We start from the raw sequence: 228,517 nt of genomic DNA on the forward strand, positions 1-228,517 counted from the left end.
GCGGTTTCCACTGCATGAGGTGCACCCTGGCAGTGGGTCAGAGGGGCTGTCCGTGGTTCACTGGAAAGCCCCCTCAGACATCTTCCCAACCCCTCCAATTTGTTTTGAGGGATTGCTTCCACTGCCCAGAGGCTGCACACGGCACTCATTGGTCGTTTTTTCTCTGATTTGGGAACAGGCTGCCATCATCTAATCTTTGAGGCAGAAGAGCACCCAGAAGAAGTAACGTTGGAGACCCTCTGGCCTCCTCAAAGGGGTTCAATCTAATACACAACCGGGAAGCAAGACGATAAGTCTGTACTTCTCGCGAGGTAGAAACTGACTCCAGGCTACTCTCCGTACTGGTTCTCCATTTTTTTAATAGAAAATTTCAAACATACACAGAAGTAGAGAAAGCCTCTCACCCAGTTTCAAAAATTATTGACATCCTGAAAGCCTCGTTTCTACTCTCTCTCCCAACTGTGGGTGGGGAGGGGGACTGGAGTACTTTGAGTCAGTCCAGCAGATGGCGGACCAGGAGGACGCGGAGTTCGCGTCTCCTCACAACCAGGGCACCTAGCAGGCCCCGGTGGGGGACCGCAGACACCTAAGGGGACGGGCAGAACCCCCAGCGACCAGGTAGGACGTGGGACTTGAGGGGAGTGAGGGGGGAGGACAAGTGGAGGCGGGACGGGGCTGGCGACCCTGAAGGGCGGCTGGGGGAGGGGAAGGGAGCCCATGCCCGAAGGGGGAAATTGGGGAAACACTGGCAGGGCAGAGGATCAAAAGGGAGCGTGGGGCTTCCCTGGTGGTGCAGTGGTTGAGAGTCCGCCTGCTGATGCAGGGGACACGGGTTCGTGCCCCGGTCCGGGAAGATCCCACATGCCGTGGAGCGGCTGGGCCCGTGGGCCATGGCTGCTGGGCCTGCGCGTCCGGGGCCTGTTGCTTCGCGGCGGGAGAGGCCACAGCAGTGAGAGGCCCGTGTACCGCAAAAAAAAAAAAAAAAAAAAGGGAGCGTGGCCAGGTTTCCCTTGACCACTTGGGACCCCAGGAGCCTGCTGAGATCCCGGCCCGATCCTCTGCCCACCAAGGCCCCCTCCAGTCAGATGGATCCTGAGGGAGCGGGAGGGAGGGAAGGGGGAGCAAAAGTAAAGGCCGGACCTCTGGGACCGGCACCCCTGAGGGGTGGCTGGGGGAGGGGAGGAGTTCCTACACCCAGCGGGACCTACCCACGGTTAGGGGTCCAGCGGAGATGGGGGAGACCCTGGGGGAGATGATGGAGGAGGGCACGAAGGAACAGAAGGCAACGGGGCCAGTGCTCTCCCTGTCCACTCAGGCACTGGGTAGCCTGCTGGCATAATCCTCTGCCCTCGGAGCCTCCCTCCTGCCATGCAGAGCCCAAGCCCCGCCCCTGCACCCCCAGCCAGGGCCCCGCCTCTACACTCAGAGACCCCCTCCAAGGCGCTGGGCCTAAGCCCACCCACACACCCGCACGCAGGGCCCTACCTCCAAACTCCGGAACTCCATACTCCAGAGGCCCTACTTCCAACGTGCAGCCTCTCCCCTTCTGCCAGGTCCTAAGCAGAGGCCCCGCCCATGCTTGAACGTCACCCGCCTAGGTCCCGCCCCACCCTAAAAGCCGTCCCTGCCTAAGTTCCACCCCCACCTAAACTCCGCCCCCATAGCCAAAGCTTTTCTTTTTTCTTTTCCTTTTTCCTCTTTTAGATTGGGGTTCTGTTTTACATTGTTGATTCATTGTTGTTGATTCTTTAATATTTTTATTTTTCCTAATAAATCTTGTATTTTTCTAATTTTTTTTTATTCTTTATACTTTGTTAGTGATCTCTCCTTTTGGCTTGTTCCCTACCACCCCCGTTTTTTTTTTTCTTTTTTCTGTTGTGGTTTTGTTTTACCTTGTTGCAGTTGTTTCAATTATAGTTTTATTTTTCCTAATATACTTTTTATCTTTCTAATTTTATTTTATTTTTTATTCTTTGATATTGTACGGCTCCTTTTTTTCTTGCTTTCTTCCTTTTTTTTTTCCAACCACACCACGAAGCTTGTGGGATCTTGATTCCCAGGCTGGAGGTAGGGCCTGAGCTCCTGTGGTGGGAGCTTCGAGTCCAAACCACTGGACTAACACAGAACTTCAGACCCCAGGGAATATCAATCGGAGTGAGGTCTCCCGGAAGTCCTCATCTCAGCACCAAGCCCCAGCTCCACCCAACTGCCTGCAAACTCCAGTGCTGGACGTCTCAGGCCAAACAACCAGTAAGACAGGAATACAACAACACCCATCAAAGAAAATAAAATGAAACGACAAAAAAATACGTTACAGATGAAGGAGCAAGGTAAAAACCTACAAGACCAAATAAATGAAGATGAAATAGGCAAGCTACCTGAAAAAGAATTCACAGTAATGATAGTAAAGATGATCCAGAATCTCAGAAGCAGAATGGACAAAATACAAGAAACATTTAACAAGGATCCAGAAGAATTAAAGAGCAAACAAACAGTGATGAACAACACAATTACTGAAATTAAAAATACTCTAGAAGGAATCAATAACAGAATAACTGAGGCAGAAGAATGAATAAGTGAGCTGGAAGATAAAATGGTCGAAATAACTGCCAGGGAGCACAATAAAGAAAAAAGAATGAAAAGAATTGAGGACCGTCTCAGAGACCTCTGGGACAACATTAAAGGCACTAACATTTGAATTATAGGGGTACCAGAAGAAGAGAAAAAGAAAGGGTCTGAGAAAATATTTGAAGAGATTATAGTCGAAAACTTCCCTAACATGGGAAAGGAAATAGTCAATCAAGTCCAGGAAGCACAGAGAGTCCCATACAGGATAAACCCAAGGAGAAACACGCCGAGACACATACTAATCAAACTATCAAAAATTAAATACAAAGGAAAAATAGTAAAAGCAGCAAGGTAAAAACAACAAATAACATATAAGGGAATCCCCATAAGGTTAACAGCTGATCTTTCAACAGAAACTCTGCAAGCCAGAAGGGAGTGTCAGGACATGTTTAAAGTGATGAAACGGAAAAACCTACAATCAAGATTACTCTACCCAGCAAGGATCTCATTCAGATTCAATGGAGAAATAAAAACCTTTACAGATAAGCAAAGGTTAAGAGAATTCAGCACCACCAACCCAGCTTTACAACAAATGCTAAAGAAACTTCTCTATGCAGGAAACACAAGAGAAGGAAAAGACCTACAATAACAAACCCAAAACAATTAAGAAAATGGTAATAGGAACATACATATCAATAATTACCTTAAATAAGATGGATTAAATTCTCCAACCAAAAGACATAGACTGGCTAAATGGATACAAAAACAAGACACATATATATGCTGTCTACAAGAGACCCACTTCAGACCTAGGGACACATACAGACTGAAAGTGGGGGGATGGAAAAAGATATTCCATGCAAATGGAAATCAAAAGAAAGCTGGAGTAGCAATTCTCATATCAGACAAAATAGACTTTAAAATAAAGACTATTACAAGAGACAAAGAAGGACACTACATAATGATCAAGGGATCAATCCAAGAAGTAGATATAACAATTGTAAATATTTATGCACCCAACATAGGAGCACCTCAATACATAAGGCAAATGCTAACAGCCATAAAAGGGGAAATCGACAGTAACACAATCTAGTAGGGGAATTTAACACCCCACTTTCACCAATGGACGGATATCCAAAATGAAAATAAATAAGCAAACACAAGCTTTCAATGATACATTAAACAAGATGGACTTAATTGATATTTATAGGACATTCCATCCAAAACCAACACAATACACATGCTTCTCAAGTGCTCATGGAACATTCTCCAGAATAGACCATATCTTGGGTCACAAATCAAGCCTTGGTAAATTTAAGAAAATTGAAATCATATCAAGTATCGTTTTTGACCACAATGCTATGTATCAATTACAGGAAAAAAAATCTGTAAAAAATACAAACACATGGAGGCTAAACAATACACTACTAAATAACCAAGAGATCACTGAAGAAATCAAAGAGGAAATCAAAAAATACCTAGAAACAAATGACAATGAAAACACAACGACCCAAAACCTATGGGATGCAGCAAAAGCAGTTCTAAGAGGGAAATTTATAGCAATACAATCCTACCTCAAGAAACAAGAAACACCTTAAGTAAACAACCTAACCTTACACCTAAAACAATTAGACAAAGAAGAACAAGAAAACCCCAATATTAGCGGAAGGAAAGAAATCATAAAGATCAGATCAGAAATAAATGAAAAAGAAATGAAGGAAAGAATAGCAAAGATCAATAAAACTAAAACTGATTCTTTGAGAAGATAAAGAAAATTGATAAACCATTAGCCAGACTCATCAGGAAAAATAGGGAGAAGACTCAAGTCAACAGAATGAGAAATGAAAAAGAAGTAACAACTGACACTGCAGAAATACAAAGAGTCATGAAAGATTAGTACAAGAAACTATATGTCAATAAAATGGACAACCTGGAAGAAACGGACAAATTCTTAGAAAACCACAATCTTCCAAGACTGAACCAGGAAGAAATAGAAAGTATAAACAGACCAATCACAAACACTGAAATTGAAACTGTAATTAAAAACCTTGCAACAAACAAAAGCCCAGGACCAGGTGGCTTCACAGATGGCAAATTCTATCAAACATTTAGAGAAGAGCTAACACCTATCCTTCTCAAACTCTTCCAAAATATAGCAGAGGGAGGAACACTCCCAAGCTCATTCTATGAGGCCACCATCACCCTGATACCAAAACCACACAAGGATGTCACAAAAAAAGAAAACCACAGGCCAACATCTCTGATGAACATAGATGCAAAAATCCTCAACAAAATACTAGCAAACAGAATCCAACAGGACAGGGGCTTCCCTGGTGGCACAGTGGTTAAGAACCCACCTGCCAATGCAGGAGACACGGGTTCGATCCCTGGTCTGGGAAGATCCCACATGCCGTGGAACAACTAAGCGTGTGTGCCACAACTACTGAGCCTGCACTCTAGACCCCGTGAGCCACAACTACTGAGTCCGTGTGCCACAACTACTGAAGCCCATGCACCTAGAGCCTGCAACAAGAGAAGCCACCATAATGAGAAGCCTGTGCACCACAATGAACAGTAGACCCCACTCGCCTCAACTAGAGAAAGCCTGTGTGCAGCAACAAAGACCCAATGCAGCCATTAATTAATTAATTAATTAATTAAAAAAAGAATCCAACAGCACATTAAAAGGATCATACCCCATGATCAAGTGGGGTTTATCCCAGGAATGCAAGGATTCTTCAGTATATGCAAATCAATCCATCTGATACACCATGTTAACAAATTGAAGAAGAAAAACCATATGATCATCTCAACAGATGCCAAAAAAGCTTTTGACAAAATTCACCACCATTTATGATAAAGACTCTCCAGAAAGTAGGCAGATAGAGAACTTACCTCTACACAATAAAGGCCATATATGACAAACCCACAGCCAATATCGTTCTCAGTGGTGAAAAACTGAAACCATTTCCTCTAAGATCAGGAACAAGAAAAGGTTGCCCACTCTCACCACTATTATTCAACATAGTTTGGAAGTTTTAGCTACAGCTAAAACTGTAGCTAAAGGAAAGGAAGAAGTAAAACTGTCACTGTTTGCTGATGACATGATACTATACATAGAGAACCCTAAAGATGTTACCAGAAAAACTACTAGAGCTAATCAATGAATTTGGTAGAGTAGCAGGATACAAAATTAATGCACAGAAATCCCTTTCATTTCTATATACTAATGATGAAAAATCTGAAAGAGAAATTAAGAAAACACTCCCATTTACCATTGCAACAAAAAGAATAAAATACCTAGGAATAAACCTACCTAAGGAGACAAAAGACCTGTATGCAGAAAACTATCACTGATAAATGAAAAATGATACAAACATATGGAGAGATATACTATGTTCTTGCATAGGAAGAATCAACATTGTGAAAATGACTCTACTACCCAAAGCAATCTACAGATTCAATGCAATCCCTATCCAACTACCAATGACATTTTTCCCAGAACTAGAACAAAAAATTTCACAATTTTTATGGAAACACGAAAGACCTCCAATAGCCAAAACAGTCTTGAGAAAGAAAAACAGCTGGAGGAATCAGGCTTGCTGACTTCAGACTATACTACAAAGCTACAGTAATCAAGATAGTATGGTACTGGCACATAAACAAATATAGATCAATGGAACAGGATAGAAAGCCTGGAGAAAAACCCACGCACCTATCATCACCTTATCTTTGATGAAGGAGGCACAAATATACAATGGAGAAAAGACAGCCTCTTCAATAAGTGGTGCTGGGAAAACTGGACAGCTACATGTAAAAGAATGAAATTAGAACACTCCCTAACACCATACACAAAAATAAACTCAGAATGGATTAAAGACCTAAATCTAAGGCCAGACACTATAAAACTCTTAGAGGAAAACATAGGCAGAACACTCTGTGACATAAATCACAGCAAGATCCTTTTTGACCCACCTCCTAGAGAAATAGAAATAAAAGCAAAAATAAACAAATGGAGCCTAATGAAACTTAAAAGCTTTTGCACAGCAAACGAAACCATAAACAAGACAAAAAGACAACCCTCAGAATGGGAGAAAATATTAGCAAGCGAAGCAACTGACAAAGGATTAATCTCCAAAATATATAAGCAGCTCATGCAGCTCAATATCAGAAACACAAACAACCCAATCCAAAAATGGGCAGAAGACCTAAAAAGACATTTCTCCAAAGAAGATATACAGATTGTCAACAAACACGTGAAAAGATGCTTAACATCACTAATAATTAGAGAAATGCAAATCAAAACTACAATGAGATATCTCACACCAGTCAGAATGGCCATCATCAAAAAATCTAGAAACAATAAATGCTGGAGAGGGTGTGGAGAAAAGGGAACCCTCTTGCACTGTTGGTGGGAATGTAAATTGGTACAGCCACTATGAGGAACAGTATGGAGGTTCCTTAAGAACTAAAAATAGAACTACCATATGACCCAGCAATCCTACTACTGGGCATATACCCTGAGAAAACAATAATTCAAAAACAGTCATGATGTTCATTGTAGCACTGTTTACCATAGCCAGGACATGGAAGTAACCTAAGTGTCCATCAACAGATGAATGGATAAAGAAGATGTGGCAGATATATACAATGGAATATTACTCAGCCATAAAAAGAAACGAAACTGAGTTATTTGTAGTGAGGTGGATGGACCTAGAGACTGTCATACAGAGTGAAGTAATTCAGAAGGAGAAAAACAAATACCGTATGCTAGCACATATATATGGAATCTAAAAAACAAAAAAATGGTTCTGATGAATCTAGGGGCAGGACAGGAATAAAGATGCAGACGTAGAGAATGGACTTGAGGACATGGGGAGGGGGAAGGGTAAGCTGGGACGAGGTGAGAGAATAGCATTGATATATATACACTACCAAATGTCAAATAGATAGCTAGTGGGAAGCAGCTGCATGGCACAGGGAGATCAGCTCAGTGTTTTGTGACCACATAGAGGGGTGGGATAAGGAGAGAGAGAGGGAGATGCAAGAGGGAGGGGATATGGGGATATACGTCTGCATATAGCTGATTCATTTTGTTTTACAGCAGAAACTAACACAACACTGTAAAGCAATTATACTCCAATAAAGATGTTAAAAAAAAAGTCCAAGCCACCATGTCATTTCACCTAGAAATACTTCAGTCTGCTGCTCTGATGAGGACAGTTTATTTTATGTAACCGCCATGACCTCATCACAGCGGACAGACTTAATAGCGATTCCCCGCTGCTGTCTAATGCCCAGTCCATATGCAGATTTCTCCAGGTGTCAAACCAGCCCCATGTCTCAATGCCTAGCACTGCCTGGGTGTACAATACAGCCATATAAAGCCTTGGGCATACAGCTGCCATGTGTGCCCCCTCCCCTGAAAGTGCGGTTAGGGGCTCAAGCCTGCATGTGCCCTTAGTTCCGGACCCTTGTCTGACCCTGTGGCTCACTGCCGCGTTGTACTCTTCCCCTCCCACTCCCTCCACCCCTGGGCAGTATGCTTAGCTGTCCCCTCCCCCCACCCTGCCTCAGGCCCCCTCGGGACACTCCCCTCCTAGGCCACCCAGCTGGATCCTTCCCATCTTGGCTGGCGGGTGGGACTAGACCCAATGCCTGTTGAGAAACCTCCGCTCCCTCTTGAAGGTGGAGCCCTGTTCAAGGTGAGCCTTTCTGGCAGGGGTTCAGTCCCTCCCAGGGGGTCCCAGCTGTTCCAACTTGCATCCTCCACGCTCTTCCACACGTTTCAACAAAAACAGGACACAAGCTCAGACCACCCTGGGGCCGGGACGTGGGGAGGGAGTGGTGGCGACCCTGCACTTGGGACGCCTAAGGGAGGGATGTGCTTGTGGACACAGATTTTGTCTGAGCTCAAAATGTGGATGAGCTAAGAACAAATTTGGTTGTTTCGGCTTAGAACCAGAGTAGGTGCGTAGCACCCATAAGATGAAAACTGAAAAGGTAATCATCAAAACTTGGAAATAGATTTACGTGTAAACCTTCCCTCCTCTACCCTTCTGGCTACAGGTGCGCCACCTGGTGGCAGAAAGCAGAGCTCACCTTCTCTTCCCCAGCTTGCCAATTTCCTGTCTGACCTCCTTAGACTAGGAGTGTGGGGAGAGAGAAAGGAAATTCTTTTCTTTTTTTTGAATTATAGTTGATTTACAATGTTGTGTTAGTTTCAGGTGTACAGCAAAGTGATTCAGTTATATATATAGATATGTATATTCAGATTGTTTTCCATTACAAGTTATTACAAGATATTGAATATAGTTCCCTGTGCTATACAGTAGGACCTTTTTGTTTAACTATTTTATATGTAGTACAATAGTTTCTATCTGCTAATCCCAAACTCCTAATTTACCCCTCCCCCCTTCCCCTTTGGTAACCATAGGATTGTTTTCTATGTCCCTGAGTCTGTTTCTGTTTTGTAAATAAGTTCATTTGTATCATTTTTTTAGACTCCAAAAATAAGTGACATCATATGATATTTGTCTTTCTCTGTCTGACTTACTGCATTTAGTATGATCATCTCTAGGTCCATCCATATTGTTGCAAGTGGCATTATTATGTTCTTTTTTATGGCTGAGTAATATTCCATTATATATATATATATATATATATATATCTCACATCTTCTTTACCCATTCATCTGTTAATGGACACTTAGATGGCTTCCATGTCTTGGCTATTGTAAATAGTGCTGCAGTGAACATTGGGGTGCATGTATCTTTTCATCTTTTCCAGATATATGCCCAGGAGTGGGATTGCTGAATCGTATAGTAACTCTAATTTTAGTTTTTTAAGGAACCTCCATACTGTTCTCCATAGTGGCTGCAACAACTTACATTCCCACCAACAGGGTAAGAGCATTCCCTTTTCTCCACACCCTCTCCAGCATTTATTATTTGTAGACTTTTTGATGATGGCCATTTTGACTGGTGTGAGATGATAACTCACTGTAGTTTCGATTTGCATTTCTCTAATAATTAGCAATGTTGAGCATCTTTTCATGTGTCTGTTGGCCATCTGTATGTCTTATTTGGAGAAATATCTATTTAGGTCTTCTGCCCATTTTTTTATAGGGTTGTTTGTTTTTTTTAATATTGAGTTATATGAGCTGTTTGTGTATCTTGGCAATTAAGCCCTTGTCAGTCTCATCGTTTGCAAATATTTTCTCCCAGTCTGTAGGTTGTCTTTTCATTTTGTTTATGGTTTCCTTTGCTGTTCAAAAGCTTATAAATTTGATTAGGTCCCATTTGTTTGTTTTTGCTTTAATTTCTTTTGCCTTGGGAGACTGACCTAAGAAAACATTGCTATGATTTATGTCAGAGAATGTTATGCCTATGTTCTCTTCTAGGAGTTTTATGGTGTCGTGTCTTATGTTTAAGTCTTTAAGCCATTTTGAGCTTATTTTTGTGTATAGTGTAAGGAAGTATTCTAACTTCTTTGATTTACATGCAGCTGTCCATCTTTCCTAGCACCACTTGCTGAAAAGACTTTTTTCTGCATTGTATATTCTTGCCTCCTTTGTCGAAGATTAATTGACCATAGGTGTGTGTTTATTTCTAGGCTCTCTATTCCATTCCATTGGCTTATATGTCTGTTTTTGCACTAATACCATGCTATTTTGATTACTGTAGCTTTGTAGTATTGTCTGAAGTCTGGGAGGGTTATGCCTCCAGCTTTGTTCTTTTTCCTCAGGACTGCTTTGGCAATTCTGGGTCTTTTTTGGTTCCATATAAATTTTAGGATTATTTGTTCTAGTTCATGAAAAATGTCATGGGTAATTTGATAGGGAGCACATTAAATCTGTAGATTGCTTTGGATAGTATGGCGATTTTAACAATATTGATTCTTCCAATCCAAGAGCATGGGATGTCTTTCCACGAGAAAGGAAATTCTTATCAGACAACGATTGTTCTCACTCTCTGGGCAGCTGTTTCAGCCGACCCTTCCCAGGGAGATTCCAGAGGTTCTTGGGGAGCCCCTACGTTGCCAGTGTTCTCTCACACATAGTGTAGTCCCCTTGACCTGGGGAAAGGTGTTCTTTCCATTAGGCAGCTGCGTTCTCCTGCAGCCCCTGAGCACAGGGCAGTCCACCTCTTGTCCTCTTTCTGTGGAAGTCCGACAGCCCCTGCTGGTGGCCCTGTGGACGGGATCTAAGATGATTCCTCCTCTGGCTCGCATCTTGTCCCACCCACAACACCGACGGGTGGGCAGTTATGCCCTCCCACACGGCCTCCTCCGGCATCTGCTGAGAGCCACCCAGTCGCCTGTAGATTTTTCAGCCACTAAGTCCACAAATTCCAGGAGACACGCTCGCGCTCTCAAGAAATTGGGGTGAGAAGGAAGCAACGCCCACCCCTCCTTCTTGGGGAAAGGTGGTTGGAATCAACAGCTCAACTTTCCCCGAAAGAAATTCTCCTTACAAATACTTTTTAAGAATTTGAATTCCTGACCCTTTTATACCCTTAATGTGGTTGTGAGAGGCTGAGAGGTCTCTTGGGGACCTCCTTTGTAAACTCTGCCCGTGGTCCAGCAGCACCTTTGGAACGCAGGTCTACTGGGTCTCAGCTCCTCCCCCAGGACTTGGCTGGCATGCATGCACGCATGCACACACGCAAGTATTCATGCACACACACGCGCGCACACACACACGCAGGCTTGCACGGGCTCAGATTCACTGGATCTTGCCCAGCCTTTCTCCAGTTCCCAACCTTCCACTTCCTCTCTGCACGACCGGCCTGAGAGGTAGGATCACTTGCCCATCTTCTACGAGGAAGAGACCTAGGGTCAGAAAGATAGAGGTGCTTGCCCATGTCACTCAGTGAGTTGGTGGCAGAGCCAAGGGAGACCCCCCCAGTTCTCCCAAGCTACGTTCTCGGACCCATGCTCCGCAGAGCACCATTCAAGGAGCAGCAATAGAGGATTTCCAAATAACTTGAGAAATGCCACGTGCTACGTACAGTGTGTGGTCTATGGGGATTCAAGGGAAGGCATTGGGAAGCTCTGTCATAAAGAAACCTGTTGGGACTTCCCTGGTGGTCCAGTGGCTAAGACTCCACACTCCCAATACAGGGGGCCGGGGTTCGATCCCTGATCAGGAACTAGATCCCACATGCCGCAACTAAGAGTTCGCATGCTGCAACTAAAGATCCTGCGTGCCACACCTAAAAAAGATCCCGCATGCCACAACGAAGATCCCACGTGCCGCAATTAAGACCCGGCGCGGCCAAAAAAAATAAAAACATAAATATTTTTTTAAAAAAGAGAGACCTGTTTACACTAGCATTTCCCAAACGTGAGCGTTGGGCACCCGTGCTCTCAAGACACTGATTATCGGCCATGAACGTTCCATCTTGGGAGAAGCTGTGAGAGAAAGTTCATCATCCAGGAGCTGAATATAACAAAGAAAGGGGACTCGGAGGCCACATGATTCTCCCTCCCCTCCTCCATCCCCAGTTTCTGCTAAGAAGGGCTTCAAGGCCGTATTCTCAACAGCAGGGACAAGGAGCATGAGGGCTCTTCTGCTTTCCTGTGTTCCCAGCCAACTCCTTTAGACTATGTCCTGCTCTCCTCTAGAGCAACCAGCCTCACTGATGCACAGAATCTGTAACTGGAGACCCTAGGGTGCAATGCAACAAGCCCCTAGACAGCGGAGAACACCAACCCTCGCCTCCCTCGCCCCTTTTATTAGGCCAGTTGCCATGGCGATGGGGGGGAACCAGGATGGCAGGCACTGGGAGCGAATTTGCTTAGAATATTTCGGCTTATAACATTTGGGGGCAATCTCTCCCTCCTTACCAGGCCTGAACTAAGGAATTGCCTGACTCCCTGCTGTGTGACACGGTCTGTGCCATTTCTGAGATTCCCTTGGCCAAATGGGCTTCTTTTTTATTATTATTATTTATTTATTTATTTATTTTTGGCTGCGTTGGGTCTTCGTTGCTGCATGTGGGCTTTCTCTAGTTGCAGCGAGCAGGGGCTACTCTTCATTGCGGTGCACAGGCTCTAGGCGCCCGGGCTCAGTAGCTGTGGCTCACGGGCTCTAGAGCACAGGCTCAGTAGTTGTGGCACACGGGCTTAGCTGCTCCACAGCATGTGGGATCTTCCCGGACTAGGGCTCAAACCCGTGTCCTGTGCATTGGCAGGCGGATTCTTAACCACTGCGCCACCAGGGAAGTCCCCCAAATGGGCTTCTGTATCTTTTAGGTTACCCCCGGAACCCTTACAGCCGTGACTACCAAAAAGGAGAGTGAGCTGTGATAGTCACAGTCCAGCACGCTGCCCACCCCTCACTTACACCCATGGCACCGCACACTGTTCTGTTCTCATGTGGTTTATTTGGGTTTATTTTACTCTGATTCACACAGAAGTGGCAGGTGGCAGAAGTGACAGGTTTAGAAACCACAGCATCGGCTCATCATCTGGATCTGAAGCCAGCCGTGGTAGAAGCCAGACAGCACCCCTGTGCTGCTTGTTTCGGGAGCACCTGAGGTTGCCCCATCCTCACCTTCAATCATCCTTGGCATCGGGCTGCTGTGAAAGCACTTTCAGATGCTGTGGGAAAGGCTTTTCCCTCGTTCTGGCATGTTCACTCCTGTGTGTCTCCTTCCCAGGCTGAGGCAGCTCTCGGGCTCAGATGTCAGCAGGGTTCAGAGGAAGGAGAGGACCCAGCAGGCTCAGGACAGCCAGATGGGGAGATCTGGAGTCCAGGAGGACAGCCACGCAGCTACTGCACCCTTACCTCCCCCGAGGTACTCTGGCCGACCCCCACAGTAGGGCTGTTATTTGTAGAATGGTGGGGCTGCAGGAGAGCTCCGGGAGGGGGTCATCTTGGGGGAGTATTTCCCCAAGTGTGTTCTGTGGAACAGCAATTCCACAAGGTGTTAATAGACCCTGGGTTTGTGAGTCAATGAGTTAAACAGGTTTGGGTATGCTTTGAGTGTGGATCTCCTCAGAGTTTTAATACATCGATGTGCATTGTCCAGAGAGCCATCGTGTCCATCCATCCATCCAATAAGTACCATCTCCTTTCTGCACCAGACACCATACTAGGACCAGGGATACCAAAGGATACCAGAGTTCTTGCTCTTGTGAAGCCAGACAGCTGGTGACAGGCAGCGAGGGGTCAGCAGAGATGGAGACCCCTTAAGCCTGGGGACTCAGGCAGGTGGCCTTTGAGCAGAGAGTGGAGTGGCAGAGTGAGGGGCCGAAGCATGCAGCCATCTGGGGGAGGCCTCCTGGGTGCCAAGCACGCAGGGTCCCCGGGGCTGTCTGACCACACTCACCGCCTTTCCTTCCTGGGATGTGTCTGCAAGGCAGAGTCTCTGGAGCACATGGTGGGGGGGATGCGATTTTGTTCAGCCCTGTCTTTCTGTAGATGTAGAAACCAGAGTACTGGGAAAACAGGGATTTGCTCTAGGTCACTGTGACCTTGGCAGGGACAGCCCCCCAGCCACCTTAGTTTGTTTGTTTTTTTATAAAATAAAGTTTACTGTAGTTTTTCATGATAAAACTAATACATACCCATCACAGCAAATTCAGAAGGGAGCCCTCCCATATCCCTACCACCCAGAAATAGCACTGATACTTCTTAGTGCATTTCCTTCCTGCATTTTATTTCTGGGAGTACATTTTTGGATGTGTTTCTGTAGTTAACATATTGCATAGACAATGCTTTGTATTGCTTTTTTCATGTAACTTTGTAAGCATTTTCCCCTGTCATTTATAACTTCATTATAAAGAACTCCGATCAGCTGCAGATAAACGGGCTGCTGTGACTAATATCACTCTCTTAGCTCAGTCCTCTCACCCCTATGGTGATGGTGATGATGATGATAAGAAGAAGTAATAAAGGCCACACTTACAGAGGGCATTTGTCCACAGTGCATTCTCTGAAGTCTCCTTCCATCAACATTTAAAGAGGCTCAAATCTTTCCCATTAGAAGAAAACCTCCCTGGTCTCTTCCTCAACTCTCGGTGCTCTGCCCACTTCTCTTCCTTCTCCGCCCTTCCCGGGGCTGTGTCCTCAGCTCCTGGGGTCTCAGTCACCTCTTCAGCTCTGATAAGCCCCCCAGATCAGTATCTTTGACTCATCTTCCTTAGCACCACACCTGGATGTCCATCTGCTTGCCCACTGGGACCTCAATTTCATGTCTCAAATCAGTTCATCCACTTTTCTCCCCACACCCTGTGCTCCATCCTCCCAACTGCCCAAGCCAGCAGTGGGCATCCCTCTGCACCCCTCTTTTGGACTCACTGCCCATATCGACAAGCCGCCAATAATAGTCATGACTCCACAGCATCCCTTAGAGAGCCCTTAGCCATGCCCCGCACAGGGCGACTCCTTCAACACTCTCACCACTCGAGCAGGGCGCTTCTCCTTTTCGCAGGCTGCAGGTTCGTAGTTCCCGTTGTTTTTGGTGTCTGTCCCCAGTGGCTAAGGTTGGTTCAGTGGGTTGTGTAGGCTTCCTGGTGGAGGGGACTAGTGCCTGTGTTCTGGTGGATGAGGCTGGATCTTGTCTCTCTGGTGGGCAGGTCCACATCTGGTGGTGTGTTTTGGGGTGTCTGTGGACTTATTATGATTTTGGGCAGCCTCTCTGCTAATGGATGGGGTTGTGTTCCTGTCTTGCTAGTTGTTTGGCATAGGGTGTCCAGCACTGTAGTTTGCTGGTCGTTGAGTGAAGCTGGGTGCTGGCGTTGAGATGGAGATCTCTGGGAGATTTTCGCCTTTTGATATTATGTGGAGCTGGGAGGTCTCTTGTGAACCAGTGTCCTGAAGTTGGCTGTCCCACCTCAGAGGCACAGCACTGACTCCTGGCTGCAGCACCAAGAGCCTTTCATCCACACGGCTCCTCGATTTGGGATGATTCGCTGTCTAGTCAGGTATTCCACAGATGCAGGTCCATCAAGTTGATTGTGGAGCTTTAATCCGCTGCTCCTGAGGCTCGAGGGTGCTTCTCTTTTTGATGGCCCTCCTTTTACTGACAATGAGGAAACTAAAACTCAGAGAGGTCAGGTGACTTTCTAGGGCTGCACAGTGAGTGAGCTGGGATTTGAACCCATGTAGTCAGGTTTCAGAGTTCACGCTCAGCAGTCCTGCATCTCCAGCACTGAAGGGGCCATCACCTGCGTCCACGTCATCTCCCCATCTGTGCTGCCTCTGCCCTGGTCCAGCTGCAGCCCCACTGGCCTTGTGCCACGTGGCAGCCGAGTGAGCTTTCCAAACACCCCCATTCTCTTGCTTAAACCCCTTTAGCGGCTCTTAGGGAAAAGCTCCTTCACGCTGTGCACGGGGCCTGCTCAGAGGACTCCGGGCTCCTCTCCCACACCACCTCTCTCTGCTACCACTCTCTGTCCCCACACCTCAGCATGCCCCCTGTCAACACCCAGCCTTCACCAGTCTTTACATGTGCTCTCTGCCCCAACACTCTTCCTCCCATTTTTCCTGGCCAACCATCATAACTTTCATAACTCAGCTAAAAAGCCCCCTCCTGGGGACTTCCCTGGCGGTCCCGTGGTTATGACTCCACGCTTCTGCTGCAGGGAGCATGGGTTTGATCCCTGGTTGGGGAACTAAGATCCTGCAAGCCACAAGGCGTAACAAAAGAGAAAAAAAAAGCCACCTCCTGCAGGAAGCCTTCCCGGAGTGCCTAGTCTGATTTCTGGTCCCTCTTATGTGTTCCCCTCCCCCTCCATTGTACTTCCCTTATCACAGTGAATTGTAAGCATGGGTTTCCTTAGTCTACTTGCCTGTAGCCCTTCTGTCCATAAGCTGCCTAAAGCATAAACACTCCTCATCTTGTTCATTCTTCTTTCTCCAGCACTTAGCACAGTGCCTGGTGAGGACAGCCTATCAGTAAGTTAGGGGGATACACGAATGAATGGAGCTACAGGCAAGGTGAGCATTCGGACTTGTATTCAATTCCTAAACCTTTGCCCTTATCCCCGAATATCTTCTCCTGCTTCCAGTGTTTTACTATTGCAAACCACACTGCTGAGAACAGCTTTGTCCCCTGAGTCTTTCTTTTAGATTTACTTCAAGACAAACGCCCAGAAGTAGAAGTACTGAATTAGAGGGCAAGAACATCTCTATGTCCCCTGGTAGGTTTTGCAAAAACTGAATTCCAAAATTATGGTAACAATCTGGAGGCTTTTTCTTTTGTAGCAAATGAATCCTCTTTCCTTTTCTGTGTGTCTTCCTGGTGGAAGCCGCAGAAAGCTATTTTTACCTAAAGGCTGTAAAGCTCGTCATTCTCAGGGGAGAAAGTTGGGCGTGTGTGTGGATAGACATTGTGCCCGCCTCATCAGCCCGTCAGCCCCTGCATGCTATCTAGTTCTAGGTCATTTGGGGAAAGCAAATTTCAATTATGTTCCAAATCAAGCAGCACTTCTGTAAAAGAAGGAACGCACACAGACACAGATACACACGCACACATCCATCTCCATTTGGGGACTTACCTTTAAAATCCTAAGGGACAAGCAAGTTGTCAAAGCATAACCCATGAACTTTGGCAGGTGAATGCTATGAAGAGATCAAAGCTGAAAGCACTTTGGGGGCGGGGGGATCATCTGACTTCCAATGTTCGTTTTAGCAACAGCGTTCTGCAGATAAAATCTTACAGGAAGGGAGGGAGCCGCAGGGGGAGGAGAAACGGGGGTATATGTATATGTATAGCTTTGTTATACAGCAGAAACTAACACACCATTGTAAAGCAATTATACTCCAATAAAGATGTTAAAAACTAATAATAATAAATAAATAACAATAAAAGAAGCCAGTAGTGAAACAAGTATATGCTGTTACATAATAAAGTCTACCTTGTATCGCTCTGAACTGAATAAAATCAGAAATGATTTCATTAAAGTGGACAGATGAGAATAAATCAAAGAGAAAAAGAAAAAAATCTTACAGGAAAATCCGCGCTATAATATGGTTGAGAATGCAGCTGCTGTGGCTTCAGGGGGCGGAGGTGACCAGAAATGCTCTCATCCTGTGTTCGCTCCCTCTCCCACCTCCCCACCCTCCATCCCACCTCCACTTGGGGCTCCAAAGTCTCCTGTCCAGGATCCAACGCGGGAGGACACCCAGGCCCAGCAAGGGCAGAGGCCTGCCCAGGGCCCCACAGTGAGTGGTGGCCTCCCTGTCTGGGGCTGACTCTCCACCTGCTGTCTTGCCAGGAGCCACTCGGCCACTCACAGGCACAGTGCCTGACGTGTCCCCAAGGAGGTCCTGGAGGTGGCTGGCTTCCCCCCAATGCTTACCATCTAGGCAGCCCCGCTATCAGTTTGGTTTTAGGGTTCAGTCCAATTTAAGTTCTCTTATTACCAGCCTTTCTATCTGTCTTTTAAGAAAATCATCCATTTCATGTAGCTCCTCAAATTTATTGAAATCAAACTGCAATAGTATCCTCATGTAATTATTTTGTTCTCATTTACCCCATGCAATTATAAGTCCTTTTTTCATTCCTAGTTTACTTTTCTTTTCTGGTCTTTTATTTCTTGGGCTTTTCCATTTTATTTCTTCTGGAAGAAGCATATTTTAATTTCGTTTTTTGGTATTTTTGTTTTCTAGTTCATTCTTTTCAGCTTTTTATCCTAAATAATTTCCTTCTCATAATTTTTTAATTTATTTTGTTGTGTTTTAAGTTGAATGCTTCATTCCTTTATACATATTCTTTGTTATATGATAAAAACGTGTAAGGTTTGCTGTTGGTGTATCCCATAGGTGTTACCCTGACGTTTTCTCATTTTCATTAATTTCTTATTAATTTGTAGTTTTAATATTGATCTCCTCTTTCAGCTCAAAGTTATCTAGAAGAGTATTTTTACATTTCCAAGCTAAATTTTTACCATATTTTTTATGGTTATTTAGGGTTTCATTGCATTCTGGTGAAATTTCTGAACTCCTAGGATAACAAGGGTAATTCCAGGAATCTTTCAGCCTCCTGGGAGAAAAAACAGATTTCCTATATGCAGAATGCACCCTCCACCCCTCCCTAAAATATCCAGTCCTAACCCCAGGAACCATGAGTATGGAGGTTCCATGGCAAAGGGGAATGAAGGCTGCAGGTAGAATTACGGTTGCTGATCAGCTGACCTTGAAATAGATTATCATGGATTATTCAGGTGGGCCCAGTGTAACCACAAGGGTCCCTAATTATGGGAGAAGGAGGGAAAAGACGTGAGGGACATGTGACTACACAGCAAGGTCAGAGTGATGCCCCGTGAGAAAGACCTGACCTTAGTTGCTGGCTTTGAAGATGGCCCCTTCCTAAGGCGACATGAGCTGAGGAATGTAGGTGACCTCTAGAAGCTAGAAAAGGCAAGGAACAGACGCTCTCCTGGAGCCTCCAGAAGGAGCATCGTGATTTTAGCCCAGTGAGGTCAGACTTCTGCCCTCCAGAACTGTAAGAGAATACATGAGTGTTGCTTTTTTTTTTTTTAATTAATTTATTTATTTTTGGCTGCGTTGGGTCTCGCAGGCTTTCTCTAGTTGCGGCGAGCAGGGGCTACTCTTCGTTTTAGTGCGCAGGCTCCTCATTGCAGTGGCTTCTCTTGCTGTGGAGCACGGACTCTAGGCGCATGGGCTTCAGTAGTTGTGGCACGAGGACTTAGTTGCTCCGTGGCATGTGGGATCTTCCCGGACCAGGGATCGAACCCGTGTCCTCTGCATTGGTAGGCAGATTCTTAACCACTGCGCCACCAGGGAAGTCCCCATATGTGTTGTTTTAAGCCAGCAACTTTGGGGTAATTTGCACGGCAGCAACAGGAAACTAAGACACTGGGTAAAAGGGAGAAACAGATGTGTTATTCGGCTTCTTACCTGCATTTGAAACTCGAAGTTTTCAGATCTCTGAGAAAAGAGGAGTGCAGGCCTAAACTCCTGTCCTGTCCAAGGGTATCATCCACATGGGAGATGAAACAAGGCTGCTCCTCCCAGATTGTGGCTAGGTGAGTGTCTTTCTCCACCAATCCTCCCAAATGCCTGGTGAGCTCTGTCTTCTCAAACAGCTTTATTGAGACATCCCTCACATTCCTTAAAATCCACCCATTTAAGGAATACCACTCAATGGTTTTTAATATATTCACAGTTGTGCAACCATCACTACAGTATAATTTTATAACATTTTCATCACCCCAAAAGAAACTCCATGCCCATTGGCATTGTACTTGTTTACTAGGGCTTCCAAAACAAAATATCACGGACTGGGGGGCGTAAACCACAGACGTTTATTTCCTCACTGTTCTGGGGGCTGGAAGTCCAAGATCCAGGTGCAGCAGGTTTGGTTCCTTCTGAGCCCTCTTCTTGGGGACTTGCAGACGGCCACCTTCTCAAGGCCTCCTTTCCTCTGTTCCAAGAGTCTCTCTGTGCGTCCTAATCTCTGCTTATAAGGACACCAGTCAGATTGGATTAGGGCTCATACTAATGGCCTCATTTTAACTTAACTGTTTAAAGGTCCTATCTCCAAATACATTCTGGGGAATAGTGCTTCAACAAATGAATTTTGAGCGAACACGATTCAGTTCATAACAGATAGTTATTCCCTATTCCCTTCCTGCTCCCCGACCCCAGCCCTTGACAACCACTAAACTACTTTATGTCTCTATGGGTTTACCTTTTCTGGACATTTCCTATAAGGGAATCATACAATATGTGGTCTTTGTGACTGGTTTCTTTCACTTAGCATAATATTTTCAAGGTTCATCAATGTTGTAGCATGTGTCAGTACTTCATTGCTCTTTATTGCCAACTAACGTTCCAGTATATGGAGGGACCCCACTGTGTTTATCCACTCATCAGGTGATGGACATTTGGGTTGTTTCCACTTTGGGGCTATTATGAATACTTCTGCTGTGAACATTTGTGTACAGGTTTTTGCGTAGATATGTTTTTATTTCACATGGGCATATACCTAGAAGTTATATTACTGGGTTATATTATAACTTTTTTGAACAGTTTGAAGAACTGCCAATCTGTTTTCCAAAGAGATTGCATCATTTTACAATTCCACCAGAATTATGAGGGTTCCAATTTCTCTGCATCTTCAACATCACTTATTTCCCTTTTTTAATTAAAAAAATTTTAATTTATAGCCATGTCAGTGGGTATGAAGTCGTATCTCATTGCAGTTTTGATTTGCATTTCCCTGATAGCTAATGAGGTTGAGCATCTTTTCATTGCCTGTTGGCCATTTCTATATCTTCTTTGGAGAAATATGTATTCAGATCCTTTGCCCACTTTTTAATTGGCTTATTTGTATTTTTATTATTGAGTTGTAAGAGTTCATTATATAGTCTGGATACAAGGCTCTTTTCACATATATGTTTGCAAATATTTTCCCCCATTCTGTGGGTTGTCTTTTCACTCTAATGGTATTACTTGCAACAAAATTTTTAATGCTGATGAAGTCCAATTTATCTATTTTTTTCTTCCGTTGCTTGTGCCTTTGGAATCATATCTAGGAAGCCTTTGCCTAACCCAAGGTTATGAAGATTTAAACATGTTTCCTTCTAAGGGTTTTATTGTTTTAGCGCTTACATTTAGGACTATGATTTATTTTAAGGTGATTTCTGTGTATGATGTAAAGGGTCCAAACTTCATTCGTTCGTATGTGGATGTCTAGTTGTTCCAGCGCCATTTATTGAAGACTATTCTTTCCTGCAGTGACTTATCTTGGAGCCCCTGTCAAAAATCAACTGAACATAAGTATAAGGGTTTATTTCTGGACTCTCAATTCAATTCCATTGATCTATATTATCTACGCCAGTACCACACTGTCTTGATTACTAAAGCTTTTCAATACATTTTGAAATCAGGAAATATGAGTCCTCCAACTTTGTTCTTTTTCAAGATTGTTGGCTGTTCTGGGTCCTTTGCATTTCCAAATGAATTTTAGGATCAGCTTGCTCGTTTCTGAAAAAGAGATTTTGACGGGGATTGCATTGAGTTTGCATTCAATCTGCGGACTGTTGCCTTTGTAACAATATTGTCTTCCAATCCACGAATGGATGTCTTTACTTTTATTTAGGTCTTCTTTAATTTCTTCCAATGACATTTTGTAGTTTTCAGTGTATGTCTTAACACTTCTTTTGTTAAATTTATTCCTAAGTATTTTATCCTTTTTGATGTTATTGTAAATAGAACTGTTTTAATTTAATTTTCAGATTGTTCATAGCAAGTATATAGAAATACAATTGATTTTTTGAATATCTCTCTTGCATCCTGCAACCTTAGTGAGCTCGTGTATTAGTTTTAATAGTTTTTCAGTCGATTATTTAGAATTTTCTAAACGCAAGATCATGTAATCTGCAGATAGAGATCGTTTCACTTCTTCCTTTCCAATCGAATGCCTTTTTTTCATTGCCTAATTACCTCCAGTACAATCTTGAAAAGCAGTGGTGAGAGTCGATAACCCTGTCTTCTGACGAGCCTCCAGTCTTCTGACGAGCTCTTTTGATTTAAAAACTCTTATTTTGTCCTCAATTATGGCTTTTCCTCCCCATTTGGAACTCCTCTTATTTAGAAGTTAGATCTCTTGAATCCATCATTTACGTGCTTTATCTTGTCAACGATAATTTCCACTTCTTTCTTTTTTTACTCTGCTTCACAAAGTAATTTTTTCATCTGATCTTTTAGGTCCCTGGATTGCAGGCCCAATCCTGCCTGCCACCTGTTTTTGTCAATAAAGTTTTATTGGAACACACTCACATCCATTGGTTTAGGGATTGTCTGTGGCTGCCTTCACGCTGTGATGGCCGAGAGGAGTAGTTGTGACAGAGACCGAATGGTCTGCAAAAAGCCAAAAATATTTACTATCTGGCCCTTTGCAGAAAAGTGTGCCAACCCTAGTTCTAGATCAGTGTCTTTTCTGTTTTTCCCTGCCTCTAATTAATCTTTTAAATTATGAAGTAATGGTTTTTGTTCTCAAGAATTGTCTTTTGTTCTCAGATTGTTCATCTGCAAGATCTCCTGACTCTCCTGATAACTTCTCTGTCATTGCCTCCTCTAGACATGTCACCTTCTGACTGCTCAGCGTGGTAGAGCATTTTTTGGGGGGATGGCAGTCTTTAAACTTCCCAAGCTCACGGTTTCAGAGGCCCCAGGCCTCCCGGCTCTGTTGCAGAAATGAGTTCCCCACAGAGGCCTGGCTGTCAGAGTCTCCAAGGCAGGTGTGAGACAGCCGACAGGGAGAGAAGTAACCAGGACATTTCTTCCGCAGGCTACTGGTGAACAGCCACCCACACTGCGACCTGATGGCTGTTGCTGGGAATGCCAAGGAGGTTGGGCTTCCTGGGTAGGAGCTGGCTGGGGCATCCTTTTCCAAAGGTCTGGAGGCTCCTGGGTAAAGGCTTCCCAGGGATCAGCAGCTCCCTCTAGGATTGCAGGCTAGGCTGGCTTGAGGGATGCACTTGGCTAAGTTTTCTTAATTTAATGAAGTGGGAACATTAAGATCCTGTTAAGTGGGAACACTCAGGCAGCCCAGGATGGAAGGACTTGGCTCCAGGCTCCTCCAGAAAGGCAGGCCTGCTCCAGCCTGGGTCCTCGATGCTCCTCTCCCAGTGCAAAGAGGTACTAAGAAGTTGCCCTCTGCCAGATGGGTACCCAAGGTCCTCCCCCTGCCCCCAACATGCACACATCTGGCCCAGCTTCCCCTAGATTGGTCCAGGTCTTTGAGTTACCGAGGAGTCATCCCCGGTAGGACCACTGCCGGCTCCTCTCCCAAGAGTTGGCCCCTCCTGGGCCTTCAAAGTGGCTGAAACATAATCTTCAGGGGAGTTGCTTTCTGAGCTGAGGCGCCTGAGAGATGGAGTCAAAGAGAAGCTCCAGCTGTGTGCCCCACACCAACCTCAGTGTGCGGAAGGCAAGGTGGGCCAGGAACAACTTATATTTCCCACCAGATGCAACCAGAACACAAGCGAGAGCTTTGGTTTCCAAAATATAATGCCTGCAGGCTCGTCCCTGCCCCACACAAGCACCGTTTGGATGAGGATGACATGTCAGTTCTGTGCTGTAAGAAGCTTGGGGGCGGGGGGCGTGGGGGGAAGAAACTCGGGGGGGACAAAGAGGAATAAGCACGGAAGACATGACTGCTGCTCTCATGGAGTTCACAGTCCAGTACGGGGGCCAGCAAGTGAAAAGACCATTCCAGAATGGGATGGCAAGGGTGTGATGGAGTGGAGCCCAAAGCCCTGAAGCCTTTCGGAGATTGGTGCCTACAGCCCTGTGGGAGGGGGTGCCGAGTGTTTGGGGGGCGGGGAGGGGAGGTGACATGTGGGTGGAGTTGAAGATAATCGGCCAGGTAGAGAGTCAGTGGGCTGGGCGTGAGAGGAGGCAGACGTGTGTAGGTGCTCAATAAACAATGAATGAATGAATGAAAACAAATGGTGCTGTATTTAAGGGAAACAACTATTGGTAATAACTGAATTGGTCAAGGAGATTAACGGTCTGAGTGGGGATTTTCAAAAAAGGGCTGCAGGGTCACAGGTGATCCCAAGTTCCCTGAGACCTCTGTTGTCTTCCCTTCGAAGAAGACACTTCAGGTGTCTGACACGAATTAGTAATTTACCTCGGCTCATTAATATAAACCAGACATGGTCTCCTTGGTGAGTCATCAAAAGCAACTGTGTTTCTTTTTATTATTAGTGATGAGTGAGGCAATTACTTTGTTTTGGCAACCCCAGGTAATGGAGAAGATGATCCATGGAGTTGGTTCCTCACCAGTGACTCCAGGCTGGAAAAACTTCTAGAAGCAGGGAGGGAGCATGGGATAACGTGGGCAGTCCTGGGGCTTGTTGTTTGCAGAAATGTGTTTGTTAGGCTCTTCGTCCACTCACCCGTGCACCCTCTCAGGGTCTCACCTCCACCCTCTGGACAAGGAGGTTGCATAAGATACTCTTTAAGGACTTTTTAGCTCTATTATGTGTCTGTGGCTCTATGACTAGCCTGGGCTTAACACACAGCAGAAACCCCATCTTTCCTGCCTCCCCCATGAATGAGAAATCCAGTCCAGGAGTGCCTTAGAGCTGACCCACAGATAGCCTGGCCACTTGTCCCGAACCCCAGTACAAAGTCACTAACTTTGGTGAGCAATCTTTTCAAATCCAAGAACTGGTGACTTCAGATACACATTGTTCAGGAGCCACATGTCCCCCAAAAATGTTAATTTTCTTTTTAGCAGAAGAATGGAAAACATGAACTCATGTAGTTTTAAGAAATAAAGACTTCATTCAGCAAACGGGAGAGATGCTAAATAGACGATGGGTTTAAGTGCTGCACAGTCAAGGGAAAGGGGAAGGAGCTGTGAGAATGAGGCACTGGAGAAGGGCAGGAAGGATCTTCTGGGAGCTGACTTTGTGCTTATCCTCAGCAGTGCCTGCAAGACAGCGTTAGGAGTCCCATCTGTCAGTAAGAAATGGAGGCTCAGAGAGGTCTGAGCTGCTGAGTAAAACGCAGGGCTCTGTCTCCCCAAGCATCCTCGGGCTGGTTGGACAAATACCAATGCCCATTCATGGGGAAGTGGGGCTCAGCTTAGGGCACAAGTGGTCCCTACCTGCCCACCCGGCCCTTTCTGCAGCTCAAGAAGCCCTCTAACGAACAAACATCACATGGAAGAAACCTACCAAGGAGGCTGACACAGCTGATTTCGTGAATTCACTGAGTGACGTTGGGCCGCTTAAACCTTTCGCAGTGTTCTGTGCGCCAAACCCCTTACTAAGAGTAGGATTTGCAGGTCCCCAATAGCATCCATATTCTCTGATGCTCCTTAAAGGAACTTGAATGTCTTTACTGTTCCAGGAGATTAGTAGTTAGCAGGAAAGGTTGACGGAGGCAAGTCCCCCTCACCTTTGGTGCTAATGTTCTATAGGAAGTCTGCCATCAACATCTCCCAGCAAATCTTCTTCCAGTTGCAGAGTCCAAGACAGCAGGGAAAGTGCTTGATCTAGAGGTTAGAGTGCACCACATGCTTCAATAAATCAGGCTGGGAACAAACAGGCCAACATCCTGGGAGGGTCTTCTCACAGAACTTTGATATGCATGAACCAGGGGTGACCCTGCCTCTGCAGAGCACATTGGGACATCTCCAAGTGACCTGGGGCTTGTCCATTTCAGTAATTTTTAGGGTCTAACAAGTCTCTTCTGTAGCAAAGAGACCGATCTTGACCCTGGAAAGAGAGGGACAGATAAGGTTAGGAGGGGCTGAAATCCTCTGGGGCTGCTAACAGGACTGTTAGAGGACCAAGGTGCCCTTTTGAGTTTGAAGACTCTAGCTCAAAGAAATCGGGGAAGGAAAGTGGAGATGTGACAGCCAATCGCTAAAGAACTCTGAGGACAAGTGGATGGTGACGAAGAGAGATCAATCGGCAACGTGTAAGAATGATGAACAACTGCAGCAAACAAGAATGGATGGGGGACTTCCCTGGTGGTGCAGTGGTTAAGAATCCGCCTGCCAATGCAGGGAACATGGGTTCGAGCTCTGGTCCAGGAAGATCCTACATTCCTCAGAGCAACTCAGCCCACGAGCCACAACTACTGAAGCCTGCGAGCCCTGGAGCCTGTGCTCCGCAGCAAGCAATGAGAAGCACGTGCACCGCAACGAAGAGTAGCCCCTGCTCGCCACAACTAGAGAAAGCCTGCGTGCAGCAATGAAGACCCAAGGCAACTGAAAATAAATAAATTTATTTTTTTAAAAAAAGAATGGGGCTTCCCTGGTGGCGCAGTGGTTGAGAGTCTGCCTGACGTTGCAGGGGACGCGGGTTCGTGTCCCGGTCCGGGAGCATCCCGCATGCCGCGGAGTGGTTGGGCCCGTGGGCCATGGCCGCTGAGCCTGCGCGTCCAGAGCCTGTGCTCCGCAACGGGAGAGGCCACAACAGTGAGAGGCCCGCGTACAGCGAAAAAAAAAAAAAAAAAGAATGGATGGGCACTGGGATTTTGAGTCGGAAAAACCTTGGCTTGAGAACTGACTCCACCACTTCCTGTATCTTGGGAAAAACCACTCTTCTCACTCTGGGCCAGGAGTAGAATTGCGACCCTTCGCTGCCCTCCTACTATATGCCAGAAACCACTTAACGCTTGATGTGCTCTTGCTCAGAGGCAATTTTTAAAAAGGTAGATACGATTCCATTGTTGCTGTGATAGAGGGGAACGGGAGCATTAGTGGCGATGCTGAGAAAGCATGACGAACTGTGTCTAATTAGAAGTGAGAAGTGAGACTCAGAGGGTTTAGGGTTTCCAGCCAGCTATGAGGATGACTAACCTTTAGGAAGGGTGGGGATTTAACAACCAGAGAAAACCTGGACGGCCTCGTGCAGTCGATGTGATTTTTCACAAGGTGTGGTTTGCAGGCGCCAGGTGGGGCTTTTTTGGACTGGGAGATCCTTCAGCTGTTGATATTGCCTCAAAGATACGACTCCCCGTCCCAGCCTTGGCTCTTTATTTACAAAGAGAGGGGGTTGCTCACTGCCTCGGAGCAGGCTGGGCACGCCGCAGGGCCGGGGAAGGTGGACTCCTCCCGCCAACTCGCACGGACGCCGGCGCGCTCAGCTGCCTTTGTAGTTGAGAGAGTCACCCCGCGCGGGGAGGGGGACACAGCGCTCCACGTGCCGCGCCAGCGCCCCGCCCACTTTGGGCCCCGCTCTCCTCCTCGGCCCCGCCCCTCACGGATCGCGCTTTCTTCTATGCCCCGGCCCCCTCACATCCGCCAGTCCCACCCCGCCCTCGGAGCTCCTCCCCGCCCCTCACTGAGCACCCTTCCTTCGAAGCCCCGCCCCTTGCGGCCCGGCCGGGCCCTCACGACCCGCCCCCCAAGGTTCCGCCCCGCTCTTCGCACACCCCGGCTCAGCTCTCCTGGAGGCGCGGACGGTGGGGCCCCGCGCCTTTTGTGTCGGGTTTGGGCCGCCGCGCGCGCTCTCCCCTCAGTTTCGACTCGCGGGCTGACTTTGCCCGCGCGCCCTCTTGCCTCTCCGTCGGCGGCCTCGCAGCCTCCCGCGCCCGCCCGGGGACCGCGTCCCCAGTCTCGGGCGGGCGCACGCTCCCCCGGCCGGAGGGACCCGGGCGACGCTCGCCCCCTCCCCTCCACTCCCCTCCTCCCGGCGGCGTGCGCACACGGCGGCCCGGGCACGCGCCCGCCAAGATGGCAGGGGCCGGGGCCCAGCTGTCAGGCGCCGCCGCCGCAGCCCGTCCCCGCAGCTAGCGGCCCGGACGCCAGCCCCGAGAAGATGAGCCCTCGCTGCCCCCCGCAGCCCAGCGAGACGCGGAGCCGCCGCGCCCGGGGCCGGCTGCCCCGCTAACGCCCCGCGCCCCGCGCCGCGCCCCCGGCCCCGCGCGCCCGCCCCGGCAGCGACAATGAGGTGAGTCGGCGGGCGCCTGGGCGTGGGGAGGTCGGGCGGGCGGCGTCCGGAGCGCTGGGCGGGCTTCGGTAATACCGTGGGGGTGTGGGGGACCGTGAGAGGGTCTGGGGGAGTCGGAGTGGGCGGCCTTCTGGAAGCAGCGGGGTGTGCCGGCCTTTGCAGCTCGCGGGAGGCACACGTGGGGGCTGGGGGCCGCGCGGGGAGGCCGACCGCGCGGCAGGTGTGGCCGCGCCCGGCCCGGAGCCCCTCCGGCCTCCCTCCCCGGGGTTCTGTACCGTTGGTCGAAGCCTCCCTGTGCCAGCGCTCTGGGGCTTACACGTTAAGTGGTCGTTTCTTTCCACCTGGAGCTCCTTGCCGGCTTCAGCTCCCTTTTTCTTGTCCCCGTCTCCTTCCTTCTTGCACGCCGGTCAAGTGCAAGACCCGCAATGTACAACTTATTGGTTTATCACCCAGCCAGGGGGACTGGTGGTTACCAGTTCGAGAAAAAACATTGCCAGCACCCAGGAGCTCGGAATTCTCTCTCCGGAGGTAACCCAATCCTGACTTTTTGGGGATAATCACGTCCTTGCCTTTTGTCTGTGTGAATTTACCTTCGAAACATATATCCCATAAAAACTGTAGTGTCTGTCGTTTCATTTTGACTGTTCTGTGATCTTTATATAAACGAAATACTAATGAAATATATATTCTTTTGTGTCCGGATTTTTCACTCAACGTGCTTCTGAGATTCATCCATTATGTCGTAACCGTTGTTCATTTTTATTAATCTATAGTATTCCGTTGTATGAAATACTACAATTTAGCTATTCTGGTATTGGTAGACATTTGAATTGTTTCTAGCTTTAGACTATTAATAATAATGCTGTTTTGAATATTCTTATACATCTGGTACATTCATTTCTGTTGGGTATATACCTAGCAGTGGAACTTCTAGGTCAAAAATACCCATATCTTCAACTTTAGGAAATAACACCAAGTTTCCAAAGTGTTTGTACCAATTTACACTCCTGCCAGCAAATGTATGAGAGTTCTCGTGCTCCATGCCCTTGTCAGTACTTGTCAACACTTACATTTTAGCCATCCTGGTGAGTGTGAAGCCATCCTGGTGAGGTATCCCATTGTGTTTTCGGATTGCAGTTTCTTGCTGACTGATGAGGTTGAACATCTTTTCATGTTTGTTTGGTATCCTCTTTTGTGAAGTGCCTGTTCAAAAGTGTTTTCTTTTGGGATTTACATGCCTTTTTCTTCCTAATTTGTAGGAGTTCTATTCCAAAGTCAAGAAGATAGTTTCCTATGACGTCTTCTAAAAATCTTACTGTTCTGCCTTTCAAATTAAGATCTACAGCCCACTTGTGACTTTTGTGTAACTTGTGGAAAAGCGGTCAAATTTTATATTTAGCAGAACCGTTTATTCAGTACTGTCTATCAGAAAGGTCATCTTTTCCCCATAGTTCTGCAGTGCCACCTTTGTCATCTTCCAGTCTTCCATTTGGGATCATTTCTTTCTATCTGAGGAATACCCTTTAGAATTCCTCGTGCAGGTCTGCTGGTGACAAATTCTTACAGTGTTTGTTTGCAAATGTCATTATTTATCCTTCATTTGAAAAAAAAAAACAGATTTATTGAGATATAATTCACATACCGTAAAATTTACCCATTTAGAGTATGCAGTTTGGTGGTTTTTAGTATTTTCACGGAGTTAAACCCTTACCACAATCTAATTTTAGAACATTTTCCTCCGTTTTAGAAGGATCTTTTCAGTAGTTACAGAATTCTTGATTTACCGTTGCTTTCTTTTAGCACTTTAAAGATACCTCATTGTCTCTGACTTGGATTGTTTCTGTTGAGAAGTAACTTGTCTGTCGTTCTTTGAAAGTCGTGTTTTTCTCTGGCTGCTTTTAAAATGTTCTCTGTGTTTGGTTTTCAGCAGTTTTTTCTGTGCTGTCCTTAGTATGGATTTTTTTTTTTTTAATAACTTATAACTTAGGGCTTCTTGAGTCTTTGGCTTTATGTCTCTCATTAGTTTTGGAAGTCATGAGCCCTTAGGACTTCAAATATTGCTTCTGTCCCATTCTCCCTCACCTTTCCTTCTGGGGCTACCATTATACATGTTAGGCTATTTCACTGTATCTTCCTTCTGTGTTTTCTTAACCTTCCTTCTGTGTTTTCTGTTTGTCTCTTTGCCCTTCATTCTGGTTATCTCCTCACTTATCTCTCCTATCAATTGACTTTTTAATTTCAGTTATTATATATTTTTTGATACTTTAATTTCCATTTGCTTTTTTTTATGGTTTCCAGCTGTCTGCCGAAATTATCAATATTGTCTTTCATCTCCTTGAATATAGTATGTATGATTATGTTAATGTTTGTCCAATTATGGCAGTATTTGTGAGTCATTTCCAACGTCTGTTTCTCTTGGTTTTCATTCATATTGTCTTAGCTCCTTTTGTGCCTAGTTGTTTTTGTTTTTTAATTCCATGCTGGACATCATATTTGCAGAATTGTTTGTAGAAATAATTTGAGGCCTAAGAAGATGTTTTTCTCTTCCAGAGATAATTCACATTTGCTTTTGCCAGACAAATGGGGCACTTATAATCTGGGGTCACTTCAGTGTAGTCTCAAGGAATTGGGCTGTTTCTAAGCTGAGCTCCAGTCCTTATGAGAGCCAGCCTGTTCTGTTCACCTTTAGTGCTCATGTTCAGCTCTTCACCAGCACCTTTACCCTCCAACCTAAAGCCAAACTTTTAGGATTCCCTTCAAAGTTGGCAGAAATCTCCAGGGAAAAGTAGCCCCAAATACTGAACTTACCTCCCTGAGCCTCTGATAGCCCTTCTTCCTCCAGGCCTCCAAGCAGATATTTATTCTGCTTTTTTCCCTGCTTTTTTAGGTCTTTTCAGCTGGAGGATTGTTCTGATGTACTAAGTTCATGTTTACTGGAAGTAAAAGTCTCTGATGTATGCATGTTAGGAGCAGTTTGAGTCAATATTCAATTTCAGAGGAGACTCAAGCTACCTGGTTACAGAAGCTGTGGGGAATAACACCACCAATTTTTTTGTGTTATAACTATTTTAGATCATTTCAGTTTGTGAAATGCACTTAGAATCAAGATAACTTTAAGAATAAATCTTTATTTCCTCTTAATATGTAATTAATTGAAAAAATGGCAGATCATTACTGTAAAGCAAAGGATTTTGGAAGCAGGTGCTTTCCTCTCTTCTTTTAATATTCATTTCTTTCTCCTGTCTTGATTTCCTTAATTGTTTATTTGATAAAAATTACCCCTTTCTTGGCCCACTTGAATAGAACATTTCATTTTTTGATCAATAATGACATAATAGTATTCTCAGATCCCGTTTTGGGGGGATCAAATGACAAGGCATGGATATAGAAATGAAAGTTTTTAAATACTTTTTCCAAAATGAGTCATTCAGTTACCCTTTTTCTTTACACAGGTTTTTTTTTAAAACGCTGCTAACCGTTTAACATGGTTCTCTGTTGCAGACTGTTTGTAGTTAAACATCTATACGTGTATATTTACATGTACCTCTTGAGGTACGTGGCTTTTGCAAATGGACCTGAATGAGTCGAGGAGGTCTGTTCATCATTACCGCTGTTGTCAGTTCATTTGATTTGCATATTTATAAGCAGTGTGGCTCATCTGTGAAAAATGCTCTTTTTTGTTCATTCTGAATTTTTTTAACGAAAACGACACATTTTTCTTGTTAGATAATCTCATGGGAGTACATAGATATGACGTTTTGAAAATGGTCTGAAATGGAGCCTCTAAACTGATGCTTTTCAGGAATGTCTCAGAAAGGCATAGAGCTAGAGATGCATTCTAACAAATAAACGGAACATTTGAGGCACATGTCCACATAGTTTAGTTTTGCTAAACTATGTGGACATGGTGAATTATCTGAGTCACTGTTTTGCTGACTTGGATAATTAAGGATGTGTCTGAGTTTTTCTTAATTTTCTAGACTATTGCCTGAATTCTTATTTCCCTTTTCCTAAGAGACGTTATGTATTCTCATATCTCATTCAGAAATCATTTTTCGAGGCCTTACCGTTGCCTGATACTGGATTTGGTGGTAAGGAGGTAGAAGGGGCCAAACCTCCCCTCCCCCAAATAGTCTCTATCCCTAAAAGATTTACAGAAATTTACTAAATCCCTTTGTGCATCATTTTTCTACTTAAAAACAAAGATGCCCACATACACAGTATACAATATATTTCTGCTTATATACTTTAGTCATTTATCTGTTGGGAAGGTTCTCTTCTGTGAACGTTTTCCCCCTCTGCCTTTTATCTTTTAAAGACTTGATATATAGAAGTTTAAGATTTTTATGTTATCAAGTCATTTTCTTTGTGATTTTTCCATCGTTTCTTATGTTTTAGCATTTGTCTAGTAGTTCGGTAAGTATTAAGTTGTTTTTTATATGTAAAATTTCACAAAAGTTCATCCTTCAAATTGTCTGGAATATGAGGTAAAGATCAAAATTACATTTTTCTTCAAAATTGCTGATCAGATACTTGATTATTTTAGTAGATATGTGGCGGAGGTATCAGGAATGTTTTCTAAGTTGGATGGCAGAACAAACCTGCAGATTCCAAAATCCTCTCCAGGGCTGCATGGTAACATCTGAAGCAGGATCACCCCCAATCTTCAGAGAGCTTGCCTGCCCCCGCCAGGGCCAGCCTTGTGTGTGTAAGGCATGGCCAGCCTACCATCTCACAGGTCTGGTTATGTGCCAGGGAACTACCTCATCTGGGCCAAGGGCACTTTATCAATTTGGAGTTCTGCAGAATGCAGTGCAGTTACAGGGTACAGCATGAGATACCCAAGCACAGACACAGTCTTCACACACCACAGTTAGCCAGCACTAGCTAACACAAGTACATCTCAGCTTATTGCTGCAGGATAGGGGCAGGGGAGCATTCCTCCAGGAATCTTTGGAAGTTGTGTTCGGGAGACCAGCTGTGGGGTTGCGGCGCTTCTGTGTGTGTACCTTCGACTCTCTTCGGTTGTTCTGTTTTTAGACCTGTACCGTTACTATATTTACCTTGTGGGTGGTGATTTTTAATATGAGCAACATCATCTTTTTATTAATGTCCTTTTGAATTTTGCTGGGTTGGTGGTTTTGTTTGTATCTAGTTACATAAACATAAGAAATTTAAACTTAGTTTTATGTTGCACATAAATAAGCTACGTGAAAATATATCGGATTGTTTCACGTGAAGATTTTTTCCCTGTAAAGGTAATCTATGTACTACCCAGGTTTGAACCTTGCGGTAGACTATAGGCTTGGTGACTCCGAGTTGAGTGAATATCATAACTGCCTTAATAGTGTGACGATAACTTAGACAAGAGTACCTCCAGCTGACGTCAGGGTGGGGTGGGAAGGACAGTGGTCCCCGCAGCAAACAGCTTTTTCTCTTTCTTAGCCTGAAAGGAGAAGACCTCATAGAAATGACTTCTAGTGGCAGTTTTTATTTTTCTGGTTTAAATGTAGTATGTATTGAATGTGGAGAATTTGAAAACAGAGAAAGTATAAAGAAGACAATAAAAATCAGCATTGATCCCGCTGTTTAGGGATAACCCATTAAACGTGGGGTATGGTCTCTTTATCTTTTTCACGTGTAAGTGTAACGTTTTCACAAAATTGATATTATACTGTGTATTCGTATTGGGCATTTTACATTCAACATATATGCATTTCCCCTTCGTTAAATGTTCTTTGAAAACATTTAAAATAGCTGCATAATAGTCTATCAGATGATATACCATAATTTATTTACCAGTACCCCAAGTTTGGGACAGTTAGCTTTGTTTTTAGGATTTCATCATTGTAAATAATACGATGATAATGACTGTACATAAATCTTAGGGTATGTCTCTGATTATTTCCTTAAGATAAGTTAGAAAAATAGTATTATTAGTGGAACCAAAGGCTGTTGATAAATTTTAAGCAAAGAAGAGAGAAAGATAAAGTTAATGAAAGGAACTTTATTCCTGGTCTTAAATTGGAGGTTCCCCTCCCAAAAAGCAAAGGCCTAGGAGAGGAATCAGAAGTAAATGGTGTGGTTGCATCTGCTTGCCAGTGGGGGGAGCCCTGTTCTCAGGTCCTCTATAGCTACTGTGAAGATGGATTGTCTGTCTTTGTCTTTAAGGCTGTGGGAAAGGCATCTTCTGCTTCTGGGTTTGGACTTAACGTAGGAATGTGGATGACCTTTTTCTTTTTATAATATTGAGTTAGGCCACATTTGTCCCTTGTATTCTAAACAGCCTGGGTTTTAGAGTCTAATAGACCGGGATTCTGCCCCAGAGCCACGCCTTACCAGCTGACTGACTTTGAGCAAATTACTTAGCCTTCATGAGCTGACACTCTTCTCAAACATAAATGAGGATAACCCTCCTTCTTTCTCGGGGTTTTGTGAGGATCAGATGAGAACACATAGAAAGGTCTCGGCTTACGGTGTCCAGTAAAGGTTCGCTGTTTCCGTCCGCCACCTCAATTTGTTGTGTCTGTGAAGGAGATGAACCCGGGAGGATCTGGGACAGTTCTGACTGCAGATGTTCTGCCCTTTCGCCAGCTTGCTATATAAGTTCTCTGCCATATGTGGTAATTTTTTGGTTCAGAAACCACAGTTGCTATTGATGCTTCAACTTCTAAAAATGATTCAGGGCCATTCTCTGTAAAAGAGACAAAACAGAACTACTGAAATAAAGACAAAACAGGAGGCATGTTATTTTGGGGTAGAGGAGATCGTTGTACCAGGAAATTTAGATTAAGAAACAGTTACTGCAGTTGAGCAGTTAGTTGTGAAAGTCATGGGGGTGGTGGCAGAAAGGGCAGTGGGAGCCAATGTGACACGTTTTCTGAGTGTCTTAGCGGAAATGGGCAACGTCCCTTACAAGGGCTTGGTTTTGGAAGCCTCTTACTCACCTTCTCCAGTCCTTCCCCCTTGTCGTATATCTGCCCTGGGCCCCTGTGTAAAGCTTCCAGCACCTTAAACGCTCTGTGGGTACTGCCCTCCTCTCTGGGCTCTCTCTGTGGAGCTGTGTCTATTGCTCTGATCTTGTCTTCTTCATTCTCCTCCAGAGGATCCTTAAGTAAGAAAAGGTCTGATGGACTAATTCATGAGTTGACCAGAGTTCAGCTACTTCCTTTTCCTCTTCACCTTGCTAAGTTCTTAGCCTTCAAATCTTAGCTTAAATGTCACTTCCTCAGGGAGGCAGTCCTTGACCCCGGCCCTGGCTGATGGCCCTTCCCGATTATTTGCCTCTGTGGCATTCCATATTTCCTCTTCTGTTATTTTATTTTATTTTATTTTTGGCCACGCTGCGTGGCATGTGGGATCCTAGCACCCTGACCAGGGATCGAACCCATGTCCCCTGCATTGGAAGCACGGAGTCTTAACCACTGAACTGCCAGGAAAGTCCCTCTGTTACTTTTTATATTTATAATTACTTATCTTTTTCCTCCTATACTTCATAAAGGATTATGCTAGTTTCCATCTCTGTTGGGTCCCTAGAGCCTAGCGCTGTGCCTGGCAATTGGTAGATGCTTAATGAATATTGATGCTGCCACTTGTACGTAAAATGGGTAGTAAATCATGACATTCCTTCTGCATTGTCATGGGTCCTTCCAAGTACCACATTCAAGGCAGCTCCCAAATGAGTGAAGCTGGCATCCAAGATGAAAACTCTTTCATTATGTGCTCAATGAGTTAATGAATTACTGGGTGACAGTGCTTTCATCTGGTGTTTCCGTACCACTACCGGGAGACAGGATTTGTTTATTGATGTGTGGATGGATTCTTTTTTCCTGAATTTTCTTTGTAAGGACATTGTGCACTGTAACTCTCGATGTCCCTGATGTTTCTCGAACTTTAATGTGCGTAGGAATCCATGTGTGTATGTCCTTCCAAAATGCAGATCCCAGGCCCCATTGCCAGGGATGGAGGAATGCTTTTCATAAATCTTTTTTTTTCCTGTTTTTATTAATAGACTTTATATTTTTTACTCTTTTTTTTTTTTTTTGCGGTACGCAGGCCTCTCACTGCTGTGGCCTCTCCCGTTGCGGAGCACAGGCTCCGGACGCGCAGGCTCAGCGGCCATGGCTCACGGGCCCAGCCGCTCCGCGGCACGTGGGATCCTCCCAGACCGGGGCACAAACCTGTGTCCCCTGCATCGGCAGGCGGACCCTCAACCACTGCGCCACCAGGGAAGCCCTAGACTTTATATTTTAAAACAATTTTAGAGTTACGGAAAAGTTGAGCAGATAGTACAGAGAGTTCCCATACACTCTCCACATATATAGTTTCCCCTGTTATTAATATCTTACGTGGTACATTTGTTATACTTAGTAAACTAATATTGATACAATATTATTAGCTGAAGTGCATAGTGTATTCAAGTTTGCTTGTTTTCACCTAATGTCCTTTTTCTGTTCCAAGGTCTGATCCAGGATACCACATTACATTTAGTTGTTAAATCTCCTTAGACCCCTCTGCTGTGGATAGTTTTCCAGACTGTCTTTAATATTTGAAGATCTTGACTATTTTGAGGAGTACTTGTTTAGGTATATTGTAGCATGCCCTTCTGTTGGAATTTGTTTCATGTTTTTCTCATGGTTAGCCTGGGGTTGTTAAGTTTCAGGCAGGAAGATCACAGAGATGAAGTGACATTCCATTCCATGTTACAGAGGGTACATACTGCAGCGTGACTTATCACTGTTGACGTTGACCTCGATCACCTGGCTGAAGCAGTGTTTGTCAGGTTTCATCACTGTAAAGTTACTCTTCTAGTCCCCTTTTCATACTGTCTTCTTTTCAAGACGGTCACGATTCGTAGCTCACACGTAAGGAGGAGGGAGTCATGCTCCTTCTGCTGAGCGCTTTTTAAATTTTAATAATTAAGTATTTATTTTTGTGTATTAGAAGAAAATCAGTGCATCAAATTAGTGGCATTTTAACTGGGTTCCCCAGAAAACTGTACCCGAGATGAAGGCTCCTGTGTGTTTGGAGGAGAGCACAGGATTGATATTTGTGGGGCCCGAAGGGAGAAGCCTATATCCGTTAGCTACTGTCTCCATTTGGCAAAGGATTGCTCCACGGGGCACTAATTGCCCCCGTACATGGTGATGTTCTCAGTGGGTCCTGACAGGGCTCACGTGGCAGCCCCCTGCGGCCGCAGCAGGGACTGGACACAGGTCAGAGCCCGGGCAGAACTGGTTGCCTCAGGGGTGGCTAGAATAAGAAACAGGTAAGGCAGGAGGGGCTGAAATGACACCGACTAGGTGCTTAATGCACGTGATTTTGTGGGGATTACTTCTCTCTTTTTGAAATTTTTTTTTACTCACTGCTTCTTGATTTTCAGTCATGGCTCGAAAGTTTTCTGTGATACCAGCTTGAATTCACCTATGTTTTTTCTAGTACTTGTACAGTTTCTTTTCTTTGTCAAACATTTAAATCTTTGATCCATTTGGAATTAAATATATGGTATGAGAGCTGGATCCAATTTTAACCTTTTCTATCTGGTTTTTCAGTTATCCCAATACCCCTTATTAAAAATTTCATTTTCTGGGACTTCCCTGGTGGTGCAGTGGGTAAGACTCCACACTCCCAATGCAGGGTGTCCAGGTTCAATCCCTGGTCTGGGAACTAGATCCCACATGCATGCCTCAAATAAGAGTTCGCACATGCCACAACTAAGGAGCCCACGTGCCACAACTAAGGAGCCTGCCTGCCGGAATTAAGGAGCCCATGTGCTGCAACTAAGGAGCCAGCGAGCCACAACTAAGGAGCCCCCTGCTGCAGCTAAGACCCAGCACAACCATATTAATTAATTATTTTAAAATTCCATTTTCTCCCAGTGTTCTGAGATTCTGTCCTTTGTCATATTTAATTAATTTAACCTATTTCTGGATTTTCCATTATGTTCCATTGGTCTGCATTTATTCATGTGTCAATACCTCACTTTTGATTAAAGAGGTTCTATAGTGTGTTTTAATATTTAGTAGGGCTAATATTCTCTTACTGCTCTAGTGAGTTGATTTTAAAGAAAAAGATTAATTGATAGCACTCACGTTAAACAGATATGACAAAAATCATGAATGACCAAACAGTGCTTTAATCCAAGGGAACAAATCCAGAATGGCATGAGTCAGGTGTCTGTCTGCCCCTCGGGGAGAATTCTCACTTATAACATGACATGTGTGGCTTTTGAATATGAATCCAAGGAGGCATCTGTGAGGCTGGAGGACACTTACAGGCAATGCGACCCCTCGGGCCAGGATTGTCAGCACAGTTGAAGCACCCCCTCTGTCACTCTCCCTCCAAAGTATTGATGAAACTGGTTTATTTTGGAGGGTTTTGACCTGTAAAAAATACTCATTTGTCAAACCATAGAAAGTTAGATTCAGAAACTTAGAAATTCTCTAAGTCCAGTGGTTTTTAACCCTCACTGGGCATCAGCAACAGTTGAAAAGGCCCTCTTCCCCACCCTCCACCTGATGCCCGGGCCCTACCTTAGAGAGTCCATTAATCTGGGATGAGGTGTTTTGCTGTTGTTTCATTTGAAATCTCCAGGTTATTTAAGTGTGCAGCCACAGTTAAGAACTGCTGATCTAGTCCTGAGTTTCAAGACTGGGGCTGGGTTTTTGGAATGTAGTAAGTGCTCAATAAGTGTTTGTTGACGAATGAATGAGCCCCCTGTTTCTCAGATGAGAAAATGGACACAGACTCCAGAGGCCACTTGCCTAGGCCTCAGAGGCAGTGGGGTATTAGGGGCGTGAAGCTCAGATTTCTTGTCTCGCAGTTCTGGTCTTATTTTTCACTCTTCTTCACCCACGGTTTCCTCTTTAGTTATAGGCAGAAGTAGGCAAGAGCATTTGCTCTCTTGATTCGTGGGTTCATCTTTATGACCTCGACCCTAGCTCCTCCTATTCAGTACAGCAAAAACTTGGGAATGAGCCTGAGACTTCGTAGTGAGACAGCTGGACTATGCTGAAATTTCAGCCTGCGTTCAGTGTCTGCCCACCTCTAGGTAGGGGTCAGGGGGAGACAGGAAAGGAGGAGCAGGGGCACCAGGGACTGCCATTCCTTGTGTATCCGTGGTGTGTCAGGCTCTGTGCCTAGGAGTTTTCAGCTCTCTCATTTTTTGAAGGGAGGTCCATGCCTCCAGCCATAAGGTGTGTGAGATTTTAGATTACAGTGCATGATGACATTACTTTTGATTAATGCTTTGTTTGAATTCGGGCTTTATGGTTTTCTGTTAGTCAGCAGTAATGCCTAATCTCTATTTTCTCACACTCCACATTGCTTCATCCCCTAAATTTCTTAGTCACCTGGGAAAAACTCAAACTTCAGAACTGCAGAAATTGTAGAGACCAACTAGAGAAGACTTGAGTTAAATTATGAGTGATTTATGTTAGAAAATTGCCGTTTGGTTTCGTTTTAAACACGTTAAGTTGTACTGGATTGGGGGGTTCTACTTCTGGCACTGTTTTAGTCCTATTAAGAGCATGAAAAGTTAAAAAATAACATCCCAACCAAAAGACACAGACTGGCTGAATGGATACAAAAACAGGACACATATATATGCTGTCTACAAGAGACCCACTTCAGACCTAGGGACACATACAGACTGAAAGTGAGGGGATGGAAAAAGATATTCCATGCAAATGGAAATCAAAAGAAAGCTGGAGTAGCAATTCTCATATCAGACAAAATAGACTTTAAAGACTATTACAAGAGACAAAGAAGGACACTACATAATGATCAAGGGATTGATCCAAGAAGAAGATATAACAATTGTAAATATTTATGCACCCAACATAGGAGCACCTCAATACATAAGGCAAATACTAACAGCCATAAAAGGGGAAATCAACAGTAACACAATCATAGTAGGGGACTTTAACACCCCACTTTCACCAATGGACAGATCATCCAAAATGAAAATAAATAAGGAAACACAAACTTTAAATGATACATTAAACAAGATGGACTTAATTGATATATTTATATTCCATCCAAAAACAACACAATACACATTCTTCTTAAGTGCTCATGGACCATTCTCCAGGATAGATCATATCTTAGGTCACAAATCAAGCCTTGGTAAATTTAAGAAAATTGAAATCGTATCAAGCATCTTTTCCGACCACAACGCTATGAGACTAGATATCAATTACAGGAAAAAAATCTACAAAAAATACAAACACATGGAGGCTAAACTGTACGCGACTTAATAACCAAGAGATCACTGAAGAAATCAAAGAGGAAATCAAAACATACCTAGAAAGAAATGACAGTGAAAACACTATGATCCAAAACCTATGGGATGCAGCAAAAGCAGTTCTAAGAGGGAAGTTTATAGCAATACAATCCTACCTTAAGAAACAAGAAACATCTCAAACAACCTAACCTTACACCTAAAGCAATTAGAGAAAGAAGAACAAAAAAAACCCAAAGTTAGCAGAAGGAAAGAAATCATAAAGATCAGATCAGAAATAAATGAAAAAGAAATGAAGGAAACCATAGCAAAGATCAATAAAACTAAAAGCTGGTTCTTTGAGAAGATAAAAAATTGATAAACCATTAGCCAGACTCATCAAGAAAAAAAGGGAGAAGACTCAAATCAGTAGAATTAGAAATGGAACAGGAGAAGTAACAACTGGCACTGCAGAAATACAAAAGATCATGAGAGATTACTACAAGCACCTATATGCCAATAAAATGGACAACCTGGAAGAAATGGACAAATTCTTAGAAATGCACAACCTTCCGAGACTGAACCAGGAAGAAATAGAAAATATGAACAGACCAGTCACAAGCACTGAAATTGAGACTGTTATTAAAAATCTTGCAACAAACAAAAGCCCAGGACCAGATGGCTTCACAGGCGAATTCTATCAAACATTTAGAGAAGAACTAACACCTATCCTTCTCAAACTCTAAACTCAAAATATAACAGAGGGAGGAACACTCCCAAACTCATTCTACGAGGCCACCATCACCCTGATACCAAAACCAGACAAAGATGTCACAAAAAAAGAAAACTACAGGCCAACATCACTGATGAACATAGATACAAAAATCCTCAACAAAATACTAGCAAACAGAATCCAACAGCATATTAAAAGGATCATCCACCATGATCAAGTGGGGTTTATCCCAGGAATGCAAGGATTCTTCAATATATGCAAATCAATCAATGTGATAAACCATACTAACAAATTGAAGGAGAAAAACCATATGATCATCTCAATAGATGCAAAGAAAGCTTTCGACAAAATTCAACACCCATTTATGATAAAAACCCTCCAGAAAGTAGGCATAGAGGGAACTTTCCTCAACATAAGAAAGGCCATATATGACAAACCCACAGCCAGCATCGTCCTCAATGGTGAAAATCTGAAAGCATTTCCACTAAGATCAGGAAGAAGACAAGGTTGCCTACTCTCACCACTATTATTCAACATAGTTTTGGAAGTTTTAGCCATAGCAATCAGAGAAGAAAAAGAAACAGGACTCCAAATCGGAAAAGAAGAAGTAAAGCTGTCACTGTTTGCAGATGACATGCTACTATACATAGAGAATCCTAAAGATGCTACCAGAAAACTATTAGAGCTAATCAATGAATTTGGTAAAGTAGCAGGATACAAAATTAATGCACAGAAATCTCTGGCATTCCTATACACTAATGATGAAAAATCTGAAAGTGAAATTAAGAAAATACTCCCATTTACCATTGCAACCAAAAGAATAAAATAACTTGGAATAAACCTACCTAAGGAGACAAAAGACCTATATTCAGAAAATTATAAGACACTGTTGAAAGAAATGAAAGATGATACAAATAGATGGAGACATATACCATTTTCTTGGATTGGAAGTATCAACATTGTGAAAATGACTCTACTACCCAAAGCAATCTACAGATTCAACGCAATCCCTATCAAACTACCACTGGCATTTTTCACAGAACTAGAACAAAAAATTTCGGCTTCCCTGGTGGCACAGTGGTTGAGAGTCCGCCTGCCAATGCAGGGGACGTGGGTTCATGCCCCGGTCCGGGAAGATCCCACATGCTGTGGAGCGGCTGGGCCCGTGAGCCATGGCCGCTGAGCCCGCGTGTCTGGAGCCTGTGCTCTGCAATGGGAAAGGCCACAACAGTGAGAGGCCCGCGTACCACAAAAAAAAAAAAAAAAAAAAAAAATTCACAATTTGTATGGAAACACAAAAGACCCCGAATAGCCAAAGCAATCTTGAGAAAGAAAAACAGAGCCGGAGGAATCAGGCTCCCTGACTTCAGGCTATACTACAAAGCTACAGTAATCAAGACAGTATGGTACTGGCACAAAAACAGAACTATAGATCAGTGGAACAGGATAGAAAGCCCAGAGATAAACCCATGCACATATGGTCACCTTATCTTTGATAAAGGAGGCAAGAATATACAGTGGAGGAAAGACATCCTCTTCAATAAGTGGTGCTGGGAAAACTGGACAGGTACATGTAAAAGTATGAAATTAGAACACTCCCTAACACCATATACAAAAATAAACTCAAAATGGATTAAAGACCTAAATGTAAGGCCAGACACTATAAAACTCGTAGAGGAAAACATAGGCAGAACACTCTATGACATAAATCACAGCAAATCCTTTTTGACCCACCTCCTAGAGAAACGGAAATAAAAATAAACAAATGGGACCTAATGAAACTTAAAAGCTTTTGCACAGCAAAGGAAACCACAAACAAGACGAAAAGACAACCCACTGAATGGGAGAAAATATTTGCAAATGAAGCAACTGACAAAGGATTAATCTGCAAAATTTACAAGCAGCTCATCTAGTTCAATATCAAAAAAAAAAACAACCCAATCCAAAAATAGGCAGAAGATCTAAGCACACATTTCTGCAAAGAAGATATACAGATTGTCAACAAACATGAAAGGATGCCCAACATCACTAATCATTAAGGAAATGCAAATCAAAACTACAGTGAGGTATCACCTCACACCAGAATGGCCATCAAAAAAATCTACAAACAATAAATGCCGGAGAGGGTGTGGATAAAAGGGAACCCTCTTGCGCTGTTGGTGGAAATGTAAATTGCTACAGCCACTATGGAGAACAGTATGGAGGTTCCTCAAAATACTAAAAACAGAACTACCATAAAACCCAGCAATTCCACTACGGGGCATATACCCTGAGAAAACCATAATTCAAAAAGAGTCATGTACCAAAATGTTCATTGCAGCTCTATTTACAATAGCCAGGACATGGATGCAACCTAAGTGTCCATTAACAGATGAATGGATAAAGAAGATGTGGCACATATATACAATGGAATATTACTCAGCCATAAAACGAAATGAAATTGAGTTATTTGTAGTGAGGTGGATGGACCTAGAGTCTATCATACAGAGTGAAGTAAGTCAGAAAGAGAAAAACAAATACTGTATGCTAGCACATATATGGAATCTAAAAAAAAAAAAAAAAAAAATGGTCACGAAGAACCTAGGGGCAAGTCGGGAATAAAGAGACAGACCTACTAGAGAATGGACTTGAGGATATGGGGAGGGGGAAGGGTAAGCTGTGACAAAGTGAGAGAGTGGCATGGACATATATACACTACCAAATGTACAACAGATAGCTAGTAGGAAGCAGCCGCATAGCCCAGGGAGATCAGCTCAGTACTTTGTGACCACCTAGAGGGTTGGGGTAGGGAGGATTTGAGGGAGGGAGATGCAAGAGGGAAGACATATGGGAACATATGCATATGTATAACTGATTCACTTTGTTACAAAGCAGAAACTAACACACCATTGTAAAGCAATTATACTCCAATAAAGATGTTAAAATAAATAAATAAATACAAATACACACCAAAGGGGGGGGAAATGAATCAGTTTGAAGGCATAGGAGAGCTACAAGGCAGAAAGGATTTGCAGAGCCAAGATTTGGTAGAGGGCCGTCAGGTAAGCCCGACATTGGGCACCAGTTCTTCCTTTGACGCAGTTGTCATTGCTGAAATTGTCAACTGAGAAGCTGGTTAGAGCTTTCGGGAGATTCATGGGACAGGGGAGATTTAAAAAAAAAAGTTGGTATTTGCACCCTTGCCAGGGACGAGGAGCCCTAGTAAACGCCCCAGTTTTCATAAGGGCTCTGCTTAGGAGCAAGGGTGAACTTAGGCATAGACTGGCCTTCTCAGGAGCTGGAGTACTGCTTTGAATCATCTCAATATCTAACTAGATTAAGGTGACCCGGAGTGGTTTGTACCCCTGACCTACCTATCTGCGCATTAGAAACAAAAGCAAATCCTCCTAGAGGAGCCGTGAATTACCTATACAGTTTTTATTTTTAATAATAAATTTGTTTTTACTTTTGGCTGTGTTGGGTCTTCGTTGCTGCGCATGGGCTTTCTCTAGTTGAGGCAAGAGGGGCCTACTCTTCGTTGTGGTGCACAGGTCTCTTATTGTCGTGGCTTCTCTTGTTGCAGAGCACGGGCTCTAGAGCGCAGGCTCAGTAGTTGTGGCGCACGGGCTTCATTGCTCTGCGGTTGTGGGATCTTCCCGGGCCAGGGATCAGACCCGTGTCCCCTGCACTGGCAGGCAGATTCTTAACCACTGCGCCACCAGGGAAGCCCTATACAGTTTTCATATACAGTGACTGGCACTCGATCAAAAATTATCAGATATATGAGAAGATAAGACTTAACCAAAAACCAAGGGAAAACGTAGACAGTAAGGACAGACATAATAAAATGATCGACTTGGATTTTAAAAGAACTATGATTAGCATATTTAAGGAAATAAGTTGTGTTTTACCTTTTCTTGTTCACCATGGCCATCTCAGCTTAGAGGCTGACTCAGACTCCAGACAAGAGTGTTTATAGTATTTCAGTAGAGGACATGTGTGAACAAGTGTGACTGCCAGTTGTCCTTGGGCGTATTTGCATGGTTCTAATCATCTTTGCTTAATCCCCTGCTGTGTAGCTTTGAGGTAGGGACAGAAGAGAAATTGGAATGATGATCACAGGCTTTTAGATCTCAGAACTAGAAGAGCCCCTGGAAGTCAATATATTGACCTTTTTATTTTTATCTTTGAGAGACGTGTACATGGTGATTGGTTTAGGCAATGTAAACACATGTGGAAGTTATTTGACACAATAAAGGTGGTGTTAAATACTTAATGTAAACATAATTTCAGTAAATATGAGTAGTTTTTTTTTTGTCTGAGCCACATGGCTTGTGGGATCTTAGTTCCACGACCAGGGATTGAACCCGGGCCCCAGCACTGAAAGTGCCAAGTTCTGACCACTGGACCTCCAGTGAATTCCCTAAATGTGAATACTTTAAAAATACTTTAGAATTTTAAATTTACTATAATAAATGTGAATTTTTTAAAAAAAAATGTATAGACTTCTCTGTATTATAAATACATGACTACTGCTTATTTATCTATTTTCACATGTCACACCTGCTTAAATTTTTACTTGAAAGATAGATATTGAGTACCTACCATATGCAAGACAGTGGTACTAGGGATGGGGCGAGTGAAAGTTGGACCTTGGGTAGTAGTATGTAGCCAAGAAGGGGAGCGTGAGGCATCTGAGATGAGAGTGCCAGAAAAGAGGTATGGACAACACAGTTTTTTTAATTTATGTTTTTGCATTTGCAGTGGGCTAGGCTAGGCTCTTCTATCTTCTGTTTTCGTTCTTTTACACTTCTTTTTACTGGTTTATTCTTTCGTCCAGTTGGCTTTTCAGTTGCTTGAAAACAATAGTCTTCAGAACGTCTCTCATTAATTTAGTTTAATGTCTCGGTTCTTCAAGTTATTCATGATTTCTCTCTAATTAGTGGCCCTTTAGAGGGCTTTCCTTTCACTGAGCTCTGACCCACTGAAGTCATTAGCAATTTAAAAATTTAAATTCTCTAACATTTGCCTGAACACAGAAAACTGTTGGGCCTGGCACACGTTTGAAGCCCTTTATACAAAATAGAAACACCACACCTTGGAGCCTCAGTGCCTATAAACAGATGAAAATCAAATATACCCATTGACGCTACGTTCTTCTACCAGCTGAGATTTCTAACTGATCAGCTTTAGGGACTTCCTTTCCTGGGAAGAAGGAAAATGCTCTCCTCGTTTTGTGTCACTGTACAAAATAGAAGTGTAAGCAATACACTGAATCAGAGAAGAGTCCCAAATGGAAGAGCAGTACTAGAAAGAGAACCAACTGGTCCCTTCACGAGAGCAAAGAGTGATACACCTCAGTGTCCACATCTGTGGGTGATGAGGCAGCGACTGTGAATCACACAGATGGATAATCGTCCACTGACTTTCATCGAGTTCACTGATTCCTGGGCTGTGAGTAGAAGACATGGTTATCCACACATGTAGCTTATTCCTAAGAAGACAGAGCACAGGTACCTCAGGTTCAGCGTGTCTAAAACTAGACTCACTGCCACTATTTTATGAGCAATTGATTTTTGACAAAGATGCCAAGACAATTCAATGGGAAAAATAGCCTTTTCAGCAAATGCTGGGACAACTGAATATCAACATACAGAAGAATGAAGTTGAACCTACCTACCTCCATATACAAAAGAACTCAAAATAGATAATGAACTTAAATGTGGAAGCCAAAACTTTAGTCTCTTATAGGAGGAAATATGAGTAAATCTTCATGGCCTTGGGTTAGGCAGTGATTTTTTAGACATAACACCAAAACACAAATGGTATCAATAAAAGAAAAAAATAAATTGGATTTCATCTAAAGTAGAAACATGTGTGCTGCGAACTATACTATCAAGCAAGTGAGAAGACAGTTCACAGAATGGGAGAAAGTATCTGCACGTTATATATCTGATAAGGGACTTATATCTAACATATACAAAGAACTCTTACAACTCAATAATAAAAAGAAAACTGACTTTAAAAATGGGCGGATGATTTAAATGGACGCTTCTCCAAAGAAGATGTACAGATGGCCAATAAGCACATGAAAAGGTACTCAGCATCCTTAGACATGAGGAAGTACAAACCAAACCCCAGTGAGATACCACTTCACACTCACTGGAATAAAAAGGACAGATAATAACAAATGTTGGTGAGGGTGTGGATGCTCTGCACACATTGGGTGAGTGGCTCTGTGGGTAAACCTCATTGGAGCCCTCAGACATTGGCTGGGGTGAATGTAAAAGGGTACAGTTGCTTTGGAAAACAGTTCGGTAGTCCTTCAAAACATTAAACGGAGTTTCCATATGTCTTGGCATTTCCCCTGTGAGGCACATACCCGAGAGAAATTAAACATACGTCCATACAAAACTTATACATGAATGTTCATAGGAGCATTATTTATAGTAGCCGAACAGTGAAAACAACCCAAATGTCTGATAAATGGATAAATAAAATGTGGGCTCTTCATACAGTGGGATATTATTCAGCAATAAAAAGGAATGAGGTACCCATACTGATACAACAGGGATGAACCTTGAAAACGTTATGCTAAGAGAAAGAAGCCAGTCACAAAAGACCACATATTGTTTGATTCCATTTATGTGAAATGCCAAGAAAAGGCAAATCTGTAGAGACGGGAAGTAGATTAGTAGGGCTGAGGTTAAGGGGTAAGAATGGGGAGGGGCTGCCGAGGGGTATAAGGTTTCTTTGGGGGATGATGAAAACATTCTAAAATTAGATTACAGTGATTGTCGTGCCACCTTGTGAACATACTAAAAAATCATTGAATTGTGTACTTTAAATGGGTGGTTTTTATGGAATAAAAAATCTCTTTCTAAATAAATCTGTTTAAAAAAAAAAAAATAACTGAACACATTGCTCTCCTTCCCAGACTTTCCTTCTTCCAAAATCCTCAATCTCAGTGAGCTGCGCACTGTGGTCCAAACTAGAAACCTAGAGGCTTGATGGAGTCAGATCCAAGTGGTTGCATCATTATCATTATCATGTCTTCTTCCTTAAACTCTCTCTTGTCCCCTTCAGAGCTGTGATACTGACATACATAGGTCTTCATCATTATTAAAATGCCATAATTATATTCCGCTTTTGTTCTCTACCTCTTAAACTGTCCCCTCTGTATTTTGTTAAATTGTCGATACTCAAATCTGAGTTAATATTCTCTTCCTGAGTTTCTTCAGGATATTTCTGTGTCTTTCTGGGTAAAGTTATGACTCCTTAGCTTAGTTTACAAAGTACTGCATGAACTGGCCTCTCTCTCCCTCTTCAGAGTAATTTCCTCTGTTCTCCATATTATAAGGAGCCTACCCTCACATGTTCTTTCATATGATACCTCCTGATTATAATGCCAGTTTCAAGTGGTCAGCAGCCCCATGTGGCTACCACGCTGGACAGCACAGATTACGGAACTTGCATTATTGCATCATAAGCACTCAGTTAATACTTCTTGAATGTAATCATAGCCATTATCTATGTTCAGCTTTTACCCAGCTTCTGCTTTTATACTTTTGGTGGTAAGGTGTTCCCTGGGTTGTTACGTTACTAACCCAGCCCTGGGTATCTCTTCCTTCTTCTTCTTATATTCAGCTGGTGTTTGCTTCTCTAAAACGTCTACTAGTTGATCCAAGTACTGCATCACCCAAAACGGCACCCAGGTTATTAGACTATGGCAGTCATTTCCTCGACTTTGCCCCAGGTTAACACATTGCTCACTTGAGCTTTGTACAACAGGTTCTAGTTTGTCAGTGGTTCTTACAAATTGTTGACTCCAGTTAAGATGTGGATATGGTGTGACTGGTGCAGAATTCAGGGCTTTATCAGCTCTCTTTCTGATATGTACATTTCAAGTTGCACAGCCCTAATTGTTAATAAGTTTCAGCATTGGGCACAAAGTTCAGCGAGTAGGCAGTAGCTGGCTGAAAGAATTATTCATTGAATGCATGTTGAATAAGCTTAAGACTTTTAAAGGTTTTTGGAGGGAGTGTTTTCTGTCACCAAGGTTGTGATCAAGTAAATTCTTATCAGTCTTGTCTGAAATTATTTATTGCCTCACTGCTATTAAGGCACCTCTTTTTTAAAAAATAAATTTATTTATTGTTTTTTGGGGGGCTGCGTTGGGTCTTTGTTGCTGTGCGCGGGCTTTCTCTAGTTGCGGCGAGCAGGGGCTACTCTTCGTTGCGTTGCGTGTGCTTCTCATTGCAGTGGCTTCTCCTGTTGCAGAGCACGGGCTCTAGGCGTGGTGTGGGCTTCAGTAGTTGTAGAGCGCGGGCTCAGGAGTTGTGGCTCGCGGGCTGTAGAGCGCAGGTTCAGTAGTTGTGGTGCACAGGCTTAGTTGCTCCGCGGCATGTGGGATCTTCCCAGACCAGGGCTCGAACCCGTGTCCCCTGCATTGGCAGGCAGACTCCCAACCACTGCACCACCAGGGCTCTTCTTTTTTTAAATCATAAGAATATTTGATCATTATAGAAAAATTTGAAGACGATGGATCAGCAAAAATAAGAGGAAAAGCAGTTGTCATCACATCATCCATTGACAGTCACTGTTAACTTTCTGCTGTGTATCCTTTTCCACCGGGCGCACGTTAAAAAAAATGTATATATTGTGGATTTGTACTATGCATACAGCTTTGTAATCTTTTTTATTTACCAGTACATCATGTTTGATGACATATTTGTGTTATGAAGTATTCTAGAGCTTAACCTTTTTCAACATCTTATGAAAATTTTCAGACTTAGAAAAATCACATTATCCAGTAAATATCTATACTCCCACCACCATTTCACTATATATGCTTTGTCACTTCTCAATCCATATACCCATCCTTCTGTCCTTCTGTCAATTCATGTTGTTTTTTTTGATGAGTTTAAACTTTTTAACAACTCGCTAGTATTTCACTGACTGGAAGTAGCTAGATTATCTAACCAGTCCTCATTGTTGTATATTTATATAGGTTATTTTCAGTTTATATTATGGTTGTTCTCTCATTGTTGAGTTTTGAGATTTTGTTACTCAGTGTGGATGTAAGCATTTATCAGATATGTGATTTCTCCCGGTCTGTAGCTTGCCCTTTCATTTTCTTGGCAGTGTCTTAAAGCACATCTATCTTTAATTTTGATGAAGTCCAGCTTACCAATACTTTCTTCTATGGACTGTTCTTTGCCTGACTCAAGATTAGAGAGATTTTCCCTTATGTTTTCTTCTAGAGGTTTATAGTTTTATACTTAGTCTGTGATCCATTTTATATGGTGTGAAGTAAGGGTCTCAGTTCATTTTTTTCGTATGGATCTTCAATTGTTTTGGCACCATTTGTTGGAAAGACTATCCTTTCCCCATTGAGTTGTCATAGCACCTTTGTTGAAAGTCACTTGACTATCTACCCATTCTTTTTTTTTTTTTTTTTTTTTTTTGCGGTACGCGGGCCTCTCACTGTTGTGGCCTCTCCCGTTGCGGAGCACAGGCTCCGGACGCACAGGCTCAGCGGCCATGGCTCACGGGCCCAGCCGCTCCGTGGCATGTGGGATACTCCTGGACCGGGGCACGAACCCGTGTCCCCTGCACCGGCAGGCGGACTCTCAACCACTGCGCCACCAGGGAAGCCCCTCATTTATTTTTAACTTGCTACAGCATATAATAAATCTCTCATTTCTGTTTTATTCTTTTTTACCTCTGTTCCTGATGGCTTCACTCACCAAGCATTTTGGAAACAGTGTACTTCCCATGGTGCCTCTCATCTTGATTATTGATGCTGGGTGGCAGAGATGTGAGGGCATTGTGAAGAATTGGGAAAATACGGTGGCGGGCCCTGCGTCTTACCCCTTCTCCCTTCCACCAAGGTTGGTTATTTGCCTGGGAAAGTAAGTGATAACTATTGAGTGCCTAATTGGTGAAAATTTCATAAGAACAACGATTGAATACATGCTTTAACTGTAAAAAAAAATACCATCTAGCATGTACTAGGATATCAGCAAAGCTCAGAAAGCTTTCTTAAGACTAAAAGTTAGTTTCTTCCAGTACTCTCTCTCTTGAAGTCATCTTTCTCTGGGCAGTAATTTAATTGTTTTATAGTTTGTGAAAATGTGATTAAATGTAAAAGTGCAGCTTGGTAAGAAGATGTGAAATCTGTTTCTCAATTAATGTACTCAATAATAAGGATTGCAATAGCTTGTATTAATGAGTACTCTTCACATGCCATCACTGTTCTAACCACTTAACATACACTGTCTCGTTTTACCTTCGCAGTACTCCCAGAAGGTAGGTGCTGTTACTGCTCTCTTTTCATGGTGAAAAGCCTGAGGCACAAAGAGACAAGCGACTTGTCCTTTTGGCTGGAAAGCATGGGCCCCAGCAGGTCCCAAGCACAGGAGTCACAGCCCTGTACTGCTCAAAAATTCACAGTGGTGGAGTTCCAGATACTCTGTTTATCTGTGATCCTAGCCTTCAGTTAGTACTCGATATTCCCCGTGTTTGCTATTGCATTTATTTTTTAAATCACTTGTAAATGTAATTGTTTGCCCGAGCGTAGCTCCTTCAGCATTTCTCGTATGGCTAACATAGCTATCTGGCTTCTCGTTGAGAATTTCAAGCTTTGAGGAAGTTGAGAAGCAGAAGGAAAGGACAGTTCAGTTTCTTTTGTCTGTTGCCGTTCGTGCCTAAAGGGCAGGTTGATGGCCATCCTGTATCTGTTAATCAGCATGTAGGCTCATCCCTTATGTAGTAAAGGTCTGGAGATGGGGGTGTTTTACTGCCACATTGAGCATGTGGTGTATTCTGAGCGTCCACTTACCAAGAGGCATGACTTCGATTCCGAGAGAGGAAAGGATTAGGATACGGAGGGCATAGGGAGCGAGGGTGGCGTAGGGCTGTTGTCACTGGAGATAGGTCTGAGGTCAGTCACTTGAGGAAGGCGGTAAAGAGGGCATTAGGCCTGGATCCAGGAGAGCTGGGTTCTGGGCCTGCGCCGCCCAAGCTCCCTGGCAGCCTTGGTGAGTCACTTCCCTCCTCTGAACCTCATCGTCACCATCGATCTGTTTTTGAAAGGAGACTGAACTAAGTGATGTCCAAGGACGCTTCTGGTATGCTAGCCTGTGGTCCCGTGGCTCTTTCAGACCCGGGAGGACAGTGTGCTGACGTGCAAAATTAGGGCAGAATAAGTCAACCGGAGGCATAAACATAAGTATCTTTCTCGGTTGTTCGCATTAGGGAAAAGTGATCCTGATGTAAGCTACCTGGTGTCAGCCTCTGGCCCCGTCCTTGATTAAGCAGGGCTAAAGGCACAGCTTTATTTTCCCTCCCCTCTCATCTTTCCCAAAGGGAAGTACAGGGTTGGTCAAAAAGTTCGTTCGGTTTTTTCCATAAGCTGGCTCTAGTAGCGCTTAGTTGTCTTTAACTTCATTTGAAACAATTTTGTTAGATTGTATTGTGACAGCTGTCATATCAGCATGCATTTTAAAAAAACTTATCAAAATTGGTAAATTTTTGTGTAGCCATTTTAGTATTGAAGATGGAAGAAAAAAAAGCAACATTTTCAGCATATTATGCTTTATGATTTTAAGAAAGGTAAAAACAACTGAAATGCAAAAGAAGATTTGAGCAGCTTATGGAGAAGGTGCGACGACTGATCAAACATGTCAAACGTGGTTTGCGAAGTTTCGTGCTGGAGATTTCTTGCTGGACAGTGCTCCATGGTCAGGTAGACCAGTTGAAGTTGAGAGTTGATGTCAAATTGAGACATTAATTGAGAACAATCAATGTTATACCACGTGGGAGATAGCCGACATACTCAAAATATCCAATGCTATGTGCAGTTCCCTGTCTGTTACCAAGCATGGCTGGCAGTGTAAGGCTTGACTTTGATCAGGGGCACTTTAACCGCTTAGATCCATAGTTTCCCCCCCTCTGAAGTCAGCATAATAATCCCTGCCTTGCCTGCCATGGCAGATGATTCTTTGGCCAGAGAAGACGGTGTGGAGAACTGCTTTGAAAGGGTTCTGTAGATGTCAGCTGTCACTGAGGTGCTCCACAGTGAGAGCGTGGGTGTGTCCATTAGGTAAGGGTTTCAGCTGGAGGCATCTCAGATGGGTTAGTACTTCCTCTTAAACAGTGGGAAGAAGCAAGGGTTCCCATCTTTCTCATCAGGAGAACAAAACCACAAGCCGCCAGCACTTCCGCCAGCTCCCTCGTTCCGTGCTGTGCAGGCTTTAGCAACGGGCTGAAATAGACCAGGGTTTCTTGGGAGGCAGTGATTCCAGCCAGATCAAGGCAGACTTTATTTTCAGGTAGACAGGGATTAGGCTATTCTGGGAACGTTCATGAAGGTCAGTAAATTATTACTAATTAATAAAATCTGCATGTTTCTCAGATTTTAAAGGCTGTCCAAGTTTAGTTTATTGGAGCCAAGAGGCTATAATATAAATTGAACCAAAAAACTCCCATAATAATCATAGTAAGTCTTTCCATTTGTATAGTACCTGATACTATACAAAAAGCTTTTACATAATTATCACAGCATCCCAAGGGGTAGGTGAATATTATACTCATTTCATAGGTGAAAAACTGAGAACTTGTCCAGTGTCACACAGTTTGTCATTAGCAAACTTGAGACTAGAGGGAAAGAACTCTTTTATTGAACTTTTACTAAATGCAAACTGCTTTCACGTTTACTGTCTCATTTAATCCACATAATAGTCTTATAAATTGGTACAATCCCATTTTATAGGTGAGGAAACGCAGGATCAGAGGGGTTAAAAATGAAGTGTTCAAGCTTAACAGCTAGAAATTGACAGAACTGGTATTTGAATCCAGCTGTTTGGCTCCAAAACTCAGCACTGCTGCCCTCTATTGCCTCTCAATTCATCTGTTCCTTCATTCATTCAACAGTGTTCCAGGCCCAGGGTCTCAGGCTCCCCAGCTTGCTCTGTTTCTAATTTGAGATATTGCCTATCACGTGAATTCTATTGGAATAGAGAGCACGTTCATATAGTACACTTACCTGTATGTTGGGAGGGTATATACAAAGCAGTGTTGTTGTTTTTATTAAAACCATACCTATTCATTGTAAAAATTCAGCAGTACGGGAAAGTACAAAAAATAAAGTACAGATGACCAGGGCATATTCAATCCCCTGGAGATAAACAGTTGTTAGCATTTTGGCTAACATGCTTCCGAACATCTCCTTATGCACATATGTACACAGATAAAAGCATAGTAATAATGAAACAGCTCAGCTTAAGAGCTGTTTCATAGTGGCTCCATGTGCATCGCATCATTTGATTCTCACCAAAACCCTATGAGACGACAGTGTTACCCCATTTTACTCAGAAGGAAACTCATGTTGACAGCAGTGCAGTAATTTGCTCCTTAGTGGTGAGCTCTGTGATCTAAAGACTTAGTCTGTAACTAGTGCGCTGTGTTGTATGTGATGTACAGGCCGACCTGGCTTTACTGCGCTTCGCAGGTACTGCGTTTTTTTATTACAGGTGGAAGGTTCGTGGCAACCCTGCGTCCTGCAAGTCTGTGGGCACCATTTTTCCAACAGCATTTGCTCAGTCACTTCGTGTCTCTGTGCCACGTTTTGGTAATTCTCGCAGTATTTCGAACTTTATTATTATTTTGTTTTGTAATCTGTGAGTGGTCTTTGATGTTCGTACTACGACTCGCTGAAGGCTCAGATGATGGTGAGCATTTTTTAGTAATAAAGTATTTTCTAACTAAGATATGTACATTTTTTAAACATAATGCTATTGCACACTTAGTAAGCTGTAGTGTAAATAGAACTTCTATATTCACTGGGAAATCAAAACATTTGTGTGATTCATTGTATTGCATTATGTGGTGATCTGGAGCTGAACCCGCAGTATCTCTGGTGTGCCTGTATATGATGGGGCATAAGTGAGAATACACTATAGGCCTTTCTATAACTTGTTTTATTGTTTGATTTCTGGAAGTGTGTATCATACGATAATTCACAGTTTGTAATAATCCTCTAATGTTTTTACTCAACAGTAGTAACGTCTAGGCAGTTAATGTAAGTCTATACTTATAAAGACTCTTTGTATATGTACTTTATTTGAGCAATCCCTCGTTGAGGACATTTAGTTTATTTCCAGTTTTTTGCTATTTTAAGTTATGCAAGAATTAACGTCTTCGTGCCCTTTGGGTTTTAACTTGTTCTGTAGTGATTGAGAGGACAGAATCCCCCCAAGCTGAGAATCACAGGTGTTAGAGCGGTCAGTATTTCTCCATCTTGACCATGCATCAGACTCCCCTGGAGAGCTTGTTAAAACACACAGCTTGCTGGGTTCCGTCCTCCCAAAGTCTCTGATGCACTTCGTCTGGGGACAGGGCTGAGGATTTTCCTCTTTGACAAGCTCCCAAGTAATGCTCACACAGCTGGCGAAGGGGACCCCATTTTTGAGAGCCACTGATGTACAGGAAAAGCGCTTAAATTGGAAATCAGAAGACTTCAGTTCTAATTCCAGCTCTGACAGTAGTTCTGTGACCCTAAACGGGGGGCTGTGGTTTTCTCTGTCTTTGGTCAAAGTGGGAGGATCGGACTGACCTTTTTCTTAGGCCACTTCTCGTTATCAGTGAAAACTATGAAATCCTTCAAAATCCATGTTCTTCTGATGTCGTACAGTGGCTCTCAAGGTTTGCTTCATTCAGTGCCTGTGTCCTTTTTGCCCTCTTTTTCTTTCTTTTATTCAGTATTTACTGTGAGCCCATGGAAGGTAGTATCATAGGAGAGTTGAATGGTTTGAGAGTGAGGCTTAGAAAATGCTTATTTTTTTCGTGTTAGCAAGAATACATCTTTTAAAAAAGAACCGCAGTTCCAAATTTAGTCAGCTACCTAACAAATCCCAGCTTAGCACTAGCAATCCACAGGAAGGTCTTTAATCAGTTTGTCCTCATACCTATTAATTTAAACACCGGGGTTATATGCTGGTTGTCAGAGCTTTTTGTAAGAAGGAATATAAACACCATTGTAAGATTCATGCAAATGGAACTTTTTTGGAAACTAAGAAGCAGTGCTATTTTGGATGAGGAAAAACACTACCCTGTACATTTTAGTAGGAGATCAGAAATAGAGAAAGCCTGATTATCAGAAATAAAATATGAGAAAGAGGGGCTTCCCTGGTGGCGCAGTGGTTGAGAGTCCGCCTGCCGATGCAGGGGATGCAGGTTCGTGCCCCTGTCCGGGAAGATCCCACATGCCGCGGAGCGGCTGGGCCCGTGAGCCATGGCCGCTGAGCCTGCGCGTCCGGAGCCTGTGCTCCGCAACGGGAGAGGCCACAACAGTGAGAGGCCCGCGTACCACCAAATAAATAAATAAACAAACAAACTAATAAAATAAAATATGAGAAAGAAAAACTAGCTTTTAGAGGGAAAAAAATACATTTATCTAAAGCAGGACTTTTCACGTTACACCTCTCTTAGGCATATATTCATGTAATTCCTTTGTCATTATCTCTGCTCTCAGAACATGTGTGAAATGAAGGTTTTCCTTTTTAGTGCTTGAAGATTAGGAAGAGCTTGCATGGCCTGGATTGGTGCCTAGACTTCAGACCTTAGGGAGGACCGCTGGCTTTGAGGGCAGCATAGGTGCCTTCAGACCTGTGTGGGTTGATTTTACATGTATGCATTTATACTCCTTTAATTCCCTGCCTTCAAAATCAAATATCTTCATCCCTGCCTTGCCAGTAGGTGCTAGAAATTCCCACAGTGTTCATTCATTTGGTCGTTGCTATGATGTGAATGTTCGTGTCCCCCCAAAATTCACATGTTGTAATCCCTATGTGATGGTGTTAGGAGGTGTGGGGCCTTTGGGTGATTGTGTTACGAGGGTGGAGCCCTCAGAAGTGGGATTAGTTCTCTTGTGAGAGAGACCCCGCAGGGCTCCCTGGTTCTTTCCACTGTGTGAGGACCCAGTGAGAGGTCTGTGACCTGGAAGAGGGTCCTCGCCTGACCATGCTGGCACTCTGATCTCAGACCTCCAGCCCCCAGAACTGTAAGAAATAAATTGTTATAAGCCACGGGGTCCGTTACGCCACAACGCAAGCGGACTAAGCCGGTCTCCATTTCTGAAGGCTCCCGCTGGACTAGTCCCCGGAAATTCCCTTCCTTACTTAGCCTCTTAAGAGACACTTAACACGCCAAAGCCTTTGGAATCCATTCATTCTTTCAGTTCTTTAGAGCATTTACTTAATTAATCTGTTTGTTTATTCATTCTAATTTCCTAGCCTCTGTGGAAAATACAGATATGAACAAGACATTCTCTGATCCATTAGATTTCTTCTTTGACTTCATATTATTGTGCATTTAGTGTGGGTTGGGTTTATATGTGCCTCTCTGTAGTGGGTTTGGTTTGTGACTTCCAAGCACGGTTATATTGGAAAGGAAGGAGTGATAGGGGTGGTTTTGTGAAGTTAGGAAATTAGAGTTAATTATGGTAACTGCCTCAGAATAGCCAGAGCCTGGGGGAGGGGACTCTGTGAATCAGTGCCTGTGAATCAGATGTTCCCTTTTTGTCTTTAAGAGACTCACAAGTGTGATAGCTGGAGAGAATTCAGAGAAGCACTGAAGGCTGGAAATTCTGGAAAACAGGGCCCCCCCAAATTTCAGATGATTTGACCTAGGAAGACAAAGCAATAATTTAGACTTGACTTCAATTATTTGAAAGGATTTCTTTTACAAATTAAGAGGATATAAATGAGGCAGAAGCAAAAAATGGACCAGATAGGAAAGAACTTCTCATCCTTTCCAACCAGTTCATTGGAATGGATAGTAAGCTAGGTTTAGATATTTTAGGAAAATTACCTAAAACTTGGAGAAAAGGCAAATTGATTATTATGTGCCCTTCCAATGTCACTCAAGAGCATTGTCTAGTAAACCTGTCTAAGGGGTATCTGATATTCTTGGAGTTGACTTACTTTTGTAAAGTTAGATTTTAACTTGTGAAAAATTGATAAGTGACAGGTGATCTTTTTCTGTCCAGAAGAGATCTAAATGATTTCTGTTTAGTAGAAGAGATAACCTCAAAAGTTACAGTTTAATTGCTGTGTAGGATATTAACCAGTTTTGTATCTAATTTGGCAAGATTATTACAGCATTCTTTTTTTCCACCACCTTTGAACCAGCTTTGCCATCCTGCTGGTTCCCTCATTAAGGACTTAGTTAATACATGCATACTATATATTTGTGAGAGAGTTATGTTTTTAGCTTTTTGAAGTTTATACTTTGACAGAAATGAGTGCTTGTGGAGGATATAAGCATCTTAGGTAGCTTACCCAGGAGTGGGGTTTGACTAATTTGACTTCATGTCCTTTCAGCCCTGAATTCCCACAATTTTGGGTGTTTATATGAATTCTCTTGGTCACCTGGGTAGTAAATTGCATTTATGGATCATCTAATTATCTGACCTGAATGAATACTTAAAATTCCTGCTTTATCAAGATCTCAGATTGCACAAAGTAGAAAAGGATCATTTCTTTTGTTGTTAAGAATAGCACTATTGGGGTTTCCCTGGTGACGCAGTGGTTAAGAATCTGCCTGCTAATGCAGGGGACATGGGTTCGAGCCCTGGTCCTGGAAGATCCCACATGCCGTGGAGCAACTAAGTCCGTGCACCACAACTACTGAGCCTGCGCTCTAGAGCCCGCGAGCCACAACTACTGAGCCTGCGTGCCACAACTACTGAAACCCACGTGCTTAGAGCCCGTGCTCCGCAACAAGAGAAGCCACCGCAATGAGAAGCCCGCGCACCACAACGAAGAGCAGCCCCCGCTCGCCACAACTAGAGAAAGCCCGCACACAGCAATGAAGACCCAATGCAGCCAAAAATAAATTAATTAATTCATTAAATAAATTTATAATAAAAAAGAATAACACATTTATTTATGTAGCACTCACAGTTACAAAACACTGGCACACCTACTGTTGTATCTGACCCTCTCTCTTTCTTTGTGAGGGAGCAGGACAGGAATTATGGTCCCCATTTTATAGGTAACTAAGCTGAGCCTCCGGTAAAGTGCCCTTGCCGCAGGGCACTCAGCTGGTGACGAGTGGAGCTGGGACCACAGCGCAGCCCTTCACACTCCAAGCTCATCAGCAGCTGCACGAGGGAACCAGGGTTCAAGAGGGTCTTGATAAGAACAGTGAGCTGAAGTAGGGAAAAACTGAAGCAACCTAAATGCCCATCGACAGACAAATGGATGAAGAAGATGTGGTACGTAGGTACAATGGAATATTACTCAGCCATAGAAAGGAACGAAATTGGGTCATTTGTAGAGACGTGGATGGACCTAGAGACTGTCATACAGAGTGAAGTAAGTCAGAAAGAGAAAAACAAATGTATATTAACGCATACATGTGGAACCTAGAAAAATGGTATAGTTGAACTGATTTGCAGGGGAGAAATAGAGACACAGACGTAGAGAACAAACGTATAGACACCAAGGGGGGAATCAGCGGTGGCGGGGGGTTGGGGGGGGTGATGAATTGGGAGGTTGGGATTGACACATATACACTAATGATACACTAATACTATGTATTAAATGGATAACTAATAAGAACCTGCTGTATTAAAAAAAATTTTTCAAAAAAAAACCAACTATAAAATCCTACATCACGGCTACATCACGGCTCCAGACCCCTTGCACACTGACTTACCAGTCCTGACTCTCATCCTGTAGTTTTGTTCGTCTGTGTGCTCTGTTCCTGACTGTTGGAGAGACCTGAGATGTGTCTGAATCTTCCTTCACCCTCCCTCCCCTCTCAGGGATAGAGCGTTGCTGGACACACAGCAGGTGCCCAGGAAACAGTTCTCGAATGAATGTAGGAATTTGCTTTACGTGCTTTTATATCTTGATTCTCCCTCTATTCCTGGTAAGACTCTCTCGGCAAATTTCTGTCTCTCTGGGTGACATCGGAGCAGCTGCACTTGTTCATTCAAAAGGATAATCTGCCCTTTTATTTGATGCTTGCACTGGAAAGAGGACTGCTGACTTAACCCAATTTCATCTTTTTATGAAATCTTCCCTAAATCTACAAACTGCTGATTCGTTAATTCAGCAGATATTGATTGACTAGTCCTGTGTTCCAGGCCCTGGGGTAGAACGGGAAAGACGAGGCAGGACCTCCTCTTGTGGGGCTCCCACTCCCTTTGGCTCATGGCCCTGGTGGTGTCTTAGTATTTTTCTTTTTTCTTTGGCATGCAGGATCTCAGTTCCCCGACCAGGGATCGAACCTGCACCCCCTGCAGTGGAAGTCTTAGCCACTGGACTGCCAGGGAAGTCCAGTGTCTTAGTATTTCTGTTGAAATATTTTCAGTCTTTGCCCTGTTTCATGAAACACAACGTGAAACAACTGAGTTGTGAAAAAGACTCTCTGAAACCTGCCCCCAACCTATCAACTTGTCTCTCATCTGCTGCTGCCCCTGGAGTCCACAGCCCACCATCTCTCACCTGCACAGCTGCAGCAGCTTCTCCCACTTCCATTTCCTTCTAAAAATGAAAATCAGGTCATGGTACTCCATTGCTTAAAGCTCTTCAGCAGCTTCCCTGCTGATAAAGCCCTGCTTTCCCCTCTGTCTCCATCCCCCTCTACTCGCTCCTTCTCCGTTCCAGCCACACTTGTGGAAGGGCAGAAGCCAAGCTAGTTTCCTCCTCCCTCGGGCCTCTGTACCAGCTATGTTGTCTGCCCACACTGATCTTCCCCTGGTATTTGCACAACTGTCCCTACTTGTCATTCACATCTCAGCTTAAATATCCCTACCTGAGAGGGGCCTTTCCTGTTACCTCTTTTAAGTTCAGTAGCTCCTCCCCCATCACTCTGGTACTTTGCCCTATTTTACCATCTTTTTCTTATTTATTATCTTACTTCCTTCATTAGAATATGAAACTGAAGGCTTTAGCTTTTCACACAGAAATTTGTTGAGGGAATGCAAGGATAGTTTTCAATAACCTGGTACAGATACTTAGAGAGTGCTTATTGGGTGAGAGGGATTGATGTAGACAGGAATGAAGAAGTAATTACCAGTAAACTCCTACTTCTGAACAGTGGGAGACTGAAAAATGGATTGTGATTGTGTTTGCTTAATCGTGGAATGATTTTTTTGGATAGCTTTTACTTTATTTTATTTTTTTAACATCTTTATTGCAGTATAATTGCTTTACAATGGTGTGTTAGTTTCTGCTTTATAACAAAGTGAATCAGTTATACATACACATATGTTCCCATATCTCTTCACTCTTATGTTTCCCTCCCTCCCACCCTCCCTAGCACATCCCTCTAGGTGGTCACAAAGCACCGAGCTGATCTCCCTGTGCCATGCGGCTGCTTCCCACTAGCTATCTATTTTACGTTTGGTAGTGTGTATATGTCCATGCCACTCTCTCGCTTTGTCACAGCTTACCCTTCCCCCTCCCCATATCCTCAAGTCCATTCTCTAGTAGGTCTGTGTCTTTATTCCTGCCTTACCCCTAGGTTCTTCATGACCTTTTTTTTTTTTTTCCTTAGATTCCATATATATGTGTTAGCATACAGTATTTGTTTTTCTCTTTCTGACTTACTTTACTCTGTATGACAGACTCTAGGTCCATCCACCTCACTACAAATAACTCAATTTCATTTCTTTTTATGGCTGAGTAACATTCCATTGTATATATGTGCCACATCTTCTTTATCCATTCATCTGATGATGGGCACTTAGGTTGTTTCTATCTCCGGGCTATTGTAAATAGAGCTGCAATGAACATTTTGGTACATGACTCTTTTTGAATTATGGTTTTCTCAGGGTATATGCCCAGTAGTGGGATTGCTGGGTCGTATGGTCTTTCTATTTGTAGTTTTTTAAGGAACCTCCATACTGTTTTCCATAGTGGCTGTACCAATTCACATTCCCACCAACAGTGCAAGAGTGTTCCCTTTTCTCCACACCCTCTCCAGCATTTATTGTTTCTAGATTTTTTGATGATGGCCATTCTGACTGGAGTGAGGTGATATCTCATTGTAGCTTTGATTTGCATTTCTCTAATGATTAATGATGTTGAGCATTCTTTCATGTGTTTGTTGGCAGTCTGTATATCTTCTTTGGAGAAATGTCTAGATCCTTTTTGACCCTACTCCTAGAGAAATGGAAATAAAAACAAAAATAAACAAATGGGACCGAATGAGACTTAAAAGCTTTTGCCCAGCAAAGGAAATCATAAACAAGACCAACAGACAACCCTCAGAATGGGAGAAAAGATTTGCAAATGAAGCAACTGACAAAGGATTAATCTCCAAAATTTACAAGCAGCTCATGCAGCTCAATAACAAAAAAACCAACAACCCAATCCAAAAATGGGCAGAAGACCTAAATAGACATTGCTCCAAAGATAGCTTTTACTTTAAATAGAATTCTCAACATGGAGGCAAGGGATGTCTTTAAAACTTTTGTTTTGAAGTTAAATAGTTCAGGTGACATGTAGTTTGGGGGGAGGAGTTACTGGAGCAGGACTCACACGTTCCCTGTGCTTTCAACGAGGTGAGGGTTTTGTGTGGTTTTAAATTTTTGAAAGGTTAATTCAACTGGAATAAAAGCACGTTCAGTGCATTCAGCACATCTCTGACAAAGAAATCTGTGCCTAAGATTGTGCTCTGCCTTGTGAAGGCTTAGAAAGGACTGAAAACAAAGGTCACTGCTAGTGGGCTCCCCACCGATTCAAAATAGGAGAGTTCAGAGCCGGTGGTTCCATATCGTGGCGGATTTCTCTTGACGCTGTATTTGCATAGCAAGCATGTTGTTTCACCTGGAATGTCTGTACATTTCTCTTTTTTTTAATATTTATTTATTTGTTTGGCCGCACCGGGTCTTAGTTGTGGCGTGCGGGGTCTTCAGTTGCAGCATGCATGCGGGATCTAGTTCCCCAACCAGGGATCGAACCTGGGCCCCCTGCATTGGGAGCGCGGAGTCTTAAGCACTGGACCGCCAGGGAAGGCCCTGTCCATACATTTCTGATGGAGGTTGTGAGGGGCTAAACCCCTCAGGTCTCCTGTCACCAGCCCCCTTAGACACTGTCGCCAGTGACTCTCACCTGGTCAGAGGCCTAAGACACGTGATGGACAGAGATTACTCCTCAGTACAAGACTTTTGTACAGTATGTGAGATTTTTAAAATAATAGCTGTTGATTGTCACAGGAATTGCTGAGTTTTAGAGCTTATTGTCGGCTGGCTTTGGTCAGGAGGGCGCTCAATGGGATTTTGCAACATGCGGTAATATTAGCCACCGTGGCGTGCGGTTAACGTGTGCCAGCACTTCCTCTCCCCAGCATCCCACACACACGCTGTCATCCCCGTTCTGAGATTAGAGACTGAGGCTTAGATGGGAGCGAGTTTTCCCAAGGCTTCTCAGGCACTGGGTTCAGAACCCCAGTCTCCATAACCTCTGTGGAGAGGAGGCGGGGAGACCCCCGCGTCCGGGTCCCGGGTTGGCAGGGTGGGAAGTGGGTGGAGGTGGGAAGGCCCGGCTGGGGTGCCGAGACTCCATTCTGCAGTGAGGAGGAGTTGTGGGGTTTCCCTGGGAGGTGCTGCGGTGGGTGACTGTGCCGGAAGGGGTCAGATGGCAGGGTGATCAGGAGCTGGGGTGCGACCAGGAAGGCCACCGAGCACACTCTCGAGCGTCTCTTGTTAGGCTCATCCCCCTGCTCAGTGGAACATCTGCGGCCAGGCCGTGAGGACAGAGTCGGAGTTTCAGTCTTGTCTGTAGCTGGTTTCCCTTTATGTTCCCTCCCACTTGGTCTGTATGCAGCACAGCCGCAAGTGTATGGGCCCGTGCATGTCAGAGCGTTCCTGCTCATGTGATGGGAATGCTAGTCTCTGCTCAGATGCCCAGTCCTTGTTTTGTTGCACATACATCATGGCTGTGCAAACCTAAAAACCTAACCTAAAAAAGCGGCAGAGGGGCTTCCCTGGTGGCACAGTGGTTGAGAGTCCGCCTGCCGATGCAGGGGACACGGGTTCGTGCCTCGGTCCGGGAAGATCCCACATGCCATGGAGCGGCTGGGCCCGAGAACCATGGCCACTGAGCCTGCGTGTCCGGAGCCTGTGCTCCGCAACGGGAGAGGCCACAACAGTGAGAGGCCCACGTACCGCAAAAAAAAAAAAAAAAAAGTGACAGAGGAAACATTGGTTGTGATGCCTCAAACCCATGGGACCTCAGGGCCTGAAACTCATAGATTGTCAGTCTCTAAAGGAGCTATGATGAGGATTCAGTGCCAACAATTAAATCATAACTTCACTTTCTTGGGAAATTGACCATTTCACGTGGAAAGCCATGTTGCTGGCAAGCTGAGCGTGTGCACCTTAAGCTAAGGAAGGACAGCAGTTTCAAACATCCTTCTCACGTGGCTTTCCAAGATTGTCCCAGGTTTGGGAATACCTCCTGTCACCCACCGTACTTCTGCTCTGTTATCCCCACGCCTGTTTTTCTGCGGAAGCCTCGGGCAGCCTGCACGGCCAGTACAGGCAGCAGGTCAGTACTGGGACCTGATGGGACAGCCGGGCCCAGTCAGGAGGCTTCTGTTCATAGGATGAGACCGGGAAGAGGAAGTGAGTCCAGAGTGACAAGGGTGAGCGTGATGACGTGTAGCTCGGAGAGGCCTCAAAAGGTCAGCGCTGATGGGGCTGCCAGGTCATCTAGGCCTGGTGTTGCCGGGCTGACTCTGGTCCTGGCCCTGGTGGAGGGAGGGGAAAGCCCGGTAGCAGGTAGTCTGGGGCTCTTCCATTTTTATCAGTTTTGTGTTCATATCAGTTTCATGTTCCAAGTAAGTGGCATTTAAAAAAACAAAAGCCTAAAAAATTACTGTCTGGTTGTTCCTTCGTGTTACAAAGGGAACGTAAGTCACAGAGTAGGAGCGTGCTTTGTCACTGGTGGATGGCCTGGGATCACTCTTTTTTAAAGCATTGTATGGTCCCAGAAGTGCCACTTAGAGGGGAGTGGAGTGGCCAGGAGTCCCTGTTCCTGACACTGTGGTGTTATTAGTTATCAAGTGGCCAGGTGCAATTGCCCAGCCTCTGAAGCACACTCCTTCCCAATCTGGTCCGAAGGCCATGTCAACTCAGGTTTTCCTACTTCCTGGGGCAGCTGAACCACTTTTTCAGCCCTTAGCGGTCTCTTGTCTGGCTGTGAAATCTGGGGATTAGCCAGGGCCAGCTGGATGAAGGAGCCTCAAAGGTTTGCCATGTCCCAGCCCTGTCTCAGGGCCGCGGCTGCCTGACAGTCTGTGGAATAAGTCCTCTTAGGGAGGTAGCCTGAGGCAGTTGGGTCTGTGGCGTTGGAACCCCAAGCAGGCACAGGGGTTAAAAACTTTGGCATTAAACCTAACCAGGTGCAGGCGGGACTTCCCTGGTGGTCCCGTGGTTAAGACTCCACGCTCCCTATGTAGGGGACCTGGGTTTGATCCCTGGTCAGGGAACTAGATCCTGCATGCATGCCACAACTAAAAATCCCTCATGCCGCAACTAAGACCCAGCACAGCCAAATAAATAAATAAATAAACCTACCCGGGTGCAAGTCATTGCTCTGCCACTTCATAGCAATATGATCTTGGGCAAGTTACTTAACCACTGTGGCCTCTGTTCTCTTATTAGTAAATTGGGGAATCTCATAAAATTATGTCTCAAATACACTTGGTGCTAGGATTTGGCGATTTTTCACCATTTCTATCAACTCTACTAGGACCTTAAAAGAATTGCCCTGAAAGGTATAACCAGCTCTCCAAGAGGAGATTCTTGAGTCGCCGGTGGAAACCAGGCGTGAAGTGCAAAGGTTCTCTAACCCACCAGGCCTCATCACCACGCTGGACCTTCCTGGCGGCCATGGTAGAGCACATCTGGCAGTTCTCACCGTGCGCAGTCTCTGGGGGTTAAGGCCCCTGCTACTCCCCCCATGCCTTGCAAAGAGTACCGGGAATGTAGGTTTTGACCTTTAGACCAACCAACAGATCCGTCAAGTCATTGTGGAGTGTCTGCTGTTTACTACCCCCGCCCTCAAGGGTGGGAAGGATGGGCAGTGGGTGCTCGGTCTGGTGTCTCCTTTCCCTCGAGAAGCTTGCCCCTACCCCTACCCATCTGTGACTCTAACCAGGTAGTTTAATAAATTAAAACATCATATCATTTTATTTGGTATGGGTAAATTGTTCTTCCTAAGACTTGGATAAACTCTACTGCTTTTTTTTTTTTTTTAAAGGACTTAGGACAGTGATTTTATCTGCATATCCATTTATCTTGTATTCCTGTCCTGAGAATCACAGGACAGAACTACCTTGCCCCTCTTCCCCCTGGGAAAAAAATTAAATGAGCTCCTGTGAACAGACAGAACTTCAGTGCCAGGGTGGCCTCACATAGAGAAGAGCCGTCCCAGCGCTGTCAGCGAGAGACCACCCTGTGAAGTAATGAAGACAGTGAAGAACATCTCTGTAACTTTACATGCTTGTAAAGAACTTTCACAAGTCCTGCCTTGTCGGGTCCTTGCCCCCATCCTGTGACAGAGGCCTGGGCAGGATCCGCATTCTTCCCGTTTTACATACAGGGAGTCTCAGGCTGCCGGTGATCACAGAGTTAGCAAGTGGCAGGTCTGGGACTTAAACTTGGGTTATTTAGTGACTCTGCCTCTCCTGCGTCTTCTGATCTATCACAGTGCGGCCAGGAAGCTGCCACCCCTAGAGGGTCTCGGCAGAGGCTGTCAGGAATACTGTGGAAGGCATCTGGGCCGGCGTAGTTGACGACTGCTGTGTGGTTTGAGGGACAGAGGACTCCCCAGAGTATCCTGCTCACCAGTCAGTCGCCTCAGTTGGCCGTCATCACTTCATTACTTCAAAGAGGAGCATGTGAATACACACATGCCCTAGCTTGCTTTTGCTCCCTGATAGAAAGCTGCGGAGGTTCGCTCAGCAAACCTTTACTAACTCCTCCCTGTCAAGCTCTCTACCGGGCCCTGGGAATACAGACATTAACTTCACACAGACCTCCCTCAAGGGCCTCATAGATGTGGGGTGGGCAGGGTGCTGTAATGCAGCGCAGTTGACAGCAGAGAGAGCAGCTGACCATCCTGCGGATGGGTCAGGCCCCTGGGGACGGAGCAGCCCAGGGAACAATGGGGGCCACGTGGAAGGGTGCAGCCCATGTGGGGAGCAAGAAATAATCTGGGCTAGTTGGCCTGGGGACCAGAGGACAGAGGGCCTGGCTTATTTTGGGAACTGGGAGTGTCTAGCTGAATTTTGGGGGCTGTGAAAAGTTTTAATGGAAGAAAGTTGGAGAAATAAGACTTTGTGTGTTGCGCTGAGACATTTTTACTCAATCCCGTGACCACCGAGGAACTAAGGGTTGAAATAGGTGGACATCAAAGTCAGACTGAGAACAATTGTTCTGGTAGATTGTTAGAGAAGGGACGGAACAAGGAAGACCAGTTACTAATGCAGGAGACTACGAGGGAAATGCTGAAGGCGAGAGCCGAGGCAGTGGGTCTGGGAGTGGGGCAGGGTCAGATTCAAAGAAACCTTCCGGAGGTAGAATCAGAGTCAGTGACCGGTGTGAGGGAGAGGAGAAAAGTCAAGAGTGACTCGCTGGTTTTTATTTGAGATCTGCCTGCCTTATTTTATAAAGATTTGCAATCCAGATGCTACAGTTCTCCTTAATGGCAACTTTCAGAGCACAGCCTCAGCTCACTTGCCAAATCTGGCCAGCTCGGGCTTTACAAGCGGGGAAACATTCCTCTTTTTTTGGCTGACGTCTCGTTTCCTTTTTCTTAACTTCTGTTCTGAAATTATTACAGCAGTTTTTGTACTTCAAGGAATTGGAGCCTGGTACATATTAGGTACTCAATAAATGAATAATCAGATAAATGAGGTCACGCATCCTGGTTGACCTACAGGGTGATGTTGTTCGTGGTAAAGTGCTGGGCATAAAATGTGAATTCTGTCATTCCAGAGCAGCTTGTGCATTTGTGCTAAAATAATGTTTGATAGTGGAAGGGTAAAATACAGAATTCTGAAGAATTTCCGGTAGCACGCAGCCCGGTATCAGTCTCCTGTGCGTTCGCTGCCCACGGTGGTCATCGTACCTGACCCTGAGCACAGCGGTGGCCGCGGGAGGGTGAGGTGACCCAGCAGCGCACGGGGGAACAGATCGCACTCTGGTGCCTTTACACTCTTGCCCCCCACCCCATCCCCCGTACGGTTCTTACTGGGGGGGGCATGTGTTGTGTGATTTCCCCAGGATCCCAGGCGTGCCTGGGGTTCCACTTCTTGCCCGGGACTGACCCAGCTCCCAGCGTGGAGCCTCAGCGTTCGCTGCGTTAATCAGACTTGCTGGAATGATCACGTGGTCCTCTAGCTGCCTGCCTGTCAGCTGCTGCTCGTCAGCAGCTGGCTGGCTGGAGGCTGCAGGCCCGTCTGCAGAAAGCCTTCTACTTCAGAATATGGGGGGTCGGGGGGTGCAGACCCGCCTCTTTCTTCTGCACTTTGCACCATCTGACTGACTAAACGGTTGTCCTCCGAACCAGAAAGGCTACCGGGCAGTATAAGGAAATTGTCTCTGACTAGGTCATGTTTGCATTTGAAGAATTCAGGTATGTTCTGGGTTTTCCACATCAGTCTGCCGCTGGGTTTTTGTTCTCGCTAGGTTTTTGCTGTGTAATGACAGCTTAGGCTCTGGCTCGTTCTCACAAAAGAAGGGTTCTTTTCTGTGGCGGGGTTTCTCCCGGTCACGGGGGCGGGAGGCGCGGAGGTGGTACCGGTCCAGGCTGTTTACTGCAGGACAGATGCAGCGTGGGTAATTGGTTTGATCGTGTGTGAATGTGCCGAGGACCCCACCTTGTGCCTCATCTGAGCTGTGCTGTTGCTGGTGTAGAGGTATGAACACAGAATAGGAACTGCTTATCCAGAAGGAGTCTCTTGCTGCCTTTTGTTTTTCTTCCTTTGTCAAACTCATGGAGCCTGACTGCTCTTTTGAAAAACGCTAACTGTAGCGGTGAAGGTGAAAATCCTGCAAGTCTGTCTGCTTAGTCAAGATCTGATCTGGGCTCTGATTTTGCTCGTTGTGAATAGTGATCTCGCGCTGGGCGGTTTTCTGGGAAGTACCCTCATGATGTTTTGTTAACAGGGTCCTTCTTTGCTTTCGTCAGCTTTTCAGCTGCTGTAATTATTAATGCTCCAGATTGAGTCTTTTGTGAACCTTATGCCTTCTCTTTCCTCCATCTCTCCTCCCTGGCTATGAACGTAGGGGCCGGGGGGTGCTCCAGAAGAGATAGTCTCTAAGAAATGAAAATAAAGGAGCTGGGATGGGAGGGTTACCGGCTCATTCTTGTGCAGGTCTCCACCTCTTCGGAGCGTACGGAAGACAGTGTGTCTGTTTCTAACCTCTGACAGCTCATTTCTCAGATGGAATTTTTGTGTATTTTAGAACTGAACGAAAATACCATATTGATGGGCGAAGAAGTGATTGTGTGGGAACCTCCACGGGCCTTTTTCGTTCCCTCCAAATGTTGCTGCAATAGACATGAAAATGATAGTAGAATTACCACCTTTCATTACTTGTAAGAGGAAACTAGAGACCTTTTGATCAAAATCAAGGGAGAGGATGAGAGCATTATCAGCTTTCCACAAGGAAAAGCAGGGCTACGGAGCTTGTTCCCGCCCTTTCTATAAACTTGGGGCTTTGGATCCAGGAAGTTACCCTTTGTTTAAGAGCGTGCCTCTGCATTATTTCTAATGGACTGGGTTTGTGAAAAGAACATTCTTTCCACGAGGCAACGTGCTCGGATGACATGGGGTGACACCGTGACCAGAACTTACAGTTTTAGGATAGCTCCATTAGATAACTAACAAGAATTTATTTAATGCCTGGCATGTAACAGTAGATAGGTCCTTAGGGAATGAATCGTGAGTCTTGGGTTCTAATCCGAGTTTCAGAATTGGCTTTCCTGATCCTTGTGAGAGCTACGGAAGAGCTTTGTACATCGTAGAAAGTAGTACGATGGTGAGGCTCAGATTTTATTGCTAGCATTTGTTTGAGATGGAGTAAGTCTTGGCTTCTGCCTCGAACAAGCTTGGAGCCTTTCGTTGCATTTTGTAGTCAGTGGGGAGGGATGCATATCAACAAACCCACTCCCACCGTGGTGGCACCTAGTCCCGGAGCCAAGAGCTGGGTCTGATGAGGTGGAAGGGGGTTGAGTTAAAGGCCACTGCTCTGCTGAGCTGAGAAAGTGGGGAAGTCTGTTACCCTTCAAGTTTCTGCCAAGTGCTGGGTCTGATGAGGTGGAAGGGGGTTGAGTTAAAGGCCACTGCTCTGCTGAGCTGAGAAAGTGGGGAAGTCTGTTACCCTTCAAGTTTCTGCCTAAGCTGGCCCTGAAGAATTTCGCTGAGTATGATTGCATTTTATGACGGCTGCACGGGGGCCAGACCAGGTGGCTTTCTTCTTTAGTCATGGGGCCTGTGCACATGGGGGCCAGGTGATTGTGGTGGGGCAACACTGCGCTCGAGAGGAGCTTAGCTTAGCTTTTTAGTTTAGGTCAGGTCGGTCCTGAAGCTCTAGCACGCAGCAGAATCACCCGGAGGGCTCACGAAAACCCACCCCCAGAGTTTCAGATCCAGCAGGTCTGGAATGGGGCTCAGGATCTGTGTGTCCGATAAGTTCCTAGCTTTTCTGATGCTGCAGTTCTGGGGACCAGACTTTGAGAACCATTGGCTTGGGGAAAGCAGACGTTGTCGTTGTCGTTGAGGTGGGAAGTCTGAGGCAGAGGCGAGGAGGGAGGTCCAGGGAGGAGCCAGAAGCTGCAGTTCAGGTACGGGCAGGTGGGCCAAGGCGGGGGTGCAGGCGTGAGGGGGGCACGCTCGTGGGGCGGCGGTGGAAGGGAACACTGGGACAAGAACCCGGGGACTTGCTTTATAATCCTCGTTCTGCCGTGTGCTCCTTTGGGGGCTTGGCCAGCCTCTTCATCGTTCTGAAGTCTCAATTTTCTCAACTGAAAATGGGGATAGTTGTTCTTGCCAAGAAAGTGTATAATACTGTTAGAATTAAATGAGATGACATAAACTTACTTAATAAATTATAGCACTCTTTCCACATGAGTATAAAGGGAGGAGAGGACCCTGGGGGTCTCCATCAGGTTATCTGGACACAGCCCTCCGTACACACACCCAGCTCCAAGAGCGCAAGGGCCACGTTCATTTTAAGAGGAAGTCTGATTGACAGACACGTTTACCTGCCGTTACTCCCTATTGGACTCTGAGTTCCAATGTGGTCTGTCAATCCTGTCTTTTTAACTTTGTCTCCTTAGTGCCTAAAACTGCTTGACACACAGTAAGGCCTTAGTAAGTGGCGGACGCAGTTCATTTTCACGAGGACTTAATAAGGAAGAAAAGGCAAGCAAGCTCTCTGGCTAGCTCGGCGCAGGCCTGGGATAGTACCATGGTGCCCGCCGAGTGTGCTGGTTCAGAAGAGCATGTCGAAAAGCTGACATCTGACCTCCTGAGAAAAATGTGAAGTGTCCTCAGCACACCCCCATGGCAGGAGTGCCAGAGAACTGCGAGCACATTTCACGAGGAATCTCCGCGATGCCCTCACTCTAGAATGGGCTGCTGATTGTCGTGACGTGCCGGGGCCCAGGGCCCAAGCCTGGAGCGCTGCAGGGTCCCGAGAGCTTGAGAGACCGGGCCGGCATTTTCCAGCTGGTTAGAGGGTTTCTACCTTCCACTGACTGCAAGACTGTGTTGTCCTAACACGAGACCAGCTGTTCTAGCTGGCTGTGCTGGGAGACACACTGCATTTGTGTTTTTGCTTTAAAAAAAAAAAAAAAAACTTCTTAGGCGAGATGTGTGCTGAACTGATAGTTTAAGTCAACATTTACCTGTTAACTGCACACCACAGAGGCTATCCTCTGAGCCCTGCTGGAGACAACTTTGTGGCATACTGTCTAGTTTTTCCTCCACCTCTAGACCCAGAATAATGACTGCATCCCCTTACCGACCCTGGAATAAAGAGTTTGAAATGTGATTTTCGGCTTCATAATCCCTCAAGTGAGAATGGAACCCAAATCAGAAACTGCTGTTTCTCAGAATTCCTGCCGCTTATTCTGATTTATTTCCAGAAGGAATGTGGTATACCAACTCCAGTATTTAAAATCCACAGTTGGAGGGTTTCCCCGGTGGCGCAGTGGTTGAGAGTCCGCCTGTCGATGCAGGGGACACGGGTTCGTGCCCTGGTCCGGGAAGATCCCGCATGCCGCGGAGCGGCTGGGCCCGTGAGCCATGGCCACTGAGCCTGCGCGTCCGGAGTCTGTGCTCCGCAACAGGAGAGGCCACGACAGTGAGAGGCCCGCGTACCGCAAAAAAAAAAAAAAAAAAAGTGGCATCAGGGAAGACCTGAAGTTCGCACACGAGGAGAGCCCCACCACCCCGTTCGAGTGTCCAGAGCCCAAGCCAGCTTAGTCCCTCTCGTTTCCCAGGGTCCTGTAATCCCTTGAAGAAACAGATATTTAGGTACAGTGACTTTCACACGGTGGTGAGGAAATAAATCTCAGATCAACAGGAGATGGAAGCTGGGCTGGGCAGGGAAAGGAAAGGTACAGAAACTTGATCACTGAGTACCTACTATGTACCAGACACTGCTAGCTGCTTTGCCTCTGGTAACTTTAACCGACATAAAAATGAAAACAGAGGCTCAGAGACATGGGACTGTCCCCAAACCTCCAATCCATAAATAATGTTAAGTGAGTGAAGGAAATGAGAACAGAGGCTCAAAGGGGTGAGGTAATTTCCCTGAAGTCACCCAGCGGTTATGGGGATCTGGTCAACTTCAGTTCAGTCCTTCTTTCTCTGATACTCTGGGCCTAGAATGCCATCCTATGAATTGACCTTGTGTCTTCCAGCCAGCACAGCCTTTCTGAGTCTCTCCTCTGGGCCCAGAGCCTGTCGTAGCTCCAGGCACTTGGCTCACCTCCCTGACTGTGGGAAAAGATGGGGAATAGAAGAGGAATATTCTGCCCCCAAGGGTAGAACAGACTGACCCCTCCTCCTAGCTCCCAGGGCTCCTAGTGATGTAGCGATGTATCAATAGTACTTACTGTAGTGCAATTGTGTAACAATCAGTTTCTTTCACATCCTGCTACCCTACTAAAGTATGAGCTCTTGGAGGCCAGGAGGCATTATCTAGTCATCTTACCTCACTACCAACTATTAGCCTAGTATCAGCTCTAGGAGGGATTAGTAAATGTCTGACTATTAAATGTCTACACTACTGATATTGTGGGCATTAGAATAACTTTAATTGAATAAGTCACAGTCCCTAACTGCGGAGAGCTTACAGTCACGCTGTCTGATCCCCCAGGGCTATTAGTATGCACAGCCACGTGGGTCTTTAGTAGGGGGTGGTAGGGGCACCTGGTTGGAGTACATGGGCGGAGGGTGGAGGGTTGAGGGAGAGAAAAGTAGAGCAGCAGAGAGGGAAGGACAGACAAGTTTCATTGACTTGACAGTTTCGCCGAGTGTTCGTCTAGCCACAAGCAAAACTTATTTTGCGAAACAGATAATTTAGCTGTAGGGTGGCCATGCAGGTATATTTAAAAATACCAGTCTATTCTCCATTATTAAGTGTTACAGTTGTTGAGTTTCACTCAAAGCGAAGCAGTGTTGTGGAACCAGACTCCCCTACAGTTCATACAATGTAAATTTAAAAGCGGGGACCTTGCAGAAGTCACTTTATCTCTCTTTATCTCTCTTAGAGGAAAAGGGCTATTTTGAGGATAACATATAGGAAAGAAGTGTATAAATTATAAAACTTTGCTATAAATGTTTGCATTTTATATTTTGGAATCAGTTCATAGTTGACCGGTTCAGGTGCTGCTTTATAAAACAATTTTTGTTTCCATCTCCCATTTCTCTTTGCTTAGCATTCTGGTCTCTTATATAGAAAACAAAGCAAAACTGAACTAAGAGGAAAGAATTTTAACTGGACTCATTACCTAGAGCAATAAGCCCCAGAATAGGACACAAGCTTGGGTCTGTGTAACTCTTGCTAGTTACTTAGGATGGTTGCAGAAGAGTCTCCCAGCTGTGTAGGTGTGTCCTTTTGGAGGTGGGAGGGCCTTTTTGCTATTAGGATAGCCCTTCATCCAACAGACCACTTCCTGAACATCAGTAGAAAATGCAAATATGTGTCATCCTTGGTCCTGCCCTCAGGGAATTACTGTCCCCGAGAAGGTGCTGAACCAACACCAAAAGCATGGCGTGGGGGTGGCCAAAGACAAAAGGAAACCAGGGAAAACCAGGGGAAGTTCCACAGGGGTCCGGATAAGGTGCCTGGGCTGGGAGGAGGATCTGGTTTTTCTGTTGTGGAAGTTAGGGAGACTTGCGGGCCGGGCCAGGCCGGGCCGTCTCTTGGAGCGAGTCTTAGAGAAGCATAGGATTTGAGTGGGTGAAAATAAAGGGAAGGGCTGTTGGCAGCAGTGCAGGAGCTGAGGCCCAGGAGCCGGGAGCCAGGGGCAGTGTGCTCTTAGCCATATTTTGGCTGGTGAAACCTGAGGAGAAGGGACTTCTTCTCACTCTTTTCAGAGTAACCCAACCTGGTTGTCTTTTCCTCATGATGGTCACTTCTCTCTGCCCTGAAGGTCACTATTTGGCAGAGGCACACATTTTTCACCTTTAGGGAACATGTAAGTATTCGTGGGAAACGCATGTTTTGCAGTGCTGGCTTGTTACTTCGCACAAGTTACCTAAGTTCTTCGTGGTTTAGTCTGCCTGTCTGTAAGATGGGGGTATTACTTACCTCCCAGAGCTACTGTGTTGATTAAATGAGATTACTTATATAAAGCATCTGGCAGGGTTCCTGGCACTTAGTAGATACTCAATAAATTAATTCCTTTAATTTACCTTAAGCAGCAGAGCATTTAATTCAGACCCTCATCCTGGATTAGAAATTACACAGGAGCCAGGAAGGAGACCTGACACACTCTTAAGGGTGGGGAGCACCTCTGATCTCCCCGTTTCCTTGGCATTCAGACTCAGGATGCCACCAGTCAGTCCGTGGAAGATAATCCTGTTTGCTGCTGAAATGTTTATGACACAGTGAACTGACTGTGGTGTGACTAATCAGCTGAGAGCCTGGATCTCGGCTTGGTTGGCACACAGATTCACTGGGCTGAGAGATTAATTAAGTTCCCTGAAGTTGACATAACTGGGACGCTGCCGCTTTCTGCCTAATCATGATAACATAGCCAGAGCCCACCATCAGGTGTCAACATTGTCCCAGTGCCTCCCTGGTTAGTCCGTGGCCCGTTCCTCATTGTTCTGTATTCCTCCGGGTCATATCTCTTTATCTCCAGAGACTGACATGAGCAGTAGATGTCTGTTGAACTGACATGGGCCGCACTGGACAGGTTCGGTGTGTGAGCCCTCCTTTGGGGGGAAGCAGAGTGAATTACGGGGGGGACCTCTGTGGAGAGCACCATTCCACCCAGCGGGCGCTGTTGTGGATGTGGCATAGTACATCCTGGGGCAGCTCTGCTGGGCCTCAGGAGAAGCCACTGGAGACCTCAACTGGGGGATCCCCCATAATGGTTCCCTACTGGGAGGGTGCACTGAAACCTGACACAGGTGCCCAGGTCGCACCTCAAACCTACCGAGTCCAGGTATTCAGAGGTGGAGTCCAGGTGTGTCCATTTCTTTTTCAAGGCTCCGCTGATGACACACCTCCCTAGCTGGAGTGTGTGGGGAGAACCTGAGCTTGGGAACCTGAAAGCCCTAGGTTCTAATGATACTGTGTTACCTTAGATACGCCACTTAACTTCACTGGGATGTAGTTGGTCCACCTGGAAAATACAAATAATAATTTATGTGGTTCAGAGAGAACAAGATGACGGCCATGCGGGAGTGTGGGAAAGTCAGGAGCCCTGGATAATGAAAGGCGCTGTCACACGTGCTTTCAAGTTCAGCTGGCGCCTCCTGCGGCAGATTGAACCCGGGTGTGTTGAGTGTGTGGGGCTCGTACAGACACACAGTGGGTCTAGAACTGACGGCCTGCTGGTTTGTGGTCTGTTGGGTTTGGTAACTGGTCATGTGGCTCTCGAGTTCATCCTGAACCCGGTTACAAGTGAGTGGGATTGTTTTCACTCCAGTCAGCCACTTCAGGGCCTGCCCGACGCCAGGACGGATCTCGCTGTGCGTCTTTGAGACTAGCTTGGCCTCCGTCTTCCTCAGCACGAGGGCTGGAGGAGAGAAAAGGCAGCCTGCGTTTACTTGTGGAGGCACTGGAGAAAACTGGAAACGGGGAGCCCTTCCGTCCCTGAGATCACCCCTATGCCCCTGGAGCACAGGGTCATAGGAAAGAGAACCCAGAGCAGGAAGGTGGGTGTCCCTCCGGGGCTCCCTCCAGGGTATTCAGAAGCTCTGTCCTTCCTGTTTCACTGTGTGCCGTGGATCAGAAGCTGTGTATTGAGTCAAGATAGAGCCTTCTCAGGACAGATGGGGAGATGGGTAAAACTATGTGGTTGGACATACGTTTATGAACAGGACATCAAGCAAACTGTATGATTTAAAGAAGTGTTTGTACTCAGTGATGAAATTCCTTTTCCTGGAGAGAGGATGCTTTCATAGTCGAATGAACCCTGGAGCACTTCCAAAGCCAGAGTGAAGACTGTGTATTTTCCTTATTCACCAACTTACTGAAGAGTTGAGGGCATTAGAGATTCCTAAGGTAGAGGAAGGCAGATATGTTTTGCTACAGTTGATAAAACTGTTTGTTTTCCTGGTCTTGGTTGGGGCATTATGATAATCAGGTTCCTGTGGTGATTCGAAGTGTGAATCAACTCACCCCGCCCTGACTGAAAACTTAAATACAGCCTGCCTCAAAGAAAGGTGGGCAATGCGGGGAACAAGTCCTAGTATTGGGGGGACGGCCCTTTACCAAGTTGCAATAGAACTCTGTCCACCACCAGTGCAGCTCCCCTTTGTCTTCTGCGAATGAAGCCGTCTGTGGCCTGACTGCGTCCTCTCTCTTAAAGCTTAACTCCCAGGAATCTTCCCTCTGCTCCAAAAAACGGATTTAGTCACAGATCTGCACGTGCCACTTTGCTTCCCCGTCTCTAAACTGAAACCACAGAACGCGTTTCAAGAATTCAGCGAGAGGCAGAGTGACAGGTAAGCAAAGAGTTTATTAGTAAGTATAGGATGCTTGTGAGAGATACAAGCGGGCAGGCAAGGGAGTGCCGCCCCCAGAACTTAGTGGGCTACGGTTTATAATCGAAGGAGAAGTGGGGCGGGGGAGAAGACCACCTTCGTCTTCACTCTTAAGCAGACGTCAGGCCTCCACCATCAGCTCCTCCTCCACGGCGGGCGGGGGAGTTCTCTTGCCCCTACACTGGCGAACTGGGACTGTCACGGAGCCATGGAAACGAGCAAAACGGCGGTAACATACACTGAAATGCAGTAAACCGTCTCAGGTTTCAGTGTAATGTCACCTTTTCCTCACATTTTTGTTTTTCGTGTGTGTAGAGGAGCATGTCCTAGGATTCACTAACTTCCTGGCCTCACTGGGCAGGATGTGGGCCTCATTCCACCATTATTCTAGTGTTTTGGGGGGGCATGTCTCATGCTTCTGTTGCATGGTTTTGTTGCTAAGCAAGCCCGTTCGGTTTTGTGCTTAAGCAAACCTGCTTTCTTGACTGATCATTAACTCACAGGATTCACCCATACCTTTTTCTTTACTTAAGATTCCCTAGTGCAATTAACCGTTTAATCACCAACTTCGTCCCTTTACTCTTTTCCTGTCAAAACCGTTGTTTTCTTCCCATGAAACCCTTCAAAACCCAGGACTGCACACGCTACCTTCAGGAGCCTTTTCTGACCCCTGTCGCCCAAATGCATTCTCCTTTCACTGAACTCCCATAGAGCACTCAAGCTGTATAACACATAATCTAATATTTAATGTTTCTCAGTCTTATTTTCCTGACTAGACTGAGGGATACTTGAAGGCAGAAGCAGGGTTTGATGCATCTTCATCCCATCTGTCCCACTTGAGCAGAGCTGGATGCAGCCTGGCTTCTCGGCACTTTTTATTTGCTCATTTTTATGACTTATTTAAAACCCTCTGCCATATGCCAGTCATTGTTCTAGGCCCTAGAAGGGGAAACGGCAGGAAAAAGGACAATTTGCTGCCTCTCTGACGTCTGCTCATTACTGAGCATGGAGGCATGATTGGGATTTTGAGAGAGGTACTGAGTCTGGGGAGCAGGACCTGCTGTGCACGGGCAGGGTCTGTCCGGGCAGTAGACCAGCAGGAAGGCCTGGAAGGGCCAGGTGGTAGGGTTTCAAAGCTGTAGGGACTTAGAAAAGGTTTGAGCTAGTAAAAATGCATGTGAAGTTTAAAGAGTCGTTACGTATTTAAATGAAAAGTTTTTCTGGTTCTTCTAGATTCAGATGCAAACAAGACAACACGTGTGCACGTGTACCCGCCATATTCCAGGCACTTTTGTTATCATCTCTAATTTTCCCAACAATCCTATGAGCTAGGCATTATTATTACCATCTTATCTAAGAGGCACCTAAGGTTCAGAGAGGTTAGGTCACTTCCTCAGAGTCACACATCTGCTTAATTGGTAAAGCTGGAAATTGGATCTAGGTCTTCTAACTAAAACGTCAATGCTTGTTTTTGTCATTCGGACCCTAATTTTGTAAAACAGTCTGTGAGGTATTCTGGCACTATTTGTTTTATATAATGTTTCATTGGATAAGTGAGTATATCACATTTATTGAGCCCTGACTGTGATCATTGTAACCTGCTAAGCACTCTGTAGGCATGAACACATGTACCGCCGTCCTCATAGGAATCCTGAGACAGCTGCTGTTATTGTCGTACCTGTTTCACAACTTGTCCAGCATCACACAGAGCTGGCATTTGAACCCAGGGCCGTCTGACTCTGAGACCTGTGCTTTTGACTGCTGTCTTAGTCGTACAAGGGGCTTCATGGGGAACAAAGTTCTGTGGTCAGCTGTTTGAGGAAAATTGCACACCCCATGCCCTGGAGAGTAGCATGAAGGCTCTGAGAAGTCCTGTAGCGGCGGGTGTGTGTATATGTGTGAATTTTGCCCCGAGTTTCCCATGTGTGTTTGATGAAGGAACTTTTATCGCCTAACACTTAATTTTTAGTTTTAACTCTGGAAAATGCTGCTGTAGCGGAAGGAGAATCTGAGCCTGGGAATTAGAAGAGGGGGGAGAGGAGAATATTCAGAGCAAAATACATAAATGGAAGAAGATAATAAATGGAGCCTGTGATTTGAAGTCTCGTTTAGGTGTGAGTTCAGGCTCCTGCTCTTACTGGCTGTGTCATTTGGGGCAAATCATTTATTCTTTTTGGGTCTCACGTGCCTTATCTGTAAAATATTGTTGTGAGGAAAAGTGTGATTATATACGCAAAAGTGCTTTGTTAACAGTAAAACGCGTAGTTCTTTTTTCAGTTGTTATTTGCCAAGTTCATTTAGTGCCCTAGTACCTAACACGGCATCTACTAGCTGTTTGAAGGACAATTAAAAGTTGTTCCATGGGGGCTTCCCTGGTGACACAGTTGTTGAGGGTCCGCCTGCCGATGCAGGGGACACGGGTTCGTGCCCCGGTCCAGGAAGATCCCACATGCCGCGGAGCGGCTGGGCCCGTGAGCCATGGCCACTGAGCCTGCGCGTCCGGAGCCTGTGCTCTGCCATGGGAGAGGCCACAACAGTGAGAGGCCCGCGTACCGCAAAAAAAAAAAAAAGTTGTTCCATGAATGAATGGATTTTGTCTTACGTGTCTCTGAGTTCTGTAGCTGACATGTTACAACTGAAAAGTTTTTTTAAATGTTCCTTGAATTTTCTTTCTCAGTTGTGTTTTTGCTAGGTTTTATGTTTTTGGAGTTTAATGAAGTCACTAATTGGAAAATCAAGAACCATGTTTCTGTCATTCACTTTGTTGTACCCCAATTTGGACTGCCAAGGCAGTTTAGTTTGTGTGTTTCTGACATGTCCCTGGCAGCAAGAAATTTTTGACAGTTCCAAATGGTAAATTTCATTCAACAGTGTGCACGTGTTAGCTTTTTTTTCTTTAATAAATTCATTTATTTATTTTTGGCTGCGTTGGGTTTTCGTTGCCGTGTGCGGGCTTTCTCTAGTTGCAGCGAGTGGGAGCTACTCTTCATTGCGGTGCACGGGCTTCTTATTGCGGTGGCTTCTCTTGTTGCGGAGCACGGGCTCTAGGCTCATGGGCTTCAGTAGTTGTGGCGCGTGGGCTCAGTAATTGTGGCTCGTGGGCTCTAGAGCGCAGGCTCAGTAGTTGTGGCACACAGGCTTAGTTGCTCTGCGGCATGTGGGATTTTCCCAGACCAGGGCTCGAACCCATGTCCCCTGCGTTGGCAGGCGGATTCTTAACCACTGCGCTACCATGGAAGCCCTCTTTTATTTTGTACAATGCTCATTCTCTCAGATGTGCCCATCTGTGGTGGGTTTTTTTTTTTTTAAAGGAATTTCTAATGTATCACCCTTTTGATGGAATTACTCTTGATGTTTCCATGATAAAGTCTAGCTCTTTTCAAGGACTGTAAGGAGGAGAAACTTGCTGTGGTTTTGCTTTCCAGTACAGATCTTACTGATGGGAAGTACTAAGATGTCAGGGCATTCTTTACCCACTTCAAATAAGTCATTGGTTTTTTAGCACCTGGCCAAAGAGACAGAGATGGGCTTGAGGTTATTTCAATAAGTAAGATGTTGTACAAAGATCAAGAAATTTTTAAAAAGAGAGAGGCAGTCAAAATACTTTTTAGCACACCTGTTTGTTTGCTGGAATAGCATTTATTGCTAGAAAGATACTGTGTTTTGCCCAGCAGCCATTTTGGAGAGGAGGGGTTAAGTAGAGGGGAGCTAGCTCTCCGTTCCCTGGTAACTTGACCTGGTCATGCAGTTTGTGTGGGCCTGACAACTCACCGCCACTCTGGGGTAGCACACAACCCAGGCCTGGCCCGGCCAAAACTCAATCCCCTGACTGTGGTGACTGGCTTAGGTGCAGGCATGTCATCTAAGAGTCCTCTGTGAGACCGCTGATGGGCTAGAGCTATTAGGAAAGATGCTGGTTTTCTCTGTCAGGATCACGAAAGCCTCAAGTCATTGGTAACCTTCTTTCCCACCATGTGGGGAAAGATGGTCTGCTAGTGAAGCCAGAGAGAGAAGTAGGGTTCAGCAAAGGCCAAAGAAACCGAATTCTCCTGGCATCGCTGAGCTTGTGTGTCCCGCTTTCTGCCCTGCTTAATCCAGGCGTATTCATGAGCCCACTTTTTTGTACTGTATGAACTAATAAATTCCATTTTTTTCCCATTAATATCTGTCACCTACAACCTAAAGAATCCCAAATAATACAAAACCATGCAAGATAAATAAAAACAGACCAAAAACTGTATCATTTTTACCTCCAGAGGAGATGACTGTCCCAGTAATCTTCAAAATTGTCAGACCACATTTACAGTGTTGTATTCCATCTGGGTGTTTAACAAAGGACTGTGGTCTAGGACACTGATATGGATGGAATTGTGTCCCCCTGAATTCATAGGCTGAAGCTCTAATACCCAGTGTGACTGCATTTGGAGATGGGGCCTTTAAGGAGGTACTGAAGGTTAAATTAGGTCGTAAGGGTGGAGCCCTAATCCAATACGACTTGTGTCCATATAAGAAGAGGCAGAGTCACCAGAAGAGCTCGCGCACAGAGGAAGGCTGTGTGAGGACACAAGGAAAGGCGACATCTATCGTACAAGTCAGGTGAGAGACCTCTAGAGAAACCAACCCTGCTGACACCTTGATTTGGACTTGCAGCCTCCAGAACTGTGAGAAAGTGAATTGCTGCTTCTAAGCTCCCACTCTGGGGTATTTCGTTACAGCCACCCAAGTTGACTAATACAGGACCGTTCATTTAACTTTTTTTTTTTTTTTTGCGCGGTATGCAGGCCTCTCACTGTTGTGGCCTCTCCCGTTGCGGAGCACAGGCTCCAGACGCGCAGACTCAGTGGCCATGGCTCACGGGCCCAGCCGCTCCGCGGCATGTGGGATCCTCCCGGACCGGGGCATGAACCCATGGCCCCAGCATCGGCAGGTGGACTTTCAATCACTGTGCCACCAGGGAAGCCCTATCTTTATTTTTAAGGTTTTTTCCTTTTTTTTTTAACATCTTTATTGGAGTATAATTGCTTTACAGTGGTGTGTTAGCTGATTCACTGCTATACATATACATATATCCCGATATCTCCTCCTCCTTGCGTCTTCCTCCTGCCCTCCCTATCCCACCCCTCTAGGTGGTCACAAAGCACTGAGCTGATCTCCCTGTGCTATGCGGCTGCTTCCCACTAGCTATCTATTTTACATTTGGTAGTGTATACATGTCCATGCCACTCTGTCACTTCGTCCCAGCTTACCCTTCCCAGGTCCTCAAGTCCATTCTCTACGTCTGCATCTTTATTCCTGTCCTGCCCCTAGGTTCTTCAGAACCTTTTTTTTTTTTTTTAGTTTCCACATATATGTGTTAGCATACGGTATTTATTTTTCTCTTTCTGACTTACTTCACTCTGTTTGACAGTCTCCAGGGCCATCCACCTCACTACAAATAACTCAATTTCATTTCTTTTTATGGCTGAGTAATATTCCATTGTGTATATGTGCCACATCTTCTTTTTCTCTTCATCTGTCGATGGACATTTAGGTTGCTTCCATGTCCTGGCTATTGTAAATAGAGCTGCAGTGAACATTGTGGTACATGACTCTTTTTGAATTACGGTTTTCTTAGGGTATATGCCCCGTAGTGGGATTGCTGGGTCGTATGGTAGTTCTGTTTTTAGTATTTTGAGGAACCTCCATGCTGTCCTCCATAGTGGCTGTATCAATTTACCCTCCCACCAACAGTGCAAGAGGGTTCCCTTTTCTCCACACCCTCTCCAGCGTTTATTGTTTGTAGATTTTTTGATGGCCATTCTGACTGGTGTGAGGTGATACCTCATTGTGGTTTTGATTTGCATTTCTCTAATGATCAGTGATGTTGGGCATCCTTTCATGTGTTTATTGACAATCTCTATATCTTCTTTGGAGAAATGTGTGCTTAGATCTTCTGCCCATTTTTGGATTGGGTTGTTTGTTTTTTTGTTATTGAGCTGCGTGAGCTACTTGTAAATTTTGGAGATGCATCATTTGTTAGTTGCTTCATTTGCAAATCTTTTCTCCCATTCGGAGGGTTGTCTTTTCATCTTGTTTATGGTTTCTTTTGCTGTGCAAAAGCTTTTAAGTTTCATTAGGTCCCATTTGTTTATTTTTGTTTCTATTTCCGTCTCTCTAGGAGGTGGGTCCAAAAGGATCTTGCTGTGATTTTTGTCATAGAGTGTTCTGCCTATGTTTTCCTCTAAGAGTTTTATAGTGTCTGGCCTTACATTTAGGTCTTTAATCCATTTTGAGTTTATTTTTGTGTATGGTGTTAGGGAGTGTTTTAATTTCATTCTTTTACATATAGCTGTCCAGGTTTCCCAGCACCACTTATTGAAGAGGCTGTCTTTTCTCCATTGTATATTCTTGCCTCCTTTATGAAAAATAAGGTGACCATATGTGTGTGGGTTTATCTCTGGACTTTGTATTCTGTCTGTTCCGTTGATCTATATTTCTGTTTTTGTGCCTGTACCATACTGTCTTGATTACTGTAGCTTTGTAGTATAGTCTGAAGTCCAGGAGCCTTATTCCTCCAGCTCCATTTTTCTTTCTCAAGATTGCTTTGGCTGTTCAGGGTCTTTTGTGTTTCCATACAAATTATGAAATTTTTTGCTCTAGTTCTGTGAAAAATGCCATTGGTAGATTGATAGGGATTGCATTGAATCTCTAGATTGCTTTGGGTAGTATAGTCATTTTCACTATGTTGATTCTCCAATCCAAGAACATGGTATATCTCTCCATATGTTTGTATCATCTTTAATTTCTCTCATCAGTGTCTCATAGTTTTCTGCATACAGGTCTTTTGTCTCCTTAGGTGGGTTTATTCCTAGGTATTATATTCTTTTTGTTGCAGTGGTAAATGGGAGTGTGTCCTTAATTTCTCCTTCAGATTTTTCATCATTAGTGTATAGGAACGCAAGCGATTTCTGTGCATTTATTTTGTATCCTGCTGCTTTACTAAATTCATTGACTAGCTCTAGTAGTTTTCTGGTGGCATCTTTAGGATTCTCTATGTATAGTATCATGTCATCTGCAAACAGTGACAGCTTTACTTCTTCTTTTCCGATTTGGATTCCTTTTTCCTCTTTGATTGATGTGGCTAAAATGTCCAAAACTATGTTGAATAATAGTGATGAGAGTGAACAACCTTGTCTGGTTCCTTTTATCTTAGTGGAAATGGTTTCAGTTTTTCACCATTGAGAACGATGTTGGCTGTGGGTTTGTCACATATGGCCTTTCTTAGTTGAGGTAAGTTCCCTCTATGCCTACTTTCCGGAGGGTTTTTATCATAAATGGGTGTTGAATTTTGTCAAAAGCTTTCTCTGCATCTATTGAGATGATCATATAGTTTTTCTCCTTCAATTTGTTAATATGGTTTATCACATTGATTGATTTGCATATATTGAAGAATCCTTGCATTCCTGGGATAAACCCCACTTGGTTATGGTGTATGTTCCTTTTAATGTGCTGTTGGATTCTGTTTGCTAACATTTTGTTGAGGATTTTTTCATCTATGTTCATCAGTGATATTGGCCTGTAGTTTTCTTTCTTTGTGACATCTTTGTCTGGTTTTGGTATCAGGGTGATGGTGGCCTCGTAGAATGAGTTTGGGAGTGTTTCTCCCTCTGCTATATTTTGGAAGAGTTTGAGAAGGATAGGTGTTAACTCTTCTCTAAATGTTTGATAGAATTCGCCTGTGAAGCCATCTGGTCCTGGGCTTTTGTTTGTTGGAAGATTTTTAATCACAGTCTCAATTTCAGTGCTTGTGACTGGTCTGTTTATATTTTCTGTTTCTTCCTGGTTCTGTCTCGGAAGGTTTTGCTTTTCTTAGAATTTGTCCATTTCTTCCAGGTTGTCCATTTTATTGGCATAGAGTTGCTTGTAGTTATCTCTCATGATCCCTTGTATTTCTGCAGTGTCAGTTGTTATTTCTTCTTTTTCATTTCTAATTCTGTTGATTTGAGTCTTCTCCCTTTTTTTCTTAATGAGTCTGGCTAATGGTTTATCAGTTTTGTTTGTCTTCTCAAGAACAAGCTTTTAGGTTTATTGATCTTTGCTATTGTTTCCTTCATTTCTTTTTCATTTATTTCTGATCTGATCTTTATGGTTTCTTCCCTTCTGCTAACTTTGGGGGTTTTTTGTTCTTCTTTCTCTAATTGCTTTAGGTTTAATGTTAGGTTGTTTATTTGAGATGTTTCTTGTTTCTTGAGGTAGGCTTGTATTGCTAATAACTTCCGTCTTAGAACTGCTTTTGCTGCATCCCATAGGTTTTGGGTCATTGTGTTTTCATTGTCATTTGTTTCTAGGTATTTTTTGATTGCCTCTTTGATTTCTTCAGTGATCTCTTGGTTATTAAGTAGTGTATTGTTTAGCCTCCAATGTGTTTGTATTTTTTACAGATTTTTCCTGTGATATCTAGTCTCATAGCCTGTGGTCCAAAAAGATACTTGATATGATTTCAGTTTTCTTAAATTTACCAAGGCTGGATTTGTGACCCAAGATATGATCTATCCTGGAGAATGTTCCATGAGCACTTGAGAAGAAAGTGTATTCTGTTGGTTTTGGATGGGATGTCCTATAAATATCAGTTAAGTCCATCTTGTTTAATGTATTATTTACAGCTTGTGTTTCCTTATTTATTTTCATTTTGGATGATCTGTCCATTGGTGAAAGTAGGGTGTTAAAGTCCCCTACTATGATTGTGTTACTGTCCATTCCCCCTTTTATGGCTGTTAGCATTTGCCTTATGTATTGAGATGCTCCTATGTTGGGTGCATAAATATTTACAATTGTTATATCTTCTTCTTGGATTGATCCCTTGATTATTATGTACTGTCCTTCTTTGTCTCTTGTAATAGTCTTTATTTCAAAGTCTATTTTGTCTGATATGAGAATTGCTACTCCAGCTTTCTTTTGATTTCCATTTGCATGGAATATCTTTTTCCATCCCCTCACTTTCAGTCTGTATGTGTCCCTAGGTCTGAAGTGGGTCTCTTGTAGACAGCATAAATACGGGTCTTGTTTTTGTATTTATTCAGCCAGTCTGTATCTTTTGGTTGGAGCATTTAGTCCATTTACATTTAAGTAATTGTCAGTATGTATGTTCCGCTTACCATTTTCTTAATTGTTTTGGGTTTGTTTTTGCAGGCCTTTTCCTTCTCTTGTGTTTCCTGCCTGGAGAAGTTCCTTTATCATTTGTTTTAAAGCTGGTTGGTGGTGCTGAATTCTCTTAGCTTTTGCTTGTCTGTAAATGTTTTAATTTCTCCATCTAATCTGAATGAGATCCTTGCTGGGTAGAGTAATCTTGGTTGTAGGTTTCTCCCTTTCATCACTTTAAATATGCCCTGCAAAAAAAAAAAAAAAAAAAAATGCCCTGCCACTCACTTCTGGCTTGCAGAGTTTCTGCTGAAAGATCAGCTCTTAACCTTACGGGGATTCCCTTGTGTGTTATTTGTTGCTTTTCCCTTGCTGCTTTTAGTATTTTTTCTTTGTATTTATTTTTTGATAGTTTGATTAGTATGTGTCTTGGCATGTTTCTCCTTGGATTTTTTTCTGTATAGGACTCTCTGCGTTTCCTGGACTTGATTGACTATTTTCTTTCCCATATTAGGGAAGTTTTCGACTATAATCTCTTCAAATATTTTCTCAGTCCCTTTCTTTTCCTCTTCTTCTTCTGGGACCCCTATAATTCGAATGTTGGTATGTTTAATATTGTCCCAGAGGTCTGTGAGTCTGCCCTCAATTCTTTTCATTCTTTTTTCTTCATTCTTCTCTGCAGTAGTTATTTCCACTATTTTATCTTCCAGGTCCCTTATCTGTTCTTCTGCCTCAGTTATTCTGCTATTGATTCCTTGTAGAGAATTTATAATTTCATTTATTGTATTGTTCATCATTGTTTGTTTGTGCTTTAGTTCTTCTTGGTCCTTGTTAAATGTTTGTTGTATTTTCTTAATTCTGTTTCCAAGATTTTGTATATCTTTACTATCATTACTCTGAATTCTTTTTCAGGTAGACTGCCTATTTCCTCTTCATTTATTAGGTCTGGTGGGTTTTTATCTTGCTCCTTCATCTGCTGTGTGTTTCTCTGTCTTCCCATTTTGGTTAACTTACTGTGTTTGGGGTCTCCTTTTCGCAGGCTGTTGTTTTTGGTGTCTGCCCCCAGTGGCTAAGGTTGGTTCAGTGGGTTGTGTAGGTTTCCTGCTGGAGGGGACTAGTGCCTGGGTTCTGGTAGATGAGGCTGGATCTTGTCTTTCTGGTGGGCAGGACTGTGTCTGGTGGTGTTTTGCGGGGGGGGGGGGGTCTGTGAACTTAGTATGACTTTAGGCAGCCTCTCTGCTAATGGGTGGGGTTGTGTTCCTGTCTTGCTAGTTGTTGGCATCGGGCGTCCAGCCCTGGAGCTTGCTGGTCGTTGGGTGGAACTGGGTCTTAGCGTTGAGACGGGGATCTCTGGGAGAGCTCTCGCTGATTGATATTATGTGGGGCCGGGAGGTCTCTGGTGCACCAGTGTCCTGAACTTGGCTCTCCCACCTCAGAGGCACAGGCCTGACACCCGGACAGAGCACGAAGACCCTGTCAGCCACGTGGCTTTAGGCTGGAGGGCTCTGGTGTCAAGATTGCCAGATTCAAAACTCAGTTTGGCCTTCTCTGGCTCTGTGGTCTCAGGTGAATTTCATCATCCACTGGGTCCTAAAGTACAGCACCCGTTCCCTGTGACTCCGAAACTAAAGGGCAGGAGTGGTGGACTGAACTCTGAGGGGAAAAAAAATGCAAGAAAACGCAGAAGATGGACAGCCAGTGGTAGAAACCTGAAGAAGGAAGACTGGGCAGGGTGAAGCTGATGCTGCGCAGCAACGGCGGAAGCTGGAGGAGCCCATGTCAGGCCTCTTAAAGTGGACCTTTAAGGAAAGTGAATAACCTCGGGTGCACAGTATAGATAAAAGAACTAGGTTTAAACCATGTGCAAGAAAGTTCTAAATAAATGACAACGTGAGTCCATCCCTCCATGCTAAGGGGGTCCTAAGTAATTTCCTCTCCTGGACTCGTCAGCATCTTAACCCACTCTTTTCCCCTGGCTCGTGTGTCCCAGTGGTGGCTTCGAGCCGGTCCTGGGTGGTGTCTGTCCCTCTGCGTGCTGGCTTCTGGCACGTGGACAACTCGGCCAGCGGCTCAGTACATGGTGATGGTGTTACTAGCACCTTGCTCCCTCTGCAGTTTCTTACAAGCTCCTCTTGTTTCCCCGCTTTCTCTCCTCCCTGTTCTTGTCCGCTGTCATCAGTTGCTGTGTTTTTCTCTTGTGAACTTCTCCTTGCTCCTTGTTCATAATCTGCTGTGTGGGGTTACTCCTGTGCCTGCATCCTCTCCCTCTGGTCCACACGCAGGCTTACCTTCTCCGCTGTACTTGGATTACTTCTGTGTTTCACTGTTTTTCCCATATTTTGACTTCAAGCATTAGGGCAGAGCGAGGATGGAGTGTGGTTGCCCTCTTGCTCCTCTGGAAACTCACCTGAGGACAAAACAAGACAGAGCAAAACCAGCCCTGACTCCTACACAGTGGATGCCCTTCCCTCTCAAGAAGTTAAACCTTTTTATGCATCTTTCTGTGCTTTTGCTTTTACACTTTCCCACCTGCACCAAGGAGTTTATACATCCATCAGTCAGACCTTCCCTGGGCTGTTAGAGACCAAGAAGAAGGGCTTCTCCCAGGCGCTTCTTTGTTTAACCTTTGCTGCCTGTGTGTTTAATTTGTTTGGTCCATAAGTAGCTCTGAGAGCTTTTGTAAAAGTCACTCAACTGTCCCATGTCTCAGTTTCTTCCTCTTTCAAATGAGTCTGACACTGTAAGCGTGGAAGAGCTGATGAATACATAAAATATCACACTGAAAATTCATGGTGCCGTTACTACACTCATAATATAAGAGTATATCATATGCGGTAATATGTGTTTGTCACTGAACATGAATATGACTATTATTGACAGTAATGGTCCACCTTCTGTTGTTCCCTTAATTCCAAGACCAGGAACGCAGTCAGTATTAATTAAAGGAGGAGGTTATGTTTGGTAGCATGGAGAGGAGGGTACATTTGAAAGGATATTGAACTTGTTTTCACAACTCCTAGACTGTGCTCCACCAAGCTGTTAGGTGTAGGGCAAGTCCTTCACACAAGCTTTTCATGCCTTTTCATGCCTCCATGTCTATCTCACAGAATAGCTTGGATAATTAGATGATATAATGTATCTCAAAGTACTTTACGTTTGCCTCACCCTTTACAGTTTACCGAGGCAGAATGTTGGCAGAGGGAGGGATGGGGCAGTGTGCTGTGGTACCAGGACCGGGGTTCAAGGTGACCTGCCACGTACACGTAAAGTGGCCTTGAACCCCTCTCTGAGCTTCAGTTCTCTCGTATTTAAAATGAAAGTAATGATAATAAATGTGAAGAGCCCAACATTCAGTAGGTGCTCAGTAAATGTCTGTAGAAATAGATGATTATTAGACGTATATCCTGGATGTGACATTTTCACCTGCATATTGCCAAGTGGATTTGGACCCCATAAATAAATGTGTCTGTCTTAGTGTATTTTCCCAGGTATTTTTGCCAAACTGTTTTTTATTTGTGTGAAAATACTAGTATCTGACGTAGAAAATCCTCTCTGAAAGTTTTGCTTTTGGTTTGCAAAGAATAGAACGACTCTAAGCTGGGAATCAATTAAGCAGTGATAGAGTGAATAGAAGCACAGAATAGTGGCTAGTGTGCCACATTTTCTGGAGCAGCCCTGGCCAACAGAATAGAGCACAAGCCACAGATGGGAGCCACATGCCGCATTTTAAATATTTCATAGCCCTATTAAGTAAGAAGAACAGATGCAATTAATTTTAGTCATATATTTATTTAAAATACTGTGTCTAAAATATAATTTCAACATGTAATCAAGGTAAAAATTACTAATGAGCTGTATTAGATGACTTTTGGTACTGAGTCTTTGAAGTCTGGTATGTCCTTTACACTAGCATCGCGTCTCTACTCGGACCGGCGACACTTCTAGTGCTCTTGGTCACGTGGCTCGGGGCGTGGCACTGGACAGTGCAGCTCCGTGTCCCCATGAACTGAGAAGGAAAAGTAACTCAGACAGAGATCTCTTTCACGTTGCTGCATTTAGCAAACGGACTTGAAAGTGCTGAGCTAAATAGAATTTCCAGATTTGTGCAGTATTCCTTGCTCTGTATTAGGTTGCAGTGATATTGGAGGCTTCCACATACTCCTCGTTGCTCCTAATTTCTCTGCTCCTGACACGAGCGCCATGGGCACGCTGCCTGCCTTAACCCCCTCGTCTGTGGGCGCAGTGGTCCCTGAGCAGGGGAACGTACCATGACGGGGCTTCAGCGGCAGCCCCCAGGCTGGGGGCAGTCCATAAGCTTCTGGCGGTGGGAAGGTCTCTTTTTGGAGGTTTGGAGCACCTTTGAAACATGAATGGAAGTTATTAACACAGTCCCTGGAAAAGTCCAACATGTTTAAAACACAGCATTATGTGCAGTTCCAGGGGGTTATGGATACCTGAAGCCAGCGTGCGCACCTCCGGTGTAGAGCGGGTGTGCCGCCTGCACCCGTTTGTGAGGGAGGGAAGGGGCTGGGGCTCACCACACACTTGACTGTGCGTGGGGGTGGGTGGGAAGGAACAGACATGGAACTAGTACCAGCAGTTACCCCCGGACGGAGCTTTTTATTTAAAAAAATTCTTTATGACATGCAACATTGCCTAAACACAGAGATTTTGCTTCAACACACATGCAAACACAACAACACCCCTCCATCCAGAATCCCATGTTAGAACTGTCCAGAAAGTGTCAACTAAAGCCATAGGAAAATAAATGGGGGCTGAGCGCTCTCAGGCTGCCAGGTGCTGGGGATGATAAAGTAGAGCCTGGTGCCTGCCCTCCCAGAGCCCACAGTGGCAGACAGACCCCGAAACAGACCTTGTAGTGGGGCCCAAGCATGTCCTAGGCAAACCTGGAGGAGGGGGTAATTAAATGCATAGGCCCCTGTGGGTGAGTCCTCAATTCCCCCAGAGACAGAGCCTAAAGGGAGCCCTTTCACATCAGCGGGGGTGACCAGAGTGGCCGCCGGTAGGAGCCGGCCTGGACTGTGCTTGCGGATAAGCTCCCCAGCATTGAAGCTTGGGCCGGCTTTACACCACTTCCCACAGGAGATGGGTCTTCTTCGGGGGGTTTTGTGTGAGGACCTGACATTGTCAGATTTGCATTTTATCCAGTTACTCCTGGAACTAAGTATGTGGAAGCTGGGTTTGAAGGAGCTATAGCTAGAGGCAGGGCAGCCAGTTAGGGAGCTGAGTTAGTCCACGTGAGAACTGCTGAGGTTTAATCTGCGTTGCCAGTTCTTGGCAAATTATTGGTTGAGGAATAGGAAAGAAATTCCAGATTGCCTGCCAAATAAATGTGGTAGCATTAATTAAAGTAGAAACTATTAGAGGAAAAGCTGGGCATAGAGACGATGAAAGAGTAGCTAATTCCAGCCAGTGTGTTGATACCGTCCTAGGGTGGTGAGCCTCCTGCCTGGGGTTGGTGGAGTTAGAGCTGCCTGTGAACTCTGGGTGGGGGAAGGGCTGTGAAAAGGAGACCCCTGAGAAGCAGGAGGCGGCAGGAGGAAGCTTTGAGAGGATCTGAGCATCTGTCTTCTCATAGGGACACTGAGGCCCAGAGAGGGGACTTACTTGGCCAGGCTGCTGGGGAACTGACAGGAGACCTGACGGGAAACCCAGGACCAGCTGTCCAAGTCACGTGCCTCCTGGGCCAGGACTCTTTCCTCTGTGCCCGAAAATGAGCATCTCCTAAGTTTAAGATTTTAGGGAACAGTGCTGGTACATGGGATTAGCCTGGCATCCATCATGTTTGCAGAGCAAGGAGCACCCAGGAAAAGTCCTGATTGACAGTCACTATCCCAATTGCCAGGCTAGGAGAGGTTTTTTTTAAAATAAAAACAACTGGTCACTCTTTTTTTTTTTTTTGCGGTACGCGGGCCTCTCACTGTTGTGAGCTCTCCCGTTGCGGAGCACAGGCTCCGGACGCGCAGGCTCGAGGGCCACGGCTCATGGGCCCAGCCGCTCCGCGGCATGTGGGATCCTCCCAGACCAGGGCACGAACCCGTGTCCCCCGCATCGGCAGGCGGACTCTCAACCACTGCGCCACCAGGGAAGCCCCAACGTGTCACTTTTGTACTTGCTTTGTAGAATACCCATGGCTTCCAGGTCTGCTGTCTCCTCATCAGTCCTAGGCAGAATAAGGACCAGTCACCTCGTCTTACAGGTGATGAAATAGGCCAAGGGTAGAAAGGTAAAGAGATTTGCCTGGAGTCCCGCTGCTACTAAAGGACAGAGCTTAGGCTTGTCTAGGTCTTCTGATGCCAAGGTCAGGCCGTTTCACTATAATGTACTGTACTTCCCAAGTCAGCCTTCCTCCATCCAGTAATCCTCCATTTATACAGCAGCCTGGATCCAGTCCTGTGTCAGGGCCTGGGGCTGCAGAGATGACCAAAACACTATCCCTGCCCGATGGCTCAGTTTGGTGGTGGTTTCCCAGAGGACACAGTGCTGCAGTAGATACAGGTGGATGGAGCAGAGTGTGTCTGCCCTCCATATTCCCTTGCTGGGTTCTCAGGTAGGTCTGTTCTGAATCAGTTTGGGCAGGACCTTAGGCAACCATTTCCTGGCTGTGAACTCAAGGTTGAAAAAGAGACTGGTATTGGTGGAAAATAGAGGTTGACTATTACTAAAATTTTAGACCTAGGATGCTTTGTGAAGAACTGGAGATTGTGACCTCCTTTAGGGCCTGACAGATGGAGCAGCTGGATCTGTCTCGTCACTGTCGAGTAGACGACTTCAAGGCAACGACCTTGAGGAGTTTCTACTGAAGTGCTGGGTGAGTGGGCATCCAGAAGAGGCAGAGTTCCATGGACTTATGTGCCTATTGTCATCCTGCAAAGATTTTAGTGGCATGTGTCAAAAACAGATAACATTAGTTCATAGATTCCAGGCCAGCCTGATAGGGTCTTTTTAGATTTTTAAATCATGAACTCTGTTATTAGCTAGATCTAGACTGATGAAACTGGAGTGGAATTCAGCAGAAGTTGAAGACAGTCCCCCAAACCAGGAAGTGACTGTCAGATGGGTGGTAGTCGCTTAGAGGATGCCCACCCAGGGTTGTATGGAATGTGATTCCACCTGTCTGCTAAAAAGATCATATTGTAATGTAAATTGGCAAGAATGATGTTATAGGGGTAACTTTGATTCATCTTGGTGATGGGGAAAAAGGTAATTCTTGCAAACGTTGATACTTCATGGTAATAACTTGCAGTGCAATTTTCTGTAGAACTTTTCCTGACACACCGGGTGAGCTGCACTTCCTTAGTTGAGAACTGCTGCTGAAGACCCCTGTGCATGTGTAAACCGGCATCCACATGCATGGCCTTCCGTGTGTTAATTAAGCGGAGTGCTAAGCTCCACACCCCTCTGACAAGTGAAATGTTTTACTTTTCAAGAATCTTCCCCATTCATTGTTGTATTTAATCTTCACAAGCAGCATGGTACTGAAGAAACAGACTCAGACCAGTTGAGACTTAAAATAGTTTGAGACAGTGTTGGCCGTGTGCAGGTGGCCTCCTAATCCCGTCCCTCATTTTAAAGATGAGGAGATTATGGCCCTGAAAGGTAACTCGTTTCCCTGAGACCCGACCAGGTGTAGCTTGTCTCCCGACTCCCCACTCCCAGCTCGTCCCATCACACCTGCCCTGTGTGTCCCCGAGGCCATGAGGCCCAGTCAGGGCATCAGTCACAGGAGAAATGTTAGCGTGAACAGGAACTAAACCGTCATCAGCAAAGCTGCCTGAAACAGCAGCCAGGATATTTGGACAGAGATTTTTTTTTTAAGGATTCATTTTTTTTGAAAATTCATTCATTAACGAAGTAATTATATTTCCTGTCAGCGTAGGCTAAGGCACTAAGCTATACCAGCTGCCTCCCCCATAACAGTTTTTGTTGGCCACACTTAAAAGCAGTATCATTGGCTTCAGGAATAGAGAATTTTAAAATAGCATGGACTCCGTTTTCAGAGCAGGGAGGGCTCTCAAAGGTGATCTGTGGTTCTCTCACTGTGCGCACAGGCAGTGATGCCCAGAGAAGCCAGCAGGCTCACCTGATCTCGAAACAGGGAGCGGCCCAGGCCTGCAGTGCCTCCCTGCTCGGGGCCTCAGTTCACCAGGAGGCGTGCGTGCTTGCCGTCACAGGGAGCCCTTTCAGAGACACCTGTCCCATCTCCGTGGGCCGCAGGGGGGCCGAGAAACTCGCGGCGGGTGCAGGGCTGGGGTGCAGCGCTTGTCGACTGCCCGAGAGGGTGCTGACCGTCGAGTCCTGCCTCTCTCTGCAAAGCTCAGGGACCCTGGGTACAGCATTTCGCCCTTCTGGGCTTCAGAGAATGTGAGTATATTTTTATCTTCACCTCTCCCACCTCGCTGGTGAGGCTGTTGTGATGACTGAGAGTGTGAAACCCACTTCTTTAAGTGCAGATCCCTATAGAAATGTTAAAGGGTGTTCTAAGAGTCAGAAATAGACGGCCAGCTGCCTGCTTCTTCCTTTGCTTTTTTCCTTCTCCCCTTCTCTCTCCTTCCTCTCTCTCACTGCTCCAAGTCTGTGCTGCTCTGATACTAGGACTCAGGTTTATCCTCCAGCATCAGTCAAGCTGCTGCCCAGGTGTAGACCTGTACAGGCTATGACCTGGGACACCTGTCTGGGGTGCTTGGTCACGGGAGACCGGCGTTCAGGTTCCGGCCCTTCCACTAGCTTGCTGTGGCCTTTCGGACGAGTTGCTTCTCCTCTGCAGGCCTGTCTCCTTTACAGCAGGCCTGCTCAACATTGGCACAGTCGACATCTGGGGCCAGGTAACCCTTTGTCGGGGAGGCTGCCCTGTGCATTGTATTAATAGGGTATCTACAGCATCCCTGGTCTTACCTGCCAGGTGCCAGTAACCTCCCTGGTTGGGAGCCACTGCTTTATGGTACAGTAAGGGTAATAGTAAAATCATGGCCCGCTTTTGCAGATATCTCGTGCATCATATAAAATAAAGAGAGTGAGGTATTTTCTAAAATCTAGTACCGTCTCCTGCTGCCTTAATACCCTGTTCATGCCATATCTTCACAATCGTCGTTTCTAACTGCCCAGCCTGGGAATGGACCCCTCCTGAGCTCTCCCATCACCCTGTACTTTCCCATCATTGTGCTTGCAACAGTATGTTATATCTGACTGTCTGGACTGCGGGGATATATTTTAGTTTACTTTATATCCATGAAATTTCACATGGTGCATATGCCATTTAATAGGTGCCCGGCACATGCTTGTTAAATGAGTAAATCTCTCCCTTAAGTACAGTGCTTTTCACTTTTCCTATCGGTCATCTCCTTTGATCCCCACCAGAACTCTGTCTGCTAGAAAGGACTGGGGTTATTTCTTCCCTTCTGTAACTGAGCACACATCAGAAAGGAAGAGGTGGGACTGTCCGCCTCAGCCCTGTGGCGACTTCCTCCTGTCCCGCACCCTTGCTTGGGGAGCTTGGGGAAGGGAGGGGCTGGCAGTAAACTGAAGCGTTAGCTACTTTTCTGCTTTGTCCTGTCCTGGGTATATTGGTTAATACTAAATCATTCGGTGATGTTTGTGCTCCTTGTTTGTCTGTGTTGATGGTTACTTGATGGAATGAATTATGGAATGAATCAGTGAATTCCCGGAACGCTCTGATGCCACTGTGGGCACTGATGACGCTAAGTAGTCTTGACAACTTTTTCCTCCAGCCATAGTCTGAATCTCATGAAAGCCAGGTCTACTTCCAGCCTAATTAGAGTAGTAGGTCACCCAGAAGCAGCTCAGAGCAGAACGAAAATCTTCAGAAGAGCCCTGTCTGATTTGATATGATTTTTTTCCCCGTCTTGTCATTGAAAAAAAGTGTTGAAATTCCAAATGTAGGATTCCTTTCTCTTTAAAGGCCTCTGAGACAGTGAGCCTGCGAGACTGAAAGCCCAAAGGGTCAGAAAAACCCAGGAGACACTATATATACACGAGGAGCACCGGGTTACTGAGTCTTCAGCAAATACAGTGTCGACTAATAATTTTGACAAGCAGTGAAAAGCAGTCCTGGACTAAGCATCAGGAGGCTTGGTTTACAAATCCAGTTCTGCAGCCACTGTCTGGAGACCCTGGGCAGATCGCTTTCACGTGGCCTGAGCCTCTTCCTGAGGCCATTAAACCCAAAGACAGAAACAAGTCATTTGTTCAAAAATAGAGTTGTTGGGCCACCTTTGGCAACCATGCAAAATCAGCGGCAAACAAGCCATTCAATCCGGTCTCCTATAAAGCAGATGTCCGTTACACTTAAAATTGCTTGGATGGCCCACGTCAAAACAAAACAGTCTTTCCTGTGGCTTCCCCCTCTGAAAGCAGGAAGCATATCTTGTCAGTCTCTGGGCTCCCAGCACATAGCACAGCGCCTGCTTTAGCCACTGGTCCTAATCATCTCCCTAAAGATCCCATAACAGAAGCACTCCGTCTTTCCGGTGAGCTCCACTGCATAGGTCCAGAGCTAGTGTGCACATTTGCCTTTCATCTCTCCAGGCTAGGCAGCCCCAGTTTTCTCAGCCAGTCCTCATGTGTTATGATTGCTCTTTGCCTCACTATCTTAGTCACCCTCTCAGAATGTTTCCAGGTGGCCAGTACCTTTCATATTGCAATATCAAAAACTGATCTCGGGGCTTCCCTGGTGGCGCAGTGGTTGAGAGTCCGCCTGCCGATGCAGGGGACGCGGGTTCGTGCCCCGGTCCGGGAAGATCCCACATGCCGCGGAGCGGCTGGGCCCGTGAGCCATGGCCACTGGGCCTGCGCGTCCAGAGCCCGTGCTCCACAACGGGAGAGGCCACAACAGTGAGAGGCCCGCGTACCGCAAAAAAAAAAAAAAATTGATCTCAATATTCCATGTGTGGTCCAGCCTGGAGAGGGCACGGGTTACATACTCCACAGCCTGTAGCACAAAGATAAATGAATCAAGGACCTAATCACTGTTTCTGATTCAGGTTCTGAGTTCTGATGTTGAGACGTGTGTGAGATACCAACAAGCTTGCCTTGTGATTTTGCAAGATGACTTAGAGACATGTTGGACACTTGGGTGGAAAATCCGGAAATAGGTCCATACAGATTTGTCAGTTGATGTTTGACAGAGGTGCAAAGGCAATTCAATGGAGAAAGCATTGTCTTTTCAACAAATGGAGTTGGAACAATTAGACATTAATCTGCCAAAAAATGAACTTAGATCTAATCCCCACACATTATACAAAAATTACCTCAAGATGGATGCTAAATCTAAATGTAACATACAAAGCTATAAGAATTCTGGAAGAAACCTTGAGACAGCCTTCATGAGCTGGGGTTAGGCAAAGGGTTTGAGACATGACAGCAGAAGCAGCCATCCGTAAAAGAAGAAAAAGAGAGATGAATTGGACTTAATCAAATTAAAATAATTTTGACAAGGCAGGAGACAGACTTGGAAAAAATAATTGCTCATCCCAAAGGACTTGTCTTTGGAATGTATAGAGAACTCTCAAAGCTTAACAGTAATAAAACAGCCTGATTTTTAAAAAATGGGCAAAAGACTTGAATAGACATTTCACCAAAGACGATATACAGATGGCAAACAAGCACATGAAAGGATACACAGCATCATTAGTCATTAGAGAAATGCAAATTAAAATTACAATGAGATACTACAACGCACTTACTAGAATGACTGAAATGAAGAAAATATTGACAATGCCAAATGCTGGTGGGGATGCAGCTCTCCTACATCGCTGGTAGGAACAGAAATGGTACAGCTACTCTGGACAACAGTTTGGCAGTGTCTTATAAAGTTAAACATATAACCCAGTAATCTCAATCCTGGATGTTTACCTTATAGAAAAGAAAACTTACATTCACGTAAAAACCTGTCTGTGTGTGTGTGTGTGTGTGTGTGTGTGTGTGTGTGTGTGTGTGTGTGTGTGAGAGAGAGAGAGAGAGAGAGAGAGAGAGAGAGAGAGAGACTGTTTACAGTGGCTCTATTTATAACGGCCAAAACCGTAAACAACTCAAGTGTGCTTCGGCTTACTGGATAAACAATTCGTGGTATATCCGTATAATGGAGTACTACTCTGCAAAACAAGAGAAAGGAACCAAATTATTTAATAAACACAGTAACTTGGATGAACCTCAGACGCATTATGCTGAGTGAAGGAAGCGTCCTAAAAGGTTACATACCGTAGAGTTCCATTAGTATAGCATTCTATGAAAGAAAACTATAGATCTAGAGAACAGATCAGTGAGAGCAAGGCGGGGGGCGGGGGGGAGGGAACGTGTGACCACTAAGGGGCAATGGAGGAGGTTTGGGGGGTGATGGAACTGTATCCGCTGACTGCGGTGGTGGTTACTCAGATCCATATGGGTGTTAAATTCATTGTAATGAACTAAAGCCAAAACCAAGCCAAACCAAAAGTTCTGAGGAACAAACAAACAAACAGCTCCAGTTGTTTGGATGGTAAAAAATGGTTTCTCATTATTGTGTTCCTTTGGATTTATTTGATTTACAGTTAACCAAAACTACCTAATGTGTCCTTCTATCTTCAGATGATCATTAAAACCATTGGAAATCACTGAAAGGAGGCAGAAGGCTTGGCAACATTAAAATACTCAACATATAGCTTGAGATATGAATTGTTCTTGGGTTAGGTTTGTAGGCTTCCCTTGAAGCCTGGGCATAATTCAAGTTCATAGGCATTGCCTTGAAGCCAAAGAGCATATATACTGCAACTGCTGGATTCTGGGGAGGTCTTTTTAGTCAGAAGTCCCCTTGATTCATTTTATATTCTCTATATTCTAGAAGGCTGAAATAACTTGAGGGTTGTCACCCTACGTGAGGTCCTTTCTACTGGGTATTGTTTCTGATGTGAGCCAGAATGGTTTTCTTCAACAATCTCAAAGTCCCACTAATTCATAATCCAGTTGGAAGCATTATATTCGCTGCATTTGGGGTTAGTTTTTTTGTTTGTTTGTTTTTGTGGGGGTTTTTTTGCTTTGTTTTTGTTTTTGTTTTTTTTGCGGTACGCGGGCCTCTCACTGCTGTGGCCTCTCCCGTTGCGGAGTACAGGCTCCGGACGCGCAGGCTCAGCGGCCATGGCGCACGGGCTTAGTTGCTCTGCGGCATGTGGGATCTTCCCGGACCAGGGCACGAGCCCGTGTCCCCTGCATCGGCAGGCGGACTCTCAACCACTGCGCCACCAGGGAAGCCCTTGGGGTTAGCTTTTAATCATAGCTTTACTCAGACATAATTTACATACCATAAAATTCATCCACTTCAAGTGTACTGTTCAGGGGTTTTAGTATATTCAGTTTTGCCACTGTTACCACAGTGAATTTTGGAACATTATCGTCACCCCACAAGGAAACTCTGTACCCATTAGCAGTCCTTTCCCATTTCCCCCAGTCTCTTCCCCCGGCAGCCACCAATCTACTTCTGTCTCTGTGGATTTGCCTGTTCTGGGCATTTCATATAAACGGAATTGTATGATGTGTGGTTCTTCGTGGTGGGCATCTCTGCCTTAGCCTGATGTTTTCAGTGTGCCTGAATGTTACACTGGCATTCCTTTTTGAGATGCTAAGTTGCACGAGTCCCTCTACTAAGCAGGGCTCATTTTAGTCCATCCCCACATTATACCTGACGCGGGTGTAATGGAAGCAGCGCTGGACCATGATAAATGAAAATTGTGACCCCTTATTCCATACAAACATTTTCCCCAGCATGAACAATGGTTCTTTTTGGGGAGAGAGGACCAGAGGAGAGGAGAGGGGCCTTAATTTACTTTCCATATCTTTCTATAGTTTGAGTTTTCTAACTTTAAACAAATATAACTTTAAAGCAAGGAATAGCTGAGTGGAGAGCTAATGCCTCCCACTTTGTTTACTCTGTATCTCTCTGTTTTAAGAAAGATCTAATAAGTCATGTATTTCTAAAATTTCACTGGGATGGTTTATTTAACTGTTTCTCCTCATAATTTTTTGGTTACTTTACATAGTTGAAGCTATATTACATATGTATGTGCTCATGATTTCTTTTTGTATTTAATATTCCTCTGGATCCTTAATCATGTTTTTCTCCTTAAATTGTATTTGTGTGATATTAAAATTGCTAATGATGTTCTCTTTATATTTGCCTTATAACTTTTCCATTTATTTATTTTCAATCTTGAAGTATCCTTTTAACTGTCTTGTGTTGACTCTGTAACTCTGGTTCTTATTTTTTATGAAATCCAACAAATCCCCGTCTGCTGACCAGTGATTTTAACCCACTTATGGTAGGTCGTGACGATTACGTTAGCACAGCCATCTTCAAACTGGGGCACGTTCATTCCTGGGGGTGTGTTAAGACTTCCTGGGGCTACACTGGCAAAGATAGCTTGAAGGGAATAAGTTTCCTGAGTTCCCAGTTCTGTGTGCCTGTGCTATGCTGGCTCCCCTTCCTCACATCACCTCTCATGATTCCTCTTTTCTCACTGTGTGGAAGAGAGGCGTATCGCCTGCCCTTTCCAAATCTTATGAAGATTCATTGCCTCAGGATATAATAACTTTCAGTAGACCAAACAGAGGAATAATTTGAGAATGCATTGGCCTTGAAGGAGCGTCTCCTGAGAGCAGACCAAAGAAAGCATCTATAGAAAATACCAGGGGCTTCCCTGGTGGCACAGTGGTTAAGAATCTGCCTGCCAATGCAAGGGACACGGGTTCGAGCCCTGGTCCGGGGAGAGCCCACATGCTGCAGAGCAACTAAGCCCCAACTAAGCCCGTGCACCACAGCTACTGAGCCTGTGCTCTAGAGCCTGTGAGCCACAACTACTGAAGCCTGCGAGCCACAACTACTGGCGCCCACACGCTTTAGCACCCGCGTGCCGCAACTATTTGAGCCCACGTGCTGCAGCTACTGAAGCCCACGTGCCTAGAGCCCGTGCTCCACAGCAAGAGAAGCCACCGCAATGAGAAGCCCACGCACTGCAATGAAGAGTATCCCCTGCTCACCACAGCTAGAGATACCCGCGTGCAGCAATGAAGACCCCATGCAGCCAAAAAAAACATAAGTTTAAAAAAAAAAGAAAGAAAATACCGAAGAGGGCAGCTCTTATTTCATCTAGGCTGCCAACTCGTGCAAAGTGCCGTGCCTTATACGTGTAGCTCTCTGTTCTAAAATTAAGAATTCTCTCACTGTGCTGTGTATAAGCAAGTTAGAGTTCAAAATTTAGTCAAGGACAGGACTTCCCTGGTGGCGCAGTGGTTAAGAATCCGCCTGCCAATGCAGGAGACACGGGTTCGAGCCCTGGTCCAGAAAGATCCCACATGCCGCGGAGCAACTAAGCCTGTGGGCCACAACTATTGAGGCTGCATGCCACAACTACTGAAGCCCGCAACCTAGAGCTCATGCCCCGCAACAAAAGAAGCCACCGCAATGAGAAGCCCGCACACCGCAACAAAGAGTAGCCCTCGCTCCCCGCAACTAGAGAAAGCCTGCGCGCAGCAACAAAGACCTGACGCAACCAAAAAATAAATAAATAAATGTATTAAAAAGAAAAAAAGTTAGTCAAGGCTTCCCTGGTGGCACAGTGGTTGAGAATCCACCTGCTAATGCAGGCGACACGGGGTCGAGCCCCTGTCCGGGAAGATCCCACATGCCGCGGAGCATCTAAGCCCGTGTGCCACAACTACTCAGCATGCGCACCACAGCTACTGAGCCCGCGCGCCACAACTACTGAAGCCTGCATTCCTAGAGCCTGTGCTCCGCAACAAGAGAAGCCACCGCATAGAAGCCTGCGCACCACAATGAAGAGTAGCCCCTGCTCACCGCAATTAGAGGAAGCCCGCGCACAGCAACAGAGACCCAACTCAGCCAAAAAATAATAATAATTAATTTTTTAAAAAAGTTAGTCAAACTTTTTCTGATAGAAAGTATAACTGATTTGGCCGAATGGTTTTACAGAGCAAGCAAGTTCTACCAGTTAAGTTTTATGGCAGACCTTTTGCATAAATTGAAAGAACTTAAGCTTACATCTTAAATTGCGTTTATAAATTTAACGTATTGAGTGCACATATACCATATATGATGTTTCTAAATATTAAATCCTTCGCAACCATCTACACTTCCTGTGAAAAATTATACATGTTGTCTTAAAAATATGCAGGAGGATATATAATTTTCTAAATATTTCTAGAAGGTACATAAGCAGAAAAATTGGGTGACCAGAGTAATACACTGATTTCTGCTGTCTTATTCTATATTTCTGTTTTTAACGCTTTTTTCTCCTTGTTTTTTTCCTCCCGCCCTGCCTTCTAGTGTATTATGTATATTGAATTTTCCTAAATTGAATTGAAAGCTGTAAATTCTATTTTTATTCTCCTGGTTTCTGCTCCTGACTTACTGTGACCCATGCTTGCCCCTCTTTCATCATCATCATTGTTCTAAGGCTTGTCAGTGTCTGCGCTTCCCTCAGCCTTTAATGTTCTCTGACCTCCCTCTGTTCCTCATCGGCAGTACTCCCCCACCCCCCCAACACACACACACACACACAAGTTGGTATATCTGGAATTTTTGTTCAAAATTATAGATACACTTCCTTAAAAAATGGTTACTGATGATCATCGCTTACTCAAACACAAATTAAACCTCAGGCTGTAAGAAGCGCCACTAGATTTTTGCCTCGCCCCCGTAGTTTTTCTGACTGTTTTAAAAGGCCATTTTAATCATTCTGCAGTCTGCAATTCAGTGACACTTAGTACATTCACAGTGCTGTGCAACCGTCACTACTATTTAGTTTCAAAGCCTTTTTATCACTTTTATCAAAAGGAAACTCCGTACTCATTAAGTAATCTCTTCCCATACCTCCCTCCCCTCCCCTCCATATTAATTATATTTTTAATGGGTTTTTTTTGATGTCTTGACATCTTTGGGGGGCCTTGCTGGCTGGGGAGAGACTGCCCCTCCAGGGCTGGCTAATTCCTCTAGACAGTAAATTTGTTGGTGGGTCCACCTTTCATGTACAGACCAAGCAGTCTGGAGTCCACATCCTCAGCCACCCACTTTATCTAACTCACACACCAGGCCAGTATTTCCCCTGCCCTAAATCAAGCCTGGGACAGGTACCAGACAGCTAGGGACAGCCCCTGGGCCCCACAGCCTGCTGGAATTATTCAAACCAGCCAATCCTAATCTGTTTGCCCTGCTCTGCTCTTCCCACGGAAACTCCAAGAAGGGCTGTCGCCTCTGCCTTCCCCTTGCTCCTTCCTGCCTCCTGACCAACACTGGTGCTTTCGCAATCCCAAACCTCTTGTTTCGAGGGAAGCTGTCAGTAATGTTAAACTTTTCTTAGAACGGCATTGTCGTCGCTCAGTCACCTCTATACATGAAGGTCCAGGCACGAATGACCCTCCTCACCCCACGCCGCCCCGTGGCAGCACCAATCTGAATTCTGGACGCCACGTGTCAATGGAGCCGCACAGCGTGCGGCCCTTCACGTCCGGCTTCTTGCACTTCGCATAATGATTTCCAGGCTAATCCGTGCTGTAGCGTGTGTCAGTACCTGCCTCCTTTTTATGGCTGAATAGTATTCAATTATATGCTCCCATGTTTTATATCTTATTTCTTCCTTCGTAAATTTTCCTTTTTTTTTTTTTTTTTTTTTTGTGTGTGTTACGCGGGCCTCTCACTGCCGTGGCCTCTCCCGCTGCGGAGCACAGGCTCCGGACGCGCAGGCTCAGCCGCCATGGCTCACGGGACCAGCCGCTCCGCGGCACGTGGGATCCTCCCGGACCGGGGCACGAACCCGCGTCCCCTGCATCGGCAGGCGGACTCCCAACCACTGCGCCACCAGGGAAGCCCTCTAAGATCTTATATACCTGAAAGTACATTTCCCCCGCCCCACATTTAAATAATGGTTTAGCGAGGTGTGAAATGTGAGTATCAAAGTTTTTCGTCCAGTATTCTGAAGCTAATATCCTGTTGTCTCACTGCAGCTAGGATATAGAAGTCTGTTCTGATTTTTGTTCTGTAATTGGTCATCTGATTTTACTTGGAAAACTTTCCAGAATTTTCTCTCTGTCTGATTTTTTTTAATTAATTAATTTTGTTTTATTTATTTCCTTTTGGCTGCATTGGGTCTTCGTTCCTGCACGTGGGCCTTCTCTAGTTGTGGCAAGCCGGAGCTACTCTTTGTCGCAGAGCGCGGGCTTCTCATTGTGGTGGCTTCTCTTGTTGCAGAGCATGGGTTCTAGGCGCATGGGCTTCAGTAGTTGTGGCACGCGAGCTCAGTAGTTGTGGCTCGCAGGCTCTAGAGCACAGGCTCAGTAGTAGTGGCGCACGGGCTTAGTTGCTCCGCAGCATGTGGGATCTCCCCGGACCGGGGATTGAACCTGTGTCGCCTGCATTGGCAGGTGGATTCTTAACCACTGCACCAGCAGGGAAGTCCTCGTCTGATGTTTTTGAATATTATTATAATCCTTGTGTGTGCACATGCACACTTACATTTTTTACTTATCAATTCTGTTTGTCACCCTGTGAGCCTTTTCAGTCTGAGGTCTTACATCTTTCTTGAATTCTGAAAAATTCTGCCATTATTTCTGCAAATATTTCATCTCTTTGTTTTTCTTTCCTTCTCAGATGCCTTTTTCACAGAAACTGGTACTTTTCTCCTGTCCTCCTCTTTTTCACTTCCTGATGTGTCTAGGTCAGTTCTTTGACCTGATTTTGTGTTTTTCATCTCTCTCAGTTCTTCTGCTGAGGCTATGCATTGAGTTATTTCAACAATTATATTTTTATAGTAAAATATTGCTTGGTTCTTCTTTCTCACTGCTTATTCCCACGTCATTATTAAATCTTTCCTTATATCTCCAATAACTTTTACATGCTTATTAAATTTTCAAATTCCGTTTCCCATGGTATAGGTTTTCTAAAGGAGAAACTCCTGTGTGTTTCACTTACTGTTACACTGCTCTACTACAGTACTGCTTCACTTCCTACTTTATTTTTTTTTATGTTTTAGTTTTATTGAAGTATAGTTGATTTACAATGTTGTGTTAGTTTCTGGTGTAAAGCAAAGTGATTCAGTTTTGTTTTGTTCTTTTTCAGATTCTTTTCCATTGTAATTTATTACAAGATATTGAATGTAGTTCCCTGTGCTATATAGTAGGACCTTGTTGTTTATCTATTTTATGTACAGTAGTTTATATCTGCTAATCCCAAACTCCTAATTTATCCCTTACTCCCTTTCCCCTTTGGTAACCATAAGTTTATATTCCATGTCTGTGAGTCTGTTTCTGTGTCGTAAATAAGTTCATTTGTGTCATATTTTAGATTCCACATATAAGTGATATCATATGGTATTTGTCTTTGTCTGACTTACTTCACGTAGTATGTTAATCTCCAGGTCCATCCTTGTTGCTGCAAATGGCTTTATTTCATTTTTTTTTATGGCTGAGTAATATTCCATTGTGTATATATTACCACATCTTCTTTATCCATTCATCTGTCGATGGACACTTAGGTTGCTTCCATGCCTTGGCTATTGTAAATATTGCCACTATGAACATTGGGGTGCATGTATCTTTTCAAATTATGGTTTTCTCCGGATAAATGCCCGGGAGTGGGATTGCTGGATCATATGGTAACTCTATTTTTAGTCTTTTAAGGGACCTCCATACTGTTCTCCATAGTGGCTGCACCAATTTGCATTCCCATCAACAGTGTAGGAGGGTCCCTTTTCGCCACACTCTCTGCAGCATTTATTATTTGTAGACCAACACTGCTTCACTTCTGACACCGGATGTGTGGGGTTTTCACACATCAAGCAGTTCTGCAGTACCAGCTGGGTGTTCTAAGTTTAACTCAATTCTGATGCTGTTTACCTGGAGATAGCATCAGATCCCACAGGTTAAGGGCTCTGTCCCACAAGGCTGTTCCTCCCCCTGCTTCAAATGCCAATCACAAATCCAGGTTATTACCTGGGCTTCAGACCAACTGGCTATTAATTGGAGGTTCCCGTGCCCCCTTCCTGGGGTTCAGTTAATTTGATAGGAGAGCTTACGGAACTCAGGAAAGCAGATTCTTACAAAGGATATTAAAGGATACAAATGAACGGCTAGAGGAGAAGATATCAAAGGCAGGGTCCAGAGGGTGCTGAGCGCAGGGGCTTCTGTTCTCATGTTTAGGTTGTGCGCCCCTCCCAGCTTGCGGATACATTCTCTCCACCCACCTGGAAGCTCTCCAACCCTGTCCTTTTGGGAGTTTATGGAGGCTTCGTTAAAGAGGTGTGATTGAGTAAATCATTAGCCATTGGTGACTGAACTCAATACAGTAAGTCCCCTACATACAAACGAGTTCCATTCCGAGAGCGCGTTCGTAAGTCCAATTTGTTCTTAAGTCCAACAGAGTTAGTCTAGGCACCCAACTAACATAATCGGCTATATAGTACTGTACTGTAATAGGTTTATAATACTTTTCACACAAGTAACACATAAAAAAACAAACACAATAAAACAGTTTTAACCTTACAGTATAGTACCTTGAAAAGTACAGTAGTCCAGTACAACAGCTGGCATACGGGGGCTGGCATCGAGTGAACAGGCAAGAAGAGTTACTGACTGGAGGAGGGAGAGGAGGTGGGAGATGGTAGAGCTGCAGGATCATCAGCAATAGGAGATGGAGGACCAGCTGCAATTTCACTCACCTGACGTTGATGGAATGCACGTTTGCATCTTTGAAAGTTCACAGCTTGAAGGTTTGTATGTAGGGGACTTACTGTATCAGCCTCTCTGCCCTCCTTGGAAGTTGAGGTCAAGGCTGTGGGTTGCAAGTTACAACCCTCTAATCACATGGTTGGTTCTCCAGGCAACTAGCCCTCACTCATCCTTAGGGGCTTTCCAAAAGTCACCTCATTAACATTAATTCAAGGGTAGTTGAAAGGGGCTTGTTATCAGTAACAAAAGACATCAGTTTCACTGTTATCACACAAAACTCTTTCAGGAAGTGAAGACCAGAGGCCAAGTATTATAACGAAGGATGCTTCCATTCCTCTTACACTTTGGAAATTCCAAGGGTTTTGAGAGCTATGAGCCAGAAACAGATGAGACGAAGACCAGATATATATTTCTTATTATATATCACAGGTTTCTTCATTAGTTGCCTTTCTTTTAAGTCTTTTTTTTTTATAGTGCTTACACTTCTCAGAGATATTATCATTTTCCCCTGTGAGTTCATCACTGTTTCCTTGGAACATTCAGTTGCCTCGGCCAGTCCTGCTGATTTATGCTGCAGATGAGTTTGGCCAGGACCTTAGTTGGGATGGAAGTTCCTTGGGGCAGAGGACCGTGGTATTATGGGCAAGGCTCAACCATTCCCTTTCCAAATGCTGAGATTTGAAAAACAAGGCCGTATCTGTCCCCTCTCTGTACCACTAATAATTCCTGTACTTTTTGAGTCCCAGTCTCTGCAGCAGAATAGCTTAACAAACATTCTGAATACCCAGTATGTACCAAGAATTGTGCTGGGTACAGGTGGTTATAAAAGATGAATAAAACATGGTAGCCCTTACCTAAAGGACAGTGATCTGTGACAACTATTGATAATGCTGTAAAATGCTGAAGAAACACAGCAGCAGGAATAATTTTCTCTGGAGGCCTGGAGGGCATTAGACACCTCACTGAAGAGGCGATATGTAACTTGGGTCTTGAAGGACAAATCCAAGTTGACTACAGTTGGTCATGAACCTTGCTAGTAGGTTTTCATAACATGTAAATGATGTTAACTAATTCTGTGTAGCCGTTTCTCTATCCTCTTTTTCTCTACTCCTAGAACACAAGGACCTACTGCTCAGAACACTTTGCCTCTTTTTAACACAAATTCTCATGGAAAGCCAGTATTACACAAGCATAATTTTTTTCTGTATTTCTTAGTCAAAGACCCTTTCATGCTCCAATATACCACTGAGGCAGAGTAGAAGAGCGGTTAGTCTGTTTAAAGAAAAGGAGACTAAAATCCACAGAAGGTGACTTCCCCAAGCCACACAGCAACTAGATCTTAACTAGATCTCCTAAGTAAGGTGTCTTTTAGTATAGCTTCCTGATTCATTGTCAACCATTCTGCTTCCTTTTGGGATCTAGCCCCATGGAAAACACCTCCTTCAAGTCAATATAGTTGTTGTTTATTGAACATGATCAAGGGCCAAATGCTTTAGCATTTAATATCCTGTGTGAGATTTGGTGCCCTTCTCTTTCATTTGTTCATTCATACATTCATTCGTGCAATTAGCATCTACCCTGTACCTACTATATCCTAAACAGTATACTAGGTGCTGAGCTCAATTCATAGGAACACATTATAGGGTGCTACCTTAAACGACATTTCTTAACTCTCTCACTAAATTGCTCTTCAAGTGTCAACAGCCCCTATCCTGTTTTTCCAATACTTTCTATTTCCCTGACACAGTTGATGTAGGAATTGGTGGTGTACCTGCAGCCCATAGTTATTAATATAACCAGTCCTTTCATTGAACAGCTGAGGAAGCCAGGGTCGAAAGTGAGGAAGTGAATGCCCAGGGACATACAGCGTGCCAATAATAAAGCATGGGCTGGAGTCCATGTCTCATAACACCCTGTTCATAAATCTTGCCACATTTCTTGCTCCGTCTCATAATCCTACTCAAGTGCTGTATTAAGCCAGATGGTAGAGTTTTTAAAAATGCCCCCAAAAGATTCACTCTTACCTGTGACCTACTTATTGAAACCAAGGAAAAGCAGTAGTAACATGTTTGGAGGACAGAGGAAATGAAGGATGAAAGTGAAAGGCACATTTCTCACAGTGAGGATATTTACACTGAAACTAGTATCTTTAGGAAATGCTCAGGAAATGAAAAAGAATACCCTTTGGTACTTTAATAATCATAATCAACTTCTGCTTCTGGCCATGACAGAGTATTTGTAATAGACTTGTCATCTTGACAAAAACAACTGTGAAACTGAACAAAATATACAAAATTCCTAAATATATGAAGGATATTGAAACTCAGACAAAATATTAAATTCTGGCTGTTTTCAGGCATTGAACAGGCAGCACAGTACTCTGATCTTTGAGTGGAGAAACACACATGATAAGCCCCACAATGGCTCTAGCTTTCTACCTGGAGTCTCTTTCTGGTCTTGGCACAGAATGGTGGAACCCAAGCTAAAAGTTGATCTTAGTGAGCGGAAGAGTCAGTTGTTGAAATTCCAAGCTACTGAAATAGCTGGATGTTGCAGGGCAAGGAAATAGGGAAGAGGAAGCCATGTTGAGTTTTGTGTAGGGAATTCACTTTGGGTTGTTGGCTAAGGGCTGGCTGTGCATGAGTAGAATGGCACTCTCCGTGAGACCTAGCACAGATTCCCTTCTGTAGGGCTAAGAGCTGAATGATGATGCCAGAGGTCATGCAGTGCTGGGAAATGCTGGAGATCCCTGTCCACCTGAATGAAGAGACCTCACTGAGCAGCACCTAGGCATTCAGTTGAGACCCCAGAACAGCTACGCATTAGGAGTAAGGACTATGCCCTTGAGTAAGGGATGTACCCTAGGGCTAAATCAAAATGGAAGTAGAACTTAAGAAAGAACTAATCCAAGCTTGTTAACAATAAAAGGACATGCCAATAATTTACCTAACTGCCAGGACAAACTCAATACCTTTAAAGGAAGACAGCATAGCCAAGACTGTGCAGTGTATCATAACTGCAGTGTATCATAATGGGAGAGAAATTATATAGAGAGGATTATATGAATGACGGCTGACTTCTCATCAGATACCATGGATGCCAGAAGACAGTAGAACAACATTTTTAAGGTGCTGAAAGGGAAAGAAAAAATCTCAGAATTCTCTATTCAGAAAAAAAAGTGCCTTTAAGTATGTAAGCAAATTGAAGACATTTTTCAGATTAAAGAAGAGTAAGAGAATTTATTGCCGGCATACCTGATGTACAAGAAATGCTATTGGCAGTTCTCAGGCTGAAGTAAAAGGATGCCAGGCAACTCAGATGTTTAGGAAAGGGTGAAGAATACTGGGAAGGATAAATATATATGGGTAAATATAAAAGACTTTTTTCCATAATTAAAAAATACAAACACACATACAGCGTTCTATTGAGATTATATAGTGCATAGGACTACTATACCATTAATGGTATAGGACTACTATACCATTAAGGGTGGGAGTGGATTTATGCAGTTATAAAGTTCTTACATTTTACATGAAGTGTACAATATTAATTCAAAGTATACTGTACGAAGTTAAGAATGTATATTTTAATCCCTAGAAAGACGTCTAAAAAGTAATGTAAAGAGGAATAGCTAAAAAGTCAATAGAAAAATTAAAATGGAATTCTAAAGGGTATTTAGTTTACCCAGAAGAATGCAGGAAAGGCACAACAGGGGAACCAAAAACAAATGAGATAAACAGAAAAGTAGCAAAATGGTAGATCTCTACCCAATCATATCAATAAATTAAATGTAAATGGACTAAATATTCCAATTAAAAGGTAGAGATAGGGCTTCCCTGGCGGCACAGTGGTTAAGAATCCTCCTGCCAATGCAGGGGACACAGGTTTGAGCCCTGGTCTGAGAAGATCGCTCATGCCACGGAGCAACTAAGCCTGTGCGCCACAACTGCTGAGCCTGCGCTATAGAGCCCGTGAGCCACAACTACTGAGCCCATGAGCCACAACTACTGAAGCCTGCGCACCTAGAGCCCGTGCTCTGCAACAAGAGAAGCCACCGCAATAAGAAGCCCGCACACCACAATGAAAAGTAGCCCTGCTCACCACAACTAGGGAAAGCCCATGCGCAGCAGCAAAGACCCAACACAGCCAAAAATAAATAAATATATAAAATAAAATAAAATGAATAAAATCTATCTTAAAAAAAAAAGGTAGGGATGGATATGTTCATTAACTTCCTTGTGGTGATTATTTCATAACATACATGTATATCATGAGCCAAGGAGTACAGGTAGCCTCTAGAATCTGAAAAAAAGGCCAGGAAATTCTTCTCCTTTAGAGCCTCCAGAAGAGACTGTATCACTTCCAACACCTTGAGTTGAGCCCAGTGAGGCCATGAGATCTATGTCAGATGGCTGGCCTACTATTATCTTACAAAACTAAGGTAATAAATTTGTGTTGTTATAAGCCATAAGTTTGTGGTAATTTGTTATAGCAGCAGTGGAAAACCAATAAGGATGGAAGAAGATATACTAGGTAAATAGTAAGCATAAGAAAGTTCCAATGGCTACATTAATATCAGATAAAGTAACCTTAAAGACAAAGAGTGTTACCAGCAATAAAGAGGGGCATTTCATACTGATCAAAGGGTCAGTTCATCCAGAAGATAGAATAGTCTTAAAATATATGTACCTAACAAGAGCTTCAAAATACATAAAATAAAAATTGGCAGAAATACAAATCCACAATCATGTTTGGAGATTTGCCGCTCCACGGCATGTGGGATCCTCCCGGACTGGGGCACGAACCCGTGTCCCCTGCATCGGCAGGCGGACTCTGAACCACTGCGCCACCAGGGAAGCCCATGTTTGGAGATTTTAACACCTTTGTCTCAGCAATTGATACAACAATTAGACAAAAATAAATCAACAACGACAGCAAACCAATAAAGACATAAGATCCGAACCACACTTTTTTTTTTTTTTTTTTTTCCATTTATGGCTGCGTTGGGTCTTCGTTGCTGCATGCAGGCTTTCTCTAGTTGTAGTGAGCGGGGGCTACTCTTCGTTGCTGTGCGCGGGCTTCTCATTGTGGTGGCTTCTCGTTGCGGAGCACGGGCTCTAGGTGCACGGGCTTCCGTAGTTGTGGCACGTGGGCTCAGTAGTTGTGGCTTACGGGCTCTAGAGCACAGGTTCAGTAGTTGTGGCACACGGGCTTAGTTGCTCTGCGGCATGTGGGATCTTCCCAGACCAGGGCTCAAACCCGTGTCTCCTGCATTGGCAGGCGAATTCTTAACCACTGTGCCACCAGGGAAGCCCCGAACCACACTTTTAACCACCTTGACTTAATTGACATTTTTAGAAAAATGCACCCAGTTTCAGAACACATCTTCTGACTACCTGCTGGACCATTAAACAAGTCTCAGTAAATTTAAAAGGACTGCAGTCATACCAGGAAGAACCAAAGAAGAAATTCTAAGTATGTTCTTTGACCACAGTAGAATTAAATTAGAAATAAATAATAAAAACAGAGGTAAGATAACACCAAATATTTGGAAATTAAACAAAATATTTCTCAATAATCTATGGATAAAGGAAGTCAGGGAAAAATAGAAAATATTTTGAACTAAGAGAAAATGAAAACCACAATATGTCAAAGTTTGTGGTTTGCAACCTGAAGCTGTGCTTAAAGGGAGCTGCGTATCTTTGAAATCCTTTGAAAGTGCACTTTCAGCCTTCAGCTCTCACTGCCTGTGCTTTCAGCTCTCTAGTTAGAAGTGATCTTTCTTTTGTACTGTTCTCGGTGTAGCTGTTTTCCACTATATCAGTAATAACATCTTAACACATCAACTTGCTAACCTGTCAGTCTCTTCCTTTCTAACCCGCAAAAACCCTTTAAGGGCAAGTAACTGCTGTTCCCATCGATGTTTTGTCCCTAGTTTCTAGCACAGTGCATGACACTTGGTGGGTCCTCAGTCAATTTTGAATGAAAGATTGGGAATGGACCTTATCTTCATGAGGACCCTGTGGAGACAAGCAAACTAAGAATTATTAGCCCCATTTTACAGTTGAGAAAACAGAAGCCCAGGTTCCCTTAATGAGCCAGTGACAAGGCCAAGTTTCCATCATTCCTCAGAAATTTTCCTTTCGGGTCCTAAGTTGCTGACGGAAACGTCACCATTAGTGAGAAGCGTCTCCCCAACAGAATTGTAGAATTTATACCGGGGTAAAACTAAAGCCTTCACCAGCTGTAACCTCATCATGTCGTCTTTTATTCTCTGGAGGATGGGCCAGGGCACCTTTCCGTGAATGCTTGTAGGAAGCCCTCGGCGCTGGGCCTCGGCGTCCCGACCGGTGAGGGAGTCTGGCCCTTGACCTTTCAAAACGCCCTGCCCGGCTGCGACCTCATCCCGGCCCTGCAGAAAGCGCTGGAGCTGGAGGCTGCAGCCTGGCGCTTTCAGGCAGCCCACGCTGGTGGGTCTGTGCACCACAAGCTCTGTTTCTCTATTTTCTACCAAGGTTTCGGTTCTCAACTGGGGTTTGTTTCTCCGTTGCCTCTGGTTCAGCTTCCTTTTCCTGTTTGGTTTTAAGTAGAGTCTAAAAATCAAGTTGCTGCCTTCCGAGGGTCTGTGCCCTCTGATCAGCTGGCCTGGTGGGAATACAGGACTTACCTCCTCGGGTTCCCTGTGCTACAGACTTGCAGCCATGGCCACAGTGTGAGTACGGGGACCAGAGGGGACAGAGGGACGTCAGAGGAGACCGAGAATCACGGGGACTGTAGAGATCTCCCCAGATCCCCTGGGTGTACTGATGGGGAGACCGAGGACCCAGAGGGCAGAGGACTCCCTCACAGTCACGCAGCAGGTTATGATGGAGCCTGCCCACTCCGGCTGCTGGCCTGTCCACTACGCTGGCCTGTGTCTCTGGGTGCCTGTCATCTTTAATGGCTTTTTTGTGTGTGTCAGAATCACTTCCTCAGCAGTCAGATGCCTGCCTCGGAGGGTAGAGGGGGCTCTGAACTATCTGAGGGGACTGGGTCTTGGCTGAGAGATGCTGTGGACAGGTCCTGGCTCTTCTCAGAATGACGTGAAGGCATCAGGGGGTTTTCTCTGAATGCTGGGCACAGAAGGAGGAGCTGGGGTGCCTTCTGTACAAGTTGAGACCTCATGGGCTGTCACAGCAGAACCCTGACCTTCTGCTTGAGAGACTTGGGACTGACTTTAGACCGCGGATCACTTAGGCTGCTGCGGTTTAGCACATGTGTGGGCACCAGCCGGTCTGTGTCCTGAGCTGGTCATTGTGAGCGCCCTTTCCAAAGGTGCGATTACAATTCAGACGTGATTTGCCCCTGCCCTGCGACCCCGTACAATACTGTGGCTCGTAGGACAGAGCTTCATCCTCTGGGATTTGGGGCATTGACTTGATCGACTCACTGCAGCTTTGCGTCTCAGCATAAATTATAATCCCTCCCCTTAAAAATTACTTCACAGTTCCCAAACTGCTGTTTCACCAGTTTTCTTGACTCTTTCAACCGTGTTGGGTGGTTAGCTCAGGAAGGGGGCATCACTGCTCTTCTGTGGGCGAGGAGGCCTGGCCTCTGATCGGCTGTGGCCCTCGCTCAGGGTTGCATGGCTGGTTGAGGAGGGACTGGAAGGAGAACCACCCAGAACAGCTGCGTCCAGCGTTTCTCCCAGGATGCAACACGGGCTCTCTAGGAGCATTTTGCAGGGAGTTATGACAGCTGACACACAGTAAGTGGGGCCCGTCCGATGCTTCTGGTCGGCAGGGGAGCTTTGGAGAGGGCGGCGCTCTCGCGCCATGGCGCGGCCTTGGGCAGGCTGCCGGAGCCCTTCCTCCAGGCGCTGGCAGCTCTCAAGGCCAGGGCCGCAGTTGGCCTTCCCTGCTCCTTTGCAGCCAGTTTTCTATCATCCTTGAGCTCTAGAGGACTTGTGGGTGGAGCTGCAGCAAACCAGACTTTCCGTTTCAAAGGCTCGTTAGCTTCCAAAGTGGGCAGGCGCCAAAGTCATTACCTGCCGAAAACTACACTGAAAAGCTGAGTCTACTCTATCCTGTCAACTACTGACTGCAGAAAATTGTATCAGAAGTAAACCAGGAGGAAGCAGAGCAGTTCTTAAAAGTCTTTTAAAGTTGTAGAAATCTTAGGAGTTTCCATCTTGAAAGCAGGTTGAGACCATCTACAGTAGATCACCTGGGTTAGTGGTGCTTCAGGCATCTTACCCTCCACTTCAACCAGATCCGCTCTCTTTTATCTTTTTAAAGTACTCCTCGATATTTCTTTGAGGAAAAGAAGTTGTATTGTTGCTGGTGATGATGATTTTGAAATCTGAAAACTACTTATTTAGTCCAGCTCTGAGGTATACACAGTTGGGGAAATTGAGGCCCAGAGCTGGGGCAGAACTTGTTCTTTGGTGAGTGAGTTAGTGGTCCAGCCAAACCAAAACCCAGGTCCTCTGCACCCACCCTCCCCGTACCAGGCTGCCTGCGCTCACGGTGCCAGCGGGACCGCACGTACAGCAGCTGTGAGAGCCGTAGATGGTTTGCTTTCCACATGCTCACATAACAGAGATGTGATCGCTGGATTCCTAGGTCACCGTGGTTCCTGTGGTGGGGATGGAAAAGGCCTTCCCATCATGAAAGCGGGTCAGTCCCAGCTCTGGCCATCCATCAGTCAAGAAACATTTTCTGAGCACTCAACCCTGCGCTGGGACCGGGGAGTTCTCTTGAGCACGTGCCAGCGTACAGCACGCTCTCTCGGGCATGATTTCATTTAATGCCTACGGCGATCCTGAAGGTGGCAGGTATTGCTTTTATTGTTCCCACTTCATAGTGGAAGAAACCACGGTAGAGAGGCAGGGAGTAAGTTGCCCAGGAAGTGAGAGACCCAGGCTGGAGCGGGCCTCCTGATGCAGACGCTCTGCGCTCCTGCCCCTGAGCTGGTCGAGTGGGAAGGCGGCGTTCTCAGGAATGAAGGAATCACAGGGCCTTAGTCCAGTGCAGTGTAGACCATGGTGAGTGTAGACAGGAGGCACGGCAGGAGTTGAGAAGTCGGGGGCTGCCAGGAGGTACTTCAGGGAGAAAGTGGGGTCTCAGGTAGACTCGAAGGATAGGGGTGAGTTGTTTTTTTATTTTTTATTTTTATTTTTATTTTTGGCTGCTCTGGGTCTTAATTGCAGCATGAGGGATCTTCGTTGTGCCATGTGGGATCTTTTTAGTTGCAGCATGCTGGCTCTTAGTTGCGGCATGCGAACTCTTAGTTGCAGCATGCATGCGGGATCCAGTTCCTGACCAGGGATTGAACCCAGGCCCCCTGCATTGGGAGTGCAGAGTCTTACCCACTGGACCACCAGGGAAGTCCCAGGGATGAGTTTTAAAAGGGACCGAGGGGCTGCTCTCGGTGGCAGGGAGACCGAGGGAACAGGACAGACGTCCTGAGACTGCACTAGGAGCAGTAGGAAGCGTGCGCACGGTCGAAAAGTCGTGGAGAAGCGGAAAGCCCAGCTAGAGCGACGGCAGAGGCGGGGCCCTGCTCACGCCCGCTGCAGCCTTCACCCCCCGACCTGCGCGAGGGCACGAGGCAGCCACGCCAGACCTGGGCATGAAAATATGAGGAGGGGCCACACGGGGAGGGACAGCGAGGGGAAAGACCCTGAGACGGGAACGGCTTGGTGCGTCCAAAGGTCAGGAAAAGAACGGGGAGGCTGAAGCGACATGAGGGGAGAGTGAAGGGAGGTGGGGCGGAGGGGCAGCCAGGCCTCATCACGCAGAGCCCGGGAGCCCGGAAGGAGTCCAGGCTGTGTCTGTCGTGTCACGAGAAGCCTTTGGAGGGGTTACGCAAGGGGAAAGACATCCGATAGAGCTTCAAGAAAAGTCACTCTGGTCACTGAGTGGATAAGGGTCTGTAGCGCGACAAGAATGGAGGTAGGAAGGCGTCGGGGAGGCTGCTGCAGTCACGCAGGTGACAGGCCACGGTTGGGACCAGTGATGGAGCCAGTGGCATAGCGGGAGAGTGGCCGGATTTGGGAGGTGCTGTGGAGGTCTAGCCTCTGGGACTGCCCGCTGGATCCAGGGTGGTGTGAAGGAGGGAAGTGAATCAAACCCAACTCGGGCGGACTCGGGGAAGGCCGGGTGCAAGCCTGTGTACTGGCTGGGTCGGTGGGGGTCAAGCCGGTGCAGGACGGCTTCCAGGGAGTGTTGGCTGAACGAGGCTGCACGAAGCGGGAACTCAGCGCGCCACGGCAGCGGGAGGACCGCACGCGTCAGTGGTGCGTCTGACCCTTCCTGGTGCAGCCGGGTAATTCCAGCCCCTTCCCTCGTCTCCCTCTTGTCCTTACCGTGCTTGCTTGGTTGGTTTTCTAATGCACTTGTCACCTTCTGACATATTACATGACTTTTTAGTTGTTTGTCATCTGTCTCCACCCCACAAGGATGTAAGTTCAAAAGTGGAGGGTTTTTTGTGTTTTGCTGACTAGGGTATCCTCAGTGCCTAAAACAGTGCCCAGCAATACACATTTATTAACTTGCTGGAATTAATTAAGTACTTTCGTTACGATACTGGAGATGGCTGGGCCACCAACGCTGCCAGCGGAGCTCCGCAGTGTGGCCTGTTGGAGCAGCGGCCAGGAGAGCAGATGTTCCGTGTGTTCTCAGCTCGTGATGGAGCCAGGGCTCCCTGTGCGACCAGTCAGTAGTCAGCTGCCTGGGCACAGCAGTCACCACTTATTCCACAGCCCTTCAGAGCTTGAATAAGCAAACGTGGAAGAAGTCCCACGGCCTGGCCACCCCACGGTGCCCCCCAGCCCAGACCCTTGCCTCTGCTACAGGGTTTGGAAGACCGTCTCTAAGGGCAGCTGGTGTTTCCTTTGACGTCTTGTCCTCACAGGCGAGTGTGAGTCCCGGAAGCTCACAGCCAAACGAGCCCTCAGAGAGCATGCTGTGCGTTTGCTGTCCCGGGATGTGTAGCCCAGTCATTTGAAGACGTCTTGAAACTTTGCTGTCTTCTTCTATTCAAAGAATCCAATGTGTCTGCAGTGGAGAAACACTCCCATAACGACTCTAAGTTCTTCTCATGGGAGTGTGTTGTGTTCCCTGGGCTTCCTGAGGCAGGAGATGGTTGAGAGCTAGTCTAGACTTTGACACCTGAACCCTTAAAAGAGAAAAGTAGCAGCAGTACCCTTTTCTGAGTGTTACATGCCAGGCACTGTGCTAATTATATTGATGTGCTTCGACATGTGTTGTACTTGACCCTCATCCTCGGAGGTGTTGCGTTGCTGTTCCCATCTCACTGGTAGAACAGGGGTCAGCAAAGGTAGCTTGCTTGCTCCAGGTCACACTGGTGTCACTTGGCAGAGTTGGGCTTTGAAGCCAGGTCTCTTGTGTTTTCAAAAGCTAAGCTTAGCTGTAGCCTCTCGAAGGAACTTGCCCAGAATGACCGTCAGAGTTAGAATCAAGGCTCCTAATCTCTGTCTTTCTTTGTAGTCTCCGATTTTCCACCGTTAGTACCACGGGGGACGGGAGACCTCCTCAGCCCTCCTGTGGCGCCCACGCTTCTCTCCGTCAGTCATCTGTTCATTCACCACCTCCCCTCCCAGCCTAGAGCTGTTCATGGACAGGGTCTGCGTCCGCCCCCATGGCCAGGGGATGGCACGCACTCATTCTGATGCGAATCTGAGCCGAACCACCCCCCCGATAATCAGGGGTGTCAGCCGAGGCGCAGCCGGGTCTCATTCCCAGGCGATTGATGAACTTACCCTCGGGGATGCGCGTACCGCCCCAGTCCTTGGCCCAGCCAGGTCTCTACAGCTGTCCTAAGGCCGTGTTGAAACCTGTTCCACTCCCACAAGTGGTCAGAGGCACAGACTCTGGGGACACAGGCATAGAGTGGAATTTAAATACGTTTGAAGTTGGAGCAGTCCTCGTGTGCACATGGCCTGTCAGATGGCTCCCCAAGGGAGGCTCCCCAAGGGAAGGGCTGCGTCGGTGGCCTCGAGAGAAAGTGTGGGAAGGGGTTGAGACAGGATCAGTCAAAGGATGTCAGGCCCTCTCAACAGTTGGTTGGAGTGTTTGTTCCAGATTCCACTAGACTTCACAGAGAAGTGGAGCCAGCTGTCCAGGCATCCGGGACACTGGCATCAGAGCAGAGAAAAGGCAAACAGTCTTTTTTTTTTGCGGTATGCAGGCCTCCCTCTGCCGTGGCCTCTCCCGTTGCGGAGCACAGGCTCCGGATGCGCAGGCCCAGCGGCCATGGCTCACGGGCCCAGCCGCTCCGCGGCATGTGGGATCTTCCCGGACCGGGGCACGAACCCGTGTCCCCTGCATCGGCAGGCAGACTCTCAACCACTGCGCCACCAGGGAAGCCCTGGCAAACAGTCTTGACCGCACATGACGTGGCAGTCTGGCTCTCCCAACCAACTTGGGTAGAAGAAAAGATATTTGGGTTTGATACCAAATTTGTTCTTGACTTACCCAAAGCCTTTCTTTAATTCTAACACTCACAAAAATGGGGCTTAGTCACCATTTGAGATTATGCGTGTTATTCTGTGCGGATCTAATTTATTGTTTTCATTACTGTAATGCAGCAGTTCTCAAAATGTGATCAGAAGACCTACCCTTTTAGGGGTCTGTGAGTCAAAACTATATTTGTAATAATACTGAGACATTATTTGCCTTTTTCACTCTCATGAGTGCAAAGTGGAATTTTCCAGAGGCTTACATGACATGTGTTGACATTGTCACGGTGACAGCCAAGGAAGTGTATACTTGTGTTTTTAAAAATTCTTAGTTTTAATTTCAAATACGTTAAATACAGATAGACTTAATCTCCATAAACAGAAGCTTTTTGGCACCCTCAATAATTTTTTAAAATTTATTTTATTGAAGTATAGTTGATTTACAGTGTTGTGTTAATTTCTGCTATACAGCAAAGGGATTCAGTTATACATGTATATACATTCTTTTTCATATTCTTCTCAATTATGGTTTATCACAGGATATTGAATATAGTTCCCTGTGCTATACACTAGGACCTTGTCGTTTATCCATCCTATACATACTAGTTTGCATCTGCTAATCCCAAACCTCCCACTCCATCCTTCCCCCACCCCCACCTCCTTTGGCAACCACAGGTCTGTTCTCTGTGTCTGTGAGTCTGTTTCTGTTTTGTGGATAAGTTCATTTGTGTCATATTTTAGAGTCCACGTGTAAGTGATATCATATGGTATTTGTCTTTCTCTTTCTGACTTACTTCGCTTAGTAGGATAATCTCTAGGTCCATCTATGTTGCTGCAGAGGGCATTGTTTCATTCTTTTTTATGGCTGAGTAATATTCCATTGTATATAGATAGGTACCACATCTTCTTTATCCATTCATCTGTTGATGGACATTTAGGTTGCTTCCATGTCTTGGCTATTGTAGATAGTGCTGCTGTGAACATAGGGGTGCATGTATCTTTTTGAATTATAGTTTTGTCCAGATATACGCCCAGGAGTGGGATTGCAGGATCATATGGTAATTCTATTTTTAGTTTTTTGAGGAACCTCCATACTGTTTTCCATAGTGACTGCACCAATTTACATTCCCGCCAGCAGTGTAGGAGGGTTCCCTTTTCTCCACACCCTCCCCAGCATTTGTTATTTGTAGACTTTTTAGTGATGGCTGTTCTGACTGGTGTGAGGTGGTACCTCACTGCAGTTTTGATTTGCATTTCTGTAATAATTAGCTGCCATCTCCAGTAGTTTATATGGGCGTACAGGGGTCCTGAGACCAAAACAGTTTGAGAACCACTTCTGTAACATAGTCCGTTATGTGACTGCTATGAAAGGCACGCACAGAATTGGTAAAAGCCCCTGGTTCAGGGTGGTGGCTCCCACTGGTCGAGAGGAGGGCACTGGGATGCAGGGGCCTCTCCAGCTGCACAGCTTTCTGAGATGACATCACATTTCCTGGCCTGAGTGGTGGGATCATGGGAACCTACTTCTCACAGGCGTGAACTGTTTTCAGAATAACATTTTAAGTTTAGAACAAAACACCAAAGCTGTAGGCATGAACTGTTTCAGAATAAACATTTTAAGTTTAGATGAAAACACCAAACCTGTTTCAGGCCTGTTTCCATTAAGAGGAAAAAAGGTCACCCTAGAGGGGATTTACTCATTACCAAGAAGAAGGGCACCTTTCCATTGGAGACATCTGGCGTCTGCTCCCGTAGACAGGCTTGCCTCTGCAAGAGAAGGCACCCGAGTGTGCTGCCCCATGTGATGTGGTGGAATACGTGCCCACTACCACCGGTGCTGTGTTCTTCCTATTTACCCTGAATTCAGTCACGAGGAAACAATCCAGGATGGGGACGGCCTCCAACACAATTGGCCTGATCTCTTCACACACACAAAAATCAATATCAGTGATAAACAGGAAAAAATAGGCCCTAACATTCTAGCTTAAAAGAGAATAAGCAGGGCTTCCCTGGTGGCGCAGTGGTTGAGAATCTGCCTGCGAATGCAGGGGACACGGGTTCGAGCCCTGGTTCTGGGAAGATCCCGCATGCCGCGGAGCAACTGGGCCGTGAGCCACAATTACTGAGCCTGCGCTTCTGGAGCCTGTGCTCCACAGAGAACAAGAGAGGCAGCGATAGTGAGAGGCCCGCGCACGGCGATGAAGAGTGGACCCCGGTTGCCACAACTAGAGAAAGCCCTCGCATAGAAACGAAGACCCAACACAGCCATAAATAAAAATAAATTAATTAAAAAAAATTTTAAAAAAACACATTTGTTAAAAAAAAAAAAGAGAGTAAGCAGACAACACAACTAAATGTAATGCATGAGCGGATCCTAGATCTATAAAAAATCAAAACATTTTGGGGAAACTTGGGTAACTTTTAACATGGGCTCTGTATTGGATCTATTAGTAAATCACTAATTTTCTTAGATGTAATAATGGTGTTTAAGTTATATATCAGAACGTCCTTATTTTAAAGAAATGTAAAAACCTTAGGATTGATGTGTCATGATATCTGGAACTGTCAAATGGTTCAGAAAAAAAATGACATAAAAAAGAGAAAACTTGCATGTGGTAAAATGCTTCATTCAGGAGGCAGGGAAGCCCTGTCATGTCGCAGAAAGGGGTCTGCAGTCTAGTCCCGGCCCCCCGCATTTAGCTGTGGGACGTTGGTAAGCTTGCCCCCTTCACTTGGCCTGACTCCTCCATCTAAAGAGTTCCTTACGAAAGTTTCTGGGCTCTGACAGGGCTGTGTTTCCATCCCTGTTCCTTGGTCCCTGGATTGGGATGCGGTGCCAGTACGCCTGGTGCGGGCTTCCTGGTTCCCCTGGAATGCGTGTGTGTTGAGAAGTAACGGGAGGCCCAGGGTGATGGCCAGGAGCACCAGGCACTCTGCCCGAGACGCACGCACCCCCACCCTGGGCCAGACGCGCCAGGCTCCCCTTCTGCTGCGGGCGCTCTGCGCCCCTGGAGTGCCGTGGGCTGCGCGCGCGCCTTCCCTTGATGGCGCAGACTGCGGCTTCTGTTCAACACACGGTCTGCTTTCTAAGTACCAGGCGTGGGGATATATTTGGTTCGTAGTCAGGACTCAGTGAAAGGGGTGTGTTCTTGGTTTATTTGTTAAATTAATGCGGGAAGAGAAAGCAGTGGTGGCCCGATCTCAGGTGGGTCGTGACCCCCTCCCCACCCCAAAGAATCCTCGAAGGCTGAGAAGCATGATGCCTGGCAGAACTGGGCACACTCAGAAGCAAGCATGTATTCAGAGATAATTACTGAGCAATCCAGCAGGTCCTAGTTATTGGAGCTACAGAGATGAACATCTTTAAAGCAACCACAAAAAACCTGCCTCGTGGGGGAGAGAGAAAATCAGCAGACCTTCAGGACAGTGGCAGTGAATGGATAGGTGTTTCCTGAAGGCAGTGGCACTGAGCTGAGAAAGGTGAGATGCAAACTGTGGATGTAGGAAAGAGACGTTGTCTTGAACAAGGGACATACTGGCTCAAGTAAACAGCACGTCTGCATGAGGTAAGACTTGAGGTGAAGCCAGTGTGAGGCGCCTTCTGTATCCACGTTGGAGCTGCCCTTACCTAACCTCCAAGGAGAAAACTAAGGTCGGGGGCTCCTGAGTGTGACCTGGAGAGCCACCCTGGGCGTTCAGGTGGCAGCGCGCAGGCTGTTGGGTCCTGCCTTTGCCGGGAGCCCCAGGGCGGAGGCTTGCCCACTGGGGGCACAGGCTGTGCTGCCGGGGCATCTCCCACGCCGGGTCTCCGAGCCCTACTTTGCCCACTTACTCTCCTGAGTGCCTGCCCCTGGGCGGGTGATGGCCCACCCCACGGAGAAGGTGCTGGGTAGCTTTCCTTCATGCCACTTACTGTACCTGCCACTGTTCTGCAGGTCTGTCTGGCCGGGTATCATATGTCTCAGCCTGACGGAAGAGAAAACGAGAGCTAGAGAGGTAGCGGCTGGGAGCAGGGAGTGGTGCCAGCTCATATCAGCTTACATCAGCCAGACTCACATTCAGTGGGTGTTCATTGGGCGCTTAATCCCGCGATAGTTATTGTGGAGAGGGAGAGGAAGCTCCTAGTAGGGTAACCACTCACTCTGCTTTGCCTGGGACCATCCTGGTCTTAGCGCTGAGTGTCCTGCCCCACCTCCCGGGAAACGCCTCAGTCCCAGGCAAACCTGGATTCCTGGTCCTGCTGGGGCGACAAGATACGCCTTCAGGACAGAGTGTGATGAGTTGTTCTGTCTGAAGGGAGTGACCGAGCTGGGCATTGGGTTGAGCCCGTGCTGGCGGGGAGGGTGAGGTGTGATCCAGGCGACAGAGTGCGCTCCTAGGCTGACCCTCCAGAGGACCCCGAGAGGGCAGCCTGCACTTTCCCAGAGCCGCGGGTCTGTGTCTGCGGCTGGCCTCCTGGGAGCCTCACTCTCCGTAGGCCCACCCTCAGCGCTGCGGTCTCCTGACTCTCAGATCCCAGGCCGCGGTGATCTGACGGTGCTCTGTAACCGAGACTTTTATTCAGCAGCTGCTCTCTCTGAGGATTAACGGACTCGGATTGTAGACGGAATGTTCCCACGGGCACGCGGTCATAAATGCACATATTCACAGTTAGAGAGTCATGCATTCAACAGTTTGTAGTGTCAGCAGCACACAAGGGAGCAGATTTACGAAGGGGAAAGCAATGGAGCCCCTGCCTTCAAGGAGCTCACCTTCTAATGGGGCAGACGGATGCTGATGCAGATGTTGAGAAGCAGGACAGACAGGTAAGAGCTTTGGTGAGAGGCAGAGACGAGCACAGTGCTGCGGGGGCTGGTTCTTCTTACAGGTCCAAGTGCTGTACAGGTTCCAAGCTCAACCCTGGGCTTAGTTTTCCAATGAGCCTCTCTTCGTTGGCCCTGTTGTTCTCTGTTCCCTTTTTGGCTTTGCATGTTTTTGCTCTTACTTTATGAAATTACACTCTGTCCTTCAAATTTTTATAGTAAATGCCTGGAAAAGCCCCGAAAGGTATTTGTAGAGTGGAAAGGATTCCACATTCACTGCGCACAGGGAAGAGCGTGGCCAGGATGGGGTGTCACCGCAAGCCCGAGAGAGGTTCGGAGACCTCATTCCCGGTCACGTAGGGAGCCGTGGGGTGGGAGTCCACCAGCTGGTGGGACATGGAAGCTGCGCTTTTCCAGAAGGAATAGACAGAAGCAGAGGTGGAGACTGACTTCAGGCTACTTTCACTGTGTTTTCCCGTGTATTAGTTTTATCCACAGTGTATCAGTGGTTTCTTATGTCAAGTCCAGGAATATCTGTGAGTATGTTTCACAGTTATATGCAGAAAGTTTGGGGTGTGTTTGCGCTTTTTCTTTTTAAGTGAGAGATTTCAACAGGGATTCAGTAGTGGTCTCTGACGTATAGCCTAGAGGAGTTAACTGCTGAACCAGTGACAAGACACTGACTGCTGACCCGGGGCTGGGCTTATGGGCAGAGCTCAGCACGAACGCATGGCTGTCTGAGGGGGGCCCTGAGGTCAGACTAGCCTTGTACAGATGAGGAAACTGAGGCCCAGAGGATGCCATCTTCCTCCTCTAAGGTTCTGACAAAAGAGCTGTCCCAGCTTTGTTAGTGTATGTCTCACCTGCCACTGGGAGGGAAGTTACAGACTTGAATATTTTGCTGGGCCCACAAATACCCATACAAAAGCCCAAAATGAGACTGGAATTGGACTGCTAGCTCTGAAAGAGCCTTCTCCTGGGAGAGAAACTGCTTGTACCTGCAGCTCAGAGCAGCCTGTTAGGTCCCGGGGGGCAAAAGTCCATCAGCCTGGCAGCTCAGCACCATGTGGAACAAACCAAATGGCATATTGGACTGATTCCCACTGGTCAGTGGTTGTTTGCTCACGTGAAGGCAGCCTGTCCGAGATGAGCCCTCAGGAGGACCAGCTTTGGCGCAAGTTGTATAGGGCCAGGGCTGGGGGAGGGGAGGGGTAGCAGTAGTCCTTCTCAGTTTAGTAAAGGGAATTTTGTATGTATGTGTTTAGAAAATAGTTCAGTCGTTCTGATATTTGTCTACCAAATTAACTTTCCTCAGAAAACTGATTTAGACAAATGAAGTGTCTGGTGCCTGTGAAATAACGCGTGTCGTATAGAGTTTGCATATTCATCCCAATGGAGGTGTCGAGAAGACAGTGAATATATGGCGCTCAGAGGCACTGTCTAGGCTGGAGAGGAATCAAGAGTTTACTAAAACAAAACACAAGAAAAAATTTTCATAACTAGGTGTGGTGATGGATGTTAACTAGACTTACTGTGGTGATCATTTTGCAATATATATAAATATTGAATCATTGTGTTACATACCTGAAGCTAATATAATGTTACATGTCAATTATATCTCAGTAAAAATAATAAAATGCTGACTCCTGCAAAACAAAACAAAAATCCCGAAGGGATAATAAGACGAATCTTAAGTAAACACGTATTTTCTTGCACTTAGGTTTGTTCGTGGTAATAAAATAAGCAGAGATAGACAAGCACTAGTCAAATGGGAACAAAAATAGGGATTTTTGATTAACCACAAGTTCAATTTGAACCTAAACTGCTAAAAAAAAACCCAAAAAAAACCCAAAAAGGGAGCCTGTGGCTATGATTACAATTTTAAAAAGTGGTTGATGTTGAAGCGCCTAGCGGGGGCAAGCACAGCGGTGGGCCCGTTGCTGTATCATGTCCGTTGAACAGCCCCGAGAGCTGTATGTGGTGCCCCAGGTAGGCTCTGCATGCGGTGCGCTGTCCTGGCCTCGCTGGCTGCTGGCCGCCCCCGCCCGGAATCCCACATCCCCTTCCTGAACCCGCCTGGGGTTGAGAGCTCTTCAGCTTTAAACCCACACCGCGGTTTCTTCAGAAAGTCTCCCCTGTTCCCTCAGTCCCTCCAGGCTGAGGAAGGTGTGTAATTATTTGTCTTATTTCCTGAGTAGCTGTGAGAAGACTGTCAGATGCATCTCTGCATCACTAAATGTTTTTTGACTCACTGGCATCTGTGCTTGTCAGACGAAGGCAAGAGTATCATACCCAGATCCTAAGAGAACATGTGACAGGTGGTGACTCACTGGGGCGGCACAGGGGCCTGTCGCTGTGTTGTGTGAATGGTGGATGGCAGAGCCAAGGTGCTCCTTCAGTTGTCCACTAGACTGGCAGAGCTGTCCAGAGCCCCTTTGTACCTCTGGAGGGCGGGGAGTGGGCTGACCCTCAGGACAAGGACAACTCAAACCATTTCACAACAGACAGGCTGCTTTGGAGAGCAGAGTTCCCCGTCGCCAGCAGTTCCATTCAGAGGCTCGGCGTGCTCTTCGGGCTGCTTTAGGTGGCGTGCTGTGTTGAGCAGGAGAGGGGCTAGGTCCTCTCCAGAGCTCTCTTCACAGGGAGCAGTCATCAGGCCCCTGCTGTCTGCCGGGTTCTGGAGATAGTGGAGAATGAAACTCCTGTGTCCCTGCCCTCGGGGAGCCTGCACCGTGCAGGCTGTGTTACTTTGGGTCTTCCAAAAGCAGACACCAAGTCCCCCAGGACGGTTAGATTCCAGAGATTTATCAGAAGGTCAGTGAAGGATGGAGGGAGTGGAGAGGCCCAAAGAGCCTCAGGCCAAGGTGCAGGTCTGACGTCTGCAGAAGGAGAAGCGGCGAGAAGGACTGAGGAGGAAGCATCTCAGCCCACAGCACAGTTCTGAGACAGTCTGGGCCTGGCTGATGAGGTTTCCCCTGGGGAGGAGCCCTGCGTGGGCCAGCCATCCCTGCCATCACTGAGTCATTGGCAGACAGTGGCCCAGAGAATGTGGCCTCTGTGCAGACGTGGTGGGCATCCAGAGGGCAGCAGCTGGGACCACTGGTCAGCTCTGCTCCAGAACAGGCTCGTTTGAAGGTGATCAGAAGGGCGGCACTCCACGGCCTTCACACAGGGACTCTACCACATGGTTCCTTCCTGGTTTGCTCCCCCAGAGGCATCTCAAGGGCTTCTGTGTCACGTGCCAGTAAGCGCTACGCCTGGGATTTTGGCTCAGATCCCTCTGACTTGATCGAGTCTGTGCTTTGTTACCTAACACTGTGCCGCGTCTCAGGATCTCTCCCAGCTCCTGAGCCAGCATTCAGAGCACACACCTACTTGCCCACTGTCACCATGAGCGCCTAAGTGCGTGAGTAGCAGTAAGTGACACAGCTTAGCCCGGAACTTGATTAGTAATTAGTTTACATTGGTGTGGGACTCTGACTTGATCTGAACCAAGGTCTAATTCTGTGTACAGTTTACTCTGATTCCTACCTTCGACTTCATGAGGACAGGGCCCCAAAGACTCAGCCAGGGGAGCGGCAACTCCTCCTAATATTCTCGTAGAAGATACATGGTTTCGGGCTTCAGAGCTCAGAGAAGGCAAAGCATAGTGCTGTGTTTGGTTTTCCTTTTGTTTTTCTTTTTTCTCCCTGCCAGTATGATATGGCTGTCTTCTGGGGAAGCCCATGCCTGCTCGGCTCATCACTGATTTCCCCTTAATTATTTGTTGAATGAATAATGAATTATGAGAAAAAAGATGTAGCACAATTGCACAACAAAACCCACATAATTCACTCCCAGTACACGTGTCCACAGAAGGAGCCTCGGCACAGGGCGTGGACGGCTGGCGTCCAGTGCACCCCAGACTCCTGCACCCTCGGGCAGAGCTGAGGGGCCAGCAGAAGGATTGAGGTGGAGCAGCGTAGGCCTGGAGCAGGTCTGAGAGCGCTGGCACGCGAAGTCGTTAGCCGGACAGCCATCAAATGTACGTAGGGATTCGTGTAACGTGAGGTGAGGGGATGTGTACGGACAGGTTTGTGTGTGCACATACCCAGAATCGTTGCTAAGATGGTGACCATCTGTACGTGTCTCCTCCGCCGTCTTGGAGTCGTAGGGGAGCCGGGTCCCGGGGAAGCTCAGCCCACAAGAGCCCTCAGGCAGGCTGCCTCGGCCAAGCTGAGGTTTCCAGGTCCCTGAGGGCCAGTCTCCTGAAAACCATCGTTTTGTCACCTGGTGACCGCTGGGACTGGGGAGAGAACTTCTCCGAATATTTGGTTTCCCTGCCCTCTTAGATGTGGTGAAGGGAACGGACTGGGACTTTCTCCTGACTGCTTGGTCTCATCTTCACGATCATCACAATTACACTTTCACTTCTTTATAACTTGGCGCCGACTTGCTGGGCTTTAACTTTCCGTTTCTACTTCTTCAGCCTCCCTTTCTGCTAACAGCCACTCCTCGCTGCTGTTGGTGTGCCTACCTTTGAAAACCACGTCTTACCTTTTTTTTTCTTGCAGTACGCAGGCCTCTCACAGTTGTGGCCTCTCCCGTTGTGGAGCACAGGCTCCGGACGCGCAGGCTCAGCGGCCATGGCTCACGGGCCCAGCCGCTCCGTGGCATGTGGGATCTTCCCGAACCGGGGCACAAACCCATGTCCCCTGCATCTGCAGGCGGACTCTCAGCCACTGCGCCACCAGGGAAGCCCGTCTTACCTTTTTAATTGGGGGATTCTAATATACTAGAGACTGAGAAAGTGAATGTTTAAGATTATTAGGCTTATATGTAAATGAAGAGGCCGGTGGGCTCTGGGAGACTTGCCCTGCGTGCTGTGGCGGGAGTTGCAGTGTGCTGACTTCAGTCATGACTATCTTCTCTCTCCGGGTGCTTCTTTTGCTTCTTCCCTCGTTTTCTGTCACATGCTGGACAGGGGAGTTTGCTCGGAAATGTCTCCACTGAAGCAGGGTGGACCATCTATTCATTTTGATTCACTCTGTTCTTCAGAAGATCACCTAATCATGTTATTGTCTACATAGCATGTGTGAAGCCACACTGTCATGCTGTCATAAACTGAGCGTTTTGTTGGATGTTGTGGAGAATATTATCTATATCATGTATTCTAGAGTCAGACAGAACAGGTTGGAAATCCCAGATAGAGTCGCTGAGTCCCTATGTGAATTTGTATAAATCTTTCCAAGTCTCTGAGCCACTCTCTTGTCATCTACAAAATGGGGGAAATAAATGGCTGCTTCATAAGTTGCGAAGCTTATGTGCTTTAGTGCATTGTCTTATTCAACACCGTGCCTAGGACATCGTGGACAGTTGGCAAATTATAGCTGTAATTCCTTTCTAATTCAAGCACCTTTTCCCCTGAAAGTGAAGCTGGGAGTCTCTTCCATGCTATCAAAAACTTTGGCATAGAACCTCCTGTCCACTCCCCCTGGTCTTTGGAGAGTCAAAACTTACCACCACACAGAGCGGCCCTTCCACAGACAGTTGGAAGCTCTGGCAACTAGGAAGTTCCTTTGTGTCAAGCGGCAGTTGGCCTCTGTTTCAGAAAAGGACAAAGCCAGCATCCATCCCTTGTAACTGAGGCTGACGCTTAACGTTTTCTCTTGGTCTGCAGCGAACAGAGTATCTGCCAAGCCCGGGCTTCCGTGATGGTCTACGATGACACCAGTAAGAAGTGGGTACCAATCAAACCTGGCCAGCAGGGATTCAGCCGGATCAACATCTACCACAACACTGCCAGCAACACCTTCAGAGTCGTCGGAGTCAAGCTTCAGGATCAGCAGGTGAGTGCTGGGGTGACAGGCCGTCCCCACACACACACCCCACACACACGCACCCCTCACACACACCTCACACACACACCCCTCACACACACACACCCCTCACACACACCCCTCACACACACCAGACACACACACACCCCTCACACACACACACCCCTCACACACACACACACACCTCACACACACCACACACACACCTCACACACACCTCACACACACACACCCCTCACACACACACACCCCTCACACACACACCCCTCACACACACACACCCCTCACACACACACACCCCTCACACACACACACACCCCTCACACACACACACACCACACACACACCTCACACACACACACCTCACACACAACTCACACACACCACACACACACAAAACCTCAGACACACCTCACTTCACACACCCACACCTCTCACACACACACACACACACCTCACACACCACACACACACAGACACACACACACACACACTGGTGGAAAATGGTCAGAGAACAACAAGGTCACGATTTAGAGTCAAAGGTCTGGGTTCAGTGTCTGGCTCTGTATTCTCATACTCCAAGGTGTAAGACCTTGAGCAAACTATCTTTTCTGAACTTCATTTTTCACAGCTGTCTTACACAGGCAGTGATCCACACCCTGCCTACCTCACTGTGTTATTGTCATATTAGAATATAAATAAAATAATAGATGTGAAACAGCTTTGAAAAATATATTGTACAAATGTGTTAGTATTATTCTCTGCCTGCATACCCATAAGTAATATAGCTGTGAAGATTTTGGGTCCACCAACCCCCTAAGTCTTACTTTGGGGGGGAAATCAAGATGATTTAAAGAATCTGGGATCATTCTCCTCCATAATAGTACATCCTGGAGAAATCAGATGAGGTAGTTTGTGAGTGTACCTGGTAAGTACCTGTGCCAATAAATACAAGGTAAGTCCACCTATGTCCGCGGTAGTCGTGTACAAATAACTCAGACAGAGTGAGCTGATGTGTCGTGGACTGAAATAGAGACGTGGAGAAAGGGCTCGTGTGGCTTCACCACAGTGACTTTGTTAGGGCCTCAGGCTCTCCCTCCGGCTCTCTTCTTAGAGATGGACAAGGACATTTTTCAGCAGTGAAATCGGCAGATCTGTAGTTCAGCATTTATGAACACCTCTGCCTTAAATAGGCAGCCCTTGTCAGTCAGCCCTGGGCTGAGCTGAGCAGCAGGTTTGCTGCTATCTTTGCAAGAATCATCGTGTTCTCAAATAGGAAAGAGAACAGAAACTGAGGACTCTGTTTTTAGTGTGTTGCCTATTGAATGGGTTTCTGCTTTTGCCAAAATAGTCCTATTAGATTTCAGATTCTTGTGGCTAAAAGGGACCTCCTCACTTCAGAACCCCTGATCAAAGGTGGTCTTTCTGACCTGGAACTCTGGGTACCTTCAGGGGCATCCCTGTCCCTTGTTGATGAGCCTTACGGATAGGCAGGTTATTCTAAAAACCTTCTAGAAGCTGCTTCCCTGTTCTTCTAGTTCACTGATTCTGGCTCTGCCTTTTAGAGGCACACTGCACCATATGCTGCAGGATTTATAACACCTTTAGCCCCAACTATAGTGACAACCAAAAACATCTCACACATTTCCCTGACAGCCAGGGCAGTTCCACCCTGGTACTCGCCTTTGACATAAGGCGCATTATCTCAGGCAGTTTCTGAATCATAGTGGGTGTTCCCTAAGTGGCTGCTTTTATTATGACAAGTTTTCCATTCTCTTCATGCCTCTTGGTTGCCCTGCAGGGCACACTAGGAAGATACCATGGTGTGTGGGAACCAACGTGAACCTGGTTCTCGGAAGCCTCAGCTTCCTTCAGAGGAAAGCACGTGTTGGGGCTCGTTTGGGAGGAGACCTTTGCTGCGTTCAGGGAGGGACTGGCCGCCGTCCTCAGTGATCTCCTGGGGAAACTCAGAGAGACTCTGTTGCCTCAAACTTAGAGATCTTCTGGAACCTGATGGAGAAGTTACCAACATAGCCTTCCAGCTGGAATTACACGTTCATCAGACAGGCTCCTGGAACATGGTTGCAACTCTGCCCAGGTGGGTGGGACACATTAGCCAGGAACACAAAAGAGATTCTCAGTAAACCAAGGTATTAGAGAAAGTGGCAGGAAACCTGGTCCATAATAACTTTTATGGACCCAGGAGAAAATATGGATTTTCACAGGTCTGATTTCCAGTCAGTATGGATTACAAGGTCAAACATCTTAAGAGAGACAGAGATTCCTGGTCTTATAACCAGAGGGGGATATCTTACATGTTCAGTGCTCTCTATGGCTTACAGAGCACTCTTCATGTTTATTATTTCAGTCCCCCAGTAACCCCATGAGGATAATGGTATAAGAATTGTCTCCCCCGTTTTGCTAATAGGTGGACATAAAACCAGGTGATCATTTGTGGGGAAAAGGACTGGTAAGTTATAGTATCATTAGCCAGGGTCTAACCTGAATCTCACATCAAAGGTGAAGAAACCAAAAGATGTTTAGTTGAGAAGGAGTTATGGCCACTAAAAATGTTAGTGACTCTCAGGCTGAATTAATAGAAGTAGAGGCCCAGAAGGAGGGATTTTATAGTTGTGCTCTGCTCTGCACTGGTTGTACTTTCCCGTGAATGTTGGGACCAAATCTGAGTGCCGTAAATGAAATCTGTAAGGAGGAGGGCGTCCAAACTGGTGAGAGGTCTGAAAGCAGCATTATTATGTGGAACAGTTGAAGAAGTAGCAAGAGATATTTACTTGGATGGAGGTGGATGGACCTAGAGACTGTCCTACAGAGTGAAGTAAGTCAGAGAGAGAAAAACAAATACCGTACGCTAGCACATATACATGGAATCTAAAAAAAAAAAGGTTCTGAAGAACCTAGGGGCAGGACAGGAATAAAGACGCAAACGTAGAGAATGGACTTGACACGGGGAGGGGGAAGGGTAAGCTGGGACGAAGTGAGAGAGTGGCATGGACATATATACACTACCAAATGTAAAACAGATAGCTAGTGGGAAGCAGCCACATAGCACAGGGAGATCAGCTCGGTGCTTTGTGTCCACCTAGAGGGGTGGGATAGGGAGGGTGGGAGGGAGACGCAAGAGGGAAAAGATACGGGGATATATGTATACATATAGCTGATTTGCTTTGTTATACAGCAACAACTAACATAACATTATAAAGCAATTATACTCCAATAAAGATGTTAAAAAATAAAATAAAATAAGTTTTATCCTTCAGCACTTGTCTAGATTAGTCCTACCAAAGCTTGGAGAATTAGTTTTAATATAAAGCTGATAAGGACAGAGGTTGAAAGTAATAGAGTGGAAGAAGATGAACCTTAACAGACACTAACCAAAGAAAATGGTGTGACTATATTAATATTATACAAAGTAGACTTTAAGGCAAGAATTATTAGTGAAGATAAAGGACCTTTTTAATGATAGAAGAGTCAACTGAAAAGGATGACATAACAATCCTAAATTTGTAGGCATCTAATATATCTTCAAAATATATAAAGCAAAAATGGACAGATCTAAAGGGAGAAATAAAGGAATCCAGAAGCCTGGTCGGAGATTCTGTTCATACCTGCAAGAGACTGGAATAAGTAGACGTAGAAAATTTGAAGAGCATTATTAACCAACTTGATGTAATTTACATTTATAGAAACTACAGGCAGCCACAGTAGAATATAGTCTTCTCAAGTGTACATTGAGCATTTAACAGAACAGACTACATGCTAGGCCACAAAGCCAATCTCAACAAATTTAAAAGGATTAAAATCATACAGAGTTTTTCTTAGACCACAGAGGAATTAAGCTAGAAATCAGTAATAGAAGGATAACTAGAAAATCTTCAAATGTTTAGAAATTAAGCAGTATTAACCCATAGGACCAAAAAAAAAGTCGCAGTGTAAAACTAGAAAATATTTTGAACAGAACAATAGTGAAACTGCAATGTAGCAAAACTTGTGGGATGCAACTAAAGCACAGCATATAGACAAATGTATAGCTAGAAATGCATAGCTTAGAAAAAGAATGATTGAAAGTCAGTGACCTAAGCTTCTATCTCAAGAAGCTAGAAAAAAACAAATTAAACCAACAAAAGTAGAAGGAAAAATTAAAAGCAAAACCAAAAATCTAATGAAATAGAAAGCAGATACACAATAGAGAAAAGCAAAATGTTGTAGTTTTTTTTGAAAAAAAGAGTCTAGATAGACCCACATATATATAGTCACTTGATTTATGACAAAGCCCCGTTGCACTCAGTGGGCTAAAGATGGTCTTTTCAACAGATGATGGCAGAACAATGAGATATCAATATGAAAAAAAAAACTTTATCCCTAGTTCGCACTATACCCCCAAATTAATTAAAAATCAACCTAAATATGCAAAGTAAATCAATAAAGTGTCTAGAAGAAAATTCAGGAAAATATCTTCATTATATTGAGGGGAAAATACAGGAAAATATCTTTATGACCTTGAACGGGACACACAAAGCATTAACTGTAAAAGAAAAAAAATTAAGTTGGACTTCTTTAAATTTAAGGAGTTTTCTTTGTTAAAAGGCCCCATTAAGAGAATGAAAGGGCAAGCTACAAACAGGGAGAATATACGTACGTACACACACACATACGTACATACATATATACATACATACATATGGGCGGGGAGAAAGAGAGGGAGAGAAATGAATATGACAAAGGATTCATATGAAGAATATATACAGAACTCCTACAAATCAAAAAGAAAAAAACATACAACCTCTTAAAAATGAGCGAAATGACTGGGACAGGAGTTTCACAAAAGAGAAAAGAGCCGTGGAACAGAAGACATGGCCAGTGAGCACGTGAAGGTTGCTCTGCATCATTACCCATAAGGGAAATACAAACGAAAACTGCAATCAGAGTACTGCACGCACACCAGAAAGGCTAAAATTTAAAGGACAAAAGGCTAAAATTAAAAGGATACCAAATGTCGGTGAGGATGCAGAGCAGCTGGAGTTCCCGTTACTGCTGGCGGAGGTGTCCATCGATACAGCCTGTTTGAAAAATGGTTTGCCAGAACCTAGTAAAACTCAGTGTACACCTACCCTATAACCTACTCTTGGGTACCTACCCAAGAGAAATGAGTGTCTGTGTCCACTGAAAGACCTATATGAAAATATTCCCAGCAGTTTTATTCCTGATACCCAACAGTTAGAAACTACGAGAATGTCCATCAACAGGAGAATGGATAGGTTATTTATAGTATATAAAAAAATGGAATGTTATGTAGCAATCAAAAAAAACTATATACTTATAAATGCAGTGACGCAGGTGAATCTCATAGATATTATATTGAGTGAAAGAACACAGAAACAAAAGTGAACATACCATATGAATCCATTTCTGTGTAGCCCAAGAACAGGCGAAAGTAACTGATGGTGATACTCAGAAACATGGACATCTCTGGGGAGGAGTGTATTAAATGAAGCTGATCCACACCCCTAAGTGGACTTGTAGTAATGCACATGCTCTAAGGAGAGTAAACAAGGGAATGGAACCATTGAGTAGGTACAGAGATTTTTAACTATCAGCGCTCGTAAGTTCTGTCTGTCAGTTAATGAACACTGACCACCTCTCGAGATGGTCAAGTGACAAATAGGCCATGTGTCATCTGCACGTATGTCCAAAACACATTGCATGGACTCTCCTTTTTTAGAAGGCAGTTGAGAAGTTTCAGAGTAGATCTTTTCAAACAGAAAATATAAATGTTTAAATGGTCATGTCCATTGATCCAGAAATTCTGCTCATAGGAATGTTCACACAGACATATGCACAAGGATATTCAGTCCAGCATTATTTATAATATTTTCATTTTACATATGAAGAAGCTAATGCTAGTAACTTTTCCAAGTTTATTCAGCTGCAAAGTAATAAGGCCAGAATTTTAATCCTGAACTGTTTGACTCAAAACCCTCTGCTCAGTCCTTGTACCTAGTACGGTAGTTGTGTTTGGAGCAGTCGTAGACCCTTGTGGGCTATGTCTGGCTAGCAGACACAGCACTCGGTGAGCAGCCTTTATAACTCTATGCTCTAGGTGTAGATGGATCAGAAATGCTAACCCAAGAGCTGCAGTTGGAGGACAGGCCAGCCATGTGCAGCAAAGAACCCAGAGGACTTCTGGGACAGCTTTATCACACTCTCCCAATCCAGTAGCCGAAAATCTCTAAAAGTAGAGAATCGATTTCTGAGGCTCTTTAGAGGTTAGAGCTAGGACCAGAGAAGGAATTATGGGAAGAAAGATTGCAGCTCATTATGCTGGCAGTCAGAAGCAGCACAAAGTCCTAGGCTACAGGCTTGGATTCTAAATTCAGTTCTACCATTACTTACCTTGTAACCTTGGGCAAATCACTCATTCTCCCTGGGCCTCAGTTTTCCCAACTGTAACAAGGGAGGATTGAGTTAGACATTCTGTCTGGTCTCTGAGTTCCTTACGCCACACTGTTTCTAGATTCTGGATAGGCATCCACCTCCCCCAGTTCCTGCTCCCTCTAAGTCCCCCTCCAAGAACATAGCCAACCAGAGATTTCAGATCTTAGGATTCTAAACCTCACTTCCCCAGATCATCCCCTCAAGTACCTGGAAAGATATGTGATACACTGAAGAGTCTTCTTTTATCTTGCTTCCATATCCCTCAACCATTCTTGATATGATGTGGTTTCCAGACCTTTGTCCATTTGAAACACATCCCTCTGGCTTGCTCTAGTTTGTCAATGTCCACTAAAAGTGCAGCACCAAAACCACACAGACACAGACCTTCTGGTAGAGACTTAACGACGGCAGAAAGGAAGAGGGTCTCATCTCCCTCATTCTGGTCACTGTACCGCTATCATCGTGCCCTCTCCTCTGAAGAGCTGTGTTAACCACAAGTCACTGTGCTGCTTATCATGCATGTAGCCACAAAACCTCCAGCCCTTTTCTGACGATCTAGAACTAAACCCAGAGAGAACCACCGAGGAACCTGGGCATAGATGTTGGCCAAAACTGCAGTGTCAGTATGTAACAACTAAGTTAAGAAACTGTTGGGCTTCCCTGGTGGCGCAGTGGTTGAGAGTCCGCCTGCCGATGCAGGGGACACGGGTTCGTGCCCCGGTCCGGGAAGATCCCACATGCCGCGGAGCGGCTGGGCCCGTGAGCCATGGCCGCTGAGCCTGCGTGTCCGGAGCCTGTGCTCTGCAATGGGAGAGGCCACAACAGTCAGAGGCCCGCGTACCAAAAAAAAAAAAAAAAAAAAACCTGTTGTGTTTCTTTAGCTAATTTAGTACACGTGCTTCTCTCCCTCCGTCTCTCTCACTTGCTCGCTCTTTTTTCACCATAGGACAATCCAAACCTACCTTCCACCTGGCTGAGACTTGGGAAAAAGCTCTTGTGGGTATTGCCCGTATTTGCTGTCCTCTGGCCTTTAAGCAACAGCACAGCAGGATGGAGCAGTAAATCAGAGTTCTCATCTTAGTGCCCCAGCCAGCGCACAGGGTGTCTTGGCCATGTCCCCTTGCGTCTCCAAATCTTTTCCTGAGCTCTCCTTCCTGACCGGGGGGACAACAGACTGAGTTATCGGCAATTCAAGTCACAAAACCCTAGAGCCTCAAAGCCAGAGGAGATCCGAGAAATCATCTTGTACCTCTCCTAAAGCAGAATCTTTCCATTGTATCACTAACAGCAGGCCATCCAGCCTTATCTAGACTCTGCTTGCATATTTCCATCTCTGAGGACCTTAATATTTTTCAGTTAACACTTGCTGGCAGCCTGTGTGCTAGCAGCTGTGTTAAGTGGTTTCATATGCATAATTTCTCCCTGCCATTCCCTACCCCCACCACCACCACCTCTGGCAACCATCAATCTGTTCTCTGTATCCATGAGCTTTTTTTTTTTTTTTAAGATTCCACATACAAGATAGATCATACGGTTTTTGTCTTTCTCTGTCTGACTTCTTTCCCTTAGCATAATGCCCTTGAGATCCATCCATGTTGTCACAGATGGCTAGATTTCATTCTTTTTTATGGCTGAGTAATATTCCATTGTGTATATACCACAGTTTCTTAATCTGTTCATACATCAGTGGACACTTAGGTTATTTCCATATCTTGGCTGTTGTAAATAATGCTGCTGTGAACATGAGGGTGCATATATGTTTCTGATTGAGTGTTTATATTTTCTTCAGGTAAATACCCAAAAGTGGAATTGCAGGATCATGGGATAGTTCTATTTTTAACTTTAAGGAACCTCTATACTGTTTCCTGTAGTGGCTGCACCAATTTGCATTCCCACTGACAGTGCACAAGGGTTCCTTTTTCTCCATATCCTTGCCAACACTTTATTTCTTGTCTTTTTGATAACAGCCGTTCTGACATGTGTGAGATGATATCTCCTTGTGGTTTTGATTTGCATTTCCCTGATCATTAGTAACGTTGAGCATCTTTTCTTGTACCTGTTAGCCATCTGTATGTCTGCTTTAGATAAATATCTATTCGGATCTTCTGCCCATTTCTTAATTGGATTGTTTCTTTGCTATTGAGCAATACAGGTTCTTTATATATTTTAGATATTAGTCCCTTATGAGATATATGTTTTGCAAACAGCTTCTCCCATTCAGTAGATTGCCTTTTCATTCTGTTGATGGCTTTCTTTGCTATACAGAAGCTTTTTAGTTTGATGTAGTCCCACTTGTTTATTTTTGCTTTTGTCACTTTTGTTTTTGGTATCAGATTCAAAAAATCATCACCAAGGCCTATGTCAAGGAGCTTACCACTTATATTTTCTTCCAGGGGCTTTATGGTTTCAGGTCACAAGTATGTGGAGATTAAACAACATGCTACGGAAGTGGGTTGAAGGAGAAATCAAAAGAGAAATTTAAAAAGTACCTGGAGACAGGGCTTCCCTGGTGGCACAGTGGTTGAGAATCCGCCTGCCGATGCAGGGGACATGGGTTCGTGCCCCGGTCCAGGAAGATCCCACGTGCCGCGGAGCGGCTGGGCCCATGAGCCATGGCCGCTGAGCCTGCGCGTCCGGAGCCTGTGCTCCGCAATGGGAGAGGCCACAACAGTGAGAGGCCCGCGTACCGCAAAAAAAAAACAAGTACCTGGAGACAAATGAAAATGGAAGTATAACATAACAGAATTTGTGGGATGTAGCAAAAGCAGTTCTGCATTCTACCGCTAAGTTCATAGCAGTCAGTGCCTACCTCAAGAAACAAAAGTCACAAACAACCTAACTTTATGCCCCAGGGAACTGGAAAAAGATGAACAAAAGAAGTCCAAAGTTAGTAGAAGGAAGGAAATGACAAAGATGAGAGCAGAAATCAATGAAATAGAACTTCCCTGGTGGCACAGTGGTTAAGAATCCACCTGCCAGTGCAGGGAACACGGGTTCGAGCCCTGATCCGGGAAGATCCCACGTGCCGCGGAACAACAAAGCCTGTGCACCACAACTACTGAGCCTGAGCTCTAGAGCCCATGAGCCACAACTGCTGAGCCCACGTGCCCCAACTACTGAAGCCCGCGCGCCTAGTGCCCACGCTCTGCCACAAGAGAAGCCACCGCAGTGAGAAGCCTGCGCATTGCAATGAAGAGTAGCCCCTGCTCGCCACAACTGGAGAAAGCCCACACGCAGCAGCGAAGACCCAACGCAGCCAAGAAAGAAAGGAAGGAGGGAGGGCGGGGAAAGGAGGGAGGGAGGGGAGGGAGGAAAGGAAGGAAGGAAGGAGGTGATCATTTTAAAAAAGAAGAAGAAATCAGTGAAATAGAGACTAAAAAGACAATAGAGAAGGTCAAGGAAACTAAGAGCTGATTCTTTGAAAATGTAAACAAAACTGACAAGCCTTCAGCCAGACTCACCAAGGCAAAGAGAGCAGACTCTGTGCTCATGTTAGAATGTCCACACCACCCAAAGCAATCAACAAGATTCAACGCAATCCCTATCAAAATGCCACAGAACTAGAACAATAATCCTAAAATTTGTATGGAACCTCAGAAGACCCCAAACGGCAAAAGCAATCTTGAGAAAGAAGAACAAAGCTGGAGACACCACACTCCCTCATTTCAAACTATATTACTGTAATTTTAGTATAGTAATTAAAAACCTTAGTAAATAAAAAGCATGATATTGGCATAAAAACAGACACAAAAATCAACGGAACAGAATAGAGAACGCAGTAATAAACCCATCAGATATGGTTTTATTAATTTATGACAGAGGAGTCAGGAGCATATAGTGGGGAGAGGACAGTCTCTTCAATAAATGGTGTTGAGAAAACTGAATAGCCACATGCAAAAGAATGGCTAGTTGTCCTTTTAACTAATAACCCATTTATTAGTGCATTCTGAGTATTAAGACGCTATGCAGAGGGCTGTGGGAGGCATAAATATGAATTAGAAAAGGCTCTCGCCCTTAAGGATCTTTATATCCAGAAGCCTCCATAAGATATGTGTCACTGTGTGACCTTTGCAGTAACCCCATTAGGTCAGTAGAGCCAGGATCATTATCCCCATTTTATAACTGGTGAAACTGAGACCCAGAGAAGTGCAGTGCCGCCTAGGGTGACATGGCTGGGAGGCAGGGCCAGGACCAGGACCCAGGGAACCTGACTCCCAGCTTAGGGCTGTCCTGTGGAGGTCACGACCACACTCTTTGTTAGTTAAATGAAATAACTAGTTTTCAAACCCTCAGTGTTGTATAGATCATGTTGAAAACCTGCCGGGTCGTGCTTTCCCCTTCTGCTGACCCCATCCCCGTCCCCCTGTCCTCTTGTAGCCCCAGGGGACACAATATCCTTGCCCCACACAGCTCACTTACCTTTTATTTATTTACACGTATTTCTCTCTCTTTTCCCTTTCAGGTTGTGATCAATTATTCAATCGTGAAAGGGCTGAAGTACAATCAGGCAACGCCAACCTTCCACCAGTGGCGAGATGCCCGCCAGGTCTATGGTTTAAACTTTGCGAGTAAGGAAGAGGCGACCACGTTCTCCAATGCCATGCTGTTTGCCCTGAACATCATGAATTCCCAAGAAGGAGGTAAGCGGGGCTCTGTCTTGGCCTGGTGCCTAGACTCTCTCTCATTCTACCTCTGCCCTCCTACAGTTCTGGCTGCCTGGGTGTCCTCGCCCTGCAGCTGCGCTGAGCTGATGCTTTGTGGGTTCTCAGAGAAACGCACTGCCTGACTCTAGATTTAAAGCTATGTTAGCAATTTGAAGGAGGAGAGAATGGCATTTACATCTTTTTTGCCCTTGGTGAGATACAGATTTGTACTGTGTTCCTAAAGCCAAGTGTCCAGATGCGTTTTACATTTGTCATCCTAATTCGTTATTCTAGACACATGTTTGGCGTAGACCGGAGGGAACAAGCAAAAATGTATTCTTGTATTCAATTATGCGTATGTTTAGCACACTTTTACTCAACATTTACTGAGTGTTAGAAACTGACTAGACAGAATAGGTAACAAATGGGGAGATGGAGTCCTTTCCCTCAAGGCACTTGGTATCTTGGAGTACACGGATTCATGAACTGCTAACTGTAACGTATTGTGATAAGTGTGCTCATAAGGTATGAGCAGGGCAGGGACTTGGGGAGCACAGAAAGGGAAATAAGGGACTGCCCCTGTGGGCTGCCAAGGGAGGCCTTGAGCGGGTGGTGACATCTGAGCTGGAGTTTTGAAGGGCAAAGAGGTGGGAGTGGGCATCCCAGGCAGAGGGAACAGCAAATACAAAGGCACATGGGCCTGAAAGCCCAGCACATGCTGGGAAAGAGAACGCTGCAGTGTCTCTGCAGACCACGGTGCCGATAGCAAAGAGATTGGATGTGGAATTAGAAGGGTGGCACGGACTGCACAGTGAAGGGCTCCATATTGGAAGGCTTGGGGTGTAGACAGTGGGCTGGGGGCGGCAAGTGGCGCTAGCAAAAGCTTCTGTGCAGGGCAGGTAAAGCAAAGGAGCAAAAACACACGTGGCTGTTCTCGGAAATTTGTAGCGTTAGCTTCAGAGGGAGGTCGCAGGCCTTCCAGGATGTTGGCATCTTGGTGGCCACAGATAGTCCTGCACTTTGCTGGAGATCTTACCTTGGTAGAGCGTGGCAGTGAGGAACTGGGCCTCGGGGTGCCCTGCTGGCCTTGAGTCCTGGTCATTTTTCTAGGCTTCAATTTCTTTAGCTATAAGGTGGGTGATATGTGGTTGTTTCTAAGTTTAAATGAAGTCAAATGTATGTTAGCAGGCTGCCTGACACGTATTAATCACCCAGTATTCGTATTTGTGGGTCTTATTACTGTCACTGCTGCTGCTACTGCTGCCAGAATTGGGGTGGGAAGTGGAGAGACATAGTACTTGGAACCTGGAGGGAGATGGCTTTTCAGTATCTATTGTGCCTGACAGGTTGGAGCTTTGGGACCCAATTTAAACCCTAGGAGAGTTTTTTTAAGAAAATAAAGAACACGTTTTGAGTATGCTTCCTGCAGGTCGTATATAGAACTGGTACTTGTAGAGTTCTGTCCCCACTGTGAAAAGGCCCCAGGGTTTGTGGATTATCTGCTGAGAACTGGGGGTGCGCAGCGAGGAACCACAGCGGTGTGAGTGATGAGTGCAGGGCCTGCCTGCAACATTGTAGGCACCAAATAACTGCGTAGTCAGCTGTCTTTTTTTCCACCCAAAAGCCTTGAGCTTCGTGGTGGAGTGAGCTGAGTTTAAGGTTTCCGATCCGAGCTGCCTCACTTGCCCCGGGATGTGGGAGTTAAGCTTTCTTTTATCTGTACATACAGATACATTAAGGGGGGGAAAAAAGGTTTTATTTTATTCAGATGACTGGTGCAAAGCAACTACTAGTTGTTTTTTTAACTTCACCATAGAATCACAAGGAAATCAGCTAATCCAGCCCTCATTTTCAGATAGGAATCGTGTGACCTAGTATGAAGAAATAACTTCCCGGTGCCAGGTAGTAACTCAGATTCAGAACCCCGACCTCCTGCGTCTCCTCTGGGTTGAACGGGTGTCTTTGTTGGGGTAGGGGGTGGATGTGTGCTCACGAGGTGACAGTGGCCTGACTTGAAACTTTCATCATGAATAGTAGTCGCCCATCCCGGTTCCACGGCCTTTGGTGGAGGGGAGACTGCGGGGCCGCTGAGGAGGACGCGTTTTCTTCACCTGGGGTGTACCGCACTGTACCGTACAGAAACCTGAAGTGTGAGCTCGATGAGCTTGTACAAATGCATATGCAGAACCCCTGCCAGGCCCTGACAGGGACCAAATCCCTCCGCCCCCTCCCAGGAAAACCAGGATGTCAAGTTCCGTGACCACAGAGCACTCTTACCTGTGTTCGAACTTCGTGTAAATGGATCATATAGTGTGTACGTCGGGGCCTGATTTCTGTCCCTCGACATTACGTCTGAGAGACCCGCCCCGGACCCATGTGTCTCTGCAGCCGGCTCTGTCACTGTGGAGTGCCACTCCACGATACGGTGTGCCACGCTGACCTGTAGTTCAGGCCTCAGAGCGCGGGCAGGGCACAGGCAGCCTCTCCACCAGCTACCGCAGGAGGCCTCTGCTGCAGGATAATAGTGAGGCTTCTATCAGATCCCCTCTGTATTGGCAAACTGTGTTCTGCCCTCCTCGGTGGGAGGCGGTTTGTGGTGCAGTGGACCCTTGAACCAACACGGCTTTGAACCAAGTGGTCCACTGACAGTGGTTTCTTTTCCGTGAATGCGTCTCCGGCCCTACATGATCCGCAGTTGGTCACATCTGCGGGTGCAGAGCCGTGGACGTGGAGGCCAGCTGTGCAGTTACACGCAGGTTTTCACCCATGCAGACTCAGAGCCCGACCGCCACGTTGTTCAGGGGTCAAGTGTAGTGAGAAAAGCATGTGTTCGGAGGCAGTGAGATCTTATACTAAGTCTTTGCTCTGCCACCTGTGGCCTTGGGGTAATAAACCCTACTTCCTAGGGTTGTCAATGAGGGTTAAGTTTAAAATGTTTGTAGAGTACTTAGTGTATAGTGCCTGGTGTGGAGTAAGAGCGTGAATGATACTGGTTCTTTCCCCTTTGGTCCTGTTGGATTTGCTTATCTTCCGTAGGCTTCAGCATCCTTATTTGTAAAATGGGGTCAGAAGTCCCTCTTCCAGAGTTGTGGAGAGGATTCAGTTGCCCGGCATGGGGCCTGGCACCTCCTAAGTGCCCGCCTGTGCTCCCTCCTCTCCTCACTGGCATGTCCTGTTCTGTGCTAGGCATCTGGGGCTCAGGCCATCGGATCATGGACTTCCTGAGACTCAGGGTCTCATCAGCATGTCCCACCTCCCCCTCATGCGTGAGCGACACTAGTGTGGCCTCCTGGGGTCCAACAAACCTGGCAGACACAAGATGCTTAGATACAAACCTGAAAGCAAAGGAGAGCAAATCGTGGCCGCCCCGTCTTCACACCCCTTTCTCTTACCTGATTCTCACCACAGCCCTGGGAAGTGAGTCCCCACACAACATGGCTGGGTTAGGAGGCCAGGGCTCAAGAGGGGAAGGGGCTTCCCTGGATGTACACCCAGGACTTGACCCACTCTCGCAGTTTGAACCCTCTGTGTGCTGAGGACAGGTCACGACTCTGTTCTTTCTTTGTTCCTTCCTGCCTGTCACCCTGGTGAAACCCATTGTTCAGCCAGAGTTCTTGACATTATTCTGGAGAAAGAACGGGCGCCACAGAGTAATGTTCTCGCTGCCTGACTTCTACGTGGAAGAAAGAGGAGAGAGTCAGACCCTTGAGAGATCTGTTTTGCTGGCCTTGTTCCTTGGTACCCACAAAACCTGTCTTTTTATGCCAGTGAGTTTTGGATACTCATTCTTCAACTTCAGGCCCAACCTAGGGAACCTAAAGCCAAGTTAGCAAGTCAAATCAACAAATTAAATAATGGTCCTGTTGCCTGGTGCTTTCGGTTCCCTGGGGAGGCACAGGAGTGCAGAGCTGGCTCAGGGTTCTCTTGGGACCCACAAGGCTCTGGGTTCAGGGGTTATCTCAGTGGATAGGGGGACAGTCAGCCCCTGGGTTCTTGGGGCTTTTTCTATAGAAATTGGCACCTGGAGGTAGTTTGGGGTGTGGGGAGGAGCCGTCTGTCTCCTAATGCGCAGCCGTCTTCTGCGTGAAGGAGGAGTGCCAACATTGGCGGAAACGGGGCCTCCCTGTGGGTACCGCTCCGTGACGAGGTGTGATGGCCGCGGGTGGTGTGTGTGCTTAGGGGGACTCAGAGTGGGGCTTCTGTGGTCTAGTTGGATGGCAGAGAAAATGACTGTAGTAATAATAACATCTAGGCTTCCTCTGCAAAGCCCAGGATTTTTGTTTCTTACCAGGATCTTCTCCCACATGTCCCTTCCCTGCCCTTCTTGAGGGAAGGGGCTCCCACTAACCAGGCAGCCCCCAGGTAGGCCTCAGCTGGCTAAGAAAGGACTTCTTATACTCTAAAGAGCCTATAATTTGGCTTTTATTTCCCACAGGTTGTCAGGCCGGCTCCTGTTAGACACATTTATTCAGATGGGGGCTTGGGGTTAAAAGAGGTGACATGTCTGCCAGCATCTTCCAGTGGAACTGAGACTCAATTTTAGGGCTCCTGCTTTGAACAAAATCCAGTGTTTTTTCTACAACTCTGCAGGGCCTCAGTAGGTCAGAGGGGAGGGTCAGCCAGCCGTGGGCCCAGCCTGAGCCCACAGCTCCGGGTGGGCTTCTTGCTCTGGGGATCACAGGGGCTTGGTCAGGGCAGTGAGCATGGCTCATGGTACGTTACAGCTGCTACAGAAAGAGGACCGAGGACGCGGGCCTCGGCGCCGGCAGGTCTGCACCGTCTCAGCTCCCACCCCACTGATGCACATACCTGGACTCCCTGCGGCTGCTGTCCTCAGTGGGCGCGCACCACCGTCTGGTAAAGCCGCCAGCTGTCAGGCAGGGCAGCAGTGTTTACAGGCTATACTTGGCCACCCGGCCCAGCTCAGCTTCCCTCCCCGCTGCAGTTCATTCTCTTAGCAGACTTCAGTTCACAGTTTAGTGGCCTTGTAAAGGCAACTGCTTCTATATGCTTCCATGTGAGCCTGCTTCTGACCTTAAACAGGTCATTTCTCTGGGGGCCCCAGTTTCCCCGTCTCTGAAAGGAGGGATACAGACTTGATCAAGCTCTCTACAGGTCCTTCTAGCCCTAACGGTTTAGGTTTTATGTATATTGTCTGGACAGAGTGAATGCTGCTTCACTGCTTACAGATGTGGTCACTGTGGCCGATGCTAGAAGCAGGAAAAGCCCTGTGTAGAAACGGGACGGAAGAATGTCCTTCTTTACTTCCCGAAGGACCTAGCACGTCCGGGAGGCAGCATCCCTCACCATCCGTAGTCCTTGTTTATAACTGAAAAATAGAAAATACAGACCAGCAAACAAAAAATTATCTCTGATCCCAAAACCCAGAGATGACTGCTGTTAACACTTACGTAGCCTTCCAGAGCTTTCTGTGTTCACATATGACTGAAGAGCTATTCCCCAGAAATAGTCTGTATGTACTGTCTTGTAAGCTTCTCTCACTTGGCACTATGGTACGCATGTCCTTCTGTGCCAAGGAAGTCGGATCTCCTCACCATTTAAGTGGCCAGAGTGTTGCACTGAGTACCATATAGAGATGTTACTACAATTTAACCAGCCTTCGGCTTGTAAGTAAGTTGTCCCCATTTTTCACTACTATATTCGTGTAACAGAGGGCTGTTACAGGCTCTCAGGCTCTCTTGTATGTTCATATGTTAATTTGTATGTATGCTTTGTGTCTCATGTTCATCTTTACACACTTGTCCGATTATATCTTGGGATATTTCTGAGTCAAACAATACATACATTTCTAAAGCTTTGACGTATCTTGCTGAATACACCTTCCGGAATGAGAGTACTGGTTTGTACTGTGTCCAGCCCAGTCGATGGTCACCCACTGCTGAGCCTGCACCAGGACCAGGCCTTAGTACTCCTATAACCTTAGCAAACACAAGAGAAGGGAAAACGTATCATTTTAATTTGCGTTTTTGTTTACTAGTATGATGACCATTCTTCATATGCTAATTTGAGCTTTCATTTTTCCCGTTATTTTCAGGAGTAGCTTTAATTAAGTGCAGTACAACACGCAGGGCTGCAAACCTCCTGCGCCTTTAGTCACGTCTGCATAATTTCCCACTCCCAGAGCAAGTGCGTCCTCTAATGACCAAGAGATCTTTTATTTCCTTTGGCAAATGAGTGGAGGCAGCCTGCTCTCATGCAGTGTGTTTCAGGCTCACGACAGATAATAAATACACCTCCCTCGCCCGCCTGCTGTGGAGTAGTGTTACTTCATCTGTATCTTAGGAGTCGTCGTTATTCATGCTCGGCTGCATAGACGTAGAAGAAAACATTCACTTTCATTCCCTGGAACTTTACTTCTGCTGGAGGAACTTCTTTCTGTTTAGAATCTAGAACCATGTCAGTAGGTCAGAGAGATTCCTTGGCTGTTCCTTCATCTGGCTTCTTAAAGCAGGGAGGGGGTCTAGGAGTTAGAAGACCTAGCTGTCAGGTGTCTGGGTGCCTGTCTGAGAAAGCGTTTCCCTGAATGAGTCACTCGGTAACATGAAAAAGAAGAATGGCTCTTTTGTTGGAAAAGCAAATGTGTAGATAAATAATTCCCTCATTAACCTATATTTAGAAATAAATTTAAAGATGGGAAGGATCTTAGAGATACTTAGCCAAGTTTTTTTTCCAAAAAAACTGGAGGGCTTCCCTGGTGGCGCAGTGGTTGAGAGTCCGCCTGCCGATGCAGGGGACACGGGTTCGTGCCCCAGTCCGGGAAGATCCCACATGCTGTGGAGCGGCTGGGCCCGTGAGCCATGGCCGCTGAGCCTGCGCCTCCGGAGCCTGTGCTCTGCAATGGGAGAGGCCAGAACAGAAAAAAACTGGAGTTTTTTTGTTTTTTTGTTTTGCTGTTTGGAGCTACTTCTCTGGTTGAAGGGGGAGGACAGAGGGGAGCTGGCCTCCCCGAGGGCTCTGCGGCAGCTCCGGAGAGCACAGACCTCGGCGGGTCGTGCCAGCACCCGGCCCGTGCACCTGCTGCCGCACCCCACGGCCTCCTGTCTCGGGCGCTACAGCCAGCACCCTCGGCCCTGCACATCCCCTCTGCCGGGGTACTTACGTGTTTTACTCACAACACCTCTGTGGGGTCTGCTTCCCCGCCACCTTACTGGTTCTACTGGTGGTAGGACCGGTGTAGCCTTAGTCACCAGCCATTTTCCAGGAACAGAGCCGGAGAGGCACACAGGGAGCTCAGGAAATGCGTGTGAGAAGCAGCAGCCTTTTTGACTTCCTGAATCTCAGGAGCCCAAGTTCTGTTCCTCTGGGCTAGGACTCAGGAGGTCTGGCTCTGGTCGCAGCTCTGCTCCTCACGTGTGCCCTCGATCAGCGCAGTGACCTCCGTGGGCCTCAGTTTCCTCGTCGAAACATGCAGTGCTGGTTGTCCTCCAAGGTCCCCCCAGGCCAGAGGCCCTCAGAGCCCTTTGTGTGTGGTGCCCCGTCGGCTCCGCGGAGGAAGAGGCCATGGTGGCCCGGAGGTTAGCAGACCTGGGTGCTGCCCGCCTGCATGCAGCCTGGGCAAATCACCTCCCTTTTCTGTGCCTCGGTTTCTCCATCTGTAAGATGGGCAGATTCTGAGGCGTTCAGCGCAGCACGGCGCATGAAAGGCTGTGATGGTGACCAGCCAAGCCCCGTCCGACTAAGGCAGAGGCTCCCCCAGCACAGCGTCTGGGTTCCCCGGGAAGCTCCGCCCTCAGTGGGAAGAGCCTGGCCTGGAGGTCGGCCATCTGCTTGTTGGCCAGCTCGGCCGCCACCATGCCTGTGGCTTCAGGCGTGTCTCCTCTGCTGTGCGGGCGTCGGTGCTTAGGCTGGACTAGTCAGGTGGTTCTAACAGGGACAGTGTGGGAGCGGAGAGGAGGCATTTGGTGGCCGGTGGACAGAGGGCCAGGAGCACTGGACGCATCACGGTGCGCTGGGCAGCCCCGTGTGATCCCGTACTGTCCTGCGTGTTCCACCAAACACGTGGAAGCAAGGAACTTAATTATCTGAGACAGAACTTTACTGTGTTGCAAGAAAAAGCACTCCTTTTTTTTTTTTTAATTAAGTTATTTATTTATGTTTGGCTGCGTCGGGTCTTCATTGCTGCACTTTCTCTAGTTGCAGCGAGCGGGGGCTACTCTTCGTTGCAGTGCACGGGCTTCTCATCGCGGTGGCTTCTCTTGTTGCAGAGCACAGGCTGTAGGTGTGCAGACTTCTGTAGTCGTGGCACGTGGGCTCAGTAGCTGTGGCTCGCAGGCTCTAGAGCACAGGCTCAGTAGTTGTGGCCCACGGGCTTAGTTGCTCCATGGCATGTGGGATCTTCCCAGACCAGGGCTCAAACCCGTGTCCCCTGCATTGGCAGGTGGGTTCTTAACCACTGCGCCACCAGGGAAGCCCCTCCTTTTTTTTTTAATACCAGTTTTAGTATGTGCTGGATTTTCTAGGAATGCAACCACCCCATGCTTCGGAAGACAATTGTGCTTTAGTTTGTTTGTAACTTTACCAAGAGTTGTTTTCTCTTTTGGAAAATCTTATCTCCAGCGTTACTGCTGGTGAGATACACACACAGCACCGCATTATTGAAACCGCTTGTGTCAGTAGTGGCCACTGTGTGTCTGGGGGTGGTGCCGGCATCTGACTGATGATGTCTCCTGCTGTAGTTGTCTGAGCTGTTACGTGGTGCAGTGTTGTCTTATTATTGGTTACTTCTCTCTCTTCTCTCCTTTATTATTTTTTTCTAATTTATGTAGGTAGGTTATATAATCTTTAAATTTCACTTCAGTATAATACAGGGAGTGTTATAAAATGTTTGTAATAAAAAGGGGCCATTGAGTCTGAAAGGAAGGGCTAGAAGTTCTGTAAAAACGAGACGAGTTCCGTCTTCGTCACGTCTGGTATCTCCTTGGGTCGTCACCTAACAGTGCCGGCTGGATAAGGGAGGCTGGGATCTGAACACTGTTCCTCTTCTCCTCCAGAGACGAGCAGGAGAGGCAGCGGGGCCCCCGGGCGGCGGGGGGTGGGCGGGGAATGTACATTTTGGAGCCAGGGTACCGCGGTGTGAAGGAGAGCCACGCGTTCCTCCCGCCTCTCCTCCGAGCACGCCTGTGCTCCGGCACCGCGTCCCTCCGACAGCGCGCCAAGCGGTCCAGACACTGCCTGCAGGCAGCATCCCACAGGCTACGGGCTCAGCCCCAAAAGACCGCCCCCACCCCCTTCAGGAGCCAGTCACCTGCGCTTCTGACCAACAGGCCATGAGTCAGAGGGGCCTGTGACCTCCTCAGGTTCAATTAATTTGCTAGAGTGGCTTGCAGAACTCAGAGAAATGTCTGACTTACTGGATTACCGACCAGTGTATTAGAAAAGGATGGAACTCTGGAACAGCCGGATGGACGAGATGCACGGGGCCAGGCGTGTGGGATGGGCCCAGAGCTTCTGTGCCCTCTCTAGGCAGCACCCTCGCCAGCCTCCACGTGTTCACCAACCCAAGATCTCTGAGCCCCATCCTGTTGGGTTTTTTATGGGGGTTTCATTACATAGGCCACAGGTGATTGAACCCAATCTCTAGCCAGTCTGCCCTCCGTAGAGGTTGAGGGCGTGGGGACTGAAAGTTCCAGCCCTCTAATCAAAAGTCACTGCATTAACATCAACTCAAGGTGGTTGAAAGGGCCTGTTAGAATACACCCATTTCACCTCCATGCTCTGAAGCTGTGTCAGGAATTGAGAAGGAGCCTAAATGTTATCACGAAAGATGCCCCTTTGGCTCCTGTTTAGGAAATTACAAGGGTTTTAGGAGCTATATGCCGGGAACAGTGTACGAAGACCAAATGTACATTTCTTATTATAAATCACAGTATCACCCTTGGGTTCAAATTTCTGCTACTCACAAGCAGTGTGACCCTGACGAGTCACTTCGTCTATAAAATGGATATAATAATACCATTGATGGCTGGAGGATCACCCCACACAATTCCTGTGTGACACCTGTACCTGTAGGTGTCCGGTAAATAACGCTTGTTTCCTCCAGGCCTCTGCGCTGCCCCCCTCACAGGCACTGCTGTTCCTTGTCAGCAGAGGAGCGCTCTTTCATTAAACTGGGTTCTCTTGGAACTTCCCGCAGTCACTGTCTAGTTGTCTTTCCTTGTTCCTGAAGGGTAGGGCCCTGGTGGCACCGGATGCGAGGCCCCAGGCTGATGGCCTCCAGCCCTCTGGCGGGAGTGGGCTTTTGAGAATAATCTTCCCCCTCCAAGCCTCCACAGGTGTGGAGGACAGATGGTGGAGGCCCGGCCAGCACTGATGTGGGACCAGAGAAGGGCTCAGACGTCAGGGCGCTGGGCTTCCCTTTTGCAGCTGGGACCCGGTGAGGGGAGGGACTTGTGCGGTTGCACAGCACATCGGGGCGGAGCTGGCGCCTGCACCCAAGCCTCCTCCCGCTGTCCCACATCACGCCCATTCCTTCCTAAAGAAGGATTTTCCCTGGGACCCAGACCCAGGGTGGGGCTAGGAAGAGAGCTGTGGAGCCTGGAAGGCGGGGCTCGGGAGGGCTTGAGAGCTTGGCTTGTCCGTGTTCTCGCCAGTGACATCCAGTCCACCCTCCCAGTGGGCAGAGTCATGCTGTCCTGTAGCTCACTCAGAGTGGGAAGACCCCAGACCAAAACTGAGGGTCCCCTCCTCCATTCCCGCTAAGACCTCAAGAAACTCTTGAAATCCAAAGATGCGGCGACCCTCAACTCATCCCAGAGTCATAGACGCTCCCAGTAGGTCACCAGCAGTGATGAGGGGAGGGGGCCAATGTCATGTGCATGTGACCGAGCCTGAGTGTGCCGGGAAGAGTGGAAGAGACGGCCCAGAGGGCACCCCACGGCATGTTGGGCCTTCCGCACAGACTCCCAGGGTCTGGGGCCCAAGAATGCTTCAAGCAGGAGACCATTAAAGCCAGCACTGGAGGCGGGAGTCTGTTTCCCCAGAACCTCAGGGCTTCTGGAGCCCCCGGAGGGGTGCTGGGAGGACCTATGTCCCAGTGCCTGGGCTTCTAGGGCAGGACCGTGAAGTTGCATTCACAGGGGAGAGGCCAGGAGCAGCCCTGCTGCTGTAGGCTGTCAGACCTTGGGCAGGACTCCTCCCAGCCTCAGCTTCTTCATCTGTAAAATGGGGTGGTCATGCCTACCTCAGATGAGATCATGGGTGTACAGCTAAGCATGGTGCTGGTGGCAGGAGTTCTGAAGACTGGCTGGCTTGTCACGAGCAGGAGGTAGCACCTCAGAGCATCCAGGCTCCGCGTGGGAGTGTGGCTTTCCTTTAAAGGCCTTGGGCTCAGGATTACATGCAGGAATGCCTCAGAGTGTTAAAGCCTGATGCTGGCGCTGGGCAGGGAGGGGCACAGGGGCTTGCCTGGTCAAAGGCAACTTTGCTTACAGTTTGGGGTTGAATGCAGTGAATTTCAAACTGTCTATGTTGTGGAGTTCCAGGGGTTCACCAGGCATGTCCTACCCTCACCCTGATGACAACCAGAATAGTTCCACTTTATCTTTTGGGACTCTGCAAAAAAAGGAAAAGGAGCACCTGGTAGCTTGGTGCAAATCCACACGGGATGAGTTAAAGCACGTCTCTCAGAACATAGCGGTGCGGCCTTTTGTTACCTGGTTTGCTTGTGATAACATCATTCGTTGGTGCATTTCAAGCTGGTGCTGGTGATGAATGTTCCCCCAGTCTTTCCAATGTCCTTAACCGCTGCAGCGTCAGCTCCCACAGGAGGGCGCCCAGGCCAGGGGCCTCTCCTGAAGAGTGAGGCCCGGAGCCGTTTCCTCTCACTGCCCCACCTCCCAGCTTCGTAGAGCCGGGGCTGGATTCTGCTTTTCATAAACCTCTTTTCTTCTTAAAATTACCTGCTTTTTTCTCCTAAGGAAAAAAGCTGTTTTCACCTCCCTCCTGCGGAGGCCGTGGGCACTTTCTATCCCCGACAAAGGGTCACTGAGGACACCCGTTCCCTGAGGCTCCACGTCATCTCCTGCCTGCCCCCTGGTGGCCGCTTCCTGCGCACCAGCCCCTGGGGCGTCCTACCACCTGCACCCACAGTGACTCACCAGGGCACCTTCCCCAGAGCCCCCCCACCCCCAGCGTGCCCTCCTGTCCCCACTCTTCCGAGCCCCACTCCTTCTGCGGGACCCTGGCTCTGCAGACAAAGCCGTTTCCGGCCACCGTGGTAGGGTGCCCCGCTCCTTCCCCACACTCCCACGGTGCTCATTTACGCCTCCATCGCGGGGGTTAATGCCACCTAGCATGTCGTATTGTTCTCAGCATGTGCGTTCGGTCAGGCCGGGAAGTCAGAAAGTGTCCTGTTTGTCTCTGGACCCTCAAAAACCAGCACACTGTCTAACTGACAAGCTCTGGCTGCATCCATACAGGTGAGGGGGGGCAAACCAAGACCCAGGGACTTGCCGGTCTTGAGACCTCCAGCCCCATATTGCGACTGCACTGGATGGTCTATCCTGACGCGGGCGTGCACTGGGCCCGACCCCAGACCCCAGCCTCACGTGTGTTGTCCTCGTGCTTCGTGCTTGGGCTGCGAGCCACAAGGCACCCTCCCCTCCCCTCCCCTCCCCTCCCCTCCCCTCCCCTCCAGGGGCCTCCTCCTGCCTCTCAGCACATGGTCATCCACTTGGTTTGAGCTCGCTATTTGCTCATCTAGACTGTGAGCCCGTCGAGGGCAGGAGCCCCGAAGAAGGGCCAACACGACCCAGGTGTTTGGACAGTAGGTGAGCTCGCTGGTGCGGTCACACATCTGTCTGTCTGTCCCTCACGTGGCCTGATGCTTCCTGCCGTCACGCCATCCTCTGCAGACCAAGACGACGTTCCTGGACCAGCACCACTTTTGGAACTGGGCGCAAGGCGAGGGGTGCTATCTGTGATTGAGGGACATGGCACATAGAATTGTCTCACACAGAAATCGCACCCGTCACCTTGGCCCGCCTAGCAGCACCCTGAACCGAGGAATACGCCTTCCCCAGCCAGCAGCCGTGTTCTCACCGACCTCCAGCTCTTTGTGGCCCTGGGGTACACGTGTATAGGACGTGGAGTCAGGCAAGTCTGGGTTCGTGCACTGCTCGTGCCAAGGGTGTGCCCTCGGGCAAGTCGCTTCAGATTTCTGAGACTCAGTTTCTCCATCTGTACAATGGGTTTACTACACCTACCTCACAGGGTTGTTGTGAGGATAACATGAGATGATGTTTGTGCAAGTTTTTTGTCACCTGTAAATTACTATAACAATTTGAAGCTACTTTTTTTTTTTTTTTTTTTTTTTTTTAGTATTTGAAAAGTTAACTAACATAACTCCTGTGGTGATGCCTTGGGAGACACAGGGAGGCTGGGCTGCTTGGGCTGGGCTGGTGAGTTCAAGTCAAGGGTCCAAGGAGAGGCTGTGCCTGACCCTTGGGGTCTCCCTCTGCACCTTGGCAGTACTTTGTAGCCTTCTTGGGACCCCTGATTTCTGAGCATCCCAGCAGCAGCCTGCTGCCATCATTGTCTTCCTTTAAAGCACTGCTGGTTTGTGTGTAGCTCCCATCCCGGAGAAGGGGGACCTCCTTCCACCGGCCCCAGGGTCATCTCCCTAACGCTAATGGGAGGCTTTCTTTGGGGCTTTTCGTTTTCCTTAGATCTGACCTGGGTACCACATGCTCAGTCGGGGCTTGAGTTCCTGAATGGTCCATTATGGATGCCCGCCTCGCCAGTGCCCACCAAGTACATCTCGCGTTGGGTCGTGGTGAGCAGCCTGTGGTCAGCACAGCGACTGACAGATGACACAGACTCTGGGGGCAGAGGACAGAGTGCCAGGCCCGTGCTCCAGGCCCTGTCACACAAGAGCCTGTGAAACCTTGAGCAAGCCGTTTCATCACCCCGAGCCTCAGTTTCCTCATCGTTAAAGGTGGTTATAATAACCACCTGCAAAGTTGCTGTGAGACTCAAATGATAACATAAGTGGGAATGTGACTTGCAAGCCGTAAAGCACCCTAAGAATGCAAATTGTCATGCTTGCCCCTGGAGCACCCCATCCCAGGACACTGTCTGAGATCTCAGCCCTCAGAAACGGCCAGACTCCTCACTGGTGTGGGAAGAAACAGTGACGTGCCCGGGGGCTGGCCCACATGCTCCTCAAGGAAAGGAACGTGTCTTTTGTTGTACCTGTCCCGCCTGGTCTCATTGGGTCCCCTGGCATCCTCCTGAGACTGTCGGGGACAGGTTAGGAATTCCTGTCCCCACTTTAAGGCTGAAGAAACGAAGGCTCACAGCAGTGATTCGCCAAAGGCTACACTAGTGAGTGACAGAGCCCAAGTCTCCGATTCAAAGTCCAGGCCTTTGCCCAGTGAGCCAGATGGCCTGTCAAAGAGATCCCAGTCAGCTGGTGGCCTCCACACTTTCTAAGTCGTAACCCAGCTTGATCACGGGTTGATTATTATGGGCATTTAACCTGGCCCATCTTTATATTGAAATGCCTACTTCTTCTGAAATAAGTCAAAAATTAATTAGCATCCATTTTCTTTTTTCTCAGTTAGCATACTTAATATCTTTCCTAAAGAATGATAATTTCCAGGTCAGCCTTCTGCCAACTTTAGCTCATATAGGATAAGAGCCAGCTCAAACATTTTAGTAAGTGACCATCCCAGGGACGCAGAAACCCAGGTGCTGGACCTGGATGCAACCTGCAGCTTCTAGAGTGGACAGGGTGTGAGCATTTGAGACCCTGCCCCCCACCCGCTTGTCAGCTGCCTGCCTTCATTCATCATTTATTCATTCAACAAACGACTGGGCTTTCACAGTAGACACCTACTTGATTTGCCGGCTTCTGCACTTAGTCTGTTCTCCACACACAAGCAGATTGATCTTTCCACGTCTAGGTCAGGCCAGGTCGAGCCTTGCTCGGGGCTCTCCAGAGACTTACAGACTGACCCAGAATCAAATCCAAACCCTGACCGAGGCCCGCGTGGACCTCCCTGGCCCTGGCTGCCTTGCTCATTCACTTCCGCCCGACTCTCTACCTCACCCACTTACTTCCGATCACAGCGGCCTCCTGGTCGCCCCCCGATTGTGCCACGCGTGCCCCTTCACCCCGGTGTCCCTTCTGTCTGGAATGCTCTTCCCTCCGAGTAACCCATGGCTCACATGACGCCTCGTCAGGGAGGCAGGACCCACACACCTGCCCCTTCAGCTCTTCCTGCTGCGTTCCTCCTGTTACGTGCTACCATGTTGCCTGTCTTTCCTCTCGAGAACCAAGGGCCCAGGAGAGCGGTTTGTGTCCACGGCTGTATCCCCAGTGCCGCGCACAGTGACGTTTGTGTGATGGATGAAGGACCAGGCATATCCTGGGCCTGTTCTGTTCTGGGCCGTGCACCAGCACACAGAGAGGACCAAGACACGGTTCCCGCGTCTGCAGAGCTCAGTCAGGCAGAGAAGAGGGACTTGACAGTACAGTGTGGCCAGTGCAGGGACAGAGGGAAGTAAGTCCAGGGCCTCGGGAGCCTGAGATGCGGGGACAGGGCTCCAGGAAAGCCTCTGCAGAGGGCATGCTGGATCTGGGGCTTCAAGGATGGATAGAAGTTTGCCAGTTAGAGAAGAGAGAGGACAGTCAGGTGAGGAAGCCGCGCGTGCAAAGGCACAGAGGCATGCTTGAGCCTTTCATGGGGGCACTTCCCACCCTGGACGGGTGTGGGGGAATCGGTGAGGCTTGCGGAACAGTCAGGGCCAGGTCTTGAAGGGCTAGACCTTCCCCTCGAGCCCCAGGCCTTCATGGCCTCCTCTCCCTGCCAGACAGAGCTTCAGAGGTGAAAAGTTACATGCTGATGTCCTGCCCTGGCGCCGTGGCTCTTGCCGGGGCTTAGAGGGAGCGTCCGTGCCGATTCCCAGCTGCCTGGGACTTCCTGAGACTGAGAGCCTCGTGCTCTGCCTCTGTGGCTCCTGGGCAGCTCTTGGCCACAGCCCGTGGCTTCTAAGTGGACTCAGCGATGGTTTGCCCCGGCCGGCCAGCCACTGTCCGTGGATAGCACCCCACCTGTCTCCCAGCTTTGGAGGGACACGGCATGCTGTTTGCGGTGGCAGACGGGTGGGACTGAAAGAGTCCTGGCTTCACCCATCTTTACCAGCAATTGGGGGTAATTCATGCCTCTGAAACTCCATTTCTGATCTGTTGCATGGGGTTGTACTGACAGCCTGTCAGGTGGTTTTGAGAAGTAGACACGGTGGTGTGGGGCATAAATGTAGGTAGGGTATTTCACTTCTCAAGGCGCTCGCAGTCCGGCAGGGGTGCACACAGGCACCTACACAACTCTGATAAAGGGCAGCCTGGGGCCTGGCGGGCGGGGCTTCACCAAGTCCCTGAGCAAGCCTGGGGCCATGGGCTTGTGGGGCAGAGGTGGGAATGTGCCACATCACAGGCAGAGGAAGCACCAGAGAAAGGCAGGAAAGAAAGCAACATTTCAGGAGGACACAGGTGACCGACTGAAGAAGAGAGAGGTTAGGAGAGCGCACCGGGGCGAGGCTCAGAGAGTGAGTCGCAGGGCCCTGGATGCCGGTCAGGATCCCGCCTGTCTTGGGGCTGGTGTGCGGTGGAGCTGCAAGAGACCCCCCAGCCTCCAAAGTCCTTGCAAGTCCTGGGCCATGTTGTAAAAACTCACGCAGATTTTATGTTCTTCTCCATGGTGTATCTGTGCCTCCTTCCCTATTTGGAATTATTTCCCATTCAGTAAAACTGATGCTCCAGGGCTTCCCTGGTGGCGCAGTGGTTGAGAGTCCGCCTGCCGATGCAGGGGACGCGGGTTCGTGCCCCGGTCCGGAAAGATCCCACATGCCGCGGAGCGGCTGGGCCCGTGAGCCATGGCCACTGAGCCTGCGCGTCCGGAGCCTGTGCTCCGCAACGGGAGAGGCCACAACAGTGAGAGGCCCGCGTACCGCAAAAAAAAAAAAAAAAAACTGATGCTCCAGAAGGGTGCTCTGTGCCCTCCTGTTTCTGCACATAGCGCAGAGCACCCCACGCTGTGAAGGGTCTGCCCAAGACACAGGGGCCTCTCCAGTTGAGGCGTGGAGGGCGGAGAGTGGCCTGGCCTCAGCGGCAGAGTGCAGGAGCAGCCCTACCGTGTGACCTCAGTGACTCAGGCACAGCTGGAGGTTAGCCAAGCCACACATAACTGGCAGGACGTTCTTACGTGAGCTCATCTAGAAAACTTAGAATAAATCCTTGCTGAAGAAACAAATACATTTAATTAGCTAGTTCACAGGCTCATAGCGTAGAAAAGGACCTTACAAGCCACATCAGCCAAGACCCCCGTGTGACACACAGAGAAACTAGCTCGGAAAGCCCCGCACCGGCAGCAACAGGGCGCAAATCCAGCTGTTTGCCTGACTGTGTTTCGGTAGCTCGTGATTCCCTTTGCAAACACTGCTAATGAAATGTCATCACACGCTTCCGGAGCATCTAGCAGCTGGAGGTGGAGCAGGCAGCTTAGTCGGGGTCCGAGCCCTGCCACCTGCAGGGTGTGAATTCTGCGGATCCCATCCACTGCGCCTTCAGCAGTTGGAGGTAATGGAGACACTAAAGCCCAAAGAGAATTAACACTCGGCTCTGCTGACCCGCATCCTAGCTTCGGTTACAGCCTCACCTTCAGTTTCTCCAGCTGCTTGCACCTGACACATAGCGCTTTTCTAAGGAGAAGTGGTCCGTGGCTGGTGGGGTGGCCCGGAGTTGCATTTCTGACCACTGGATACCAAGGAGAGAAACTGCTCCTGAAGACCTCCCCTTTGGGGAGTTTTCTCAACATGACCCATTGCAGAGCTGACCTCTGAAGAGACAGGAAGCTGATGGGGACAGAACATGGGCTCGGAAGCTGCAGGAGCTCGTTCTGCTTCTGACTCTGTCACTTACTTGATGTAGACAAGCTTTTAATCTCTCTGGGCGTCCCTGGCCTGCTGAGGTAACGATAATTCCACTCCTGCGATGTGTTATGAGAATTTAATAGATAGAGATATGAAATGTTAGTCACTCAGAATTCCCTAAGAAGGAGGGGCCCTGGCAGAGGGCTGAGTCGTGCTATGTCAGACTCTAGGCTGACACTAACGCGTTGAAGATGCACACCCCAAGATAAGGGATGCTCTCGCTGTGTTTCAGACCAGACAACAGAGAGAAAGAGCTTCAGCCATATGCCCAAGGTCAAAGAGTGGCAGAGCCAGGACTCAGATTTAGCTCCAAGTGGCCTCAAGTCCGTGCGCTGTGTGAACGGGGAGTGCCACTCTCAGCACCCGATGCCTGCTCTGGCTCAGCCCCGCAGGTGGGAAATTAAGTCCCAAAGAGGGAAAGCGACTAGCTACCCAAGGCCCCAAAGCCCAGCAGAACCGATGCGTTAATCATCCGGGGAAAGATCTGGACAGGCAAGGCCGTGTGAGCCCCGCGTCAGGGAGGAAGGTCGGGGGCGGGGGGTAGGAGGTGCCAACCTTGAGATGCCCCTCCTAGGCAGCAAGTCTGGGGGATCCCAGATTCCTTTGAAGTCCTTTGTGGTACCTTACAAATCCGTACATATTTGCATTTTAGCTCAGGGCAGTAAAGACGGAGCAGTCAGCATCACAAGGGAAGATGGTAAGGGAGGTGGGGCCTGACCCCAGTAGGTCACTGGTAGGGAAAGAGGAGCTGGAGGAGGGGCTGGGGGCCGGGGGCTGGGAAGCGTTTCCCAAGGGACCCATGGGAGTGATGTTTCCCACGTGGGGACCAGCACAGAAGCGCTATGCTTTCTGATGTTTCGTGTGAGAGCAGGGCTCAAGGGGAAGAGTCAGAGACAGAGAGACAGCAGGAGGCAACCTAGGAGTCGGGGAAGGCTCCACGGGGTCAGCGACCCCCTTGCCTCTGGGCTTTATGGGCCCTGGGGCTTTGCCAGCTGGGGAAGTGCAGAGGCACCTTCTCAGCGGAAGGAGCAGCCACTGCACCCACAGGTATGATGGCAGAAGGGGGTCCAGGGTGGTGGAAGGGGGTGAAGGATTGCCTTCCCGCGGGCCTTGAAGCCGGTTGGGCTGGAAAGCAGGCAGGAGGGGCAGGGATTGGCTGAGAGAAGCAGCGAGGAGAGGAGAGGAAATCCAAGGAACGGCCGATGGAGCTCGTGAAGAGCGGGCGGCCAAGGTCAGCAGTGCCTGGGACTCTTCCCTCGGTTGGTCACCTGTTCCCTCTGGCTCCGCACCCACCTCGTCCCCTCCCACAGCCCACGGGGGCAAGAGGAGAGCGAGCCACGGTGGGAGGCTCCTTCTGGAAGACACCTGGCGTCACCAGGGCCCGTGGGCTGGCCCCACGAGGGGTCTGGACCCTCCTCCTGGGCCCCCAGAGCTTTCTGGAGTCGGGTAGGCAGGCGGGTTCTGATAGGTTAGCTGGGAAGCCTCATTAAACATTGAAGCGGCGAAGCCCATTTGACGGCTGCCCGGCGTATCAGTTTCCCAGTGCCCAAGCCAGGCAGCTGAGGAAGGAGAGGTAAGTGGGCAGGATGTGAGCAGCGTGCCTCCGGACTGCGCCCCGGGGCCTGCCCGTAATGGTCAGCAGGGAGTGGACCTTCCACTGCTTCTGCTTCTGCCACTGCGACTGCACCGTGCTTTGCAGAGTGAGCTGTAGGTGACGGGAGCCCCTCCCCCTCCTCCCCGCTCCTCCCGGGCCTCCCCTTCCGCTCCCAGGTGCTGGGGGAGGCGGGGCCGGAGCTCTGGGTCTTGCGACGACCTCCCTGTCACTGAGGGTCGGAGGGTTGAGATGCTGTTCTGACCGAGGCCTTGCAGGAAGGGTGGGCAGACGCGGCAGCACGCGGGCTGGGCCGCGGCCAGTGTGGGCTCCGGTCCCAGCAGCCCCGTCCACTTGGGGTACCTGTGGCCTTGGGAAGTCGCTCACCCTTTCCAAGCCTCAGTTTCCCCGTCTATGACATAGGTCTGACAGGCTCTGCCCTGGATGATTGAGCAGATTAATCACAAAAATGACGCAAAGGTGGTTTGTCACGCAGGCAATAAATGTGTGACAGATTTATTGCACTTTATTCTATTTGAGATCCTTTTCAAGGTGTGTAATGTGTGCTGAAAGGAGCTTATTAAGAAAGGGAGAAAAAATATTTTACTAGGATGATAATTGGCCTGAGGACCACAGCCTGGGTGGGACTAAGCAGGCTGGTTGGCAGCATCCTGGCCTGGAAGCCAGGAGACCTCGGTTCTCGCCCCGTTCACCCCTGTTTGGATGTGTTCTTGGGCAAGTCCCTCCCTTTCCCCTGGCCTCAGGATCCCTCTACGCCAGGAGAGGGGACCCTGCTTGCTAGCACCCAGGGTGGCACACAGGCCTCCTGCTGTCATTGGAGTGAAAGGGCCTTTGCTCTCTGGCGTACCATGCTGGTGCTTAATTGCAAGGCTGGTAGGTGCTTCTTACTGTGTGGCCTTGGGCAGTTCGCCCCTCTCTGAATTGCAGCCTCTGCATCTGCACGTGCTGACCTGGGTCTACAGGTCATTTCGACACTGGCCTCTTAGACACAGCTTTAACCACCGGTCACCCTGGGGTTGAGCCATAACTGGCGGGCCCGTGGATGAGGGTGTATTACAGGATTGCAGTGGATGATAAAACAGCTGGCCCTGGTGATCTGAGTAAAACAAAGCAAGCTGCCTCACGTCTCAGCCACTGTGAGCCTAAATTCCCTCATAAGGACTGGCAGAAAGGCACTAGAAAGTTGACACGGGGTAGCTTTCAGCAAGCAATCAGACTGGCAGGGCCGTGGCAGTCGGGATTTGTCTGCTGCTGAGCCAGGCTCAGGAGGTGGGTTAGGCACCCCTGCCTGGGCTTCCTGAGCATCTCAGAGGTGGTGAGGCAGCTGTCTGTCCAACCAGAGCCGAGCATCAGCGTGCTGGTGTGGACAGAGCCCTGGGCGCTGGTCCCAGCTCTGCCACCGATTCCTGGGTGGCCTTGGCAGGGTGGCTCTGAAGACCGTGGCCAGGCCTGAGCTTAGGCCCGGATCACAGGCTCCATTCCCACGTGTGTGTTTGCTCGCTTGGCAGCAGGAACCTAGACACGAGAAGGGAAGGCTGCACCCCATCTCCAAGTGTGGCTCTGAGCCGGTCCAAAATGGAAGCGCCTCTGGAGAAAGGAGAAGGAGTCAGCCAGAGAGACGGCAGAGGGGAAGGGGGCTCGAAAGGGCTTGGGGCTCTGCCCAGCCTGGGCCAGGTGGCTGTCACTTGCTGGCCAGAAATTCCATCAGGCATCACTGAGCAGGTGCTGGATCCTTGGTTTCTGGTGCTGCTGGGATCTCAGGTTCCATCTTTTCAGGAGGCCCAGGGGATGCCTTTCCTGTAGAGACTGCCTGGAAACCTGGCCTGTCCCTTCTGTCCCAGAGGAGCTGGGGGCTGGTGTCCCAGGGCCTCATAAATGTTAATGGCCAGCAGGAGGACGGCCTTTCTCATGAGAAGGTGTCCGCAGTGCTTATCTGCCTACCTCAGCTGTGTAACTTGAAGTGCGGTACCTGGGGCAGGAGCGGTACGGCCTCTGCCTGCCCTGCACAGCCAGACTCAGGGTGGAGTCGCAGTGGAGCGCTTATCCCCTCCGTGGGGACTCTTAAGTCTTTTGTTTCTTTATTATAAGCTGATGCATCCTGCTTGTGCAGAATTTGGAAGTTAAAAAGAGGGGAAGAACCCACAATCCAGAGGTAGCCACTGTGAACATTTAGGTGTATTTCCTTGTTTGTCCTTTTAAGTTGCAGAGATTCAGAACTAGGAGATCCTTGCTTCCATCCTTCTCACTCTATAGGAAACTGAGGCCAGGAGCGGGGAGGGGCTTAACTACGGCGTGGCTGAAATCCAGCAAGAACCTGGGTCTCCCCGGCTCCAGGTTCACTCCAGAGGGGATTTGAACAAACTGAAACAGTCCAGGGAGGCTAGCCAGGAACGGGGAGGGGCTGGGAAACAGGAATGAGGGGTGCTGGGAGGACTGGAGGGGGAACACGAGCTCCGCTCTCCACCGTCCAGGCCCCTGTCTGGTCCTGACCGGCTCCCGTGGGAACAGTGCCAGCAGGACGGGCTTCAGCCCACTGGGAAGTAGACCCCGGGTAGGCTCTGGGGTCTCTCCTCGCTGCGGCCCTTCAGGCTCTGCACAGCTGAGAACCTGAGATACAGATCTTTCTCCTGGGTCAGGAGCGTTCATTTGCGCTCACTTCACCCAAGCACTACGTGGGCAGGGCACCTACGTGGGGTCAGGCAGGATGGCGGCAGGCAGGCCGACCCACGGTCTCCCTCTCCAGAGGCCAGTGGGTGCTGAGAGTCTGGGGGGGCTGGACTCCGGCCGGGAAAGGGCGCCGGGGCTCCCCCCACTCCCCCCCAACCCGGCGGCCGCTGCCTGCCTCCCGCCCTTCACGCTGCTCTCTAGGACCCTCTGCCCCTGTCCGCCCATCCGGCCTCCCCCACCCTTCCTTCCCCGGGAGGCGGAGCAGTTCAAGGGCATGTGTCTAAGGGAGCTGAAGTCTGCTCTCCGGCTTCCTTAGGATGAAATACGGATGGCACCAAGGCTCCTGGGGTGAGGGTGCGGGTTAAGTGAGTGACGTCTGGGAGTCTCTGGCGCAGGACCTGGCACGCAGCGTGGTGGCTGCTCGATAAACTTGAGTTCTCTCATCCCGCATCCCGTCGCCTCGAGTTGGCCAAGTGCCACCCCCGCCGGTGACCACGGTGTCTCCCTGCTCGCGAATCTCCCGCTCGCGAGGCGCGTCCCCGGCTCGGCCGCGGCCTGTTTCCAGCGTGAGGGAAAGCTCTAGAGTGTGCCGCCTGCACAGCCTCGGCAGCTGTTGGCGATCATCAGGCAGTTTGCCTGGGGCCCGGTCATGCATTTATTCAACAGATATTTGTCGAGTGTTGACCCGATGCCAAGAAGTACGTTCAGTGCCGGGCACGTGGAGAACAGGACAGTTACGTGCCTGGGGGTTAAGTCGGACGGCTGTGCGCCCGGGTCCTGGCACATACAGGTGCACGTAATACGTCCTAGGGGACAGGGAGCCTGGGCTCGCAGAGTCCCCGTGAGGAGGTGCCCCCTGCACAGCAGAGCAGGGCCTGGGCCCCGCCTGTCCCCTGCACCCCTCTCAGCAAGGCTGGGGCGGGGCCGGGGGTCAGCCCCTTTGGGTCCCTTCTCCCGGAAGCCTGACCCTGTGCAGCCGGCTTTTCCTCCATCTGCTCTCCCCGGCCCCTTGCTGCTGAATGAGGGCAGTGTTCCCGAGGATGATCGCATCTGACGCTGGAATCTGCGTCACAGATGGAGGCCGTGGAAGTCTTCGGGGCGCAGTACCTGGACCGGGCGCTCTCACCCCATCTGGGAACAGCCCTGTACCCCGTGGAGGGCGCGGGGTCGTTCACGCCCTGCTCGCTGCTGAGGCCCCAGGTCTGACCTCAGTCCTCCCAGCCCCTCTCTCCCCTTCAGTGTGGCCTCCGGTCACTCAGTGACTTGCCCTAGGGCCCTCGGCTGCCAGCCCCCCTCCCGGGTGGGCTCGTGGCCTGGGTCTGGCCAGCCTGCCCCTCCCCTCTGGTGTTGTCTCTCCTTTCCGTCCCCCACCTCATGACCCCCAAGGGTAAAAGGGCCTCCTCTGAGTCACCAGCGTGTTTGTAGGAGTGGGTGTGTGATGGGACTCCGACCTGAAGCTGGAATGTGGGCCTCAGGGGACAAGAAGTCACTCCTTCCCCAAGAAGCATCGTGTCAGATGGACTCAGAGCAGACGAGCCTGCCTGTCCCATCCCCAGGCTCCTCTCTGTGGTCAGGGGCTCCATCGGGCACAGGCCACCCTCTGCCCTGGCCTGCCACCAGGGTGTGCACTCTGACGCTGTGGGCTGGACCCACAAGACACCAGAACCTCACAGGCACCCCGCTTCTCCCGACGTCGGGTCCATGTTCCACGTTCAATTTTCCTCTTTGTCATGTGTCTGTAGTGCAAATTAGGCTCTTTATTGTGACTTTGCAAAACTTGTTTGAAGTGAGTGAGAGAAGGGCAGCATCTGTCTCAGTTGGAGCTCCCAGACTTGGCAAGCTTGTGACACCGAGCCCCATGGCCTTGGGCAAGCCCCCTCCCCACCTCTCAAAGCCACCAACACCCCTTCTCCGGGCGGCAGTGGGCCCCTGGTGCCGGCGGGGAGTAGTTGGCCTGGGAACTGGGCCTCAGTCGGCCTCCTCTCTGAACAGGCACGGACCTGGGGAGCCCCGTGTTTCTGTGGCTCGCTTCTAGGTGGGTCTTATCTTCATCTGAGCGAGTTCAGTCCCATTCCTTCACCTGTGCTTTTTTCCCTGGGCTTGGTGATCACACCAAGGTTCCCTCAGACCTTCCCAACTCCGTTTGATAAAATACGCCGAGTACCTGATGTGAGCCGGCCTTGAGCAGGGAGTGATGAGTGACAGGCGTGGTCTCTGCCCTCCAATCACTGTAATATCAGAAAGTGGTGTGGGAGAGGCCGAGCAGTGGAGGCAGGAGGAGGTAGGGCAGGCTTCCTGGCAGAGGCAGCTATGCAGTTGGGCCTTGAAGACGTGGTAGGTGAGGAAGGTGTCCCGGGTGGATGGGGGCCACACAGAGACGGGGAGGTGGGAAGCACAGCAGGTGATCCAGGCTTAGTGAGCAGGTGCAGAAGGCCTGCTGCGGGGGCGGGGTGGGGGGTGAGTCCAGGAGAAGCGGCTGTGGGGATGGGCTGGACTCCTAACTCCATTGAGCTTGGACTTGACCCCATAGGGGTCAGACTTGTGTTCTCCAGAGATCATGTGATCTGCAGTCAGTGTGGAAGCTGGATGGGGAGAAAGGGGTGTGGGTAGAGGCGGAGGTCCCTTTGGTTGACTAAGGCACGGGTCCAGGAGAGATGCTGAGGCAGCCGCGTGAGCAGGGAGAGGCAGGTGGATTCTGCTGGGGTCTCAGACGCAGCAGCAGAGAACTTGGTAGCTAAGGAGACTGGGGGTGGAGTGGCCTGCGGTCCTCACCTGGATCCTGGATCCTGGAGGTGGGGGCACGGCTGGCCTGCGGTGACTCGGGCACAGGACACTCCGCGTGTTTGGCTTCTGATCGCACTGCTCAGAGAATCATGGGAAGTAACTTGGGGCACGGGACAGACGGGAGTGATGATCAGCCGCCCGATGCTCCCGCCCTGAGATCTCAACACAAGAGGCATCTGCAGATGGGCTGTGCCCAGGCTTCCTGAAGGCCCTAGACCGTCCTGGAGGGTGGAGCCTCCTCCCCATTCTCCTCCCGCCTCTGCCAGTGGGGCACCGTGGCCAGTGGGTGGAATGGGCCAGGAGGAAGGAGGCACGCCCCGCGCGACCCTGGACAGACCCCTCCCCTCTGAGACAGAGGGCCTATACTTCCTAATGCTAAGGACCCTCGCAGCTCAAAACATAACCGCGTTTTCTGAGGTTAAGAAGAATGGGAGGCCTTCCGCAACCAGTGTTGTCTCTTCCTGCCCCGTAGTGTCTAAAGTTCTAGCCGTCGCATTTTGAGATGCCTCACGCGCAGGGACTGGAGCCCCCTGGGAGCAGCGAGGGCTGCGCTCAGTCCTCCCACACCCTGGCCAGGCCGGCTGGCTGAGGGTGTCAGGAGGCAGTCCAGGCCGGCGGGCGGAACAAGGGGCACAAGCGCAGGACCTCTGCAGTTCACGCTGTGGCAGCTGGCTGCCAGCGGGGGTCCTGACAGCTGGCGGGGCCCGGTCAGAACGAGGGGGGGCTCCCGTCCTCAGACCAGGGGCCAGGCGGGGGCTCCGGGGCAGGGGCTTGGCCCTGGAAGAGGGGCAGATCCGGACACGGGCACGGGCCCAGCAGCCGAGGCCGGGTCTTGGAACAAGGCAGGAGTCCAGCTGTCAGGCCTGAGCCCCAAATGCTGGGCTGAGTGGGTGGCACTGTCCGCCGCGCGGACACCAGGCAGAGCCTGGGCGCTGTCTGAGGGCTGCGGCCCCTCACCCGGGACTCTCCTGGCCAGTCTGCCACCTGCACTCTTCATCCTACAGGCCGGTCTCAGCCGACACCACGGTGCGATTGAATTTAAGAAAGAAAGTGGCGTTTTGCGGGTAGTCTGAGCTTGGTTCTCCTGTTTACAGGTGTGTCACTTACCCTTTCTGGGCTGTTCCCTCGTCTGTTACAAGCCTTCCTGGGAGCTGTCCAGTAGGGTTGTGAGAATTACAGTAACTGTAAATTAAATTAAAAGAAGTGACCTGACACTGCTGTAAAGCAGTGTTCTCGTATTCTTTCTCTGGTTTCCTGAGAACAAGAGGAGAGGAGCCCTAAGGCCTGGGCCTCACGGAGTAGGAGAGAAAAGAGATCCCCTCCACCGCGGATTTTTTTTTTTTAATTAGGAATGTTTTTTCTTTATTAAACTTGAAAGTTTTTCTAATATCTATACCGGACATATTTACAGAAAAACCAATTTTTAGAAAGAACAGAGTTATTTTATGTTAAGTAAAGCAGAACAAGCATGTTTAGAGACAGGAAAAGAAAGCCAGTATTTATTTCACACCTGCTAATGTGCCAGGCCACCAGATATTTATGTAGTCACCTCTGTAAAGAGTACGCAGGCGTCTTCTCTCCTGCCCGGCCCCTGAGTTCAGCAGTTGGCATTGAACAAGGCAGGGTCAGGCAGGGCCACCCAGGGGAGAAATTTATCCTCAGGTGCTGGGAGGCCTCCTCCCGTCAAGCAGCTGGCCCACTGCCCACCACCTGGATCCTCTTTCCCCAACTAAAGCATCCACACAGGGGTCTGGAAGCAGCAAAGCAAGGCTCACTGAAAACGTGACTGAAGCCCATACTGGGGCCTAGGACTGGGCACTGCTGAATATGGAAGCAAACTCCCGGCTTGGAAAGGACTGTCAAGCATAGAAAAGTAGAAAAGGATTCAACCCGTGTTGTCACACCTGGGGGTGGAAATCGGGCCTTCCTGGGTGGGTAGATTTGGGACCTCGGTGTAGGAAGGGACCTGCTCCCTTGGGAGGTGAGGCTTGCGTTGCGGGGATCATGCTCGGAGAGCCGGCCTGGAGGGCACCTGTGCTGGGCAGAAGCTTGCCCCAGAATCAGATGACCTGTTTCGGCTTTGAGATTCTGTTACTCTCTGTGCCGCTGTGCCCCTGGCCCAGGGGACGCCCTGCTAATCTCTCAGCTGTTTGAAGCACCTGTGGGAGAAGCCTTCTGCCCATCGTGGATTTTGTCGTACGCCCCTCATCCTAGAGAGGAGACAATGCCCCTTCCCCACCTAGGCAGCGAGGCCTGAGGCCAGCTTGCCCGGAGTCCCTCCCCCATTGCTGTGACTCCACAGTTCCCCAGTGACACCTGAGCTGGCGAAGAGAAGGAACAATCAGCTCCTTCTCAGATTGGAGCAAAAGCTTGATTTTCCTGTGAATGTAACACAGCACCAGCCCCGGTCTGAACAGGAGGTACACTCCACAGACCTCGCCTGTTCTGGGGCCCTGCCTTCAGGGTCAAGGGCAGGAATGTAGCCTGGAAGGCTCCACAGTTGCTCTGTCCTCTTCTGCCCACCGCACAGCTCCAGACTCCTAGATGCAGGCAGGAGGGCGTCACATCGCGGTGAGGGGCACGGGGCTGCGGCCCAGACCCGGTGCTGAAACCCCGGCTCCGACACATACCTGCCGTAAGGGTCATTCGCCTGCTCAAAAGGCGGAATAAAATGGATCTGCTGGGTTCAGTGATTCCAAATTTTCGTTAGAACAGCTTTGTGGGGCATGGAGAGGCCAGAGCCAGATGGTGAGGGTCGAGGGCACAGTGGCAAGGAGGAAGTGGCAACAGCAGGTGCAGTTTGAGAGGGAGGCCAGAGGGGTCAGGCGAGAAGGGGCGATTCTGAGCCGTGTGAAATGGCACCCCCTTTACTGGCGCCAAGGCAGGAGCCGCAAGAAAGGGAGAAGGAGGTTTGACTGAGAGGGTGAGGTGGGACAGGGTGTTGCAGGGCTAAGGACCAGCAGTTGAGACCGTCTCCGGTGGGACCAGAGGGCAGAGGCAGGGAGAGTCCCAGGGGTCCTTTCTTCTCTGTTAACCGCTGCGCTCTTGTGCTTCTCTGCCCCACAGGCTCCTCCAGCCAGCGTCAGGTGCAGAATGGCCCGTCTCCTGATGAGATGGACATCCAGAGAAGGTAACCCCCCAGCAGCAGGGGCCAGCCTGGAGGACACACCTGTGGCTGCAGCCAGGACTCCCAGAGAGACACGGGGGCGGGGGAACAGGCCTGACCAGAAAGGAAGGGGAGCCAGCTCACTGCTGCTTTGCCAGTGACCGTGAGAGGGTGTGGTTTCACGGGGGGCAGGGGGCGGGGGTGAGCTCGCCGGCGCTGCAGCCTCGTGATCAGCCTGGCAGTGTCCTGTGTCGTTCACTTATTGAGCACAGCCCTCCTGGGTATATTAGGAGGTAGTCATCTGGGGATTCAGTAACGTGGCCAAGGCTGTACTGCTGGAGATGGGCGGACGTGACCCGCCAGGCCTGTGCGACTGAGGCCCGTCCTTGACCCCGTCCTGTGCTCTGTCCGAAGGCCTCGTGAGCCCTGGTCCTGGCACACTCTCGCTGGGTGCCCTGGGTGGGTGCCACGGCCTCTCTGGAGGATCTTAACCCCTTGCCTGCTCACCTCCCGGTGGAGGTTAAAGCAGACAGAGGCTGTGAGAGCACTTTGTGCACTGCAGCTGCTCTTGGACAGCTGGGCCAGGGCTGCGCCGGTGGGATTTGGGCCATAGGGTGACGCCCTGCCCCCCCGGCCCCCTCCAAGGAGCCTCTTAAGTGTTAGAACTGGGAGGAAGGGCCAGTGCCATTGTCCTGAAGTTACAAAAGAGGTCGTGGTGGCCAAGGAGGGAGCAGCCTCCCCAGGTCACGTTGCCAGGTGAGGCAGCGCCAGGGCTTGAACCTGCTCTGTGCCTCCTGGGTGGGGACTCAGCGTCTCTGAGGGGCTTGGAGTCCCGGCTCTGTGGGAGCCGTGCTGCGGAGGCAGGCCTGGGGCCTGCATCCTCACCCGGGTCAGTGGGAGAGGGCGTGCCTCCAGGGGCCTGTGGTGAGGCAGGCAGAGCCCGGGGCCGGGAGCTGGGCAGGCGACATCCCCACCCTCACCTGGCTGTGAGACTCTCTCAGGGAGTTCTCTTCTCGAGCCTCTCCCCTGCTCTGAGCACCTTCTGGCCGCCATGGTGTACTTTGTGACCTTGGGCCAGTTACTGCCTTAGGCCTTGGCTTCCTGTTTGAAGGTAACAGTGTTAACGAAGGAAAGATGGGAATATGCTTCCCAGACTCAGGTTGGAGAGGTTCCTTTTTTTTCTTTTTTTTTCGGCTTTTTAACAATTTATTTAAAATTTTAAAAGTCATCAGATTTACCATATTAGCCATTTTTAAGCGTACAGATCAGTGGTATTAAGGACGCCCACGTCATTGTGCAACCAGCACCATCACCCATCCACAGAACGTTTGCATCAAAAATGAAACTCTGTCCCCATTAAACGCTAACACCCGGGCTTCCCTGGTGGCGCAGTGGTTGGGACTCCACCTGACGATGCAGGGGACACGGGTTCGTGCCTCGGTCCAGGAAGATCCCACATGCCGCGGAGTGGCTGGGCCCGGGAGCCATGGCCGCTGAGCCTGCGCGGCCAGAGCCTGTGCTCCGCAACAGGAGAGGCCACAACAGTGAGAGGCCCGCATACCGCAAAAAAAACCCCAAAAACAAACAAACAAACTGAAACTCCATGCCCAGTGAACATTAACTCCCCCCTCCCCACTCCCATAGCCCCTGGCAGCCACCATCCTACTTTCCATCTTTATGAACTTGACTACTCTGTGTACCTAATATAAACAGAATCATACAATAAGTGTTTTTGTGGCTGGTTAATTTCACTGAGCATAATGTCTTCAGGGGGCATCCAGGCTGTATCATATGTCAGAATTTTCTAACTTTAAAAAAAAATTTTTTTTCTTCCTTTTTAAAGTACGTAATATTCCATCGTATGTGTAGACCACATTTTTCCTATATTATTTTTCTTGCTTTGACATTTTGGCTATTGTAAATAATGCTGATATGAACACGATTGTCCAGTGGATGAAGGTGGCAGCCTTGCAGCGAGTGGCCGAGACCAGTCCCCCTGACCTCAGAGGTTCCTTTTTTTTTTTTGCGGTACGCGGGCCTCTCACTGCCGTGGCCTCTCCCGTTGCGGAGCACAGGCTCCGGACGCACAGGCTCAGCGGCCATGGCTCACGGGCCCAGCCGCTCCGCGGCATGTGGGATCTTCCCGGACCGGGGCACGAACCCGTGTCCCCTGCATCGGCAGGCGGACTCTCAACCCTGAGCCAGCAGGGAAGCCCAGAGATTCCCTTTTATTAATTCCCCTGGCCTGTCTGCTAGCCTCTCAGGAGTATAACATACTGCAGTTTACAAGGGGTTTTTACACACTTTGATTCATTTTAATCCTCACATCAGCCGTCAGGGGTTGTTACTACCCATACTATTTCTCACATGAGCCAACTGAAGCTCAGAGAACAGAAATGACTTGCCCAAAGTAAGCAAGACTTAGAAGCAGAACCAGAACTGGCCCCAGCTCAGCCCTGTGCCAGGTCCCAGGGCTGCCTCCACCCAGAGAAGGGCCTGCGTCCTAAACACACCCTGCAGTTGTGCTCTCAGAACTGGTGAAACACCACGCACTTTATCTAACGCCACCCCCCAAGTCCAGTGTTCCAGGCCACTGGCTGCAGAGGGCCATTCAGTTTTGTCTGCAGTCGACTGTGCACAGACCGAGCGACCCCGGGAGGTCAGTCTGTGAACCACAGGCATCAAACTGCAGAGCAGGGATCCTACTCCCCCTGCATCCCTGGCAGTCACCACGGAGCGGGGCCCAGAAAGAGAGGAATTGCGTGGTGCGCAGCAGTGAGGTAGGGACTCTTTAGGGTCAAAAGGGTCTTTTTCATTATTTTTTAGATCTCGGGCATAATCCTCACAAGAACCCCATGAAACAGGTGTTCTTATGCTTATTTATGGAGAGGAATCTGAAGCCCAGGAAAGGGAAATGACTTGCCTGTAATCACAAACCAGTGAATCCCAGAACGGGAACCAGAAAGCTCTCTACCTCTAAATGACCTTGCAGTAAACCCCGGGTCCCACTTGACCTTCCTCCAAGGGGAAGGCAGCTGGGCAGCCCCGTGTAGCTCTTCCACACGCAGCGCGTACTGAGCAGCTGCTGCACGCACACCCGGCCCCAGCCCCAGACATCAGCGCGCTGCACACCAGCGGAGCAGACGCGTGGCCCACAGCCTCCCGCTCAGCCCCGCGCCCCATTACAGGCCTTCAGAGTTGGCTCTCAGCAGTTGAAGCCCTGCTGCCACCCGGGCCCACATGACTCCTCGAGCCCCTCCTCCCCCAGCATCTCAGCCCCAGGTTCTCTGGATGTGTTTGTGGGTCAGTGTGTTCACTCGTCCAGCCTTGAAGAGCAACCCAGGGCCACTCGTGCGAGGAGCTAGGAGGTTAGTCCCCGCAGAGGTACACCGCGCACTACAGCGCAGCCTCCCAAATGGCCCTCCAGATGGAGGCCAGGCCGCAGCTGGATCAGTGGGAAAGGAAGGGGACAGGTAGCCTTAGTGTCCGCTTCTCTCACAGCCAACAATGCCTGACAGTTGTTCCAGGAAACTGAGCCAGGTGCGGTAAGAATGGGTGCCCCTGAGGTCGAGTCTGTTGTGGCCATAGGCCCCCAAAAGCTAGGCGAGCTTGTCCAGCCTAGGGGAGAGCCTGGTCTGCCCAGATGTCTTAAGACTCAGCGGCTGCCGGTGCTCCCCTGTGTGAGCCCTGGAGCCAGGGCCTACAACTCTGCCTCTGTAAGCAGGGCGGCAAGCCTAGCAGCCGGAGCCTAGGGTGGGATGAGGCGAGCTCATTGCTGAGCCCCCAGGGGCGCCGGCGAAGCCCAGCTCTGCAGCCTGGGCTCTGACGCAGAGCCGCGCGGTCTCGCCCCAGGAGGTGAGACCCACTCTGCTGTGTTTGCTTTTCAGACAAGTGATGGAGCAGCAGCGCCAGGAGTCTCTAGAGAGAAGAGCCTCAGCCACAGGTGAGAGTGTCCCCTGCCTGTGCCCACTGGCGCCCCTTCACCAGATGGTGCCCAGGGACACACTGGGAACGCTGTGACCAGCTGCTGGTCGCACAGGCCTCAGAGCGTGACAGCCACGCCCGGTGAACGTGGGGAAACGAGGGAACAGAGCACGGGTGCGGGGATTAGCTCAGCTTGGCCCAGCCCTGCCCACGGGCCTCTGGTCCTCCCCCGACTCATCCCCTGAGTAGAGCGTGTCTCAGGCCCTGTACTAAGGGCTGAGGACACAGCGGTGGACGAGGCGGATGCACCCTCTGCCCCAGGGAGCTGACTGTCCAGTCAAGGACACAGACTAATGACCCTGGGTCACCGCGGGGCACATGCAGTTACCAAGTCAGTGCAGGGGTGGAGGCACGTGGAGGGGGCCCCAGCTGCCCTGGGGGTCAGAGAAGACCCCAGGGGAGGGGTGGCTTCAGTCCTGAACAGTGACTGGAGCTCAGCACAGTGAAGCAGAGGGGTTTTCTGGAACAGGGTAATGTTGATTAGTAAGCATGGGACTTCATAACTTACAAAGTACTTTCATGTCCTTTGTTTCACTTAATTCTCTCGAGCCCTGTGAAGTAAGCAGGTGAATGTTTCCCTGTCTTGCTGACGAGGACCCCGGGCCCCAGCTGGTTGCAGAAGCCCCCGCTGGTGGGGATGCTGTCTGGTGCCGCCCCCTCTCAGCTGGGCCGCTGCACCCCTCGGGCTCCTGTCCCGCTCTGCCCCACCCCTGCGTTACTAATGCGGGTCTCACCCTGTCACCGGGTCACCCTTCTCCATCACTCCTGAACAACCTGGGTCCTTGGCACGGGCTCCCGGTGCGCAGGCCCAGTCCCCGCAGACCCACTGCCCTGCACGCTCCCTCCCGCGGCTCCTTCAGTTCCCGCAGGGCCTCCCCCCTCGCGCTCACTCACCCTTCACCAGACGTCACTCCCGCTGTCCTGTCCTGTCCCAGCGCAGTCATTGCTTCCCTGAGGAGGCCTTGCACGGCCTTCTGGTCGGGTTGGGGCGCCTCCTCACAGGCCAGGGCGGCCCACATGCGCCTGCTCTAGGAGGCACTTGACCCCCTGCCGCGGGGACAGTTCTGCCTTCAGCCATGTGATGGGTTTGCTGCTACCAGGCCATGAGCACCGTGAGCAGGGAGCCTGTGGCCACTTGTCCCCAGCACCCTGCACGGGGCCAGGCCTGCAGCAGAGGCTCGGGCGTTGGATGCTGGGTGGGGGACGGGGGACTGCCTAGCACGCAGCAGTGCTCCTGGACAGATGCCCCGGTCTGCCCTGCGACCCGCAGCTGCTTGCTGCTGTCCCCACAGGCCAAGGGGCAGTCACAGCTATATCTTGGGGACTAACAATTGCTGAAGCCTAGGGGGGTGCTAGGAGCTGAGGAGAAACAGAGAAGGAAAATAAGACACAATTCGTGCCACCGAAGAGCTTCTTGTCCCACTGGAAGACCACAGTTGAGCAAGAGAAAGTTAGCATAGCTCAAGGGCTGCTAAGCAAGTATGTGACGCTGGGTCCAGCCCGGCCCCCGAAGTAGGGAGAGACTGGAACAACGCCAGGTGCATCCCGCGGGGGCTTCCTGGAAGAGGCCACCTTGAGCTGTTCCTCATCCCTCAGGGGAGTAGGCTGCCCTCTGTGCCTGCTCCCGGGGAGGCGCCCGCTGGGGGCTGGGCACTCACTGAGCGCACTGTTGTTTCAGGACCCACCCTCCCAGCGGGGCACCCCTCCATTGCAGCTGGCGCCCCCCTCTCGTGTAGCGGGCCTCCACCCCCACCCCCACCCCCTGTCCCGCCTCCACCCACAGGGGCCGCCCCCCCTCCCCCACCCCCCCTGCCAGCCGGAGGAGCCCAGGGCGCCAGCCACGACGAGGGCTCCGTGTCCGGCCTGGCCGCCGCCCTGGCTGGGGCCAAGCTGAGAAGAGTCCCACGGGTAAGTGTCCCGGGCCCTGGCAGACAGGCGGGCGGGTGGGCAGGACGGACCAGGCTGGGGGACGGGTTTCTAACTGGCAGAGGGGCGGGCGGACCCTTTCCCGCCGGCGGGGAGCGCAGCGCCGCCCTCCCCAGCCAGACGGCACCTCCCATCTCCTCAGTCACAGTTACCGGGTTACTGAGACCACTGGAACAGGGCCGCGTGAGAGCCGTAGGTGCCTGCAGTTACGTAACCTGCTGCTAGTCCTTTACAAGCGAGGCAGGGATCTCTGCCCTCGTAGATGAGGAAACCGAGGCGCAGGCACGAGCACTTGTTCAAAGCACGCAGGTCATCAGTTGCGGTTTGGAGTCAGGCCCTGGGTCTCCTGCATTTAAGCCCACCAGCTCCCTCAGGCTCAGCTGGCCCTCCCAGCCTTCCGCAGCGTCCTGGGAGGTGGGGATTCTAGAAGGCCGTACGTGTGGCTGTGGGATTAGGAGCACCTGGGACACAGAACTGTGCCTCCTCCCCCCTCAAGCCACGCTGGCCTTGGCGAGGGTGCTGACCGTGAGCCAGTGAACCTGGGGGTGCCTGCCAACCGTGACCCTCCAGGCCCGGTCGCTCTCTGGACTCCAGCTCTGCCGCCAGCAGGTGGGGTTGGGGGACTAGATGGCCTCGACCTCTTCCAGCACTGCCATCACACGTGGCCCCGTCTCCCCTCGAGTGGCGTCCTGCCACGGACACCAGACCGAAGCGCGCCGTCCTCTCCCCTTAGCCAGAAGATGCGTCCGGAGGCTCCAGTCCCAGCGGGACCTCGAAGTCTGACACCAACCGGGCAAGCAGTGGGGGTGGAGGAGGAGGCCTCATGGAAGAAATGAACAAGCTGCTGGCCAAGAGGTGAGTGCTTAGGCTTCCCCCAGACCCAGCCACTGTCAGGAGCTGCTGCTCCTCGGCAGAAGGGGAAGCCTGCCTGGCCCCAGGACCCACCGTCCCCTGGGTTCAGCCAAGCAGGGGACTGGTCGTCGCGCTTTCCCTTCTCCAGGGCTCAGTCTGAGACGTCAAGCCAAAGGAGTCCTCTGAGGTCTACGTCCTTCCTCATTTCAGTTTAGCAAGTATCGTTGAAACATCTGCCATGTGTCAGCCTTGTCCTGAGCAGAGAGGAATTTGGAGATCATTTCAGAGATCAGTTCTGAGGGAAAATAGCAGTATTCCCAGCGGTGAACGTATGACGAAGGGGCCCGTCTTGTGGGGGCCCTTACGGAGGACTCGGGAGAAGGGGTGCTGAGGTGGTAGGAGCCCAGAGGACGTTACCCCTCAGGGACAGAGCAGCAGTTCCCTCCCCGTCGTGCTCAGCTCTGCGGCCCCCGCCTCCATCCTCACCAGCACATGTGCCTCCAGCTTGCCCAAGGCCATCAGCCTGTCACTATGGCTCTTCGTTGTTCCCCAACTGAATCCCAGGCAGATGGAGAGATCAGACAGCTCCCTCTCAGAAGGGTCGCAAAAGCTTGGGTCTTACTTGTAAATGTGGTGTGGCAGCGGGAATGCCCTGATAGGGTTTCCAGGGCCATGGCTCACCCGGGCACCAGAGGACCCAGGAGTGGGCCTCACCTGTCAGCACGCTCCTTGTTGCCCAAGAAAAGCAACGGCAGGGGCCTTGCTCCCCCGTGACCCCTCCTGCCTTCTCTCAGTCTCCAGGCTCTTCCCGGTGCCCCCATGGCGGCTGACCCCGGGCGAGCGCTTTCTGTGCCGGGTCTTCGGTAAACCCACACGGCACTGCGAGGACACGGGGGAGACAGAGGCCCCCAGAGTGCAGGTAGCTGGTCTGGCACGTCTCGGCGGGGCCGGTCCAGGGCCCTGTGTGCCCAGCAAGGGAGGGCACAGGGGTAGGGGAGCAGCCAGGTGGGTCCACGTGCCGTGACCAGAGGTGAGCCGGCGACTGCGGCCGGACAGTGCAGAGCAGCTCCAGGGAGCCGGGGCGCTTCACGGAGGAGGTTCTGCACGTCCTCTGGGCCGAAGCAGCAGAGGAGAGGTTCCGTGCAGAGGAGCAGCAGAGATGGGTGTGGTGGGTGGAGTTACACTACCTGGAGAGGCTGAGACACGCCCCCCACCCCCCAGAGCCCAGGGCCTGGAGGAGGTAGACCAGGATGCAGGCTAGAGGGGAGAGCCTCGTGTGCACGTGCGTTAGAGTCCATTCCAGAGGGGCCTCGCATAAAAATAGAAGATTCTTTAAAAAAGGAAGTGTTTACACTCTCCCCAAGTCCAACACCAGTGCGTTCCCAGTGACTGCTTGGCCTAGATGGTTTAGACCAAACGGAGAGGAAGTTTCTGAGAACAGGAAAAGGCCGGTGTGCCAGGAGCCAGTGAGTCGCCAGAAGCTGGTGGCAGAGCCGGGCCCACCGAGAGCACTCACCCTGCACGACCGGCAAGGGGCGGCCACGCTGCTCTCTGAAGCCCACCTGGGCGCGCAGGATGCTGGGTGGAGGCTACAAGGAGATGCGCGCGAGGGCTACTTTTTTTTTTTTTTTAAAGAAGATCTCTACTTCCACTTTGTACAGACAGCTAATTCTCTATCTTAATCAGCTTGCGATGCTATAAAAATAAATCAGCATGCATGGCTTATAAACAGAATTTTATTTCTCACAGTTCTAGAGAAGTACAAGACTCCTAGAGAAGTACAAGACCACGGCACTGACCAATGCAGTGTCTGGTGAGAGCCCACCGCCTAGTCCATAAATGGCCATCTCTGCTGTGTCCTCACGTGGTGAAAGGGAGCAGGGAGCTCTCTGGGGTCTCTTTTATTTATTTATTTATTTTTTGGCTAGGGTCTTGTTAAAGCCCTTTTTTTTTTTTTTTTTAATTAGGGTATAGCTGTTTTACAATGTTGTGTTAGTTTCTACTGTACAGCGAAGTGCAGTTCCCAGTGCCATACAGCAGGTTCTTATTAGTTATCTATTTTATACATATTAGTGTTTACGTGTCAATCCCAGCCTCCCAGTTCATCCCACCCCCACTTCTCCCCTTGGTGTCCATACGTTTGTCCTCTACGTCTTTGTCTCTGTTTCTGCCTTGCAAACAGGTTCATCTGTACCATTTTTCTAGATTCCGCATATATGCGTTAAGATACGCTATTTGTTTTCCTCTTTCTGACTTACCTCACTCCGTATGACGGTCTCTAGGTCCGTCCGTGTCTCTACAAATGACCCCATTTCGTTCCTTTTCATTAGGACTTCTTTTTCTTATCTGTCAAACAGGCATAGTAACAGAGCTTAGCTGATCAAAGGTCCTTGCGGAGTCGCTGCCTCCTCAGTTGCTGAGGCCTGTCCCGGCAGTGGACCAGGCGGGGGAACCGTGTCGCTGGGAGCTGCTCGATGCCGAGCGTGTCCACAGACACTCAGCCCAGGGAATCTTCACAGGCCTGGAGGGGCCTGGTCTGCTGGGTATCCTTAGAAGATTAAACGCAGGCTCTGGGTAGGAGCAGAACGTCACGGGCGCGGTGGCAGTAGCAGGCCAGGCAGGAGCTGGTGGTGCTTGCACGCAGCGTTGGGAGTGAAGACGGGCCAGACAGCCCAGAAACAAAGTACAGAGCCAGAAGTGAGCAGACCCACTGTCACGAGGAAGAAGTCGGGCATGAGTCCCGGGCTTCTGGGAAGGGCCATAGGTGGATGGGATGAGAAGATGAGGAAGGAGCCCCCTGTGGCCGGTCCCTAGACGGGGACAGGCAGCCGGTGGCCCTCACCCCTGCCAGGCCAGCTTCCCTCCTGACAGCCAGCTACCTCGTGAGCTCCGAGAGCTTTGTTTGTGTCCTGGCGGCTTCACTGGGTTGAGAGCCCCCAGGGCCGGATCTTTGGAGAGTAGGAAGGGGTATGTGTGTAGATTTGGGAATTAGCCAGAGGTAGGCCACCACTGAGGCCGGAGAAGAGCAGCGAGTTCTCAGTGTCTGAGAAGGGGGCTCATCCCTGCGGGGAGGTGCGCGCCGTGACTAGAGGGCGTCTCTTGGGTTCTTTCCTTCCTGAGCACGTGCCGCTCTTCGTGGTGTCCAGGTCGGGGAGGACATGGCTGCTGAGCTCTGAGGTGGGAGGAGCTTTAGGGCGATAGGGAAAGGCTTCCTCCTCCGTCCCGCAGGCGGCCTGCAGACGGGATGCCCCCAGGCTGACCTGTGGCGGGGGCAGCTCTCCTGCCCCTCGTGGCCAGGCCTTGAGCGTCCTGGGAGGACAGCGGCCACCCGGCCGAGCCCAGGTCCCCCGGGACCTGGACAGGGTGCGGACCAACCTCCTCGGCCTTCAGGTGCTGTAGACAGAGATGGGGTGCCCCCCACCCCACCACCCAGACCAGTTTTGTGTCCAGGGTCCTGGGGCCAGCACAGAAGGCCTGGACACTCACCCGGGCATCGCCATGGGCCAGATGGGTGCCTGGACAAGTCATCTCCTTCACACGAAACAGGGGTCACACCCCAGCAAGGAGTCTCTGAGGACCAAGCTGTGTCCACACAGAGGCAACGTCTGCTCTGTGTGGAAACCTTTAGGGCTGATTGTATCTTCTCCCTCCTTGTGTTAGGAGAAAAGCAGCCTCCCAGACAGACAAGCCGGCTGATAAAAAGGAAGACGAAAGCCAAACGGTAAGCGCACCCCACGGCCAGCCCACCCCGGCTTCCCCAGAGGTGTGAATGGACCGGGCCTGCGGGACACCGTGTTGGGACATACACGCGGTAGATACTTCGCTGGGTGATTTGTAGGAGAGCGGGGGGACAGGGGTGACAAGAGGGACAGGAGGGGGTGGCGCAGGGGGACAGGGCCTGTGGGCGCTCATGTCCGTCCCCGCTGCACCGGGTGGCAGGCCTGTGCTCACTGAGCATCTAGCAGACACTGCTCTGCTTTGGAGCTCTCAGCCTCTCAGGGAAGGCAGCTAAGAGGCAGAGAAGCAGGACCCGCCTGGGAGCGCCTTGAGGGAAGGGCCTGGAGGCTGGGGAGCTCAGAGGGGCAGCAGACAGATCTCAAGGGACTCGGGGGGTTGGAGAGTACAGTCGCAGTAGGCAGTGTCTGCTTGAAGACCAGGGCAGTTATTATTTTCAAATTATTCCTGTTCTTGAAAGGCTTCACTTGAGTCCGTGGATTCCAGCAAGAGCCGCAGGGGAGCTGGGCAGAGGAACCCAGCGCTCTGGCTCTTGTCCTGAGGGGGTCCTGGAGCCTAGTCTGTCCACACAGGTTCCAGGCTCCCGCCGTCACTAGGGTGGCTAACACTCTTTCCCTCTGTGTTAAGCTTTCCCTGTAAAAATAGACTCCTACTGAAACGGCTAAGTTTAGACCTTAACTACAGATGGCATACAGGTTGGATCTCGGTGGCAGGAGACAGAAGAAATATTACAACCACCAGGCGCCAGGGTACCGTGCCACCCCCGTCAGCAGGGCGAGGCTTACCGGGTGTGACCCCCGGGCTCCAGCCTTGCCAGCGGCCCTCCCTTCCCCTGGTCCCCCCGCCTGGCACATGCGGTCCCCTCGGCCCCAGCAGCTAACTCCTCCTCAGCTGCACTTCTCTGTGCAAACAGTACTCCCTGAGAAACAGGCTCCCGACCTCCAGGCTAGTAAGGCTCTCTGCTACGTGGACCCCGGGCCCCTCTCCCCACCATGCTTCTCCTCTGCCCTTAGCACACACATTTCTGCTTGTTCAGACTCGCTCGTTCCTGCTGAATCGTGAGCCCTGTGAGGACCAGGCGTGCATATTCCACTGTTCCCATGCCTTGCACAGAGTATGGAGTTCATCCAGCTAACTCCCCACTAATTTCTCAAACTGCAGAGGCCTGTCTGGCCAGGAGCCCAGGAATAATTACAGGTCTCCAAAGGCGCCGGCCAGTTCCCGCCATCACAGCTCCAGCCCCGGTACCCAACCTCCCTCCTCCCTGGTCTCTAGGAAGAGTGTGTTTCAAATCCCAGGGACCCAGGAGAAATCTTTGACCCCAAGGGTAGAGTTTTCTTCCTCTGACTCCCCTTTTTCTTTTCTTTCCTTTCCTTTTTTAAGAAGCCTCCTGGTCACTGGGAGTTCTGTTTGCCTTGGTCCCCCGCAGTCAGGAGGCCCTGCCCGCCCGGGAGCAGCCTCTTCCAGGGCAAGGGCTAGGGCAGTTCCACACACCAGAGCAGGTGCCGCGTGGACGGAGACACTGGAGACTGGCTTTTCTTCTTTCTTTTTTCTCTTTTCTTTTTTGTTTTTTTGGCCACGCTGTGCAGTTGGCGGGATCTGAGTTCCCCGCCCAGGGATTGAACCCGGGCCCTCAGCAGTGAGAGCACCGAATCCTAACCACTGGACCGCCAGGAATTCCCTGGCTTTTCTTTTTTATACTTTTCAGTGTTTTCCAGATCCTCTTCATTGAACATGTACTAGGTTTATAATTAATGAGAAACAAATAAGCATTAGTTAAAGAAGGAAAACACCCCAAATGTGGAGTCAGATGTGGCTCAGGCGGGCGCTCTGCCGCTTGCCGGCCACAGGCCAGTTATGTCACTGCTCGAAGGACGTGTTCCATGGCATGAAAACACAGCCCCCAGGCGCTGGGCCGGCAGCCTCGGGGCAGGGGTGTGGGCGCGGCGGAGCCCCGTGCGCTGGGAGCGAGGATTCTTGTTAACTGTTTCTGAAATAATAATAGGATGACACAAAACAACTTACTGATTTTTTTCAGTTACTCTGACTTCACCCATAATGGCTTTCATTCTTGCCTGTTTCCTCTGGGCCCTGGTCCCCACGCATACATGTGGATTTATATAGTTTCATTTATTCCACTCTCTCTTTAAACCAGAGCGCTCAGGAGACTTGGCCTGAGACCCACGCCTAGCACATTCTTTTGCCCCTGGACCAGCAACTCCGGGGTTCATTCAGTCACCACGCAGATACAGGGTGGGGGGTTCCTGATAGGTCTGATAGGTGCCAGGTCTGCTCTCGGCGCGGGGACCAGGTGTGAGCAGCCGTGGTCCTGGCTCTCACAGGCTCGCATTAGGTGGAGCAGGCGTGGCGGGTCCTGATTGGAGCGCTGAGCCTGGAGTCCTGGCCCTGGAGGTGGCCGTGAGCGTCCGAGAGCCCTCACCCCAAGGCTCGGATGGACCAGATGGGAAGCAGAGTTGACGTGGGCAGTGGCAGAAGGCGATTCTTGGCTTTGGTCAGCATTATGCTAGTTCTGTCTCGTCAGGTCGGCTGGCTGTCTCTGGTCAAAAGCTCCGGGTAGGGCGTCCCTGGTGGCGCAGCGGTTGAGAGTCCGCCTGCCGATGCAGGGGACACGGGTTCATGCCCCGGTCCGGGACGATCCCACATGCCACGGAGCAGCTGGGCCCGTGAGCCATGGCCGCTGAGCCTGTGCATCCAGAGCCTGTGCTCCGCAACGGGAGAGGCCACAACAGTGAGAGGCCCGCATACCGCAAAAAAAAAAAAAAAAAAAAAAAAAAAAAAAAAAAAAAGCTCCAGGTAGCAGCTGTATGTGTTTTGCTTGAGAAAAATGGAGGAATTATGATTACTTAATAAATGCTATTTTCCTAAGAGTGTAGAATCTTTCCAAAATATGTGCGATAATAAACGTCAGCTTGTGTTACTGCTGCATTACTCACCTCCATTACAAGTGTCGCCACAGACTTATTCCACGGGCAGAGCAGACACGCACGGGCCGCCTTCGTGGGGCCCCGCTGGGAGCCAGGCATGGGGATCCTGGGTGGATAGGACCATGGCCTCTGTGCTCAAGGGAGGACACAATAAACTGACTGCTGACAAAGAAAAGTGCTGAGGACAGAGACGGAGCACCAGGGCCCTGAGCCCTGCGAGAGCTCCCAGGACAGGCAGCATCTTCCCCGAGCTCTGAGAGGAGCGGGCGTGCAGGACAGAGACACGCAGCAGCCGTGTCTGGGGGATGGTGGGGCGCACGGACGAGCGGCCGGAGGCTCAGGGCTCCGCCTGGCCCACTAGTCAGCAACATTGATGAACCCGTAGCCTGGTTGGGCTAAAGATAACCTTCAGAGCATTCTGAATTCTTTTTTTCTTTTTTAATTTTTGGCCGCATTGGGCCTTTTTTGCTGCGCGAGGGCTTTCTTCTCTAGTTGTGGGAGCAGGGGCTACTCTTCATTGCGGTGCACAGGCTTCTCACTGCGGTGGCTTCTCTTGTGGCACACAGGCTCTAGAGCTCAGGCTCAGTAGTTGTGGCTCACGGGCTCTAGAGTGCAGCCTCAGTAGTTGTGGCGCACGGGCTTAGTTGTTCCGCGGCATGTGGGATCTTCCTGGACCAGGGCTCAAACCCGTGTGCCCTGCATTGGCAGGCGGATTCTTAACCCCTGCGCCACCAGGGAAGCCCCTACATTCTAAATTCTTAGCGCTTCCTCCTCTCCTGTGAAAGAGAAGTGAAGCGCCGGGGTCTCTAGGACTCAGGCTGTGTCCGTGCCCAGCCTTGACCAGCAGGGCTGACCGGAAGCGGGCTCCTCCCAGGGCTGCGGAAGGGTCCCGGTGGACAAGGGGTGGCAGCGCCTCGTGAGGGACAGTGAGTCTGTGGGCAGCGCCGGGCCCGGGGTCCAGGCCACGTTCACTGTGTCCCCCTGCAGCCTTCTCCTCCCTGACTTCCGTGGGGTGGACCACCTCCCCACCGCGACCTGGGGTTTTCATTGGTGAATCGTATTTGTTGTTTCACTGATTATAAAAATAATATATGTTCGTTGGCTAATTTGGAAAACTGAGGTTTTCTAGATGACCTGGCCCAAAGGTCCCCCACCCAGCCGGCCTTTTAAGCAGGCCGACAGCAGAGCCTTTCTCTTCCATTTCAGGAAGAGCCGAGCACCTCTCCATCTCCGGGGACCCGAGCAGCCAGCCAGCCCCCCAACTCCTCAGGTAAGGCGCACCGCCCTGCCGGCGCCAGCACTGGGTCTTAGCACAGGAGGGGCTCTTACAGGAAGGCAATCTGATCCCCCTGCCTCACTTTACGGTGAGCAGAGAGGCTGCGCTGGTGGGGGGCTCCCCGCCATCTTCGCGGCCTCCACGCCGAGCCTGAGCAGGGGCACCCTGGAGGAAAGACCGCCCAGTCTAAGCCTCGCGTCTCCCAGCCGGTCTGCCAGCACCTACCGAGTGGTGTGGGAGACCGTGCCCTGGGGCTCAGGTTCCCGGCCTTGGGCCCATGCTCCGAAGAGGGGCACGTAAATGTCACGTTCCTGCGCCCTGCAAAACGCCAGCTGTGACCCATGTTACAGTGATTAGCAGTGAGTCTCGCTCGCTGAGAAGTCAACCAGACAAGGCGGTCCTGAACCCCGCGCAGAAATCCCCCAGTCTGAGCTGTGGAGCGGGGGTTGCGATTAGAAGAGTGCCTTGAGGCTCTACGGTGGGAAGAAGCCACCGCAGTCAGTCACTCGTCCAGCGTTTCAGTGTCTGCTCTGAGCCAGGCCTGTGCTCCTGAGCACATGGTGCGGTGCAGGCTTGGGAGAGCCGGAGGGGAAATAGCGCCCCCGCCCCAGCCGGCGGAGGGAAGCTCTTGCCAGGGGCTGGCTGCTCGCTGGGGCACGGCTCTGCCCCGCATGGGCCTAGTGTCCTGACTCTGTTGGTGCATCTGCCTCCCTTGCGAGGCTGTGGTCTGTGTGCTCTCCTTCTCAGGCAGTGCCACCACAGTTCTTGGTGAGTGACTGCATGAACAGCTCACGTCCTGGTGGATGGGTTGTTCCCAGTCTAGGAGGTTGAGGCTCAGTGTGTTTAAATGGCTTCCTCCAGGCTGCATGCCTGGACCCTGGACGTGGTCCCAGCTCTCGGACCTGCCCTGCAGGCCCAGCGTGGGCCCGTCGGCCTGCACAGTCTCCAGGCTCAGCTCAGAGTGGTTGGCCCCCTGCTGCCCCAGGGGTTTTTCCTTCTGCCTCTCTGCTCATCCTGCAAAGTCAGTGAATTCTGTCCAGCTCAACAAATCTCTTGAAGTAAAGTGAGATGTAGTTTAACACCAGTTAAAAAAGAAAAAGGAAAGACAAATCAACTTTGAAGCCCAGGCTGGGAAAGAACCAGCTGCAGTGTCGGGGGAGAAAGCAAGGAGTCAGGGGACAGGGGATGCACGTGGGTCGTGGGCCTGGCCCCTGAAGGCGAACGTGGACCCCGGGCTGCCCGGAGAGTGTCCTGGTGGGGGGCCTCCTGTGCCCTGCTCGGCCCACTGCTGGAGTCCCCGGTCGCCTCTGGAAGTCGTAGTTAAGAGGTTCCCTGACCAGCTGGCTCACGTTCCAAGGACAGACCCAGTCATGGTGAGAGGGCTCAAAGCCAGGCCACAAGGTCAACCGAGTCGAGGGAACAGAGGCTCATGTCCTGAGCGGGGGGAGACGCCGGGTGACAGCAGGGCCGCCTGGGCCAAAGGGGACTGGAATAAGGAGCCGGGTCTCAGCTGTGACAGGGGAGCACGGGTGGGCCTCCTGCCCGGGACGCTGTGGGATGGGGGCCACTGAGCGCCCTCCCAGCTCTGAGGCGCTTCATCCATGACGTGAACCGACAGAGGCCGGCCGGAAGCCCTGGGAGCGGAGCAGCTCGGCGGAGAAGCCCGTGTCCTCCTTGCTGTCCAGGTGAGCTGCCCCGGGAAGGCTGGCCCTGCGCCCGGGTCGGTGGGCCCAGGCGGGCGATGGCGCCAACTCACGTCTCTGTTCCATTCCGTTCCACCGCGCAGAACCCCGTCTGTGGCCAAGAGCCCCGAAGCTAAGAGCCCCCTTCAGTCGCAGCCTCACTCTAGGTACCGAACAGCCCCGCCTCTGGGGCCTCCTTTGTCCCTTGCCCATGACTAACACCCCGGATCCCACCTGTGTCCTGTCATCTAACAGTCGGCCCTGGGAAAGGGTGGTCTGTGCTTCGTCAGGGACAGGGCGGGCCAGCTGCTTCCTGTCTTCTCCTAGACAGAGGGCCCGAGGCCAGGGGAGGGGAGTGACTGTCCAGAGAGGCAGCGAGGTGGAGCTGGGATCGAATCCCAGCTCTGGCCTTGCTAATTGTGACACCAGGCAAGCCAGGGGACCTCTCCGAGCCTCCACTGCTCCCCCACGCCACGAGGAGGTCTCTTCGTCCCTCGCGCACAGGGTGACCATGTGTGGACAACAGCTGGACACAGGAAATCTTCAGCAGCCCTGGCTGCATCCCGCAGCTCAAAATCCCGGGGGCTGGCCCAGCACCCCACCTCCTCTCCTTCCTCTGCCTTTTCCCCGGAGATACGCTGACCATATTTCCCAAACCAAAAGCTGATGTGATAACAGGATGGGTTGTTTGTTTGAAACTGAGGTCGCCCAAAAAATCGAGAGACAGTCCCACAGTAGCTGTGGGCCAAGTGTGGCCTGGAGTTTGCAGGCTTCTAGAATCCGTACTAGGAAGTGTCCTCAGTGCCCATCACAAATTGGAGGGGAACAGCCCAAATCCCAGAGCAGGTGGAGTTTGAGCCTGGTCTTGCCAAATCAAACAAGGTGACCAGAGAGAGCTCCAGCCGGCCCAGCAGGAGTGGCGATGACAGATGCGGGTGAACAGGGTGAGGGGTCTCGGCGGCAGCCAGGACTTGTGGAGGGCCTTTGTCAGCCAGGCTCTGAGCTGGGCCCTGCAGGTCCCTGCCTGCGAGGAGCTCATTTTCCTGTTGGAAAGGCCCGTAAATAAGACAACTGTGAGTTCTGAGAGGTGCTCTGGGGAGGACGTAGAGGGCCGCGTGGTGGACGGGGCTGGGGACAGGGGTGCTTTAGCGAGTGGGCCTCTCAGAGGTGGCATTTGAGTTGACCCGGGTGAGAGGGAGCCTGCCCCATGGAGACTGTGGGCACGGCCCTCCAGGCCGAACGAGTGGTAAGTGCTAAGGCCCTGAGCCTGCCACCAGCCTGGCAAGTTCAAAGAACAGAAAGCAGGCCCTTGTGGCTGGCAGGTGATCCGACGTGGGGAGGGCAGAGGGAGGCACGTTTAGAGGGGCAGGAGGGAGCCGCACGGTGAGAAGTGTGGATTTTATTCTGTGTGCGGGCCCCAGTCTCCGAGCTCTGAGCAAAGGGCGCCGCGATGGAGTTGCTCTCTGGGCAGCTCGCTCTGGCTGTGAAGCGAGAGGTGGACCGGAGCCGGGCGGGAGCCAGAGCAGCCGGGGAGGCGAGGCGGCCGGGGCTGACCTGCAGCTCCCAGCAGAGCTAGCTGCTTCCTGGTCGTGGAGTAAGGACGGGCGGCCAAGTTCTGAGTGGCCAGGCGTCCCTCACAGGGCAGGAGCGTCGTCTAGGGCATTCCTACACATAAGAGGGCTCTCCGGCTCCAGACTCACAGATGGGGCGGGTGCCGCAGGGCTCACAAAAGCTGTCGGGGTCACCATCGGGGGCACTTTCCAGGTCTGCAGATGGGGGGACCGAGGCCCAGAGAGGTGCAGCGGTTTGTCCAGGTGACTGGAAAATTGCTCTTGGAACAGGGACTTGAAACTACAGGATGGGTGTGACGGATCCAGGGATCTCAGGCCGGACCTCTTTCCACATCAAGACCCAAAGTTACTTACAAACTCAGTCAGGACCACATTTATTGAGTCTCTTTATTGAGTTCATCCAGGAGGGGTGCAGGAGCACTTTTTCTTTCCTTTTTTAACCCAGCTTTGTGCACTGGACACTAAAATTTTATTTACAATAGCATTCAGTGGTTTTTTTTTAATCCAGTTTTATTGAGATATAATTGACATCTAGCGTTGTGTAAGTTCAAGATGTACCACACTGTGATTTGATATACGTGTGCATTGTAAAATGGTTACCACAGTCAGGGAAGTTAACTCGTCCGTAACCTCACACAGTTACCTTTTTTTGTACGTGTGTGGTGAGAACTTTCAGATCTGTTTTCTTCGCTCCTTTCAAGCATACGATACAGTATCGTTAACCATAGTTACCGTGCTGTACGTCACACCCCCAAGAGGGGACCCATCTTATTAGCGGAAGTGTGTGCCCTTGGACCACCTCCACCAGCTGCCGCCACCCGCCAGCCCCTGGCAGCCACGAGTCTGCGCTCTGTTTCTGAGTTTGGCTTTTCTAGATTTTACGCATAAGTGGGGTCATGAGGCATTTGTTTTTCTCTGGCTTATTTCACTTAGCATACTGCCCATGTTGTCACAGATGGCGGGCTTCCTTCTTTCTCGTGGCAGAATACTCCATTATGTAACCGTGTGATGTACATAGGTACACGTGTGTGTACATACACATACACGCACACAGACACAGACATGACATCTGTCTCCATCTGTCAGCGGACCCTTGGGTTGTTCCCATGTCATGGCAGTTGTGAATAACGCTGCAGTGAACATGGGGGTGCAGCTGTCTCCTGGGACAGTGATTTCATTCCCTTCGGCTGTGTACCCAGAGGTGGGATTGCTGGCTCATGTGGTCATTACGTTCTTAATCCTTTGAGGCCCCTCCACACTGTTCTCCATCGCGGTGGCACCAGCACTTTAGTTTTCATGCTTGTTCTCCTTCACTGTGGAGAACACCAGCCCTCGATTTCCCCAGATGGACCTAATCTGTACAGTGACCCCTGGTAGCCATGCCAGTCCGCCAGGTCAGTGTCCGCCAGCTGTCACATCCACGATCCCTGCAGCTGGCTCTAGCCACATCATTTCCCTGAACCTGCCTTTCTCTCCACGTGGGGACAGAAAGTGGATCCAGAAAGTGTACCCTCAGCACCGTGGTCCTGCTTTGAAAGGCCACGTGGTTAGACGAGCGTTTGCCAAGATTTCCTTCCTTCCTCCCTTCCTGCCTCCTTCCGTCCTTCCATCTTTCCCTCCCCTCCTCTCTTCCACTGGTGGGATCTTAGTTCCCCGACCAGGGAGTGAACCTGGGCCCCGGCTCTGAAAGCAGCAAGTCCTAACCACTGGACCGCCAGGGAATTCCTGCCAGGATTTTCCAGGGAGGATTCATGTGCAAGAGACATTAAGTTTCAAACCAGCTAACCTTAGTTCGGAAGCATCAGAGGACAGTCCCCAAAACTGAAACCTTTGCCTGAGACGAGCAAAACCACATCCAAGGACGTTTCCTGAAGTAATTACACACCAGAGCCGGTTACCAACACCAGGGACACGTGTTTGTGTCGGAAGTGGGTGCCTTTACGATGAGTGTTTAAGGTTTTTGCAATTTTGTCTCGTGTTTAATGCCATCGTTACTGGTTTTCCCCAAGCCTCCGCCTAGCCAGGAACGCAGACCCTCACACTGAGGGCCAGCTTATTGGGGTCCCCTTCCAGGGGAGGCAGCATGTGACGCTGTCCGCTTACGTGGCTGCTTCTGTGTGAGAGCCGTCAAGTCAGAAGACCCCAAGTCCTGACTCTTGGGTTGGGAAATACGGTCACAGTATCCATGAGCCCCTCTCGAGGTGGAGACAGGGCATTGGAGTCCTTTTCAGGTAGCTAAGGAGCGGCCGGAGGTAGAAGCAGAAAGCGTGTGAAGGACGATGGGAGAGGGCAGGGCTGGGCCCGCAGCCGGGAGGCGCCGGGGCACCGCTCAGTCTCCCAGCACAGGGGCGCCTGCCGGGCCCCAACGCCCACCTGACCGCACCCTGCCGCCCTCTCCCCAGGATGAAGCCGGCGGGAAGTGTAAACGACGTGGCCCTGGATGCCTTAGATTTAGACCGGATGAAACAGGTGAGTGTGTCCTTCCCGGAGAGGCTGTGAAGGAGCCAGAGGCTGGGGACTTGTCGGGGCCGCGTGGGCAGGCAGGCCCGCCCTCTTGCCCAAGAGGGCCACGTGCGGCTGCCAGCAGTCGGGAGCCGGCGGTGGGGGAGGGGACACGCGCAGCGTCGGTCCCCCTGCCCCTGTCCTCACCAGGAAAAGGCTCCCGGCCCGCCTCTGGGGCTTCCCCTTCCGGGCACCCCGGCTCCTCCTGAGTATTTCTCAGGCGTGGGAGGGTGTCTCACGTCCCACTCACACACCGTTCCCCAGCTTGGGGAGGGAGCTGAGAACACGGGGTGACATGGGCAGGGGTGAGGGTTGTGGCACTGCCCCTGCCCCTCGGTCAAGGCCACTTCTCCTCTGCTGTCTGTCCCTTCACTCCGAGGCTCTGCTCCCACCAGGAGATCCTCGAGGAGGTGGTCCGCGAGCTCCACAAAGTGAAGGAGGAGATCATCGACGGTGAGTAGAGGGCCCCCACCCCCGGCATCGCCCTGAGCCGGGGTGCACCCAGCGTCCTTGAAGACGGAGGCCTGCCTGCGCCCAGGGCGGCCAAGCAGGGGTCCAGGATGGTCCAGCCAGGGAGGCCGTCCTGGGCCAGGAGGCCTGGGCCTTGTACCAGCATGGGGGCGGGGGTCAGTCTTCCTCCCAGCGGCCAGCACCACCCTCCCGCGTCTCTGAGCAAACTGAGACTCAGATTAAGCGCCTCGTCTAAGGACGGGGACGCCCTGCTGCTCTGCTGCCTCAGTCTGTCTTCCCAGGATTAGCCTGTGTCGAGGAGGAAGATCCGAGAGTGCATCCCCAGGCCCAGAGCGGCCCTGAGTTATCTGCTGCTTAGCTCAGCACCTGTGGACGTAGATTACTTCTGGGTTTGGGGTTATAAGGGCAACCGCTGCCTTCCCAGAGGTTTAGGGGTCCAGGAAGCCACAGAATTACCTATGGGCCTGAGCTAGTTCACAGCCTGCTCGGCCTGGCCTGAGGGAGCGGGCATGTGGCTCCAGCGGCAGGGCCTCGTCACAGTGAATCACATCCGTCCTTCCGGGCCCCACCGGAGCCTTTGATGCCGCTGGCTCAGATCTGGAGCCAGAGGAAAAGGAAAGGTTCGGGCCGGGCTGGCTCCGCCCGACAGAGCAGTGAGGCACAGCCTGGTGCCCACACCCCTCCCCATCCCACCTGCTGGGTGCTGGTGGCGGAGGGCCGCCAGACATGGGAGAGAGGAGAGGCGGCTGGGAGCCTGCGTGGGGTGCCAGCAGAGCCGGACCCCTGCCCAGGGCTGGGTGACGGCCACACCCCGTCCTTGACCCAGAGAGCACTCAGTTCCTGTTTGCCCAGTCCCCCCACAGGCCTGGGATGGGCAGATAAGGAGTTAATGAATGAAGAGAGAAAGCGGAGCCGGAGAGGAGACAGAGGCCAACTATTAACCCTGCTCTGATGCTGGGCGCTCCCACCTCAGGAGGGCTGCTTGTGGGGCCCCAGGGCCAGGGCTGGTGTGGGGCCCGAAGCAGGGCTGCCAGCCAGCCAGTGAGCAGAGGGCACAGGCCTGGACGGAGGGAGCCGGTGGGTGGGAGGGGGGGGGCCGTCTCTGCACCTGCCACAGCGCGGCCATGGTGGACGCAGCCTCTGGGGCGGGCGGCTGAGAGGCTGGGGGAGATGTGGGCCATGGGGGTCTCCTGGAACCCTCCCCTCGTTCCCCTGCTGCTGGAGCTGGGCCCGGCCCTTAGCTCTCTCTCCTGGCCTTCGGCTGCAGGCCCCCTGGGGTCTGTCCGGGCAGAGGCTCACATCTCGGGGAGGACTCTGGGGAGAGGAGCGGGGAGAAGCCCCGGCCCCCTCCGGATGGGGCGAGCCCAGGCCCGGGAGGCAGGGCGTGGGAGCCCTCCGCCCTGCTCAAGGTCACCGACCTGATGCTGCCCCTGGGGGCGGGGTGGGGGGCTTGCTGGTCCTCCGACCAGAGCTGGGCTGCCTGCCTGCCCCTTACCAGTCCGTCCTCTGACGGGGAAGGGGCAGTGCCATCCTTGAGGGACTGCCAGCTCACGAGAAGCGGCAGATGAGACCCACAGAGGGCTTTGCTGTCACCCCGGAGTCGGCCGGAGCCCGCTGCGCTGCCTGCCCTCTGGCCTGGGGGGAGACAGAGCAGGGCGGCTCTCGGGAGACAGAGCGGGGCAGACCCCAGGCAGGACCTGAGCAGGCCGGGGGGCGGTGCCTGAGCCTCCTGTCCCGCCCTGTCCCCTCAGCCATCAGGCAGGAGCTGAGTGGGATCAGCACATCGTAGGTCGCTCGGCCCCCGACGCCGCCTGAGACCCGGTCCAGCCGAAGGCGGGGACAGCAAGGAGCCCAGCGCCACAGGCCTCCAGCACACACGAGCACGCACTGAAGCTAGGATGTGCTTCGTTTAAAAGTCTTAACCTGTGATAAAATATTAAAATGAGGAAAAAAGTTCAGCTCCTGGATTTTTTTAGATTCAACCTGACACAGCACACCAGGCCTATCGCCTTTTTTTGTATTTTATATTTGCCTATTTAAGTGTACATTCCTTTCGGTTTATAGAGAAGACACCCCGAGTCAGTCACGCGCCTCGCTAGGTGGTTTCAAGTTTTCTCCTAGGTGCCACCGGGAGCAGCGGCCGCTTCCACACGGCTCCTTCCCAGCGTCCTGGTGGTTGGGGTCCATCCACGCGCCAGGCGGTCTGTGTGCACGTGGTAATAAACGCTTACCGTCCACGCCCCGGCTCCGACTCGCTCGCTGTTGGCGGCTCCCGGCCGGGGAGGCCTCTTTTGGGGGAAGGGCCCACGGCAGTGGCGGCCGTGGGTGCGAGGCTGGGCTGACTCAGACGCGAGGGGGGACGGGCCGCTGAGCCGCGCAGCTCAGGCACGGCCGGCGGGGGGGCCCAGGAGCCGCCCCCCGGGGCCTCCTCCAGGGAGACGGGCTCTGAGTGGCGCCTGGAACATCAGCGGGGCCGGGAGGAGGCACCAGCTTACCCTCCCCGCCGCGCAGAGGGGCGCCCTGTGACTCGGGCCCAGCAAGGCGGGCAGGGAAGGCCTCCGCCCTGCCCCACGAGTCTCCTGCAGCCCCCAGGGAGGAGCACAGGTCCCCGCCTCTGTGGCAGGAGGGGCAGCCCGGGTGCCCACCTGAGGCACCTCCCAGCACTTCTCAGACCGCGCAAGGCCCCCGCTGGAGCCAGAGAGGGTCTGGCTGTCCGCCTTGGTGACTGCTGCCCCTGGGCCAGGAGTGAGGCCCCAGCCAGTGGGAAGGCTTTGGCGTCCTTTGACTATCACGCAGGCACCACGGCACAGTGTGCCCAGGTGCTGGCCCAGCCGTCCCCTGGGGGCCCCGGGAGGAGGGCCCCCAGTCTGGCTCGTGACAGTGGGACTGTTTTCTGGCCAGGCTCTGGACACACCGTCTCACCGAGTGCTCCCAGCGACCCTGGGACACAGGAATAGGGCTGTTCTGCCGGCTGGGAGGTGAGCGGCTTAACCCACACACAGCTCCATGAGCCGCTCTCCCGGGCTCCTTCTGCCTCCCGCCGTCCGGGAACCCTGTCACCTCGGGGCCTCGGGGAGAGAGTCCTGGCAGGTGGCGACGGGGTGCTCCCCTCTTCCTGGGCAGCTGCCTCTCGAGAGAGTTGTGCCAGACCCCTGCCCTAGGCCCACCTTCGGCTCTGGGTGAGGCCCAGCCGTGACCGTCCCGTCGGCAGATAAGCTTGCTGGCGGACACGGAGAGCTCGCAAGGCTCAGCTGGGCTCTCTGGGGCTCCCCTGGGCCCAGGCCAGCGTGTGTGCACAAGGAGGGGCCGCCTGCCCAGGCTCAGAGCCGCATTGCCTTCCCACAGCCAGTCCAAGGGCCTCTTCCCCGGGCCACCTCAGTGGTCAGAACACCCGGGGACAGGGGTGCCTGGCACACGCGAGGCCACTACCAGCCCTGAGCAGGAAGCCCTTGCGTAGCAACTACCCTGTCTCAGGCACCTGAGACCTTCCTCCCCGCCCAGCTGGGCCTTCCTCCCAGCCCTCTCCCGGGCCAGCTAAGGCAGCCCCGCCATGCCCGCCCCTGGGCCATGGTCCTCGGCCTCCCCAGCCTCACGGCTCCAAAGGGAGGCCGTCTTGGCCCGGCCGCTTCCTCTGGCAGGGAGGGCCTCGCCCAGGCATCCCTCCTGCTGCCCGCCTGCCTCTGGAAGACCAGGACCCGCACCCCGACACAGCCCCTGGGCCAAGGGGCTGGCGCCAGCGATGCCTCCCCACCTCTCAGCTGGGCCATTAGCCCTCCGCACAGTCCGGACGAGCCGCATCCCGCTTCGCAGAGACACCGAGGACACCAGCCAGCTTCCGTCAGAGCCCTAGCTCACTTGGGCAGTCACCCGTCGGTCCAGCCGCCTGTGCACCTGCCATCTGCCTGGCCTGTGGTACCTGTTCTCCTCAAGCCCCACGTCTGAGCTGGTGGGGGTGAGGGCCCCAACATGCAGCGGGAGCTCGGCGGGGGTGGGGGGCAGGGTTGTGGCGGGAGCAGGGACGTGGCCCGAGGACCACGTGGATCTCATCTCTGCCCACACCCTCAAAACCGGCCACTCAATGACAGGGCCCCCGGGGAAGGCTGCCCCAGAGGGAGGAGCGTGGCCTCAGGCCCTGCTGGCCAGGAGCCGAGCCCACTCCTGGGAAGCACCCTCTGTGGACTTGGAAACATGCTGCTTTAATTTAGGGCATGGGCACGCCAGAGAAATCAGCTCCCTGGGCACAGGGCACCCAGCGCCAGGCCAGGCCTCGCGCGTGACGTCCTGAAAGGGAGGGCCCGGCCTGCGGTCACCAGTCCCCGTGCAGACCAAGCTTCTCCAGGCTGCCACCCACGCCCGCTGTCTCCAGGCGTGGTCTCGGGACTCCAGGGGGACAAGAACAGCAGCCTAGGGTGCGGGAACTAAATGCAGCCAAACCAGTTCTGGGCACTGCACGCCCTGGGGACAGGTGACGGCCAGCGCTGCAGGTGGGCGGGGCGAGGCCGGGCAGCAGACAGAGAGCACAGGCCCTGCTCCCACCGGGCACTGAGGCGCGCGCAGCAGGGTCCGTGCTCTCAGGGCGCCGGCCGTCGGGCTCACAGGCCGTCCTTCGCCAGCTTGCACACCCGCTTCACCCTGGCGTAGGGCCCCAGGGAGTCCTCGGACACAAAGTCCCAGAGCACCTTCACCCACGAGTAGTGCTGGGGCAGGTGGTCGTAGTACTCGGGCGCGATCTTCCGCACCTGCGGAGAGGGCACATGGGTCAGAGGCCGCACACAGGCACGTGCACAGCCACAGGCGCACGTGCGCGCAGACACACGTGAGCACACGCGCAACCCTGTCATCTCCCAGGGTACCCGTGTCCGGGCCAGCCGGGCAGGAGGCCGCCCGGCGCTGCCCAAAGACGGAGGGGCCATTGGCCGGGGGCACCAAGAGGCGCTGAGGCCCCTGCCCCAAATGGGGGTGAGGAGTTAAAATGCACACCCCCCTCCCTGGAGCCCACACCCCGAGTTTCTGATCCAGGAGCCTCGGGGTGGCCGAGTCCTGCTGAACCAAGGTCACGTCCACGCGCCTCAGCCCGGCGTTCGGTGCCCTCTCGGACCTGCAAACCCCTCTGACCTTGGCTCCCACCATACTCCCACCCCGTCGCCCTCCTGCCAGCCTCAGGACTTATTTCCCCCTCCAGCTCCCTGCCCCTCTCTGCACCTGACACCCTCAGCCCGCCTCCTCCAAGAAGTGCTCCAGCCTCAGCACCTACATGCACACCAACTGCAGGGGAGGCCTCCCCCTCCCCCCACAGAGGACACACCAGGTGCACAGGGCCTGCTTTATAACTGAAAAGGGGGGCCTAAGGGGGATGAGGTGACACGCACGGCAGGAACAGGGAGCCTTTGACTTTGCTTGGGAGAAGGAAAGGCTCACAGCTGACAGCAGCTGCTTCTGTGAGTGTGTGTCCTGGGTCAAGATTCTGGCTCTGCTGCTTCCTGAGTCAGGGACCCCTGCTCCCTGAGCCTCTCCCTTCGCGTCCATGAAATGGGCGTGATGGGCTTGAAATGCTGCGTAGGCTTGTGATGAGGCTTCGGGGAGATGGTGCCCAGCACAGAGCAGGACCTCAGTACCATTGGCGGGCGGGGTGGGGGGGGGGCCTGCACAGCCAGGGTGGACACACAGGCTGTCAGACTCCAGAGTCACGTGGGCCACGGCACAAACACCTGCACACCCAGACCAGTGCTCACGTGCACTCCAGCACACGAGTGGGTGAACATGCACTCACAGACATGCACATATGGACAGGCACACCTAATCACGTGTAGGAATGCAGGCACACAGACGTACACACAGTCTCGCACACTCAGACACGCTTCCCACGACCACAATCTCCAGACCCCTGTGCGCGGTCACTTCTGCTCTAACCGACCAGTGCCAGACCAGGACAACAACAACAACTCCTCCCCCCTCCCCCCTCCTCCTCCCCCTCCCTCTTTCTTCTTTAGAAATTCTCCAACCCAGATCTCCCAAGACAGAGGTGCCAGCCCAGAGGCTTCCACTCTGAGGCAGCTCGGGCCAAGCCCCTTGGGTCACAAAGGGCAAGGCCCACCCTGTCCTCTCTGTGCCGTGAGGGGGCCCTTGGAGGGTCACAGGGCAGTGACAAGAAATGCGGAGGGACAGGGTCAGGAAGGCGAGGCGCTTCACTTGCAGTATCGTTACTGCTGCACCATTTACAGGAGAGAAAGCTGAGGCACAGAGAGGGCAAGCAGCTTGCCCCAGGACACACAGCCAGCCAGTGACTATCATAGCTGTGCTCAAACGGGTTTTCATTAAACCAGAGGCCTGAACTGTAAAATGCCCCTTGAGCCCCTGCCCCCCCCCCCGAATTCACCTTCCTATTCTCCAGCCAGGCACTCCGTGTGCCAGGTGGCCTTTCCTTCTCCCCTGGGGACCCCAAGTGAGCACGTAGCCATCCCGTGATCAGCACGAGAGAAAGGCCGGAGTGTGGCCCAGAGCCCTCCCCGCGTTCCCCCACCTCCCACCAAGATGCCGTTGCACCACTGCAGCCCTGCGACCATGGCCACGTACCAGGGGCAGGTTGCAGCCCGGGATGCTGGGGAAGTCGTGGTGCTCCATGTGGTAGCCCACGTTGAAGGTGATCCAGTTGAGGGGCCCGTAGTAGGAGTAGGTCTCGTGGCCCTTGAGGAACATGTAGTGCTCAGCCACGAAGTGGCCCGAGATGGGGTGCAGGCCCAGGCCCAGCAGGGAGCTGGCCAGCAGGTAGACCATGGGCTTGGGCCCCCAGAGGGTGAAGATGGTGGCGTTGGCCGCTAGCTGCGCCAGGGCGTTGAACACCTCCATGCGGGTCATGGCCTTGGGGTGCACGCAGAGCGGCCGCAGCGAGTAGAAGAAGGGCTGCAGCGCCAGCCAGAGCAGCTTGCGGGCCGGCGTGCAGAAAAGCCAGCCCTCGAGGCGCGTGGGCACGTCTACGTCCAGCCCGTCGCCGCCCAGGTAGCGGTGGTGATCCACGTGGTACTTCTTGAAGGAGGAGGCGTAGGGCACACCCAAGGGCAGGTTGGCGAAGACGGCGAACCAGCGGTTGTGGGCGGGGTGGCCAGTGCCGAAGGCCGTGTTGTGCGAGATGTCGTGGATGGCCAGCGTCAGCGCGTGGTTCACGCAGCCCCCGAAGGCGTAGGCCCAGAAGAGCAGCCAGCGCCACGCCAGGCCCCGCACCAGCCAGCAGGCCAGCAGCTGCGCCAGCACCAGCCCCAGCACGAGCCACTTGAGGTGAGGGTCCGGCCGCATCAGGGCCTTGATGGCCGGGTACTTGGCTGCAGGGAGGACGGAAGAGAAGGTGAGGGGGCGCTGGCCGCGTGGCTCCCAGATGCGTGCTTCCCCTCCTCCCTCCTTCAATCTTTCCTGCCATCTTCCCCGTCTTTCCCTCCACCATCCATCAAGCCCCCAGGCAGTGACACGGAGAGTCGCTCTGAGATCCGGCACTGCGGCTCTGGGCCTAGAAGCAGCCTCGCCTGTGCTCGTGCCGAGGGAGGCAAGCAGACCCGTCTCCCCCCACCACCCAGGGGGCTCTGGGGAGACTCCCCAGGGTGGGCGTCTTTGTCACCAGCCTACACAAAGAGCAGGCGTCAGCATGGGCCACAGAAACATAATTCCCGCCATCAAAACAGCTGCTGAGAGCCACAGGTTCAGCGCCCGCGGTGCTGTGTACGGCTGCTTGGTTGCTGCGGGCTTCCAGGGAGCCCGGGAACCACAAGCAGACTCTTCGGGGGGGCGGGGGGCCCTGGGAGGGGGCAGGGCGGCTGGGGGAGGGGAAGGTGGAGGGCTCTGGCTTTGTCTCGGTGTTTCAGTTCGTAAAACAAACAAGATCTGAAGGAAATATGATAAAATGTTGAATACACTTATTTTGGGTGGTGGGTGTTTGTTATAGTATCTTTTGTACTTTTCTGTATTTTGTTTTACAGAAAAGGAAAAAACAATGGCAGTGGGAGCTGCCCAAGCAGGGAGGGCCTTCCCAGCCGAGGAGGCAGCCGGAAGAGAACAGGGTGGGGTGGGGGCCTTGGGGCAAGAGAGCAGCGCCTTCTAGAAACCTCTGCTTGGTGGGAGGGGGCTGGCAGGCTTAAGGCTGGTGAAGCAGCTGGTGCTGTATCCAGGGGCACGGAGGGACAGGGCCGGGGGGCATCACATGTTCAAGGGGACAGTCAACCCTCCCACTCCAGGTCTGCTGTGTCCCTTGGTTCCCCGGCAGAGGAGACAGGCCCTCAGGTGGAACCAGCGTCCTGACACACAGATTGGGATCCAGGCCAGCGAGGGCGGGGCTCGTCCCAGGCACCCTTAGGACAGTCAGTACCCGTCTCCAGTGCCTTCAGTGCCCGCCCCTCCTACCCATCCAGCAGCTGGGCGGCCTCAGGCTGGCCTGTGAAGAGGGTGTCCAGGGCTGCAGCAGAGGCTGGGCCCCAAATGGAATTGGCCAGGCCAAGGTTGAATCCTGGCCTATGCTTCCCTCCTAGTGACCCAGGAAGTCGCTGCCCTTTAGTGCTCAGAATGGAAGTGTGTGACAGGGCTGCCTTCTTCCTCCCAGACCAGAGAACTTTCTGTCAGAGCCCCCCAGCAATGGAACAGGCTGCCTCACAGGTGGTGAGCTGCCTGTCCCTGGGGGTATGCAAGGAGAAACACAACAAGGACTTCTGCCCCAGAGGGGAGACTCAGGCTCAGAGTCTTCCTGCCCAAGCTATGGTGGTGCCACAAGCCCATCTCGAGGTCAGTCTTGATCCTGCTGTGTGGCCATGGTGCATTCCCACCCTCTCTGGGCCTCTGTGTCCCAGTGTGACACAGTGTGGGCAGGATGTGCCTCACGGGGTATGTGTTCCACATACCGGTCCTGGAGCCTGATGGTGGGACAGCCCACGTCTGCTGGAGATGTCGGGGCGGGGGCGGGGGGCGGTAGTCGAGGTTCCCACATCCTAGAACCTCTGCCCAGGAAGCCCACAGAATCCCCCAGGCAGCACTGACACCCCTGCTATCTACACACCAGCACTCCCACCGAGCCTCCACCTCGTCTGGCGGCTACGGTGGTTTTGGCTCCGACCAACTGAGCAGTGGTGCTATACAGCCCTCAAGACAGCCTGCCAGGGGAGGCGGCCGAACCTCACACCCCTAACCCCCGGCTCCCATTCCAGCCTCCTTCCCCCTACTGCTGGGGCCACCCCCCAGGCTTCCAAGCTCGGCAAAACTGCCTGGGCCCTTTGATCCCGGGAGCTTTCCCCAAAGCTGCCAAGGACACCCCCTGATCAGGTCCCGAAGGATGGTGGTCACAGCACAAGCGTCAAAGCAGAACTTAGGAAAGAGCAAGCGAGCCCAGGCCTGGCAATAAACCACAGCCCTGCTTAAGAGGGGCCCAGGGGGCCACAGCATCCCCAGGGGGGTGGAAGGGAGCAGCGTTCAGAAAGGGTTCAAATGCCAGCTCTGGATAAGGGTTTAGTAACAAGAATATATAAAGATATCCTACAACCCAAAAACAAAAAGACAAACAACCCAACAAAAAATGAGCAAAGGACTTGAACAGATATTTCTCCCAAGATGTGCACCTGTTTGTCTAAGCACATGAAAAGGTGCTCAGCAGCAGCAGTCGCAGGGATGCAGCCAGCCCAACGGTGAGATCCTACCGCAGAGCCGCTAACGGCCAAACTCAAAAAACGGAAGATAGCAAGTGCTGACGAGGCTGCAGAGAAATGGGAGCCCTTGTTTGTATGCTGCTAGTAGGAATGGAAAATGGTGCCGCCACTGTGGAAAACAATTGGGCGGTTCCTCAAAAAGTTAAACATGGAATTACCGTAAGACCCAGCAATTCCACTGCTAAATATATACCCCACAGAATTTAAATCAGGGACACAGACAGAAACGTGCATATCCATGTTCACAGAACTATTCACAATAGCCAGAAGGTGGAAACAACCCAAGTATCTGTTAACTGATGAGTAGTTAAACAAAATATGGTCTCTCTACACAATGGAATATTATTCAGCCTTAGGAAGGAATGAAACTTCCAGTTACAAAATAAGTAGGACATGGGGATGTAATGTCTAGAATGGTGACTGTAGTTATTAATACCGTGTTGCATATTTTAAAGTTGTTAGGAAAGTAGATCTTGAAAGTTCTCATCAAGAACTTCTCATCCAAATAAAGAGGGAGACATAGAGAATGGACTTGAGGACTTGGGGTGGGAGCGGGAAGCTGGGGCGAAGTGAGAGTAGCATCGACATATATCCACTACCGAATGTAAACAGGTGGCTGGTGGGAAGCAGCCGCATAGCACAGGGAGATCGGCTCGGTGCTTTGCGATGACCTAGAGGGGTGGGATAGGGAGGGTGGGAGGGAGGCTCAAAGGGAGGGGATATGGGGACATGTGTATGCATATGGCTGATTCAGTTGTGCAAGAAAAACTAACACAGTATTGTGACGCAATTATACTCCAATAAAGGTCTATTAAAAAAAAAGAACTTGTCATCCAAGAACTCATCAAGAAAAAAAAAATTTGTAACTGTGTATAGTGACTTGTTGGGGTCATTTCACAGGATACCATATCAAGTCACTATGTTGGTGGGGGAGGGATAAATTAGGGATTAAAATATACACACTACTGGGACTTCCCTGGTGGTCCAGTGGTTAAGACTCCATGCTCCCAATGCAGGGGGCCTGGGTTGGATCCCTGGTCAGGGAACTAGATCCCGCACGCTGCAACTGAGAGCCCGCATCCCGCAACTAAAGATCCCGCATGCCGCGATTAAGACCTGGCACAGCCAAATAAGTAAATATTTTTAAAAATATACGTACACAGGGCTTCCCTGGTGGCGCAGTGGTTGAGAATCTGCCTGCTAATGCAGGGGACACGGGTTCCAGCCCTGGTCTGGGAAGATCCCACATGCCGCGGAGTAACTGGGCCCGTGTGCCACAACTACTGAGCCTGCGCGTCTGGAGCCTGTGCTCCTCAACAAGAGAAGCCGCGATAGTGAGAGGCCCGCACACCATGATGAAGAGTGGCCACTGCTTGCCACAACTAGAGAAAGCCCTCGCACAGAAACGAAGACCCAACACAGCAAAAATAAATAAATAAACTCCTACCCCCAACATCTTCTTTAAAATATATACATATATATATATATATATATGTGCACACTACTATACATAAAATAGATAACCAACAAGGACCTACTGTATAGTACAGGGAACTCTACTCAATATCTTGTAATAACCTATAATGGAAGAGAATGCAGAAAAATTATATATATATATTTTTTTATATATATGTATGTATAACTGAATCACTTTGCTGTACACCTGAAACTAACACAACATTGTAAATCAACTATATTTCAATAAAATGTTTTTTTAAATCATTATGTTGTACACCTGAAGCTAATATAATGCTATAGGTCAATTATGCCTCAATTTTAAAAGCGCTTATATTGAATTCGCTGCTTCTCTGTCACAGTGCCGGCTCCCTCAATCCTGCTCCCGGGAACTGACTCCCAAATAAACTAGCAGCACCTCCGCCGCCCAAAACACAGGCATGAAGGACTACCGTGGGCTGCGTACAACACGGATGAACCTTGAAGACATGATGCCGAGTGAAAGAAGGAAAGGCCACGCACCGTACGATTCCACTTACGTGAGATCTCTAGAACAGGCAAGTTCACAGAGCCAGAAAGTAGAGGTTTCCAGGGCTGGGGGGTGGGGGGAATGGACAGTGACTGGTAATGGGTGTAGAATTTCTGTTTGGAGTCATGAAAAAGTTTTGGAAATAGTAGTGATGGCTACACCACACCGTGAAAGTCATGAATGCCCCCAAATCACATGCTTCACACACGGTTAAAATGGCAAATTCTATGTTATCCTTTACCACAATTTTGTTTTTTAAGTTTAAAAAAAAAAAATCCGGGGCTTCCCTGGTGGCGCAGTGGTTGAGAGTCTGCCTGCCCGTGCAAGGGACGCGGGTTCGTGCCCCGGTCCGGGAAGATCCCACGTGCCGCGGAGCAGCTGGGCCCGTGAGCCATGGCCGCTGAGCCTGCGCGTCCAGAGCCTGTGCTCCGCAACAGGAGAGGCCCGCGTACTGCAAAAAAAAAAAAAAAAAAAATCCCAGCTCCGAGCAGGTTACGTCAGCTCCAAGGCTCGTTTCTGAACCATAAACAGGTCACTGGGAGGATGACTAGATAAGGCACGGAAAGCTCAGGCTGACTGGCTGGGAGCAGACGCCCAGGTGAATCTGCGCTTTATGACGACCACCCAACAAAGTGCACCGTGAAGGCCGGCGGCCAGGATGCTGCCCGAAGACGGGTATGCTGGGGACAGCGGTGGTGGGATTAGGCTGCATAGCGCTCTCTTCCCGGGCCTGCCCACATGGCCCAGCGGCGGCCGAGTGGGCTGTCCCTGCGTTGCGTGTGGGAGGCGACTTGGCTGTCCCAGAAAGGCCAGAGGCCCAGAAGGGTACTCGCTGCCCCCGGCCGGTGGAGGAAGATGCAGGGAAGGGGGTGCCAAGGCCCCGCCGCCTGGAACCAGCTCACAAGGTGCAGGGAGAGACTGGCAACTGGGGTGGGCAGAACAGGGGCCCCCCAAACACGTCCAGGTCCTACTCCCCTCACTGCGAATCGGTCAGCTTCTGAGGGACCCTGGAAGTCAGGCTGCACCCAGGGTGCTGGTCTGCTGACCTCACAACAGCAAGGAGAGCCTGGAGTATCCCGGCGGCACAGCGTCATCCCAGGCTCGGGACAGTGGGAAAGGGAGCAGGAGAGGAGGTCTGGGGATGTGCAAGGTCTCCACCGGCCTCGCCAGCTGTGAAGATCAAGGGGCACAGGCGGCTCCAGAAGCTGGAAAGGCCAGGAAACAGATTCCCCCCTGGAGCCTCCAGAAGAAACTTCACCCCGTGGGACCCGGGTCAGAGTTCTGACCTCCAGAACCATAAGATAACAAGTGCGTTGTCTGTGGTCATTTGTCTCTGCGGCTCTAGGAAACACACAGCAACTGGACGGGGGATGAGGAAACCCCGAGGCTCTGACAGCCCAGCTGACCTCACTGCCCCATCCCTGCACTGGCCTGGCGCTGGGCGCAGCGGCAACTCACATTCGACCCTGCCCCTCAAGGGCGCCACTGCCCGCCAGCCTCAGCTGAGGTGGACCAGCCAGCATGGCGTTCGCCCAGAATCACCCCGCCAGACGGGGCAAAGGAGACAAAAGGACCCCAACCGGGGGGGTTGGCCCCACTCGGGAGGGGGGCAGGGGGCAAGCCTCATCCCAGCTTGTTCCTGCCGCCAAGGGGGTCAGAGTGAGCGGGCACATTTCAGAAGGCGGGCCTCAGTGGTGCCCAGGAAGCTGCGTGCTTCCACCGTGGGGCTGAGAGGCCTGAGGGGGTGGGAGTCCAGCAGCCGCAGTGAGGTGGAGCAGGGGAGGACAGAAGTGTCTTCACGAAGGCCAGGGCAAGAGGATGCGCCTGCAGCCCAGCCTTCAGGAATGTTCTCGCCCAGTGCCCAGGAAATCACGTGCAAAGTTCCCGAACATTTGCATACCTGAATGTCAGGTTGGGACCACAGGCCGCAGGGTTCCATCAGCCTCCCTCCCACCAGAGGTGGCCTCTGGACGCCAGCCTCCAAGGGTCCGGGCCCTCGCCCGCCCAGGCACACCTGGGAGCTCAGCCAGGCAGCCAGAGGCCACCAGCCTCCACAGGGCAGGTCTCTCCATCTTCCCCTTGGAAGGAGGCCAGGCCTGGGGCAGGCCACACCTGCAGCAGGTGAGCACAGACTGGCAAGCCAGCAGGGACAAGCACCCCAGCTCAGGGATCCAGGCCAGCAAACAGGCCACTTCCGTACCCCTCAGAGGCAAGGGCAGTGACAGAGCCCAGCAGCTGTGACCTTGGACGGTGGGCCTCTGGTGCCCCGTCTGTCATACAAGGCCAGTAAGTCGTGCGTGAGTGGAAGCAAAGGAGAACATCCTTGGGTGTCCCTTCCCTGCCTGGCCTGGCGCCCCTTCCTCCTTTCCTAACAGTTTCCCAGGGACTCAGCTGCCCTCAGCTCGGGTGCGGCCTCAACACAGCCTGGGGTGCTTGGTCCCCAGCCCCTCACCCTGGCCGATTGGGCAGTCCACAGCACTGCCCCAGCCTAGGTCTCCACATCTGGGAAATGGGGGTGACACCCCGACCTGCCCATCCAGGCTCTGGTGAGGCTGGGATGACAGCTCTGAGCCCTGGGAGCCGTTACTACTGTTGTTATTAAATACAGTTTTCTGATCTGAGAGTAAAAAACATCCCATTTCTGACCTTTGGGGCTGTGGGCTGCTCTTGGAGGTGATCTGGCCCCAGGCTTGCTTTAACCTATGAGCAAAGGCCCCATGCTCCCCGGCCACGATAGTCACTGGGCCCAGCCACCCTGCTGGAAGCAACGGAAAAAGGCGGCCCACGCACAAGCCGGATGCTGGGCAGCTCAGGGGCGATCCCGAGAAGGGGCCAAACACGTGAGCTCCAGACCACCTCCACCCTGCCCGGAGGCCCTGTCCAGACCACAGTGCAGGCAGGAGGAGCCCCAGCAAGCCAGGCGACTCAAAAGTGGGGGCTCAGGGGCTTCCCTGGTGGCGCAATGGTTGAGAGTCCGCCTGCCGATGCAGGGGATACGGGTTCGTGCCCCGGTCCGGGAGGATCCCACATGCCGCGGGGCGGCTGGGCCCGTGAGCCATGGCCGCTGAGCCTGCGCGTCCGGAGCCTGTGCTCCGCAACGGGAGAGGCCACAACAGTGAGAGGCCCGCGTACCGCAAAAAAAAAATAATAAATTTTTTTTTAAAAAGTGGGGGCTCAGAGACAGTGGCCAGGGGGCTAGGAGCCCAGCGGATTCCAGGGGTGACACGGCTCGGAGACCTCGCTGAACACCCCTGGCCTTCAGCGGAGACCCCAGGAAGGCCCATCTAAGGAGTGGGGCCCCTCCGGACCCACCCGAGCCGCGCCGGCGAGCAGGGTCAGGCTGGTTCACCAGCTCATCTACCGCCCGCTGGACGGAGATCCATCTTCGCTCAAACGAAACAGCAAACATCGGACCTTTTCAATTCCAGGGCTTCTGGGTCCCTAGGAGGTGGGAGGCCTAGAGGCCTCCCTGAGAAGATGCTCTGGGGCCCTCCAGCCAGGCGGGCCTAATGAGGTCACTGGGTGCAGTCGGGTTTGGGATAAATGGAGCCGTGGGCTTGGGGGTGCCCAGCTGCCGGGGGGTCAAGGAGGGTCACGGCAAGGAAGGCCAGACAGGCACCTGCTGGACTTAGCAAGGCCCTGGGGGCCCCAGCAAGAACCGTTTCAGCAGGAGGCGAGGTGAGAAGGTGAGGCCAAGCGCAGGCCTGGGGAGGGAGGCCTGGCTCGGGGGGTGAGATGGGAGAGATTGGGGCCAGCAGATGGCAGAAGGAGAGGACAGAGATGCGGGGCGGGGGTCACGGAGAAGGCCAGGGGGTGCTGGCCTGACAGAGGGGCACCTCTTCTGGGGCTCAGGGGTGAGGCTGGGTAGGGGAAAGCTGCTGGCTTCATGTTCTCTGGGCCCCAGGAGAGGTGGGATGCCCAGGAGGAGGGCGAGAGTGCCCTGGCAGCCCCACGAGGAGTCCTCCGGGCCTGGCTGGACACCCAAACCTGGCCCAGCCTGACCAGGCTCTGCCCCCCTGGGGGATCTCAGCTGATGTCGGGGGCAACCCTGCTCGCTCAGGCCTCCAGCACAGAGCACCAGAGAAGCTGGGTTAGGACACTCACGCCTCAAGGGCTCTCTGCTCCAGTGGGGCAGCCTGGAGCCCGCATGGACAGCCACATGGAACCAGAGACAAACAGACCCATGCAAATGGCCTTCCAGCAGCAGCCTGGGCGGGGCCCAAGGCAAGCTGCCCATGAAAACAACCATTGCTAGAAGCCACACTGTCCAGGCATGACACAGAAAGGAGGGGCGGAGGCCCAGGGAAGGGTCTGACAAGGCAGGGCGAGGCCGACAGAGCCAAGACTTGACCTCAGAACCCCCCGCCTTCAGGCCCGTGGACGTGGCCGGAGCCCGGGTGTGGACGTGGTGCTCAGCAGGTGAAACGTGCCCGGCGTCTGACACGCACTTCCTCATGCAGCCCTCACCACCCTGCCCGGGAGGGGACCGTCCCCCCGTCTTAGAGAAGAGCATGCAGAGCTCCCACCACACGGAGAAACGACCTAATTCTCCACTGGCTCCTCCAGAGTCCACAGGGATTCCTCAGCCCCGAGAGGAGCTGTTTCCTGGAGCTGGGCTACATCGTCAGGGCAGAGCGCCCAGAGAAAATCCTGGGTCCCAGTTCAAGAGAGCCTCACTGCAGCCTGGCTCAGTCCAACTGCTGCGTGCCCTTGGGCCGGCCCCTGTCCCTCTCTGGGCCAGCTTCCTCACTCTCCGTCCCTAAGGCACCCACTCTGACAGCTCTGGGCTGTGAGGGCCTGGAGGTGGGGCCTTCCCCAGGGCACGTGGGCCTCGGGGGGACAACGGAGAGGAGGCCGCAGGCCCCGAGGTGTTGGGGAGCTTGGCTCCAGCAGCTGTGAACATTTCCGTGCATTACATATATTTACACACGTGGCGGACTTGTTCATGAGGACCCAGAGGGCTCAGCAGAGGAGCCTGCCTGACGGGAAGCAGCCTGACCCCACTGCCCTACGCTGACCCCACAGAATAGTCTCCCTGTGGACACCTGGTTATTCCCAGAAGATTCCTGACAAATCCTGCTGTGCCAGGCGTGGTGGGGAGGAAACGGCAGAAACAGGCAGCCCGGCGTGGGGGGCTGCCGGGCCCTCGCCCTCCGCACGGAGCGAGGGTCCCCACGCAGCCCCTTCTCACCGGCCTCCTCCAGGGCTCCCAGGAGCACACGGGGCTTCTCCCCACTCTGTATCCTCCACGCACCCGGGCCGGGCACCATCTAGGGCTAGATGCCCTGACTGCTTCCCCAGGGAGGTCAAGTGACATCGCAGGACAGTCCCGCTGGCTCCAGGGGGGCCTTGTCACCGCCTTTCACCACCAAGCGCTCTCCAGCCTGAACATTCCATCGTGTCGGTCAGCTCACTGTGCCCACCTGCCTCCAGCGCCTGTCTGACCCTGTCCCGCCACAAGCCACCCCGTGCGGAGCACCTTCCCTCTCCCCGCAGCGGCTGAGCACCTGTCCTCTGACAGCATCTCCAGCAAAGGCACCCAAGCCCTCTTCATCCCCTCCTTCCTAAACGGCTCCCCCGCAGCTCTGGCCCCAGTGCTTCCTAAGCCGCCTTGTTCTGCCCCATCTCGCCCCCTCCTTTCCGGTTTGGGAGCCCAAAGGCAAGCCTAAGCCTGGCTGGTCAGTGTGGGCGGTGCTCTGGGGGAACCGGGGAAGCGGCCCAAAGTGCCTTCAGGAATCACTGAGCCACCTCCCGCCAAACCTGCTCTTGATTCCGGACAAATATTTGCCGAAGGTCTGGGCCGAGCCGCCCCAGGCCCGAGAGGCGGGAGGGGCTCGCAGGCTCAGCGGGGGTGGGAGGCACACGTGCGGGGCACAGTGGTGTGTCCCGACTAGGACGTGCTTAGGACACACACACTGAGTCCCGTGACACTCGAGCCGAAACTCGAGGGACGAGGAGTGGCTCTAAGGATACAGGGTGGGCTGCCGAGTGACTGCAAGGGGTCCTAGGGACCTGGGGTGAGGGGAAGGCTCTAAAACTAGACTGTGTAACTTTACTAAAAAGTCACTGGACTGTGCCTTTAAAATGAGTGACTTTTATGGCATGTAAATCACTTCATAAAAGCTGGTACGAATGAAAGAATGTGGATTAGAAGCAGGCCAGGTGAAGGCACAGCACACACATCAGTACAGAGGCAGAAAGAAGGAGAGGAAGGGGCCACGTGAGCTGGTGACTGCCCGTGGGTCACGTGCCAGGGAGGACAGGAGGGGGGACAGGCTCTCTTCAGGTCCCGCGTGGAGAAGAGGGTGGAACAGAGGCGCAGGCCGGAGTTACCAAGTTACAGCCCTGTCCTAACCCTGACCAGGCTGGGTGACCTTTGGGCAAGGGGCCTAACTTCCCAGGGTTCTGCCCTGCATTAAAAAAATGCAAATGTCTGTAAGGCCAAAAAAAAAAAAAAAAAAAAAAAAAGGAGTGGTGGGGGGAGAGACGAAACGAATGAAAAAAACGTTAGGACTTCCCTGGCGGTCCAGTGGTTAAGACTCCACGCTTCCCATGCAGGGGTGCGGGTTCAATCCCTGGTCAGGGAACTAAGTTTCCACATGATGTGCAGTGTGCACCCCGCCTCAAAAAATAAAAAAAAGTTCCAAGTGAAAAGACAAGGGGCAGACATGGGAAGATCCTTGTTACATGTGGCAAAAGCAGGGCCACCACAAGGCACGTGGAAAAGACTCCTACGGATCCAGGAAAAGGGCTCCTCAGATAGGAAAAGGACATGAGTCGAAAATTCACATAAGGAGAAAGACAGTGAAACCATGGAAGAAACACTCAGCCTCACTGATCAGCTCAGAAATGCCAATTAAAACGGGATGTCTCAGGACCTTCCTGGTGGTCCAGTGCCTGGGACTCTGTGCTCCCAATGCAGGGGGCCGACGTTCAATTCCCGGTCAGGGAACTCGATCCCAGAGGCCGCAACTAAGAGTTCACATGCCACAACTAAAGATCCAACGTGTCCGCAACTAAAAAGATCCAGTGTGCGGCAACTAAAGATCCTGCGTGCCAACTAAGACCCAGCAAACCAAATAAATAGAGAGAGAGAGAGAGATATTAGAGGGGAAGAAAAAACGGGATGTCTCCCTGCTCTCCAGCTGGCAAGGATTAAACCGCGTGCTCTGAGCTGTGGCTGACAGGTCCCTGGCACCTCTGGATGGAGGGAAACCCTGCGACGGTCGTGGCAGGTTGGACTAGAGATGCTCAAGCTTTGGTAGGTGCCTACTGCCTCACTCAGCCTCGCTGGGAAGGGCACTGGTGGAGGTGGGCCCGGCCCCGCCCTTGGGAAGCTCAGAGTTGAGTGGGAGAGTCAGACAAAGCTATCACCCCACAAATCAATGTAGAATTACAGATGGGAGCAAAGGTCACAAGGTAACAGTGCACGGCACCCTACGGAAGGATAGGGAAGGAATAGCTGGGCGGCAGAGACGGGGGTGGACTGTGGTGTGGGCAACCAGCCTATGCCTGCCGCTGTCAAGTGCCCAAATACACCGCCCTCTCCCCAACTCAGTGGGCAGCGATGCACGTTGGTAGTTTGAAATTGGCCATGATGGAAATAGCTACAAAAACTGGCAAATGCCAATTTGCGAATCAGGGTCTTTTGTTCCCTCCAGAGATTCAGTTGATTATTTAACGTTTCCCAGCATACGGCGTGTGAGGGCGTGCGCTGTTAGACAGTGTTTCTGAGAAAGGGACATTTAGGCTGAGACCTGAAGGATGCATAGGAGTTCCGTAGACGAAGAGTAGGGAAAAAGAATTCAAGCAGAGGAAACAGCATTTGCAAAAGCCATGAAGTAGGAAATGGGCAGGTGGCGGGTATATTCCACCAAGTGGCTAGAGAGCAGACGGTAAGGAGAAAGGGCAGGGGCCAGAGCATGGGGGTGCCAATACGCAGAGCAGAGATGAGATTCTAGGAAGGGAAGCCCTCGGAGGACTCAAGCCAGGGAGGACACAGTCAGCTCAAATAGGGTCCTAGAGGGACTCCCTGGTGGTCCAGTGGGTAAGACGCCATGCTCCCAATTCAGGGGCCTGGGTTCAATCCCTGGTCAGGGTGCTAGGTCCCACATGCCGCAACTAAGACCCAGATAAATAAATATTTTTTTAAAACATAGGGTCCCAGGGATCACCTATTGTCTGTGCTGTGTGCCCATGCACCCAGCACCCCTCCCTCCCCACCCAACTTAGGATCACAGCACCCCTTTCTCGGAGAGCTGCAACTCTCTGACGTCACAATGTGATACTGTGCGGTTTGCCCATCACAGCCCCCCGCCCACTGGCCAATCAGAGGACTCACAGCTCTGGCCAGAGATGAGCTGGCTCAAGGGGAGGACGGGCTACTCAGGGCAGAAGGGGAGAGAGGCACCTCTCTCTCTTCTGTGGGAATCTCAGAGCTGGGTGGACACAGGCTGCAGCCCGCCTGGAGGACGAGGAGAAGGCTGACGGCAGCAAGGACAGGGGCGGGAGAGAATGGCCGTGTGGCCGGCCGGCCCTCCACCCCTGGCTCCAGCATCTCTGTGGTTGGGTGAAGAGCCTCCACGAGTGCACATACATGGTAAAACACAAAAAACAAAAAATCACAAAGCTATTTGTTTTTGAAAAGACAAATTCAAACCCTGCTTCTTATTCCTCTGGGCACACCTGGCTTGGACTCTGGTCTCCAATGTGACCAGAGTCTCGCCGGCTCCATTCCTGCCCTCGCAGCACAGGGAGCCTCAGCCCTGGCCTGCAAGGCACGCCCCCATCCAGGCGGGATCTGGAGACGGACTTTGGTCCTGCGCGAAGAGCACGGCAACCAGCTCTATGCGAGGCCTTCCTGGGTTCTGACTTCAAGATTAGGATCCTTGAGCATCCAGTGGCCCCCCAAGGAGCTTGGTGTGGGCCACAGCGGCCAGCTGGCTGGGACTGGAGCACATCCCTGCCTGAACACCAACTTGGCCTCTGTGGCCACTGAGCTGTGTGGCCCTAGGCAAGTCACTTCCGCTCTCTGAGCCCCACTCTGGGGCCTCCTCTGTAAAGAGAGGCTGACAGTTACACATAGGATTTCCCTCAGGCTGGGAACAGCACAAGCTTCAGGAAAACAGAGATGGAAAGGCATTCCCTGTCCTTGGGGAAGACATGGGCCTTTCTGCAAGAGGTAATAATTATCATCGCAGCTAACGTTTTGTTGAGTGCTGGGCTGAGCATGAACACCACCTCATTTAATCTGCACAACAGGGACTTCCATGGTGGCACAGACTCTGCGCTCCCAGCGCAGGGGGCCCAGCTTCCATCCCTGGTTGGGGAACTAGATCCCACATGCATGCCGCAACTAAGAGTTTGCATGCCACAGCTAAGGAGCCAACCAGCCACAACTAAGACCTGTCGCAACCAAATAAATAAGTACATTTTTTTAAAATAAATAAAAATGATATTTTAAAAAAAATCTGCACAACTCCATAAAGAAAGTGCTACAATTCACCGCTTTTAACTCAATCAAACCTCAGTTTCCTCGTCTGCTTATTGACTTGCCCAGGGTCACATGACTAATGAGTGGGTGTTGTCCTTGCCAGGAGATCAGCTCACAGCCAAGGTCTAGAGCCACATAACGTGCCCCAGAGAGATAAGGACCCGATGGGCTGGAGCAGTGGGGGGGAATCCGCCTGAAGCACCCTCCTCTGGCCCGGGCTCGGTGAGGGGGTGGGTAATTCCTACAGGAGGGAGAACTGAGCGAGTGGGGCAGAGTAGCAAGGAAGGTCCCCCAGGCGGAGGAACAGCGTGCGCAAATGCCTGAGAGGGAGGGGGAATGGCACATTCCAAGTTCGTTAGCTCAAAACTGGACGCGTGGGGAGGAAGCCACAGCACACAGTGCACAGAGGGAATTTGCAAAGCTCCCTGGAGAGTCGGCCCTTGAGAACCTGTGCTGTCCCCACCCTGGCCCAAGTCACCTCCCTCTCCTCCAGGTCTTCCAGGCTTCCCAGCCACCCTGTCCAGGATGCTTCCTGGATTGGTTCCAGGGTCCATGGCTTCCATCTTGAGAGACAGATCATTCCCCATGTCCTGGCGTGCTGGGTACCACAGTGAGCACCTTCTCACCCAAGCTCTCCTTTTATCCTCATACCCACTCCTCCGGAAAGGATGATGGTGCCCATTATGCAGATTGGGAAAGTAAGTCTGCAACCCAGCATGTCTGGATCCCTCCAGGCAGCTCTGTGGGCCAGGATACATCCCTCCCACAGCCTTCTCCACCTGGGGCCAGGTGCCCAGTGAGTCCTGTAAGGGGGAGGTGGGGGACAGCCAGGGGAGGGGAAGGAAACACAGCCCTGCCTTGAAACTGCTGAGAGACAGCAGCCAGGATGCCTGTACTCCGTGGGGGAGGGAGGACCAGATGATCACCAAGTGCCCTCTGAGCCACCTGCAGGAAGTTCGCAGGCGTAAATAGTGCTGGGTTACTGCTCACCTCACAGGAGAAAACCACAGACGTTACAGACCCACCCAGGGGTCTCTAGGCCCTGAACCCCCAGCAACAGCAGGGCACGGTCACACACTAACCACTCAGTGCATCCGGTGTCTGAAAGGTAACAGGACAGATATTTCCCTAGTCTTGGGGTGGGGCAGGAAGACACTAAAGGGAAAATTCTAAAGAGAAAAAAGCCAACCTATTCAAATGCATTAAAAAAAAAAAGCTTCTGACTATAAAGGAAAAAAGATTTGCAACGTATAAGACAAAGGGTTAAAAGTCTCTATACAAAGAGAGGTCTAACACCGACAAGCAAAAGACCAAACCAAGAGAAAAAAAAATTTTAAATGGCCAATTAAACGTTGAAACCAATCATCAAATTAAAAATTTAACCCACAATGAAATAGTATTGTTTAGTCAATCTGCTTGGTAAAGATTAAAAGCGTTTGCCAAGCCCAGGTGTAGGCGAGGGTGTGGTGAAATGGCGACGGACTCTGGGGCAGGGGAGCGCGTTCACCCTGCTGCAAGCTGGCCCGGCACTGCAAAGGCCATTTGGCGGCACCTAGTAAAAGCTGTTCTGGAGGTGCGAGCCCTTTAACCCCCTAATTGCGGGTAAAGGACTGTACATCCTGGGTCTTCCTGAGAGACGGATGGAGCCCATCAGGATGGGTGAATCCGAAGGATGGGTGACCACGTAGGTAAAAATGACCTCCCGGGACACTGAACGACAGAGAGGGGGGCCACCGTGTATTAGGCTATAAAATAAAAGGACAGACTCTCTGGTACAGTCTGTTTTTTAAAAACTTGTCTCTCTGGTTCAGCGTTTGCTTCCTTCGAGGCGCTCATTCTGCCCTAAACTCCGGGATTGGGGGTGGGCTTGGCGACTCCTCCGGCTGGGCCGCCGGGATCCCGGCGCTCAGCGCACATAGGAGCCCGGGATGCGGCGGAGAACAGGTGGCTGCGGAGCTGCCTTCGAAGGCGGGGGCGGTGCATCCCATACAAAGACAGTCCCTGGGGCCGACCTCTGCGCTGCGACCTCTCCCCAGAGCTCGAGCCCTGGTTTCGGCCCTGGGAGTGGCTCGCGTCCCACAGCCAGGATGGAGCAGCTGAAACGCGCTCCCCTGACGCGCGGAGCGCGTGTCTTAGATCCCAGGACAGAGGCAGAGACGCGAGGGGAGTTCCAGGCCGGAGCTGGGGACCCTCAGGAACCCCGAGCCGGGGACGCTGAGGGAGGAGGAGTGGCGCTCCTACCCTCTCTGGAGCAGAGGTAGGGGAGGGCCTGCTGGGCATCCGGGCCTCAGGAGCGACCCCTGGGCTCGGGCTGTCCCGGGACACCAGACGGCCCCAGGGCTGTCCCCACCTGGGGCCCGAGCTCACCGAGCATCTCCTTGCGCCGCTGCGTGTGCGGCTGGTCCGTGTAGACCCACTCGAAGTCGCTGCGGCCCGCGCTGTTGCCCATGGTGGCGCCGGGAGCGCTGCTCAGGGCTGGGCTCCCCTCCACCTGCCTCCCTGCTCTGCGCGAGGACCAGTTCGGGCTCGGGGCGGGGCCTCAGGGGGCGGGGCCTCAGGGGGCGGGGCCGGGAGCGCCTCTGCCACCAGACCTGGGCGCGGTCTTGTGTCGGGGCAGAGGCGGGTCCCCGGGGCTCTCGGAGCCTCAGTTACCTCGGTTGGAAAATGAGGCTGTTAGGACGCAACCCGTGCAGAGTCCCCGGACCCCACGTTGTGTGGCGACGCCCCGTTCCCTCGGTCTCACTGAGGCCCGCCCCCCCCGCGGCTGAGCACCAGTTCTCTCCGCGGCCCAGGGCCACTCGCGCTCCTGCCACCCCTGCCCCTACAGACCCACCGGTGAAAGCGCCCACCTGGCACGGGGCAGGGTTTGGAGGGTAGAGATTAAATGGATGCGACAGTGCTGGTAAAGAGAAGGGGCTCGGGAAAGGTTCGCCACAGCGATTCTCCCTTCCCCTACCCACTCCTTTCATACAATAAGGCAGAGGACAATGAGGTGTCCGCAGGTTGGAGGGAGTGAGTCAGCCCCACCCCTGCCTTCAGGGAAATCGAGCGACAGGGACACAGGCATGGAAGAGGCCTATTAATGACACAGGATGATACGTGCTACGACACCTGTAGGTCCTGGGACAGCTAAGGTTCAGTAGAGGGGTCTTTTGTATTAGGCTTCAAAGGATGAGTAGGAGTTCAACAGCTAAAGAAGGGCAAGGGCATTGGTGGTAGAGGGAACAGAAGCTGCAAAGGTTGGGACTTGAAGAATCCAAAAATTGTCAGAATGGAGAGTCTGGTTTGTGGGGAGTAGGGACACAGGGCCCCTCACTTCTCTTCTCAGGGATTCCTCCCAGCCTCCTCTTGCTTCTTTGGAGCTTTGTATGGTGTACCTCGTGTACCTGGAGCCCAGCCTGTAGGAGCTGCCTAGGTAGCAGACTGGCCTGGCAGCCAGAGGTACCACAAGGTGGGCAGGTAATAATGGTGAGCCTCCCTCCAGTCTCCCGCAAGTCTGTGGGCCAGGGCCGAAGGCAGTCCTGGCATGAGATGGGAAGGAAGGCAACTGGGTGTGGGCATCTGGTGGCAGCCAGCCACCTGCCCCTGAGTCAAGGATAGGAAAATGGGCCAACAGAGAGGCTGGATTCCCTGTCCAACAGAGAGACACTTAGAGCCTAGGGTTGCCACCACCCCTTGCACCACCCAACAGTGTCACCTACCTGGCTTGCACACCTCCAGGAATGGAGAACTCAGCACTCCCCAGGGCAACCTGCTCTATTCACAGCCAGAGGGACCCTCAGAAGTCCCAGCCGTCCCAGCGGCTGCCACTTTACATATGGGTAAACTGAGGCTCAGAGATGAAGGGGGCCTCAGAATAAGCAGAAGAGATGGGACAGGCCCCTGATCTTTGACTTTAAAAGCCCAAAGTCAGAGTGTCGGCCCCGTGTTACAACCAGTGAGATCTGGGTCCCAGCTCCGCCCTCTGGGGCACCACCATGCCTGCCAGCTCCCTCTGCCCAGGATGGAGATCAGCAAACCACTCAGAGATCGACCCCAGGACTCAGTCTGTCCAGGTGAAACTAGCCCAATGGCTTCATTTTACAGATGAGAAAATTGAGGCCAAAGAGGGGACAAGTCAAAGGACAGACTGGAGAGAGACCCGAGAGTGGAATAAAAGTCCATGACTTCCAGTCGGCTGCCATGGCCAAGTAATCCCAAATTCCATGCGGTCGGCTTGGACCACAGAGACTCGGCTTCACGACGATGAAGCCACTCAGAGCACATGGGCTAGCCTCCCCACCAGGTCCCCGGTCCTAGAAATGAAAGAAACCACATATTCATTTGTAATGTGGTGTCCTGGGTGGGATCCTGGGCCAGAAAATGGGCAGTAGGTAAAAACTAAGGGAATCTGAATAAAGTATGGGCTTTAGTTAATAATAATGTATGAATAGTTGGTTAATTCCTTGTATATTAGATTATAATATGTCCCTATATTTTAAGAGAGTAAAATAAAGAGAATTGGGTGTGGAAGCAATGGAACCATCAATACTATCTTCACAGTTTTTCTGTAAATCTAAACCAGATGTTAAAGTTTATTTTAAAAATGAAGCGGGGCTTTCCTAGTGGCGCAGTGGTTAGAAATCTGCCTGCCGATGCAGGGGATACGGTGTTTGAGCCCTGGTCCGGGAAGATCCCACATGCTGCGGAGCAACTAAGCCTGTACGCCACACTACTGAGCCTGTGCTCTAGAGCCTGCGAGCCACAGCTACTGAGCCCACGTGCCACAACTACTGAAGCCCGCGCACCTAGAGCCCGTGCTCTGCAACAAAAGCCACTGCAATGAGAAGCCCGTGCACCATGACGAAGAGTAGCCCCTGCTCACTGCAACTAGAGAAAGCCCGTGCTCAGCGACAAAGACCCAACACAGCCATGAATAAATAAATAAATAAATATTTCTTTTAAATTTAAATAAATAAATAAATAAAAGTGAAGTGTATGGACTTCCCTGGCGGTCCAGTGGTTAAGACTCTGCACTTCCACTGCAGGGGGCACAGGTTCGATCCCTGCTCGGGGAACTAAGATCCTGCATGTCAGAGGGTGCAGCCAAAAAATAAAAATAAAATGAAGTGTATAAAATGTACATATGTACAGATACATACATTCATAGATACATACATATATATATACAGATACATATATATATGTGTGTGTGTGTGTGTGTGTGTATATATATATATATATATATATATATGTAGTAGTTGTTGTTAAATCCCTAACAATATTGGAAAACAGGGACTTTTGTGGATGGAAACTGAGAGGAACCCAAGGCCAGCCACTCTTCCATGACTCCTGCACACCCTCCACTCCCCCACTTCCCCTAAGCTGGGTACCAGCCCCAGTAGGCAGGGTTCACTGAACCCCAGGAGGGACCCTGATCGGAGGCTCTTGGTCAGGGTGCTCTGGTGTCTTCAGCTGCCTGTGAGAAGCAGGAAGCACCTATGCCCAGAAGTTTTGACTATAGTGTTTGCTGTCCCAGCAGAAAGTCCTCTCCTGCCCCGTGTTTGCAGAAAACAGGCCAGAATGCATTCCACACAGCACCTCCCAGCCCTCCCCAAAGCCAGCTGAGTCTAACAGCCCGTGACCCAGAGCCAGCCGACGACAGAGAGAAATCACTCCATGAAAAAGGGCAACCACCCCAAGAATGGGAAGAACTTCACACCTGGGAAAACAGAGCCACTGGAGAAAACAGAACTGGACTGAGGAATGAGAGTAACGTCTCCCAGGAGACATAAAGGGCTATTCCAACCTATTAAAATAAACAAACACACCAGAGATGGGCAGGTATGTATTGTTCTTTTAAAAAAAAAAAAAAAAAACCCTCAGAACTTCCCTGGTGGTCCAGTGGTTAAGAATCCTCACTTCCACCGCAGGGGGCACAGGTTCAATCCCTGGTTGGGGAACTAAGATCCCACTTGCCACATGGGGCAGCCACAGGAGAAAAAAAAAACCTCTACTGAAATGAGAGGGACTTCCCTGGTGTCGCAGTGGTTAAGAATCCGCCTGCCAATGCAGGGGACATGGGTTTGAGCCCTGGTCCGGGAAAATCCCACATGCCACGGAGCAACTAAGCCCGTGTGCCACAACTACTGAGCCTGCATGCCACAACTCCTGAAGCCCACACGCCTAGAGCCCATGCTCCACAAGAGAAGCCACCGCAATGAGAAGCCTGTGCACCGCAACAAAGAGTAGCCCCCACTAACCGCAACTAGAGAAAAGCCCACACGCAGCAATGAAGACCCAACACAGCCAAAATAAACTAATTAATCAAAAAAAAAAAGAAATGAGAGCTGGGGGACAGGAACAGAACCCCAACATCCTTTTAATGAGATTTCTAGGAGAGAGAATGAAGGAGAGGTGACATTTACCCCTCCCCTGCCTTGTTTTCTTCAAAGAAGCCATCTCCCACTGGAATTATAATTTGATTATATGCACGTATGATTCTGCCAACCTTAAATAAATTGTTACATCATGTACTTATTTATTTGCTTACTGTCTGCTCCCTCCTCTCCAGTGTCTTGTTCCCTTGGGTTCACCCCTTGCATCCCTAATGCCTAGAAGAGTTCCTGGCACAGGAGACGAACTTAATAACAATTTGCTAAATGAAAGAATAAATGGGGACTTCCCTAGTGGCACAGTGGTTAAGACTACACGCTCCCAATGCAGGGGACCCGGGTTCGATCCCTGGTCAGGGAACTAGATCCCACATGCATGCCACAACTAAGAGTTTGCATGCCACAACTAAGGAGCCCATGTGCTGCAACTGAGGAGCCTGCCTGCTACAACTAAGACCCGGTGCAACCAAATTAATTAAAAAATTTTAAAAGCCTACAAAAAAAAAAAAAAAAAAAAGGAGGGACTTCCCTGGTGGCGCGGTGGTTAAGAATCCACCTGCCAATGCAGGGAACATGGGTTCGAGTCCTGGTCTGGGAAGATCTCACATGCCGTGGAGCAACTAAGCCCATGCACCACAACTACTGGGCCTGCGCTGTAGAGCCCGCGAGCCGCAACTACTGAAGCCCGTGCACCTAGAGCCCATGCTCCACAACAAGAGAAGCCACCGCAATGAGAAGCCCACGCGCTGCAACAAACAATAGCCCCTGCTCAACGCAACTAGAGAAAGCCCACACGCAGCAACAAAGACCCAGCGCAGCCTAAATAAATAAATAATTAAAAAAAAAAAAGAATGAATGAGTCACATCAAACAAGTAATAACTGAGGATTTCCCCAGAACAAAGGAAAGACATGAGTCTTCAGACTGAAAAGTGTGTTGTCAAGATGAAAACTTGGTTCAGCCAGTTTGGAAAACTCTGCAGCAAAATCTGCGAAGCTCCACATCCAACCACCTCATGATGCAGGACTTTCACAGCAGCGCGCATCTTGCAAAGAAATGAAAATAGACGTTCGCCAAAGACACGGGCAGGGATGTTCATAGCAGCTTTACTGGTAGGAGCCCTGTCCTGGAGACAACACCAACCTCCAACCACAGGAGAATGGACAGACGTCTCATGGCAAATCCACCTGCTTAAAGGTGTGCCACAATCAAACCGTGGCACCAAAACCTACACCGACGTGGTGTATCATCTGAGCTTTTAAATTTACTGTATTTCTAATGCTTTGACATCTTGGGGCATTGCTGACCCTGAAGAGACTGCCCTCCAGGGCTGGCCAGTTCCTAGAGATGTAAATGCTTGGCCGGGGAGTGTGCCTTCCATAAGCAAACTCACCTATCTCCAGCCCACCACCTGACCTACCTGCTCTGTACGCAGGGCCAGTATTCCCCTGCCCAAAGCACCCCAGGGCCAGGTACCAGACAACTCGACAGACAACCTGAATAAAATTATTCAAACTAACCAACGCTAAGCCTGTTGACCCTGCCTCATCCTTCATGGAAACCACAATAAAGGCTCCTGCCCTGCTTCCCCCTCACACCCTGGGCTCCTGACCCTGGTGCTTCCCCGTATGACCCTGGTGGCACTGCCTCTGCTCTTGGGAACCATGCAGGACAAACTGTCTTGTCCAGGGCAGTGGCCTCCTGATCTCTTGGCCTCACCATACCTGAATAATAATAAAACCTACATTTTAAAACAATTGGTGCAGCGAGCAGGGTGTTTTGGCCTCAGACTAAAAGGATATGCTCTTGGCATACTAACTGGTCCCACCAGGTGGCAGTGGTAGCCTGGGAGGGTGGCGCCACCTGCTGGCAACACTTGTGCTTGGTTTCATTGCCGCTGGGGACTGGCGGACGTGGCCACAATTCCTTGAGTTCTGGTCTGAGCCATTACTTGCCGAGATTCCAGGAGGACGTTCCCAGGGCCCCCCTTTTTCTTGGTTGACCAGCTGAGTTTACAAAGGCCCCTCCGAAGGGAAGGAGGTGTGACTTCCCGCTAAATGTTGTGGCCGGGCCTGACCGGGCAGCACCGATACGTGTGCACAAACTGACCTGCAGTGAAAGGTGCCCTGCCTTTCAGCCCGGCCCATGGGGCAGAGTCGTGCTCTTCAGAGCCACACTGCCAGGGCGCCCACCCCAGGGACTGTGGCACCCTGCAGGTCCTGGGGGAAGGGCCATCGTCGTTGTGTTGTTTGCCTTGCTGCAGTCCCATTTTCCCTCCACCCAGAGGAATAGGAGGGAGCACACTGGTGGAGACCTGGGGCGGGGTGGGGGGGTGGGGGGGGCAAAAGACGCGTCCCAGGTAGTGGCTGCTACCTAGAGGCTGACAACTGGGCCCCTCGTCCCTGCCCCTTTTTTGCTTATCGGCCCAAGACAGAAACTAAAAACCACAGAATCAAGCAGCTAAACGCCTCAAACAGAAAAGAAAAGAAAAAAAGAAAGAAAAGAAAAGAAAAAGAAAAAAAGCAGGGGTGGGGGAAAAGAGAAAAAAAGGAAGAATAAAGAAAACCCTAGATACAGGGGGAGAAAGCAAAAGGTGAATAAATAAATTACATATCTTATAAATATATAAATATATTTATAAAATATATAACAAATAAATTTTACATATAGTATGTATTTTTAAATATTTTAAATATATTTATAAAATATATAATAAATTTTACATATATACATAAATTAAAGGTCCATAGTTTGACCCAACTGGAGATCCAAAATTTAGACACTAACAATTTATACAATAAATTATATGTATATCAATACATAACTATACATAACAAAAATACCACAGAATTTATATAACAAAAAAAATTAAAAAGCACCAGTTGGCTTTTGTGCTTCTATAACATAGGTTCTAAATTAGCTTTAGTATTTGCTGACATCACCCACTGACAAAACTTCATGGGGCTTAATCAATACTGGGGCTCAAATGATTGTCATACCTGGGGATCCCACCAAATTTGAACACTGTGGCCCCTATAATCTTAGGGAAGAAACTGAATATAAAGCAGAGAGGAAAGAGATAATACTTCACTTTAATAGTAGCCTTGCCTAAATTTCCCATAGTCATAGTACTTTTGCCCTAAAATATCTCATATTGAGCAAAGACGCTCTAACGCTATGAATAGTAAAATTAAAGTCTTTGGCATCTACAAATTGACTTGATAAAATGGGACCCCACAGACCCCCAATTAAAATAGTTAATATGACCCAACGTAAGTTAAAACAGGGCCGTCAGGGAGTAAAACTTTTATATAAAACCTAATTAACAAAGGGTGAATATCCCCACTGCTTCCATTTAACGACCCAACTTTGCCTATTCTGAAACCTGGGAAAAAGAAAGGGTTCCTCCTGGTGGATTCACAACAGTAAAGCTGTGGTTCATGCATTAAGGCCCCTGACCCAATACCCAATTTTTTAAAGAATATTTATTTATTTGGCTGTGCTGGGTCGTCGTTGCGGCACGTGGGAACTTCACTGCAGCATGCATGCAGGATCTAGTTCCCTGACCAGGGATCGAACCTGGGCCCCCTGCATTGGGAGCGCAGAGTCTTAGCCACTGGACCATCAGGGAAGTCCCTCCGATATTATTAAAATCACTCCCTCCACCCAATCAAGACCAGTATTTATTTTGCTCTTACAGATTTGGCTAATATGCTCTGTTCAGTGCCTATATCAACAGCCTTTCTGCCAGTTTGCCTTCAACTCTAAAGGGACACACACACCTTTTGCAGGCTACCCACGGGGACTTCAACAGCTTTGCCATCACCTCTACATGAGAACACCCACTCCCCAGGGCCTTCCCCTACTACACCCTCCAGCTTCCCAGCAGCACCACGATGACTGCCCCTTCCCCTTGGTTACGCACACCACCACTCACCCTCACATAGACTTTACCCAACGGTCACCTCATGCCCCCAGCAACTGCCCCCCCAAAACACACCAAGATAATATTGTAGAAAAACAGCCAACAGCAGCAAATCATATGTATCTCTTATATTAATATTTTTAACACACTCTATGACTCCACAGAGATATTGTTAGAGACCCTGGAAATTTCAGGTCTGTTTTCTTGGGTAATGCCATATAGATGAGAACCTTCGGTATAGACCAGCCTAGAAGGACCCCTAATACTTGCCACTTGTGTCCTTCCTATTCTCACAATAGAAACGTATGGCCTACTCTCTAAAATCCTCCTCTATCATCTCCCCACAAGGGTTCCTTAAAATTATGTCAAAGCAGCACAGGGCCAATTATATTCATCATACCTATTTATTTTCTGTAATTCGAATGCTCTGACATCTTGAAGCCTTGTTGACATTGAAGAGGCTACCCACCTCCCAGGGCTGGCCACATCCTAGAGAGAATAAACGGGGAGTGTGCTTTCCACACGCAAATTAACCAATCCCAAGCCCATGAGCTGCAATACTAAAGAATAACGAAGTAAAGATTTCAAGACTTACTGTGAGACAAGATGTCCACGTGAAAGAACAGACGCGTAGGCCCACAGGACAGAACAGAAAGCCCAGAAACAGAGCCCACACGAACGTACTCAGCTGATCTTTGACAACGGAGCAAAGGCATTCCGTGGAGAAAAGAGTCTCTTCAGCAAAGTTCTAGAACCACCGGACGCCCACATGCAAAAGAACAAATGAACCTAGACACAGACCTCACACAAAAAATTAACTCAAGATGGATCACAGACCTAACTGTGAAGTGCAAAATGATAAAACTTCTTCAAGAAAACAGGACGCTCAGGTTCGCCCAGGCCTTCGCAGATGGGTGCGCCGGCAACTGCTGGGCCGCGACACTGAGGCAGAGGAGGGGGAGGGGGGAAGGAGAGCCCAAGTTTCGGGGGACGGCAACGCCCTTAACCCCCCTGCGGGCCCAGCCCTGGCCGCCCCTGTGAAACGAGGGCCCTGGGGTTCCCTCTCCCCCACTGGCCCAAGGGCGCCACCTCTAGGCCAAGGCCCGCTAAACGGCCTCCTGTGACCGCGTGCTGAGCCAGGGCTTGGGCCGGGCGGAGGGGGCCCAGAAGCTGGCCTTGGGAAAGGGCATCTTGGATTACGCGGCGGGAGCGATGCCCTCTGCCCCCCAGTGCCGGGACGCCAGCTCTCAGCCATCTCGGTGGAGATGGGCCCGGCCATCACGCTCTGGTGGCTGGGCGCCTGCTGGGAGTACCACTCCCTTCGGGGACTCCCACACCACAGTCAGCAAGGTCATAATGGGGTGTCGGGTCCCTGCCACGTGCTGCCCTCAGAGGGCTGGGTCTGCTTTCTGTAGCGTTACACGGTTCCTGCAGCTGGAAGCGTCCCATTCTGGCCCCGGGGATGCTCATAGCTGACTGTAAAGCGTCTGGCACTTGTTGGTCGCGGAGGTCCTCTGAAGAATCTGGATTCAGGCTGCCTTGGGGGGTGCCACGATGCGCCACCACCCGGGACTTCAGGGTTGGCTCCGCGGGTCGCCCAGGCCGGAGGCATGTTGTTCCCAGGAGCATAGAGGGTGCTTGCATGTGGAGTGCAGAGTACGCATTGCTCCCGTGGTTGATGAATACCCTTTGCAGGTGAGATAGGAGCATCCCAGGTGCGGGGAGAGTTTAATCCAGGCTGTTCGCTAGGCCTGGGCACACTGGGTAGGGCAGGGCGTTTGAAACAGGGCAGGGCAGGGCTGTGACCTTCCCACCCACACTCATTGCTCTTGCTGCCTACTTCGCCTGTAACTGTAGTGTGAAGGCTGGGAAGAAGGCTGCTGGGATGGCTGGCTCCACTGGACTGGAGGAGAGAGGGAACCGGAGCAGCCAGGGGCCCCAGAAGAGGAGAAAGGGAGGTGAGGCCGGTTCAACACCAGCTGTGTCAGGCTTCGAAGGATGAACCCATGAGGGCATCGGGCCACACAGCGACATTTTCATCCCTCCTCGCCAGCCATTCCTGGCTCCCCAAGACTCAACCATGGAAGGTACAGAAAGGTGTGTGACAAGAAACTCATGGCTTTTAATCCTGGCAGGAAGGACAAGGAAAACCAAGGATAAAGATTTGATCGAGTTTTACTATTCTCCCACTGGAGATGGGGGAGGGGGAATCAGTCATATTGAATAAACATCTCTCTCCTCAAAAAAAAAAAAGAAAACATAGGATGGACTTCCCTGATGCTGCAGTGGTTAAGAGTCTGCCTGCCACTTCAGGGGACACGGTTCGAGCCCTGGTCCGGGAAGATCCCACATGCTGCAGAGCAACTAAGTCTGTGCGCCACAACTACCGAATCTGTGCTGTAGAGCCCGTGCTCCGCAACAAGAAGCCACCGCAATGAGAAGCCTGTGCACCACAATGAAGAATGGCCCCCGCTCTCTGCAACTAAAGAAAGCCCACGCGCAGCAACAAAGACCCAACACAGCCAAAAAATTCATTCATTCATTCATTCATTTTTTAATAAAAGAAAACAGGAGAAAAATCTACATGACTTTGGGTTTGGTGATGAGTTTTTAAATGCAACAGCAATAGTACAATCCATGAAAGAGAAAAAAAATTATAGTTTCCACTTTATTAAAATTTAAAATGTTTGCTCTGTGACAGACACTGTTGTTAAAAGAATGAACAGACAAGTCACAGAGGAGGAAAAAATATTTGCAAAACACGTATCTGATAAAGGACTTGCATCCAAAACATGCAAACTACTACAAAAAGTCAACAATAAGAAAACAAATAACCCAATTAACCAATGGGCAAAAGATCTGAACAGATACCTCACCATAGAAGATATACGGGTAGCAAATAGCTTATGGAAAGACGCTCAACATCATGCCGAGCAAATTAAACAATAATGAGATACGACTGCACACCTATCAGAATGGCTAAACTCCAGAGCACTGACCCCACCGAATACTGTCAAGGATGTGGGGCGACAGGAACTGGGCTGCATCCATACAATGGAATATTATTCAGAGAGAAAAAGAAATGAGCTAATAATTCGCGGAAAGACGTGGGTGACTCTTCAATGCACACTGGTAAGTGAAAGAAGCCAGTCTGAAAATACTGTGTGACTCCAATTATAGAATATTCTGGAAAAGGCAAACCTATTGTGAACACAAACAGCACAGTAGTTGCCAGGAGCGCTGAGGGTAGGGTTAGGGATTGATGGGGGTAGCAGGCAAAGCACAGGGGAATTTTTAAGGAGGTGAAATTATTGTGTAATAGTGACTGTAAGACATTAGCAATTGTCAAAACTCGTAGAACTTTGTATCACAGAGAGTGAATCTTAATGCATGCAAAAAGCCATTTAGGAGGTACGGATCCCAGGATGCAATGCAGAATATGACAAAAGAATCTAATTGTCTTAAAAATGGGTGAAACAACCTCACTGAAGGGCCTGGAGGAATAAGGTGCTGACCTAAGTAACACTGGAAATGTGTACAGACTGCAAGACTAAAGGCAAAAGAACTGTACTCTAGTTGAGAAAGTTGTTTCCTGTGGGGACATGTGTTAACAATTTTAGAACCACTCTACAAGTATCCTGGAATTGAACAATTAAGTAAATAAGTGGCAGACAGTAAGAGCCAGGTTTCTTGCTCTTGGAGTGGGATGTTAGGTTAAGCAACGGCGAGAGGCTGACATGTTCCAGGCAGTAATGGATTAGGGTTGGAGACGTCAACATAAATTTATGTTTAGTTTAACATATACACAATGGTTGCATGTTGAAATAGTAATAGATTGCCTTGCTTTGTTAGCTCTGAGCACCTAGAAACAAGGACATCCCAGTAGCTATGATCACATGTGATCTTCATTTCTAATACCCTTCTCCAGTGAAGAACCCGGGCTCCTTGGAGAAATGGCAGATGGTACGACTAGGGCTAGAGATATACAAGACGAGCCTGGAGCATCCTGTAATGGCTGAAAGTAAGGAAGCGCTCAACACACACACACACACACACAGAGTGACGGGGGCATGACAAAGAGACACAGGAGCCAACCACAAGAGTTCCCAATAGCCAAAGCTAGGGCAATTTGAGCAATAAAATAAAGTAGCATTGAATCATTAGAGAAATGCAATCAAAACGACATGAGGTACCAACTCACACCAGTCAGAATGGCCATCATTAAAAAGTCTGCAGGGTTTCCCTGGTGGTACAGCGGTTAAGAGTCCGCCTGCCAATGCAGGGCACACGGGTTCGTGCCCCAGTCCGGGAAGATCCCACGTGCCGCGGGGCGGCTGGGCCCGTGAGCCAGGGCCGCTGAGCCTGCGCGTCCGGAGCCTGTGCTCCGCAACGGGAGAGGCCACAACAGTGAGATGCCCGCGTACTGCAAAAAAAAAAGCCTACAAATGACAAATGCTGGAGAGGGTGTGGAGAAAAGGGAACCCTCCTACACTGTTGGCGGGAATGTAAATTGGTGCAGCCACTATGGAGAACAGTAACGAAGTTCCCTAAAAAACTAAAAATGGAGTTGCCGTATGATCCTGCAATCCCACTCCTGGGCGTATATCTGGAGAAAACTCTAAATCGAAAAGATACATGCACCTCACTGTGCGTACCAGCACTGTTTACAATAGCCAGGACATGGAAGCAACTTAACTGTCCATCGACAGAGGAATGGACAAAGATGTGGTACATATATACAATGGAATATTACTCAGCCATAAAAAAAGAATGAAATAGGACTTCCCTGGTGGAGCAGTGGTTAAGAATCTGCCTGCCAATGCAGGGGACACGGGTTCAAGCCCTGGTCCAGGAAGATCCCACATGCCACGGAGCAACTAAGCCCGTGTGCCACAACTACTGAGCCTGCACTCTAGAGCCCACGAGCCACAACTACTGAGCCCACGCGCCACAACTACTGAAGCCCACACGCCTAGAGCCTGTGCTCCGCAACGAGAAGCCACCGCAATGAGAAGCCCGCGCACAGCAACAAAGAGTAGCCCCTGCTTGCCACAACCAGAGAAAGCCTGCACACAGCAGGCTTCATTCTTCATTGCACACAGCAATGAAGACCCAACGTAGCCAAAACTAAATAAATTTTTTAAAAATGAAATAATGCCATTTGCAGCAACATGGATGGGCCTAGAGATTATCATACTACGTGAAGTCAGACAGAGAAAGACAAATACCATATGATAACCCTTATATGTGGAATCTAAAATATGACACAAATGAACTTATTTATGACACAGAAACAGACTCACAGACATAGAAAACAAACTTATGGTTACCAAAGGGGAAAGGTGGGGAGAAGTTTGGGATTAGCAGATACAAGCTACTATATATAAAATAGATAAACAACAAGGTTCTACTGTTTAGCACAGGGAACTATAATCAATATCCTGTAATAAACCATTATGGAAAAGAATCTGGAAAGATTATATGTATATTTCTATATATGTATATTTCGGATATATATATATATATATATATATATAATTGAATCACTTTGCTGTGCACCAGAAACTAACACAACATTGTAAATCAACTATGGAAGGAAGGAAGGGAGGAAGGAAGGGAGGACTGGGACTTCCCTGGCGGTCCAGTGGTTAAGACTTCACCTTCCAGTGCAGGGGGTGTGGCTTCGATCCCTGATTGGGGAGCTAAGATCCCACATGCCTCGCAGCCAAAAAACCAACACATAAAACAGAAGCAATATTGTAACAAATTCAATAAAGACTTTAAAAATGGTCCACGTCAAAAAAAATCTTAAAAAAAGAAGAAAGAAAGAAAATGGCATTGGATTATAACCCAAAGCATTAAACAAATATCCATGAGGCCATATTGATATAAACGACTGAGTAAATAACTAAATGGTGGAGAAGAGACAAGCCTCCCATGCAGAAGAATTGCAAGGGATTTAGGTGCATACCCCACCCTCAAGGACAGCTCCCCACTCCTCAAGTGTGGGCTGCACCATAACTTCCTTCCTTCCGAAGACGACAGTATAGGCAATTCCCTGGCAGTCCAGTGGTTAGGACTCAGTGCTTTCACTGCTGAGGGCCAGGATTCAATCCCTGGTCAGGGAACTAAGATAGAACAAGCCGCGCTGTGCGCGGCCAAGAAAGAAAAAAACAAAGCAAAACAAAAAAAACCCCGAAGAGGACAGTATGGAAGGGGAGGGGGAAGAGTCACTTCATGGAGGAGAAACCCGACAAGCACATCTCAGCCAGGTGACCCAGGGCAACATCAACAGTGATGAATCTCGTTGATAGTATGTGGCCTTGATATGAAGAAAGGACACTTCACCTCTGTGGTCTTCCTCCCAAACCCGTCACTCAAGTCTAATCACGAGAAACAGTCAGAAAAATCCCAGCTGAGGAACATTATACAAAACACCTGGCGGTACTTAAAACTGCCGAGACCATCAGAAACAAGGAAAGCCTGAGCAAGTGTCACGGCCAGGAGGCGCCGGAAGAGACCTGACAACTGAATGTAATGTGCTGTCCTGGAAGGAAGTTTGGAACAGAAAAAGGACATCAGGGAAAAACTGAGGAAATCTGAACAATGTATGGACTCTAGTTAGTAATAACATATTGACATCAATACGTGTTCACTAATTGTAGCGAATCTGCCATACTAATGAGCATGAGTATAGGAGAACTCTCTGGACTATCTTCCCAGTAACTGTAAATCTAAAACTGTTCTAAAATTTCAGACGTTTATTTTAAAAATATACACGAAAGCACGCAGACTATGT

General features: G+C 49.5%; 3 protein-coding genes and 1 non-coding gene across 11 annotated transcripts; 1 reads left to right on the forward strand and 3 right to left on the reverse strand.

Annotated features, from left to right (window-relative positions):
• The first annotated feature begins 27,513 nt into the window (after nt 1–27,513).
• Nucleotides 27,514–192,227, forward strand: EVL (Enah/Vasp-like). Of its 8 annotated transcripts, XM_049706517.1 has the most exons (15): nt 68,369–68,560; nt 76,988–77,123; nt 129,949–130,117; nt 141,024–141,201; nt 169,286–169,349; nt 173,213–173,268; nt 174,988–175,217; nt 175,969–176,090; nt 179,748–179,808; nt 183,974–184,037; nt 185,662–185,728; nt 185,830–185,892; nt 189,699–189,765; nt 190,194–190,251; nt 192,021–192,227. In XM_049706517.1, exons 3-15 carry the CDS (start codon nt 129,983–129,985, stop codon nt 192,056–192,058), a joined length of 1,203 nt encoding a protein of 400 aa, XP_049562474.1. In that variant the 5' UTR covers nt 68,369–68,560; nt 76,988–77,123; nt 129,949–129,982; the 3' UTR covers nt 192,059–192,227. The 8 variants fall into 8 exon arrangements, with proteins under 8 accessions (XP_033276061.1, XP_012387047.1, XP_049562474.1 ...); XM_033420170.2 differs by lacking the exons at nt 68,369–68,560; nt 76,988–77,123 and adding an exon at nt 27,514–27,966; XM_012531593.3 differs by lacking the exon at nt 76,988–77,123 and having other exon boundaries at nt 68,260–68,560.
• A 138-nt stretch (nt 192,228–192,365) lies between these two features.
• Nucleotides 192,366–194,067, reverse strand: LOC117200141 (synapsin-1-like). Its single transcript, XM_049705868.1, has 3 exons — nt 193,971–194,067; nt 193,027–193,643; nt 192,366–192,906 (listed from the first exon to the last, which is right to left on the reverse strand). Exons 1-3 carry the CDS (start codon nt 194,065–194,067, stop codon nt 192,613–192,615), a joined length of 1,008 nt encoding a protein of 335 aa, XP_049561825.1. The 3' UTR covers nt 192,366–192,612.
• A 379-nt stretch (nt 194,068–194,446) lies between these two features.
• Nucleotides 194,447–213,925, reverse strand: DEGS2 (delta 4-desaturase, sphingolipid 2). The gene is made up of 3 exons (XM_004262395.4): nt 213,788–213,925; nt 196,843–197,585; nt 194,447–195,008 (listed from the first exon to the last, which is right to left on the reverse strand). The coding sequence occupies exons 1-3, from the start codon at nt 213,867–213,869 to the stop codon at nt 194,862–194,864; spliced, it is 972 nt and encodes a 323-aa protein (XP_004262443.1). The 5' UTR covers nt 213,870–213,925; the 3' UTR covers nt 194,447–194,861.
• Nucleotides 213,926–221,351: 7,426 nt separating this feature from the next.
• TRNAG-CCC (transfer RNA glycine (anticodon CCC)) lies at nt 221,352–221,424 on the reverse strand. The gene has a single exon. It is a non-coding gene; the product is annotated as a tRNA-Gly (tRNA).
• Between the last annotated feature and the right edge of the window lie 7,093 nt (nt 221,425–228,517).

Source organism: Orcinus orca, chromosome 2, assembly GCF_937001465.1.
Source record: "Orcinus orca chromosome 2, mOrcOrc1.1, whole genome shotgun sequence".
Classification (NCBI taxonomy): Eukaryota; Metazoa; Chordata; class Mammalia; order Artiodactyla; family Delphinidae; genus Orcinus; species Orcinus orca.

What these genes read in the sequence shown, in the direction of transcription:
- EVL (XM_033420160.2), top strand. Translation starts at nt 124,258, where the DNA reads ATGCTGATGCAGATGTTGAGAAGCAGGACAGACAG. An exon ending in AGCTGAGAAGAGTCCCACGG is followed by an intron (nt 175,218 to 175,968) that starts GTAAGTGTCCCG and finishes CTCTCCCCTTAG; the next exon opens with CCAGAAGATGCGTCCGGAGG. An exon ending in CCAGCCCCCCAACTCCTCAG is followed by an intron (nt 184,038 to 185,661) that starts GTAAGGCGCACC and finishes GTGAACCGACAG; the next exon opens with AGGCCGGCCGGAAGCCCTGG.
- LOC117200141 (XM_049705868.1), bottom strand. Translation starts at nt 194,067, where the DNA reads ATGCGGCTCGTCCGGACTGTGCGGAGGGCTAATGGCCCAGCTGAGAGG. An exon ending in GGCCCAGGGGCTGTGTCGGG is followed by an intron (nt 193,644 to 193,970) that starts GTGCGGGTCCTG and finishes CTGACCACTGAG; the next exon opens with GTGGCCCGGGGAAGAGGCCC. An exon ending in CGCCAAAGCCTTCCCACTGG is followed by an intron (nt 192,907 to 193,026) that starts CTGGGGCCTCAC and finishes TCAGGTGGGCAC; the next exon opens with CCGGGCTGCCCCTCCTGCCA.
- DEGS2 (XM_004262395.4), bottom strand. Translation starts at nt 213,869, where the DNA reads ATGGGCAACAGCGCGGGCCGCAGCGACTTCGAGTGGGTCTACACGGAC. An exon ending in GCGGCGCAAGGAGATGCTCG is followed by an intron (nt 197,586 to 213,787) that starts GTGAGCTCGGGC and finishes TCCTCCCTGCAG; the next exon opens with CCAAGTACCCGGCCATCAAG. An exon ending in CGGGCTGCAACCTGCCCCTG is followed by an intron (nt 195,009 to 196,842) that starts GTACGTGGCCAT and finishes CCCTCTCCGCAG; the next exon opens with GTGCGGAAGATCGCGCCCGA.